Raw genomic sequence first — 288,358 nt, 5'->3', positions numbered from 1 at the left:
TGTTCTCTGTCTGTCTGTATTAGAGTTATATGCAGTGTTGTTGTTGTAACCGTGTCAGTCCCAGGATATTAGAGAGAGACACTGAGTGAAATAATATCTTTTACTGGACCAACTTCTGCTGGTGCAAGAGAAGCTTTTGAGATATACAGAGCTCCTCCTCAGGCCTGGGAAAGGCACTTGGAGCATCACAGTTAAATACAAGATCCAACAGATAGTTTAGAGTTAGAATGTGCTTAACTCCCTGGATGTTTATTGTCACTGGACAGCATTCAGTCCTGCCTGCTTTCCCTTCACATCAGCCACACTATTTAGGGGAGCCCTTTTACTTTGTGGGGAGGGATAGCTCAATAGTTTGAGCATTGGCCTGCTAAACCCAGGGTTGGGAGTTCAATCCTTGAGGGGGCTAGTTAGGGATCTGGGGCAAAAATTGGTCCTGCTAGTGAAGGCAGGGGGCTGGACTCAATGACCTTTTAAGGTCCCTTCCAGTTCTAGGAGATTGGAGATATACCTATTATTTTACAAAGTGACTTTATTTTCATTTTCCAGATTTAAAAAGGGAGGTATTTCCCACTGGCTGAGCACAATGAATGCCAATGCCATTTTTCAAACGGAACTTTGCTTCCAGACTAACTAGTACATTAAAGATCGGTTCCACTTTAAAAAGTGACTGCATAAAAATAGCTCCTTAGTCATCAGATCTTCTCTTGGTGCCTATGCAAAGCTCAAACTGCTGATTTGCATGACAAAAAATTGCCATCTTCTTTTATTTCCAAGCATGTCCCAAATATTTAAAAATAGAAACACCATTATCTTCTTCCCCTGCTTGTAGGTAAAAGCATGGTGAGATGGGGTGGTGAATGTATGCATACATATGCATATATATAAGTGAGAAAGACCTTATTGAAGCAAAGCCAATGAAAGATAACATTTAGTTCTGAAGAGAGCTGGCTTACCCAGTTTTTACTTTGAAAAAATGTATTTCAATGGCAGCAAAACTTTTCAGGGGAAAAAAAAAGGTTCATTTTCATCAAGTTTTTCATTTTGACAAAATTTCCTAAAATTTTGATCCCCCCTGCCCCAAAGACTGAGTGAAATTCTATTTTTGGTTTTATTTTTAAAACTGCCCCCATTTTGCCCTCCCCAAAGGAAAATAAAGTAAAAATGTGAGTAGTTCCCATTCAGCAAAGTGACTTTTAAAAACAAAGATTCACTTTGAAGTTTTTCCCCATTGAAAAGTCTATTTCAAAATGAAAAAAAAATTCAATTTTTGTTTCAAGTGGCATAACATCTTTTTTTATTCCAGCTCTAATTTTGGATTTCAGGAGTTAGTTCCATAACCTAGACCCAACTCCAGTAGACTCTCTCACATACTTAGAGGCTCTCCATCACTCCACAGTTTCACAATTCCAGTGAAAAGTAGCTGCCATGGGACTTAACCAGCGAAGAGGTAAAGCAATTTCTCAGTATCCTAATGCCATTGGTGGCTTCAGTATCTGGTCAGAGATCTTGAACTGTATTATATACTCAGTAAGAAGCCAATGCAGAGACAGGAACACTGATGTAACGTACTCATTGAGACCTGTGTTGCTAAGCAGATGGACATCTGCCTTTTTGCCCATTGAAGCTTTTTTTTTTGTCCATTTGTATCTAGGAATGAATATACAAGTGGTGCAATCTTGGTCCCACCAAAGACAGTGGCAGAACTTCTATTGATTTCAGAAGGGCTAGAAATTCACCCAAGGGGTTGCTCCTTTAAACCCAGCTGTGAATAACTGAAGTCAGTAGAGAAAGGGACCATTTACTTACACAAACCCCATAAAGCTTCATCTAAGATTAACCCAACTGCTTTAAATTTTAAGTAGATTTATTATTTTTCAGTATTTTCAATTCACTAAATGCCACAGACAAGTTGCTGGTTCATTGTTGGCTACAATAATTTAAATAAGAAAAAAAATGTGCAGAAAGGAAGACAAATAGGAAACTTTCCAGTAGTCATTACTAAACTGCCCTTCAGTGGTTTAGAAGTAATAAATATCCAAACATCAGGTACACAAAGCTTGCATAACTAAAACAATTAAGATCAAGGAGTTACATCAGTAGCAACCAAAAAAACTGAAGGTAACAGCACAGAAGAAGTGTACCAAAATGCAGAATTGGACAAGAAGTGCATGACAAGTTACAGTATATGTTGCTTTTCATTTATTTTAATGCACTTGGTTCTCTCTGCTATCCTTATGCTGACTGAATCCCTGCAGCGAAGCTATGGCAGCTAAACTCTTTCCTGACAGTAACTATTCAAAAGGGTGTCAGAAATCTAACTATCAGAGAAATAGCTTTCCCTATAGAGTGACTATTGACAGAGTTACTACATAGTACTGTCCCTAATGCAAATACTGCTGGAACATCCTAAATAGCCACACAGCTGTAATGTTAATATTATGTAGGTCAAAGGAACTTTTTCTAGAACACACACAACATATATTCTTATGCTTTTGAGAGATACTCCTGATAAAATCCAAGGCTCCCGAGGCGGCTATTCACATTTCTAATCCTATTTTTAGGCAAGGCTTGTAAAGCTTTTGCTCCTTTCCAATATTGTGTGTAGATTTCATGCACAACTATTGCAGGTGACAGTCTCGGCAGCATTGGTTGTGTGCTCAAGCTGATGGGCTTGCTTGGTAACCTAGCAGAACATCTTTCTGAGGCACAGAAAGAGCTGCAGCATTCTGGAGGCAGAAATGAGTCCACTACATACTTCCACACCTAGTGAAGTTATTGCCAATTGAAGACGGTAGCCTAGCATACCTGAGAGCCCCCATATTCCATAAAACTATACCCATCCTGAGTAGAAATTTGAGGCCAAAAGGGGCAACTAGATTTAGTCTGACCTCTTGGAAACAAGATCAAAGTATTACAACCCACAGGAGACTAGACTATTATGTGCCACAGCAAAGAAGAGGTGGGTCCAAGATACATCAGTGTTTGAATCCCGCCGCAGTGGCTGGGAAAAGATTAAATGGGATATGCCCAGATGATCCTGCAGAGTGACCTGCAACTACATACGGCACATGAAGATGAAAGCTCCCAAGGTCATTGCCAATCTGACCTGGGGGAAAATTCCTTCTCGACCCGACATATGGTGATCAGTTACACCCTGAGCAAGAATCAGCCAGCCAAGCATCTCAGAGAGAGAGAGAGAGAGAGAGAGAATGCTCAGCGCCACCTCAGAACCCTGACCCACCCTGCCCAACATCCCCTCTCCACTCATAACCATCCCTGATGCTTCAGAGGAAAGAGATAAAAACTCTCCCAGAATATGCTGGGTGGAAGCTCGCTTCCTGACCCTCTGCTGGAGGCTGGCTGAAACTCTGAAGCATGAACTTTAAGCAGATAAGAAACTGGAAGTGATCCCCAGGGCTGTTGAGCCCTGCCATTCCCATCACAAGCAATCCCACCATACAATTTTACTTAGTTTTAAGAGAGCTGGAAAAAGTTAAGTTGTTGCCCCCACAACTCCTATTGGGAGCCTGTTCCACAATTTCTCTCCACTCTAATTTCCAGCTGAATTTGTTCATGCCCGGTTTATATCCATTTGTTCCTATGCCAATATGTTCTTGAGTAAACTGGCAAAGAGGCATGGAGTGGATAGAACTGACTCAACCCCCAATGTGCCAAACAGTACAGATGAACTGGAACGGGGTAGTTAGTAATCTGCTTTTGGTTCGGCCTGATATCCGCCAAGAGCAATTAAGGAGTCATGCTTCAAAGACACAATTACAATACATTACCAATGGAGGCAGAGTTCGGTCCAGAAGGGTTTAGTTGTAAAAAAAAAACAGTACTTTTTTGTTCATTTAAAGTTAAGATTTTTCTGTACATTTTTTAAATTTACATTTTTTATACATTTTGTAAACTTCTGTTTAAGTTTATAAAACTGAAAGCATATAACATTTAGGAACTTACGTCACCATTCACATTTGTTTAAACCTGGTTCCTTAGGTAGGCACTAGAAGAAATTCCTTTTCATCGCAATGAGGAGATTATTAAGAAATCTATACAAGGCTTGTTTCAGCTGCGTTCCTCTTTTTCAGCTATTTGCTTTGGAAAGAGATATGCTTTTATGTACAGTACTTCATTTAAATGATTCCTGAAATGCTTTTTCAGCCTAGTTAAAGAGAAGTCCAACTGATCTGCACAGGGAATTGACTCATAATTGCAGTGGGGTTAAGAGACTAGAGCTCTTCAAAAAGTTTTGTATGAAATAATTGAATCTGCAGTTTTTTTCCAGATCACAAACAGACAGAAATCACCCATTTATTTACAACTTGTTCCATTCAGTATTGCCAAAATAAAATAAATAAATAGCAGTTTTTGACAAGAAATGAAGTTGTGAGTTGCAATTCATTAACAATAGGTAAAACTAACTGGCAGATGTCAATGGAAAAGATTCACTTTCCAAACCAATTGAAATATAATTGCATCATCGATTGCAGTTAGCTAATGCCATAATAAACCATAACAGGTCTCTGGTGAGTGTTTCATTTCTTGCTTCCTGCCAACAGAAAGTTTCTCTAGAAGGAAGACATATTTCCTCCTCATTATGGATAATCTTTCATGAAAGTTCTCTGCTATTTTAAAATTAGATCTTACCATATATATACACTATTGATGCATTGTGATAACAAACAATGAGGAGACAAACACTGAAAACAATGAATGAGAATCTTTTATACACAGTATCTAAAATTTAAGGGAAATTATTAATGCATGAAAAACCATTAGCCCTGTTCCTGAGAGGTTACCCCACATACTAACAACCCTGATTGTCCAACTATCTAGGACTCAGTAAGGAGACAGTTTTGTTCAGATCTCAACCCTTCAATGAGCTTCAAAAACAAGGTGCCCACTTCTGAACTTGCTTCTGTTCCCTTACAATAACTAGTCTTTTCTTGGACTGGATCTGACGACTCATCTGCTTTGGTAAACAGAGTTCTCTAATCACCATAACGGCCTCAAACTCTCCGGGGGGCAACTTTCATGGGCAATTTTTTTTTCAGAAGGCTGACTTATCTAGGTAGCTGTTGTGAATTTTGTAAGAGATTATTGCTTCCTCGGAGTTTGTTCTCAATGGAGAGTCACTATATTCAATAAGTGCCTTTTCCTTTGGTCAAATGCTGTCCCCAGCACAAATACACCAAACTGGTGCCTATTGCTAAGAGACAGATCTTTGTGTTCTGCCATGGGTCAAGATTACAAAAGGCCCTTTCACAAACCAAGCATCATTTTCCACATCTCCAGCATAGCTACTCTTACAGGTCCAATCAAATGTAGACATGGCATTAGAAGAGTTAATGTTTTATCCTTTTGTCCAAAGATATCTTAATTGGTCACCTGTGTATTTGTCTCTTCACATTCTCCCATATCTGTCTTAACCCATTTTATTTAAAAAGGTAACATTAAACAGTTGGAAATACTTCTACAAAATATAATGTTAATATGTATTATCAAAAGGCAGCAAATTAAAGATAAAATGGAAAGTGTCTGAAAGCTCTTCACATGTTCATAAAACTACTGAGTAACAAATGTTCCTTCTGCAGCTCGTTATCAGCAGGGTTGCCAGATGAAAAGAAACTTAAAAGCACCAAGTATCCAAAAGCAGCCTATTGAGTCTTAGGCAAAGAAACCTTAAAGAAAAGGCACGTGTATTCCAACAACCTCATCGCTATCTTTCTCTTACTCCCTCAAAAAATGCAAAAAGCTTCCAGATGCTAGATTCTTTATATTTTTAAGGTAAGTTTATTGGGTCAGTTTTGAGATCCAATTATCTAACTAGGCAAATCATTCATAAAAATCATTTAATTCCATGAATATCATCTCCCTTAGCAAAATACCTTTGAACAGGTCACTCATTAATTGAACAGTTTTCATTAATTATTCACCACCCTCTCTGAAAATAATCCGTGGCCTGTAGATTGGTTTGTGAGCAATTCCTTGAATATTTAGTGTGTGAACAGCGTAGGTTGGTTGTGACTGGACACACGCAATTTGGTTCTGTTCCAGGTTTGGATGGTCACAACTCTTCAGAATCTGGTTTCTGATGTGAACACCTACATTTATGAGCTCACAAGTCACTTCCCCAAAATAAGTTGATACCTGTTTAATTTTCCACTGTTACCATGATCATTTCTGCCATAAACGTATGCAATAGAATTTCTACAGAATGCGACACAAAGGAGACTTGATTACAGCAAAATCAGAGAGTTTTTTTAGAAGTTACAACAGAGATTCATGGAAAGTTTATTAAAACAATCTCCCAGCTCTACCCTCGTACAAAATCCTTGTACAAAAACTGATTGCAGCTAGAAGTGCACAAACACTTTTGTAATACTATCTTGGAACCTGAGCATACTTCATCCTGCTCTCCTAGGTCATGGGAATTGGAAAAGAGGAGAATATGCTTGGGACAGGTGTGGCCAACCTGTGGCTCCGGAGCCACATGCGGCTCTTCAGAAGTTAATATGCGGCTCCTCGTATAGGCACCGACTCTGGAGCTGGAGCTACAAGCATCAACTTTCCAATGTGCCGGGGGTGCTCACTGCTCAGCCCCTGGCTCTGCCACAGGCCCTGCCCCCACTTCACCCCTTCCTGCACCCTCCCCTGAGCCTGCCGTACCCTCATTCCTCCTCTCCCCCCAGAGCCTCCCGCACACCACGAAACAGTTGATTGGGAGGGAGAGGGAGGCACTGATCGGTGGAGCTGCTGGTGGGTAGGAGGCACTGGGAGCTGGGTGGGGGAGCTGATGGGGGACTGCTGATGTATTACTGTGGCTTTTTGGCAATGTACATTGGTAAATTATGGCTCCTTCTCAGGCTCAGGTTGGCCACCCGTGGCTTGGGGTCTCCAGGTTTGAGTGGGGAGGCTCAGAATACTCCTAACCCATCAGCAGTCTCTCTCCTCTGACCCCAAAAGAAAAGGAGAGAACTCTGTCCTCAAGCTCATCAGCTGGCCTCTGTAGAAACGGGGTGGGGGAAATCAACCCTCTATTCTGGCCCCAGCAAGGAAGGACAGAGTACCATAGATTGTGCTTTTCATTGCAAAGAAAATATTTAGTGGACTGAGATGAATTCTCGGGATGAAAAATTAGGCAGGAACAAGATGAAGTGTGCATTTGCAAAGCAAGGCACAAGATTTACTGATTGAGTAGAATGATTTGTTTGATTGATTAGCACTGATGCTGTCAGCAGAGGCAGCTGTGGATGTGTTCTAGGTGTGACAGTGGGGAAGGCGGTAGGTATGGCTTTGAGGTCCAAAATACTTATTTATGCCACATTACTTTTACTGTCCCACCCAGCAATACTCAAATGCACTTGGCCAATCTGCAGAGGTGGAAGGGGAGCAGTTTCTTCCCTGCAATTTAAGGTCCCAAATCTACATTCTCACTTTACAATCCTACATAGCGCTTCAGAGGCATTTGTTTTTCACGTTATAGAAGTATAGAAAATAAAGGAAAAATAACCTTTGTGTTGACTTGTCATGAAACTCCTATTGAAACAAATGGGACTTTCCTCTCTAAGGACTGTGTGATAAAAAGGCAGCCTGGCTGCTTTGTGAATCAATACTAGTTCTGAGTCAATTCCTGTTTTCCTTACTCACTGCAGTACCCCAAAGACTTTAATGGAACAACTACTGGAACAAATATATGCTCAGTCACCACTTAAATCCATCCTTAAGAGCTACTTTTGCCCTGATGCGTATCCATCACCACCACCTCCTTGGAGGCCACCTGTGACTCTTGAATCAACTATGACTAATAACCTACACAAACATACCTCTCTATTGCTACCTTGTCTTTTCACCTCCTTCTACCATTTCTGTGTATTCACTTGATGCCTGTTGTCTAAATTCTAGATTGTGTGCTCTCCAGGACTGGAACTCTATCTGTACAGTACCTAGTATAACAGACAACAAGATGATAAACAGGTTCTGGTTCTGGTTCATCATGACATCCATAGGCATAATCAGGTAGTGGTTCTTACCCTAAGCAAGGAACACATGGATTGGCAGTTTCTATATATTTTCAGTCAAGTCTGAGAAACTTGAGAAAACAAACAGCACTTTCTGGGGTGCAATCCAGACCAGTGAAGGGTTGTGCCATTGCCTGCCCCATAACCTGGAGTGCTTCACAATGCTTTGCTGTTGTAGCTCACAACTTGCTCACAAGCAGCCCACCAGCATGCAGGTCAAACCCTGAGTATCTCTATGGGCTGGTCCACACTAAGAAGCGGGGTCGAACTAGGGTACGCAAATTCAGCTATGTGAATAGCATAGCTGAATTCGAAGTACCCTAGTTCGAACTACTCACCCGTCCAGACGCCGTGGAATCGAAGTCCGCTGCTCCAAGGTCGACTCCGCCACCGCCAAGACACTCCCAGTCCCAGATTTTCCCCAAAAATACGTGCTCTGCAATGTCCAGGACTGGACATTCAGATATTAAGATTGGTTGCCTCTGTAAGGAATCAATATGCAACAGTTAGTTACTTTAACTGGAGTTACCAAACAACTGTTTAAACACAGCATTGAATTGGTTTAGATTAAAAATTAAACAAGTTTATTAACAGAAGATAGACGTTTAAGTGAATTCAAGTATACGAGAACGTTAGAAATGGTTACAAGAAAATAAAAGTGCATCTAAAAGACTAACACAATCTAGCAAGATTTGATTTAAGGCTTTTGTTTAAGATGGCCTCTCTCACCCACACTTCCAGAAAGATGATGGCTGACCCTTTCCTCTGTCAGGGTCTTTGCTACGGGCCCAAAGGTGCTTTGTGCCTTTGTCTGCTTAGGTGCAACAGAACTCGGAGTCTCTTCCCCTTTCTTTTATAGTTCAGTGAACCTTTGAAATGAATTCTTCTGATGGTTACTACTTGAATACACTTTATTTTGAAGGATAAGGAAGGCAACATGGAGTCTCCATGCTCTCCCTCCCCCATTTGCTTAAATGAAAACAGCTCTGTTTCTGGCCATCTCGTCCCCTTCCTGTTTACTATTTGTTCAGGATAGGCCTGTTTAACAACTTTTACCTAGGCAGAAGAAATATTGATAAAAGTTTTTCGGCAAATTTCAGATATACTTAAGAGAAATGTAATCTGTCTGAATACTTCAGAAAAAGAAAAGGTTGTGAAATTGCCACTTGTACCATAATTCCAAGAAAGCATTTAAAGTCATCAGTGGCCAGTGGAAATTTACATCAAGGGGAGTCCTCTGGGTATACATGTGAAATTTAGTTTAAAGTTAGAATTTATTAGTATTTGAAACTATTTTTTAATAGACTCCCAGCTCTTTAACAAAGATGCAAAAAACAGGAGAAAAATTTAAGACACATTTGATGGTTTTGCCTTTCCTCATCTTGATTGTTGGAGGAGAAGGAGTAGAATATATGACTAAAAATAACAGATAGTCTCCTTTTATGCCATCCTTCTCTTCATTTTGCATTACAATAACAAAGTTATATGAAATCTAGTTTACCCATTCTGATAAGAGGTGCATCACCTTCCATCAGAAGACTCAGACAACCTTCAGTTAAGGAGTTGTGTCTTCAATGGGACCATTTGTGTGAGTAATTGAATCTCTTACTCACAGTGAGGCACAATCTGGCTCTTAAAAGCACTTAAAAAGGAACACAGTGGGCCCGGAAGAGTATTCCACCAGCTCAACTACACAGTGAGATTAAAGGAACTCAATATTCATTCAGAGTTCTAGGCCGAAGGGTGGGCAATTTCTAGAGATCACTGGATATTTTAAATTTGCTTCTCCTCATCAGGCTGGTGAACAAATTAAGGGTCTGATTTTTGCACCCTTACTTATGCTGAGTGGTACACTTACCTCCATTAGCAGTCCCATCTAAACCAACGGGACGACTCAGGCCGTAAGCCCCTATTTAAAGAAAGAATAAGTGTGGCATGATCTGGACATATGAGGCTTGGAGCCAGACTCTACTACTTATTCTCTTTGGATAGTACCTTACTTACTAAGTAATCCCATTGATATCAATAGGTATAAGGAAGGAACTACCCAATGTGACCTAGGGTGGCACGATCTGGCCCATAATGGGGCATTAGTGCAGTAGCCTTTATGAATGGGAAAAAATGTTTCTTTTCCAAAATGGCCTCCATGGCTAGGAGTCTAACCCTCGCTGCAGCACATTGCTGGTATTTTCAGAACAAACCCCAAGCAAGTGTCCAAAATCTCCGCTATAAATAAAAAATACAAATATAAGGCACTATCTGTTTTTCCTCCCAAAAGCACACTTTCCAGAAGAGGTCCATAAATATCCTGTAGACCTATGGCTATAAGAAGTGGTGAAGAGAAAGGATTTATTACATGCAGGTTGCCTTTTTTCCTGTGTGTGTGTGCTGTTAACATCAGTTGCGCAATAACTTTCCTGAGAGCAAAATTGTTCCCAAACAAGTCATTACAGATAAATATAGCAGAACGTGATAACAGAAACTTTTAAGGCTAGTCTGGCAAATTTAAAAAAACAAAAGGTGATAAAGTTGAGGATTAAGATATATCCAAGCTAGTTATTTTTCTCCCCTGAAGTCATCATTAGATGTTATCAGAGGGAAGCAAAAGACAGTAATCTAGCCAGAGATGTTTAAAAGACAAGAGATAATGAAAGGAGAAATACTAGTAAGGTGGGGAAGATAGATTTATGCAAGGAAATCTTCAGTGTAACAGATGGGTTTAACCTGACGCAGTGAGAAGAGAATCATATCAGAAAGGTAACACTTTTTAAAATGTAAAGGAACCCCCTGTTAACATTCTGTAATTACAGAGAGTCAAAAGCAAAAATAAACTGAACAGCTGTCCCATAATGCCCTCATTTTAGCAACATATCCTGAGCAAATATAGGCTATATAATTAAAACTTTGTTTAAAAAAATAAATCACGTGAAAACCCTCCATTCTTCTGCCCTCCCCAACGCAAAAGAACCATCTAAAAAGGAATTCCCCTGCCCAAACACAGCAGCTGTCTAGACTTGAAGATTTAGTTTAGCTTATACATTTAATGAAGTGAAGACGCCTTTGATCTCAAATAAGACATCTTTCTGTTCAATGAGAGGCACTAAAGGACGTGGACAAGGATGAAGATGAAGATGGGAATGCAGCTGTTTAACATCAAAGACTTGTTTTTCTCTGGTTAACTTGAACACTCCAATCATTGCTTTGCCTCTGCTTTTTAGTCCAAAACATTATTTTTCAGAGATTATTTTGTGGTTGGTATTACCAAGCTTGGCAGACTGATACATTCTGAAGTTGCTGATGACAATTTCCAGCAATGAGAGATTACATCTTAATCATCTTCTTTATATGGTCAGTCATTCTGCCAAGTAAACTAGATAATTTGCATCCTATGAAACCTGGTGTTCATAATGACAAGTCCATGAGAAAAAACACACAATTGCAAAAGGTGTTTGCCATTGTCCTTTAAGCTATCTGCTGTAACAAGTTATCCACAGCATCAAGAAACAACTTGAGTCCTACACTGCAAAAAGCATCATTTGCAATGCACTTCTTACAGAACATCTTTCACAAATCACACACCTGGATAAGTAATGAGATTAAACTGAGGATATGCCAAGCTTTGGTGGTCAGTGTGCTGATTTATGGGACTGAAACTTGGCCCTTCACTATCAAGATTGAAAAGAAATCGGACAGCATTCAGATGCAACCTCTCCAAGCGATCAAAGCCATCAAATGGTTTGAATTTAAGTCAAATGAAGAGATCCATTCTCTAAGTAAACAGCTCCCACTTTCTCAAACAATCTTCCAATGCTCTCTAAGGTGGTATGGTCATTTACTACTAATGTCTACCAACTTCCCTGCGAGAATCATCTTTGACTTCGACCCAATGAAAGCAAAATGGAAAAGACCCCAGAAGACCTAAAACATGATGGATAGATGGCATCATACGCCTGTGCCTTCCAGGCATTCCAACTCGTAATGCACCAGATTTGGTTCAGGACAGGGATCATGGAGACACATAATGCATTAGCTGGCCTCTGTGCTGTTCAAGCAGCATGAGAACTAACTGATCACAAAACCTCAATATCCTCACAGGCTTATTAGTCTTAGGCCCTGATGCTGCTAGTAACTCTAACAGGCAGATCTTCATTGACTTGAATACAGCTCTAGTGAGGGCTGCATCTGTGCAAAGCCCTATTGGAGTCAAAGGTCACCTGAACAGAGTAGTCAAATTTTTTGCTCAAACTTTTTTTTTTTTAATAAAAAGGCTGTTTTCATGTACACTGATCCTTTAGAAGAGCTGTGTTGATTTCAATTAAGTTTTGTTTAAAAAATGAAACAGCATTTTCAGAACGGAACTGTAACGGGTTGGGACTCACCCCAGTGGCGCCTCCTACTGGTTCCTCTGGGAATTAGCTCATTCCAGTGGAGCGCCTCCTCCTGGTGGTGTCCCGTCCGTCATTCTGTCCTCTGTTATCTCTGGACCCGCGTTGCTGCGTGCTCGGCAGCGTCCTCTTCGAGGCCACTGCCCTCCGGCAGTGCCCCTTAGTCCATCTGCGCCCCCTTCCGGGGGTCAGTGCTCAGCAGTCCCACACCTCAGTCACTCTGTCCAACCGCCCTCTGAGTCTAATCCCTCTTGTCAGGGATCTGGCGTAGCAATATGGCCGCTCCCTATGGCCAATGGCTGGGTGCACTGCAAGGGGTGAAGGGGGGGACCCAGGCCCGCCCTCTACTCTGGGTCCCGGCCCAGGGACCCTCTGGCGTCTGCCTCGCTGTCCTTCTCTCCCCTTCCACTGTCTGTTTCCCCTGGGCCGCTTCCCCTACGGCCCCTTGCACCCGCCAGGCCCTTCCCTTCAGGGCCTGCAGCCTGGCAGGCTACGGGTTCAAGCTCCCTAGCCTCCCCGAGCCTGGCCAGCACTGCGCTGTCTGCGGTGCTAGTCTCCTCCCTTGGAGACTGACCTTCCCCTGTCGAAGGCCTGGGACAGACTGACTGCTCCTGCTCTGGGCAGCCTTTATATATGCCTGAGCCTGGCCCTGATTGGCTGTCTCCAAACTGGGCCCTGATTGGCTCACAATAAGCCCCTCTCTGATTGGCTCACTGTCTGCGCAGGCGCCCTGGCCTGCCGCAGCTCACTCTCACAGGGAGTGGGGCAATCCACCCCACTACAGGAACATTTTGAAGTGACTTTTCAAGGTAGAATTCCTTTCTTTATTAAAATCATTTTTAAAATGTTAAAAAAGGTTGAAATCTGATCAAAATATTTCAGTTGCATCAAATGAAGCATTCTGACAGGACCCAAAACCTTTCAGGTGAATTCCTAAAAGGTCCACTGGAAATTTGGGCCTAAAATAGGAGACAAACCTTGGTCCCAAGATTTCAGTGCCCTCTGCCCACACTGAATCCATTGTGGGATTGAGGTCCTAGTCAGTTAAAAACCAATACAGGGATTGACCTCTTACTTTAGCTGCCTTCTATATGCACTAGTTAAATACAAATCAACAGAATGTATGTGAGATGTTCAAGGGGGGTGAGCATCACATGAGGAAATTCGAACAGAGGATTTGGGCATCTGGACCAATAGCAGAGTTGGTTTTGTGGTTTATTTGGAGGTTTTTTGTTTGTTTTCTTGGGTTTGGGTTTTTTGGTATGTTTGTTTGTTTTGCTGCTCAGATCCATCAGATCCTTACCCTGGATGGCAAAGAAAGAATTCCCCCCCCCTCCAGCCAAGTCATTACTGAAGATTTTGCTGGCCTAGGTGACAACCTATTTTACTAATCGAGCAAAGTGTGCTGGAGGATCTGCTAGACTACCAGGGAGTTAAGGGAGCAATTAAGGAAGAAAAGCTCATTGCTGAGCAGCTAAATGATTCCTATGCATCAGTTTTCACTGTGAAGGATGCTGGGAGACTTGAGGGGACTACCCCAGACTCTGTCTTTTCAAACTATAAATATGAGGCATTTTTGAAGGTTGAGGTGTCAAGAAGTTGTCTGGGAACAAACTGAAGTATGACTGGAATAGGATCTACTAGACTTCTGAAATAACATAATACATAGCACATAAGACTAGAAGGGATCTCCTCAGCTGTTAGGTTTGATACTCTGCTATCTCAGACAACCTCTTCACATGAACAAGGAAGTGGATGAGCCAGTAAAAGCAAAATGTGCAATCTCTCTTTGAAGTTACCTATTATTTAATATGGAGATATACCTATCTCCTAGAACTGGAAGGGACCCTGAAAGGTCATTGAGTCCAGCCCCCTGCTTTCACTAGCAGGACCAAGTACTGATTTTGCCCCAGATCCTAAGTGGCCTCCTCAAGGATGGGACTCACAACCCTCGGTTTAGCAGGTGAATGCTTAAACCACTGAGCTATCCTGCCATGTTGTACCTAGCTTTAAATAAAGAAGGCATGAGGTTTGATCCCGGGAACTATGGATTGGCAAGGGTTGAAATGAACATTTAAAATGGAACAATAAGACACCTAGGTGATAAAGAGGGACAAGTCAGCATGGCTTGTGTAAAGGAAAATTGTGCCTTTCTAAACCATTGGAATGCTCAAACCGTAAAACAGAGCTGGGTGAATGAGCGGCATGAGGGTTGATGAAATTCAGTGTTGACAAATGCAAGGTAATGTACACTATAAGGAATAATATGAACTACAGACATTGATTTGAAGTTAATGTAGAACCCGGGACACAGTAAATAGACCTATGTGTCACTGCAGACAGCTCAATCCACAGTGTCAGTCAAATAGGAAAGCAAGTGTTAGAATGTAGAAAAAGAAAAAGGATAGAAAATACTGAAGATATTACAAAGCTATTGTATACAAGCCAATGACAGCCACTCACCTGGGAGATAGCAGAAACAGAAGGGTCCAGAGTGGCAATGAAAACATGTAGTGGTATCAAGATACCTCTGTTTGAGGACAGATTGAAGAAGAGTGCTTACTTTAGAGAGGAAATTATAGTTATATGGAAAAAGAAACAGGAAGGAAAAGAACATCATATGCTCCTATTTACCCTTTCACAAAATAAAAGAACAAGAGGATTTTAAATGTGGGGCTTTGTCATCCTATTATAAGAAAATGCAATTATTTTTAATTAGCTTTCAATTTTATCTGTAATATATATATTACACAACGCATTTTTATCAGCAGAACTCTCCCCCCTCAAGGAATTATTGTTCAGAAATACTTACTTGATTTAACACTTGGCTAAAGTATCAATCTGTGCTTTGGCTGACAAATTGTCACGTCGCAAATACATATTTATCTCGATGGATTTTTAGATGCCCATAAGTACTTTCAAAAATACACTTAACTATAGGACTTATTTTAATTTATACATAATCTATTAGTTTCAATTTATATAATGTATTCATCTATTAATTTACATATTTCCAATTTATTCACCTGTCTGGGTAATTATTTTAACTCATTTGTTTTCACTTGGTCAGATCTGGAACCAAAAATGCCACAAGCTTTTGGTTATATCACATTCCTAGTTTTAATAAAACCTAGCTCTTATGCAGTGCTTTCCATCAGTAGATCTCAAAGCACTCAAACACTGTAAGTGTTCTGAGGCTATGAGATAACCAAACCAGAGCAAACAGTAGTTACCAAATGACACAGTGCTTCGAAGGCAGCACTAAAAATGTACTTCATGGAATTTCACTGAACCATGCTTTTATAATAGACCATTCTAATTTTATTTATGGAATTATCCATGCAGGATCATTTTTATGAGTGTTTATAATTGGGAGGTGCTGCAGGGGAGTGGGAGAAGGAGCCAATCGCTTTGTTAATCTGCACAATCAGGCACATTGATAAAGGAAAAGAATGTCTCATTTATAGCTCACAGTGATGTTAATAGATTTGCGTGTTTGAGTAGAAGTGTGTTCAGCTGGTGTAATGCACCAGTGCTTCATTTCAAATTCATCCTATTGCTCACAATTCACATCCAGGGCCTGTATCCAAATGAAATAAATGAAGCATGGGTAAATGCCTGTAACACTGCACACTACTACTTATGAAATTAACATAATACTGGGTGGGATGCAAATATTTGAGCTAAACATGCATAATATTGCTTAATACATCTGCAAGTGCTGGGAATAGATAGTTTACATAAACTAGACACAAGCAATATTGATCTTCTGTTTACACAAGCCAGCATGTTTGTTTTCCTCTCTGGTCCACATGTATAGGAAAGAGGTCTTCCCCCACCTCCATTTCTTCCTCTATATTTCAAGTACATTATGCGCCCGCTAAGAAAATGGGTTGAAAATCCAGTACCAACACTGACACACTTAACTATACTTGTCAAAAAAGCTGTCAGTCTTTTCCCGGATCCCTTCTCTACAAGTCTCCTGAGGCAGTTCAGTTTTAATCTACAGTATCCCTGTTATTTTAGCCCTGGGATTTATTTTCAATAAACAGCGCATCTTTTGCCAAACAGCATAGTTGTTCTATACTCACTGGAATTCACTGCCATAAAACCCTTTTCATTGGATTTAAACCAAAGAAAAGGCTACCACGATATATTGAACCGAGAATGTGGTGAGCAGAGATTGTCTAAATACAGCAGCAAACTCTTGTTTCTTTAAAAAAAAATCTCCAGGCTAAAAACTACCACCACGTAATCCAATTTCCTCATCACAGGGAAGTCTTCAGAATGGAGGCCACCTGTAAATTTCTACAAAGACAATAATGTCGCCATAAGACTCTCTTTCTCAGAAAAATGCAGTGAAGCCAAGCAAAGCCCAACGACCAAATCCTGGTCTCCTCCATCAATAGACCTCCACAGGGAATTTTCTTAGGTGATGGGAGAACAGACTCTCCTTTCAGGCAGTTCAGTGAAGGCGAACAGGAACCACCTGGCCTCCCACATAAGTCAGTCCTTTGGCAGCTCACCCTCTCCACACTCGATCCCCCAGAGAGCATCGCTGACAAGTGGGAGGATTCCAAGTCCTGCTCTATGCTATAATGGTTCTACTGCATAAAGGGCATTTCAGGCCCAGAGCTGGGGGCAGATCTGGACACCAACTGCATTGTGTGACTTCATATAAAATGAGTTACAACACTTGGCCTTTCAGGTCTGTCCTTTCTGTTGCTGGCATTTCTCTGGAAGTCCCTGAATATAGATCTATATAGTAGAAACATATCTATAGGCGTTTCTTTTCACTGCTTTTTTAATTAAAGCAATAGCCCATTTCTAGTTTTGAAAATGTCACTAAGAAAGTTAGGGGCCCTACCTCTGGTGACTTCCTTAGGTGCCTAATGTTAAAATTCTAGCCCCAAGCATCCAAGACAGGGCAAGTTCTAGGAGCAGACAGGGTGGTTGACCTGAGGGTGCCCTCTTCCAGAGAGCACCAGCCCACTGTGCCACTCAACAGTTTTTGCTCCACTCTGATTGGCTGGCTGTTTTGGTTTTTTAAGCTGAGCTGATCTCCCCAAATTGGCTGGGTGTGGGTTGTTTTTCCTCTCCTCTTGCTCAGCTGCTTAAGGAGCCGGGGGAAAAATACCAAGACAAAATTTCCACCCCAGCTGGCAAAACAGCGGGACTCTCCTGCTCCAAGCCATGTTTCAGAGAACATGCCAACCTCTAACTATTGGGGGCTGCTTATCCCCCAACAGGATTTCTTGCATCTCCTCTGAATCATCCACTGCCAGTCACTCTTTGTGACAGGCTACTGAACTAGACCAACCACCATTCTGATACAACGGTCAAGTTCCTAACATTTCTAATGCAAGACAGGTGGTCTTTCTGTTAGCTATCCCCTTGATATGGCATTAGTTACTAACCCTACAATTGTCAGACTCCATCATCTCTGCCTTATTAGAGAAGACCATTCTGTTTCATGACAAACTTTTGAAGGGGGAAAAGAAAGGGTTTCAAAGTTTGTTTTTGTTCCACATTGAATGGATTAAAATAAAATTCTGTTTTAGCAAAAACAGAATTGTGTTGAACTGTCCATCTTTTTAATCAAAACGGTCAGAGTTTTCGATTCCCTCACTACCACCCCCCTCCACTCTCTCTCTCACATCAGAAGCAACCAGAGAAACTTTAGAAACCTTCCCACAGAAAGCCTTTCTGAAACAGATACATCTCCTTGAAACATTTTGCTTTGGACAAAACAGCACAGTTTGATGAAAATACAAGTCAAATATGTTCCAACCAGCTCTATTATTTCAAGTTAGTGGGGTACTCTTTCATATCACACAAGAAAAAAAAATATTGAATGTGGTCTCTGTAGGGTTTTGAAAATAATGTTCTAACTAATATAGTTCTAGCTTTAAGAGTGCGAGGGAGGAGGGTGATGCATGGATGGACAGACACATACAATTTTGCCTAAAACAGATGCAGCGAACCTCAGAATAAGACCAAAGCAAAAGATTTGGCAAAAGCCAAAAAATATTCTTGCCTAGGGAATTCTCTTTTCAAAGGAGAAAGCCTTTGGAATAGAAAGAGTGTATGGCCCTTATGATGAATGAGCATTTCCAAAAGGCAGGGCAGGATCTCGTAATTGGTACCGTCTTACAATTATGGGTAATGCCAAGGTCAGTTCATTTTTAATTTTCATTTAGTCAGTGCCGATATTTAATGTGCTGTGTTGGGGGGGATAGTTAATAGAATCTCTCTAAAAGGTTATGTTTTTTTAAATTCCCTAGGGATGCAGGCTCCTAGAAAACAAAGGACTTTTTGAAGCTGATATAGGCCATCTATATACATAACGTTTATTTCAGTCTCTTTCAGCCTTACCTAGCAAGGCCATTGCATTTGCTACTGGCTAAAAATAATTAGTCAAATGAATTCTGCATGTCTTTTTTCATTAGACTAGTGGGAAAACTAAGAGTTACTGCATCTCTTATTTCAGAACCTGGTGGCACATTATAAAGGCTAATGATGAAATGCAAGGGTGTGACTTTTTCCAGTAACTTTTCTTTAGGCAAGTAGACCATTTATCTCATTCTTTCTCCAGGGTGAAGCAGTAAGACAGTAAAGTAGATGGATCACATGATAGCTGGGAAATAATGCAGTATGAGTTACTGTGCTGGGCAAGAAGAGGAGCGCATGAGAGATAAAGAGTACAGGGAAGTACACGCCTGAATGCAAAGCCCAGCTCTGCAAGGGGTTCCTTCCATGCAGATATGGATCAAAGCTGAGCTACTTCATAGATCCTTCTGACTCATAAATCCCCACAGAAACAGTGACCTACAGCTATGGATGCTACTCCTGTCACTCAAGGAGCTTTATAGCTTGGGCAACAAGGGGAGGATTCCTCTCTCCTGCTCATGCAGATCCTCCCACTGCCCACATCAGACATGGGCTGGGCCTTCTGGATGAGTGGAGCTGTGTGTAGAAGCACACATTCCACTCAAGTCTACCAAGGCTTGCAGTTGCATATTTAATACTGATGTCTGTGTTTCTATAGGCGCAGCGTGCACTCTTGTTTTCCAGTTCTGTTAAATACACCATGTAGATATGTCCATACTGCAATAACACACCTGCGGCTGATTTGGGCTCAGGCTGTAGCGTAGAGGTTTGGGCTTGGGCCCTGGGACCCTCCCTGCTTGAAAATGTATAGCCCCACAGCCCAAGCCAGGGTCAGCTGACATGGGCCAGCCGCAAGCGTTTTATTACACTGTAGACATAGACTTCATTTCAGTGGGATCTTTAAAAAAAGAGTGCATCGCAGGATGTGAAAAAACCAAAGGCTCAAACCCCAAGTCTGATCAAACTCCCACTAAGCTAGTAGGAGCAAACCCAATGATTTAACCTCTATTCCCTGAAAAAGTTGGAACTTGAGATGCACTGCAAGTGAAGCAGCCTGATTTATGGGGGAAAAAAATCAAATGAAGAAATTATTGTAATGGCTGTAAAGTGGGAAGATGGCTAATTTGCTTGGCCACTGGCCAAGAGACAACGACATCACAACCATTGAAATACTGTAGGCCACTTAATGACTTTAATAATGGCAGACATTTAGCATATCTGAATTCTGTTAAGATGCTAAAGAAAAATTCCATTAAAAAATTATGTGGATTTCTCTATGTTTACAGCTACTTCTTTTAAATAGAACCACTATGTTTGTTTGTTTTATGATGCTCCTTTGATCTCAACTGTTAGGCCTGTTCTACACTGGGAGGTGGGGGGTAGGGAGGAGAGATCGACCTAAGATATGCAACTTCAGCTATGATAATAGCGTAGCTCAAGTTGACATATCTTAGGTCGACTTATCTCACAGCGCGGGGTCGACTGCCACCGCTCCCCTGTCGACTCCGCTTCTGCCTGTCACCGTGGTGGAGTACAGGAGTTGATGGCAGAGCGACTGGGGATCGATTTATCATGTCTACAATCGATAGAGCGATCGATCACTACCCGCCAATCCGGCGGGTAGTGTAGACGTACCCTTAGCCATAAGCATGTAAATTCTTTCTTGGAAGTTCATGTGGCTTAGTATATACTAGTTTGCAGTATCTAACTAATATAATATTACAGAACTTTTACTTTTTAAGTCTCTTGCTTCCCCTCTCCCTTTGAGGTATCATCTAAGGATACGTCTGCACTGCAACTGGGAGTGACCCTTCCAGCCCAGGTCCACAGTCTTGTGCTAGAGGGGCTCACATGCTAACATATCGGTGTAGATGTTGGGGCTCAGGCGGCTGCTGGGACTCACAGGCCCCGCCCCTCAGGATGGAAAGCCAGAGCACCAGACTGAGCCACAGTCTCTACACAGCTGTTTTTAGCTTGCGAGCATCAGTCCAGCTAACACGAGTCTGTGGGCTTGGGCTGGAGACTCATGGACCCTCGATGTAGTGTAGACATACCCATGTAGGTATACTGGCAAATGGAAATATTGAGGCAGTACCACGGCACGGTAATCTGTCTGTTTTGATGCCTAACAGTACTCTAAAGATGCATCAGGTAAGTAATGGCCAACTCCAGGCTATTATTTTTTTTAAAAAAAAACTCCGATGCTGGTGCAGTAGGACTGGTCAGAAAACAAAAAATCCATATTGTGAAAGTTTGAGTTTTGACAAAAGAAAGTACAATACCCCAGTGGCTGGGCACTCACCTGGGATATGGAAAATGCAGGTGCAAATCCATGCTGTGGAGCAGGAACTTGCACCTGGGATGAGGGAGACCTGGGTTCGTGCCCTAACCACTCTGGGGTTAGTTGCTCAGTCTCTCCTGATGAAGCCATTTCACTTTATATGCAACGCTGGAATATTCATCAGGCCAGGGAATGAGAATGACTTGGGGTTAGGGCACTCGCATAGGATGGGGACAGCTGGGTTTCAGCCCCTACTCCATTTAATATTTAATTCTTTATACAGAGTGAAACAGCTTCAGACAGACAGGGAGACCCACTCCAGCACACTCTTTAGCCTAGTGATTGGGACATTCACATAGGAGGAGCGATACCTGGGTTTGAGATCCTGCCCTAGCTCAGGGGTAAACCCTAGAACATTTGATAGCATTTCTAGGATTTAGAGAATATTTCACACAGCCTTCAGTGGGGAACACTGGCAGATTACCAGAAGCTGGGAGTGGACGATGGCCTGTTCTGTTAATTCCCTCCAAAGTACGTGGCACTGCCCACTGTCAGAAGACAGGATACTGGGCTAGATGGACCATTGGCTTGACCCAGTATGGCCGTTCTTATATTCAGAGATCAAGAATTTCCCAAGGTCAGAGAGAAAATATGTAACAGAGACAGAGACAGACCTCTTACATCCCAATCCAGCACCTTCACCAAAAAATCATCCTCTCTCATCACTATTGGAGGCCTCTTTCTGGGATTATATTTTTGATACCTTCAAAAGTGTTTTGCCGTAAAATTAAACTGCAATGGTTGGAGATATTTGTATTTAATTACTCAACCATTGTAAATGTCTGCTGTGCAGTAGTGCAAAGGTGTGGTGATTTACTGGTTCACAAAGAGACTTAAAAATTAATTAATTATTCTTTACATTTGTTTGGATTTAGCACGTCTACCTAAATTAAACTTTGGGATTTACTAAATTAGCTGTGATTTAGTGGCTTTTGGACTGACAATGCATGTTAGCCTTTGGGACTTAGTGCTTCATTCAGTGTCTGTCTTCTTCCCACTAGCTGGAAAAGCTGCTCTGAGCATACAAGAAACAAACTGACATTTCATTTTCTGAATGGCTTGATACGTTTCTCACAACAGTTAAGCAAAAAGGCAGATGATGAAAGCCAGGATTTAATGTCATCTGTGCCTCAGAAAGGCACCCAACTTGAGAGCAGTGTAAAACTCAGCTGTCTTGCTTTGCAGGTCATGTGAACGTGGCCTTCAGTTTTGAAGAGTGGGGTTGAGACCCTCAAGTTTCACTTTGAGTTTTAAATGAATTTGAAACCAAACTCTCCAGATGAACCTCAGCTTATACCAGCGAGGCTGATGAAGTTAATAAATAAAAGCAAGACCGTGATTCTCATGGAAGTTTCAAATCCTTTAATGAACATGAACTAAGGTCTCAAATTGCAATTAAACACAAAAGGCAAGTTTAAAATGGTTGGGGGTTGCTGTAGCTCATTAGGTAGAGTGGTGTGGAAATTTAGTCTACATTTAAACTGTTAGTTTATTATTAGATCCTAGCGCTTTGAACCAAGTACATCTCCATACTAGACACATTTGTTGGCATAGTAATGTGGGTTAGGGGCATGATTCTTGTGACATTTCTATACCATCTAAAACCCTAGTGTAGATTCAGTTATATTGGCATAAGAGTGCTTCTGCCAGTATATCTTATCTTGCTTGCTGAACTAGTATGAGCATCTACACTATGATGCTGCTTTTACTTTGTCTGTATAGACATAACAGCAAACCTTTTCTAATATAAAGAAGGGCTTAGTTGCCATGTAAATGTAAACACCATTAAAGCTAAGGACAGTTAACACATGTGCACTCAGGAAACAATTTGAGAGACCTGTACAGTACCTGCAAAAACGTCAACCATTTATCTGGAAATAAGAAATTTGCCTGAAATCATTTTTTTCTATTAAACAAGACCACTTTGAGAAAATTGTAAAAGGGACTCTTTTCAGAGAAAATCATGGCACTATTCTAGTGCCACAATATAGCCTCTCCCCAGAAATGAAGTTTTCCCAGGCACACCCATAGCTGCTAATGAGGTTTCTCAGAAACCTCAAAGCAATATACGCACAAGGCTTATGGGATGAGCAAGCAAGGAGGAAGGAGATAAAAAACGATGACACGACTAATGAGTAGTAGGTGCAAAGCCACCAGTTTGATGGTGAGAATGCTCTTGAAGCTAGTTTGCCTTTGTGTAAAGTCGCTTGCTGTTTTTCCAGAAATAAGGCAATTTTCACCAACACTAATTGGATTTGTTTTTCTGTCAAAAGCGGGAAACACATGTGGGACCATGGTGGCCCCTCAAAACAAGACTCCACACTGGTTACCCACTGGTTTGTATCAGCTTGCCACCACTGGAGGAACTGGAAGAGTATTTCTCATTTGGGAACAGGTGGTTGGTTTGGCCGTGGGAGCTTAGTGGTGGGGAACACGTTAAGGATCACTTAATTGCTCAGAGCATCCTAAAGTGCTTGTCACAAGGGATGGGGGATAATTTAGGAGACTCTAAAATGAACTTGCCCATGTTGCAGAGCTGCGTGCATCAGCGTGTGCAAAATTGCATAGCGAGGGACTGGGGACTCAGTAGAAAGGTAACCACTTTCAAATGCCATTTTCCAGGTAGATGGACGGCATTACATGATTAGGAAGGGCAGGATGTAGCTGTCTGGGGGCAAAGTCAAGCTATGCATTAATCTAATTAGATACACATTTTAGTTGTTAAGGAAAATGATATGTTCTTCACGTGCAATTAAGTTATTGCCCTGCCTATAAAATTAGGTTTCCCCAAACAAAGTTGCTTTTCTGCTTTGAGAAGTAGCTAAAATTTGAATTCTAAATATAAAAGTTATTTTAAAGGAGTTATTTTTTAAAAAAACATGAGATGGGGAAGGGAAAATGGATATAGGATCTCTCTCTCTCACACACACACACCTAAATACAGAATGGCCAAGTAAATATTGTACAAGAGTTCCATGAACAAACGTTTGGACTTTGAACAAGAATTCCCCCACAAACCAGAAAATTGACTAAACTGGAGGTTCATGAGGTAAACTATAGCATCATTTCTGCAGGTCTATACCATGCTCAAATGGATAACTCCAGTTAGGTGACATTCAAACCACCAATTCCTGCCCTTAAGCGTACTCTATTTTTAAACCCTTTCTGAAAGCCAAAGCAGATGCCACATCACCTATATTACTTCATAATGAGAAGCCATCGACACACAACTGAGATGTATAAACCTGACTACCCAAAACATTGCAGCCGTGAGCAGGGTTTAGATATCATGCTATGTGCTACTGTACATTAATTTTACTGTTCAGCAAAACCAACTGCTTGAAGAGTCAAATTAAATTTATTTTAATTACATGATGTTCTACCCCCATGAATTGTTAGCTCACTTTTCTGCCTTTGACATATCAAGACATCTTTTTGTGCTTTTTAACTTGTTTAAAATGTAGTTATAGATTGTGGATAAGAGCCTTTTTCACAACATGAGGCATAAACATGAATAACACTCAGCAATAAGCATGGTGTTTTTTTTCTTTCATCCAGTAAGTAGTTTGCTGTTGCTATTGCTTTGCCCCTGGCAAGAAATAAGAGGCAATTTTCTTCCCATATTTTTGTGCATGTAAAATAAGCATATTCCTGGTGCATCTCAGAATACTGAGAGAGAGCTCTGACTATACCATTTGTCACATAAAATCTCATGTATATGTATATTACTGGAGTGTTTATAATAAAAGATCTTTACTTTCTGAAATGTTTGTTTCCACAGATATCACCAGACCCAGTTAAGTTAATGGGGAGCTTTTTATTTAGATTCAAAGTGTGTATATGCAGGAATAATTGCCACTGTTGTGTACCCAGACAAATAGAAAAACCAAGCAACAATTAACCAGATCTAATTATGTTTTTGTCAAAGGAAGGTTCCCTGTAACTTTCCTTAAGGAATTTGAGAAATGCATCTAGACTCCCAGGGTGCCATCTGCTATAGCCCACTGTACAGCCAACACAACGCAAATGCTGATATTCTTACGGGGGGAGGGGTTGTTTTGTTTTATCATCCCATTTCCTTCACATCAATAGAACATCAGCTGGAGATACAGAGAATTGTGATCAAGATAATGATTCAGACATGTAAAAGGATATTGAGGTCAATTGAAATTTTTTTGTTCTTTGTAAAAAAAGTTACCCCCCCCCAGGACTGTTAAATAGAAGAGCTAGAATTGGGTTGAGATGGAATATTTGATAGTGTTGATTTATTGAAGTTTATCACCATGATTTTAATAAGTTATTTAGGAGTCACTCAGATCCTCCCAAAGAAGTGTTATTAAAACTTTCACAGTATCTATCAATGCATTTACTGGCATTGATTTCAAATAGACTAAAACAAACCTGGCATAAATTTGTTCAAGTTAATGGGTGAAATCCTGACCTCTTTGAAGACAATGGGAGTTTTGCCATTGACTTCAATGGTATCAAGATTTCACCCAGTGAAACCAGTTTGAGAGCAGGATTTGCCCCATTTTGTTCAGCTCCTGATCTCCCCTCCCTCCACTCACTTCTAGTCCAGCACCCCCTCCTGGCCATCCTTAGGATTCCTCATCAGGTTGACCCTCCTTCCCACAGTTGCACACCATCACTCGTCTCTCTCTTTCTGGTCTATAGCCCCTCTCCCATTCCAGGAATCAGAGCACCCTCTGTATGACTCAACTCTCTGGCCAGGTCACTCAGCGTTGGTGGAGGTGGAGTTTGTTGCCATTTCCAGGTATAGTGTAAAATGTTCAACCCATGAAATAGGACACAATGTTGACTTCAGCACTAAGGCCTCTCATTCTGCAAGAGGCATAGAGATCCATCCCAGAAGAGACATTTGCAGGATCATGGTCTTATTTCACCAATGGAAAAAAAGGTAATTCTGTTATGTATGTACTCACTTTGTTCCATTTAGTCAGCTATATCAGCAATTACGAGTGATTTTAACTCCTATTTTTTGGTATTTAACAAGGGAAAATATGTCTGGTGACACTAATTAATAATTACATGGGGGGGAAGGAGCTGAGGTTTGGATCCAGATATATTTTAATCTTTTGAGTAGCCAGCCAAATCAGAGCCACAGTAGAGTTTGGTTTCAAGTGTGCCATTGCCACCCAAGCCTCTTAAGATTTCACCCCCCAAACAGTATGCATTTAGTGAACAAATCTCATGTGATTTTGGTTGCCACTGTAAGGGCAGGTTTTGTTCCAAGGATTCATACATTATCTAATTTTCAAAGGGATTCTGGTTAAGACTCTGCATTTGCCCCTCCCCCCATCCCTAATGATAAAAAAATACTAGGCCCTTGTATAGCACTTTACCTCTAAAAAGTGCTTTTTGAAACTCAACGGACTAGGTAAGCAATGTTTCATCTCTAACTCACAGGTGCTGAAGTACAGAAACTGAACGACTCATCTAAAAGCCTCACAGGGCAGAGGCTGGAGATGAAACACCCACTTCCTAGTTCCATGGGGTCAGCACAACTAGAAGTGCTGAACTTTGTGGGAAGCATCTGGCAGCATTATTAAATGCAAGGTAGAGTAGGAAGGTGTGCTCAGTTCCCCTTCCTATTCACCTCCATTCTTTGTTGGTAATACCTTTAAGTACTGAAGACACAACTTCACTTTATCAAATACCCTTGGTTCAGGAAGGGCACTATTGCTCTTGATGTTAGCAGTATGAATAATTCCTTAACTCTTCCTCTTAAAAAATGAAAATTTAAGGAAGAAGTTGCCTCAGTCACTTTTTCTTTGTTTCTGATCAAGTTCACGCTGCTCTTTGATTGCTGCCTCTGGGGTGGATTCCTACCTCTGTAGTAAAACATTCTCTTCCCCATCCAAAATTCAGGTGGTTGGTTTTTGGAAAGAGGTTTTGCGCTTAACAGGAGGATGAGAGAAGTGTACTTTACAAAGTACTAAATTGTTTCATTTCTTCCTTGCAGGGCCTGGATGCAAAGATGATGCCTTAATTTATTCAGGGGCTAGTCATTTGCACTAAAGGAACATACAATTCATATGGTGGAGCAGTGGTGGAACCCTAGCTAAGGCTGCATCAGAGTTTTTGTTTAATGGGAATATTAACTAGAAACGGGCCTGACCTAGAAGCTTAGATACAAGACCCATCTAACTTTGGGAAACAGGTATTTGGGTCTCCCTATAAGCAGAATCCTGAGTGAGAACCTGGGACAACACCAGAAGCTAATCTAAGCTATGTGGTTGAGTCAGACTCCACTAAGGAGTGACACAACTAAAGGTGATCTTGAAGCAATTAAGAACATTTCTCCGACTTTGGAACTCTATGCTGAACGCCCCTCACATTACGAGCAATACTGGTTATGCCCAGTGTGAAAGTCCACTAGCACCTGGGAGATGCTAGGGCCTCCTCTATTGCATAGGAGGTAGCACAAACACATTACGTAGCTTTTTTAAAGTCACAGTTAGTGGGGATATTGTAAGGCAAATTCAATTTTGTGAATCAGTGCAATATACTAAAAAGCAGAAGTTAACTGATCTCATTTACTTAGAGATCAGCTCTGAGATGCATAAACTTTTTTGTGGTGGGAGGATTAGTTGTCATCACCAGCACAATGATAACCAAAGGGTCGGGCAAGAGGCACATAGATGGAAGCTAGCTGTTCCATGACTATGGAAGACAGACAAAAAAACTAAGTGATATTCTCGAACATGGTCTTTTTGCCACTCTGTTATGGTAAAGTTGGTTCATTTTTTTACTATTGTTATAGTTTATATTGCAGTGATATTTTTCAGCTGTTTTAACATTTTTTCAGCCTGTTGACTTATCCTTATTTGATGAAGTTGCAAGAAGTTTGGACTTGTTAGTAAAACCATATTGGCTATATCAAATTTAATATCCCTTTCCTAAAAATTCATCTCTTACCACAGTTTGAGTTGTTTATTGAAGCCCATCAAATTTTTAACTAGGACACATTTAACTGGTGATAATGACTGATTTCTTGGGATTTACTGCTTAAGTATTCAGCTGTGTGTAATCCAGTAAAGCAGGATTGCCTCAATTTCAGAAGTGATGAATTACACAGATGTTTTTTAAAGCAGATTTAAAATTGAAAAAAGAATATCAATACTTATAAGCTTAAGAATTCTGTTTATTAAAATCAGAGTATAAACTGAATTGTCATATCAACCATTCTAAATATGTTACTCCTTTTTGTACATGGTTTTATTTATCTAACAAGTCAAAAGTTTTAATAGCTGTTTAAAACAATTTTACTGACAAATGTCAGGTGGAAAGGGCATCATTTTAAATTCTAGTGTGTTTTAAAGACAAGTAAAATATAGCAGTATTACTGTTTGAATCCTTGTAATTAAGGGATTTCTGCACCTCAATGTCTCAAACATTTCTACCATATACTTTTAAAATTACCTCAGGAACAAATAAAAACAAAATGCACTCTGGCTACATTTAAATGATGATATAGTTTCTATATTATCTGTGCAGTATTTAGGATCTCCTGTGGTAGCACACAGCCTCTTCAAATCCAATATTAACTCAACATTTCCTCTAAATCCATTCCTCTCCTCTTCACAAGTGTGTCCAGCCTGCATGTTTAATTAATATTCTCTCCTTACAGTCCCCACAATATATAGGCACCTGTTAAATTTCATTGCACCTTTCCCTACATCTTGAAAATACAACTGTTCTTCTCCATTCCCTATGGCAGTGTTTCCCAAACTAGGGAAAGCCCCGGGCTGGTTTATTTACCTACCACATCCGCAAGTGCGGCCAATCACGGCTCCCATTGGCCGTGGTTCGCTGCTCCAGGCCAATGGGAGCTGCGGGAAGCGGCGGCCAGCACATCCCTCAGCCCGTGCTGCTTCCCGCAGCTCCCATTGGCCTGGAGCAGCGATCCGCAGCCAGTGGGAGCCACGATCAGCTGGACCTGTGGGTGCAGCAGGTAAACAAACAGGCCCGGCACGCCAGGGGCTTCCCCTACACAAGCTGGGTCCCAAGTTTGGGAAACACTGCCCTATATCTTGGCCACCTTTCACCTGTCAAGAGCTGCACACAGAAAACCATTTTCAGTACATAATTTTACCGAACCTACAAACTTAATACAACAAATGCTATTCTTATGTCACTAGGTCTTTATATACCCGCTTTTTAGAGAGAGAGATAGAGACACACACGAGACTCTTTATATTCAATTCTTGTAAAAACCTCAATTTACACAGCCTCCTCTTCTTCTGCTCCAAGACAGAAAAACACAACTTGAACCTGGATACCAGCTTAGTGTCACTGGGCTATAGACAGTCTCTCTTTTTATGACAAGAGTCCATCCTGGACATGACAAACCTACCTAATAAAACTGTCATTGAAAAAGGCAGATGTTTCTGTGAAGCATTTCAGTCTTGAAGAAATAGAAAAATGTTTCATCAAAAATATTTTATCAGCTCTAATATTTACGTATATACAGGTACAGAACTCTGTCACAGCACTCACGGTCTCATTAGACTTGCTCTTCCTCCCGGGTTATTCCAACTGTTGATGCTAAACCCTTCTCTTTCTTTCTTTCCACCAAGAACCTAAACGATCCCTTCAAGTCCCTCCAATGCCTTCCTCATATTTTTGCACCACTTTCAAGTATCTTGTTCTCATCTACAAAGCTCCACATAATATTCCTATGTCTCTGCTCTAATTGCCTTCTGCTCCCCTTCAACTTTCCAGCTGAATACCTTCAAAAGCTTGTCAGCTGGAAAAGTCATTTGAGCAAGAAAACCACTTTGTCTACCCTGTGCCACCAACTGAGTGCTCTGCTGGCCGAAAGAGCAAAGGAGTGGGAGAATCCAAAATTTCAACCTCAGTTTATCCCTTTGAAAACCAGAGACTGTTGCACCCTGATTTGAGGAGAAACCTCCTTTCATCCTTCAATTTTCTGCAGGAAAAAGTGTAGATACTCTGGCCAGACCCTTAGCTGCTGTAAATTGCTGTAGCTCAATTCAAATCAAATCAGCAGAGGACGTAGACTATCATTTCAAGAGACAACCAGTTGTAATTGTTTCAGATCTTTCCCTAGCTAACCCAATTGGTGAGAGAACTACAAGTAAATTAATGTTGCCTTTCATGAAGGAGATGACTTTCAATTGTTTTGAACTTTTCCACCTTACATCTCAACGTGATGAAATATTCCTGCTAACACACAAAATCTAACTCTAAATGCTGACCACAGGATTCAATTACAAGGCTAAATCCATCATGATTTTGTATTTCATATATTTTGTGTGTATGCAGTAAAAATTATTCTACTAGACAAAAAGTTTTGACAAAGATCAAGTATGTCCTGTGTACATCAATTTTGTTGGCCTGTGAGCCATTCAAGTAACTAAAGAACACAGCAAAATAGTACACAGTTGTGTGAAGTTCTAGGATGGAACCGACTAAAAATTCCTCTTTTTTTTAAAATATGGGATTTGTAGGCAACACTGAACCCACCAGGTAGAGCAGGGTGGCCACAACATATCAAGTTATTTTATGATGGATGTTAGGATTTTGGGAACAGTCAGCCTCCAAAATATTTTAGAACTATTTTAAGGCTTTAGAATTTGACATCTGAAGAAGAGCTCTGTCTGTGTAGCTTGACAGTTTCTTTCATGAACATAAGATGGACCAATAAAGAGATCTTATTTCACTCACCTGGTCTCTAATATCCAAGGACGAACATTACCACAACACTGCAAACATAGATTTTGAGAGAGGAACACTGAGAATCTAAACTACTCCTTGAAGGGTAAATCTAGGGCAAATACCCCATGATAGTCTATGTATTTACTCACACTCTTGACACTTAAGATGACATTCAAAATGGGATGCTCACATTATTTGCACTAATATTAAAAACAGGTTCCAGATTTCAAACATCCCAAAGTTAATGTGTTTGGATTCAGGATTTTGGTTTTGTCCATTTTAAGGCAAAAAACATCAGATGTAGAATTCAGAAAGAATGGATTCCTAAACCCTCAGAGGTCTAGAATGTTTAGATCCAGGGTTTTCATTCAGGCCCATTTCAGCTTCGACATTTTACAACATGCCTTCTGCTCACCAGTACCATAGAGCAGACACCAGACCAATTTAGCAAAGCACTTAAGCACATGCTAAGCAAGCACATGCATTTGTGCTTTGCTGAATCAGAGCCATAATGGTCTATTTCAGAGAGTAACATATTAGGGAAGCTTCATTCAGGTTCCTTGTATAAAGCATTTCATTTAAAGGAAACTTTTTTGGCATTTTCTTGCTAAAAGACAGTGATATTTAATTTTTAAAAAACCTCCATTGATGTCCATGTGATGCATTTGGACAAAAAAAATGAATTAAAATAATTTTCTGAAATTTCAGTTTCTTGAACTGATATTTTCCCTTTTGACCATCTTTTCGGATTATTCACAGCATTTAGGAAGTATTTGCTTTGCTGCCTTAGGAAGAGCTATGAGGGACAAAGATTGTAACATCTTTGTATCTCCGTCAAACTCACTTTGCTTTTAGGGCTCAGAGAGATAATGTCCCAGCATGTTAGAGAGGAAAGCAACCAAAATATCTGATTTTAAAATAGGGGATTCATTTCACACAAACAAAAATCACAAACAATAAGTAAAAGCAGCAAAGAGCAATAAGTGCTATTGGACTTTTTATATACGGTAAATCCCTTTTGAATTCCAAGTAGAAATTGCCACAGAACAATTGCATATAATTATACTTGCAGACAAATAGGCTATGACCCCAAAGCATTAATTTCTAAATGTGAATTAGAAACGTATTGCAATAAGAGACTGAAACAACATACCTTTGAATGGAACTGGAAGACTGTAATGAGAATTATATTTGCTTGCTAATATCAGATTTATTTGTTTATCTCGATTCAAAGGGTCTGTCAAGGCAAATTATTTTTTCCTAAAGGAAGTTGGTGTGAGAAATAAAGACTAAGGTCCTAATCCTTCAGTGTGAAGAAAATGCTGTGTCTGCATGAAGCCCTATTGAAGCTAGCAGGTCTTGTACTGCACGGATGTCATAGATGTGAACCAAAACCCAGAATCTGAACACTGCTGAACATTTTTTTTTAATTGTGAAGGGGCAGGAATACAAATCTTAAGTAGGGTGACCAGACGTCCCGATAGTACCGGGGTCATCCCAATATTAGGGGCTTTGTCTTATATATGCAACTATACTCACCCTCTCCCAGAAAAATAAGTGCACTGATTCTGGTCACCCTAATCTTAGGGGAATGGAAGGTCCAAATACGAAAATTCTCTTTAACGCAACGTGCCCAAACAAAAACCAAGAGCCATTAACTCCATTGACTTCAATGGCAAAACAACAGCAGAGAATCGGGTCCCTAGGTGTCCAAATCCTTCGTCGTCTTTGAATTACTCTGGAAGATTCCAATATATAAACCTTATCTTTAAATATTGTTTGAGATGCAGCTCAACAAAAAGCAGGAAATTAAGACTGATGCCCTTTTTCAGAAAAGCAGAGTATCATGAGCTGATCCTTCCCATGTATTTCCTTGCCCTTTGTTGGTTTGTGTCAAAAAATATTTAAATAATGCACAATTTTATCTATAGATTTGAGTTATTTGTTTTGCTATTTAGCATAAATAATAGGAGAGCCATGACTGAAAATCATGGGCGGGGGGGGACTACCCACAAAACAGCACATCAGTTACATGAAAGGCACTTGAGGTAAAATCTTGGCTCTACTGAAGTTTATAGTAAAACTTCCATCAACTTCAGTGGGACCAGGAGTCACCCTTCAAAGCAGCTGATGCTACAATGCATAATATACTTTGACCTGGTTTAGGAAGAACTTTTACTTTCTTGAACACAATGGCTTATTTAGAATCTTGGTTATGTGCCATGTTATATTCGGAGAGTGTCCTCCCACTGAAATGACTAGACAGACTCATTTATTTCAATGGGCCTGCAGTGTGCACATTACTGAAGATGCAGAACATGAGAGCTCCTGCTGAATCAGATTTGTCGCACATCAGCCCTTTAATGGGTGCACAAAATACCAAAAATGCTTTTAAAATATGAAATATTAATGCTTCAGCACAGTGAGTTAATTCACAAGCTTTGTAACAGTGTGTGCATACACAGACGTTGCAGGATATTCGGTACGCAGAACTCAACCTCTATCATTTAAGCTAAATAATAGCTGCTTTAGCTGGTTGATAGTAGAAGGCAGTATGGTTACCAGGACCAGCCACTAGAGGCAGTCATGATCACATTGTCTTAAACTTAGACCACTGACTATATATCACTCAGGCCAGGGAATCCCATTACACAACAGGAATTCTCCTGTGCTGACTTTTCTGTCTGAACAGATTAGAGAATGAAGCCCATGAAATTCCACCACGCCTACCACTTTAACATGATAGCTAGGTGTGACACTGTATTCCATGTGTTTTATGGAAATATGCTAATGGTGTGAAAATAATGTAACTGGAATATGCTTTATGTAGAAGGTCTCTTGTAAGGTATCATTACACAGCTTATGATCTACTGAGTGTGTTCATCCTACTTTTTTTGCATGTATTATTTCTATGTCTGGAGTTAGGAAAATAAGATATAAACTTGTATCACTGATGTAAACATGTTAAGTGGAAGCTATTAAGGGTGCTTCAAAATCAATGAACTGTGCATGGGTTTGTTTACCTGCAAACCTTCCAATGTATGTGTCTTCCAGCTATTAGGTAATGAAGAAGGAGGTCTTACAGTGACATGTGGTCATGTCACCCAAACTGAAATCCATCTTTAACCTGGTGCTTTTCCATTTAGAAGGATGGGTGGAAACCCAGAGAGAGACAACTTACGTGCATTTAACATGTGCAATTTCAACTTTACAGGTAGGGCCGGAGTGGGGGGCATAGCCTCAAGTGGGGTGGGGGGAGCGCCTGGCCTCAAGATTTAAAGGTCCTGGGGCACCAGCTGTGGCTGGGAGTCCCAGGGCCTTTAAATCACCCAGGGGGCTCCCAGCTGCAGGAGGTGGCTGGTAGCCCCTGTGGCGAACTAAAGGGCCTGAGGCTCCAGCCACTGTGGAGCTCCGGGCCTTTTAAATGCCAGCCCCAGCTCGGCTGCCAAAGCTGCGGGCGGGATTTAAAGGGCTCCTCCGGGCTCCCCACTGCCGGAAGAAGCCCTTTAAACCCCACCCACACCTCTGGTGGCAGGGCCGGGGGGATCATTTAAAGGACTCCACTGGGCTCCCTACCGTGGTGGGAAGCCCGGTGGAGCCCTTTAAACCTGCCCACAGCTCCGGTGGCAGGGCCTGGGGGGGCATTTAAAGGGTGGTGGGGAGCCCAGTGCAGCCCTTTAAATGCCCCCCCCCGGCCCGGCCACCGGAGCTGCGGGTGGGGTTTAAAGGGCTTGGGGATATAAATTTCAACTATACGTGGTTTTCGCTTTACGCGATAACCATGGAACGGAACCCCTGCCTAAGATAAGACTTGCCTGTTTTCAGTTTCTTAATGTATTAGGCTTAGACTTGCATGTTTTGTTTTATTTTGCTTGGTAAATTACTTTGTTCTGTCTGTTATTACTTGAAACCACTTAAATCCTACTTTTTATTCTTAATAAAATAACTTTTGTTTATTAACCCACAATTAATTAACTGTATAAGCTTTATACAGAGTAAAATGGATTTGGGGGTTGGATCCAATTGTTGAAGACAGGAGCACTTGCTGAGCTGTTTTCAGTTAAGTTTGCAGCTTTGGGAGGGTGTTGCAGCAGGCTTGCGTGTCTCGCTCAACAGGACAGGGTTCTGGAAGTCCCAAGCTGGCAAATTTGACACCATCAGCTCAGGATTAAACAAAGACTGTGAATGGCTTGCCAACTACAGAACTAGTTTCTCCTCCCTTGGTTTTTACACCTCAACTGCTAGAACAGGGCCTCATCCTCCCTGATTGAACTAACCTTGTTATCTCCAGCTTGCTTCTTGCTTGCATATATATACCTGCCCCTGGAAATTTCCACTACTTGCATCCGACGAAGTGGGTATTCACCCACGAAAGCTCATGCTGCAAAATGTCTGTTAGTCTATAAGGTGCCACAGGATTCTTTGCTGCTTTTGATGATATGTGGCATTCTACAGGGGAAATGCAGGCTGCATTAATATCAGTGCTAATGGAAAACAGTTACACAAGTGCATTTGCCAATCTCGAAAGTACCAGCAGCAAATTAAGTGTGACTGACATCCATTGGGGCATTTCAGACTAAGCTGATAGCAGAGCTAATGGCCAGCGATTACAAGGTCATTTGGGCCCATTACCAAGTATACAAACTTGTTTTCCAGGCAGGATTCTTTCAGGTAACTATACACACTAAAAATCAAACTTACACAGGGGATTTGAAGATATTTTTATTCATCTTCATTGAAATGTCACTGAGGGACGCTGCGTGAGTTGGCTTCATTAAAGTTAATGGATTTCTGTGTGACATCGGTTAAATTTGGCATAGCTGTGACCTAAAATCACCACCACCAAAATGGGACAGCTGTCAGGTCAGGTTAGTTTTACAGCATATGCTATAAATCATAGTTAATACAAAATGTTTTAGAACGGAGCTTTATGGATTTGAGTGGCGTGGTTACACACTGGGAAAACCAACTTAAAAGAGTTCGAGCAGTGAGCATGCAATGGTACATGATCTTTAACAGCTGGAGCAATGCTTGGTCAAAGACTGCATGAGAGGGGGAAAAATATCCTCCTTCTTAGAATAAAAAGACTCATAACATACACCCTTTTAGTAGCAACCTGGAGCAGTATAACAAGCACTTAAAACTAAGGTGGGTTGAGTTCCACTGAATTAGATGGTCAAAACTAGCCTTGAATAGGACATCCCAGTAAGACTAAAGGCTAAGATGTTGCATCGCAAAGCATCTGTCAATAATGTGTTAGCTCAACAGCGTAAGCTAGTCAAAGTGTTATATGCCCACTGACATCTAATGCCTGCTCTCTCCTGAAATTGCCATGAAACCAAGGAAGCAGTTAATCCACTTTATATTCCTATTCCTTATCTCCACTTACCTAATTCCTTCATGGTCTAGAAGAATGTCTGATTTTTTTTTTTAATTCTCTTATCTAGTTTTGGTACTAACTTAAATGCTCTGCTTCCTGGATTTTTTTTCTCTTTAAAGTTATTTTATTACTGTAGCTCCTTTGAGCCCTAGGCATGAGCCAGGACCTCTCTGTGCTAGGCACTGTATAAACAGAACAAAATCCCTGCACCAAAGACTCACAACTCAAGTACCAGAGAAGAGACAGATGGATCCAGACTGATAGACAGCGATTAGACAATATTGGTCAGCACAACAGCAGTGGTCACTGTACACCCACAACCTTCTGCTAACGTGACTTTCTATCTTATTCTTTTTCTGACAGTCATGTCTTCGGTTGCCACACCCCATTGTTTTTCCCATTCTCCCTTCAGTTATCTATTTGCATCTTTCTTCTGGATAGCCACCCCCTAGTCTTTCTCATCTGTGCTCCTGATTTCTATGCCCAGCCTCATGAGCTGCATCCTTTAAGTTTGCAGATTGTTTCTGAGATGGTAGTTACACAGGAATTGCTGTATCTGAGCAGACCAGGACCCAAACTAGTCCTGATTCCTCTTTCCATAAAAAGGCCAGTACCAGATGCTTCAGTGGTAGATGAATGTCACGCCACAAGCAATGCCCATTCTCTTTACTTTTTGCATTTCATTCCTTCTTACATCTTTCTCATCCTATTCTCCATCTGCCTATTTCTCCCCCTACACTTCCTTCATCCAACTTTATATCTTGCGTCCCCTCTTATTCTCTCTTTTCCCCCCATTTTTTCTATCAGCTTCTGTTATTCCTCTTTCTCACACACGTTGCCAACATCACACTATTTTTCACCTATTCCAAGTCTTCAGATATCCTTGCTTCCTAGTAATGAATTTGATGAGTCTGTAGCTTGAAGATTCCAGACCCTTAATTCTGCCAACGTACTGAGAAGAGCATCAGGATACAGTAATCAGTTTATTGAGAGCAATCCAAATTGCCACAGCGGCAACCATTCCCCACAACATTCATCCAGCTGCTAAAATAGAGACAGTACAGCAATAGGACTAAGTGCAATTCTTATTTTAGGTCAGTTGTTCAAAGCAGTTTTATGGCCAAGGTCTCACTATTTTATTTTCTCACTTCTAGAATTATTTGAAATCTTCAGGCAGCATAACTCAGGGCCAGCTGTCTTTTGCATAAAATATAGACCCAGCACGTCTCATAGGAGCCCCAATTAAATGAAAAAAAAGAGGTCTAGCTGTGGCAGCTGAACGCAAATATTGAGTAAATCTAAATGTGGCTTATACAGAGAAATGTAGGGATCTCTACTGTAAAATTAACGCTTCCAATGTCTTCTCCAGAACAGTAGTGCACGTTTAGTGGCTTTATGGATGTATGCCAGACACCTCTCCATCCAAATTTTATCTTGTGCCTATTGCTGATGAGTAAAGAGTTAGTTATCTCCCCACAATGGATTTAATAAGTTAATTGTGCATCATGATCACAATTATAATAAACTGCGTTACAAATCTGTGATTGATCAGTTTAAGTATCTGTTACTTCTAGCAATTAAACCTCAATCTGCATATTCTTGGTGATAAAATATTATGTAACATGGAGTATAATAGGGATCCGATTACTTCTAATTTAGAAGTATGGTTTTGTGAATGTAGGATATTTAATTTACCTCTGCAGGCTGATTCTGCTTCCTTTGGAATGGATGGTTTGCCACTGGCTTCAGTGGGGCAGGAACAGAGCAGGCCTTTAGTGCAATCAAGAAACTTTTTACAACACAGGTTTTTAACTTAGATTTGTATAGTGCCATTGCACACAATACCCACTGATAGGAATAGGGATTGTTCACCTAGAGCGCGTATTTTTTACATTGATTTTGAATTAGCTCTTTATTCTATCTGTGCTGTTACAAAACTGCTGAGGAAGACTCAAAGAGAGGCAGCCACAGATCCCTTCCCTGGATTGCTTGGACCCCAGAAATCAATAAGAAAAAAGAGAAGTAAGGCCAAATGAGGCTACCCTTGAAATAGCTTTTGCTGTCTTATGATTGGCTGACTTTATGCCAGCTGATTTAAAAAAACTACAACACTAACGGGGTTTTTAAAGGGAGAGCAGACCAGAGCTATGCAGAGCTTTGGTGTGACTGCTGTAACTGGACTTTTTCTGTGACCCGGACAGAAAAGGGTAACTAGGAGCAGGTCCAAATGAAACCTGTATGAGTCTCATATATAAACATTCCCTATCTGGTTGTACCCTTAGGGCACCAATAACCATCCCTTTTAGTGAACTAAAACAGTGGTTCTCCAAGCCGGTCCGCTGCTTGTTCAAGGAAAGCCCCTGGCGGGCTGGGACGGTTTGTTTATATAACCTGAAATTTACCCTGAAGAAATAAAGTAGTTGTGTATCCAGTCCTTGTAGGTCACTTTTACAAGCTTACGGCAACACTACGCAACTAGTTGAAACTTCATGGGAGATTTTGGCAGCTGAAACTTGATCAGAATGCCTTGATTAAGACCCCATCTCCTGTCAAAAAGCCCCATGAAATCTGCAGTCACCACATCTGGTCAAGGTGTACTTTGATCTTATGTTTAACACAAAGATGGCCTTACCGAAAGATGGCAAGCTGCTGAGGTACCTTCTGGATCACCATTATTTACTGGAGGTCCTCAAAGATCCTCCCTTCAAATATAGAGTTGCCCTAACCTTGTTTGGTCTAGGAGACCTAAGGATCTCAAGACATATGGTGGTACAGCTGCAGGTATATGGCTACATAATTTCACATTAAATAGCCACATGCCAGTATATTAGCTATCAGATGAAATTGGATTTTGTGCAAATGTTTTCAATCAGTGGGCCAGATCATCAGCTGGAGTAAACTGAGATATGCCAAGTTGTACCAGCAGAGGATAGAGCCAAGTAACATTTTGTCAGTGAGTCTATCATGGCGACCTCTTCACTATTTCAACTGACTGCTTCAGTACCTACCATACAGGACTGTGTCCCATGTATTTCAAGATAGGAGCTCAGGAGAAAAACATTTGGTCTCTGAAAGCTAAAGTAGTCATGGTAAGTTTTTATTTAAAAAATTCCCTGTCATCTTTATGTTTCAACATAAGATTGAACAGGGATATTTCAAAGATCCGCAAGGAAGGTGCAATTTGTCCTGCATGCCTGCAAGTTATTTGGTAAGCAGCTCATGTTCTTCATCAGTTATGGTTAAGGCTATGATTTAGTCAGGGACATCGCAGAAGTCACTGAATCCGTGACTTCCAGAGACCTCCATGACTTCAGCCTGCGATGGCCAGCTCCCGGCCATAGCGGGGGAACCCCGCAGCTCCTGGAGCTGCCGGCAGCACAGGTGGCGGGGAGCACCCCAAAGCTCCCAGGCGCCCCAGCTGTGGGGGAACCCTGGAGCTCCCAGCTGCTGCGGGCCCCTGGAGCTGCAGATGCTGGGGTACCCCGCAGCTCCTAGCTGACATCGGAGGTGGGGCACCCCACAGCTTCTAACCCCCATGGGCAGCAGGGGACTCCTGGAGCTGCAGGTGGCAGGGGTACCCCGCAGCCCCCAGCTGCTGCAGGCAGCTCCTAGCCCCTGCACAGCTGTCCTGCTTCAGGTGGTGGTGGGACCCACAGATCCCCATTTTGTCAAGGATATTTTTAGTAAAAGTCACGGACAAGTCAGGGCTTCTGTGAATTTCTCCCCCCCACCACCACCACCACCGCCCCGTGACCTGTCTGTGACTTTTTACTAAAAATATCCGTGACAAAAATCTAAGCCTTAGCTATGGTTAAATAAAACAAGCTGTTTTGTGCAAACGCTGCTGAACAGATTAAAAAGAATTTCTGAATCTCTCACCATTTTAAGCTCGTGCCTAGCTGGAGGAATATAATTAACAAATTCTAGTGTCAGAATTATCTTTCAGCACAAATGACATCTTTAGTATATAATATTGCAGAGGCATTCATGACTGGAAAACAATCTATATCTTGGCAACATTAAATATTTTAGTACCACTGTAGGATAGAATCCTTCCATTCTATGTTTATGTGACACTCAATAAAATATCAATTCTGGAAAATTTAAGATATAAGAACTTTGTTTACGGGAAAGCTATTTTTCAAGTCTTATGTCATGCAGTAACCTCACACTAATATAAAACAGTTTAACAGTTATAAACATTCAAACATAAGGAAAATGTTTCTGCTTGGTATTTGACATCAGGGTTAGCATGGGTGGCGATGCTGGTGGAAAGGGCAGGGAAAAGCTGAATATGTATGATATATTTGAGCACCAATGACCTGCATGCTGGGGGCGGCTAACTTGGCCTCGGTTTACTCAAAATGCTAATAACCAAACAAAACAACCAATACTTTTCAAACTAAGTCTGGGATTTTCAAAGGAGTCTAAGGCATTAGAGGTCCCCATCCCATTGTGTTTACATTGGGATTTCAGCACCTCTCTTTTAGACTATTATGAAAATCCCAGTTTCAACAAATATCTTCACTGGACCTGTAAAAATGTTCCATGCCCCTGCTCCATCAGTTAGCCAACATTATCCTGATGATTCAAAGGCCAAATTATGCTCTTGGATAGGCACACAAAACTCCTGATTGTTTAGATATGAATGGTAAAAAAGCAAAATTTGGATTTTGGTACTATGATTGGAGAGTTAATTGCTTTGGGTGTGGGTGATTTCCATTTCTATTACGTGGTGTTGTACAGACGGGACAGTAATGTACCCTTTCCATATAATCAGGCCTTTTGAAAAGGAAAAAAGTAGTATGGAAAAAAAGACCTATATTGTAAATATACCTTGACAATTGCAGTGTCAGTCTCATTGGTGGGCAAATGAGAGGTAATCAATACACATTATCAACATTGATTTTTATATATCAAACTAAATGACACCACACTTTAAAAGTCTTTACCTTTCCAGGGACACTAATAAGGGTCAGCACAGTTCTGTGTGTTACTGTGCTGGTAGCAGTTCAAATCCCATTGCCAGCTCTTGCATTTCAGGACCCAGGACTGCTTGCTGTGGAAGGACAATGGTGGAGATGTTCTGTCATATGGAGAGATGGTGTAAGTCACCGAGAAATGGGCAAGAACCTGTAGGACCATGGAATGGTACTGGAGGATTGAAATGTATGCGAGAGGGAGTACTTGAGAAGCTTGCACAGGGAGGATAAAAAACGAACAAGTGACAGAGAATGCAACATTACATGGCTAAATCAAGGCCAGATCCTGCGTTCTACATAGCTTTCGTCCCCTGAGGAGAATCTGTGTGGAGTGCATGCACACGCAATGAAACAATAGGTGAGAATTCCCATGCATAGTCCTAATTCATCAATACCTTATTAAAGGGCTGTACGAACAAGTACACAATTTAACACTAAACACGATGATGCAAGCACTGAGGTTCTGTCCTGCTAATGAGAAGGAATCAGTTTGGACAGGTTCTGATCTTTTTTCTTTCCTGTTACCATTTGTTCATCTCTAATTGAATCATTAATTCCCTTTTTCTCCAGGCAAAGAATTATTTGTCATTAAGATGAAATTCCTGCCCAAGACAATGTTGTCATGACCTTTACAGAGGTGTCTTAAAAGGAGGAAATGAAGTAATTGCAAACCTTTCAGAAAGTAATAATAGAAACATTAACAGTGATCTAGTTTATTCATACAAGTCCTTCCTTTAATTGTTCTTCTGAATACTCTTGGAACTTGTCCAACCAAAAGCTGAATTTAATACATACATACATTAGTGGCATCGCTACGTTACAAACAGCATGGAAAAGATATGCAGCTTCTGACTTACTTCCAAAATTTACGCATCCAATTAACATCCTTTAAATATGGTTGAACAAACCTGAACACACATGAGAAAGTCACAATTAAACCCGGTCCTCCCCCACGGAAGTTCATTTAAATCTCAAAGAGCCATTCTTCCTTATAGTTCATCTTTTATGTCGAAAGCATTGTCAAAAAACGGCTATTCCTGGCAAGACAAGAGTAGCTTTTAGCGTACCAGGAAGTTTTCCAGCCTCCTTTTCATTCAACCTTACGGGTCAGACTTAGGCTCACTGAGGTAATTACACCAGCACAAACCCCTATCACCCACCCAGGATTTTTCCAACACAAGGGGTTGGGGTATAAGGGCTTGTCTACACTGGCACTTTACAGCACTGCAACTTTCTCACTCAGGGGTGTGAAAAAAACACCCCTCTCCCCGAGTGCAGCTAGTTTCAGTTCTATAAAGCACCAATGTAGACAGTGCACCAGCACTGGGAGCTATGTCCCTCGTGGAGGTGGTTTTTTAGAACCCTGGGAGAGCTCTGAGACTACACATGCCATATTTACTGGTGCCAGTGTAGACTAGCCCTAAGAGTGGAGCGCACACAACTCACAAAATTACCTCTCCTCCCCCATCTCTACTCACGGCAGCAAGATTGTTTGAAGACTCAGAACCATCATTGAACTGGGGCAGGGGGAGTGATCCTAACTGGAAGGCTCTCCAGTTAGCATTAACAGCTAAAGGTTTTTGCATGAGACACCTTCTTGCTTTCCAATCTTATTTAGCTTGGTAAAGTCTAGGAATTAGATTATGATTTTATCTTTTTATGTCTGACCAATTCTGACCTCTATGCCTTATTACTTATAATCCTTTACAATCTATTTTTCTCTAGTTAATAAACTTGTTTCATTGTTTTATCTAAACCATCATGTTTGATTGAAGTGTTTGGGAAATCTCGTGTATACAATCATTGCCCTTTGATGGAATGATTAACTATTTATGAGCTTGTATGGTCCAGCAGGCTGCTGAACACACAAGACACATTTCGGGGGCGGGGCAAGGCTGGGGCTCAGAAATTTGCAGGCATTGCCGTATACGTAGTTCGTGAGTGGTTGGGAGAGCATCCATGTATTTAGCTGGGTGTGACTGTAGTGGCTGTGTGTGAGCAGAGCCCGGAAGGGTTTGTAGTTCACCAGCAAAGCAATGTAAAAGGTACCCTGAGCTGGAGAGTTAAGAGGACCCGGGAGTTCAAACGTCCAGCTTGCATCCTGGGGAATATCACACTAAAATTCACTTTGAAGGTACTACCCACTTATTCTCCCTCTGTGTGCACGACTCTCCATCTTCTCCATTCTGCCATTAGTCCCAATATCCCTTCCACCTACACACACCGTTTGTCCATTTTTTCCAATGTCTGTCTCCACACTGCTTCCATACAACTCCCTCCTTGAGCTGATCTACAAGAGCACTTCCCTCACCGCAGTTAAATCCTTCCAGAGATCATGATGCCTAGAAGACAGTCGATTAGCAATGGCAAGGATATGGGGAATTAAGGATAGCCTATATGTGATAACATTCAATATTATCAAAAATAGTGTATTAACAGACATGCAAAATCATCAAGCACTGCAAGTTCTTCAGGGCAAGACAGTACCACTTATGTTTGTACAGAACCTAGCACATCGTGGGCACAACCAGACCCAAATAATAATCATTCATAACACTCAAAAACTACTTTTAATTCTGACTGTCTTGTGCCTTGGACTAAGACAAAAGAAGTCATTTCTTTTAGTTACATCTGGATATTAAACAGGATGACAGCATCTATCTCGTTAAGGAAAGTCATAGCTTTTAAAAATTAGAAGGGCTTTTAAAAAAAATACACAAATAGCATCAAACATTTTTCTCCAGCTTAGGACTGTGGAAAGGGAAACAAACCCATTTTACAGATTGTTACCCTCCTGGGTGTCCAGCATGCATCAGACAGATGATGGCATTTGTGTGGCTCAGTGGAGGTTTTCTAAAGGTATTCTGGCTTTCAGAAAGCAAACAGAGCTCAAGATTTCCTTGCACTTGTGGGTCTGGTCACAGATCAAAAGACCAAGGCAAAGAGAGTAAAGTGGGACTAATGATTTAGTGGTCGCTCTTTCTGTGTGCTTATTTGAGACATCCTTAATGGCCTACTTTTCAGAGTGTGGGTGCCCAGTGCTTTCTGAAATTAAGGCCCCTTTAAGATGTGTCAAGTTGGGCACTGAAAAACAGAGACTCCCAAAATGACTGGTCACATTTGAAAATCTTGGCCCAATCTAGCTAGGTTATGGGGCTGTTAAACTCCCTCTGTGAACAACTGGGTTCCTTAACTCCCCCTGAATCCACTATTACAAAACAATAGTACTGACCACTCAAATTAAAAATGATAGACATTCCAGTCATTTACCAGGGATTGTTTTTACGAGCAGCTTTAGGGATGTGATAAATCCTCAGTCTATTGGCACATGAATTCATTCAAGATTTAAGTATCCGGATTCATCAAATATTGAACTCCGCCCAAACAGGAAATATTTAATTGGCGTATTAAAAATCTCATTAAAATAGAAAGTTTAAATTATGGAAACAGTCTATATACTATGCATACCCCATCACCATCATAACACACATCCTATCTGCTTGGCCTGATGTTCGGAGTGCTAAGCACTAATGGCCTCCATGGACTTGAAAAGGAGCCATAGGCATTCAGCATCTCTGACAATCAGGCCACGTGTGCAATAAATAACGAAGTGGGGGACTGTTCCTAAAGGCAGCCTATAATGATGCTTTTGGCAAGAAACTTTGGTTTTAAACTCCTATCCCAACCAGTTTGAATTACTACAGATGTCTGTTTTTGAGGGAGAATCTTTAAGAGTCTCCTGCCCCATTCCCTTTTCAGTGGGTCAGGGCTGTGGTTGGCCTCTTCCTAACCTAGGCCTGCTCAGTTGTGCTAGGAAAACCTAGCCACAGCATGCTGCAACCCTGCCTCTCTTCTCTTTCCACCCCGCCCCCCCCCATTATCATATTTATAGCAAGATGAATCACAGTGGCGAGTCTCCATCCAAGTTCTCAGGAAGAACAGCAGTTCTACTCCATGAAAGAGGGGCTTTGGCTCAGGCTAGTCTGGTTGCAGTTCCTTGTGCTTTATCTCCCAGGTGTCTCGGGTCCTGTCCACAGGATGGTCGGGGGCGGAGGTGGCATTTAAGGTGGAGAAACCACTTCCATTAGCAATACTGCCATAGCTCTGAAGAGTGTACATTCCCTCTGGATGTAACTTCACCTCACTGCCCCCGCACAGGCCAGAGAACACAGGATGTGCGTGGAGCAATGTTCACTTCCCAACTGGGAGGGCAGCTTTGATCTCTCTGTGTGTCTGTCTTGTCCACTTAGACAATATTGTGGATCATTGTTTCCTTGATCTTCTGTGTCCATCCATTTTCTCTGTTCTTATACTTAGATTGTAAGCTCTTCAGGGCAGGGCCTTTTTGTTCTGGTTTGCACAACACCTGGCACAATGGGGTCTTGGTACATGACTAGGGCTCATAGGTGCTACAATAATAAGGATACAGCAGGAAAAGCAGTGAATCAACAAGTCCAGCTGACCTGGCTGTGCCACCATCCCTAGCCATTGCTACACACTGTGTAGCTGCAAACCTAGAAGAGTGGAGGCTATGGCCAAAGAAGGTGAACCTTCCTTCATGCCAGCCTTCAGCTAAATCCATCTGCAGGTGTCTCACAGAGCAGATGTCTCAGAGCATTTGATCTAGCTTGCTCAATTCATCAGAGTAGTTGCTTCCAAGACATGAAAGACATAAGAGGTCCTTGGTGGTCAGTTGAGTTACTTCCATTGCTTGAGCCTCTTATATATTGATGGAAGTAGCTATGCTTAGCCTGAGGTAGCATGCTAGCAAGTGTTATTGCTAATTAGCATGAGGTCATGATGCCACTGATTATTTTTTCCTCCTGTTGGGTTATGGATAAACAGGTAGCATTCAGCATCTGAAGATTAGAAAATTTAGGGATTTGTCACATCCCTAATGAAATTAGGTTCATAAGCAAATAAAAGCATGCTTGGTTTTCCAAACCACAGATCCCTATACACAGCCCCAGATGTCATGGAAATAAATATTACGCCTGGCTGAAAGGAATCTATTCAACTTGTCCCTTCAAAATTAAAAGTATCATCGGTGCAACTATGAATAACTAGATCTCAGCATGGAGGAATAGCTACTGACAGCAAGGAATGCTTGACAACGCACTGCATGGTAAATCATTGTTATTCAAAGGAGTAAGACTTGTATATACGCACATGCCAAAAAGAACCCATTGTCTATTAGGTTAGGGATCCAGATACTGCAAATGAAAACAGGTATGGAAGTGCAGTCTCTTTCGTGAGTGATATCCTCTACTTGAACTCCAACATAAGTACTTGACATATTACCTGATATTTGGTATGTGGTTAAGTCCCAAACAGGAAAGAGAAATTCAGAGCTAAATTCACTTCAGTTACACATACCCAACGCTACTGACTTTTTGGAAATGAATAGAAAAAACTGAGCTGGAATTTGGACTACAGTATTACAGAAGCTATTAAAACGATTACAAAAACTGTATTTTATCCTGTGGCTAAATAATTGTGACATAACCTTGTAAGCGTCTCTTCTGACTATTCAAATAATTGTAGAAGTTAACTTATTTTCCTCTCGGTCTAGCTTTCCATTCCTACGTTATATTCCCAGGGACAGAATGAGATGTATGGCTGAACATATGGATACCAAGAGATCAGTTTTCCCTAACAGTTATGTCTATGGAAGAGCAATGAAAATTTCTTCCCATCTCATGTAACATTTAACGATGCAAGAAGCATGCTTAATGACAGTGGGCAATAAAACTCATCTATAAACCTTATAAGATCGTGAAGTTTGCATGCTAAGGGACTCACACAGCACTTGTAATCATCATGATTACTTGAATTATAAGTGGAGCTGTGGGGAGAAAGGCAATTCTATCTCATGGAGGATTTAGATATTTCAAAAATTTTATTTAATTCCAATTTGGAATACAGGACAGGCAGCAGCCTTCTGTTCCTGTCTTCTCTTCTGTATGGCTCTGACACCTTTGGTTTGTAATGACCACTGTGTACTTTGTGTTTTATTAATGACCACCCTCTTCCAGTCCTGTGCAGCAATTCTATCTACAGTGTCAATACAGTCATAAGAGAGGGAAGAGATTCTCAATGCAGAGATCTCCCTTTACCCTGGTCCTGCTGGTCTCTGTTCCCCCTACTCCTGCATTTCCTTTATGTACTCCTTCACTATGCTTGCAGTCAACAGGCTAATTAGCTCATTTGATCTCCCCAGTCCAGGCTGATCTAGTAATTAGCCCTGCTTCTTTCAGTCATGCCCTCTCCAGAGGGAACTAACTGGATTTGCAGTGGCACTGCTGGTTCTCAGCATTCCGTCACAGAATGAACATTTTGAAATTCTTTACATCATGGAGAGGATGGCCAGACCTAACCTAACATGGAGGGACGGGTGCAAGTGCACATTGATTAATTTAGCCTGATTTCTATGGCTGCAATTGCACCTACGGACCCTGGGTAAAGATGCCCCTGTCAAGGACTGAGCCAGACAAGCTGTCAGGGAACCAGGCAGGGTGGAAACTTTGCCTGGGTTCCGCTGCAACGTGGTAAAAAAATAAAACATCTCTTCCAAATCTTTCAGTTTTGACAAATTAGAAAAATTTCTGACCAGCTCGAATAATAAGCAAACTCCTTATTATTGCGCACCTTTGCTAAATACTGCAATACTGTACATTGAACAGCAAAGATCATCAAAGTACTTTAACAGGTAAGCTTTACTCATTGAAGACAAACTTCATTCCCATAGGCATGCCAAAAAAGGACACTGCTCATATTACTTATGGTAGTTGCAAATATTCGCGTAGCTGAACTTGCGTACCTTAGTTCGAATCCCCCCCCCCCCCCCCAGTGTAGACCAGGCCTTATAAGCTTAGTCCTAAGGCTAAAAGGTGCCAAATACTCTTTTCAAGCCTAGACCTTAACCCCAGCCTAATAAAAATGTGTCTGACTTTAAAAAACATATTCGGAGATGATTTATTGTTGCATAGACAAAAACATTACTAATTTTTTTCTGAAAAAAAATTGGAGCCTGTTTGCCCTTCACACTTGGAACTCCTGGATTGCACCAGATCATCCTGAAGCAGTTCTGCAATTTTCTAATAGTTCTACAGATGCACACTCTTATCTCCTAGTGCTGGATTTTTTCCACCCCATGTACATTTGAGCTAACCCTTGAGTTCATTCATGAAGTTGGCTTGATGTGTTGTGTTAGAACTGATGCAACCTTGAAATTGGTCCAAATGTACTGTAGACCATTTTCAGTTAACTCATCCAGAATACCATCATGTACAAACTGTGATTTGCCAAGTGTTTTCCAGTACTGCTTGAATTGTTATGCTGCAATTCAATTTCAAAGCCGGGTAATAAATGTAGTAGTCTGCTAGTAACAGAGGCAATCTGTTACAATGAGCTTAAAAATATCTGCTACAGTCTTTTGCTAAGGACACTCAGGGGATTTCAAATGCTTGAAATAGGTTTTTTTTATATTGTTCTTTACTATCATCTGCATTTATTGCTAATATCATGAGCTGCTATAATAATTTCCATCTCTTCATTCATACCCAGCTAAAATACATCATATTATCATCTTCTCGTTTGGGAAAATGAAAAGAAAGAAAAAGGTCAAAGTTCCTTCCAATCTCACACGAACACCTGGAAATCTAAGTAAGAAATATAATATACAACATGCCTGATAAATTACATATACATTTTCAAACCTCATGATATTTATTCTTGTGGCCTTTTGGTTCTTTGGACAGCATCCCATCATGCAATGCAAATGCATTACCAGTCAGATGTAAAGTCTGAGTACATCTAACGTAATGTATAGTGATTATTTGTTAAGTCTTGATAGCATACTTGGCTTTGCAAAGCATACAAATAAAGACATTCTCCTTGTCTCAAGGCTCTTACAGTGCAATAAACACAATCTTGTTGTAACAATAGACAATGTTGTGTACGTCGCGGTTTCAGTTTAGACATGAATGATACTTTTCCTGTATGAATTTAAACCTATATTGTTATTTCTATGTGTCTTGAATCCTTCAAAAAGCTGCAGTAGGGGCCAGATCTAAGTCACAGAAATGTAGGGTTGGAAGAGACCTTGAGAGGTCATCTACTCCATCCCCCTGTGCTGAGGTAAGACCAAGTATAGTTAGACCATCCCTGACAAGCGCTTGTCTGACCTGCTCTTAAAAACGTCCAGTGATGGGGATTCCACAACCTTCCTTGGTAATCTATTCCAATACTTAAATATCTGTAAAGTTAGCAAGTTTTTCTAATTTTTAACTTAAATTCCTTTGCTACAAACTAAGCAAAGCTGGAGGGAGGGGATGTGACAGGGCTCAGGAGTGGGATGGAGGGAGCTAGCTGGTGACTGCTGCTGTGTCTGAACAAGCAGGCTTCAAAGGTGGTGAGTGCTGATCTACTTAAAAGGGCAATGTCACACACACACACAGAGTCTCTGTCTCACTCACCTCCCAACACATACTTGTATTATTGTTGTTACTTCTTGATACTTCTTTCAAAGTGGGTTGTTTTAGTTTTTTGACTGGACTATGCTTTTATTTCTCTTATGCTTAAATTTAATTCTTTCAGTAGTGAGTTCTAAAATGCCTAACTTGTCCTGGCTGGAGTAATTATCCATATGGTAACATTAAAAAAAAAATCTAGGTTTGTTTCTACTGATGGCACACATCCCCTAACATACAAAATTTATTCTGCACATGAATGGAAAAAATTAGAGGGAACATTGATTACTTCCCCCATATTTTATGTATAACACTCCTGTTAGTACACCTCAGATTTACTATAATCTTTTTCACAACAGTTCATGTTCAATTGATGATCCATTATAACCCCCAGAACCTTTTCTGCAGTACCATTACCGAGCCCATTATTCCTCATTTTGTATTTGTGCATTTGATTTCTCCTTCCTAAGTGTAGTACTTTGCACTTGTCTTTATTTAATAAGATGAGATTCATTTCAGACAAATTCTCTAGGTCTTTTGAGCTCTAGTCCTGTTCTCTAAAGTGATAGCAACTCCTCCCAGCTTGGTGTCCACAAATTTCATAAGCTCTCTCTCCATTCTATTAGCCAATGAAAACATTGACCAGTATTGCACCCAGGAGAGACCCTTGCAGGACCTCACTAGATACGCCCGCCCACTTTGACAGTGAACTATTGATAGCTACTCTTTAAATATGGTTTTCAATCAGTCATGCACCCACCTTATAGTCATTTCATCTATACCACATTTCCCTAGTTTATGAGAACGTCATACGGGATGGTCAAAGCCTTGCTAAAATCCAGATATACAAGTCAACATCTACCCCCCATCCACTAGGCCAGTAACCCTGTCAAAGAAGGAAATCAGATCCCACTCAAGTCAGTGGAAAGACTCATCAACTTTAATGAGATTTGGATCAGTCCTAAAATATCTAAAGCATTTTTCTTCAGATTCATTCATTCATTCCATTCTTCTTAATCTTTTTCCCATAAAAGCTCATTGTGCTTGGTCATCAGTTCGATTTCCACTATATTTTTCACTCCAACTGGAAGCTCTGTTGTAGAAAGTCAGATTTTGTTTCTAGATCAAATGGTTAATTAGTAGCATAAAGGTATATTCTTCTGTGTATCTGAGTACACTTTTCCATTAACAATAGCAGGAGTGTTTCATGAGCATTGAATGAATAGTAGTTCTAATAAAACTCTCCTTTCCCATAAGGATTTCAAATGCCATATCCCTAAGACAAGGCCCAATCGAGACAACTTGACTGGACCCTGGGTAGATACACTGAGCAAAGAATCCTCCCTGCAGTCAGTGGACCCTATTGACTGGAGTAGTCCTTAAACTCCCCTTCAAATTTTTTCGGACATTGTACAGTATACCCTCACTGTCCCACTGCCAGGGAAGTCTTCTGCCCCAGAGGGTTTGCCCCACATTGCTCTGCAAACATTAATTAACCCAGGCTCACAATCCCATTGTGAAGCAGATATCATTATACCCATATCAGAGATGTCTAAACCAAGTCAGCGAGGTTAAGGCCCAGATCTTCTAAGGTTGCCTAACTCCACTGAAATCAACGGGAATTAGGCACCTTTGAAAATCTGGGCCTGTTTGACTTGTGCAGTGCCGCATGCATCACAATCAGTAGCAAAGCCAGGAAAAGAAGACAGAAGGTTCTCCCAGTTCTTGGTTCGAAACATGAGACACCACTCCCTTCTAAATGTGTCACTTAATGCTTACAGTTCTATTACAGAGGTTTGTGTATGGTTTGTTTTTTATTAAGATAAAGGTTATTGCGTTCTGTCAAAAATAAGTGCCCTATAATCTTTGCAGTGAAGTACTTAATTGCCAGAATAGCTGGCACATTCGCGACATGTATTTTCTTTGCAGATTACATCTCCAGGCTGTACAGATTACCATAGTGTGGGCAAGGAAAGAAACCCGTGCGGTCTATGCAGGGTGGAAGAGAGAAAGCCAGGGGAAGCAATTGTGCAGAAGTTACTACAAGGATGGCAGGGGATTAATACTCTGAGTGTGAAAGCAAGATAAACTTTCCCTCCAGTGCTTCCATTCAGGTGGGATTACTGTTAGGTTTGATTCAGTCTTTGTTTTGAGTGATAAAATCAACATGGTCTGTAACAGTGGAGGAGCCATAGGACATAAGGCAATCAGTTGATCTCCTTGCTTTCTGACAATAGGATTGCTGGGCCTCACACCGCTAAGAAGATAGATTATTTCAAATGCCTCTTTCTTTGCAATACAAAGCTTTTCTTTTCTGACCATACTTTTAATTGACCTTTCACCATTGTGTATGGCTCAGCAGACAGAACTGAAATGTCTTTGAGCAAGTGGGTTTAAAGGACAATCAGGAGTTGGTGGCGAATAGGAGATTGTGAAAAGTGGGACTAGACAGAAAGTATCAGAGGGTTAACCGTGTTAGTCTGGATCTGTAAAAGCAGCACAGAGTCCTGTGGCACCTTATAGACTAACAGATGTTTTGGAGCATGAGCATCCGACAAAGTGGGTACTCACCCACGAAAGCTCATGCTCCAAAATGTCTGTAAGTCTATAAGGTGCCACAGGACTCCAGACTAGACAGAGGTTACATTTGCCAAGAGAACTAAGAATGGCACCAAGGAGGCACCACTTTTGTATGGATCACTGAGACTAAGCAGCAGCAAACCAAGTGGGTGCTGGGCCACATTCTCTGCTGGTGTAAATCAGCTCTGAAAGCAATAGAGCTGTTACAAAAGCTGAGGATCTGGCCTTCTCACTTGAGTGAGAATAGTATCCCCCAACAACTGCATGAAACACCTCACCCCTGCATGGAATTGGGGAGCAAGTTGTCCCTGTGGCATCCCCCTGTCCTCCTCAGATCCCAGTAAGACACTAGAACAGCACGGGTCCAGGCTTCATGAGACAGGCAGCCAGTTGGGTAGTGCCAGAGGGAAGCATACATTCTTCTCTGGACACAGGCTGTGTTTTATTAAGCAGATGTCATTTTAAGGGGATCCCTGCAAGGACTGCCACCAGAGGCAGTTCCACTGGAACTGTGATGCCAGAGACAAGGGCCAGTGCCTCCCAATGGCTACTGTGAGGCCCATTGATGCCAGCTGGCACAGGGTTCACAGCTGTATAACACCAACTCCTAACAGGCCTGACAAACTCACTACACCTAGCATAACCACTTTCCTGGTATTTATCCATAAATTAGGTTATGTGAGGCATAGGTGCCAATGGGGAAAAAAATCGGTGGCTACTCTACACCCACTGGCAGCCAAGCTCCCTGCCTCGCTCCTCCCATCCCAGCTCACCTCTGCATCCTCACCTGAGCATGCCATCCCCGCTTCTCCTCCCAGTCCTTGCCACCATGAAACAGCTGTTTCGTGGCATAACGAGCTGTGGGAGGGAGGGGGGAGGAGTGGGAACTAAATCATCCCAGCCAGGGCTCAGGGGAGGAGGCGGGGAAGAGTTGGGGGTGGAGATTTGGGGAAGGAGTCCAATAGGGGCAGGGAGGGAACTTTGGGGAAGGGGTTGAATGGGGTGGGGCCTGGGTGGGAGGGGGCGGGGCAGGGTGGCGTTGGGGCAGGGCCAGGGGGCATGTGCACCCTCCGGTGCCAGGAGAAATTGGCACCTATGATGTGTGGTCTCTAATAAAAGCTTACATCACATTGATCCTCAGTCATGGTGAGATGTATGCATGGATGATATTTAAAGAGTTGTGTTTATGTACTGAAAATATGTTTTAAAGTCTGTGTCCGAGGCAGAGCTGCCAACAGGTTTTGGGTCTGACAAAGGATGTTGATTCACCTGTATCTCTGTCCGGCATGTAGATTAAACATTGTGAGCCAGCACAGTGGAAGCCCTATTTACATATGGAGTCAACAGGAAAGGCACAGAAAGGGGAAAAAACAACCCATGGGGTTAGCCTGGCCATGTACAGAGACAATGAACTTTGGGAGTACAAATAGAAGGCAAGTAGATGCCCCTTTATCCTGCACCAAGGATGTACATGGACAGTGCATTTACATTCATTAAAACAGGCTCCCAACCAGTCTTGGTTGGAAGCACTGCAAAGGACATTTGAGGTCAGAAGCTTCTTTAGACAGACGGCTAGCCTGTTAAAGTTAAGTTCTAGGAATTGTATTACGATTTTGTTTTATATATAGAATCATAGAATCTCAGGGTTGGAAGGGACCTCAAGAGGTCATCTAGTCCAACCCCCTGCTCAAAGCAGGACCAATCCCCAACTAAATCATCCCAGCCAGGGCTTTGTCAAGCCTGACCTTAAAAACCTCTAAGGAAGGAGATTCCACTACCTCCCTAGGTAACCCATTCCAGTGCTTCACCACCCCCTTAGTGAAAAAGTCTTTCCTAATATCCAACCTAAACCTCCCCCACTGCAACTTGAGACCATTACTCCTTGTTCTGTCATCAGGTACCACTGAGAACAGTCTAGATCCATCCTCTTTAGAACCCCCTTTCAGGTAGTTGAAAGAAGCTATCAAATCCCCCCTCATTCTTCTCTCCTGCAAACTAAACACTCCCAGTTCCCTCGGCCTCTCTTCATGTGTTTCAGCCCCCTAATCATTTCTGTTGCCCTCTGCTGGACTCTTTCCAATTTTTACACATCCTTCTTGCAGTGTGGGGCCCAAACTGGACACAGTATTCCAGATGAGGCCTCACCAATGTCGAATAGAGGGAATGATCATGTCCCTTGATCTGCTGGCAATGCCCCTACTTATACAACCCAAAATGCCGTTAGCCTTCTTGGCAACAAGGGCACACTGCTGACTCATATCCACCTTCTCATCCACTGTAACCCCTAGGTCTTTTCTGCAGTACTGCCGCTCAGCCAGTCGGTCCCCATCCTGTAGCAGTGCATTGGATTCTTCCTTCCTAAGTGCAGGACTCTGCACTTGTCCTTGTTGAACCTCATCAGGTTCCTTTTGGCCCAATCCTCTAATTTGTCTAGATCCCTCTGTATCCTATCCCTACCCTCCAGCATATCTACCACTCCTCCCAGTTTAGTGTCATCGGCAAACTTGCTGAGGGTGCAGTCCACGCCATCCTCCAGATCATTAATGAAGATATTGAACAAAACCGGCCCCAGGACTGACCCTTGGGGCCCTCTGCTTGAAACCAGCTGCCAACTAGACATGGAGCCACTGATCACTACTCACTGAGCTGATGATCTAGCCAGCTTTCTATCCACCTTATAGTCCATTCATCCAGCCCATACTTCTTTAACTTGCTGGCAAGAATACTGTGGGAGACCGTATCAAAAGCTTTGCTAAAGTCAAGGAATAACACACCCACTGCTTTCCCCTCATCCACAGACCCAGTTATCTCCTCATAGAAGGCAATTAGGTTAGTCAGGTATGACTTGCCCTTGGTGAGTCCATGCTGACTGTTTCTGATCACTTTCCTCTCCTCTAAGTGCTTCAGAATTGATTCCTTGAGGACCTGTTCCATGTTTTCCAGAGACTGAGGTGAGGTGACTGGCCTGTAGTTCCCCAGATCCTTGTTCTTCCCTTTTTTAAAGATGGGCACTAAATTAGCCTTTTTCCAGTCATCCGGGACCTCCCCCGATCACCATGAGTTTTCAAAGATAATGGCCAATGGCTCTGCAATCACATCTGCCAACTCCTTTAGCACCCTTGGATGCAGTGCATCTGGCCCCATGGATTTGTGCTCATCCAGCTTTTCTAAATAGTCCTGAGCCACTTCTTTCTCCACAGAGGGCTGGTCACCTCCTCCCCATGCTGTGCTGCCCAGTGCAGCAGTCTGTGAGCTGACCTTGTTTGTGAAGACAGAGACAAAAAAAAAGCATTGAGTACATTAGCTTTTCCTACATCCTCTGTCACTAGGTTGCCTCCGTCATTCAATAAGGGGCCCACACTTTCCTTGACTTTCTTCTTGTTGCTAACATACCTGAAGAAACCTCCTGTTGGCTGCAACTCCAAGTGTTATTTGGCCTTCCTGATTTCACTCCTGTATGCCTGAGCAATACTTTTATAGTCCTCCCCAGGGCCGCCCAGAGGGGGGGGCAAAGGGGGCAATTTGCCCCGGGCCCTGGGCTCCGCAGGGGCCCCCAAGAGAAAAGCGGAGGCTCCCGCCTCCGCCCCTCTCCTGGAGCCTCGGCGCATAGAGCGCCGAGTCTCCGTCCGAGCGCCTGAGCCCCGCCCCGATCCGAGCCGCGTGGGGAGGGGGCGGGGCTGGGAGCTCTGGGCTGAGCGCTGCGCTCGGCGTGGCGCTCACAGCCCCGCCCCCTCACCATGCGGCTCTGAGCGGGACGAAGCTCAGGCCTCGCCGGAGACGCGCTCGGGTAAGGGGGGGGGGAAGCGGGACCCGCCGGGGCCGGGGCCGGGCTGTGGGGGGGGGAAGGGAAGCGAGACCCACCGGGCCGGGCCGGGGGGGGGAGGGGAAGCGCGACCCGCCAGGGCCAGGCCGGGCCGGGCCGGGGGAAGGGAAGCGAAACCCGCCGGGGCCGGGCCGGGGGGTGGGGGAGGGAAGCGAGACCCGCCGGTGCCAGGGTGGGAAGCGGGACCCCCCCCGCCGCAGGTCTTCGGGGCACTTTGGCGGCGGGTCCCGGAACGGAAGGGGCCTCCCGCCGCCGAAGACCCCGGGCCCCCGGAATCCTCTGGGTGGCCCTGGTCCTCCCTGGTCATTTGTCCAATCTTCCACTTCTTGTGAGCTTCTTTTGTGCATTTAAGATCAGCAAGGATTTCACTGTTAAGCTAACCCTTCTGCTTCCAGTATCCTTACTTGCTGTCTCTTAAATCTTAATATTTGATAATAAACTCATGATTGTTTCCACCATAAATATAACTCAGTTCTTTAGTATTGTACAAGGAGCTGAATCATTCAAGCTGGTGTGTGCCCTGTCCCTTTGGGGACAGCAGACCTGACATTTCTGAGAGTGTTCTCTGGATAAGGGGCTATAGGGGGAATGCTTCAAAGGAGCTTGGGGAATCTTACAGAGATTCTTAGCCTCTCTCTGCGAAAGGGAGTAATCCATCCATCTGTTCTTATAAGGACCAGGAGAATGCAATAAAGGTTCTAATTAGAGCTGGAGGGGGGAAATGTTTCTTGTTCCCACGAAAAGAGCAATTAAAATATTTTCCCTTTTAATCTTTCTTCAAAAAGTTCAGGTTTTCATAAACAAAACTGAAAACCTTCAAACCAGAGATTTCTGTACTAAATTGATTTTCTGTCTTTGGTTTTGGAGTCACCTTAGTCACGCATGGTCCCTGGGACGGCACTTACTGACAGACAGGATAATTGTGGCAGGGCAGAGGTATATACCCCTTGGATGCCTTGCCAAAGGGGTGGCTCCCCCTCCCCCCACTTCCTGCTGGGTGCAGGAGCCCAGACACTCAGCAAGGAGCTGAGCTGCAGGCCCTAATGAGGGCAGGCTCAGGGGAATCAGCTGGGCTGGTGACTGGAAGGAGGTGAAGCCTTTCCCTGGGCTTATGACAGGCTAGGCTAGCCAGGGGGAGAAGACAGGGGGACTGCAGCTCTGTCTCTACCGGCTGCAGGAAGCCTCAAGGGCGAGAAGACCTAGGGAAGGGTCAGTGTGAGGATCGGTGTTGGGATTGCACTAAGCACTGTAAATAGACACGGGCGAAACACCTGAAAGAGGCATTGGGACCCTTTTCTTTGACCAGCCTAAGCACAGAGTATGGGGATGAGAGGAAGGGAACCTGTGCAGACTCTGTGATAACAATATATACAGAGCACCTTTCATCCCAAAGAATCCTAAGGCATTGCAGTTTGCCCTCAGTTATACGCATCCATCCCATTAATTTAAAGGATGTAACTGAGGGCAGAAACTGGTTGTGTGTATTCTTGACCCCTCAGGAGCGCATTCATTTTAGATGAAACATGATAGTCCATTAACAGTGCACAGCCTGATTGAACTGCACCTGTACCTTTAAATAAAAAAACAGCAAGGAATATACTGCTATAGTCTGTGACAGAAGAGTTCTCACACAGTCAGAGATTGAACAGCTGAAGCCACATCAAGTATTGTAGACATGCGGTTGTCTGTCCGGGAAGGTCAGAGGTCACCAGCAGAAGCTATTTGAAAAGAAGAAAAAAATAGCTTCTCTAATTAGGAGATCCAGGCAAAGGAAAGCGAAGGATATGAAAGGAGCCGAGAGCAGTGTAGTTAAGAGGATGATAAACAGGTTAACAAGAGATTTTTTTAATCATATAGCAGTGTGCGCATTACCTTCATTTGATCCTTATACTGAAACCAAAGGATCTAAATTCTGCATGAGGATTTAGGGTTGAGGTGGGTGGAAAAAATGGAATTTCTGTTCCACAGGAATTCTGACATTTCAAAATTTCTTTTCATGCCAATTTGGAATAAAACACAAAATTTCAAAATTTTCCATGGAATGAAAAAAAATAAAAAATATTTGGAACTCAAAATGTTCCATTTTGATAATGTCAACATTTTGCTGTGCTAAGGTAAAAAGTTCTGTTTTGATAATGTCAGAACAATAGATTTAATATGTAAATATAATGTAATATTAAAGTCCAAATAAAAAAGTTTCAACATTTTGGAAATAAACGGTCTAAATGAATCACTGACTTTATTTTGCTGAAGAGTTAATTGAGACCAACATATTTCTATAACATGTTTATATTTCAATGAAATTACATTTGCTGATGGAAAATTGTTCAGTCAAAATTTTTTCAACCAGCTATAATTTAGGATAAGACTGTGCCACACTTACTCATAAGGAATATAACCATATTCTGCCAATAGTCCAGTTGAAATCAATGGGGTTTGCCATGGAGTCAAGTGCCACTCAATATGAGCAAAGATGCAGAATCTGACACTACATAAAAAATCATGTAGTTAACATATTTAAAGCCACATTTTCAATCTGTAAAGAAGATGGCTATTAGGGAAGTATAGAAAGGTGCACTGGATATACAGAAGGAGACCAATCAGATTTCTCTTCATCCAAGGTAAGCTTTGGCAGTAATTAAGCTTGTGTTTATAGATCTTGCTCATTTGAATGTCTTGTCAAAAGTGCTCTGACTGTGCTACAGTCTATTTGCATGTGATAAAGACCTTCTTTCCAGATGGCAACTCATTTCCAAACATATGCAGTGCATATGCATATGGTAGTACCATCACAAAGATGATTTTCCAAGACTTTAGAGCATCATGACAAAATAAGCTCTTATGCCACATGTTATTAAGAAAATCCACTTTAACCCTTGATATCCAAAAGATGCATGAGGTATGGTCTCTCTGACCAAAAACTTATTTAAAATGTGCTACTACTGATATCATGCAACTGGATACAGCCATATGGTGTAGTTTTCAGGCAGGAACCTTTATTTCTATGAGGTTTTTTCCGGGAGGGGGTAACCCTGACATTTAATTTAGGTTAAGATCCCAGGAAATGAGTCCCTCACAAAATGCTACTCTTCTTGCTGCGCTCGCCCCATATAGCAACCATTTTTGGTATTTCCACAGCAGCCAGAGATATTAAGTGACTTCAAAAATGGCAAAACAGCCAATTAATTGCAAATTCAGGATTAGAATCCATGTTTCTTGACTCCCAATGCCTCAGTCTAACCAGTCAATTTTGTTGGATTCTGAACACACACACACACACCCTTTGATGATACCTGCCTGATGATATGAAGAAGTACAACAAGGCAGGGAGCCCCACATACATGGCAGGAAGAAACTGACATTGTATCCCAAGGCAGGCAAAAGACCTTGCAGTCACTGGGATGGCAAGGAGAACAGTTTCCTAAGGGTTTGGCTCACAGTAATCCATTAATTACATTTATAGCTAGTGATTAGAAGAAATTATCTGGTGAGTGATCTGAAACTGAAAGGGCAGCAGGCACCTGATTCTCTGGAGCATGGGATGTAAACAGCACGGAGACTCAAAAGGCCAGAGAGACGAGATCTCAACTTTAAGGTCTGAGGCTGTATTTCCAGCTTCGAACTCTGGCTGATGCAGGCATTAAGAGTTGGCTGGGACACATCCTGCTGCGTAAAATTCATTTGTCCTTGTGCTAATAGGGACTCACCAACACTGAATAGATAATACATTGTCAAAACAAAAAAAGAGCAAGCAACTCACATCTTGTGCATCTTCAAAAATGAGCTCCCTTATACAATTCCAGATTCCATCTCTCTCTGCATCCTATCAAATATCTAACATGACTTCTGCAACGAATTACCCTTATTCCTACTGAATGGGTCGAGAGGAGCCCTCCTAGACACTAAAGGTCCTCAGTGTGGAGAATGATTGTCCACTACCTGGCATCCATGCAAATAGGTGCAAAAAAAACAAACAAACTCTGAGCTGGTAGTATTTTACAGTTATTTTGCATTGGTATAAGTGACTCCAGAAGGTGCAAGGCAGTAGAGAAGACAACCCTATGTATTCCTTTTCTCTCTTTGTAAACTGTCTTGCATAGGGTACAAATATTAAACAGGGATGGCTAGAGCCAGCCAAAATACTGTTTTTTGCACATTCATTCAAATTCTAAATGGCTGATTTTGTCAACTGACCCTAGTCTTGAGTGCTCCTTTATATTCGTTGTTCACAAACATTCATGATAATGGTATTTTGCGTGCACCAATGTTTGGGGAATGACTGTTTGCCCAACAGACAGGGACAAAGGAGACAGTGATGTCTTGTGACTAGCACACTGAACTATAAATCTGGAGACTGGGGTTCTAATCCTGAGTCAGTCACCTTGAGTAAATCACATCACCTGTCTGTTTAGATAAGCCCTACCTTGAAAAGTTTACTGTCTGATTAAGTTTGTTCAGTACCTAACACACTGGAGTAATGTCACCTGTTCCATTTGTGCATTTACATTGTTGGTGTTTGATTTCAAATGACTATTAAACAGATGCATAAAAGACAAAATACTCCAGAGCAAAATCCTGACTCCATCCATTCTTTAAAATGTTAAGTACTTCACATCATTGTTCAAATTCTAGATATAAAGTTATGACAAAGATTCTTTGTATGATCTTTGCAGACTCCTTTTTATTATATTTCTGTTTCCCAACTTCCCGTAATTGCTACTCTGTGTTGTTGCCAACAATGCAGATGGAAAGATAATGTATACTGAAGTGCCTTAGACAGAATTATACAATGAAATACACGAGGCAAAGTTGTTTAGTAGGGGGAAAAAGTCAAATATATGCTAACAACTTTGTTTAGCTGGTTATTTCCATCCTCTTTTGGATTACTTTAAATGTACCGCACCTGTTTAAGTTATCCCTCCACACCTTTTTGGGGGGCAGGTTGTGCATTTGTATACACAACTTCAGTTGACTTCAACAGGTTTTCCATACATTGAGAGCAACAGCACAGGCTGCAATAAGGACAAGTTTGGAGGGGGCACCAGGAACTTAGTCTGTATACACCTGGCTGGAATACTAGCTGAAGTTGCAGCACCTCTGTAAATAGTTCTCTTAATTAAGAACAAGTTTAGTTTTACAAACATGAAGTCCTTTCACACCCAGCCCATGGTACATGAAACTTTCATCACCTCACAGGATCAGACTCTATAGTTCAAATGTCAGATGCTGTAGATCTACTGACGTCACTGATTTTAATCCAGCTGAGGGTCGGGCCCTGTATGTGTACTGTGATGACAGGAGCTATAAAAAAGCCAATAAATTAAATATCCTGGATGTGACTGGTGAACTAATCCAGGCAGATAAACACTGCAGTTAAAACTAAAAAGCACCGTTCAGTTAGGCTGTAACTTACTTGTAAATCTTAAGTATCTGCTCTTATAATGTACCCATAACCTCACGTATGCCCTCACTCATTATGAACATCAATAGAAGCAAAGTAGTATCTTGCTTCTTGAGGATATTAAGTTCCCCCTCATCTCTTTTTTCTTTTTAATTGTACCCATTCGCTTATTTTATCTGACAGTCACCTTATCAGAACTGCAAGTGAGGGCAATATTCAGGTAACTCTCTCTAATTAGGTCACATCATGAACGTTTAATGGCATGAAATCACAGGAACGCTAACTTTTGATATGCCAGCTAACAGCAAATGATGAGTTGCCTAACATAATCAAGCAAGTCAATTACAAGAGTTATCAGCAGAGCCCAGCAGGATAAGTTGTGTGTGCTCATTACATAGCTGATAGATTTGCACGACAGGAAGAGTAAGATCCACATGCATGACACCACATTGATTTTCTCTAAGTTTTCCAAGCAGCATGTACCACAGTGACTAATAGAGCTGATCAAAACTTTTCAAGTGATTTTTTCCCAATAAAACATCGCGGTTTGTCAAAATTGACTTCCCCCATCCCCACAAGAAAAATGGCCATTTTGAGGATATTTTCCAATTGTTATGATAAAATTCTAAACAAAACATTTTGAATCTACACTTCAAAATAGAAATGTTTCAACTGAAAATTGACATTTATCCTTTTGACATTCCAAATCTAATTGTTTTGGAATTTTTCATTCCTCGAAAATTTGATATTTTGCCTTTTTATCCCCTTTTGGAATTAAAACAAGTGTTGAAATATCAGAATTTCACAATGGATGAAAATTCAAGTTTTCCAACCAGCTCTAGTGAGTAATATCTGTCTTAGAGAATACACAAGCAGCCCTACTGTTTGCTAGGAATGATTGTTTCTTCAGCACAATGGGAAATAACCCAAGAGGGGGGTCCAGGAAAATGGTGAAAACACAAACTCCAGGAAGAACCCTTTGTGGAAATGTCCTTGTTTCCGACATGCCGAACGGGTCCATTGGTCTAGATCCCCAGTGCTTGAAACTAGATGATAGATTATAGCACTACAATATTGAAGAGTGGAGGAGAAGCTCCTTTCTTCACGTGGGTCTTGCTTATATAGTGACTGGGATCCACCATAAATATTTATACACGCAGCCTCCTCTGTTCATATCCAGCATCCTCACCTTCATAATACTGGGGTGTCTTTCCCTGATAGACTATCATATTAATCCCTATTGATTTATTACCATATTGCTAAAGCAAATTTGTGATTTGATGTCTGCCAACAATCCTATTTTAAAATATCCAAGCTTGTTATTAGTTCAGTATTCCTGAAGTTGCCTAGTTTCATTTTATACCAACTTTTCTCTTAAGCAAGCTATTCCAAGTTGCCCAAAATCTAAGATGACCATTGGGCCACTTTATCTATGCTAAAGGTCATAGGTCTATGCGTCACTTATACTAACTTGCTTAAGCCAATGTCTGACAGGATGTAGGCCTGTAGTTTCCTTGCGTTACCTGTTACATAAAATAAGGCTAAGCTAGACCTAAAACTACAAGGGGGGTTATGACAAGATGCAACATGTAGATGAAGAAGAAAAGGAAGACAAAGTTACGTTAAGAAGATCATGGTTTCTCATTGCAGGCAGTAGTCCAAGCTCACCACCTGCAGAGCCATTGGTAACGAGAAGCTTCTGTAGACAAAGCCTACAGTAGCCTAAAGCCACCTCTAGCCCTTGGTCTTCTCAACAATGTTGAGCATAAGTTTGGCACAGTGGTGGTCTGGCCCATATGCTGTGCACATACTACATTTCTCTGCTCAGGTATTTTTCCTTAACTTTTGTAACTACTTAAGCCATCCATGTACCAGCTAGTGGTTCACTCAACATAAATCATGTAGAGTTAGGAGACACCCAGCACATCAAATGAAGAAAAAAAAAATCAATGATAATGAAAATAACATCAACAGTATAAATATTAGGTCACAGCCTCAAATGGTGGAAATCAAGGACACTCAAGTGAAGTCAGTGGAACAACTGTTTACACCATCTGAGAATCTGAGATGGAAAACTGATTCGGTCATTCTAACTTCTTCAAAGTTATAAATGATATGATCAAATTCATGATTAGCTATTATACTAGATACTAAGATACTTTCCCTTATGCGGACAGAATACAGATGGTCAAGTAAATTAGTGTAGACTAAAGTTACTTTGGGGCAATAAATCTTTGCATATGACATTGTTAAATGGGAAAATCCGTCATAGAGCATAAATCCATTTAACAATGGTCATTGAACTTCTGCTCCACCAAGCTTCCTCTACCCTGAATGAGGCATTCCAAACCGAACTTCTGCTAGACTGCTCACATAATGGATGTATATTCAATCCAGTTGAATGCAGACACAAACAAACAAAATTCGCTCCTTTTTCTTATGTCAACAGAAAGCTTCAATGTAATTGTTTATGAGTTAAAAAGCTATAGGTGAATAGTTTTTTTGTTTTTTAATTAACATAGGATTGATTCTCCTCTCACCCTAGATTTTAACTTAGTGCAATTCTGGGTTTCTGTTCCGTTACTCCTACAGTGTTCGTGAAAAGAAAATGAGGTCCATAGAGCTAGAGAAAATATCTTACATACACTTGATGATCAAGAAGCTCAAGAATATTGCATCTCATGTACACCTAATACTTATTGTACTGTACTTGATGATCAATTGTTAGCTAAATTATAGAACACCTTCACATACATACCCCTTGTTGTGAAACAGTTAAGGTTGCTACATGGTAAATCATATTTGACACAAAACCACAAAAAGCAAGGAAATGAAAAATTAAGCCAACCAAGAGTATATACTCTGATCTTCCACCCATAGGCACACACCTTATTATTATCATCTAACTACTGTCTACCACACACCACAACCTTAATGTTATACTCCCTAGGGTGTCAGCCCTCCAGCATACCTTTTCCAAACTACCCCTTCCTAACACACATAATCTTATAGTATTTGCAACATAACATGCTGCAAATATTGTAAAATAAAATCATACATACACTTCATAAACAATCCCTTTTTGTATAGATCAAAACAGTTCTAACCACCCTGCAGAAAACCTTATGCTAAGACTAGTATGAGTACTTCACATTCCAGTGAAAAGGAGGATGAGAGATGTGTATTTTGAAATGAACACTATGTAAAGCCTTGAAAATTACAAGACAAAATGAAATTATATTTGTGAATGATAATGCTGTTTTCTCCCTCAAAACCAATGGTCTACTCCAGTGGTTCTCAACCCGCGGGCCACTGGCAGCCCAATCATCACACAGCTGTGGCCCATGTGACATCCTCAGTGCCATACAGGTTGTGTGTTTGTGTGTGTGTATATTTATGCATATAATATTGTATGGATGCAGTCCACATAACACAGAGAGCTACATGTGTGGCCCACAATGGTAAAAAGGTTGAGAATGACTGGTTTAATCTAAGTTTGACACAGATTTTGAAAATATTCCTAGTTAATTCACAAATGCTAAGAGGAAAGCATGAGAGCAGTCTATAGGTCTCATTGATATGAATTTCATGCTGATAGATTTCCCTGGCTAGGGATTGCAGATATCCTATGTCCATGTTTTTCTGACTATGTGAACAATATTTTAGTAAACCAGCTGTTTTCCTATGATAAAATTGATTTTCACCATGAAGGTGAAAATCAGAAGTTGTCTCTGATCATTTTCCTCATAAGGACCAGAGTGATAAAAACTGCAACATTTGTAATTACTTTTGGGTCATGAACATTTCTCATTTTCAAAACTCATTTCTGTTTAATCAATAAACCATCTTAATGCTACCTGCAATAATGACTGAATAAGAGGAGCTACTGAGTTTACTTAGAAAAGAAACACTTGAGAAAGTGTGTAACTAGCTCTTACTCATTAGAATCCTAGTTCCAAAATAGTATTAGAGCACAGCGTGTTTGTATATATGTGTGTATGTTTATATATATATATTATATATATACACATACACACACACATACACACCGTAACGGTGTTGGGACTCACCACCACAGCATCTCCCACTGGTGACTGCGGGAATTAGCACAGTCCAGTGGAGCGCCCCCTCCTGGTGTTGTCCCGTCCATTGTCTCGCCTTCGGTTGGCATGTGGACCCACATTGCTCCCAACCAGAGGCATCCTCTTCGAGCCACTGCCCTCCGGCAGTGCCCCTTAGTCCATCCTCACCCCCTTCCGGGGAGGGAGCTGTCTCTCTCCACCCCAGCCAATGTGGGCAACTGCACCCCCAGAGTCACACCCCTCTTGGCAGGGGGTTGGTGCAGCCCTAGACAGCCACTCCCATCAGCCAGGTGTAAGGCAAGGAGGAAGGGGGGGGAACCCAGGCTCACCCACTGCTCTGGGTCCCAACCCAGGGACCTTCTAGTGGCAGCCGTCCTGCCCTCTTTCTCTCCCTCTGTCTGCCCACGTCCCTGGGCTGCTTCCCCTTTGGCCCCTTGCACTAGCTAGGCCCTTCCCCTCAGGTCCTGCCACCTAGCAGACACCAGGCTGGAGTTCCCTTCTGCTCCTCCGGGCCTGCCCAGCACTGCGCTGTCCCTGGTGCTAGTCTCCCAGCTCACAAGACAGACCTTCCCCTCTTGAAGGCCTGGGACAGACTCCCTCTCTTCTCCCTGAGCAGCCTTTTTATAGGACTGAGCCTGGCCCTGATTGGCTACCTCCAATCTGGGCCCTGATTGGCTCCCACAAAGCCCTTTTCTTATTGGCCATTTGTCTGCGCAGGCCCACTGGCCTGCTGCAGCCTAAATTCTCAGGGAGTTGGGCAGCTGCCCCACTATGCATACACATACACACATATCTGGCTGTTCGATTAGTTTTTGACTCAGTATTGTTTATGTCAGAGGTTCTCAAAGTGGGGAGTGCCCCCCTCAGGGGGCATGAGAAGCTGGGGGAGGGGAACCCACACAACTCACTGTGCACACTTTACCCACAACAATGAATAACTAGCAAAGCTGATTCCTCCAGACATATCAGGTCCTCAGATGATGCTGTGAATTTTGATGGATTTCTGTTAAGATTGCATAACATTATATAAAGTTGTTGCCATCTGTGCGTTAATCCATTTGCTGTGACGCAGGGTGCACGTTTCATTGTCAGCATCAACCACAATCACAATTGTGCTTTTTCTCTTATTACAATGGATCTTTGGCTCTGTTTGAGTCACTGCCTTATTGTTTATAATATTTTGTGAGAGTTGCATTTTTTAAATCTGTATATGTACTTGTTGGGGAGAAGGGGAGGGCATAAACTACTACAGACACCAGGAAAGGGGCATGTGATGAAATAAGTTTGAGAACCACTGGTTTATGCCATTGTGTCTGAAAGATAGTGAAAATCTGATTTGCTCTATTGTAACATGCTAAACATATGTAAAAACAAATTAAGCTAAGGCTTTACATTATCATGCTCATATGTTTGCAAAAACAGACACTAAAAGAACAATCGATTAGAGCTGGGCAAAATTAGGCTGAAAAACTTGTCACCAAAAAAAAAAAAGCAAATTCAGGTAGACAAAACTTTTCATGAATACAAGTGAATTTCTGTGAATTATTTCATTCAGAAAAAAAGCAACAACAAAAAAAAGGAGAAATGGTGAAATGAACCACTTCAGTTTCTCAAGCTAGCTTCACAGTGGGACGTAGGCACCATTCACAAAACCAGTGAGAAGGAGGAGGTGGTGATCTTATATCCAACAGCTCAGTGATTAGGGAACTCACATGGGAAATCACATCCCTATTCTGGAGCAGACACTTCATCTCAGGTCTCCCCCATCCCAAGCTGAGGGCCTTAGCTACCAGGTTCTGGGGTGAGTATCGTTCGGTCTCTCCTGTTGAAGTTGTTCCACAATATTCATTGCAGCAAGGACTGGAATACAGGTGTCTCCCTCCCAGATGAGGGCTCTAACTCCCAGGCTAGAGAGTCATCCTTCATTGGGCCAGCATAAAGTGAGATTTAAATATTTATACAAAGTGGAATAGCTTCAACAGGAGAGATTGAGAAAGCTCCACCCCAGAATACCCAGATAGTTACGGCACAGCCTGATTGAAGTCTCTGCTCCAGACCAAGGGCTTAAACCTGGGTCTCCCAGAGGTCAGTGCCTTAACTGCTATGTTATTGTGTGTGAGAGTTGCACCACCTCCTATCCCTCAGATTTGTGAATCTAGCCCTTTGTTTCCAAATGTCCTTTGCTTTTATTCAAATATAGAATAAAATTCTAGAAATTCAACAAAACATTTCATTTCAGGTCTAACAAAACATTTAGTCTGATTTTTTTTCCTTGTTTTGAAATCACCAAAAATCCAAAATGTTGCAATTTTGAATTGACCTGAAATGATTTCCCCTCTATTTTTTGGATCTGCCAGCAAAAATAAAACAAAACATCCCTCATCAGTTATTTGCCCAGCTCTACTCAGGTTACCTGATAGGTTCTGAACTAACATCTTTATGTACTACACACACCAGTACAAGAACAAGAAACAAGACACTACAGCTCTGCCTCCACTAGAATATTGGAGTGGTCCTAATTGAACCCCTGGCAGTGGAGTACAGAAAGACACCTAAGCAGTGACTGATGCATTGTGGGACAGTAGTAGCAGGGTCTGTTTGCCATGGAGTAAGACAGCAATTGCTGTTCAGTCACTGGCACCATGGAGAACTAAGTACTTATCTTAGATTGAAGCAACTCCAATCCACACAGTGTTTTTAATACCGTGCGTTGTCAGGGGAACTTTTGTGTGTGCATGTGATGTGTGTTACATGCCTGTTAGTGAGACATCATGATGGTGAGACTTCCAAAGTCCTCTATTGTAGACAGGGCCTTTTTGAGCAAGAGGACTGGAGATAATGAAGCCATGCAAAATTATTCAGACCTGCTGTTTCTATAATTGTGATAGATTAGGAGCATTTACAATGCTGGATTAAATTTAGAAAAGGTTTGGCTCATACACATCAGGGTATATTTTTATTAGATCCAGCTTATTGTGTTCAACTCCTTGACTGCTAAATAATGTAACTATCATGGGGCAGATGACACAGCAGGTGCTGTCCCCTATACCAGGTGCCTATCTCACCTTGAGCATTTAACAGAATCAGTCATATTGGATGTGGGGAAGATCTAAAGAAGTCAGCCAAGGCAGGATTGTTTCCAGTGGTTTATTTTCTAATGCTTTGGGCAATTCAGCTTTCAATGTATCAAATGGTGAAAGTTCTTTAACTCCTATTGAAAGATCAGTCCACACTCCAATAGACCTACCACCATGAGGAAGATTTTCCTGGAAGGCTGGCACTTCAGAGGAATGCAGAAGCAAAAGGATTAAAGGTTCTTAAAATTCTTACTTTCACATAGACATTGTTCTTATGCAATTTGTTATTAAATCATCTTGGGTTATAATATGACTATGAGCAATAAGCATGATAGTGTCTTAAGCCACATAGGGGGTAGATCGTGACTTGGACTACATGCTTAAGCAAGGGAGTAAGATCTCCTATTGTACCCTGTCTTGGCTATCCAGACCTCCAAATAATGCATATTGGAGTAATGCATGCACCACCTGCTTACATCTGTTCCAGAGGGTGAGAAGAGGCAGGGACTGGATGGAGCGAGCCTTGTCTCTACTCCACTATTTGCTGGCCAGGACAGCTGACCTGGCCCTAGGAAAAAAGGTGGTTGTAGTAATTTGCTGTTGGTAGAGGTCATCAGCAAATTGTTTCCCCCTTCCCCGGTGAAACTAGGACAAAGCAGGGGAGGAACAGTATCTCAAGGTAGGTCTACAGCACACTGTGATAAAAACAAAACCACCACCACCACGGCAGTGAGTCTCAGAGCCTGGGTCAGCTGGCTTGGGTTGCAGGGCTAAAAACAACAGTATAAACAATTGGGCTTGGAGTGGAGCCCAGGTTGTGAGACCCTTCCTGTCACAGTGCCTCAGAGCCCTGGCTCCAGCCTGAGCCCAAACATCTACACTGTAATTTTGTAGCCCCGCAGGGCTGAGTCGGCTGTGGGTCTTGTATTGCAGTGTAGACATACCCTCAGATGCATTTCTCCAAGTCACAAATACCTTTCAGGGCTTCTCTTGGGATAATGCTACTTACACTCCACCCCTGCTTCAGGGCTGTTCTCAAAGTAAAAATCTAGCCTTTCAGCTCTTTATGTAAGGTTGTTTCTATATTTAAAAGAGGAAAAGCACACTTTAAAAGGAGAGGAAAAATAAATGTGACAAAGCTATCTTGATGAACACCCAAGGACCTGATTTTTTTTTCTTTTTTATAGTTCCTCTAATCCCAAACAATCTGAAAATGCTTAACAAGTTATGAGACATATTCTGGTTTCAGATCACACCTGCAGCTTCCACTGAAGTCACTGGGAGCCACAGGCACTTCTCCATGGTCAGCATTTGTCACCTACTCACCAGAGAAACACAGCCTTGAGGATGGAATGTGATGGCAACACAACAGTTCACAGCAACGCTGCACAAAGAGTGTTGCATCCAGTTGAGGTACAGAGGGCTGAATGTAAATTAACCAATTTAGAATTTATCCTAGACTTCAGAGCTAACATGCCTGGGGACCTTGTGAATCTCTGACTTCAACCCGATCAGGACAATTTTAGTTTCTCTCCAAGCTCACAGTATAGTTCTCTCTGGTTTATAATTCAAGCTGAGATATTTAGTTATGGACAATAGCTCTTCCGTTATTCACTGGTTAGAAATGGGAAGCAGCGAATTTTCCACGGTGTCAGTTTTATTCCCTCACCCCCAATTTTAGGGGAATTAACTTTTCCAATCCAGATTATTTGCCTAGATCAGTGAGTTTGTTCAGAACCTGGAGAGGCCTTGATGTGGCTACATCACATCACAATACATACCAGACATCTCAAATATTTGAGAATGTTAATTGAACGAGCTATGGCCTTGAGATGGCTCGGAGCTCTCCTGCCCTCTCATACATTTGTGTACATAAAAAGGCAGCCATTGTTCTGCCAAGAGAACTGACTAGAGTGACACATTTCTACAAGTTTTCTATCCTCCCCAAATGCAAACATCCGCCTGGGGATTAGGCAAACTTCATTTTCATTGTGTCTTGGTAGCTTTGGCAACATCTCGCTGCTGCACAGGACTTCTGCAAATATTGTCGCTGTTCCTGCTCTGTCAATCAGAAGATACAGGGAGAACCGTTTATTTTTAAAAGTGTGGGGAATGCAAAAGTAGGTTCGACCCGTCAATGTTTGGTTTTGGAGGGATTAGTGTCTTAGCCCTGGTCTACACTGGCAGGGGGGCGGGAAATAGATCTAAGTTATGCAACTTCAGCTACATGAATAACATAGCTGAAGTTGACATACTTAGATTGACTTACCGTGGTATCCTCACTGCAGTGTCGACTGCTGCTGCTCCCTTGTCCTGCTTGTGCCTCTCATGGCGGTGGAGTACAGGAGTGGATGGGAGAGGGCTCAGGGATTGATTTATCGCGCATAGACTAGACACGATAAATCAATCCCCTCTGGATTGATCACTGCCCGCCGATCGGACGGATAGTGTAGACATACCCTTAGTGGCAGCAAACCAGTTTGCAACCATTTTCATCTGTCTTGTTCATGTTACTCTGCAAGCAATTTTTAGAAGTCTCCCCCCCCCCCCCAGACATGTTCAATTCAACAAGAGTCTTTCTACGCTGGAAGGCCAATGAAATAGTTGTCCTGGCCAAATTCCAATAAGAAAACACATTCTGCTTACCTAAAGCTGCTACTGTACATTATCCAGAAGAAATGACAATATTATTCCTTTTCCTTCATGAACTGTTGTGTGTTGCTATTTACTGTTAAATGTCTTCTGCCTTACACTAGAGATCCCTGAATCTCAGAGGAAAATGGTCAGAACACATGCACAGCAGCACTGAGAGCATTTATACTTAGCATGATACTTTGCTTTACAATTGTCTCTATTGTTTGGGCATCAAGCGATGAATCAAAGGATGTTTTTGTTTACATTGGCCTTCATCTACCCAAGTTATATTTATTTTCTTATTCTAAGAGTTTGGTAAAAGTACAGCAATTAAAAGAGACTTGCTTATTTTTCTTATTATTGATTTTTAAGATATCCATCTTATTTTTCCTCTATAAGTGTTATGTTTGACACGACAAACATGTTTGTGATATGCCTCATTTTAAAGGCATCATTATTCATCTAACTGATCAAAAAAAATCCTAGTTTACTTATCAGAATTTAAAAGATACAAGCCCTTTTTTTATATAAACTCTGGCTTAGTCTTTGCTAGTATTCTTCCTTCTCAATTCCAAACCAAATTCCTTATTTTTCTGCACTGTCCTTTTGTTTTGACTTTGACATCAATTTCGAGATATTTCAATTGGTGTCACACCTTGGTGTCATACCTTGACATTAATCTTCAATGTGTGCTTGATTAAATGTGTCTCCTAAGCAGGCTTGTCATGAAGTAGTAATTGCAATTGTATTCTACCGCCTTACTTATTTTCCTCTTTAGCAAAAGACACTAGGGTAGAGGGCACCAGGACCATTAATTGCTTTCTTTGTACTCATAATGAGATCTTTGTCAATTTGGGCTTCTGCAAATTTCCCTGGGTCTAAATTCATTAATATTTGTGTGCACTCCTTTCATTGTAGCTTCAAAGTGTGGTGAAGTTCCAGAAAAAGATGGCATTGTTATTTGAACATTTGAATTCACTCAGGTCTTTTTAAATAAACTTAGAGCTCTTCACTTTCAGAGTTTTTGACGTTGCATTCCAGGCAAAAGATGCATTGTAGTTTAGATTTGTGTGACAATTGGGAATTTCCATGAATTTGCCTCAATTTTAAATTTGACATTTTCACAGTAAAAACACCACCTTTGGAGGTAAAATTGCTCCATGTAATGACCTATTCACAGGCAAAACCAAATAACAAAGGTGTTGCTTTGAAAACTTTTTAGAATGAAAATCTGACCAGCAATGAGAATTTTTCCCCACACAGCTGTATTCAGAATTATCTGTTTTGATTCCTCTTTTCTTCCTTTTCCACTGTTTTCTGTCTTGCTTTTCTTTCCACTTAGAGGAAGTTGTTTCCATAACTGACAAAGATATGCTCACTGGATTAATGTATTAGAAATGTATTCAGAAACAGATTATCTATAAATGATCCAAATTAGAGAATTCACTTCTAAATCCTGCTCTCACTGAAAGACAACAAGACACTTTTACAGACTCCATCCACTGATAGTTTCCTTAAGCTCTTTAAGTAGCGGAAAATAGGCATCAAAGTTTTGTTGTCAACTTCCTTCCATATTCTGTCATGAGGCCCAGATCCAAACACCCATAACTTGCAATGAGAATGTTTCCACTGATTTCAATGGGTGTCGGATGAGGTCACTGCCTGAGTTTTCTCTGATGGCATCTTCCCATTTTCCAAAAATCTTATAAACCAGTTGGCCAAGAGTTATACATTTTCATATTCCCCATTACTCACGTTTTCTCCAGTCACATGACCCACAGATGTTTTTGTGTAACCCTGACATTACATATGAACAAGTTACCCAACTTTTGCATTTTTCCTGCTCATCTTGCAGTTTCTATGTCATGTCATCCTGTGTCACTCTGTTCCTGGGTCTTCCCAGAAAGAGGGGTATTAATCTATCATTACATGTTTGTGTACTTCTTACTTACACCTTCCAACACGACACCTTATTTATTTGGCTAGTAATAATATCTCTTAAACAAATCAGCAATTTACATCAAAGAAGAATTGGCAGAAACACACTGATGCCAGGCAAGGTCTTCGCTAGATGTGTTCAGTATCCATAAGTACAAATGATTGAAATATAGCTATCAGTCCAGTTTTCCTTGTGAATCATTACAAAAACACTTCATTAGAAAATTCCCCATGAACGTATTTTGAGAGGTGTCAATTTTAGGGCTTCAATATTTAGTTGCTTTTAATGGTACTCTAACACTTCAAACATATGTAGTTTTGACAGCATTAGAGTACAGAATCACGTATTGAAGTAAAGACCTACATACAATTCTTCAAACTCTCAGTGATTTATGCCCAGTTTCTTTTCTTTGGTACGCAGTTTTATAACACTATATTGTTTCTCTATTTACCAACTACCTTGTGTTTTTCTTGATGATTCATGAAGAATTTTTGGAAATACACACAATATGAATCATTTACAAGCCAGCAGAGAATACTAATAGTGCACCAACTCATTACCTTACTGACTGTTGAGAAGCTAGGCTCCTGACAGAAAGTGTGCTCCAGCCGCCAATCATTGTCTATCCAGCTTTGTATTTCCATTCACCTAAGCCAATTTTTTTTTTAAAGTCAGAAATCATATATATTTTCTAATATAGTGAACTGAGAGGCCTTGAAAAAATATGACCAAAAAAAAAAAAGAAAAGAAAGATGCAGTGACTCTCAATCAATGCACCATTCATGAATCTTGGATGTGGTTTTTGTTCTCTTTTCTTCTAAAGGGGACTTGATATCACATTTTTACAAGCATTTCTGGACCTTGGCGAATTTGCTTTCACTCTAAGAATACAATTCCATGGAGAGCATTTCATAGGAGTATCTCTTCAGTGCAATGATGTTTTTTATAATCTCTCAAAACCTGTCTGCTGGTTCATGTCCCAGTAATAATTGTATCTTTAGAAAAATGATCTACTGATAATGATTATATTCCAGGGGGTTACTAGTTCATGGCAAGCAGTCCTTTACCCTGAAGCCACATACTAAAAATCTATTTCGAACTTAGGAGTGCTAAAATTGAATGCCTTACTACTGAGAACATGCATTGTACATTAGCCTGAGCAGAGATAGGGAAACAGAACCATTTACTTGTCTATAGGCTGTTACAACTAAATTGGAATCCTCCCCCTCAGAAAACCACAAATCTGTTAGGACTATGGTTAGAAAAAAAAACAGGTGTTCCAGTGTTGATTTAATAAAGAAAAACATTCATAAAAATGAAACACTGATGAATTCTAGGGCTCTTATTTCTTTAAACAAAGTGGCTCAGAGTCAGCATATAGCTTAGTTTTACATGCCAAAGAAATATGGTGTTCACTACATACCGTATAAAGAAAATATGGGTATTTTAGTGTGTCTACATTAAATAGGTAAAACAAATGTCTCGTGTGTCCTTACAAAGGAATACTGAGATGGGAAATTGAATTAAAGGCATATGCGTTTATATTTTGTAACAGAACTTAATTCTACACATCATGCAAAAAAGTTGGGAAAAGAAAGAGAGAAACATATACAGCACGACTAAAATTGTAACTGCTACTGCTCTGAACAAGTTAAGCATATGCTGCTCGTATAAACCGCTGTGAAAAAAATAGAACCGATGGCTATTTTGTTTAATAATTTTTATTATTTCTTATAGGATCAGAAATCGTATCTGCAGTTTGGAGTGAAAGAATCAGGACTTTGGCCAACTAGAGCTGGTTGAAATTTTTCATTCAAAAAAAACTTCGGGGGCGAGGTGGCTTTTTCATCAAAATGAATTTGTCTGGTTTTTCCACTGGAAATCTGAAAACCAAAAAAGCAATGTTTTTCCAGCAACCAACACTCTTCTTTAGGTCCAAAAACTGGAAAAATTCAGTTTTTGCCCAAAATATGTCAGTTGTTTAGGTTTTCTACATGGGAAGAAAAAAAATCAACAGAAATTAAAACTCATTTTCATAGACAGTTTTCTCTGAACCAAAAAATGTTTCTTGGCCAGATGTAAGTAGGGGGAAGTATAGCTCAGTGGTTTGAGCATTGGCCTGCTAAACCCAGCTTTGTGAGTTCAATTCTTGAGGCAGCCACTTAGGAATCTCAGGCAAAAATCAGTACTTGGTCCTGCTAGTGAAGGCAGGGGACTTGACTTGATGACCTTGCAGGGTCCCTTCCAGCTCTAGGAGATAGATATATCTCCAATTATTATAAATCCAGTTCCAGAGAAGTCTATAGAAACTTTCCTGTTGACATTAATGGGAGTTGGATTTGGTGCTGAAACTGGGATTTTCAAGCATTTCAAGGGACATAGGCTTCCAAATCCCATTGTAATTGAATTAAAGTTAGACTCCTAATTCCCTTCAGCTCCTTTCAAAATCCCAGACAAAATCTTTAACATTCAGACAATATAGGATTTCCCATTATATACAGGTTACTGACACAATAATTACTCATGTCAACGATGGTTTAAGTATTTAATCTGCAGCAACTGTTGAAACATGTTGGTCAAATTCTGCCTGGTTTAATATCAGTGGGGTTGCACAAGTGTAACTCCAGACATAACTTGGCCCGGACTTGTATCCATACCAGTCTGGGATATGATATCACACATTGGTAGAGATCCTATAGTAGTTATACAGATTATTGCAAGGGTAGTTTTGGACAGCAGGATGTGGTTCAAAGTTTGCAAAATATGCTGGGATCCTTGAGATTCAAAGGCACTAGGTAACCATAGGGGAGTTATTATTTCAGTGGAGCTGGGGGATGCTATTAACAGAGAGGGTCTCTGAAGACTGGTAATGAAGAATAATTCACATTAGTAGGCTCTGCTAGTGTTGGCGTTGGAACTAAATGCGGATATAACTCCTCCAAACATGCCTCTAAAGCATCACCGTAACACTTCTGACTCGCCTGACTACGCAAGCATTGATTAACAACAGGCCAAGCATGGCTCCAATTAAATTACTGCCAGTGTGGTAAAGCAAGTCTCAGAAATGTAAAGTGTCGCCTGCAGATGCAGCAAGTAAATGACAACCCTTGCCCCCGACGTCTCTACCACTCCTAATGTATTTCTAACATTTCCAAAAAGGACACCCAAGACCTGCCTAGGAACAGCAAAATACATAAGTAAAGTGGCAGGGGGGCTGGAAGGAAGATATCCCTTTAAACATCCAAAAGGAGATTCTAATTAAACATCTTTAAACCAGGAGCTCAGTGATTCACAGCTGCACCAAGAAAAAACGAAATGCAAGAAAATGTCCCCAAAAGCCATATCCTCTCTCTCGAACAGTAATTGCAGAGCACGAGTAAAAACAAAGGCTTTAATTTTAATTACAGTTCATTCCACTTATTTGAAGAGAAATACATTTAAACAACAACAACAACAACTTTGCGTTAACACTTGCATTTTTCAACTGAACCCAGTGAGGGGCTGTTCAGAGCCCCATGGGCTTTAAGGCCAGAAGGGATGGTCACGATCTAGTCAGACCTCCTGCACATCGCAGACAACTAAACCTCCCCCGCCCACTCCTGCAAAAGGTCCCTGTTATGTTGATAAAATTGAAGTCTGAGTATTTTGTCTGAGACCTATCTTAAAATTTGAACCACTTGCTTACTTGACACAAGGATTAAGTGCCTGGGGTGTGCTGTAAGAGGAATCCCCAGCTGGCATATTGCCAGTGTGATGGGTCTTTGGCATGCACCCCACATTGCTGTCTAGGAGTGGAATGGCAAAGATCAGCATGGTGCGGGGGGTCATTTCAGTTAGGCTCAACTTAGAGCAGTCTCAGAGGAACCAAATCCTCAGCCTGTCCCGAAGGTCTGGAGACAGAAAGGGGCATTAAGCCATGTTTGCCCCTCTCCTCAGCTGTGCTGGCTACAACACCACAAACAATCGTGTCCTTTAAGTAGAAGCTTGAGCATGAAAATGTCGGGCTGAGGTTTTCAAAGCCACCTAAGGCTTGGACATGGGATTCCCAGTCGCTTGAAGGGATTTGGATGCCTAGTTCCTATTAGGCAGCTTTGAGTAAATCTGCATGTGTGCAGAGCTCTCTGGCTGAGATACAGGGTACCTTGTTTTACACAAGTGATCACCTGTTATGAAAACAGTAACTAGTGTATGGGCCTTGGGCTATCATGCAACATAAAGTCTTGTTTTAAAATCCTCCCAACGGGCATAGTTAATTTAATAACAGAATACAGAGTTCTGCAAACTTTACTAGAGTACTTATCTTGTTTTGATTGTGAAAGAAAGAGTAATTACTTTTTCAACTTGCTATTCTGCCTTTCGGCATGCACATATTCAAATGGATAAGTTCAAAAGCACTGTTACCAACTCCACTATTAGTCTCAGAAAAGTGCGAACAAGCATTACCCCAAATTAGATCTTCATAAAAACATTTTTATTTTACTTTAATTAAGATTCAGCTATGTTCTATAAAATATGAATGGGGTCTCCGGCTCTTTCATGTGAGCAGTGATAAATAAAACATATTTTATCCCCTCCAAATGCCTGAGATTTTACAGAATTCTAGTACAATATTTTTAAAAACTATCAAACCATGTCTCATTAACTATAATCAATTGCAATTCTCTCATTATCCTCCACAGTGGCTTCGGATTTAATACACATCCAAGAACCTGGGATTTGTATTGCCCTATGTGCTTTAACTCATGCACCTCAGCTGAAAAATAATTGAGCATCTGTATAAAGGGAGGTTCATGGATATGTATATGATAGATCAATCTTACTCCATGGCCGTTCTTTAAGCTAAGTGTTATTATGATGCCTGGGCTCGCTAATGATTCCATGTTGAACTTTTCACTCCATAAAGTCTAAAAGAAGGGCTGTCCTTTAAGAATCACCCTGATAATGGCATTAACATGCACAGTCAGTCTGCCTGCTGTACATTTCAGGTGGGACTACATGAATGATTCATCTGCATTCTGTTTCCAAGATTGGATTTAGTTTTGGAAAACTAACTGACTGTGGTATCTAATCTATACATTTCAATTATGGATCAGTGGATTATGCAGCAACAGACATGAATTATTTTGGCATTGCCTTTATTGCCAAGCTAAATCTCTTGAGTAATGTTAGCTACTATTATTATTTGTAACATTTGGGGGGATGTTTGGTGCTTTATAGACATATAAAAAGATGAGGTCTCTGAACTTACGATATACTTATGGTTCTGTGTAAGGTAGATGTTGGTTTCTAACTGAGACACTATAATTAGATGTGGTACATTACAGCAAACTCACATTAGCCTAAGGAGTTCAAGTAGTTATGGCTTTGAGAATTAGATTTTTAAAAACCTCATTTAGAAAGCTATTAATTTTTTTCATGTTACCTAAATCTTTGGAGAACAGTTGTCTTTGTACTTCCCCCCTGCCCTCTGTTGCAAGAGTGTATCTTGGTAAACCAGGATATCGGTATTCCATGTAGGTACGACTCTGCAGTTCAGTACATTCATTTGGAGTCAGAAGGTGAAAGCTTTGAGACCATTGGGAAAATAGGTATCCTTTCCATAATACTGAGCATGGTGACTTGTAGGACAAAGACTAGACAAAAGAGCCATTCAGAAGCGAAAAAGAGGTCTGGTCAAGGATTAGAACACAGCAAAACGTCTCTGTGGCTCAGTAGAAAGTGTCTCAAAACAATACATATTTAAGAAATATAATACAGATAGAAGAATTGGTTGACAATTGTGGATAGCCCTTATTCTTAGAACACCACATTTTGAAGCTTGGGGCTTAAAGCTGGGAGAGTTACTTATGATGCATGCTGGAGCAGTGCCCAAGTTTTCAATAGTCATTCATGGTTCATACTATAGGAAGCTAAAGAACCTGTAACCACAGGGTGACACTCATTCCTAGTGTACTCTAGTGTCTGCAATGCCATGGGCCTTGCTAACACAAAGAGGTGCAATACGGACTTCAGTGCATCATCAGGGATGAATAGTGCCGTGGTTTCTATAGTTACCCAGTGTTTCAAGTCCGCATAATTAAAACAGTAGTTTTCATCCTATGGATAGAATTTTGTTCTCATGTAAACTACTACAACCTAATTGCCCCGGTCACTATATGGAAAAATCCTAATAGAAGAGTATTTCTGCATTTCCCCCCAAAAAATCTTCCCGTGACAAAAGGTGTATTTCCACAAATAATTAAAATCTGTGGTACCAGTTGTAATCTGTCCATTTCCCTATTCAACAGGAACATAAAAATGTAATAAGCTATATACATAAAATATGAGCGCTGTTTTATGTTACTTTTAGTGTTTTATTTCTCAAAGACTCTGCAATTAAGAGAAGTTAATTTCAATTCCTTAATTGAAGCTCCTGGCAAAACTTTAAGATATTAATTTTTGGAACTGAAGAAGAGAACAAGGTTAGTGACATCAAGAGGTTAGAAACAGACAGAATTTGGCATGCATAAGGGGAGGAAGCTGTTGCATTCTTTGTATTAATCATGAAATTCCTGGATTGTTTATTTTTGTGGTGAGCAAAATGGATCACACATTCAGTTCCTGTATTATACATGGGACAGGGAGAACAAATCAGCTGAAAGAAACTATTAAAATACATAGGCTTGATTCTTATCTTATTTACTCTGAGGTAAATCAAGGATAAATTGCACTGATGGATGTAAGTCAGGTCAGAATCTAGCCCTATCTGATGAGCAGGTAAGTTCTGTGCCTTTGTGACAGCCACCAGATCTGTGGCAATGTCAGAAATTGAACCTGGGAGCTCTAGAGCTAGAATCATATGCTGTGATAGCTTGAGGAACTCAGATGTTACCGTGATGAGTGCAGTATCAGAACCCATACAGCAAAGGTTCTCAAAAGGTCTTCGGGGGTACATCAACTTATCTAGATATTTACCTAGTTTTACAATAGGCTACATAAAAAGCACTAGCAATGTCCGTGCAAACTAAAATACCATACACTGACCTGTTGATACTGCTCTGTGTACTGTACACTGAAATGTAAGCACAATACTTCTATTCCAGTTGTTTTATTGTATGACTATATGGTAAAAATGAAAAAGTCGGCAGTTTTTCAGTACTAGTGGGCTGTGACACTTTTGTATTTTAGCTCTGATTTTGTAAGCAAGTAGTTTTTAAGTGAGGTGAAACTTGGGGGGGGCGGGGAAGGTAGGCAAGACAAACCAGACTCCTGAAAGGGGTACAGTAGTTTGGAAAGGTTGAGCGCCACTGGCTTACAGAACAGAACAGCGCTAATGAGCCAAGGGTGTTCAACTGTAAGAGACTGAAATCCTCTGATCAGGCAGAGAGGATGACCTGTAACATGCACACCAGTGGGTTACGTACTTCCTCTGATCAAAAGAATCTCATATCAAGTATTGGAGGCCCATAGCAATTTAATCCTGGATAAACCCATACTTATGTGATGGCTGAAACAGCAGGGATTGAACTGGCAACATCCAGAGCCAAAAGCATGAGCTGTCACAGCTCCCACCTGAAAAACCTCGGCTTATTAGCTGGGACTGTAACAAACTCATGTCTTCTGTGGCTTGGGTACAGGAGTCCTATATCACTCACTCACCAGTGGGTTACACATTTCTCTGCCAATGGCCACCTATAGTAAAGCCTCCTTAGAGGGAAAAGAGTGTTCTTCCATCTTTCTGCCTATCACCCTTCTTCATAAAGACAGGTGCTCAAATGACCATTCCATGTCTAGAGAGACAAGCTGTGTGAGGTAATATCTTTTATTGGACCAACTTCTGTCGGTGAGAGAGACAAACTTTCGAGCTCTGCAGAGCTCTTCTTCAGGTCTGGAAAAGGTATTCCGTGTCACAGCTCGATACAAGATAAACGATACTTAAGCATAAGTTTTCTAAGGGACCATTCAAGGTGAAGTGGCCCTGTGTAGCTCAAAAGCTTGTCTCTCCCACCAGTATCCTGGGACCCATTCAGCTACAACACCACTGCATGCATTCAATGTCTTCCTTTTTCTTCCTCAATACCGTATTTAGTTTTTCCATGTATATTCTCACATGCATGCTCTATCCTTTCTACATGGACATCCTCAGTCCCACTGCTTAATGTCTGGCCTGTTTGGCTATATGGTAGTTAGCTATCCATATATGCACTGTTTCTTTTGATGCTGCATACTTACACTTTTATATCCTCAGTGCATTTTTATCTGTTATTCTTCAAAAGCCATTCTGAACAGATGGTGTCCCGGTATGAATGCTCATTCAGTCTGCTGCGATAGTATCTGCTCAGCACTGGACAAAATGGTTGGCTTGCAATGTTTTTGTTTTGACATTGGCAGCCATATCAATTTGTGTGCCAAGCTTTTACAATTTATTTTGTTAATGCCTTTTACCAAGCAGACTTTTTCCAATATTGCTAAATAGTTCTGCATATCAGAGCTTGCCAGGCTAAGGGTACTTCTGTGTGCTACATACCATAGCAAATTAATGGGAGCTTTTTAAGATGTTCACAATTATACACCGGCAGATTCAAAGATGGACATGAGGAAGATTTTGCTGTTTGCTGACAGTTTAGCCCTTTTGGAACCTACTGTCAGAACTTTCCCAAAGCTAAATAATTTGGCTGATCCTAAACAAAAGTTTACACCATCCAGTGAATAAAAGCCAATTTCATGTTCCCATATTTCAGCACATCTGAGACATTCCCAAAACTTCTTAAGTGTGAAACACTGAAACCTGTTTTTTTCCCCCCTCCCTTATGGAGCATGAACAAAATGGACACAGTGTTCCTGTATCAGACATATAATGCTAAAAACTGAAATCCAAGTGCCCTAATATGCCTGCAAAGGGAGTTGTGTGATGATCGAAGGAAGTGCATAGCCCTCAGTTTACATGCTAATGATGCACAGGATCTTTTGTATGCAATACATTGTACAAGTATACTGTGTATGTGATGGTATTGGGTCTCTTTCTATCACAAAAGAGAAACAGGATAGCCATGAATTTTATTTCAAATGCATTTTCATTTCTCGCTTCCCCAGTCCTGTATATTATCTCTGCAGATCCATCCCTTTAAGACTCCTAGGCAAAAACCTGAAGTGAATATAGTTTCTGTGGAGCATTTTTGGTTGTTGTAAGGATGTAATCTACTCTCTACCATGACATTGAAAAGTTTCAAACGGGCAGCAGTATTTTCTGAGTTGCAACTTGAACTCTCCTCTACATTTTAGCTTTCAGAACTTGTTCTTTCAGTGAGCCTCACTGGGTTTGTCTACACTGCCATGTCAGCCCAGAGTTAGTAGAATTTGAGTTAACAGACCCTGGAGTTGTTAACCTAGGGCTTGAGTGTCTACACTCATTTGTAACCCCAGGTTAGGAATTGTTGGACCCAGGGTCCTGACCTAGGGCTCCAGTGTCTATGCTGCATTATGCAGGCCCAAGGCCAACCACCCATATCCCAGACTTCCTAGCCCTCTCCCAAAATGTGGCCGCTCTTGCCTTTTGTTCATGGTGCAGCGTGGGAAAACTGTACTGTCCCGAGGATAAAGAAAGTCAGCTCGTGGGACTGAGGGCAGACTCCCAGAGCATGAGTCCAGTGTTGTGGCTGCATCTACACTGCAAAGCAGTTCGGCTTCAATCCTGGGTCCCTGCTTGACTTAGACCTTTGCACCTGTGAGGTCCTGGGATCCTGGGCTTTGCACTGTAGACATGTCTGACAATTGAGAGAGGAAATCTGAGTTCTTATGAGGTACCCTCACTCAGATCTCATTTGCAGTAAATGCTGGTAACGTCACGGTGTTCACTGGCTCAGGGGTGCCCTCCATTCCCAAGGAAAATTTGAAATGCAAACCCTACGCTCCAGAAGGTGCTTCAGGACTGTAAAGTCATTCCTTCTCCAACCTGCAGCTTATGCTCATAACATGCACAAATGGCAATGGCTGTTTGATGCAGTTTGTATGCAGGAGCCACAGTTTGCTGCAGTGAAACACGGAAGAATTTTAGGGCTGTCCGTGATATGGATTTAAAAACCAGCAACAGAGTTAAGTAGCCTCTCTCCTCTTCCCAATGTTGTCCCTTTCCTTATGTGAAAGGATGCTATGGAATCAAGGATGGGGTAAATGAGGGGTGGCATTAAGAGAAGAAAGAGGAAAGCAAGATCCTGGTAGGGAAGGAGGAATTCATTGATAACCACAGTTTAAATGCACGGGCAGCTCAGATTTCGAGCAACCACTTCCGCAGAAACTCTTGGAGGAGAAAAGTTGCTTGAGAAGCTCCATAAGTTAAACCCTCCTGACTGCCTAAAACATCCACACCATGGTGTGGTCAGGAGAGGAGGTGTGCCCAGGTAACTGAATATATGATCTCAGGTCCACAGGAAAATCCTTTGGATTTCAGGCCATTGAGTGTTCCTCAATGCCACCACAACTCACTCAGGAGCTGTGCTGCCATTGGCTCCCTGCCTGCAGCCTGCCTGCTATAACTTTCAGCAAGGAGAATTCAGATTCGAAAAGAAGCCATGGGAACAGGAGCAGCATTCGATCCCAGAAATCTGACAATGGGGAGGAAAAATGATCTAGCCAAAGGGAGCTCTGTCTCTCTTTCCAGGAGCCTAGTTTAACCTGTATGGCATTGTTATCAATGAATTCCTCTAAGGCAACAGACTAGGAGTCAGGAAACCTGGATTCATCTCTGCTACTAACTCACTGTGTGAATTCAAGCAAGTCACTCCTTATACCTCAGTCTCCCCCTGCTGATAACTTATACTTAACCACCTTTGTAAAGTGACGTGAGTTCAATGAATGGAAAGTGCTTTACAACATTATATATAGTTAAATGGTGCCCACAAGTGAAAGCGGGCACAAAATTACCATATCCTTTTTGATCGTTCCATCAGTACTTTAAAAGAAATAGAAAAAGCCTTGTAAATGACACATTTGTACTATGTGTAGTTACTCCTGAAAGAAACGTGTTCCAACTATGATTCTTTAAGCTTCCGGCTGGCTCTTTGATGTACAAAGATGCAATGAAATAACACACTGACAGATAAGCACACAGATACTGGGCAAAGATATATAGCTGCAGACAGGAAAGTCCACTGAAACTTTCAACATGAATTCCAGACTAGTTAGATCCGATCACAGAAAAATCAGGCAAGCCTTTGGGTCAAAATCCAAATTTGTGAGAGTGACATTGAGCTTTATTTGTTCCTGCATTATAACACAGCCTTTAGGAACAATCACCTTAACATGGAGTATACAGAGGACTGCAAAGAGATACCAGCATAAAAGGAAATTACATCATGCCACATTTAATATATTGTTTGACATATTCTGATCTTTTTTCCTGGGCAAGGCAGTAAAGTATCTTTCCAAATTCAGGTTTCAGAGTAGCAGCCATGTTAGTCTGTATCCGCAAAAAGAACAGGAGTACTTGTGGCACCTTAGAGACCAAATTCAGTGGAAGCTGGGCATTGGACATGCAAATACATATTAATTGCTCATATTTCCACGGAAAAATGTTACATTCCACCTACCATAGGTAAGTCACATTTGATTTTATACATTTCCCTTCAAACGCAGGCTATTCCAAAAGCATGACTTGGAGCCTGGTAATGCAGGAACAATGGAGAGGAATAGGACAGACGTTACGGACCAGATTGTCAGCTGGGGTAGATCAGCATAGCTCCTTAGAAGTCCATAAAGCTATGGAGCTTTGAACCAGCTGAGGACCTCATCTGCAAGACGTTGAGCACCTTCATGTTCCTGAGAGAGTCTGCAAATTATTGATTTCAATGGCAAGCACAGTGAGTAGCTTGCTGGTTTGGGCCCTATAAGCCTGATTTTCAGAGGTCTTTTGCACCTGTATTTCCCACCACCACCAGGGGCTCAGAACCTCCACCCTTACAAGGGCTATACAATTTGTTCTACTGACTCCCAGACAGGCTACCAGAGGACTATGCCCCAGCTATGAAAACTCTCAATGTCCAGCCTGCCCCCTATGAGCGGATACCAGACCATTGTTTAGTACTTCAATTCCTGTCTCACCTGTGTTGAAACACATTGCAAATTGTCATTATAATCCCAGCATCACAGTCACTTCACAAGCTAGAAAGACTTTTGCTACCAAGTTACAATGAAAATAATATTCAAATGAAGACAAACTGATAGTTTCAAAGAAACAGTTTACTCCTTATAACGCTCAGCTATTTTGGGGTTGATGATGAAAAAAAATCAGACTAAATACCACTTGCATACATTTTGATACATAGGAAATCTAGTTATTGATGGACACTTCAAACAATTGAATGGACTATCTCAATACCAATTACATGAGCCTTCTAAAAATTGGAATTGTGAGCAGCTAACAAAGAGCTGAATCAAGTTTAATCTTTCCATTTCTTTTAATCCATAGATCTGACAAAATGAGCTAAGATTCAGCAACCATGTGTAATTTATATTAGGCTGCATCTTCTTAAACCAGTGGCATAACCCCACCCCCATTCTTAAAAAAAACAAAAAAAAAAGAATTGGGCCCATAATGCACAGTCCAAAAAACTGACAACCATTCTGCATGCATGCACACACCGATGCAACACGTACATGGAGTTTTACAGATGAGTTTTACGTATATACCACACTAGTAATGTTTGTGGTTTTTTGATCAAATCCTTGCATTTTAAGAAGCGGTAGCACACGGAGAAAGAACTTTCAATTCTTCAACCAGAAGGTTTCACCAGTATAACCAGATGTAGTTAGAATGATGCAAAGCCTCTTTGGGTGTTCTTATTACAGTATAAGATTTAAATAAACCAAAACAAGCCTATTCCTAGTCATATTAAACTAAGCCAAACAAGAATATCCACACTGGGGTTTGCACTGCTTTAATGATAGGAGTTCAAATTGACACTTCAGCGTACAATGCAACTGTTTGTTGTAGACAAGCTCTGATGCATCTAGAAAGCCACCTTTCGAGTAGCTTTTCAGTCATTCGTGGCATACACTAGCAATCATAATCAACATTTTTGATACAATAATGCCTTCCCCTTGGTGTGGAATCATTTCCAGCCCATTCATAGTGCATGGGATCAGCATCCTTCACCCTCTGTCTGTCTGCTGCCTTTTCAAAAGCTCTTAACCTTATGTGCCTAGCCAAACCAGCCTTCAGGTAAACACCATTACCCTGTAATGTGTAATATCATGTAAAATAATAGCTTTCCTTCGACCCCAAGCACACAGTCCAGGAGCAGCAGGTGCAACTTTCATTGGAAAATAATCCACTTTTTACCCCTTCTGTTGCTCTTAGAATAATTTCCTATTGCATTCTGATGAAAACTTCATAGGAATTATAAAATCCAGGGAATCATTTCAGATGTGGAAGCACTCAGATACTATGGTGATGGGCAGCAGTATAAAACCCTAAAATAGATATTGCTAGAAAAAACCCACACACAGTACAGTGGCTATGCTTGTTTTGCTTTAGGGAGACAAGAGAGAACAGGATGGTAGTCTTGCACTTCTTTGTGTATTCAGCACCACCCTTTTCCACTTCATCTTGCTTATACGTATGCTGCCAATCTCATATATGTATAACAGGGTAAGAAACAGTCTCTCTCACCCACAAAAAATTGAGATTTAAAAAAAAAATCCCATGCCACATTGAAAGTCAATTAAATGCTTTTGAATATTTTAGCCAGAATACTTAAATCCCACGGGCTCCTCTGAAAAAAATCTGATCCTATAAATACATAACAGATGAAGATATGTATATTGTAATACAAAATAGACAAGTAGACCATTTCCTGCCATACCCATTGTGTCTTCAAAATGATGGGACAGAAAATGGCAGACTTTTTTTTTATATTTCTGTAACTTTTACTAAAGTAAATCATTTTTTAAAAGAATGTTCTACATTTGAGAAATAAGCTTTACAAAATGCGGAAACAATTATGACATTCCAATGATAATATGAAGACATAGTCTGGCATCTGGTGACATAAAGACTGCAATATGTTTTGACAGACATCATAATTTGACAGTTATAATAAACACACCAACCGTCAGACATAAATGGTATAGCTGATGATTAGGATACATCATAACTTTGTTAGAGGCCATCTATTCTATAGAAAAGCTGGTTTAGAAATAGTATTTTATAGGTTTGTGATGGGGCAGACCCTATGCTGGCAAGGCGCGAGTTAATGAAAGATGGTAGATGCAATTGGCCCCACCCTGCACACCTGGAGCAGATGTCAAGTATGAAGAATGGAGTTAAAAGGAGACCTCGCCCAGTTCAGGCTGTCTAGGAAGGGAAGCATAGCTCTGTTTTTCCTGACATGAGAAAAGCCTGGTAGCAACCTAGAGACTGAAGTAGTTTGCTGGTTGGCCGAGCCTCCTAAAAGAAGGGCCACAAAGAACCTGCGAGACCCACTAAGTGTATGTCTGCACGGCAATTAAAAACCCCTAGTTGGCCTGGGTCAGCTGACTTATGCTCAGACTCCAGGCTGAGAAATTGCTGTGTAGACATTTGGGCTTGGGCTGAAGCCAGAGATCTGGGACCCTATGAGAGGGGAGTAGGATGACCAGATGTCCCGATTTTATAGGGACAGTCGTTATTTTTAGGTCTTTTTCTAATATAGGCTCCTATTACCCCAACCCCACCCCCATCCCGATTTTTCACATTTGCTATCTGGTCACCCTAGAGGGGAGGTTTTTTTTGAGTTGTGCTTTTTCCCTAATTTTTGGGACTCTAATGCCCCAAAAGGTGTGGGACTGAATTGTGCCTTGGCCGGAGGGTTAAAGCACCATTATATCAGATGGCATGAGAGACAGTGGTCGACCAGCAGAGACTCTGTGACCCAATGAGTCATGCACTGGTGAGCCATAAAGGGGAACTGCAGAGGAAACCCCAGTCCTAATGCGCACATCTGATTTTCATGGCATGCTGAGTCCAGCTCTGCAGGCCTGAAGAGGCTGTGCAAAATTGAAAGCAGAGATGGTTGAATTTTTTTCACAAATAATATATTTGCTGGAAAGTGCAGTTTCAAATTTGGATTAAATTCAGCAATTAGTTTCATCTGAAAAAAAAATATTTTTTTTAAAGTTAAAACATTTTTCTTTCGACAAGTCCCTGATTCAGAGCAGCAACTTGAATCTGGGTCTCTCACATTGCAGGTGAGCATACTGTGATGGGGCGTACTCCCACCCGCTGGCCCTGAGAAGGCTGAGTTCAGTCAATGGGCCCAATCCGCCAATGAGGCTGTAAAGGGGGAAGACTTAAACTAGAGGAAACTAAGTAGAAGAAGGTTCACCTGTGAGGGAACAGGCAGGGAACAGGCTTCAATAAAGCCAAGAGGCTAGCAACGGTGGAAGGCAGTAGAGAGGAAGCTTGCAGTTCTTCTCCTCAGGTAAGTGAGAAGAAGCTTGGTAGGAAGGAGTCCGGGGGTGAGAACAATAAGGTGGTGGAGATGCACACCTCTTCACCACAGATTCCTGGACTGGAACCCAGAGTAGATGGCGGGCCTGGGTTCCCCTACCAGCCACTACAGAGTGGTACTGTTTGGGGCAGCGAGCAGGAAGATTGCCTGAGTTCCTGTTGCAGTGACAGGATCAGGGCAGTGACCATGAAGACTGCCTGATGCCGCATGGACAGATAAGAGTTTGAAAGATTACTCCAGAAGGGGAACCTACTTAGTGGCCTGGCTGGAGGGCTGAGTCACAAAGATGCTACAGTAGCTCCTGGAGCGATAGAGGGGCTGCAGACAAAGAGGGTGACTGAGCACAACTGCAGGAAGGGATGTGGACCACACAGAGCTAATCCCCAGAATGGCCAGAAGGAGGCACCACCTGTGTTGAGTACCCTGACTACTAAGCTATCGCTGTTCTGGGGTCAAGCTCCTTCTATTTTTAACAGACTAACTCAGTTCGAGCTAGCACTGGTATGTCTCCTCAGGCTGGAATTACACCTCTTGCTCAAAGGGCAGACGTACCCAAAGTTGGCAGGTGCTGAGTAGCTGAAAGAAGATGTGCAATGGGTGAGTAATCCTCTGTTTTCTTCTGTTGCCTCAGTGTCTATTAACTTGGATTCCCATGCCCACTAGCGTTGCCACCCGTCCAGTTTTCACCGGACAGTCCAGGTTTCGGCTTGTGTGTCCAGATGCCATTTGAGAAGCCCTGATGCTCAGGTTTTTTGATCTGCGGAAAGCTCTTGCTGCTGATTTTAATTTAACCTGCTGAGAGGCTCTTACGCAGACAATGGTGAGAAGAGGCACAGAGCCCAGCCAATCACAGCCTGCAGCCCTGCCTGGCCCGCCCATTCCTGACCCAACTGGGCAAAGTTTGGAAAGTTTCTCAGCCTGGAGTTTGGTGTGGCACGGGAAGTGGGTGGATGTGCAACAAATGGTGGGGAGCTTGCTCCCCTCCTCTCAAGCGTGCTCCAAACCTGTATCTCTTCCTTCCACACTCCCATTGTGTGTGCAGGGGGGTGGGACCGTCTTCTCTCTTAGGTACTAGTGAAAATAAGGGGTGTCTCTCCCCTAATCTGGGCATCCATGTAAAAGTAGGGAGGAGTCTTCCCCTTCACCCCAGCTGCAGGTACAAAAGGGAAGCTCCCGTCCACAGCTCCCCTGAATGGGTGTGCTAATGAAGCAAACCTTCCATGTGTGTGTAAATAGAGAAGTTCAAATGTGTGTCTGTAAATATAAATCTCCCCGTGTGTGCAAATTGTGCTTATTACTCCTAGGATATCTGGGCAGATGTACCTCAGATGTGGTAATCCTACAGAGGGGTGAGGGGGAGAGGAGCAATGGGGGGGGAGAGGAGCAATGGGGAGGGGCAGGACCTTGTGGGGGGGAAGAGATGGAGCAGAGGTGGGGCCTTGGGGTGGGGGAGAGGTGTGGCAGGGAGCAGGGGCTCAGGAGTGCAGTTACTAGCCACTAGAAAGATGGCAACCCTAATGCACCCATTTAAGGGAGATTTTTTCCTTTGAAGCGGCTATAATGAAATAAAGACAAGACTTTACTTTCTCACTTAGTTACCATATTTCCAAAAGGCTAATATAGTTTCGGTTCATTTCAGTTTGAGACCTTTTCAGTGAAGGCACCAAGCTAAATTGTTACTTAAACATAACAGTAAAAATGGTCATAATGAAATTCCCTGCGTTTGGCTCCTCTGACAGTTCAGTCATCAGTTGGAACTAATACTGTGTTATGATGCAACAATATCTAAATATAGTCTGCGATTTGCGCACAATAATGTGATCTGCAGCCAATCCTAGTTCACAGCATTATGATGAAGTAGGCTTTGTTTTAGGGAAAATGTCACATAAAGGAAACAAGGCAAAACTGAAATCTATAATAAGGCCCAAGACAAGGAAGCTAATAAATTAGGGTGTAAAAAAATCTATTTACTTTAAAAGATAGCTGGAGTCAAGACAATTCAAATAGATAAAGTCAAATTGAGTCAGTAAAGAATTCAACTATCAAAGAGGCTGAATAAATCATTGAAAATCAAATCCATATTGCTGCAGAGTAATTTCTACCAGGTGGACTGGGAGTTTCTTATAACAGTTAGAAACAGCATGGAGTTGAATTATAAATTCACAGGATTTTTTATTCTGTATGCTTTACATCTCTGTCTGGTTGAGTAGCCAATCATTTTCCTGCATTCGCCCACACAGTACACAGCATGTCCCTGTTCAGACAAGTCACCAATGCAACTATAGGATTTATTAGTTTGAGGTCTGTTTTGATTAGATGATGCTCATAACAGCTAGCACCAATTCTGCTGTGTCCCTCGATATCCTTCAGTGGGTTATCACTATCTGGGGTGGGCAGGGGAAGCTGGTTAAAACTACAGCTTATATACTAGGATCCTTGCCATAACTGGCTTTCAATAAAACCATGTTTTGCTTTTGCTGCCATAGTTTTCCATTTTGTACTCTTTATATTTAGTGGGGGAGTTTGTAGCTAAAAATCCATGTAAGCAGGTTGAGCTTAAAATATACTTATCTCTGAAGGCCTCGGGAATAATTATTTTTGGTAATTGTGGATTAAAAGAATCAGAAAAAGAATCAAATACAGCACAAAATCAAGGCCTTCTGTCCTAGTAACTTAACTATTAGAACTTTTTCTTAATGTAGTCTATATTTTAGAAAGCCATCTACCATTGTCTGTAGTATAGTATACACAACCTGTTGAAAGCAATAAATAAAGTATATTCAAGTCTAAATGGAGACATTTAGGGCAAAGTTCAAAGGTGACATTTGAAGGGTTGATAGGCTTAATAAGCAATTTGGGTTTGGAAGAGACTTTCCTCCTTCTCCCTCTAGGGATAGGCTTCCAGGTGGATCTAATGACTCCTCTGTTTAGACCAAAACAGAAATCCAGGAAGAACATGCAGAAAGGAGATCATGGAGGTGGATACAGCTTACATTTATTGTGTTGGCTTCAACAGGGAAATGAGATGGTCAGGTTGATTCATAGAGTGTATACAGATCTTTTCCTGCTCTAACAAAGCCAGCTATTCATTTTTGAACTGATAACAATGCAGCATTAATCAATCAGCCTCCTCCGAAGATGCATATCACCTGGATTTTGTCACCTGCTAGGATAGCTAGGGTGGATATCATTGCAATCACCCAATCACCTAAAACTGTTCATACACATGCTTTGAGAATCAAGCTGTTTGATATATGAACTCATACAGGGGAAGTCCTTAGCACTGAATCCTGAGTCTAAAACATGTATGCTGGCAGGGTGGGAGAAACTGGAAGCAGGTGGCCCTCTATTCAGGCTAAGTGAATGAACAATTAAATATCATATTGTTTAGAGAGAGCTGAAATAATTGGAGCCTCCAACCAAACCACAGGCTACATGCAAGGCCATTCAGTAATCTGAACTATGTGGGCAGAGAGCTGAGATTTAAAAAATAAATACAAAAAAAAATTCCCATCCCAAATCAAAATGAAAATTCAAAATCTCAAACATTTTCACAAACCAGTAATTTGAAAAAAAAAATTGATCAAAATGTTTTATTTCAATAATTTTGAAGTGAATCATTTTGATTTCAACCATTTTTTTAAAAATCTTTTTCACATTGACTACTATTTTGAAATGAAAGGTCATTTCTAATCTGAAAATAAAACTTTTCATTTTGAAAATGTCAAAATATCAAAAAAATTGTTGAATAGACACATTCGTCAAAACCAACCCTTTCCCACGAATGGTTTCAATTTCAACAAATCAAGATTTTCCAATAAAAAAATGTTATGGGAAAATTTCCAAGCAGCTCTAGCAGACGGACTATGGGCTGAATGAAAATGCTGGGTTGGGGGATTAATCTGAGTGTGTGTGGGGGGAGGGGGAGCAGAAGTTGCTGAAACATCACCAAAACAGACAGAGAAGGCAGGAAAGATGCCAAGACACAGAAAGAACAGCAGTTATGGTGTAGCCCTCAGAAAAACTACAAGTGAGCTTTTGGGTAAAGTGCTGTCTGGAAAGAGGCTTGGAATGGAGAGCAACTGTCCCCTGCTGTTTGATTCCTGCTACGTTCAAGGAAACAGGACTGTACGCACATTCTGTGTAAAAAAAAAAACCAGGACTGCATTAAAAGAAAAGATACCTGACTCCATCATCAATTTCTCCTCCTAAGGGAGCAGCCAGCTAACAGCTCAAGTCAAAAGGGGCAATATAGGCACACAAAGTGGTACACACACATTTTCTCTGCCATCCATTCATTCTGACTCAGCCCACGTGGGGGTTTGGAAAAATCAATCTTTAATTATATACCTGTGTGCACTTACCCTTTTGCATGCACGCACAGCCATTACTGAAACTCTGGCCTCTAAGGATTATAATATATTCTCCTTACTGTGCACTTTTAAATACCACAGGGAATTTGGAGGGACTATACTATATGGTTTGGAAACAAAAGGTAAGAGACAAAACTGCTCTCTCCCATTGCAGGTAACTTCTGTTTTTACAACCTAAAACAAGCCACTTATTCTATAAATAAGGAATTAATGAGCTCTTTCAAACAGAACTATTGAAGGCATTTAAAACTGTTCAATTACATTATGGGATACAATTTCAGAGATTTACTCTATGAAACTTCACACAACCCTATGAATAATTAATGTTCATTATAATACAAAGCCTCTGTTTAATAGTACAATCCCCCATCACTGATGCGTAATTTCAAACCAGTAATTCTCTAATAGATAAGGCACTAGTAAGTATCAGGGCATCTTTCACTGTCATGATTCCTTGCACAAGAGGATGAAGGGCTAGAAAATACACTGTAGTTTAGGGAACAAACCTACACTGGCAAAAGGATGCATTCGATGATCTAAGAGCTGTTTTCCATCTCTAATTCTAAGGTCTTCAGTGATTGAGAAATCACCAAATCTGGTGAGAATATAATCCAGGTAGTCAGATAACTGCACCTCTGATCCCTTTGAGAGCACCCCACTTAGGTCTCAGCCATCTAGCTGTCATCTATCTCAGGGCTGGATGTTGCAATCCTCATCCTCCAGACTAGGGATTTAGGCGGCAGACTGCCCTCCAATTCGCAGTGATTATCTCCATAGGTCTGATTTTAGTTCAGCGCCTGCATTCCTGCACGCTCAAGGTCAATGACAGGGCTAACCAATGACCAGTCCGCCTTTATACAGCGAAGTACTGTTACCAGAACAAAACCATTACAGACAGAGCATGCCATAAGAAAACAATAGTTTATACACATGCCCAGCTTACCAGGTGTCACTTATCTTCCACATGGAGACCCTGGAAAGTACTTCAGGCCCTTGCTACAAGGTCTGTCTCTCTTGGCCACAGCTCCACGTCCGCCCTTGGATCAACTGTGATTGTAACCTCTCTCCCTGTGTCAGGGTAGTCACTTTATACAGGGTTCAGCCAGGTCAAACCAATCTGTGCAATTTCCCCCAGAGGCAGGGGCAGCTCTAGGCACCAGCAAAGCAAGCAGCTGCTTGGGGCAGCCCATTTGCAGGGGCGGCAGCTTGCATGGATCCAGCCAGGGAGCTGAGAACCAACAGGGCGCCCAGGAAGCTGTAGTTCCTTGGTTAGCTCCCTGCCTATAGAGCCAGCCCTGGAGCAGGGAAAGAACTACATTTCCCAGCAATCCCTTGGCAGCTATCAACAGGAAAGGGAGGGGGAGGGAGTATGGTAGCTGAAACCTCATGCTGCAGCTTGCTGTGAATGGAGGGCTCACTGCTAGAGTGGGGTGGCACTGTGAATGGGGAACGAGTGTGCCCAAGGAGTAGAAGGCTTTGGCCCAGATATCCCCTTCAGAAGACATCCCCAAACTGGATTGGAGATACTGGTGTGACCTCACCTTGCAGCCCCCAAAGAAGAAATTGGGTAGACTAAATGGACAGTGCCCCTCCCTGTCTGAAGCCTAGCAAGGGAGGTATGTGGATCCCACTAGAACTTAAAATGAAAAGTAAGGGAGAGGAGGCTCTGGACCTGGGCAGCTTTAGATACAGTACCAGGCACTTAGGAAGATTTCCACTTCTGAGCCATGGAAGCAGAAATTGCCTTTTCCTTTCCAGATTTAGCTAATATTCAGAAAGGGGTAGAGCCTCCCCTGTTGTAAATCACCATAGCTCTGCAGTCAATGGAGCTATAACAATTCATATCAGGTGAGGACCTGCACCTATTTATTGGAATTTGAGGAACTGTCCCTGAATAGGGAAAAGAGAAAAAAGGAAAGGAAACTAGGTACTATGGGAACATTGTTTTAACCCTTATTCATGCTCTCCTTACAAGGAAACATTTAAGTTATCATTTTAAGTAGTCTCTCACACAGCTGGACTTACTAGAAATTAGAACACACTCCCCCATTGCAAGACAGATCAGCAGTTTATCTCTTTTATTGTAATTTTAATAAGCACTCAAAAGTGCTTTAAAACAAACTGCTCACACATCTATCCGCTTTAAGTGTCCCTGGGGACTGGATTTCGTGAATTCACTGCTCCTATTTAAATTGATAGGAACTCTATTTGCATGTTCATATCCTAACTGGAAGCCTTGCTTCTCATAAATGATCTTACAGCCTTCCATGTCACAAGGAAATAAAAACTCTCATATCTGGGCTGAAATGTGGCTAATCAAGTTTTACAACTATCATCTTCCTAAAAGGATAGCACGGTGCAAAAACAGCTGAGCTCATACGGTCTTTTGCAGAAATGTGGAGATTCTTACATAACTGATATTCTCAGTCTGCTAACGATGTGTAAGAGCAACTATAGGCGCGACATTACAAGTGTATGCAGCTCCTTTCAAATGGTGGGCTTCAGCTAATCTCCAGTGTACAGCTCCACAGCACAAATTCGTTTCCTTATCTCATTGTCTGTTTGATGAGGCACAGTTCTTCAGAATATAAAATATTAACACCTTAAAAGACTTTCTGTATTGATATATGAAACCAGGAATGGATAATTTATGTGATGAAAGTAAGTGGTAATGATGTAAGTCTATAAACTCTGCAAATAAATCCACATTAAGGACCTTCACTCTTTAGCTTTTAAAAAAAAAAAAAGAGAAATCTAAATGAAATGCATTTTTCAGCAGGGGCCTCAATAGGAACCTACTGAAAAGAAGACAAGGGAAATCTGATAAGACATGTAAAACTTGCTTTATGGGAAATAAAGTAGAGTTCCATGTTCAGGCAGCTAAAAGGAAAAGATATGATGAAAATATTCTACAGGCTTTGATCCCCTAATGACTCAAATTACTCTGTTGGCGGATACTAATGGAATCCTATTAAATCAACCAACCTTAGAAATGCTGGGCCACAAGGCCAAGTTGTTGCCTCCTGTGGGAGTGGGCAACGGGGGATGAAACCTGAGCAATGCTCCCCTTATCGAGGGCCGGATCATCCTCTCTGTGGTAAAACCCTTGAGAGCTGGAGTATCGAATGGAGGAGATCTCTGAGGATAAACCCTTATGAGAGAGACTCCTGTGCCCCCTCAACATCCACCATTCCATTGCAGGAGATGAGGTTTTCTACCTCCATGGTCAGAGCTTCTATCAGGAAGAGCCCAGCTTCTAAGCACTTCTCTGCTGGCTCTGGTTCCCATCAGCACTGAGGGTGAAGAAAGTGGGTCAGCTGAATACTAGTCTTTCGTATGTCTTTGTATTTGCAGGTTTCTGTATGTGATCTCTGACTACCTATTCTAGAGCCTTGAAGCTAAATATTGTTATTATACCACTGCATAATAAGAAAAAGATCAGTATAGGAAGTATGATGAACAGAGTTTTTGCTCATTAAGAAGTATCTTTCTGATGGGTCAAGGCTTAACCTTCCTTTCTGCAGCAATTCAATTTCTGTGACTGAAAATCTAAGTAATTGCTCCTTTACTACTAAATTTGTGCCCACCATCACAGGACCTTATTCCATGAGTTTTCCTACTAAATAAATGAGGGAAATGTATGGAGTAAGGTGCTCAACATGCATAAGGGCATCAGAAGCGGTGTATAGTTCGAAGAGTAAGTACTCACTTTTCTACCAACAATAAAGTTGCCTGGAAACATTTAACTCACAAAAACAGAAAACCCCATTTTGAAGATAAAGCCTTGAAAGACATTTACACATTATAACAATTTGTGCTGAAATCCCATGTGGTACTCAGAACTTTGAACATTCCTCCATCCACACCATCACACTACAACATATATTCTTTCTGAGTAATGGCTCCAATAAGGGTAGCTAACGACCGTCACTCAGTAACATTTTTTGTGAGTTAAAAACTTTGTGAAAACCCCACGAGTATGAAATTAAAGCATGCCCAGAGCATTCATTTTAATCTCTTTGCCTTTTTATTTCACTTTGGAACAGAGACGGGCCTGCTGATAATTTGCTGTCCCCTGCCAATACTTGTGCTTCTCTTTTTCTAAGATAAATGCTTGATGCAGTACCCAACCTGGCAAGATAGTGACCCCACACTGAGATTTGAGGGTGCTCAGCACTGAGAAGGCTCAAACCCAACCGTGACTCACACTGGATTGACAAGCACTTTTAATTTAGATCTATAACAATTGATTTTTGATCCCAGAAGCCTTTGGTATTATTATTTCCCCCATCTTAGAACTCATGTTTGGAGCACATGAGTTTTTGTTAAATGACGTACTAGGAAAGTTACAGAACAACAACAGTATGAGGATATAATCATTTTCATCTTTAAATAAAAGAGGTTTTTGTTTTATTTGGAACTGTGGTCTTCTTTTGGTCTCTGGGTGAAACTCAATTTTTGTACCTGCATAGGTGATAGCAAGGGCTGTGTCCTTTCTGCATGGATCATCTAAGAATATATTTTCTGGCTGCAGGCTGCAAGTGTATTTTTTGTTTTGGTATATTGGTTAATTTAAATATATCTCAGCAGGAAGCTGAGAATAATGCTGCTTCACTCCAGCAGATTGTAAAGATCAAAAGTGAAATAAATCAAAGAGGATGTACAACAGATACAGACATTATTACACCATCTCACTTATTATGCTATAGTTACGGTTCATCTAACAATTCCATTAGAAGTTACTGTTCTGTGTTTCAGATAACTTGGAAGTAAAAATTCCCTTGATATGAAGCCTTAGAATAAAGATTCTTAGCTTTAAAAAAATGCCAACCCTAGTGTCAATAGACATGAATGATTTTTGTTTAATTATTATTTGTTAATATATTTGTTGGGAAGATGGCAACCTTCACACAGTCCTCCTACATCAGCACGTCCAATGTGGTGACCACCAATCAATGGCCTCCCCATCCAAAAAGCAACTCAAGTGATGATGTCAAATGAAAAGGCTGTTTTCAGGGCAAACACTAAATCATAGGCTCTACCAATACGTACGCCAACTCAATGTGGAAGGTCTCTCTCCTGTGAAATGTGATTACCTGACCAAGCTGCTATTCAAACAGAATATATTTGTTCGATTATTATTATTAATTATCCTGCATATACATTTCCAGAGTTCTACCTGCAGCCGAGTGCTAGTGTAATATGAAGAGCAGTCTCAGAGGACTTTGAAGAGGTCTCAGTCAGAAGTTTTATTTTTTACCACACTCATTCTTGAAGGGCTACCATTGGAACATCTCCACTTGCGCTGTACCACGGTGTTGTTTTCCTTCACAGACATTTTTGATATAAACAAAAACAAACAACGAAAAAAGTTTTCATCAACATTTTCCATGGAAGTTTGAGTTTTGGATAAAAGTTTCAAAGTTGAATGTTTTCTCTCAGTCTTTGGCCAAAATCTTTCATAGAAAAAATAACATTCTGTGGGAAGCAGATATTTTTAATGACAAATTCTGTTTTGTCAAAAATCCAATTTTCCATCAAAAATAGTTTTGAGAGAAAAATATCAGGCAGCCCTAAACTCCACAGCTGAACTCATCTCGCGCACAGTATCTTGTTAGAACATGTCATCTATTAACATGAACTTAGACTTACTATTTGGTCAACATGACATTAGCTTCCCTCACTACTGTACTATGGACCAGCCCTCTCAAAGGCTAATAGCAAATATATCTCACTACTGGCAGTTGATAGTATCTATCTGGCATCATACATCCTTAAGTCACATTCCTCAAAATATCCAGAAATATGGATAATTAATTATCTGGCCTAAGAATTAAATTGGAATGAATAGGAGTTATTCACAGTAACTTTATTAAAACTGTGCTAAACATTGACTGTAGACATGCATAACTCTCAGAGCAATGAATATTCTCAGAATAGAATATGTTTTGTCTATAGTATCCAGACTACTTCTGCTACATCTTTTTTGAGATGGGGTAACCAGAGCTGAACACAGTGTTCCAGGTAAGGGTGAACCACTGATTTATATAACAGTATAACATTTTCATTATTATTTTCTCTCCCATTCCTTATGCACCATAACATTTTTGTCCCTTTTTGCTTCCCACCACCTAGGCCTCAGTGACACCCAGGTCTTTCCTGCATTGTTAGAGTTAATTTAGAACTCAGTGACATGTACGAGTGGTTCAAACAATTCCTTCCAATATGCAATACCTTGTTTTTGTCAACAGTGAATTGTATCTGCTGCTTATTCACTCAGCTTTGTTAGTTCATTCCATTGATCTTAAGAGGAAATTAAGAAGCTGCAACTTAGAATCCAGGAGAATTCTCTCCATTGCTGGGATTCAAAGACTTTGTTAAAAAAAATTATATTTAGAAGCCTTTCTTAAATTTACTATTATCTGTATTGCAGCAACACTGATGAGCTCTCATCACGGACCAGGATTCCATTGTGCTGGGTGCGGTACAAACAGAACAAAAAGCCCCTGTAGTGCCAAAGCAATTTGACTGTTTCATGATACACGTAAACCTTTTAATCAGATCAAGCACAGGCCAAGACAGCAAGAAACCTGCTCTGAGTGAGGTTGAGCAAAGGAGCTGCTGTATGCTTTGAAAGCAGTTTCTGACTGGCTATCACATCAACAGTTAAAAATACCCATTTGAGGGAGTTTCTATGGATTTGTTCACCAACACCACCCTGGTGATTGGATGAACATTGTTTAACTAAACGTGAATAAGGACAGAGAATAATTCACCACATACATATGAATGGGAAGTGAAGCAGATCAAAAAAACAGTGCTAGATATATGTGTACATCTGCGTCATCCTTAAAAGTGATGGTGAACTTCATAAATTACCTGTAGACTGCAAACTAAATTCTACTTAGTAAAATACAAGGTAGCAACAATAATCTATTTTTAATAGCAACAAATCAAAACTATCAAGCTGAAAATACTATCAAAGGAGCTCTGGGAGTAGTGGAGGACAGCATAAAATGGTATATTAAGTCATTCAATCATAATTAGTAGATTGTTTAATCCAGAAAGAGCAAAACTCATATTGGAATTTGCTCCAAAAGTTTAGAGGACAGCCAGAATCAGAAGCGATCAAATCCGAACCCCAATAATCTCAGCAGAGAGGGGGAATAAGTCTTAACAAGACAGACAGGGCAGCTCAGAAAACAAGAGCAACATAAAGGAAAGAGGGTTTGGGAAACTCACCGAAGAGACAAAACAATCAAGAACTATATAAAACTATAAATGTTGTTTGCACATGGTAAGAGCATCAGTCTTATCAACAGGGAAACAAATGAAGTGGTAGTGAAGAATGTGGAAAGCAGAGGGGTTTGATTTGCAGAACGAACACACTAAAGGACTTCTCAATCACATCCACTGATCAAAAGTGACGTGACATAGATAATAGATGAGAATGGGGAAAGACCTGTCAAACCTCTGACAAGGAGATATGAAAAAAAAAGTTAAGCTCTTGTCTTTAAGGAAAACATGGCTTCAGGCCCTGACATTGGGGAGATGTGGAAAAAGGTTGTCGTATAGTTAGGCAGTTATTTGCTGTGTATGAAGATGCTGGTCCACCATCCTTTTTTGTGAAAAGAAAGTACAATGTGATCGTTATATACTACAGCATGCTGGAGTTGCTCCCCTGTTTAATGCTCCTTAGATATTCTCCAAAGTCAGGAACCAATGTAGGGATTCTAAAATTAGAAGCTGAAATGACCAAATTATCTAATTTGGACAATTTGTGGAAAGTACCTGGAGACAAACTTCCTAAGCCCCTTTGTTTTGTATGTGCAGAGAGTTAACGGACGTACCTATTTGTATGCACCATAACATCCAACAGAACATAAAATCTAGTAAGTAGATGCATAATTACCCCATGTGTGTGTGCAAACAACTATTTGCACATCAAACTGTATGCACACAAAACGGGTATTTTTATCTCATAGGTGTGCCTTCAATATTGTTTTTATGATGATTTTGGCAGCATTTATAGAGCATCTTTTGTAGAAAATACTAAAAAACACTGTGGAAACATGTTTTAGAAAACAATTAATATACAGTAGAGAATATGTAGATTTAATTAAAACATCTTATTGTTGAATTACAGTTCATCCCATCAGTAAAATATTGGGGCCCAAACCTGGAAAGTGCTGAGCACTACTGTGAGGTGCAGAGTGCTTCCAACTCCCATTGAAGTCAGCGGAAGCTGAGGGATCCCGCAGCACTTCACAGGTATGCTTAGCACCATGAAGAATGAAGCCCGTAAGACACGCATGAGAGTTACAGAAATTGTTACTCTACATTTCAGTCATTTGATAGGAAGATTCACTGCTCCAATTTGCTCCTTGCCAATATGTATGAAAACCTATATTTTATCAGGCTGTGTTAAAACCCTCAGAGGAAGGTAAGAAAACTCAAGGAAACTCCATGAGGTTCACTATGCAGAATTTCTGCCTAATATTTCCTCATGGAAGGATGGGGTTTGGGCTTCCCAAAACTGGGAGACCCGAGGATCCATGGAGGAAAGGAGCTGAAATCCCAGAAATCCTGGTGTCTCTGCATAGGGTGATGGCCCCTCCACAGGGCTCAGGCTCCCTCTCCCATACGGAGCTATGGTAGCATCGGCTCTCAGACCCTTCTTTGACAGCAAACAGCATTACCTTCCAGGCAGATATTGTTCAGCTTTGGAGGGCAACATACTCCCTGGTTCTGTCTCATCATGCTCCCTTGACTTCCAGCAAACTATTGCAGAGCCCAGCTGCATGGGATTGCCATGGAGGGACTTCCTTGGGATCACAGGGAGTCAGTCAAGTACTTGAGTCTAAGCATCTCAGCCATTGAAGTTAAGCACATTAAATAGCTTGCTGAATCAGAGCTGGGGAGAAGTGGAACAGACACGTCACTGAGCTGCATCCCTTCCCCCTTTACTTGTCAGGCCATTTCTACCTGATTTTACTCATTGTTGTTTCTGTCCACTGTTCACAGTGGAGGAGAGAACAGGCTTCAAAATGAGCTGTTACCGGTGAGTGGCAGGGCTCCTGCCTCAGGCTGGGAGACGTTCTAAGGAACAGCACACGTACACACACTCGTTGAGAGTGGTTTAATTATGTAGACGGGAGAGCCGTGGCCTCAGAACCACCAGGCCGGGTTGTGGACTCGTTTCAATAGATCACGCAGCTCGAAGTGTTTAGCCTGAAAGGAAATGACACTTTGAATCAGGATTCCACAGAGGAAAATTTGAAGGGACACTGAGGCAACAAGCCTTTCCATCCACAATATTTTTTTCTAACAGCTCCCAGGCAAATAGTGCCAATGAAGAGCATATTTTATTAGGAATATATCAAAAGGAGTGTGTGTGGGGGGAGGAATCAACAATTCTAGACCAAGTGCAGAAGTCATAAAATGAATATTCATGAGGGCAATATGTGAAACATTGCACAGTGCTTACCTCTTATAGATTGCAATCACGCCAAGTTATATATTGGCAATATGTGATTCCTGCCAAAAGACTGTAAATACATTTTGCACAAGAATATATTTGTTTCTGGCTTCTTTTACATCAGCAAAATGAATCCTGCAATCCAGTGACCCCCGAATAAAGAAATAATAATGATTTAACAGGTTAGTCTTTGAGTAATTTTAAATTTCTAAATATATGCCATGAATGGGCACTGGCATATAAGAATTGTTCCGTAAAGATATAGCTCCACAGTCACATCCTTTAAGCCATCCTTCCCCAGTACCCATTAGTGAGAATAGTATGATTCATATAGACACAATAGAACATTTTGCCTTAACTTTTTATTTGTAACAAATCTTAATATGAAAGTAATGACTCACAACGGCTCCACAATCATTACAGAGAAAATTCAAAGTACGCGTTCTAGAGGCACATAATTTGGATGGATAGTCAGTCAGCTGGAAAGGATGTAACCATAACGATACATTTTCCTTTGGGCACCTTGAACTCTTCCGTTTAAATAAAAGAAAAGTGTTTTTTTCCCCCATGAAACTGTGTTACACACCCACACTAGGCTTCCTTTAAAAAAAGAAAAAGGAATAGTTAATGACATTGAAAATAGAAGACAGTTTTATGTTGCTTACAAACTGTAGACGTTTTGTTTTTTAAAGGGCTCCTTATCTATGATTCATAGTGATGAAAACAGTGTCCCAACTACTGGGCAAACTGTGCCTTAGACCAGTGGTTCTCAAACTTGGGCTGCTGTTTGTTCAGGGAAAGCCCCTGGCGGACCGGGCTGGGCTGGTTTGTTTACCTGCCGCGTCCACAGGTTCAGCCTATCGTGGCTCCCACTGTGGAAAGCCTGGGAGCCAGGATTATCCAGGAGCAACTTAAACGTACCCCACTGGGGCTGGGAACTGAGCCCAGAGGGGGACTGAAGAATTTTTGTTTGTGTGAAATTTGTTTACCTGGAAGGGGAGTTGAACCCTGGGAATAGCCCAGCCATGGGGCTTAGTCATGTAAATCTTTGGGAGAGACAGAAAACTAAGGGAAACTAAGGCAAGGAGCATCTGTAGTGTCATGCTCAGCCAGCAGGGGACACTACAATGCAGGCACGCCCTCTTTCCTGAGTCCAGTAGGGTCAGAATTCCCTTTGATCCTATGCTTAGCCTTGGGAAGAATAAACCATTCTAGCCCGGATATTCCCTAATAAACATCTTTCGCCAGGTTCCCTCCAGAACTCTTATCTGTACAGTATCATTTTTTCCCTGTGGTTTTCTCCCTTAATTCCCTCCTTTGATATTAATTTGTCTGACTGCCAGGCGTTAAATCAAACAGATATCCTGACAGGCATATGATATTTATAAGATATATATGCAAACATAACTCCCTCATTCAGCCCAGGCAGCAATCATCATAAAAAAAGGAAAGCAATTTGCATTGATATCTTAGTTTGTATTTCCTGAAAGAAAACATATGCAATACCATAGTTAAATCAATCAGCTCTTATATCAAATTCACAATAATATGTTCTAGCAAATTATTCCAAACTGCATGATCTGTGTTAGCGTTCAATTAGGGTTGGGAATTTGTTTTGCCTACAAAAAATGTAAGGTCCAAATTAGCAGAGATAATCACATCTAAAATAATAATAATTATTAAATTGTTTTCCGTAGCACCCATGATGTGATAGATTTTGCTAAACAGAAAGAGACAAAGGGAAGGGAAAGTGGTATAACATAAGGAAAGTAGCTGAGACAGTTCTTGGCCAGTCATATTTGGTAATTTGAGGCCTGATCCAATACCTAGTGGAGCCATTGGGAGACTTTCTATTAACTTCAGTGAGCTTTGGATCAGTTGCATAAAGTTTTACTGATTTCTATTACATTTTTGTTTCAGGTGTGGGTTATCTGCATACACCCAAACCTCAGAATCTAGCTGTAATATGTCAGTGAATTACCTATACGCATTACATTGGATGTGAGTAGCATTCTGTGCAAGTTGGTCTGGATTTCATTTCTGTACTTTGGAGGTAAACTCCAGCTCTCCCGCTCCTGCGGTTGAAATGAGTTCTTAGGCTTTTGTGAATCAGGCCTAAGTGCTTTGGAGAATCCAGAGCTTATGGCTAATTCTTCTGGTTTGGTCATGGTATCTAACACATTACTCAAAGCCCAAACATAACAAAATAATTTGCGCTTCTAACATTTGTGATGTCTTCTGACATTACAGAATCAAGCTTCTCAACAATTTGCGAGCTAGCTCTATGCTATGAGCATTTTACAGATGGGAAAACAGATAGACTCTTGATTCCATTGAAGTCAATAGGAAATTTTCCATTGGCTTCAATGGAACCAGGATTTGATCTTCAGTGACTTGTCCAAGGTCATAGAACAAGTCTCTGGCAAAGCCAGGAACCCGGCTGCATGGAAGTTAGGCCCCTAAATACCTTTGAGGATCTAGTCTCAATCCTTCTGGTGACTAATCTTGTGCCTTTACCTTGAAGAGTTACTTTGAAAAAAGAGTGTGAGTAGAAAAAGGATTAACTCTCTATTGTTTACAATGTAAAATTGGAAATAAGCTCAGCAGTTTTTGCTGCCCATCTCATACTGTCTTGTTAGACTAAACAGTCAGTCTCCCTCCAGCAGGGCACAGAGAGCAAAACAGGATCGGTTCCACAGAAGCTATGTTTGTAATGTTCAGATCACAAGAGGAAAAGCTCTCTTTATAATTCCAATCACTTCACCTTACTTTTAGTATCTGCCTGATTCCAAACCCCAAAGAGCTACTTCTCAAAAGAACCCTCCTCCCTCAACTACAGATAGGAAGCGGAAGTCAGGGAGGGAGGAGCATAGGTTGCAGGAGGAAAGAGTTTGAAGGAGATACCAGGAAGTCAGTTTGTGCACATATGGCTAGAATAAGAGCTGCAGTTGCAGAATCTCTGTAAATAGTTCTTTTAATAAGGCCCAGTTTATTTTTACAGGGATGGAGTCCTTTCATGGTCTCCACTGTGGAGTCAATGTCATGATCATAGTTGATAATCAGACTTCCACTTGCAGTTAGTCCCTGGGTGTAAAGAAGGTACCAGCTACGCTGCTGCTAATATATCCTCCCTGTTTGATTGATTCATAGATCAGCATCAGCGGTGTTCTACCACAGAGTAAATGAGCAACGGTATTTGGCTGTAAAGGAGATTTAAAATGAACAATGGGAGAAATAATAGCAGCTCAAAAAAATAGCAGCTCCAAAATGACAGTGGGTCCAGCCCATATTCACTTGTCAAATGAAGTGTTATCTTAATTATAGTGTTTGGGCTTCTCACTGAGCTGAATGATATTTTCCCCCTCCATAGGGCAGGTGAATCCCAACTGTTATAGGATTACCTTTTCACATCTTTATACTCCAGGCTATTGAGTCATAAAGTAGCTGCCCAGGAGGAAGGGAAAACAGAAAGGATGGTTTCCAAAGGTAAGCAATGTAATAAATTCCATTCTGTTGTTAATACTGAAAACTCTTCCATGAAATGACAATATTGCTGCTCAATTGACTTTGGCTGTATCATTTCTATTTGTGATTGCAGCATTCATGAACTAAAATCAGCCCTTGCCAGAAATAAGGGAATGAAAAGATCATAGTCTGAAATATTTCAAAGATTCTATTCAAATAGCTGCCAGGTTAGTTTACTGACCAGCTGCTGAACAAAATGAACACTTAGGGCCTGATTCTTCACTCCGTTACACCAGTATCATTCTACTGGCAATCATAGGCACAGTCTTGAGTTACACCAGCGTAAGCAAAAAGAGAATCAGGCAATCCAGAGATGAGGGAGTAATTTTTTCAAACTTGCATGTGGGAGTAACATACACAAAGCCTATTAACTGCATCAATTCTGAACACTTCAATGATAGACTCTCTCTCCCTTTCTCAGTTCATTTCCCTCACACCTTAAACTGGGAAGACATCAGTAGTGAAGATGCTGTTGTACAACTTTCACTTACTTTTTATTTCCTCTGCCAAAGATCTTACTTCCAGTTGAGGCAGTGTAGTGTGAGTGGGAAGCTTGGTCCTATTGCTTCCCTATAATTAAATAGGGGATGCCACTTACCAGGGCTGTCAAACCAACACCTTTCCCCAGCACTGATGCCACACAAGGTTTTAAAAGCTGTAGTTTATGGTTATATGCAAATTTTTCACTTATGTGCATAAATGTCCACACAAGGAGCTGCACAATACTCAACTCCCTGGATCTTAACTGAAGTGTGAATTGAGTGTCCATCTCTATGCCTCTTTGAGGCCTTGGGTTACCAGGTTAGGCTTTGTTTCAATGCAGTGGAGTTGAAGGAACTTACAACAACAATTAGCTAACCCAACACAATATTTAGATATGGGGCAGCCAAAGCAGTTCATTGGACCCTTCATGGCTTATGCCTCCCATGGAAACTACAAATCCCAGAAATCATTGCACTCTTCCTAGCAAACCATGCAAGAACTGTTGAACCAGTTTTGCCCAATTTAAATTAAAAACAACAAAACACACACCTCTCAGCTGAGACTAAGGGTGGGAAATGTAATAGAAGCACCAGCTTTAAGACCAAAAAGGACGATTGTGTTCATCTAGTCATGTACATAACACAGGCAATAGAATTTTGCCCAGCAATTCCTGCATCATGCCCAATAACTGATAGCTGAACTGGAACATCTCCTTTAGAGACAGCCAATCTTGATTTAAAGATTTTGAGTGATGTTTCCTTTCCTCTGGTCAATTATTCCAGTGGTCACTTACCCTCACTTTTAAACATTTGAGCCTTACTCACAATTTGAATTTTTCCAACCATTTGCTCTTGTTATGCTAAATTAGAGAGCTGAAAAGGAATTTGCTTGACTTGAGGAAGTTATGAGGAACTGAAAGTGGGAGGCTAGCATGGAAGTTGGAACTCAGCCTTTTTTTTGTGTGCAGACAACAGGCAAAATGCAGCTACAGAAATCAGTTACTCTGTCCACTGAATGCCAGGGAGCTTGATTTGAAATATTGCTTCCTATTTGGTCCATATCCACAATTGCCGGCCAAATACTTATATGCACATTTAAGCCTCTAAGAAAGAATAAAGAGAACCCGACAGTGATATCATGTATGCTGTTTGGAGGCACCAACTTGTCTTTTCCATGCCAATCATTGATATTTAGGGTTTGCCCAACTCCCTTAGGTACTTCTCAAAATTCCAGCCTTAATTTCTAAGGCTCTGGTCCTGCCCACAGAAGTTTCCAGAATCATGAACTAGTTTTAAGCTCTTTGGCATGAGGACCATCTTTTTGTTCTGTGTTTGTACAGCACCTGGCATAAAGGGGCCCTAGTCCATGGCTGGGACTACTAGGTGCTACACTACAATTACATAACACAGAGATTTGTATCAAACATCGTGTTCGAACTGGTAGGGCCTATGTGGAGGAGTAGACAGCTCACCTCATGGAGAGACAGGTAAGATAACTGGACAAGGAGCACGGGTAAGAAGAGGAAATAAGCCATCCAGCTATTCCTCCTTCTATGCTATGGTTTGCTTCCCTAAACGTTTCTCCATCTGAACCCCTCTCCACCCTGCCCTTAACGTATCTGGGTCAACCACTCCTGCAATGGTTTATATACATCATAATTCTTATGACTAAAACAGCTAAAACTGGAATGGAGCACAATTTTTCCCCTTCGTGAAACTGCTTACATATTATTATGCAATGTTGACATCCCATTGATCCGTATAAAATCATGTCACATCACATAAAATGTGATTTAACCGCACAACATGGCATATTGTCTGCAATATGTTGTATTATTTGGTTGCAAAAATACTCAATTTTTAATATATCTGTGGGTTCCCAGGAAGCAGATTATTGTACCTGAGGGACAGTGGCCTATGCTCTTCACTGCCAGAACTGTAAGCAGTCAAGAATATTTATTAAACACATTCTTATTTCTCCCCACTTGGGGGAAAAAAAGGAAGCCTGCTTCCACCTGCTGGGAAAAATGCCCTTCATAAATCAATTCACGTTAGCCTTTCAGTACTCAAAGTCAGGATTCCCTATCACAGAGGTTAAGTTCTGTCCAGTTACCTCACACTGTATGTTAGCATGTAACCCAAAGTAATGAAATGCAATGCAAATGCCATGTTGCACTGTTGACTTTGGAGTAAGCAATTTCTCTCTTACAGGTGGAAAGTCCAGGGAAAATGCATTACAACAAATTATTAGATTCATAAAAGCTCTGAGGCATGTTTCCCCCCTCACGTATTATATACCTGGAATTTCCATCAGAATATGCCCCCCATCTTTTATCTTCCTTCTTTTTAAACAAATACTCTTCTACTTTCCAATATAAACCCAACTACCGGATATATATATAACACAAACAGGTTCCAGGAACTCCCCTACCATGGAATACAGGGTTAGGAGGGAGGAACCATGAATGTGTGGGTCCATGCACCAGAAGTCACTGGCATCTGCCCAACAGGAAGCATGTCCCGCCCCACGCAACACAGTCTCTGTGGTATATGCCATTTCTACGTATGGAGGCAGAAAAATGAATCTCAAACCCTAGGCACCCTATAACTCCAGCTCAGCCCATAGACTCCAGGCCTGGTTAGCAAAATTCCTTCCTTGCCAGGGAGAACACATCTGCTACATCCCTTGCAGTGCATAGCAGGCTAGTTTGGCCATTTATCTGTTACTTATAAAAATGCAGAGAAAAAAGTACAGACCCTTCTGTGATGGGGATGCTAAGGTGTAGGAGGAATCGATACATTTCAAACCTAAGGGCCAAGTCCAACCTTCAGAGCTTCACTCAAGGAAGTCAGTAGAAGCTGGCCACAGAAGCTGGCCATAAGAGTTCAGCAGTAAAAATGAGCGTCAGTCTTTTGTAGTGGTTAGATCTGGAGACATGCCAGCAACAGTACTTTAGAGCCCATTCAGAACAACTTTGTCCAAGGAATACTAATGCTTGCCAGGCTCTTCCCCTGCCTCAAGCCTCCAAGCTGAAACTGCAGTATATTCTCTTAATACTAAAATCAATAAGAGAATCTGTCTTCTGGCTGAGACTTATTAAAATGGAAAATAAGAGGCTTCCTAAGAAATGTCTTTTAGCAGTCATGCATAATAAAAACAGACATCCATCCAATCACTTGCTTAAATATATCTAGGGTGGCTTGGAAGGTCTGTGGCTGACATGTCTAAACTACTGAGAAAGATCTTAGAGAAGAGAAAATTGGAGATTGAGCAAAGATTATTAAGTACGTGAGCACAGTCAGATATAGCCAGAGTTAGATCCGAGGTTAACCTGTGTAGTCTCCACTTCCGTGCAGCAGACAGAACTTTCTCGGGGGGCCAGTCTGAGATGTTGCATGAATGCCCCCAGGAACCCAGGACCATCACAAACCTCCTCACCTTCCACTCCAAGTGCAAGGCACATTTCTCTGGCCTACTTTCTCTAACATACATGCATAAAAAAGCCCTGCAAATCAAGGTACTCCACTGTACACACCTCTCCCCCTGAGGAGAGGATGAGAGAACAAACAACCGGTAACAGATGCTAGTCATGTGAATGCATGTCAAAGCATGGTCTCCTCCAGAGCACCCCTTCATGGCCTGAGGTTGCTCTGTAGGCCCCCTCCCATCAGTTTCCCCCTTCTTCGGGGCTCCCCAAATAAACTCCATACAGGTCAGTCTTACAAGCTGCTCCAGCAGGACTGTATTTTCCAAAAATAACCAACCAAAACGCAAAGAACATTAGGCAGGTACCCTGCTGGTCTTTGTCTCTGCCATTAGGATAATTCCTCATAGGCTAATGCTAGGCTTTCTGTCTCTGGCAGTCAGCTCTTTCTTTTCTCTGCTGTTCCTGAAACTCTTTCAGGCTCTCTCACTTCCATCCACTTCCTACTACTCTCTATAGCAGGGATAGGCAACCTATGGCATGCGTGCCAAAGGCGGCATGCGAGCTCATTTTCAGTGGCACTCACACTGCCCGGGTCCTGGCTCTGCATTTTAATGTCATTTTAAATGAAGCTTCTTAAACATTTTAAAAACTTTATTTAATTTACATTCGACAATAGTTTAGTTATATATTATAGACTTATAGAAAGACACCTTCTAAAAACGTAAAATGTATGACTGGCACGCGAAACCTTAAATTAGAGTGGATAAATGAAGACTCGGCACACCACTTCTGAAAGGTTGCCGACCCCTGCTCTATAGGGAATCTTCAGGTCCCTGTTCAGGAGTGCCTCCTTAGTAACTAGGGAGACTGGACCCAGGCCTCTGGCTCTTAAAGAGGCAAACCACCCTATTACAATGCACTTTTGGAGGATACTCAGATACTACAGCAGGGATCAGCAACCTTTGGCACACGTCCCGTCAGGGAAATCCACTGGCGGGACGGGACGGTTTGCTTACCTGCAGCGTCCGCAGTTCAGCCAATTGCTGCTCCCACTGTCCGTGGTTCACCACTCCAGGCCAGTGGGGGCTGCAGGAAGTGACAGCCAGCACATCCCTCGGCCCACGCCACTTCCCACAGCCCCCATTGGCTTGGAATGGTGAACCGTGGCCAGTGAGAGCTGCGATGGGCCGAACCTGCGGACGCTGCAGGTAAACAAACCAGCCCGGCCTGCCAGCAGATTTCCCTGATGGGACGTGTGCCAAAGGTTGCCAATCCCTGTACTACAGCAATGAGTACAGTATAAGAACCTATATAAAATATATTATATTTAAGACAAATTTGGCACAAAAGAGGCCTTGTCTAGAGGAAAAAGTAAGTTTATAGCTTTAACAAATGCAAAAAGAAAGAGTGACTTGCCACGAGAGGATTTAGGTGTCCTTGTAGTCAAGATGAGGTGAAGTATTTGGAACATTACGTTCTGAATGTGTCCCTTTTATGCCCAACATCAATTGAAATGCATGATGTGTCTTTCCTTCAAACTTGGAAGGTGCCCCAAATGCTTTGAAGTTCATCAGCCTAATGAGGAAGTCCATATAGCTCAGGCAACTTCTGCATACTTAACAGCTTTTAAAAAGGGAGAACAATTTGTAAACCAGGGGACACAGTCATACTGGTACAAATGTAACATCACTTACTAGATTTGCTATGGAAGTGACTAATTTGGACTTTCAGTATGGAATTTAGAGGTAGACTGTTAACGTATTGAATGAGTCTGTTTTATTTCATTGTAATGTTGTACATGACCTAGTGAAATCTAAAACAAATAAATGTACCAGTTTTTATCTACGTGCTATTTTAGATTCAACATTTGCATAATATTGTTTCATCCAGAGGTTATGTGGCTTTCAATATTAATTTAGTTTTGGAAGGGCCTGAGAAAAATAGCATATCTGTTAAACAACTATTTGTCAATGTTTTTTTCTACAAAAAGCAAAACAAAACATTTTTGTTACATTAAATTTCTAGCTTTACTAAGCGTCTGATCCTCCATTGACTTCAATGGGCTTTAAATCAGGCTCCACAACAGTTAGGTCATAAGAGGAAGAATAGCTTCTTGTTCTCTCTTAAAGATAATATTGTGGCTAATGCACATGTCGGAAGCAGTGTGGTATGATATCCAAATTCTGCCATACGTGTCCTTGATAACCTTAGAAAATCATTTGACTTCTATATGCCTCAGTTTCTTAATCTACAATCACCACATAAGATACTTGCCTATCTCATCAGGGTGTTGTGAATCTAAGTTAATTAATGTTTAGAAAATTATCTGGGATAACAGGAGGGAAAGTGGTTTAAAAGTGCAGAGTATACTGTAGCTTTTTAAATGTCATTTACCTTCATGGTGCACTGTTGAACCATACATCTCTTGTGATATTTATATTTTTGTTGCTTGTTATTGCGCATCCCTAATTATATTGCATCTGCATTGTCTTAAGAGAGAGAATTTGAGGAAAAGCCATATCAGAGACAAGGGCAACAATTAAACTGGGAAGAGTTGATTTTTCCTCAGTGTAAGATAAAGTACAAATATACAAGTGATGTTTACTACCATAACGCTCCATTATCCTTGAGCCAATAAGGCAACTTTCTGTTTCTGCTAGATGGAGGTACGCCCATTACTCTCTGCTGTGCCAACATGGGATATTTGAAGTAGCAAATGCAAACAGAAAGAACTTTGAACCAGGAAGGAAAAGGGAAATGTACAGCACTCTGTATCTTCATGCATGTCCAAGATTGGTTGGAAAGAAAAGCTAGCAAAACTGTCGCCAAATTCATTTGTGAGATGAAATTTATTTTTGTATTATTTCAGGAAATATAAATTGTTTTACGAACATCTAATCCCTGGCCCCAAACTAAGAACAATATTCAAGTTCCAGGTCTATGATTCAGAGAGGCTGGTGGAATTCTCTACCATGATGGAGCAGGCAGTAAGGAACATAGGTGCTGGAACTTGGGGTGCTACTGCACCCCCTGGCTTGAAGTGGTTTCCATCATACACAGGGTTCACAGTTTGATTCAATGGCTCTCAGCACCCCCCGTATACAAATTGTTCAAGCACCTCTGTCTGCCGGAGGCAGGGAGATGATAACACAAAGTCTGAACCTATGTCCTCTGAGGTCAATAGGAGTCTTTCTGACCAATGTTAGCTCTGGGGCAGTATATATGAAGGGTTTGACATTAAGCAAGAACTGATGGAACATGCATGATGCTGCTATTTTATTGCAGGCAGGTGGACGTAAAGCAGTACAGCCCCTTCAGGGATAGGCAAGGAATTCACTGGGTGAACAGTTGTGCTTTACTGTGAGATTTTCCACAGCAAGCACTTGGAAAACATCATTTCTGAGATATTTGTGGGCTTGCTTGGAAAGTAGTGCTCTAGACAATGGAGCTAGCATAATCTCTGCTTTTAATGACTACACGTAAAGCTTGGGAGACTTCATGCACACCATCAGGGGCGCTGGAACAATTTGAATACTAGGGGTGCTGAGAGCCATTGAACCAATCTACAAACCCTGGATATGATGGAAACCACTTAAAGCCAGGGGGTGCGGAAGCATCCCTAGCAACCCTAGCTCCAGCACCTATGCACCCCATGCAGTTCTACATTAAGGGTACACTCTTAACTATCCATGGAGAATTTGATCCTGAGATTAGATCAGCCATTTAAAGAATCTCTCTTCTGCCGCCTCCAAGCTACACAGCTTACAAAGTGAATTAGGCCTAGTTATTATCCTCCTCATTCAACATGTCATGGCCTGACTCCACTCACTCCCTGCTTTAATGCTTGCCAGAAAATAAGCTGTTTCTCACACTCTTTTTGTGGAAAATCTCTTTTCACCCAGTGGACCCCATCCCGTGGGAGTCTCACAGAAGCTGTAATTTTAAGATCAGCTCTGACCAAGCCTTCATTTCTGTAGTTATCCCTGCATTTTGAGCACTCGAGCCTATTTGAAGAGTGAAATGTCATATGATGCCATCAGAGCCAGGAAAGCCAAGAACCCATTTCAGGTCAGTTCAACCAAGCCAAAAGAGAGCCTCATTCCTGAGATGCATGTCTATAATATTCAGTTAAAACCCATATCGCTGCAGAGGCTTGTGGCCTGACCCTCAGTGAAAGAACATGCAGGGAAAAGCCAGAGATGAGTCTAAAATAAAAGCGGAAGACAAAGAAACAGTTATCCAGCAATCTGAAAATAAAGTGAGAATGGGTACCGGATCTGCTAGGAAAACAGCCACATTGCTTCAGAAAACCAGATCCTGGCCCCTATTCTGATCCTTTTGTGCTTCTCCAGTGGTGTAAATGAATTTTAAAATGACTAACTAGCCACCAGAGGATTTCTGCCAGCTACACACTATCCCTTTTGTAACACAGTGTGGGGGCAGGAGCAAGGAGAAGGAAGTTGTGGGTAGGGTGATTCTCTACTCCTGCAATCCCTGGCTAGCAAGTATATGCATTCCTTTGGAGGTTATTATTAACTGGTAAACATACTGGTAAATTAGAGCAGTCCAATATCAGGGGCATAACGGTGATACATAGCCACCTTTGTCTCATTTCAGGCCCTGCACTGAACACAGCTGATCTGGATCCAAGAATTGGGCCCAGATATTTCCCCATCAATGGAAACGCAGTGGAGAGAGTATTTTAGATTTGTCAGAGCCCATTGGGCTGCAGAACTGGAAGAAAACAACTTGGAGCTCCACCCTCAACTGTATTTGAGAAGCGGTTGCTGGGCAACAGTGAAGCTACCTATTCTGATATCAGATGCAGATTGCACCCCCACATAGCAGAAAGACCAATGTGCTTAAAATGCACCTGGGCATTGGAAAAGCCTTCCTTGCATATGGAGCTATGCAGTAATAGACCATCTGCAACATATATATGCACACTACACCATATATGATAGTAGTGTACCGTGTATGCAGTTTACTAGTAGTTCTAGATTTTAAAGTGTGCCTAGGTTGTTTAATTAATTCAGATTCTAAAGTGTTGCTAGAAAAAACTTTTCTCCCTAATTTTGAATGACGTATCTTCTTATCTGAATCCATATGTTTCTAAGATAGTAGTAGGCACTAACTGAATTAAATAACCCATACTATTGTCTCCATACCTTTATATTTGTTTTCTTACTTTTAGGTGTGTATGTGAATATGCATAATTCCTGAGGAGGGGAAGAGATGCTCTGTGCTGTCAAATAGCAAGGTGGTAAACTGTAGAACTTTTAACAGACACCCTGGGACAGTTGTTTAAATTTGTCTTGGCTTTTTACTGCATTCTCCCAAGCTTATCTTATCAATTTGCATGCTAAACATGTAATTAAAATTACAGCGTTATACAGATGCCACCATGTAAAACAACCAGGGGAAATAAAAGAGGAGGAGAAAACAGGGAAATTTAATTTTACTTGTGCAAACAAATAAATGGCAAAACATGACCATGAAAATAGATAAGCAGATAGGGAAAGCAAGAGGAATAAAAGCAGAGAAGACCATTTGGGAGTCCTGACTGCCATTAACACACCATACCTGTGTCCAGCCAGCCAGAGGCTGGGATATGATACAGACAACTCTATGTTTCTGAGCAGCTAAGCCAACTCTGCACTGCAGAGCAATCTGCATGGCTGGATGTACCAGAAGAGGAGGAAGACACTTTAAATGGCAACAAGCTGCCTCTTCTGAGTCCAATCCATTCTCCACTAAGTTAACAGTTCAGTGTGCACTGGATCAGACTGTAGAAGAGTAGGTGACTGAAGATCCTCCAACCTTTTGAAATAGCCTTCTCATACTGGTCACTTTTTAACAATGACCAAGAAAGACAGGCCAGAGGAACCCTTGCCTAGGCTGTCTGTGCCACAAAACTTAAGAGCACAGCAGGGCGGAGGTGGTAGCTGAGATAAAGTTGAGTTTACAGCCATTTTCCTTCAGGTTATGGTATATCTTGATATCTCTCTCCTTCAGTCAGATTTTCCTGTGTTGCTTAATTATCTTCTGTAAGAAGGACAACGGCAATGGTAATTGTAGGCCCAAGCCTGCAGTCTTTACTCATTCAAAACGTCCAGTAACGTGACTGAGAAAGTCTCAAAGACTTTGCTAGCCTTTGTATGAATGTGAAAACTAGCCCCTAGCTGTGTCATGCAGTAGGCTACTTGTCCCCGAAGGAGATAATAGTAGTGTGGATGTGAAGGTATTTCTTTTGAAATGCTTATGTTTCATTTTGACAGATTTCAAATGACTGGTTTCTTCACTTGAATACAAATGTTCTAAATGCATCACACGGGATAGATGGTGACCAAGAGCGTGGATCCCAGCAAAGGATGAATACTGCACCATGCCAGGCGCAGCACTAGGAAGCACTGTTACTCCAGGACCAGCCTCAACCTGCAATTCCTTCCCTGGTCTCTCCTTGCTCTCAGGGAGTAATAGTTCACAGCTGATAAAGGCCAGTAGTAAATCATTGCCTGCCCCATACTGACTCACCTGCTTTGTCCAGTAGATAGAGCTCCCACCATTCCCCATCACCATGCTCAGGACAGGGAGTAAATGGGCCCTGTTGACTCCCATTCAACTAGACCCAAGAAGCCTGCATACACGTAAAGCAAGTTCTGAGTTGTTAGTGTGGTACTTTGTCCATGTCAGAATTTAGTATCTGGTTCTAAGGTAGGCAGACGTCTGTTGAGAAGTGAGAGATTCTGTCCTGAGGATTGGCATCAATACTATTTGATTTGTACCATTCTGCCAACAGTTTAGGCTTCTATGTGTGCAGCTGGAATTACAGCAAGTTAAAATTTAGGCCAGATTTAAATATGAAGCAAGACTACTTTTTAAGAGCATATAACTTATTTATAAAATTCCTAAATATAAAGTGTACGTGTAACTAGTACTGTACTAGTTTTCCAGCCAGATTTAAAGAAACATCTTGCCAAATGAGGTTTGAATTACACTAATTGAACCGGTTAAGGAGCGTAATTCAGATGATAATGCAATATAGCCATCGTCAGAAAAAATTATTTGGTGCCAGATGCTATTCAGATGCTTTAAAAAGGCCATTTCAACATGCATATTAATGTGCAAGATACGCTGGCAGTATTTAACAAACTCTCTTACTTCATTTGGGTTTACAAGAACATAAAGGATTAAACAAAGGTTAGTGGAAGTTTCAGGTTGCCAGGAAAAATCTGACAAATAATAAAGAGCAAAATTCTGCAGCCCGTTTTCAGTCAAAGTTCCTGTTGATGTTAATCAGAGTTTTGCCTGAGTAAGGACTGAATGAAGTCTACAGGCTTTGTGCCAAGAAGCCTTAGAGTGAGCCACCTCTGAGACATTTAAAGTAAGATCTAGTACAGCATTTCTCAGCTTTTTCAGGTTGGCATCCCCTTTATTCGAAATCAAAAATAAATGTGAGCCCCTTATTTTTAATCTTCTATAATAAATGTAACTCTCAATGCTAAGAGTGCTGAGGCTATATAATTTATTTGTGTTTGTGTTTCAATAGGTTGACAGAGAATCCTTGACCTTGAAGGGTAAGGGGAGGTGGGGGATGGGAAAGAGATTTTCTTTGCTTTAGATTGTAATAAAATTGTCAATGCCTTGCAGCCCCTTTGATTGCCTTTTATGAGCTTCTCCCCTCCCAGGAGTTACAACCCACTGATTTGTTGCTTCTTTTTGCTCAGCCCTACTATGTTGACAGATATTTTATTCCTACCTTTCCTACATATTTCTTAATCCCTTTTCTCTAGCATTCTATACACAGTACACATTCTCTACTCCTATACAGCAGTTTTATGCCAGTGTAAGTCCACTGAAGTCAATGGAGTTCTACTGAAATGAAACTAGTAATAGAGCGGACACTCAGGCGACAATTTCTGGGCCTCATCCAATGCCTCTGGACGTCAATGGAAATATTCCCATTCCCATATAGGCATTGGATCGAGCCCTCTAATACTGAAGTGTAGACATGGCTATACGTGCTACTTCATTACTCTTTTGGTGATGGTGTAACTTGTCAGCGGAGAGATGTGATGGCAGCTGACCATGCTACTCCATCACAGAGATCTACATTATTCACTATATTAAAATAGCCGCATTGCCAACTCATGATTTCATCATAAGCCTCATGATATTTGCTGTTTTTACAAAAGCCCCAGCCACTGGAATTAGGTTATTACGTGTGGATATCAGCAAGTCTGTAGTGCTTGTGGTTGCCACTGGAATTAGGTTATTACGTGTGGATATCAGCAAGTCTGTAGTGCTTGTGGTTGCCACTGGAATTAGGTTATTACGTGTGGATATCAGCAAGTCTGTAGTGCTTGTGGTTGCTGAAAAAAGCTTGGAACCCTAAATACTTCTACACCAAAAGGCAAATAAACAGATCCCCAAATTTATTGGCTTCAAAACCATGTTATTTAAAAACTATTCTCATTATTTTGGGAGGCCTGACTCATGATTTTTGAATGTTTCAGGTTGGCAATACTGAAGTAGACAATGAAAAGAAACTTTGGAATAAAGCCATTGCTTTGTCTCATAGTTCACGTCATTACTGCAACCCCCTCACTTAAAATTATATAGAGGCTTGGATTTACCATACCTGAACATGGTTACTTATGTATTCCTTTTAGGCTACACACACATTTCCTAGAGATAAATTATTGAGTTTCTCCAGGAGGCTGCCTCATCTTTAGATGTGAAATATATCAGAAAAGGGCAGAGATGTTACGAAGAGCAGACTCAAGAACAGATGCCAGTCACTGGGTTTTAGCAGACAGCTCTTTTAATGCAATCCAGCTGCCAGAGATGGCGTTTAGCCTAAGGAAAGGTTGGAGATCAGTGATGATTCTGGTGTCCAGCTAATTAATACCTAATCTGTATCTATCAACTCTGCACTTCTTTCATTAAGCTGACATCTTTCCATGCATATTGGATGAGAGTTCTTCAGGAATAAATCTGTAGCATGGCAAATTAAGCCTTTGTAATGCTATAGAAGAAAACAAGGCTGTACAAATCCCACCGGGAGTGTTCCCTAGGGTTTGGAACAACTGCTGTTGATTCACATGGAAGTTCGAGTTCATTTACAGTGCCTTAAATTCCATTAAATCTCTTTCTCCACCACCACTGGTCAACAACTGCTAGCATGCAATAGCCATCAATTATGTTGGTTTCCTGACTTTTCTCAGGGGTAATGCATGAAATTTCCAAGCATTTCATCTAGGCCAAAATTTTCAGTCAGGTGCTAAATGCTTAAGCTTAAGGAACTTCTCTCCCTCCCCATGCCTTCTCACGTCATGATGGCCACTCACGATGGTGGTTCTTGCACTGCCCTGCCTGCAAAGAACTACTCTAGGCTAGTCGTGCCAATGCTAGAGTCCAAGCAGGTGATGTTGAAGGAGGAGCTGCAGGGCCCCAGGACCACGCAACCAATAGTGGAATGTTAGACCCAATCTAAGGATGGCACATTCACTATGTTTTCCTGTGCTCCTGCAGTCATGGTATGTCACTGAGACCCAGTCTCATGGATTCCCTTGTACTGGAACTGTATTGTTTTTCTAAATATACTTTTTTTTTTTTTTTGCAAATGAAGGATGTTAACCCAATAGAGAGTTTAGGGGCCCTAGGAACAACAAATATTTAAGAGTGCATTCATCTTGAAAAACCTGTATTATTGCCTCATGCATGAAGCGGTTTGCTTCAGTGAATAAAGCCAACTTTTTCATAGACGAGTGTCTATATTCCAGCAGCTAAATCTACATTTAGACACCTAAATAAGTAGACTGAGACTGATCAGTACTGAGCATCCACAAACCACACTGATTTCAGTGGGTGCTTAATACATTCAAAAATGAAGGTGGCCAAATATATAATTAGGCCGTGCAACTATGGGGATCCCCAGCCCTAGATTGGGTTCAGCAAGTGATTCACCACAGTGCACAGGGCCAACTCTTCTGGCTAGCGTGAAGGAGCGTTTACCATTAGAGTTGGTAACAATTTCTGTGCAAGAAGTTTGTTGAAAAATGGTCTTCCCCCCCAAAAATTGAAACTTTTAATAAAAAAGTATTTATGCCAATGTTTTTCACAATATTGTAAACCTTTTTTATTGCAATCACATGCATTTTACTGTACCAAAAGCCATGTTTTCTTATTGAAACAGGCTGGCCTGAAACAGGAAAAAATAAGTAAAAAGGGACCGGTTGCTCACTGTGAAACAGAAAGAACCTCAAAATTATTTTCCTGTTTTGGTTTTGTTTATTTTGGTGGAGGGAAGGGGTTAGTTAGTTGTTGTGGGTTTGGTTTTTGTTTTTGTTTTGCACCAACTTTAGTTAATTCCATGGCCTTACTCCCTCCACTTGTTGTGTGGACGCTAATCACTGCAGTGGTGCTGGCTTAGAGCAAACTTCCCATATGCACAAGAGCATAAGAACTGTAATTGTGACTAGCACTTACATGGGTCTGGAAAGAGAGGGCGAGAGGCTTCTTGTGCCTTCCCTCCTTTGCACACCTGCAAAGGGGCTGGTGACTATCATGCCCTTTGCTGTTAAGGACGGTGAGCAGAGCTTGATGCCCTAGGAGCCACATTGGCTCAGTACGGGTGTCATGTGCGAGTAGTGACCAATATTTGGAGGACCGAGTTTTCAGAGAAGTTAGTTGCTAGAGAGATTAATATTATGATAATGTGCAAGTTTCTTGCAATGAAAAAATTACATGTTTTGTATCTCTGGTAACACAGGCCAGACAAGTACCTTAGTATCTGAGCACCTCACAGTCTTTAATCTATTTATTATACTCAACACTCATGGGACATAGGGGAGTACTACCCCCCCATCTGTGAAATGGGAGTCTGAGGCACAGAGGCAATGTGACTTAACCAAGGTCACACAGGAAGCCTGTGGCAGAGAGAGGAAGCCTGTGGCAGAGAGAGGAATTGACTCTTGGCCTCCCAAGTTGTAGACTAGTGCCCTACCCACCGGGCCAAAATTCCTCTGGTTTTGTCCTTTTATTATGGGAGGCCACATAACAATTAAGCAGGTCATCAGATTCACTGACAGCTACATAGTCATTGCACTAAAATATTTACTCTGCATAAAGGCTGCGCCCCATTAAGATAAACACTGTGAGATCAGACGTGCAGAACAGAGAAAGTTTTAAAAGGCCTGGTTTGTCTAGTCTAGGTTATTTCATTTTAAAATAAAAATTCTGTGTTTTGTTTGTTAGTTTAAGACGGGCATACTCGGTTCAATATGGCTCTGGCACTGCTGTGTTCAGAGGTATTCAAATCTCCTGTAAGGTACTTTGGCACATATACAGTATGCAGTATTTTTGCTTGATAAATTCTTCCCAGCTCAAAAAATAAAAATGAGGTATGTTAGAAACTTTTTGTAAATTACAACACTCCAAGCAGCTAATCCTAATAACTTCAGGATTATAAAATTTCTCTCCCAATGTTCAAATGGTAAAATGAGCAATAGATCATAAAGTCATAGTGATGTGGAATACAATTTCTTCTCCAATGACCTTCTACTGGCATTGAACTTAGATCTGGCACTGAAACGTCTAACTGTACCAACAGTGCTTACTAATGGAGTGTATAATGAATGCAACCTACTCTTAGGAATATTTTGCACGTTACAAAATGTTCTCTTTTTGTGATAGTTTATGAATTCTTCTGCTAGAAGGAAGTTCATTTTTAATGTTTCTTACAGCTTCCTGTATATGCCCTTTAAAATTCTCACTATTGCTTATTTAAATGTAAAGACTGAGATACTGTTAAAATTCCATAGCCATTAAGCTCCTAATATCCAAAAACTAATTTGAAACTAAAGCACTCATTCTGACTTGCTACACAAAGAGGGTCCTTTTAACAGCTTACTAATTATGCCTTGCTAAACTTCTTGTCTGAGTATTTTCTGGTCTATTGTACCTGAAACAATCTTGTATTAGACAATTTATTTAACTCATTAGAAAAAATTAAAGGAGTCTATGTTCAAGCCCTTGCCTGGCATAATGAGATTTTTTTTTTCTGAAATTCAATTACATTTTCAAAATAAATAGTGTTTATTTTCTTTCTCCAAGTTAATGAAGTAGGAATAAAGATCACTGAGCTTATCATGGGAAGGAGACCATACAAATTAAAAAAAAAAACAAACGTTTGTGGAAACCTGCACTCAACCACAAGCTAGAGCAGATGTGTGACTGCAAGCTGAAAAATTCATTGTGTGCCGTTTGATCACGATATAGATTGCTTAACAAATCAGGGTCAAAAATCTGTGAGAAGGAAGGAGAGAATAAACCAAAGGGAGGCGTGTGGTGGAGGGAGAAGGAGCTACTGCCTTAAATCAATATGCAAACTCCTCTGTGCTGGAAAGTCAGAAGTAGTCCCTGCTGAATCAAGCCCAGGCAATGGAATTAAAGTGTTTAAGAACTGCGAACTAGAATTAGTTTCACAGTAGTGGATCAGTGTCTATGAGTCTTAAGGCACTTCTGAGGTAATATTTAACATTCTACTGGTTACTATACCAGAAACTTATTTTATATCACATACAAAAAATAACCCCTAGAAAAATGATGTATTTACTGGCACAAAGCAATGTCTGGTTACCTTGAATTAAATAGGTGACTGGATGACTGAGGAAAGTGGTAATGGAATATCATAGACATGTAGGGCTGGAAGGGACCTCAAAATGTCATCCAGTATATACTCCCATTCTGAGGCAGGATTAAGTATACCTACATCATTCCTGACAGGTGTTTGTCTAACCAGTCATTATAAACCTCCAATAGAGTGTTTCACTTCTTGACAGTTCACAGAGTAAATCTGCTTCAGCTCTATTGTGAATGGAAGTAGCTACAATACAAGTACGCCTTCACAGCCTAATGCATACAAACTAAGTTGGTGGTCAGAGTTCATTTCCTAACGAATGCACAGCTACCAGCACACATGGAGTGAGTGAGCAAGCATTAGATTAAAGACTAAGGCTGGAGAAAAATTGTCCATCAGTCTTTTAATGAAACATTGGATTTTTGACAAAATGAAAATATTTCACAGAAAAGTGTCTGTTTTCCTTGAAAATGTTCTCATTTTCATAGGAAAACCAAAACCCTGAAAATATGTGGCTGAACTTTCTTTTTTTTTTTGTCCAAAATGTTTTCAGCACACAGGGGCCAGGAGGGAGTTTCCTCACCTCTTCAATGGAAGCTCCAGCCTGAGGCCTCTAAACAAGGACTAACACCACCACTCAGACTCCAGCCCACAACCGTGCTATGTTGCCTTTTTCCTCTTGCTCCACTATCTGTCATGCCTCCTCCCAGGTTCTCCCCCCTCACCCCTGACCTCTTTCTGTACTCAATGCTTCCTTAGTTCTCTTGGCAGGGAACAGGTTTCATCAGCCCTGGTCTTCTAGCACTTCCTGTTGAGAAACCTACCCTCAGGTTCCAAGATTCAGGGGTCCTCTCCTTGTGATCCTAAAGCAATTGTTTATATATCCCCAGGACAGTCACATTGAGGCCTCTGGGAAATTGGCAAACTACAACTCCCAGAATTCCTCTCCATAAAGGTCTCAACCCTAGTAAAAGGTGACCTAACAACCCCTGCTCATAAAGATGCTCTTATGCTTTGTCATATTTACATGGAAAAATACTAGAAGAGTATGTTCTTATGTTCTTAAAATATATGGGGAGTGTACAAATCTCAAATGAAAATACCATGTAAAATATTGGAACCAAAAATATTGAAAAGAAAGTAGAAGAAAGAGAATGCAATTCTTTATCTGTATTTAATTCCTGGCAAATCTGAACCACACCTTCATGCTTCAGTAATCCAGAAGAAACAAGCTCTAGTACAGTCACAGAGCCTTTTTGGTGATGCTTGGAAACTCCTTGTTGCTAAAACTTTAGGACTGACCCTTGACATAAAATATAAGGTCACAAATAGTACTTAGGATAGAAAAGATGCACTGGGGTGCAATTAGAGCTGGTCAAAAATTTTCCAACAGAACATTTTCCACCAGAAAATGCCACTTAATCAAAACTGAAACTTTCTGTGGGAACATGTCAATTTAGACAAAATTTCTAACTCTCTCTTTCTTGGGGGTTGAGCGTAAGTGACATGAAGTGTGTCATCTTAGCTGTGAGGTCTGTTAGGTCATGGACCAATCTCCCAACTGACGTGGTAGGGGCCTCATCTAGTGATACCTTTAAGAATAGGGAAAATTTAAAAATACGTACTGTAGTGGAAAACCTGCATTTTCAAGGAGATGGACTGGGCGATAAAAATGTCTTTGACACCTCTGTTTTATGTGAGTCTGAAAAAAAGTCTACTCAAAATCAAGGAACCAGCCCCAGCCCCAACTTGGAACATTGCTTCCCACCCAAGTCAGACAGTATTGGTAGATGCTACCACAAAAATATATTCCTTTTCCTCCTGTTAAGTGTACTAGTCAAATCCATCTCTGGTGTTAAATCTATTTAATGCAATGGATTTGCACCGAGATTGAATTTAGAGTGTTATCTTTAACATTCTCACCTAACTTAGATAACATGCTTGTACTGAACTGGGCTAGTTTATTAAATACAAAAAGTTATTTTCGCTACAGTCTGTATTGTTCCATCTTGTGAAATTATTATGGTGCAGAATTGTATTATCTTTGGCATATCTCTCACCTTTACGTAACTCTTAAATGACAAACAGTTTACTGGTTATTTAGATAGTGCATGAATAGCAAAGACAACTGTCCTGTTCACAATGTTCTTCTTTGTCATTTATTTTCAGCTGTTATCTGAATAGATAACATCTTTGTGCGCTGAAAGTAAATGTGATCACTTTAAATTTTCATTATTGTCCCTGTGTTATCTTAATGCCAGTTTAAATGTTGGTACCTTTAGTTGACTATGTGGCAGAACATGTAGAATAATTAAATTTTAAAGCTATATATTTATTTTTCAGCTTGGAACGTGCTTATCAGTTCAGATAAGAGCATTTCCAGTCAAATGGACAATGCCCATACAAAAAGCAGGTAACATAGGTCAGACAATCTGAGCAATAAATTATTTGTGAATGTGAATCCATTTACATCAAATATTTGGCTTCTACAGATACAGATAAGAAATGGATAATTTGAGAACTTAAGTGTATTTCAGATGGTTAGCCGTACAGTAATTCCTCATTTAGGGACAATATTTTGGCCAATGAAGTTTATGGCTTGTGCTGGTTCCCCTCCCATTAAAATGAAAATTCCACCTAATGCAGAATACATTCCCTGGTTTTGAAGTGCCTGTGTCATTCTAACACATAAACAGAGTAACCCACTCCACAAATGAAAATACCCTTGTATCTGAAAAGAAGAAAAATAAGTTACCTTCACATTGTGCCAAGACATCACTGAGATACAATCTCCCAATGCAACATCTGAACAACTCTGGCAGACAATGTATGTATCCATTAGAAAATATCACTTCAGGGATGCACATTACATTCTGACATCATCAATTAAAACGGGGGGTGTTGACAAATAGGCTATTGATTTAGGGGTTATTAAGAGCAAGTTTCCATTTCCTACTTTTAGCTACAGCGTTTTCTTGACTCTTTCCTGGCTGGAATCTCTCAACATCTAGCTTCAATTCAGGAAAACAGGGTGCTTATGGTGTTTATGGTACTACCATTTATCTCCAGGGATCAGGTCATGGGGAAAATTATAGTGGTCCTTTATCGAAACATTCTATCAAATTTAAGACATTATAAACTTTAGATTTATATACTCTTTTTGACCCATGCCATAGAATTTATTATTATCAGTATTGTGGCAGTGGTTCTCAGAGCCGGTCCGCCGCTTGTTCAGGGAAAGCCACTGGTGGGCCGGGCCGGTTTGTTTACCTGCCGTGTACGCAGGTTCGGCCGATCGCGGCTCCCACTGGCCGCAGTTCGCTGCTCCAAACCAATGGGGGCTGCGGGAAGCGGTGCGGGCCGAGGGATGTGCTGGCCGCCACTTCCCGCAGCCCCCATTGGCCTGGAGCGGCGAACCGCGGCCAGTGGGAGCCACAATCGGCCGAACCTGCGTATGCGGCAGGTAAACAAACTTGCCCGGCCCGCCAGGGGCTTTCCCTGAACAAGCAGCGGACCGGCTTTGAGAACCACTGACCTAGGAGATACTGCCCCATTGTGTTTGGCACTGTACATATATTACAGAGATGGGCCCTGTCCCAAAGGGTTTTCAATCTAAGTATAAGACAAGAGGCAACAGGACAATACAACAAACAGACTGGAGAAGCACAAGGAAACAGGATGATGATTCTGCTCAGCATGATAAGCAGTGGGTGTAGCTCTCCAGCAGCTAAACTATTGTCACATTTTCTGTTGGTATCATGGCAGAGAAGCACCTCTGTAAAATCAGGATGGAAGGTAATTTCACAGGGTAATCAGATTCATAGCACAGAGAATTCCCCTCTTGGAAAAATGTTAAAGTTACAAAAAAACAACCCCCCCAAAAAAAAAAAGGAATAAACCTCCTTCTTAGCCTAGGGAAAATTCACAAGCCAAAACAAAAGATAATCTAATGCATTTCCTTCCTGCTACTTACAATTTGTAATCTTAGATGCTTAGTTCAGGTCTGGCTTTAGAAGATGTATTTTCCCTGCCCTAGTTCCTCCCTGTCCCGGAGAGAACACACAAAGAGCACAAAACAAAAACCTTCCCACACAGATTTGAAAGCATCTTCTCCCCCTATTGGTCTTTTTGGTCTGGTGCCAGCCAGGTTATTCAAGCTTCTTAACCCTTTTCAGGTAAAGGAGGGATTTTAGGCTACCTTTAGCTGCATGTTTATGACACCTTGTCACTTCGTATCTTGTATTTCTCTTAATTTGACAGAGCTATTACAGAAAAAGCCAAACTGACAAGTTCCTACCTGCTGAAAATGCTGGCAATAGGTAACCTGGCCAGAACACGTGAAGACCTCCACATTTCAAAGTCATAATAGAATTTTAAGAATTAAAATCACCTCTGCATGTTAAATCAATCTAATGACTCATCTAACTCAACATTTTTTTAAGCAAAAAGCGGTCACAGATTCCTTATTAATAGATTGTTCTGCTAATTTAATTTAGGAAGGAAAGTCTTTAATAGCTTGTCACAAGGTACACAGTCTAACATCCGATAAGGGAAGGGAAAGCAATAGTACAAGCAGTGCTGTGGCATACACGTCCATCCACATAGAAGGATAAATGTGAAGGGAAGGAAAACTAAAAATGAAGCTCAAACATGAGGCTGAGGCACAGAGGAACAGTGTCCTGAAGATATTGCTCCCAGACATCCACATACCAGTGGAGAGAAGACCAGATGTGTATTTGGGTCTCATTTCAAAGGCAGAGGTTCCTTTGAAATACAACAATGAAAAACAAGGTCCATTTGGAGCCGCAAGTGAGATTCACCAGCGCCCAGAAAAAAGGTAGTTTTGATTATCTGCATAAGGTGACCCTGACTGACCACCCAGTTGCTTACAACAGTATTTTAATGGGTTACAAGAGTGGTAAACATATATAGCTTGTAGGGAAACGTTTCAGAGAGAAGCAGAAAATGAAGAGCTCCTCTCTGCTACAAATAACACTGAGTTAGGGGGTCCCTGGTTATTATATGGTTGACCTGTAATCCTATTATCACATGATTCAAGCAGTTCCTAACTATGGGCTTGTCTTCACGTACGATACTGGAGCGACATGCTGTATCACCACTACACCAACTTTCCCATTGGTGTAGTTAATCCTCTTCCCTGAGAAGTAGTAGCTATGTCGATGGGAGAAGCTCGCCCATCAACATAACGATATCTACTCCCAGGGTTAGGTTGGTATAACTCTGTTGCTTGGGGTGTGGATTTTTCACACCCCTGAGTGGCAGAGTTATACTGATATAAGTTTGCATTGTAAATCTGGCCTATGTTTTAACTGTGTTCTGCAACCAGGCATATCCAAGTCTCTAACCTGACTTAAAAGGCACCATTCAGACAGTGAATATTGCAACCAGGCAGGGACAACTGAAATTTGGTCTCTTGACTCAAGTCACGTTTGTAGGGCAGAGAGGCCTTTTACTGACTGAGTGTTGAACATAGTTGGTTTCTGGAGGTCTTTGATCAGTAAGCATTGCTGCTGCTTTTCATTATTCCTTACTGCTCAAGCTATCTGGGGATTGTTAATAAGTGCAGAAAAAAATAGGATACTAAGCATCTGCTTGCATTTTATATTTCTCCCCCAATAATAACACATTGCATAAGTCCAGATTTTCCCTTTTGGCAGTCATGACAATACAAATAAGTCTATTAAATCATGTACACTGAGGGTCAGAACCTCTGCTGTGTTCTGGCTGATGCAAGATATGCCATGGATATGTTCAGCTGACATATGGTGCCTTAAAGATCATTACCTCTAGGTCAATAGCCAAGGCCCTGGTTGATGCAGATCCACTCTGAGAATGAGGGGACTCAGCCCCTGGTTTCCTCACATCCCCTCCTTCCCCTGCTGTGCCAAACATCCACTTGCATCCATCTTCTTACCAACTTGTTACCCCGGTCATGTTATTGATAAATTCCAGCCATTATATCTCGGAACAGCAGCATCCCTCCTTTGTATGCTAAAAACATCAAGAGATTGATTGTTTATTTCAATTTCTAATGGAGAAGGCCAGAGCCACCTTTGTGTAATGTGCTGTGGACTGGGATAGAATTCAGATTATTTTTTATTTACTTCTCCGAACACCCAAGATAGACACTGCTTTTTATAAGCCATTGTTCACTGGCCCAAAGATACCTCATTTGAACAAAATCAAAGGCCTTCAATTTTCTAGTCACACTGGCCAAATTAACACTTTAATCTCACAATATAACCTTGTAAGCTTTTAATTTAACAACTAAATAATGGGTGATTAGAAGCATAGAAAGCTACATAACAATTTATATTGCCGTGTCTGACACTGACAATCTCACTCTAAAACATGCAAAATGTGATTAGACAGCAATGAGATTTCAGGGGCTCGTATACAAAGAGTCAGGGCTGATGGGATTCTCACATTTATTAACCAGTCTAACGATAGAAAACCCATCCTGAATCAAGCTTGCAATTGATTATAGCTGTTGAAGATGTTCCCTGAAAGTATGAATGTGGAAGGTCATGGATTTCTTACAATTTTATAACTAATTGCCTCAACTCAATCAAGGAATTTTGAATCTGTTTGTTGTCTAATTTATTCCCATCTATGCCCATGTGTCCTCAGGTATCTCTGGCTTTGATGACAATTACCAATTGTATACAAACACACAGATGACTCCTTTACAGATTAATTCAAAATCCTTCTGCTTTTTTGGGATCATTAGAAATGATCTAGGCAACTGAAGTAAAACAGGAGGTCTTTAAATAGCCTTTGAGTAGTCCCTGATAGTCCGTCAGCCATTCTATGCTCAGCTCTCACATAGCTTTGGTAGGAAGTGTCTCCCGGAGTTCATTCCACACATTTTAGAGTATATCTGGATTCTGGGGGGGTTTATATTTGTGGGACTTTAAATGTAAGCACAATTAGGTTAACCTGGATTCATAAGTAACTGAAGTCATTGATTGTGTCCAGGAATGTGATCCTTAGATATTTAACTGACTTTTAAGGCCCAATTAAAGTAAGAGTGAAAATGTGGCTCTCTCTATTGTGTCAGTGGGTGCCATGTATAAGGATGCTGTGATGTCATTACAATGGGTCACCTACAGTGGAGGATAGGATGGCTTGATGTTGACTGTTAGGGAGAGCAACTTGAAGTCCCAAATATAAGATAAACAGAGGTCAGATTAATTCTGGTGATTGGTGGTGCACTGTCCAACAACTTTCCTGGTTGTCCCTTCAGTTTCTGTAGAGTTTAAGCTTTCATCTAAAAAAACAAACAAACAAAAAATTAAGGCCCACATTTTGAAATTAATCACAAAAATCACTAACTTTCTTGGTTTGTAAAAAAAACAACTGCCCTGAATACTCTGTTCTGGGGTTTCTTCAGGATTTTTTCTCCCTACTCTAAACTTATTCTATTGCATTTACTTCTTGTGCTTCAGATTTCTGATAGACTTGATTTAATATACTATGGCTCAATATCAATTTAAAGAGTTAACACTCAGAATGGATTAGACATCTGTATTGTGCTATCACTAAGCAAAGTACCAAAATCCTGACCTGCTGTGGGAGAAGTCTTTTATAAAGCCTGAAGTAGATTGGAGATTGTCTTGTTTCTGGTTTTCCAAACTCCCAGCCTAGAATCAGAAGAAGTTGATCCAGTTTGTTAATGTACATTAACAATCTGTTAGGAGACTATCACACACATTTGTGGTTCACAGTAACTAGTGTTAAATCTCCCCCCTGGTATTTGCTGTGTATAAATTTAGACTATTTGGCCTGCTTCAGGATACCTAATACGCTTTTGCACATTTCCAAGATCAATATTAGGACAAGTGGCTTCTCCTCAGAAGAAACATCATCAGCAATTTGAAATGGCTTTTTTTCCTGTTACTCCAGAGAGAAGCACTTAGTCCCTTCAGTATCTCAGAATTTAAAACAGCTTTCTAGTCTGGCTTTCAGTATAGAAAACCCTTTGAGCAGTAGTGCTTAGATCTCTTTCCCGCTCTCTCTAAATAATTGATATTATACAAACATACAATTGCAGCGCAGGTCTAAATAACAGACCAGCAAAAACACAATGTAGCTTTCTTTCACTCGTCCTGTTTTCATTTTGTCACCAAAATATCAGGACATACAACAAGGAAGACTTTCAAGGTTTCAAAGTATTCTTTAAACATGAAAGCCACCTAGTGCCAGCAGCCCAAATAGAAAACTTAACAGCATGATTCATATGGCCTTATAAACTAGAGCAAACAAGTGTAGCAGTTCTTCAATTTTATTTTAAATGGTTTGAGTTTTAAAGTTTAATTTAAATGCTGAGTCAATCCCAAGAAGCACACAGAGCATCAGAATATGAAAAGTTTGAGTTAATGCATCCTGACGGCTGATTCTGTTTATCGCTGCCTGCAGTACAGCAACGTCATTAGCAGAAAAGTCAACAAACATCATGAACTGATTATAAGACTTAAGTGCCCCAGTACAGATCAGAATTTAAGGCTGCACATTGCCCTCCGTTCATGTTAAACCCCCAATGAATTCAAGAAGAGTCGCATGTGCAGTTAGCAAAAGCAGGATATGGCTCTAATATTCATTGACAAGCTCTATGGATGCGCTGTTCAAGAGCCTTGCATAACACACCATAGCAATAAAGCTGTTCGGACCATCATTTCCCAATCGGCATGCCCACCGAATGTAATGGGCATTCCACATTCAAGATGATTGATGTCTAAGGCAATTTGAAAGTGGCTACAAGCTCTACAAAGTGAGCAGAATACAGAATGGAAAGCATTAGCTATATTACAACAAAACTACAAGCGGATCCATAGTAGAAAGTTTCATTTTCCTAATATCTGAAACAAATTCTATTACAAATTGAAACTCACAAGAATTTGAATTATATTAAGTGATAACAGATATTTAAGAACCTCTCTACTCTGAAGCATTTAAATGTTTTGAATGTTAGTGTCAGGATTCCTTCATTAAAGGGACATCGCCAAATCATTTAATCCATCCCTCAAATTATTATTTATACTATGGGTTCACCCAGAGACCTGAACAGAGATCAGGAGTCCACCGTGCTAGGTCTTTTACATAAGCACAGTAAGATAGTGCCTGATCCCAAATACAAAGGGTGGGTGGGAGAAAGGAAGACAGGGATATTACTAGAACTTTCTAAGAGTGCACAAAGAGGTTAAGTGACTCACTCAAAGAAGTCTGCGGCAGAACCAAGAAATGAATCTATCACATCTGATCCCCAGCCCAGCACCTTACAATAATCACAAAACCATCCTTCATCTCAAAATCTGGATTACATTAAGATGCTCAATTATCTGAAAATTCCTCCATTTGTCTGTTTCTAAGAATCATTCTACAAATTATAGCCTTGATTAGCCAATTGTATTCAATTCTGTACAATTCTTCATTCTTTTATAGCAGTTACACCATTCTTAAGAGGTGTTTTGGTCTTGTTTTGTTTTTAACTTGATGTCATTGCTTAAAGCATAATTTATGTAATAAATGAAACATCTATAGGGCAGGATAAGGTAATCTGTGTACTGCTGAGTGAGCTTTTATCCACCAGAGACACATTTGTAGCACTCTATCAAAAGGTAACAACCAGCAAGTCCTCTAGTGAGGGTAAACTACCAATGAGTGAATGCTCAATGTAATGTTATTAGTAATATTTATTTATATAGTGCCATAAAAGTGCCCGGCAGTTAACATAAAGACATCATCCCTGTCCCAAAGGTCTCATAATCCACGTGTTTGAGTTTGTTAATCTTAACTCACATGAATAATCCTCTTATGTGTGCAAGCACATGGACATCAATCTCACTGCTCACATGTATGAACATTTGCAGACTGATGCCGGAAACTTATTTCCTCCAATATGTTCACTCCCACTACTGTCTAATCCTGCAGTAGTTTTACACATGCACACAATTCCCGCGGAAGGCAAGGGGAGTGCTCAATGAAGACATTCTACTCTATGACACACTAGACTCAGACTTTAAAGTGAGAAGGGACCATGGTGATCATTTTGTCTGACTTCCTGCACATTGCAGGCCACAGAACCTCGCCCACCCACTCCTGAAATAAGCCCCTAAATTCTAGCTGAGTTACTGAAGTCCTCAAATGATGATTTGAAGAATTCAAGTTACAGAGAATTCACCATTTACTCTAGTTTAAACCTGAAAGTGCAGAGGAAGGCGAAAAAACCCAAGGGGCTCTGTCAATCTGACCTGGGGAAAATTCCTTCCCAACCCCCAGCATGGTTATTACTTACACCCTGAGCATCTGGGCAAGACCCACCAGGCAGATACCTGGGCAACAACTCCTTCTACATCTTTCAATACTCATATTAATCCCCATCTTCTCCAATTTAACTAATAATTTCCCATGTGGAATTATCAATGCCTTACTGAAATCCGAGTAGGTTAGATCTCCTGCATTTATTTTGTCTTAAAAAAATAAAAATAAAAATCAGTTATCTTCTCAAAGGAGGAGATCAGGTTCATCTGGCATGATCTATCTTTTGTAGAACTAGAAGACATGTTTACGTGGTACAAAGCCACAAACTGGAGTACCACCCCAGCTCTTAAGGATGGATCGTTTATTACCCTGGGTAATAATTTCAGAGCTAAGCATAAATTGATTCCAGCATCAAGCACAAGCTCATTGTGATAAGTGATTCATGTTCTGCTACCCAAGCACTTTGTTTCATAGAAGAAAACTCCTGAAACACAAGATCAAAAAGTTCTAGTTGGATGCTGTCTGCCATACAGCACCTGATTCTACTCAAAGTTACAAAGTGGTTGGCTGACAGGTCAAACTGGACACCTCTGTGGTGATTCTAGACCAAATTCAAATGTCATTTCTCATTTGGGAACCTGATGACCAGATATGTCCCAGGAACAAGGAATAAATTGCAACAAACAAAATAAAAGGGGCATGTATATTATTTAGTCATTTCATTTTGTTTATACTCCTCTCCTAGTTCCTTCCACTAGCTAATACTTCTGCTTTAGCAGGAAACATTATAGCTAGAAATATGCAAGAAAGCCATCTAGAGCCTATTTTAACCATTTTCTATAATAGAAGTGAGATTAAGAACACTTATAATCACAGAGAATCAAAATAGATTTGATAATACTGCACCTAGTCTATATCAGTGATGCTTCTATTAGAATAATTATCCTATAATACTAAGCATAATGTTAGGGAATTGGTATTATAAAAGAAATGCTGCTATTAGACAGTTATTACAATAAAATGATTTTACTATAAAACAATGACTGTGACAACAGAATTCCCTATGCCGGCTCTGAGTGAATCGAAATTAAATATTTCCCTCTTATTTCAGATGTATTCAGAATTAGCTGTATTCTTCCAGGAATATACTTCTTAATAGTCATCAAGATAATGTAAGAAAAATACTGGTGTTATCCAACAATTTATAGAACATTTATGGACTCCCAAACCCTGCAAAAATCTAATGGGTATTTCAGAATTTAGAATTTTTTTGAGGGACATGCTGTAAAGATCCAATCTCTTCTCTCCTGAAAGATTAGATCAGAACTTCATGGCTTGGAACTCTAAGCACAATTTTAGGCCCTACTCCTGCAAAGTGATTGGGACCGGCTCGAGATTCCATTAATGTGGAACCTTTTTCTAAATCAGGACATTAGAGATAAAAGATAGCAGTAGTATAAATATCTCAGGCCAAATTCAGATCTTACTCCTGACATGTATCTGGAGCAATTCCATAGAGTTCAAAAGGGTTGCTCCAGATTTACACAGGTCTGAGTCAAATTAGATTTATTTTATTTTTTTAAAATCTTGGTGAATTTAAAGACCCTGATTCTGATAGTACTTAGACAAGTGCAAATTAGATGTTCCACTGGAGTCAACTGACTTACACTAGTAAAAAGAAGATATGAGAATCAGGTCTGAAGACAAAGATGGATGATACAATAAGAGTAAGTTACATTTTAGAAACAGAGGCTGGTGAACATGATTTATCTCCTGGAAGTTATTAATATTAATACTTTGCACTATACCGCTATTTTCATCCAGTAATGTCAAGTGCATTAAATAAGTCTCATAACACCTGACAGGTATTTATTAGTGTATCCATTTTAGAGATGAGTAAACTGAGACAGAGAAGTGAAGGCCATTGGCCTTATTTCGGAAATTCAAGTTTTGGTTGCCCAATTTAGATGTGTAAAACTGGGCACCAAACCACCGTGTTATAAAGTAAATCCTCCAGGAACTGTAGAGAAGCCACACTACCTGTACACCCTTCATGCAGTCTTTGGTTTCCTGGGACACTCTTAGTGAAAGAAGCCCAGGACACAGCTGTCTCAGTCTGTAGCTACACAGAGTAGAGAAAGTTTTCTTACCCCATTTCCATATATCATTCCTGTGCATAATAAAGAGTTTCTTAACACAGGTCTGCTCATCATTAAGATACCACAGGCATTCTTGAAAGTTTTGGCCTAAATGACTTGCCCAGAATCCCCCAAGTCAATGGCGGATCAAGCCATAGAACTCAGGACTCCCTATTCTCCATGATAATCAGCAAACTTCCCCATTAGAGAGAAAAGTTTTGAGTACAAAGATTACATCAGTTGGATAAAATCCAGTCAGCTGTCAGACATAATAGAGGATAGTTCCCAGTGTAGGACATACACACTGACAAGTATATAGGTGCACAGTCCCCATGAAAACAGTGTTTGAGAGTGCATAAGCCCTGTCCAAACATGTCCGTGCGAATTTATCAACAACATTTGCTCATAATCCATGTGAGGCTCACGAGTATATAATGCAGACTGAAGTCTGGGTTTGATCAGTTACAAAGGACAAGACATAAAAGAACCGTTCTAGACGAAGGGCATGTTTTCATCATTTTTATGAGTCCAATTGATTGTGATATTTCCTCCTGCAACTTGGAAAATTCCACTTTGAAAGAGTATTTAATGTTCATTCAAGACATCAAATTGACAGTCCCAAAGACTGAAGCCAGAGAAGGCATAGCTTCAGCAATGGCAGTAAATTTCCACTCATGACCCCACCACTGGTGTAGAGGAAGCATGGAGGAGGAAAAAGGGTAAGCCAGTCTCCATAATGTTGGTATCTTTAGCTTCTGTGCTAGGATTAACAAGGAAGTTGCCACTATTACCAATTTCATTTGAATGCGGTAAGGACATCAACTTGCTGGGAGCTAGACTGGGACCACTACTGTATTTTATAGAGGTCAGCAGTCATTAGATAGCAATGTTTCCATTTAATGCTTGTTTGGCCCTGGTTATAATCAATTAACCTGAGGTATAAGACACTTTACTGCATATTTCCAGTCCTGGAAAGATACCATTTGAAACAAAGATCCACAGAAATCATCATGTTACTGACCTACTAAAGCATTCAAGCAAGATACCATTCCTATGAGGTCTGCGAAGAGGAAAAAGAAACAAGTAGTTCTTATTTTGTGAAAAGCAACATCAGATATGAAACTGGCTTGAGCCAGCTGGTGTGTGCAGGTGCTGAGATGGTAGCTGGGCAGTGAAGGGATTAAAAGGCTTATGCTTTGTAAAGACAACATGTTAATACCGTGATTACAGGATTTCCAGGGGTAGGTAGCAAAGCCTCAATTATCTAAATATGGATTTTCTGCAGGTAGTTTAAAATTATGTATTATTGATTAATGTGTCTCAAGACAGTTATCTTGATGAAGGCGTGAGGCAGGAAAATGAAATAAGAGGATGAGCTGGATACTCGCATCCAGTTCCACTCGGAGGAGGGAGACCAGGGAGCAGAACAGAAGTATAATATATTATACAGATACTTTGTGACCCAAAGAAAGTGCTCATGGTCCATCACCCCAGTCTTCCCAACAAAGGGAGGCAACATCCACCTGCTAAGTGGGAAGCAGGGATTCAGAGTTCTCCCAAGAATCCACAGGAGTAGCTACAGTTAGTATTCCAAAGCTTATGTTCAAGGCACTCCTGTAAGAAGGCTGCTACTCCTAGTAGAAGACTGCTTTCCACACCTGTGCATTTTTATTTAATATGGTAAGCCTTGCTTGAACAATTAGCTTGAGTTTTACTTACACCTGAAAGGGCAGCAACAGTCTTACAGGAGAAGGAAGCAAACTTGGCCTTCCTCGAGTGTTTGAGATCCTACTTAAGGACAAGTTGGTTGTGCGTGGTTTAACTCCTACTGCAAGTGGCCAGATGTGTTAGAGGGATTTTTGTTGAAGGAAAGGAGTCTGATATTTATCACTGTGGTAGGGGTGGGAGCAGCGATGCAGGAGGAATGGATGGAGGTATCTGAAGGTCTTTGTTCATCATAGATAGTCACTAATATTCGTATATTTTGAAACACTGAAGTTTGGGAGATGTATCTTTAAAATTGCTTCTTCACAGTAAGAGGAAACACCCTCATTATCAGTAGAGCACCAGTAACTCAAATATTTCTTAAATATGCTTCCATCTGTAGCATGTATTAGAAAGCATTCTCCTCCTAGATGGATAAACATCAGTTAAATACATCATAAAATAATTGTACAATGTGCCATAATTCAGCACAGTTGGCAATATTTGCTAAGAAGGGTTGAAGACTGGAAGATGGAGGGGTCGGGGCTGGAGTATAACAGGTTAAGGTTTAAGCACACTGAGGTAGCTGATCTGCTTGCAGTACCTGGATGGATTTCATTTAGTACTATTTTATGTGCCAATCCAGCTGCAAATACTTCAAGAGTTCAAAACCAATTTCATAGAATGCATCACATTTGGTTCCTATAGGACAGCCATTAATAACTATTTAAGTTTATCTAGCACTAAAATTCTCATCTACATTATATGGCTGCATGTTATTACATATTATGCCACCTTTCATAGTGAACAAGACGTAAAAGAGCATAGGTAAGGGTCTCCTGGAGTCAAGGGAAAGTCAAAGGTAACCAATACTTATGTATCTGATTTCAGGGTGAACAAATGCCCAGTCCTGCACACAATGGAGTTCTCTTTCAATGGCAGCAGGTCCAAACGTAGAGTAGCGGGCATTTCCTTTTGTTGACCGGTTGGTGGAAAGGGTAAAATCATATTCCTTGAAGTTTCAACTCCTATAACAAATGAATGGCATTCCTGGAGGAAAATTTACTTTCTTCCAGCATGGTTTTTCATTGTGCCACAAAAATACTCCCCCAAAATAAATAAATAAATAAATTGGAGGTGTGAGAGTGTCTGAAAGAAAAGAGTGCAGGGACCCTTTATAATGAGAAGGGAGACTCAAAGGTTCAGTACCAACTACCATGTAAATATACATTTTAATCTGTTGGTGTGTAAGATGAAACTGTAGAGTCTCGCCTGCTTTTCTACACTATTGCATGCTTTGTTAATAATATTGACATTTCATAGTATTTACCATTTGCTAGCAGCTGACACTCCCTCTAGGTCTGAGCAACCTGCCTGCAAGCAGTTGCCCCCGCCTCCCGCCCCGAAGAGCTTACAGTCTAAACAATACAGGCATTATGAGCAGAGCTTTTCAAAAAACCACCATTTTACACAACAACATATCCCAGTATTTTGAATCAGCTACATGTAGTTGGACCCCAGTCTTTGTGTAGATCGTATGACCATGCAAACAACCAGGCAGGTTGTCAGGCAGTCAATCCAGAGCCTAGCAAAGATGGGGGGATTCCAGAAAAACAAAGTAAATGGATATTTATCAAGCCTGCAAGTCCTCAAATCCACAGTCTGCAAAATGTCAAGCACATCACTAAAATATGTCCTAATAGCTGAAACAGTTCCTGTTTCCAAAATGAGGGGTGCAAATCCAATAGATTTCATATTGGACTAAACATTATATGAACTAAACGCTAAATGTCACAGATGGTCAGTATTTCCCCCCAAAGTCCTTTCCTTATTCTGGTGGGGATGATGATAGTTTTGGGTTCAAGAGGCTTTAGATCAGGTTTTGTGATCTACATTTTCAAGAGTGATTAGTCTTTGGGGGCCTTTGTTTGAAGTGCCCAATTTGAGATCCCTGAAAGGGCTTGATTTTCAGAAAGTGTTGATCATGTACTCACAGAAAATCAGGCACCCTAGAAGGTATCAGACGTTAGAAATGGAGACACTCATCATTACTGGTCATTTTTAAATATGGTAAGCTGGATATTATGGGGAGCTGGTCATATTTATGGGCCGTCAGCCTTTACAGGGGCCCTTTAAATGTCATTTACCATCTACTAAATTCTGGAAATCAAGAGCACCTTAATAATTTCAGGACTATTCTGAATTTACTGTAGCATAACATGTTTGTATTCGCTGTAATTTATGTTATTTTCCATAAATTGGAATCTGGTGCTATCTTAACCTGGTTTTATTTAATTTGTAGCATGTGTCTATATCTTTCAATTCTGAATACTGATGCACATTTCTGAAAGTTTAAAAAAAAGTAAAGAATGTAGACCTGCTGTAATCCAGACTTGAACTAGCAATCACCAGGGCAACAGAATTCGATTACATCCTTCATTGTAAGAGTGTCTCTGGAATGAGGGAATACAGCATCATTTATCTGACTCGTAGGTATTTATGTCTGTTCATTACCCCCCCACACACGCTCCAAAAAAAAAACAAAAAAAAACACACCCCCACACACCCCTCATTCACAGACAATGATGGTGGGCAGAATAAAAGTTACCAATTACCAAGAAAATTTCAGATCCTGGCCTTGGTTAATAAAATGACAAAATATAGGGAGGCAAAACAAAACAAAACAAAAAGACTATTTTCGGTTTAGGTTTCTCATGACATAAGTTTTGATGTATGCCTATGAAATGTCAAGAATCATAAAAATATAGTTATCTGAGTGTCACAAAACTATCCATGGTAGAGCACCACCTTGAGGAGCTACATGCTGAGCGCACACAATTATCCCCACCCCACGGGCTGTTGCAGGGGGTGGGGATAATTTTAGACAGGCAACGTTCAACCCCCTGGCTGAGGCCTCATCCCATCTTGGTCTCAGGTGAAACAACAAAATAGCAAAGAAGGTTAAACTAAAGAGAGGAAAAGAAAAATCTGTCAGCAGCTCCCTCATGGACCTGGGCATCTCTTAAAAATTACTGGGAGCATCCACTTAAAAATTCATGGAGCTCAATCTTCTCACCCCTGGTAGCCCAGGGAATCCGCACTCTCCTTCTGCAAGGGCTCTGCAGGCTCTCAGACCTCTCTTTGGGGCTGAAGCAGCTCAGTCTGGTCCCTTCCCTAGATTGCCCCCATTTGATTGTGGTTCTCTCTCAACTCCTCCTTCAGTGCTGTCATGATTTGCAGGTGCAATAGGGTGGGGCTTTTCAGCCCAAAGCAGCTCCTTAACCCCTTCCCCCACTGTGGGATTTATATACCCTGTCACACTGGTGTGTAAATTACTATCAGGTACAGTGTTTCCTTAAAAGAAAGTATTGATTTGTGATTAAATATATCACATTTCATTTTATTTTCCATCTATTCATTTGTTTTAAACCTCATTCGTGTTTCCTTTTAATTGTGGCCGGTAGCCTTGTATTTGCCTTTAGTTTTAATTCTTATTGTGGCTTCACTTTTGCCTATTTTCTACAATCTTTCATCTATTCTTTACTATCACTAATCCCTCCTGTGATGCTCCTAACGGTGGCACAAGTGCAAGTACCAACTTCAGGCAGATTCTCCAAAAACCAGGGCACGAAAACTGGTCGTGAGTTCTAAACTTAGATTTCATCAACTAACTGCTCCAAGTGCAAACTCCTCAGGCACATTAACAGCCTTAAATGGAGTGAGACAGTTCACTTGGATGCTCCAGTCTGTCCTCTGTGATAAATGACCCGTAAGACTAAGAATCACAGCAATATTCAGTTTACTCCTAATCCCAAAGGACCAGTCACTCACTCCTTCTCAGTTGCACATTAGATTTCACACCAAGGATAATGCTTGTGGCTAATTCTATAATAAATGATATGAAGATTTATTAAATAGGAAAAGGAAACTAGAGTGTTACAAAGTTAAAGCAAGTGAATACAGACACACACAAATGAGATAGTCTTAGGTTTTTAAAAGGTAATAAAGGCATCTATAACCAGCAAGCTCTATTTATCCTTTAGGGTTAACCCAGGCTAAATGGCCTGGGATCCCTTACTTATGCCTAGGAAGCTCCTTGTCACCCAGAGTCCTAGCAACATAGAGAAGCCTAGTTCCTTTTGTTTGGGGTTTTTGTTTTGCTCCAGCCTTGTGTTCCCAACATCAAGCTCAGCTGACTACACTCCACTTGTATGACTCATCTTCACAGGGAGCAGATGAAAACAACGGTAAGAGTCTTTAGTCCTTTTGTGGACAATTCCTCAAGTCAAATGTAGGGACTTTCCAGTTGTAAGATCCAACCATATAGCCTGCCTGGTATCAATGGGTCTCCTCTTTCAGGGGCAGCATAACAATTTCTGTAGAAGAGCAGCTTGTCACAGTAATTAACCTCCCTCTCCTGTACGGTGATTCATACAGTCACAGAGGCTCATACTATATGTGCTCAGATATTACATTACAATATGGAATACAGCTAATGCAAGTGAGATTAATGCAGGCAGCAACTCACACGCATTTGATGGAATCCAAACACTTTCTTATACTTCTAATATGTATCCTATCAATATTACCCCACAGGTGAGCCGGACAGATTTCACAGTTATATTTCAATGTTCACTTGAGACATTGTGACCATGATGTGACCTGCCACCTGGTCTGCCAACATCACTCATCCCTTATTTTTCTTGGTCATCTTACTGCTTAATTCCTCTCTGCTTTCACTCAGTACATTGAGTGTTGATTTCTGTCTCAACAACACGTGTGTTTTGATTATTTTATTGTTAATGTCACTTATTTTGTTCTGCTTCCACCCATTTTTCCCCCATCGTGTCCCTTTAACTCATCTTTATTGTTGGTTTGTTTTTTTCCTTTGCATAAATCAGTAAAAATCATGTACTGCTTTTCATTTACAAAATGCAGTCTTCAAATCTGATTAACTTATTTACTTCCAGTTTCCCTTAGCAACCTCATTCTTTCTGAGGCACTCTGACACTCCCTGCTGTCTGTAAGTACCACTCACGTGAAATTCTTGGAACTGCCACTTATTTTAGGTCTTCATTAAGGATGCTATTGGTCTCACTTTGATTATTTCAGCCTTTTCCATTTATCTGCTTCTTCAAAGAATAAAACCTAATTTCACCTGAAACAAAAACCAAAAACCAGAGACACAAAGACAGACAACAAACCTTACATGAACAAAACAGGGACTTACAGTTTTTCATAAGCCAGCTGTACTTGCTTCTGATTTTTGTAGCAGTGCACCCATGGAGCACCCCTTGCATTAGCGGCGCATTTCGGGGGGTGAGGGGGTGATGCTGCCACTATCTTTGGCTCCAGCACCCCTGAAACTGCCTGCCTCTAGCACCAGGTCTTCCATGCCTCAGCCCTTCAGGCAAGTCACCTACATTAAATCCTTTTTCCAGGATATGATAAACAAGTCCAAGAAAATGTCCAAACAGAAGTGAATAATTCTTCTGCCCTGAAGTCTACTGAAACCTTCTCTACTTGCCAACCCTACATCAGGCCTTCCTCCAACAGAAGCCTTTTCTCTGTAGAACAGTCCTGCCTTCCCCACAGTCTTCCCCTGGATAAAATGGGGTAAGATCTAGGGAACCAGTACTATCCCCGGGGCCTTCCTCAGTCTGCCCACCCCAGAACTTTCCCACAAGGGGCAGGAACTCCCTACCTCCTCTCTTAGGCCTTCCCTCCACAACTGAGCTCCCTCAGTCTACTCAGAAGGCCTAGCTCTGCCTTTTCTGGCCACGAGGCAATTCGTTAATTAGCCATCCCCCAGCCTTTGAGCATGACTAATTGGGGTTTTATCCTTTACCTTGCAGGGCATGGTGGTTAAGCCCCATCACAGTATCACGTTCTCTTTTTTAGCACCTAATTGTTCATTTCTTTCTCACCATAAACTCCCTGGGAAGTCAGGGAGTCCATGGGATATGCAGGGAGTGCAGAATTAGGCCCCAAGAATTCCAGGGCCCAATCCTGCTGTGAGCACCATACAGGCTGACTTCAAAACAAAAGGAACATTAGGACAAAATAGCTCTTTAGAGTAGTTTGTGTCTTGCTCTGTATTGACAAGGAAGACAGGGAATATTAGAAGAAAAGCAGGAGAAGATATTTCACATATTTAAATGGTAGAATTGGTCACACCAGCAGGAAACTTTTAAATATAGGAACCCAAGAGAGATCTAATGAATATTTTACAGCAGAAAACCTAACCACCCAGCTAGAGCACCTCTTCTTGTGTTTTTTTTTTAAAGGGATCGTTTTAAGTTAACAAGATGAATACCTTCCCAGTGAAACAGTCCACCTAGGGAGATAAATTCTTCAGAGCAGGAACTCTCTACTGATGTGAGTTTTCAGAAGAAGTGCCTCCACTTATGCATTCTCTTAGAAGAAGTGTCCCCGCAGGCACAGTACATTAAAAAATGGTGCTTTACCAACATAGGGCCTGATGCATCAACGGCTCCTCCACACCCCCATTAACTTGGTGTAGCATTTACAGGAGCTGACCTATGTTGCTTAGAAACAAAACACATTTGTGTGAGAGTCCAACCCCAGTTTCTCTGTAGGAAAGACGACACACTTGCAGTCTTCACTTTTTTTCTTTTAAATGGTTTATGTGTTTTCCATTCTTATCCCATTCATTGTTATGAGAGTGGATTTAATTTGCCCAATTTTCTCTTCTCATTAGTTATCTTTGCTGAGGTGGCCTGCATTTCACTCCACAATGTATTTTTGAATTCTAGAAGCCTAGAAGTAATGTCCAATTATATGTAAGGTACAAAATAGGAAGAGAGCTGCAACAGTAAGTTATCAATTTATTTTTCTGTGGTCAATTTGAGGGATGTCGTGCTTTCTGGAGTATACTCTATAAAGTGGAAGAAAAAGCAAAACTCCTATTCTGATTTTGGGCTCCTGGTCCCAACATCTCTTAATTGTTCTAGGATTCTTCTTCCATTCCCATCTCTGACCACAGAATTAGATGATAGAGGAGAAAATCATCATTAAATGACTGCAAAATACTATCTAATGCACATTTTACACATACAGCTTTCAGTATTATAAGCTAACAGTAGCAATTGGACTGCCCAAAACACATGGGTGGAATTAGTCAATCTTCCTGGTGATCATGGACTTGAGAAATGAACAAAAGCTTCTTAACCAGTATTTAACATAAATGAGGATTAGAGTATTGAGCCAGCTTAAACTGCAGTATGAATTTCACACCAACTAGCATTTCTCTCTGCTTAATTACATCAGTCTCCTTATCTGCCCGCCTGGACTGACCATTGCACAAAAGCATTCTGGCCAGGGAGTGATAGATAGGCACAAACCACGTTTGGGGAACGTGGAAATGGACCAACTCAGGGGGAGCTTGGATCCAAATATAGCCCTAAGTTTTTTCCAGTTTGTTTCATAATAGTAATAATGCTTCCCAACACTTTCAGTTCTTGCCTATTATTCTGGCATATTGTTAAAATCAAATTGGATACCAGCACAGGATTTTGATGACAATACTCTAGCTAACAGATGTGTGATGTCATTTTAGTTTAGCATTAAAAAGTGTTTGGCATTGGGAAGAGAGAGACGGGTACATGTTATAAACACTAGTGAAAGAAATCACAAGTACTGAGAATAATATCTAATGCTGAGATGGCGGGAAACTTTTCTGTACTGGGTCAGGCTACTGGTTCATCCAGCATTTGATTCTTCAAAGGATACCTTAAAAACTGCTAGGTAGTGGGAGAAATAACAGAGAAAGAGGAAGGAAAATTAATCCTGACACTGTTTTACGTGGGAGTTAGTTCTTGGTGCTGACCTGACTGGTTCTCAGCGTGGGAAAGGGTCTGACTAGTTCCACTCTCCCTATCTTCTGTGTGCTTCCCCCAACCAGGGGTTTCATCTCAACCTGATCCAGACTGAATCCATACCAATCTCTAACAGACACAGGACATGGTGCATGATAGAGCATAACAGTAGCGCTATAGAATTACAAAGAGTTGAACTCTTGAAAATGTGTATGAACAAACTGAAAAAAGAATCTCTGTCCAGGTTAAATCAAAATGTTTTGTTTCAATCATTTCAGAGGGCTTGTCTACATGGGGACATAGGCGCCGACTTCTACTGGCACCTGTAGGTGCTCAACCACCTTCTACCTCCAAACCCGCCCCAACTCCACCCCTACCCCGTGCCGCCTGCCCCCATTCCAACACCTTCCCCAAAGGGCCAGCCCCAACTCCGCCCCCTCCCTGTCCCTATTCGACTCCTACCCCAAATCCCTGCCCCGCCTCTTCCTCCGAGCGCACCACGTTCCTGCTCCTCCCCCCCACCCAGAGCTTGCTACGGCTGTTTGGTGGCGGCAAGCACTGGGAGATAGGCGGAGGAGCAGGCACACGGCACACTCAGGGGAGGAGGCGGATGAGGAGGAGAAGGGGGGAGGTGGGGCAGAGCAGGGCAAGGAGGGGAGCTTGGCTGCCAGTGGGTGCAGAGCACCCACAAATTTTTTCCCGTGGGTGTCCAGCCCCAGAGCACCCACAGAGTCGGCACCTATGCACGGGGACATCCAGGAAAGTTAATTCAACTTAACTAAGGGTAGGAATTTGAAGTGGATATTTTAAGAAATAAGGAATGATGTGATCTATACCATTTGGAATAATTTTTTTAAAACAAATAGATAAAGTATGTCCTTCAGTATAAAGCAGTCTTTGCTATATAGGGCTACCTTTGCTGCAACCTTCAATGGAAAACTGCTATAATTTGGCTCAATTAAGAGATGAAGGCCAGATGGGGAGGGGCTGAGCAGTGATAATAAAGGCAAGAAGGGCAGAACAAAAGGTGGTTTTGGTAAGAAAACTTATGTTTAGATTTCCAGGATGTGATGTAATCAGATACAACAGAGAAATAACAATAGGAGGAAGGAGTCTGTATATTTATAATGAAGGTTTTAGGTACAGCAAAATAGATGTACAGAACTTAAGTTTTGAGTATAAAACTGCTGAGATTCCTTTGCAGAATAATAACACGGTTATCTGAATCTATAACATATATAACCATGTAAAAAAATAGACAATCTAGAACTGGAAGAGTTAGATAAGATATCAAAGGCCTGGATGTTATTTGTGGAGACTTTAATAGCCATAATGAACTATGGGAAAGCAAGATTGTAATGGCGAATGCCTGGAACAGTTCATGGACATGCACATCCTGGTACTGCTAACTACTGGAGCACCTAGTAGGTTTAATTTGGTGGATAGAAGCTTTTCATGTTTAGATCTGGGAACTGCAACAAGCACTATTGGAAGTAAATGCATCTATAAAGAAGATGGAATGGGAAGTGATCACTTCCTTGTGCTAATTACATATCAAAACCAAGGTAATATTGAAAATACCAAAGGAATTCCTAAAAAGCAAACTGGGGATTCTTTAAGAATAAGTGTGACATGTATCTAAGTACCAGCTGATAAGTGGTTATTTAGAGGAATTTCATGATAATATAATAAAGGGAGTTGTAGCAGAAGCCAACCCAGCTATATGTAAGATATTGAATTGCCAAAAATACAGAAATCTGTTCCCTGGTGGAATGAAGATTGTAAAGGAGCAATTAAAGCAAGAAAAAAGGCATTCAAACAAGCAAAAAGTGCAATGAATACAAAGGACTTAATGAACTGAAAAAGATATAAAGCGGTAGCACAAAGACTTATTAAAAAGGCAAAGAAAGAGAGTTAGAGAAAGTATTGTGGGAAAATGAACAAAGATTCCAAGCTTTCAGCAATATATAAACAAGTTAAAAGATATGGAGTAAAAGCAAATCTTATACTTGGTCGCGTAGTAAATGATAATGTTGAAAGTGCTTAGGAAAAGCAGATGCATTAGCAAAAGATTTCCATAAAGCTAGTAGTGAAACAAATCAAAGAATTTTATGAAGAAAAAAGAATGTTTGTAGAGGAATACTGTGAGCTCCTTCCTAAATGGATGGGTAGAATATAAAGATGATGTACGGAAGGAAAATTTCAGCACACAGCAGTGTCACCACTTGTGCAGGGAAAGCCCCTGGTGAGCCAGACCAGTTTGTTTACCTGCCCTGTCCGCAAATCCGGCCGATTGCGGATCCCACTGGCCGCGGTTCACCGCTGCTGCTGGAAGAGGTGGCCAGTAAGTCCTTCACCCTGCGCCACTTATCTCTCTATTCAGAGAAAATTCAGGTAGCTCAAAATTTTAAATTCTTATGAGTTATGTTCAATAACAAATGAACTTGGAAGGATCATATAGATAACATCAAGACTAAATGTAAAGCTAGGATGAATGTGCTTAACAATTGGGGTGTTGATGATGCTGTACAGGACGCTAATAAGCTCAGTTATAGATTATGGATCCTAAGTCTTCAGTTCAGCTTCTAAAGCAACATTTAAAAATTAGAGCTGATCAAAGTCCAAGCTCTGCAAATCTCATGTGGTGCAAGTATTATGACACCATTGTGTACGATACCGGTAGCTACCAGAGAAATGCCTATACATTTAAGGGTGAAATTGTTAGATTTAACCTTTTGGGCTAAGATTAATGGAAATAGTGAAGAGAAGAGTACTAAACATAAGAGGATTGTTCAGAATTAAGTCGACAAGATACAATTGGACGCCACAAACTCCCACAAGCTAACAGGGTCAAAAGGTGGGTAAAAGACTTGAGTGAAAAGGAAGGACTGGAAAAGATTAAAAACTTTAGTCATGGGAAATCAAGCTGTAGCTAAACTAAAGCAAATGGCTCAGTTGTGGATTTGGATTTATATGATAGCACAAAGAGAAGAGCAGGACCTTCAAATATGATTAATAAAATATACAAGTTTATGCATGGTGGCATTGCCAAATCTATACTGACACATCTAAAGATGGTAACACAGGTAGAGCAGGAGCGGCCTTTTGTATCCCTGAATTTGGAATCAAGAGATCTATGAGGCTAACCAATTTTGTGGCCATTATGATGGTTGATTTGATGGGGATACTGTTGGCACTGACAAGGATAAGGGCTGTATGACCAACTACAACTGCTATCCTAGCTGACTCATTATCCGGTTCAAGGGCAATCAGAAAGGGAGCCTCAGAAAGAAGGAATTATTTAGTCAATGAAATATTGTTCTTAATAATAATTAGGTGATTCCAGCACATGTTAGGACACCTGGCAATGAAATGCACATAAAGCAGCAAAGAGTGCCTTGATAAACGAGGAAGTTGATATAAAGACCCCTTTGAGTACACTGGACTTCAAACGTTTGGTTAAGAGAGAACTTGAGAAGGAATGGCAAGAAATATGGGAAGAAAAACAATGAAGGGTCTATTAAATATGTCCAAACTTGAGGATAATGTTATACTTCACTGCTATGATAGGAAGAATGGGGCCTAAACAGAATGTATGTCTACTAAACGTGCACAAAGATGGGTTGTGAGAATCATGGAAACGGTTGAACACCTTCTACTGGACTGCTGGGAGAATTATACAGACAGAAAGATTCTGTATGAAGAAATGACACCCCACATAGTGAAAGAATATCGTCTGAAAGGATTGGTGAGAGTACTGGCAGAGTGGAGTAGCATTAAAAAAGCATTACTTTGCTTTCTTAAGGATATAGGACAGGGTGAGGGGATACAGATTTTGTTTATTCGAAAACTGAGGTAGTTGGTGGTTACTGCCTTCAGATGCTGAGGCTGCTACACCATAAAATGTCAAGAAAAGAAAGGAAAGAAGAGGGCTGCAAAGAGAAAGAGAGAGTCTTCAGTCACTCTGTGGAATGAGGGAGAAGGAAGCCCCTGAGGAAAACAAGCTGTGAGTAAGGAAGGCTGGCAAGTGGACAGGGTTGACGTAGAACAGCCCCTGGAATGGAGTAGGCTCTGGTGGGAAGGCCTGGCAAAGAGACTTCCAAGCTTAGAGCCCTGAGAAGCATTTAACTGAGAGAGACACAAGTTCAAGGCAAAATTGGATTTTTGTTTACACTTTTCTACTTGAATTTTGATAGAGGATTCTTGGGGGAGGTCCCTGAAAGTCTCAGACTTGAAACAAGAGTGAACCTAGAAGGGTTCTGGTGGAGAAGGCCTGAGAGAGGCTGGATAGGAAGAAGCCTGGAAAAACAGCAGCAAGGATTGTGACTACACAGACCTTGGCTGTTGATTTATAGGGTCCTTGGGCTGAGGGAGGGAGGCCCCATGTTCCCCTACCAGTCACTGGAGAAGGTGGCATTAACGTCCTGAGGAGGAGATAAGTGTGACGTTGCACTCCATAATGTTTTATGGAAATATGTTTATGAGTATAAATAAGCTGTAACTGAAATATGCTTTATGTAAAGTCTCTTGTAAGGTATCATTACAAAGCTTATAATCTACAAAGTGTGTTCATCCTATTTGTATGAATGTATCCCTCCTGTATTTGCAACTAGACATATGAAATATAACTCTGAGGTCCTATTGTAATTATGCAAAGTGTGGGCCATTAAAGTGTGGTTTGGAATCTTGATGGCTCCCATTAACCAGGACAATTGGTTGTAAATGGCTTTTCTTTTGCTTGGTAACTTACTTTGTTCTGTCTGTTATTACTTGAAACCACTTAAATCCTACTTTTTATACTTAATAAAATCACTTTTGTTTATTATTAAACCCAGAGTAAGTGATTAATAGGTGGGGGAGCAAACAGCTGTGCATCTCTCTCTATCAGTGTTATAGAGGGTGGACAATTTATGAGTTTACCTTGTATAAGCTTTATACAGAGTAAAACCTGCTGAGTGGTTTTCAGTGAAAGCCTGCAGCTTTGGGGACATGGTTCAGACCTGGGTCTGTGTTGCAGCTGACTGTCCTGTCTGGCTCAACAAGGCAGGGTTCCGAAGTCCCAAGCCATCAGGGAAAACATGCTCAGAAGTAATTCCAGCACATCAAGTGACAGTCCCAAGGCGGTCTCTGTGTCCGAACTCATCACAATAAGAACCAATGGAGAGCCCTGAGAAAAGGGTCAGAACTAAAGAGCTCGGTTGGGCCAAAGACCTTGTGGTGAGGACATAGGGATTATTTATTTGTTAGGCTCTGTACCCCAGGAGGGGTGGACTAAATTCCGACGTGGCTGAGATATGAGAAGAGACCACCGGAGCAACCATCAGCAAACAGAGAGAGCTACTACACCATAACCAGCCACTTCTCTATCAGTGAGTGAACTCCTTCACAATTATTGTACCTTAAAATGGGAAAAGCTAATCATAATAAAAAATACAATTCAATACAAACCCAGTGGACAGCATATATGAAAGTTGCTATAACTCTGTTATTTTAATAGAAGATATTTCTTTATTTTTGCAAGTTTGAAACAGTTACATTTTATGGTAAAGCTTGGCAGATGAAAATGGAGATTTTCATAATTATTGTTTCAGATGAAAATTTAATTTGTATTTTCTTCTAAGAGGTTCAAGCCTATGATTAAAGCAATTTTAGAATCATCATTTCCTTAGTTAAGATTGTCCATAGTCTTTTTGCTCTACATCGTCACTTAAAATTAATGGGTTTTATCTAACGGATAAAATAGTCATAATAGTATTTAGGATTAGTATTTAAATTTCAATTGTATTAACATTATAAAGTAAAGAATCATAATTTGGTTAGTTTGGATAGATCTGCAATTAAATTTACTCAGACATTTTTATCATTTTTGGCCTGTCCAAAAGTTAAAGAAATTCACTGTAAAAATAATTACTTCTATTTATCCATTTTATGAGCCCCCCTCCCCTACAAGATTTCATTTGGAAGTAAATCTATTGCACTTTCTGGGATGCTGATAATGAAACTACTGAGCACTTTTGTTTCTTGTCCTCTAAGTTAAAATTATGTGGACAGATTTGGAATGGTTCTACTCTTGGTTCTGCATAAATGGGATATCCTCAGTTTACATTCTTTATAGTTACAGGCAGGACTGGAAATGAATCTCTTGCACATTGTGAATTGCAACACAGAGCATTTCAAAAATTTGCTGTTGTTCATGAATTCTTAGCAGTGGATTTCTGAAGAAATTGAGCATGGTGTTTCTTAAAGTAGATTCCAGGACTCAGAATTCACTACAGCATATTATATGCCACAACTGGGTTTTATATGTTCATTAGTATTTGTTAGTTAAATATTTTATTCACATAAGTAATATCCCCAGACATATTCTCTCTCTCAAAATTTAAAATGCATTTTCTAACTGTGGCAGGGTTTAATTTACATCACAGATCTTCAGGGAGCTGATCCACGTTAGCAGAAATGTCAGCCTGCCCATAACAAAATGTAATACATTGGGACAACTGAAAGTTGTGAAACCACACCAAACTTTTTGTTGATAAACATTGGTGCATTTCTATTAACTTTGCCTACAAAGACCTCCAAGTCCAGGCAGTTTTCCTTCCACAAAAAGTATTTTCTCTAATATTTCCCTCATCATATTGATTATGGCCAGTCTTCTGATTCATAGTCTATTTCTGGTCCAATTAATGTATTGACAAAAGATGGGGCAGCAAAGATGGGAACAACATACCCAGAGTTAGAGGATAGGAATGTACAGCAGCCTTTAACTTTGGCTAATTCTAATTCTGCAAATGGTAAACCTATTTGGAAATGACTTAATCTAAAGCCTACTGAAGATAAACTGGAGTCTTTCCATTGAGTTCAATGGATTTTAGATCTAATCCTATATCAACCTTCTTCAGGAGTGATTAATTTCCAGCTTAGGTTAATTTGTAGTTTTCCCATGATTTAAAAATAGTGAGGGGAAAAGGTGAGATTTGTAAGTTACCCAGATCTTCTTTCTCCCGATCTAGGAAAACTGTTGTCAATGACAACGGGGAAAATCCTGCCCAGAACCGCTCAGTTTGGAGAAGCAAGGTTAAGTTTGGTACAGTCACCGCAGGGAGCCCAGGCTGAGGCCCGCAGGCAAGCCAGGAAGCAGAGTATGCTTCAACTTCCATCTGGCAAGTGGACCTGGAACCACTGTGGGAAGGTTTGCTGCCCACGCATCGGGCTCTTTTCCCATACCACTGCTAAGCATCAGTGACGGACCGACTTTGTTGCATCTATCAAGAAGTTGGGCAGCCATATATATACTCAGAGTTTAAAATGTTTAATCAAAATTTATTTTCAATCTATGAACTCCTGTTTCCAAAATTGTCCACACCTTCTTATGGGCCTGATTCAAAGCTCATTGAAGTCAGTAGGAATCTTTCAAAAGACCTCAAAGGGCTTCAGCTCAAGCCCTAAAATATATCCACGGAGCTCAGTCTTGTGGTATTTACTCAGGAAACATTCCCATCGCTCCAATGGCAAGTTTCTCCCAAGCCAGCTCTGCAGAATAGGGATTCTAAGTGTATATGGTCCCATTGGCATAATATCTGATTGGGTCTCATTTAGCCTCACAATTCCTTTGTGAGGTAGGGAAATACTGTCATCCCCATTTTATGAACGGGAACCTGAGGCACACTAGATTAAGTGACTTACCCAAGGTCACAGGGGAAGTCTGTGGCAGAGCAGACAATTACACCTTAACCACTGGACCATCCTTCCTTTCAGTTCTGATTTAGTTCTTTATTTAATCTTACAGGATAGAAAGAGCATCTACAATTCCGTCAAAAATCTTCCTCTTTCAGTGATGTCTAACTGGAAATTTTAAGTGTGGTAGCTCCCTGTTGCACACACTAAATTATTCATGATTTGACAAAATTACATTTCTCATTTCTCTTCAGCAGAACCAACAACAAACACTTCTCCCGCTTCAGCTTGCATAAAGCCCTACACTTTTTTTTTGTTTTAATATACACACAGACTTCAAACACAAGCTGATTTTTCTTCATGCTTTTAACCTTTTGCTTTCACTGTAAAATCCAGGGATGCAAAAAACTTTCTTACCTGCCCTGCAGTGTCAACCTGCTTTAGTGGTTTGTCATTACAGGCATGTTCAACATTAGCAGTCAGCCTTGAGAGGTTGTGGTTTTGTGTGTGGAGAAAATACAATTCATCATAGAAACATTGACCCAACAAAGTGTCTCTCAGGAGATATTCACCTGCTGTGGGGAGGAAAAGTGTAGGCTAATGCAGGCAGAAATCTATGCTTTCCTGGAACCTAGCTGTGGGCATTAGCTAACTCTAAAGTATAGACAATTCACAGAGGAATTACGTATTCACAAAATTTCAAATGAATATGTATGCATTCGTCTGATTTTTATTTTTTTTAAGCAAGGAAAGTTTTACATCTAACTAAGTTAGATTTGGACTATTGCGCAAATGGTTTGCAGTGTTGATTTTTCTCTGCATGTTGCATGAAGCATTTCTCCTGATTTTTGTTTCTTAGAAGAAGAAAAAATGCATATAAGATATTGGAATGAATGCAGAAAAACCACTGACGTCTCAAACATGGCCGGGTTGCTGTGCTTTAGGTCATGCCTTTGGAACTCAATACCCTCCTTCACCAGGAAACCAGGAAACGTACCACAGGGCTAGTTTCTCACACAGCTAAGCAGGGGGAGGAAGTGTGCAAAGGAGACAATTGTAGCTGCCTGATTCTGAGGCTGGTTCCACACTGGCTCTGCCTCAGGCATACTTTAGAGCAGTCTGAGGTCTGCTCTAAGGTACTCTACCTAAATATGGCCCAAGAGGCCGTTACAGCAGTGGAGAATAGCTGGAGTGCAGGGGGTAGTTGGCCACCCCTATCTGACCCCCAATGCAACCCTTGTGTTTGAGACTGGGGATAGCAGTCGGAGATGGGTAAACACTTATTCAAAAGTTATACAAGTTTATTTCCTATTATTCAAGTCCGTCTCTCTGAACAAGTTTTAAGCATAGTTCAAAGTGCATTTTGTACTTTAAAATGTCTCTCAACCTAATGTACTTGTACCCACATTCAAGTCTGACTACTAGCAACTCCTCTAAACATTGCACTGATGTGCTTTCTTTCAGTAAGCACTTGCCCAGCTCTTTCTCCAGGCATTTTCTACAGAGAATTTCCTAATATGTTCTTCAATTTCTAATGAGCTGACTATGATCTTTCCTTGCACAGAGAGATGAATGAGATACAGTTTTTATATTTATCACGTACCTTTCCATGAAGATATCAGTTTGAGATCTCGGAGTGATTTGAATCTCCCAAACAGTAATAGAGAGGAAGACATGTCACTCTATAATGTTTACATCCACAGTACAAACTGCACTGCAGATAACATATATTGCAATTGAGAAAATACATCCAGTGTTTGCACAAACTCACAGCAAACTCAGGACCATCATAATCTCTGAGGGAATAATTTATTCTCTCTAGGAAGCATCTCCTGCTTGAATCTTCAGGACACACATTTTAAATTGCCACATTCCTTAAACATTTGATCATGGTGTGTGCTCATGTCCAGCAAAATGCCCATCAAAGAAGAAGTTTGCAGTGCTGTTGTCCCAGGATATGAGAGAGAGACAAGGTGAGTGAGATAATGTCACTTCTTGGACCAACTTCTGTTGGTGAAAGAGAGAAGCTTTCTACCTCTGAAGAAGAGGTCTCAAGAAGATCTCTGTGGAGCTCAGAAGTATGTCTCTTTCACCAACAGAAGTTGGTCCAAGATATTTGATCAAAGATATTTCCTCACCTACCTTGTCTCCATCAAAAAGAGAGACATTTCCATGTTGCATGTTAGATATTCTTTTCCTATTGGGAACGACTATGAAAGGTTTATAACATGAATATTGGTCAATGTTGTTTGTATCCAGTTAGTCATGCAGAACGCGTAACCAAATGTTAGGGACAGCAAAACATTCGGTAACTTGTATGGGTGACTACGGGCTGAGAAAGGCAGACATTTGCTGGTTTGCCCTGGTAGCGCATAATCTAGAGCCATTCCTGTGGAGATCCACATAGAAAATTATATTCAGCTTCTTTTTTTCTTCATCTTCTTTTATTATAAAGACTTTTCTACTCTGGGAGTAGTCAAAGGCATACCTGTCTAACTGCACAGTCAATCAGACAGCTACTCTCAGGAGCTACTGTGGGTGAACTAAAGAATTCAGAGGTAGATCCTCAGCTGATGTAAATGCTCATAGCTCCATGCTGGTGTAAACTGTCATATCTCCATTAACTTCAACAGAGATTTCTACCAGCTGAGATTGGCTCAAGCTGCAAGTTTGGCTCTGGATGAGAACTTTCTCAACATAGATTTGGATGAGAGTTTTAATTCAGGTCTATTTTTCATTTAATTTGTCAGTTTTCTGTTTTAATTTTCATTACTTAACTGAGCCAAAGGAGAGTTGCTTGGAGTGGAGGGGGAGGGGATTTTTTTGGTTTGGCATTTTGGGTGTGGTCAGAGAGAAGTGTTGGAACTAGTCAAACAGCAGCTATAAGATGGACAGCGGCAGTGTGTGTATTGCTGGTAGGGAATTTTTCAGTGAAACTTTTTTCCACTGGAAAATCCCAATTTGTTGAAACCAAAACTTTTCACTGAAAAGGCTCATTGTCCACATCTTTTTGTTGGAAAAACAATTTAAAAAATAAACTTTGAAATTGTCTAAACATCCCATTTTGACATTTTCAACATGAAAGGTTCCAGTTTTGGGGTCTAAACAACTTTTCATTTTGAAATGTCAGTTAATTTTTAGTAATGGATAAATAAATAAATCAAAGTAGTCACGATCAAAATGAAACATTTTGAAATGATCAGAAGTAAGCATTTTGACTGGCCCCCAATTCATTTATTTATTTATTTCAGACTTTTAGGTCACAAAAACTTTCAAGATTGTAACTTTTCGGCCTGATTTGGGATGGGAAAAATATTTGAAATCTCAAAATTTTTCCTGGAATAAGAAAATGATTCCCCCCCCCAGCTCTAAGTGAATCTTTCTCCACACTGCCCCATTAACATGCCTCAGCCTGAGCTATGGGATCCACTCTAGAGGCACATGTGTGCATCAATACCTAACATGCATGCATTCCTTGGTCTGTCTGCAAATACAGCCGATACATTTTCTGTTTCTTTTTTTAAGATATGGATCCGTGAGCAAAAGGAACTAAAGTGAGACCAAACTCATATCACATAGGAGCTACAAACTGCCATCAGAAGAGAGCTACTTTCAATCCCCATCAGCATAAGACACAGTCAAATTCTGCCACAGCCTTGATCAAACCTTCCCATGAATAGTACCATCGCCAATGGTCTGCTCATCCCAAACCCTGTTGATTCCTGACAGCTCAGGGATAGTCTTGGCTTCCCTGCTTGCCAGCTCCAAAGAGAGGAAGAACTGCTTCAGAACCTACTTTCCCCCTGAGAGGCACTTCAGTGGCACGGTAACTAATGAAACCTTCCTCCTTCAGTCATGGAAAAAGGGAAGCAGAACATCTGCCGCTTGACTGGGGAACAGGTGTCAGGCTGGCCTGACAGAGATCTGTGTTGGCATCACAAGGGGGATTTGCTTCAAAAGTTCAGAAGAAGTTTCACAAGAAAGCTGAGGGCTCTATAACATGGGGGCCCCAGGCCGCTGCCTTGTTACACCTGTGTCTAATGTCAGACTCTCCTGTTTCTCTACTTAGTGAGCACAGTGCATGTGTGTTCAGTTTCCATGTCCCCCTGCCACTTACCCACCACCTAGTCTAGAACCCAGAAACATCTTTTTTCTTCCAGTGAACTCCTTTGTACCAAGAATTTTCACACTAGTCTGGATCACAGGACTGCCATGTTTGTGGAACTTCACACGCTGTCTATTCCTGATTTGTATGTAGCTACAAGTGTTCCTGTTTTTACAGTCAAAACCAAATGTGCATCTACGATGTATCTGTGATATAAGAATACTAATGCACACAATCTTTGATGTTTTGCTCAGCTACCAGTATCTTCTGATGTGCTACTGTGTCTTTCAGCATTTATTTTCAACATATGAGATTAAGCTATTCTGATTTTTAACCTAGGGGCTTTGTTCACTAATGTTGCTAAGTTTGAGGGTAATTATATATGACACAAGGTGATGTCAGGCTGCATTAGCGTCACCGCACTACACTATCAACAAAAAGGAGTTTCTTTGTTCATTTTAATGGCAACCCTTTGTTTTTATGGCAATTCTTATGTAATGTCAAGGCTTATCAGTCAACTTGAAAACACTGGGCCAGATTTACACCTGGTGTAACTCCTCTGGTTTCAGTGGTGTCACATCAGTGAGGAACTTTACTCACACTGTACAGCAATAACCAGAATCAATATTGACCAAGTTATTTTCTTTTATTTTCCAGTTATTTTCTTTTTTGAGTAAAGGGAACTCCCTTGTGTTTCTGATACATAGGGTTTATTAAATGTAAGCACATTTTAATGGTGGCCAGTGTATGTAACTTTGGTCTTGAAGTTAATACTTTGTATTATATTACTATACAAAATTACAGGAAGAAATTATCAGCGGGGAATGGTCTCAGAGGTGCTAGCACAACTATATCTTAATAAGACTGAAACTCATAGCTTGCTGGTAATGCCAACAGCTGCAATCGACTGTAAATCTGTGCATATGTTAGCAGCTAACAAGTGACATAAGAGAGTATGGAGAAGGTTTGAGCCGTAAATAATAATAATAATTGTACCGCAGTAAATTCACTGCATATGGCATTTCTTTTCACTCTCGTTTGCTCACAACATTTTCTAATCTTGCTGTGTACTAGGTATTAAGGTTGGTCTGTGCATTTGCCTGAGCATTTTCACCTATTCGTTAAGAATAATCATTTTTACCCTGTGATGGGGTATATAAACTCCACCCTGAGAATCAGACAGCTCGGTTGGGGGAGAGAAGATCGGATGGCAGAGCAGAGTGGAGAAAGAGGGAGATAGTAGATAGGATAGATGGACCCATCCTGAGAGCTCCTGAATAAGGGTACAGCGGGAGTCCTTGCTGCAGGACACGTCGGTCTGCAAGCAGCACCACCCCAGACCCAAGAGGAGGGACTAGTTTGTCCTTAAGGATTAAGGAACCCTTTGCTTGACCTTTTCTCGCATCGTTTGTGAGACTGTGGCCACGCCCTGAACTGGGAAAACAATTGGTAGGAAGTGGTCCAGGGAGGCAGCCTCGGGGCACTCCTGGGTTCTTGATATTGTTGCCACTCCTAGCGCTCTGGGTCAGGGCCGGGTATAGAGGGAAGGGCCGAGGTCCCCCACCAGCCAGCTCCGAGGGTGGTTAGACCCACCAGTGGGCAGGGTGGGAGGGACAATGGGAGCAATTGCCCAGGGGCCTGGGTGATTTAAATCACCTGGGTGGGCCACAGGGTTCCTAGGAGTGCTCGACTGCTCCGGGCCCCGCGCTTTGGGAGTTCCTGCAGGCTGGGCCAGTGTGGTCGGTCCCGGAAGTGATGGGCCGCACCCCCTTAGGGACAGTCCTGGTCCTGGGGCCCAGGATTGCTGTCGGCGGGCCTGAGGGTGACATAACCCTCTCCCACCCTCTCCCTCAAATCAGGGGGATGAAGACATTATAAGCACTGAAGTAAGGGGTTAGGCCTTCAGGGGCCTGGAGTTGGGCCGAAAACTCCTTTCTGGGAGGATGTTGGACTTGTACACTTTCTTGGGGTGGACTTCAGAGGTGACCTGGCCAGAGGGCTGAGTTACTATCTACTGGATGAGAGACCACCATCCTGCTGGAAGTGACACCAGAGACAGGGGAGAGTTGTGACCCAGGGATCTGACCACTAGGCAGTACCACCTGTAAGCCCGGCCCCGTCACATTTACATCCTTTCCTTTCCTTGCTCTGAGCCATGAATGCTACATCACATCACAGAACGCAGAAGCTGAATATGCCGAACGTCGCTTCCAACACTATAAACCTGCTGTAAACCAAAAACGAAGAGGCGTTTCTCAGTAGTTCGATTAAACTGTCCTGTCCTGGAAGTGAACAGCATCATCTCCTTAAAATTCCTGGTCCTCTCCAATGAGTTCTCACAGTCAGCCAGCCAAAAGGATATTTTAGTTGATTTCCACCTCCATTCTATTTTTCACATTAGGGTAGCACCTCGAGGCCCCCGCTGAGATCAGAACCCCATTGTGCTAGCATATGCCCCACCTCCTCCCCTCCACTAAATCAATCCCCCTAAAGAGCTTATTGTATAAACAGGCAAGAGACACAAAGGATGCGAAGGGAAAGCAGAGGGCAAGTGACTTGCCCAAGGTCACTCAACAGGTCAGTGGCAGAGACTGGAGGTCTGATTCCCAGTGCTGGTCCCATCCACCATGCTGCCTATCAGTCTGAGAAAACAACATTGTTTGAATGGCAATTCCACAAAAGCCAACCAAATATCTTATTTCGGAAAGAGAAATTAGTTGTGCAATACCAAGAGAAGAAAATTTCTGGATGTAGACAAACATACTGAATGAAGATGACTATTTTCCTAATCCACCACCTCAAACTAAAATTACTAATACAAAACAGACACCAGTAGATTAAAATTTTGTTCTTGTAGATAGCACAAAATTTGATCTGTGCTTTGCAAAGTTCACACGGCACAGATTTGAGACTTTAATGAAGAAAAGTAGACAGAGCTGGCAGAAACTGACATTACTGTTATTGTCTTTCTTTCTAACCTAAACAGATACCAGCTTGTCATGAACAAACATTTCAGTCAGTCTCTTTTCTGGTACTTGCTTCAGTTTTCTGGATACAGATGACATGGAACGTAATAATGGCCACCTATAAAATAGCCTGGCAAAAGCTGCTAATGACAATCCTGTCAGTCAGCCTTTGGAAATGCTAAGAAATCCATGCCAAACAACATGGGAGGCGCATATTGGAGGCTCGGGGATGACCTCGTGCCACCAGGCAAGGGGAGAGACAGTGGCAGATTACTGCACAGATCCACAGGGCTCTGACCTATGGGTCTCAGCCAATTTGGGCCCCTGGAAAAATCTCCCCCCATCATGGCCCTGGGGCTGGAGGAGCTCTCTCTCCCCGCTTTTCTGGTCTCGGGGCTGCAGGTGGGGAAGGAGTGATGGGGGCAGGTCCTTGGAGGAAGAGGCAGAGTGGAGGCAGACATAGGGTTGCCAACCCTCCAGGACTGTCCTGGGGTTTCCAGGAATTAAAGATCACTCTTTAATGATTATGTCATGTGATGAAAACTCCAGGAATACATCGAACTGAAATTGGCAACCCTGGGCAGAACAGGGACATAACAGGGGAGGTGTTTGGAGTTCCACCACTGTGGCTCCCGGCCGGGGGGAGGATAAGGTTGCCAATTTTAGTCGGATGTATTCCAGGAGAATTCATCACAGGACATAATATTTCATTAAAAATTAATCTTTAATTCCTCAAGACTCCAGGCCAATCCTGGAAGGTTGGCAACCCTAGGGGAGGGGCTCTGGGCTCTCAGCTCCTCTCTGTGTCCCTGACTGAGCTCTGAGCCTCCTCTGCCCTGGCCATGGCCATGGCGGGGGGAGGGGGTCTGAGAGCAGTGAGCGAGAGTGTGCCCTCCGCCAGAAGAGGTGGGGCAGGGGGCTGGCTTCCCCGAAGGGAAGCTTCAGCCAAAACCCATGCCAGACAACAAGGCCTTCTCTTGATCAAATGGTCCAATAAGCCAAGCCACTTGTAGAGCTAACCTATAAATCGTTGCCCTCCCTGTCATATCGAGCATGCACCAAAAATCAGCTCTCTGGCACGGGGGGGTTATTCATTGGCATTAGGCATTGTGTTATGTCAGGTATTAGAGGTGATATGAGAAGCTGAAGATGTAAAGGGTGAGTGTGTGACTATCTTCCAAATCAGTCCTGCTACTTCATTCATTTATTTATCAGGATTTTTAGAGCAATAAAAGGTAGGGTATTGTCCAGAGCCCCTGATGCAAGTTACAGAAATAAAAATAGTAAATAGCAGCTTATCTCGCAACAGCCAGTAGAACCAACCCCTCTTACAAATCACAAAAATCCTCTCCCCATACACAGCTCAAGCCCCCATCAAACCCCACCTTCCACAAATAAATGCACCTCACAGAATGGCCTCAGGGTCAGTGGATAAGGGCTATTTTGAACCAGTGAGGAAGTCTATTCTAGGGATGAGGGCCTCTCACTATCAGCGCCCTCTCTTTTAAATTGCAGGGGATCCAGCACAAGGGCCTCCATTGATCACCAGCTGTGTGGCACAAGCAGAGAAGAACTCAAGGTTGATATTGCAGACAAGCCAGGGTGCACACCCACAAAACTGGTTGATCCCTATCCTAACCTTGTGGATCACAGGAGAGCCACAAGTGATGTCTGGCTTTCTCCATGCCATCCTGCCCTGGAGGGAAAAATAACACTCCAAGAACCAGTCTTAAGCTTTGTAGAAATTGTCCACATAAGTCATGGTCAGTTTTTATGGAAGCACATCATGTAGCTGCTCATTCCCCAGCTACATTTAATGGGGATTAACAGTAGTTTGATCTCCTCTGGCCACACTTTATTTCCTGGAAGACAATCATAAAGATCTTGAAAATGGAAGGAGATCTACATGTCCATCTTCAGACATATAGACTTGTGACCCTTAATGTCCTACACAGCACCTGTAAACCATGAAGGTGATGGTCCAGAAGTGTCCACTGTGATCCTCTAATTGACCTCCTGCATAACACAGGCCAGAGTCCTTCCCCGAGAACGATGGGTGCGTTAGAAATGCAGAAAAGGGAGCTGTGATCAAAATCTGAATGACTTTCATAAAATCCAATGCTTAAAATAACATCTTTTGGGAAACTGTAATCACTGGCGAAAATCATATATATACACTTTATTGATATACACTCTCAAAATGATTTTTTGTAACATAAATCAGAAAATATTCCATTTAAAGAGGGTTGGGTTGGTTTTTTTTGTAATAAGGTCTATAAGGTAAACAGCTTTCCACACCAATAGATCTTGTTTATTTGGTATGTTATTTGGTATTAATGCACCTCATTCTTTACGTGTTGAAATGCACTAAACTCTGTAAGATGCTGTTTGTACACCTATTTATCAGGTTTATAAATGGAGCGTGAATAGCCTGTTTCTCTTACATAAAAAACACTAGAGAGATGCCGTGTTTGCTCCAAGCACATTAATTATTTAACATTTATCTAAAGAAAAAAAATCTGCTTCTTATTCCCTAAAGGTGTGGTAGTTGCTGTGAGGGAATCTATTCCAAATTAAATACATGTTGCCATGTGTTTCCTTCAGGCCAAACCAGTTACTCTTCTATATCCATTTCTATTTGAAATGCATTGAGGTATCCCGCTTTATTGCAGGTCTGTCCAGTTTGGATTATTGTAGGTAGACATCAGCCAATGCTGGGGCAGGAGGGGAGATGTCTTATTTCTGCACAGGAAAAGATTGCTGGTTGTTTTTTATCTTCAGCTTCTTATCATGGAGATTTAGAGTTTGTCACCTCTAAGACGAAGTGGGTTGGATGCCTTTGGGAAAGTCATGCACGATGGTTTCAACACCTAAGGAAGGTTTCGGGAATTACAAGGTGCTCTTGTGAACTAATTAAAAGTTGCATGTGAATGCAAGAGTCATGGTGAAGTTAAAGGAAGACCCCTATCCAATGAAGTGCCAATTACTCATACACAAGGGGTCAAGTTCTATACTGCAGCTGATAGCGATTTGATGCAGCTTGCAGGAGGGGCCATTAGAGAGGCAGGGATAGTTCCCCAATCCTCTGCCCAGCTCCACAGCCACAGTGTAGGTTAGAGCAGCCAGAGGGATGCTCTAACTTTGGCCAACTGGCAACGGCCTTGAAGAGACCTCTACCAGATAGCGATAGTGGCAGCACAGTGGTGGCAGCAAATGGGTGGGATTTCTGTCTGAAGTCTGAAGTTCATCTATTGGGGACTCCCTAATTCCAAGAAAATCCCCAGCTGGGGAAATGCAGGCAGGGTCCATTCACTTTGGGCTGCCTGAACAAGGCAGGGTTGAGCATCTGGCCCTGCAACAGACTGTTTGTCCTATTGCAAAATTAGGTCCGATAAAAGGGATCCGCTAGTCTCCCTTATTCTTTTAAGTGCATATTTTGAACTGTGTGGTAAACTTTTATTAGTGTGGTGCTAACTCTTGCTTCTCACAGCTTAGAAGGGACACTGACTTTCTAAACAGAAGCCTTCTCTGAATCCAGAATACATGTTTTAAGGGGGGGCTTGGCATAATCCCATTCTGCCATTAGGAACATGAATGTTGCACACATGGCTGCAGACCCCGTAAAGGCCAAATACAAGTACGGAGGGAGGGGGGGAAATCAATACAGAAATTAAATATTATGCAACGTGTGTGTGTTGGTTTCAGAGTTAAAGTTGTCAGACAGAAAATATCTCTGGCCAAGGGCCCAAGGCGATTAGATCTACATAATCACCATTTAGCAGAAACAGAAAAGCTCGGATATAAAGACGGCTGTAGAAATGTTGATCCAGACGTGTATGTGAAGTGGGAGGATAGAAATCTCCAAGACAAGCTTACCAGTCACAAATTTCAAAATTAGGGCATCAGTAAAAGCAAAAGAAGCTGAGATATTATCTATTGCTTTTAAATGGCCACTGCAGCACAATTCTCACTGCAATGGACAGTCTTAGCCCAAGGAATCTGTCATCTTTTCACAAGATCCCATCTCCAGTACAGGGGAAGAGCGAACCAGGTAATGGAGCATGGGTCAGAGAAATGCCTTTTCACAGAAGGTGAATTCATTCCTCTTCTTTACACAGGATCTCAGTGGTGCACAGGTTTGGTGCTAGACTTCTGTCCCGTGGTAAAATTCACCCAGAGAAAAGAAAGAGGAATAGACTTTTATTTAGCACAACATGATATGCCCTGTAAGAAAAGTAATCACGTATCTTGTTTGCGTGGCAGCCTTTGGTGACCTCACCTGAAGTGAGAGCTTATTTCAGGCTGCAGAGGTCTGCTTCCTGGTGAGCTCAGTAGCATTCAGACCTGAAATGTGTGCTATTATGATAGAGTCAAAATAAGTATAAACCAAAATAAGTATAAACCAGTTTCTTTAGTTCTAGTCACTCTGGTAACCTTTTCCTTTTCAGTCTTGGAGATGGGCTAATTTAGAAGAAAGGCATGGGTGCAAGTTACTTCATTGTTAGATATTCAGTTAGAAATACAGCTAGCATAATATTGTTTGTGTTCATGAGTAAATACTCCCTGTAAACCATACTTAAATGGCTTCTTTGTGTCTACTTCCCAGCTCAAAATTCAGGGGGGACATGGGCTGTCTGAACAATCAGCAAGCTACCAAGTGGAAAAAGCAGTAATTTTATTTTAATTTTTGATGTATTACGGCCTGATTGCACATGATGCATAAAAATAAAATAAAAAGCACTTCACCAATTATTTTTGAGAAATGAAGCGGGAAGAAATGAGTAATTGTCTGCATCACTTTTTACGGTTCTGAGTTTTTCTGGTGTCCAAAGCAAACTTACATTTATACTGCAAGACATCAGGTGCAGAAAGGTGTCACCAAATGGAAGTGAATTTAAAAGCGACTAGTGCAAGTAGTGTTACTTAGGAATGGAAGGCAACATTTCTGTTCACATTATGTACTTTTCAAAGACAGATTTCCTATCAAAGAAAGATATTGATCTAGAATACGGTATTCTTTCCTTAATTAGATTTCTTTTATCTACACATTACAAAACAAAGCACTTCTTATACAAATTACTTAGGAGAAATAACTAGCCTCCTCCCTCAACCTGACTTTGGTAGGCATGCTTGGCTACTTCCTGTTAATTAAATCTCTATCTCATTTGCAATTTCTTTTCACTCTAATGTAAGATAGATCAGTGTCCGGAGAGAACAGTATTGGCAATTATGAAGAAGTGAAGAAATCAGGGTGAAAAGCTAGGTGGAAATGCATTTAATTTTGTATTGCTGAATTTACTGCTACCAAGGTCATCAGGAAGATCCACTATATTTGTGCAATGTAAATAGACGTTCAGGTTCTAGTAGTGGGAATTCAATAAATATTCGTCCACGGCAGGGCTGAATAACTGATCAGCATTCTGAATAACTGATCAGCATTCTGATCTGCTGTTAATCGGGCTGTACATTCATTGCATGAAAAACTGAAGAGTTTGATTTGAGAATATGTCAGTACAACTTATTTTCATATATACAGAACTAGGTTTATAAACGTGATCCAAAGCCGATTCAAGTCAGTGGAAAGATCCTTCTCGTCCTCATCTGAATCTGCATCAGAAACTTGCTGCGTTACAAAATACTAAGACATTCCTTGCAGAGTGCGGGGCCACGGTTAGACACTTAAATGTAGTGTTTGGACTTTTAAAAAAAAAAGATGGATACTTTTTATGGCCAATATTAACTCGTGTCAAGGCAAGAGATGATACTAGAATCCGTAGAGAATATATGATCTGCTATTGCTAATTGGGCATTCACTGCAGTACTGCAATTAGGAAGATTAATATTAATGGCATAGGTCATCTTCACCTGCAGAAAACCCCACAGGAGGAGAACATGGAAGAGGAAATCTGCAAAGATCCTGTGGCAGAGATCCATCTCATACTGTTCTATTGGGGGGGGGCATTCCTCCCCTGTAGACAAGTCCATGGGGCTCACCTCTGAACCTGGCATACCAGCTGGGATCCCTGACCATCTGGTGTTGCCAGCTTGCATGACTTTATACTGGGTCTCACAACATTTAGTGTATTTCTGAAAACCCCAGCTCCTGGAGGCATGTAATTAGGTAAGAATCTGTGCTTCCATTTGGAAAAAAATTAATTTCCTGCCCTCGTGGCTGTGGACAAAAACCCCATAAACATGATCCAAGTGCACCCTAAAGGCTCAGAATGCAGGCGGCAAATAAACTGTTTCCAGTTGTTGTTGTTTTATTTTTAAGTCTTGTGATTTTGAAGACAACCTCATTGTTATTTGGGCCTTGTCTCTGAATGTTTGGGGTTGGAAATATTGGGATCTGCACAGAAGCTTTGGCCCTCTACTTTATTTGCTTCCTGGCAAGGCCCCTCCTATAGAATTCTCCTGGCTGCATATTCTTCTATTGGCAATGTCTCTAGGTATGGGGGAAGCCATCCCTAGCCCATCCACACCTTCTCCTTGCCTGCTCAGAATCTACCCTGCTCCTATGAAGCCTTCAAAGCCCAGAGTCATCTGTGCAGGATCTAGAGGGACCAGAAAGATAGTGCTGTCAAGACAGCTAAATCTCCTCCATGTGCAGATCTAGGGGGGATTACTAATGATACATGTAATGGGGATTGAACCAGCAACCTCGGGATATTAATGCGTGAGCTGCTACTCCCTAAGCTGAATGACATAGCTTGCTTACTGAAGGCTGTAGCAGATTTATCAGTCTCTAAGTGGCCTCGCCTCAACCAGCAGGTGAGAGAGTACCACATCGAGTGGGCATGACTTGCACGTCTGCATAGCTTTTCCCACGTGAAGCATATACCTTAGCACACTGACCGTTGTTTTACCTTTTGTTGGATGTTTTTTCAATATACCCATGGTTTGCTTTGTGCTGCACACATCCGTAGCCCCTTCAAACTATATATGTTATATCCCTGCCCCTTAACTCATGCATACAACTGCCTTTTCCATCAAGAAGTTTGTTCCTGCCACTTTAAAATGGACTGTAGTAGGCTAATAACATTGGAAAAGAATAAGAAAGTGTAATGTAGCCCATTTTACAGACCCGTATTCCTGATGAGTATAGTTTTAGCGCGAAGCCTAGACGATACATTTTCCAGTCTAATTAATTGAAATCAAGTTGGTTTTATTAAAATCAGATTGTCATTTAACAATGCCACAAAATGACTTTGAATTTGCCAACCAATTTGTCTTAAGCCAAATGCAGGGTGGACTGCTATCTGGTTCTGAAAAATATTTGGAACAGGTGAATACAGGGTAAGCAAATATAAGCCTGAGATACTGGCTAGCACTGATGACATTGCTATAGTACTCGACTTTAGGTGCTATGAATGGGATGAGTTTAAGAGTAGACATCATAAACTCTGTTTTATCTCTATACATTTTGCCCTAGTTCTTGAACCGTTGGTGACAGAATCAGGTCTTCTCAAATGATATAGGAACACTGCCATAGGGCAAAGCAACTCACAAAGTCAGGTTATATGGTAGAGACATTGTTAGAATTCCAAATAAACATACGGCACCCTTACCAAAGGTCTCAGAGTAGATCAGTGCATTCAGTGTTCTTCTAGAGGATATTGTTCACTTTTTTTTTTTTGGCCTGGGGGAATGTACTAGGTTGACTGACATGAAGGAGAACAATTTTTAATTACTATTTTTATTTATATTGCAGCATCCCCTGGAGCTGTCAACAAAGATCGGGGCCCTATTGAACCAAGGGATGAAGGAAAGGACCTACAATCTAAATAGAAAAGACAGACAAAGAGTAGCAAAGAGTTGGAGGGAAAATCAGCAATAAGGTGACTTGTTTAAGGTCACATACCAGGTCAGGGGCAGCCTAGAAATAGAATCCAATTCTCTTGACTTTATGTCCAGTGCTCTATCCATTGGTCCTCACTGCCACCTGTACAAGAATGGGTTATTGGGTATTGGGGAAGCCTTAATAATGTTAGTTTAAAATTACGTGTGTGTGTGCTCATAATGAAAAAGGAAATCAAGTGGTGTCCAAATTTACTTCTTGGGAAAGTTTGTTTTTATTGATAAAGATTTAGTCTACATAGTTCATACTCAATGCCTGCAAGCTGCAAGGAAACTTTTAAAAAACACCATAACAGAGGCTTAAACTAAATGTGTATCCCAAATCAAAAACAGTAAGAGAATCAGAAAAAGTGACCATGGCTAAACAGCAGAGTAAAATATGGTTAGAGGCACAAAGGCATCCTTTAAAAACTGGAAGTCAAATCCTAGTGAGGAAAATGATAAGGAGTATAAACTCTGACAAAACAAGTGTAAAAGTATAATTAGGCAGATAGATATAACGAGTGACCAACTAAAGACACAGAAAATAACAGCAACCATTTTTTTTAAAATGCATCAGAACCAGGAAGCCTGCAAACGGTCAGTGAGACCACTGGATGATCAAGGTGCTGAAGGAATTCTGAGGGAAGACAAGGCCATTGTGGTAAAATCAAAGGAATTCTTTGTGTCGGTCTTCACTGCAAAGGATACAGGCGATATCCCTACACCTGAGCTATTCTTTTTAGCTGACAAATCTGAGGAACTGTCCCATATTGAGGTGTCAATAGAGGAGGGTTTAGAATAAATTGATAAATTAAACAGTAATAAGTCAACAACACCAGATGGTATTACCCAAGAATTCTGAAGGAACTCAGATATGTAACTGCAGAACTACTAATTGTGGTATGTAACCTATCACTTAAATCAGCTTCTGTACTAGATGATTGGAGGATAGCTATTGTGATGCAGATTTTTAAAAAAGGCTCCTGAGGTGATCCTGGCAATTACAGGCTGGTAAGCCTAACTTCAGTATTAGACAAATTGTTTTAAACTACAGTAAAGAACAGGATTTCCAGACATAATGGTGAACATGATTTGTTGGGGAAGAGTCAACACGGCTTTTGTAAAGGGAAATCATGCCTCATCATTCTATTAGAATTCTTTGAGGGGGTCAAAAATCATGTGCACAAGGGCGATCCAGTGGCTAAAGTGTACTTGGACTTTCAAAAGTGTCTTTTTCCCTTCTCTTTAAGCAGTGTTATGGATGATTATGTAAAATATTCTGTGATAGAAATTGCAATGCATGCAAATTCTTTGGAGACTGTATTATATTATGTTCCTAAATAGCTTATGTAGCACTGTAGGTGATGGATTGTATGCAGCTCCACAGGGGGAAGGGTTACCACAACTCCTCCAGAAACCAAGAACAGCGAGGGGTGATTAAGGTGAAATCACTCAGCTTGTAGGCACCTCTAGAGAGGTGCAAACTGGGTTTTCAGAGAACAACAGAGAAAGAAAGGGCTTTTGGTATAAAAAGGCTGAGTGTAAACTGGTTTCAGAGGGGTAGCCGTGTTAGTCTGTATCAGCAAAAAGAATGTGCGGTACTTGTGGCACCTTAGAGAGACTAACAAATTTATTTGGGCATAAGCTTTCGTGGGCTAAAACCCGCTTCATCAGATGCATGCAGTGGAAAATACAGTAGGAAGATATATATATGCACACAGAGAACATGAAACTGATACAGGGCCTTCTTTGAAATTCACAAATGGACAGGACCCTCTGTCCCAGGGAGCTGGGGGGCAAACCTTGCAGAAAGGTTGGAAGGACTTTGGCTTACTTTGATCCACGAGACTGATGAGTGACCGCTGGTAAGTTTTTAGCATGCAGTTAGGAACTTTTACTGTTTTTAATACTTTTTTTTCTGTATGTTTTTACCCTAAGAATAAATATATTTTCCTTGTGAAAGCCCACTGATAGCACTATACACTGCTCTAGACTCTTGAGAAAGGTTAACCGCGAGTGCTGGCCCTGGTCAGACCTGCTGAGGAAATCACAATGAGGCATGGCCAGCCTAAACCCCTGGCCTGGAGGAAGAGATGTGGGTCTCTGCCTGAGAAAAGCGATAGCTGGGAGCTCCCTCAGTCTCTCCTGTTTAGAATGTCCCACTTCGTATAGAATACTTGACCAGTCAGTGAAGAAGGGACTTGAACTTGGGTCTCCCTTTTCCTAGTTGAGGTCCCCTATGGAGTCATTCTGCATCAGGCAGGAGGGGGATGTGGGTCTCCCACATCCTCGGTGAGTGCTCAAGCCATTGAACTAAAAATTATAAGGGAGGGTTGCTGCAGCATGAATGGCACCTAAGACACTCTTTGAATCTAGCCTGAAAAAAATGCCTTGGCCAAAACTATTTCGCAAATAGTTTCAGGTTGGCCAAAACTGCATTTTTTGGCAAATAAACTCATCAGAAAAATGTCCTGGTGCGTTAGAGCAGGATTCTCCTCTTACTGTCATTAGTTTTATCTGGTATAACCCATAAATTCCAATGGTGTCATTCCCAATTTATATCAGTGTAAGTGAGAAGGAAATCACATACTTCTCTTGGCAGTACCTGGCATGTATAGCAGAGCAAGATGAAAACTAAGCAGTACAGTGGCCTACGGCCCAGGGAGAAAAGGGAGGAGTATTTAAAAACCACACACACTGAAATTTACATTTAAAACAAAACAAAAAGAGGAAGAGGAAGAGTGATTTTGAGAGGAAGCTTCTCAGGTGTCTCCACGCAAATGAAAGAAGTATAACAAAGACAACATGGACAGTAGAAGCACAGTGACAGAGGGAATTTGGCATGATGGATTTAAAGTGACAATCAATAGGGCTAAATATTGAGAGAGACGCAGCGGTCTGATTACAGGAGACAAAAGACAATAGAAAGGAGACAGTTGAGTCTGATGTGCACATGCAGATTTGGAGAGGGAGTAACTTGGACAGTGGACCTAGAAGGAACTCTGAGTGGGTGTCTAAAATAAAATTAAGGTAACAAACGGAGTATGAATTTGCCTTACGCAATTTGATCCAAAGGGTGACATGGAGGGGGAAAATGATCATAGAAATCATAAAAAGATCTGTGAAAAGAACAATATAGTACCAATGCAAGACTTTAACTTCTAAGTAGCGGAATTAATCAAGCTACACATTGGTGGAAATACTCAAGTGCTGTTTCCTTACACAATATATTAAAGAAGAAACTACCCAAGATCGTAATGTTATGTAATTCAAAGGCAATGAAGAATGGCAATGAAAGAGATAAAAGAGCACTTATAAGCAGTAGTGACTATAACATAATTAGGTAAGGCCTAAAACGGGAAACAATAAAGGTATACTTAATCAGTGAAAATTTCGGAAAGCTCTTACCAATGTTGCTTGAAATAGAACAGGGTAGAGTACTGCAGATAAAAGGACAAAGAGGAGAAAAATGAAAGTGTTTAAAAAATAAATTCATATACACCTAAAGGTCAAAAAGTTCCACATAAGTGTAAGTAGAACAGGAGTACTTGTGGCACCTTAGAGACTAACACATTTATTTGAGCATAAGCTTTCATGGGCTACAGCCCACTTCATCGAATGCATGCAGTGGAAAATACAGTAGGAAGATATATATATATATATAGATAGATAGATAGATAGATATCTATATATATATATCTATATATATATATATATACACACATATATATATATATACACACACATATATATATATACACACACACATACACACAAAGAACATGAAACAATGGATGTTACCATACACACGCTAACGAGAGTGCCACAAGTACTCCTGTTCTTTTTGTGGATACAGACTAACATGGCTGCTACTCTGAAACAAGTGTAAGTGCATCAGGTGTTAAAATGCCGATGTGGACTGAATGCAAAAGGTGTAAGGTGGTTGTGTACATGGGAGACTGAAATGGTTAGCGAATGAAACTATGAATGTAAAATAATGAGAAAATCAAAGATAGGAAATGAATGTAGGGTGACTAGATAGCAAGTGTGAAAAATTGGGACAGGGGGTGGAGAGTAACAGGCGTCTATATAAGATAAAGCCCCAAATATCAGGACTGTCCCTATAAAATCGGGACATCTGATCACCCTAAATGAAAGGAACATTGCATGAGAGGTGATGCCAAGATAATAAGAGCCAACATTTCAGCTGGCCCCTGTCAATCTATGTTTTTGTGTATCTGCTAATTGTGCCTGGAAAAGTGGTTGTGTAGTCCTTTGGAATAGGTCAAATCCTTATTTGAGCATGCAAATTGGGTAGTTGGTCACTCAACTGTACCTTTGTACCTTTGATTGGCTACTTGAGCACACAAAGTGAGTACACATCACCACTAGTGAGGCTGAAGTCTACAGTACCCAGAAGAGCTAGAAACTAACCCAACCCAAACCCCCAAGGGACAACTTGCCAAAGTTTTAAGAGGTTTGGAATCAGAACCAAGATTCAGATCTAAATTTCACACAGCTTGTCCCTATTTCTACAATTGACCAATCAAAAATTCAGATCCAAAAAACTCAGTCCTGTGCAAATTTTGCAGCCGTGACCCCTCTAGTGAAAAAGGAAGCCAGTGGGTAAAATCTAGTGCAGATAATTTGTTCTCTATAAACAGCTCTTAGCATAAAGACTGACACTAGGTGCAGTATTATACAAGGTAAATTTCTGACAAAGATTAACAAATGTATACTTTATCCCAGTGCTCAAAGAGAATAATGAACAGAGATGGTGGAAATAGACATGCATTGAAGGAAAAGGCCCTGTACCTTTAAAGAAAGCCTGGAACACCATGCCATGACAGATGATCAAAAATTAGAATATCCAGTGACTGACAGAACTCCACAATTCCGAATTCAGAACTCTGAAGGAGCAACCAGATGTAATATAAAATAGTCTAGTGAAGTTGAGAGGAGCTATTGGCTGATATACTGAAAAACTGTTTGAGGTGGGCCCGAGCCCCAAAGTTCAGATCCAGAGTCAAATCTGAATTTCCCCAAAATTTAGGGGTGGGTTTTTTTGGTTTGGGCCCATCTGCAACGAGAGGAGAAAATAAAGTTGATACAGGAAACTCTAAAATTACACGTTTGACTTTGGTAATGCTGAACATACGGGATACATTAATCAGGACTAGAACAGAGGAATGCAGTCAAAGCACAGTTAGGGATAATCATCATAGATTCATAAACAAGGGATTATTTCTATGAAGGCTGATGGGTTTAATTTACCTGGACTTTAGCAAGGTATTTAATACTCATCTGCAAGGTCAGTATGTTATATGGAGTGGGATACTTGAATGGATTAAGAGCTCATTTAGATGTCAAAAACAGAGCACTTTTCACTGCTGGTAATAATTCTGGATGAAAGCCTTTTTTAACAAAACTATTTTTAGCAAGACATCGCAGCTGTAACTTTGAAAAATTGCTACTATGCAAATACACCAAGTCCAGTACTTTAGAAAGAGGACACTTGCCGTGAAAGTAAAACATAGTTAGTAGCACAATGTGTCAAAATATGTATTTAAACAAAAAATTGCAAAGTTCTGGAGTGTCATAAATCTGTTTGTTCAAAGGCCTAAATGAACTTTAGCCAACAGAATGAAATAGCTCTAAAAAGAGCTGCTATGATCCATTGGGTAAAAAATAAAGTTTAGAAATTGGCCCTTACTCAAAAGGAGCAATTACAGTTTTTCATGCCAAACATAATATATTTTCCTCAGAGGTTTTCTTTCCTTATCTTACCCTTTTTCTTTAAACATCAGATAAAACAAAGAAAATCCACATATGAGGAAATAACATGTTATAATCATCTCTAAAATACAAAGCCAGTAAAAGAAACAAAAAATTTAAACTAAAGTAAAACATCCATCGCTTAATGATTCCATTTTTGGAGTTTATTATTGCTATTGTACTGAAGTACACAAGTAATATGGCCGACAAGTAAATTCTGTGACCTTCTGGGCAGGGCCAGGAACAGGGAACAATGGACAGGTGGCCTTCAGACAGTTCTACCTGCATAAACTGAGTGCCTTTCTTATCAAACTGCTGTTTCTTTTATATATCCACCTGGAACAGTTCCTGGGCCAGTTATCCCCACTGTATGTATTCAACGGAGTTGCAACAATTCTTAAACCACCTTCTTGGGGGCATATTTTTCTTCTCACTGAGTTCAGGTGAATCTATCCATTATTAAAACAAGGTTTAGACACAACAGGATGGATAAAGGAAAAATTTCCCATGTGTAATTCTCATCTTATTCGACTTCAGTGGAGTTACACCTGATTTACATTAGTATTGTTGTAAGATGTTGGCTGTGTGTGTGTGTTCTCTCGGGATGCCATCCCAGCTCTGCACAGATAGCAGAGACAGCAGACCTCAATTGAACTGCCCAATAAATCCACAGACTCAGTTTGTAGAGAAGGCACATGGGCAGGTGTATTGTTGACGAAGCACAGTTCCAGTATCCCGCAGACTCTACTGGACCACTAGTGCATGTATGCCTGTAACAATGGACCAGCTCTGTGAACAGCCGGACTTTCCATTACCCCATAGGGCAGACAGAGACACTCCCTCTGAGGCCTCAAGTTATGTATTGCCCCTCTAATGTGCTTTGTTACTGCCTCCTGACATGGTTTGTTACCACCCATTACCTTGTACATGTTGGTTCGATCAAAACATGTTAATCCATCACACTGCCATCCTGACCTTATCTTTACGAGGGCTCAGTGTGTTCTCGTTATCATTGGGGAGGGGTGGGGATGTACCATACTTGGTATCAGGTTGTTCTGGTACCACCATTCTGGAATGTGTTTGAGTGAGTGTCCTGTGCCTAGCACTTCTCGGGAATGTGTGTGTTTTTGCAATACCCGCCCTGTCTTGCCAGGTTCTGTGAGATTACAAGCAGGCAAAGCCTGACTTCTGCTAACTTTGCTTCTTTGATTTATATTAACAAAGCTTGACCACTACTTTAGCTCAGGCCTTCGGCTTCAGACCGGGCTTCTGATTTAAGGCCTTACGTCTCAGGATCTCTTTCTATTACAAGCGAGAGCAGAATCTGTCTCTCCGGCTCTAATCAGCTTAAAAGCAGATCTGAAAGTCAGTTGCGTTTTCAATATGGCTTTGTATAATATATGAAAATTAAGAAGAAATGTACACCAGGTTCTCCCTTGCCCTTAGACTAATCTGGTTCTTAAACTTTCTCTCTCATCTGTTCCTAATACCCACCAGTACAGCATTATAAAAATGTCAATATAATTACTTTTTCAGTCAAATTCTCTCCAGCTTCCTTATTATCATTCTGAAATCATGATTTATTATGTACTCAGCTGACCACGAATATAACCTCCCAACTAATTCATTTCCTATCATCTTCAGAGCTGATATCAACAGTAATTCATTCTTTAATTATATTTACCATGTTTAGCTCTTGGTGGCATAAAGTGTTACATGCAATTTTACATTTTTTCACACATAGTATTGCATCTAGCACTAAGCAATTTTGCTTTAGAAAAACACGTAAATGGTTGTTAAACCAAGGGATTTTACGATTTGCTCCATTGCTTAGATTGTTGATAGGTTATTTATTTCATGTCTACAAGTATCTGCAAAGCTTTATATCATGTAACATTCACTCGCTCCATAAAGAGGAAAAGCTGGCTCCTGTTAAAAATGAGTGAATATGAATTTGGATGATACATACAGCATTTGCTGTAAATAAAGAGCACCTACTAACAACTAGAAAGTCTAACTTGTGGTTTAAGCTGGTAAAATGCCTTGCAATATACAAGATATTCTAGAATTATAGAGAGGTTGAAACCTGAAAACAGTTATAAAGAATGGGCAATTTTTACTGAATTTCAGGTTGATTCTTTTGCATTTTGTTTGTGTTTGCCTTTTTTGTGTGTGTTTGCTTTATTTGGGTTGGTTTGTTTGTTTTCTAGAGGCTGCAAAAGAAAAGAAAGACACTTATTTTTATACTTTTCTTTGAAAGATATAAGCTTTTCCAGAGCTGTGTTACTCCTATGTGCAAACAGCAAAATTTCATTTAACTGCACTAAGAACTATGCTAGTAAAAAAATATTTAAAAAAAAAAAGATAAATACAAATGTCCATTCTCTGCTCTGACCAGCAAAGGTCCCATAATCAAACTGATAAACACACAAAAATCCGGGAGCAAAATTTTGCGAAAGGAGGGTACATAACTCAGAATAAGTCTTCCCTCTCTCCTCTGTTTTCATAATTATGGGTAGAGTATAGACAGAATGAGCCACTGCAGGGCCTGATTCTACTCTCAGTGACAGGAATGACTCATTGAAGTCAAAGGAAATAAAAGTAGTGCAATGGAGAATACATTCAGCCCATCATCTCTATAGTAATGTCAGAATGAATTGTGTTTGCTCTTTCTGCACCATCTTTGACTCTGTATCTCAGTGAACCCCCCCACCACCACCCAAAACATATCAAAGCCACTCTGAGACTCTTCGCCAAAGAGAGGTACCTATGGACATGTGCATCCTGGCCAAGGAGTGGTCGTGTGTTACCATGCTCTGGGTAGCTGTAGACAGCCAAACCTACACTACTAACTGGAGCGCATGGTAACACACATCAGCGTTCCATCTGTAGCCAAAATCAGCAGTATAAAAATGGAGGTCATGAAACAGCAACTCTGCTGGGCTGGCCACTGTGTACGTATGCCTGACACTCACCTCGTGAAGCAAGTACTCTTCTCTCAGGTAAGTCAGGGAAGAAGGGCTCGCAGAGGGCAAAGACATACTGAAAGTGCACCTTAAAAAGGGAGGCATCCACCCAACAAACTGGGAGGACTCAGCGTGGAGCAGAACACAGTGTTGCCACATCATGCGCCAAGCCACAGCTCACTCTGAGGAAAACAGACGTGCTCATGAGTCAGAGACACGACAAAGGAGGAAAGAACAACTATGTCTCCTCCAAGATTACACCTGTCACTTCTGTGGGTAAATCTGCAGGGAACGAATTAGGCTCTTCAGCCACTTAAAAACCCATCAATGGCAGATGTCATCCTTGAATCGAGGGATAGCCAAAGAAGTAAGAGCAGTGTGTTTCTGTCACCCTTGGCCCACTTTATGCCAGGAACTGACAATCCTTTGTGTGTATATCTGATTTACTTCTAGTTAAGAAGCACCCGACCAGCTCCATTGTTATTTCACTGAGAGCAGGCTGCTGATCTCATTATTGGGCACAGCACGTATCTCCTTGGGGTGTCATTTGAATAGGATCTAAAATTCTGAGCAAAATGTTTTGTTATTTGAATCAACACCTGGACTTCACAGGGTGGTAGAGGTGAGGGGAGAGAATTTAAATAATTTTCTCCATTATTGAAGCTGGCACCCTCACCACCAAGTCAAACAGTTCAATGACAGACCTTTGAACACCCGGTACACAGTGTGCACCTGTGGGGTTTAAAATAAATAGCTTACAAAGGTATTTAGGCACCTAAAGATAGCAGATAGGCACTGTGATTTTAAGAAGAGCCTAAGCAATATAGACACCTAATTCCCATTAAAAGTCCTCTGTAAATCTGAACCAAATTGTGTGGGTTTTTGTTAGTCCATCTCCTCAGAACAAGTCTCAGTGGCTGCATTTCATTACACTTGCATATATATATAGTTGTATATTGAATTTATATTGAGCTATACACTTGGCTGATGGTATAATTACATTGCAGGCTCTTACCGGATATAACATTTAGCCCTTATGAGTTTCTACGAGATTATCTTTCTTATGGCATTCTAGCCAAAATTCAAATAATATTAGAGATGATGCTACTGGTTTAGATAGTGTGATCTGTTCTAATTTTGTTTAAACTCAACTAATTTCTGTAACAGGTGTGTGTGAGTTAAATACACTTGAATGTTTTTCATAATAAAGGATGTCTTTTTAGTTTTCCATTAAGTCCCTTCACAAAATTGTCTCATTTATGGTAATCCTTCTTCCAGAATATGTGGAAGAGATTTATGGTGCTTTGTTAGAAAAGCATAAATATAACAGTCCTGTCCTTTGCAAGTCAACTTAATCCCGCTAAAGCTGACATTCTGGAACAACTCAGAAAAAAAGTCAGTGTCTATCTTATTACCTCAGAAAAAAAAAGTGCAGATAATATTTTATCCGTCAGAGAATCACCTACCTTATTGAATTAAAACCATAGGTGCTCAGAAGAAAGATTCACATAATTTTAAACGTACTTTCATTTTTTACATTGAAATTGGGGATATAAATGTGATTGCACCAATGGGGACTTTCCATCAAATGCTAGTTTATAAAATTGATGATGTACCTTCATGCACTATTGGCTAAATTCTATTCTCACTTTTACTGGTGAAAAGTGGGAGTAACTCTATTGAATTCCGTGGAGTTACTTGGGATTGATGCCATGCCTCTGAGATCAGAATTTGGCCTGGAACATGCGTGTGCAGAAGCAGCGCATTTTATTTTACAATTCAGGCACACTCCTTTTCACAAATATCTCACTTTCAAATTCTCAGCACCACATACCTTAATTTCAAATGCTTAGCACCAAGCAAGGAAAACAACAAGGTGCTTCCTACAAAATACAACTTCTGAGGTAAAATTCTGCTCTCACCTACACACAACAAATAATACAATCAACAAGCCAAATTCTGCTCCAAGTTACACTACTACAAATCTGGAATAACTCCACTAACCTCAAGTAGAGTGACTAAAGATTTGCACCAGTGTAACTAAGAGGAAATGGCCCAACTCACAGTTCAAAAACAATGAGAAAAGGGAGAGGGTGGGGAGAATGATGTACAGCGGAAGGTACCCTTGACAAAGAGTTTGTTCTGTTTTTGAACATTTTTACCCGTTATAGCAGAACTCCTATTTTATTTACAGGGAATAAATATAATAGTATCTTTCAACACTGTAAAATCTTTTAAAGTGAACCTTCAGTAATATCAGTTGTAATTACAGTTTGTCTAACGAGAGCAGCCAGAATTCCCAAGCAGGAACAGAGGGCTGTTGTGCTTGGGGCTTTACAAACAGACTTGATTCTGCCCAAGGAACTATTGGACTCTCTGAATCCTCTCCCTTGCCTTTTCCTAATTGATCCACCCCAACCCTCCTGTGGACAGATCAGGAGCAATAGGAAAAATGAATAATTCAGAGTACAGTGAAAATTTGATTTTAAATGTGCTTGGGAAAAAGCTCCCACATTTTCTGCAAAACATTTCACCACAACTAGAGGCCTCGGTGTTAGAGAAAAGAAAATTCTGTAAAATGAAGGTTAATAGTCAAGACATTATTGCTTGTATTTTCAGTAGATGTCATCATGAGTCTATGCTCAGGCTGAGAAACTTTATTTTTTTTAAATTTTGGAATTCTTTTTAGCACATGTAATTCTTCCAGTTACATTTTTTAAACGTTGAAGAGTATTATCAAAGAGCATTTTGTAATATATATTATACTGATTTACCCCACCTGAGACTCTGACCCAATATACATAATGAGTCTCCTATGCTTTATTAAAACATTCCAGTACTGCTACTAGGTGTTACAATGAAAAATAAGTAGGAAATGTATTATCTAATGAGGAGGGAGAGAGTGCATGCCATCCCTAATATAACATAAGATATATGGTGTCTATATTTAATCTAGAAAGCTTTTTTCTTTTCTAGTCTACTGCTATGCTGGAATTATTTAACAGATTTATGATTAAATCAAATAATTTAAAAAAACTTGTTTAAGTGGTCCATCCATTACATCCCATTCCCTCATTATCTGATCATTGTTATACAAGAAAGGAATTGCTCAATAAAGTGCTCTAAATATTTTTATAGGTGTTAGCTTGGAAGCTATTAGTCTATGCACTGCTTATAATTCACAACATGAAGCTTGCTCTTTGAAGGTGTGTCCAGGGTCCCGGTGGGAAGTCAGTTGAGGTTAATCAATTAGGGTGAACTGCAAAGAATGGGGCAGACAAACCCCAAAGCTGGTGGATAATTCAATACTTAGATTTACCAAGCCAGCATAAAACCAGGGCCGCCCAGAGGATTCAGGGAGCCTGGGGTCTTCGATGGCGGGGGGCCCCCCGCCACCAAATTGCCGCTGAAGACCCGGCACTTCAGTGGCGGGTCCCGGGGCAGAAGAACCCCCCGCCACCAAATTGCCGATGACGAACCGGAGTGGAAGAAGCTCCGAGGGCCCGGGCCCCATGAGAGTTTTCAAGGGCCCCAGAGTGAGTGAAGGACCCCACTCCATGGGCCCAAAAAAACTCTCATGGGGGCCCCTGGGGGGCCCGGGGCAAATTGCCCCTCTTGCCTCCCCCCTCTGGGAGGCCCTGCATAAAACAGCTTCTTTATTACCTCCAGAAACCAACAATACAGTTCCCTTAAAGTAATCCAGCCTCAGGCCTCCATCCAGGTACCCAAGTCAAATATGATGAAGATTTCTGAAAATATAATTTCATCATATAAAAGAAAAGGTTCTACCAATCCCAAAGAAACGGACACACTATCTCCCAGGTTAATGAATATTCCAGATCTTACCCCAATACAGCCAATTCTTATTAAGTAAACTAAATTTTATTATAAAAGAAAAGAGAGAGAGTATGGTGAAAATATCAATATACATACAGGCATGAGTTCAATTCTTGAAGTTCAGATACATAGCAGAGATGGTGAGCTTTGTAGCTGTAAAGAGTCCTTTTAGACTTTAGTTCATAGGTTATAGTCCAATGTCATATTCAGAGTGTACCACCAGCATAACTGGGATCTCATCTTGCAACTTAAACTTCCCCTGATGAAGCCTAAGCAAAACTCAAATAAACAGGATCAGGACTTAGCTAAACAAATTAACATAAGACAACCACCTCATTCCTCAACCATTTGCTGTACATTTCAAAGAGACGAATACAGAGATATCCCGTGTTTACACTTAATTTAAATGCTAGGATGTTCTTTTGATCTTTGAATTATCAGAATTCAGCATAGACAGAGACTGTTGATTACATTGTTGACCCTAGTCATATATACGTAAATACACAAAACCACAAATATCTCCCCACGTCTTTAAGGATTGAATTTGAGTCATTTATTTTGCAGCATGTTTAGCCCTTTCTGGCTATGTATCACAGAGGACTGTTTGTTTTCTTCCAAAATATCATCAGGTAGTAAATGAGAGGGGGAAATGGTGAATTTTTTAAATAGTACCTAGTATCTAAAATGTGGGGGCGGGGTTAAAGAAAAAAACTAAAATTCAACAGATTTCAGGGAATTTGGTGACAGATTTTTGACTTATGAGCCCTTATTACACACATAACAATGCTAAATTACCCTTTATCAGATTTCTACATTATTAGTGGAATAGGAAATTCAAAAATGCATGAAAGCATATTTCTCTATCACACAAAATCTGAAATGAAAAATAATTGCATGATATTGGAGTGAAATGTTTTAATTTTACACCAAATTTAAGGGTAGGAAATGAGGGAGACCGTACCTGTGTTAATCTGCAGTCACTGAATGAGGAGTGGAATATTATGTCGATGTAATTTACGTCGCTCGAGGAGGTGGTTTATTCACACCTAAAGGTGTAGAGTGGACATAGCCACAGCTTCAGAACCAAGTCTCCACAATAATTCCAGAACTGTTTGCATTTACTAACTGGGCACATCTACTGAAATGTTCTGCAATCCTTTGATTGCAATCAGCAGCTAGGAAGTCATTTTCTTAACATATCATATCGGCGAAGGGGAGTGGGAGACATGAAATTGTTCACAATGCTTTTTTTTATATATGCCCTGGGGAGATTTGGAGATGACAAGAAACCCTGGAAAAAGAGAAATGGTTTTGTGGCAATTAGAACCGGAGCTACCACTAACAAAGAGTTGTTTATTTAGTGCCTGATCCAAAGCCCAAGATGGGTAACAAGAGGCCTGTGATTTCTTCTGCTAGCTCTGCACTGACACCTGCTATAATTTTGGACAAGTCACTTAACCCCTTAGCCATATTTTAATGTCATCCAATGCTATTAAATATTCCTAGATAATAAAACAACAACAACGATAATGTAATATATTTTTATGACAATGGGAACACTATCATCTGGAACCCAACAGTGCAAGGCAAAATTCTACACCTTGAACCAAACTAAGTTTAACTCAGTTAAAAAAAAAACCAACAAAGCAAGGGTCTAGCTGCTAAGAATGGAAAAACTGGCTGGAAAGTACCACCTCCTTCACTCCAATATCCCTCACACTATTTTCCCCATCAACTTTTCTTAAAACAAAAAGAAACATAGGGAAAGTTTTTCTGCCTTGTGGATGGAACATCCACAGTCTTTTATAGACCCAGCTCTAGCCAAGGTGCATTGCCCTGTTGGATAATGGGCCTAAACTTGGACTGCAGATGGGTCTGAGCTGTCCAGTCTAGCACCTTATTTGTATACAAACTTTCCACCATACCTGTAACTTTGATATCTACTATTTTAAACTATGAGGATTCAAATGTCTCTGAGCATCACAAAGCCCAAGTCAGGGCTGGGTTATGGGTAGCCAGACCTAGTGATCAGAGCCACAGTTCACTGTCCGGATGCTGGGAGGTCAGAAGCCAGAAACAGACTGGAGACCAGAACCACAAATCAGTAACCAGAGTCAGGCTAGGTCAGGATACCAAGAGGTCAGAGGCAGGAGATATACTAGACATCAGAACCACAAGCCAGAGGTGCAGAGCCAAGCCAGGTCAGGACACTGGGAAGTCAAGCTGGGGGAAGGGGAGCAGGAGCAAGAAGCACAAAGCAGGGTGGATCCCAGTTGTTCAGACAGCTTCCTGATCCCCAGCTGCCAATAAAGCATCAGAGGGGCAGCCTCAAACTGGGGCTGGGCTTCATGGGTCCCAGGTCAACAGTTATTCACAGGCAGCCAAGTGGAGCAGCCATTTCGCTGCCTGCGGTGTGGTTGCTCCTGTGGACCTGGGTTCAAGGCCTGAGAGTCATGACAGCCCATTTATTACAACAAGGAATGAAAAAAACACCCTAATTGTATTATATCTTTAAAGGGGATGTCCGGACAATTAGTCCCTTAGCAAAGAGCCACCCTAGATTCCACTGGCCAGAGGAGATAGAGGTAAGTTATGAAATATCGATTATTTAGGTCATGGGGAAAAAATGGATCCAAGCTGGATATCCCACTTCGTACAATGCAGAGGTGAGGAGCCACAGTGGAGAGAAAGTCTATGCAAGGCCTTTTCAGAAGGGCCCCTTTTCGACTCATTTACTTTCTTTCTCATGTTTTTTTTTTTCTCATGCATTTTGGTTTGTAGCTTGACCATCTCCTGTTACTGCCATTGCTCTCGCACGTAATGCATAAATCTGATCCCTCACCTCTCCTCTGCAACTTTGCTGCTTGGACTCAGTTAATGTGCACAGAGGGACAGCCTCAGTTCCCAGAATTGGCATACCTGCTATCGCTCCTCCCCATATAGCTGGGGTAGTGCGGTAGCAAACAGATGATAAAGCTATGGCCCTTACACGACCTTGTGGAAATCACTGCAGCAATGCAATTTACACGCAAGAAAACATCATTAACTTACAATTAAGGTTGTTCAAATGCCTTTCCTATCAACTCAGTCCCTGAAAATCAAGAAAACTAGCAGTTACGGCAACAACGGACAATCACAACATCCACTTCAATTCACATGTCTTGAAATTCATACATTATCACACCCAAAGGCACCCATAAACTCCTCACATCCACAGCAAACTCCTTTATGGTTCCAACATACAACCATCCACAATGCGAACATCTGGCTCTCCACTACGTGCCATAATCTTGAACATAGAATTGGTTAGGGGGTAACAACAGATCACAGACTTTGACATAATCTATGAGTAAACTGTATTAATCTTTCTGAGGCTGGAGTAAAGTTTGCAGGACTCTGGCATGAGGCGAATAGAGAGGGTGAGGGAAGAGAGGACATGTCAGGAGCAAGGTTTTTGTAGGGAGCATGTAGATGGGTTCTGCTGTGGGTGGGACTGATGGATGTCGGGCTGCAGCTGTGGGTTGGGGTGTGGAGTGGGGCTCTACTGGGATGCACAGGATGGCTGTTCTAAGACTATGGTGGGGGAAGCAGACCTATAGTAGGAGGGAGAGATGGGGAGAAGGGCTCTAGTGGGTTCTGGGTACTAGGTGGTGAACAGGGCTTTGGCAAGTAGGATCATGTGGGGGACAGAGCTGTGGAGGAGGTATGCTGCCCAGATCCTTGCCTTTACCCTACACTACACAGAGACACCACTGTGTTCTGCTTCCAAACTCCTTTGAAGCAGAAATCAAACTGGGGAACTTCAAGGAGACGACATCCCCAACAGAACCAAAGTGCTACAGTTTTATTGCCTTCAAACCTGCCTGAAGTCTGAAAGACAGAAGGACCCCTGAGTCTGTCCTGCCCTCCCCTGTCCAGACCCTGAAATGCCAATTACTGACTGACTGACTCGTTTTACTGCCATAATATGCACTGAGCGCATGCACAGCTGAGAACCTGGCATTTGTGAAGGACAGCATACTACCACTTGATCTTGTTAGGCTCAGGCTCTGCTGACGTTCTCTTTGATGTCTACTTCTGAGACCTGTAATGCTGAGATGCAAAAAAAAAAAAAAAAAAGACGACTTTGTCTAGAATAAAATAACACCCTATTTTTAAAGACTTCAGCATAAGATTAAAATAATCTCACTTTCATTTGCCGTACTATGTATGAATAATTTGACTGGAGGTGGGCCCTAGCTGTGAAGTCCCTCAAAGTCTGAGAGGGTTCAGTTATGACGTTCTGGGTTCGGACCAACTCTGAGCTCAACAGACGGAATTCCAAACTAAGAGGTCTTTGCCCAAACACACCGGGTGTTCCTTATTGCCTTCGTAATAGTGCAACCATGAATGCTGACATTACCTTGACAAAAGTCATCAGACACAAGGTATTTCATACTTGTCATGTGTTTCAAGTTTAGTTTCAAAATTATGTCATTCAGTCTTAAAATAATGCTAAGAGTATTTATCCAATTATAAAATAGCATTAAAAGTTACTACCAATGGGCTAAAGAGGATACAATATTAGATGAGGGGATTGTATATACAACTTTTGATACCCATCATTAAATGAGCAGAAATGTTAGCATTAAGTACAAATGTGATGCTTGGCATAGATGATTCATACCTAGAGATCTGTAACATATTAATAGCCCTAAAGTTTAAGTGTTTGCAGTTAAACACCTAAGTTGCATAGTAAAATATCTTCCATCTTAAAGTAAGAATAGGTGTTAAAAAGACAGCAAAAAATAGAGTTAAACGTCAGCTAAAATGAACATTTTACTAAAGATAATAGCATGGGAATTATTGGACAGAATTCCTATAAAAATCTCTCTGAATTGTAGATGGGAAAACTGTATAATAAAATATTTTAAGACCCATGTAGAATATCCGTGTACTGGATATGTTTGGGGAAAAACAATGGCCGTGTAGAATTTGGCCTTTTGAATTTAATTTGAGCCGCTAGTAACAGCTGAGTTTGGATTAAACCAAGAGAGGTTTGCTCATAATGACATGCCGTCTTTTTAGACTGGGACAGTGTAATTTTCTCAACAGTTATCTTAGGGTTTTTTGGTAGATCAAATAGATCAATTTTCCATAGGCAGCCTCATTTCAAGGGATACCTCATTCCCCACTTGAATTTGAATGATTCAGAATTGTTTGATTCTGTGTGTACACATACCTTAGAAATTAGTTGTTTGAGCCTTTCCAGGCATAGTAATTTTTCAAGGGATTGACAAACTTCCACTTTACAAAGAGAACTAATTTGGAGCTTGATCCTGAGAGGTCATGAGCATCTGCAACATGCAATGGAGCTCAGTATCTCTCTGGATCAGACCTCTGGGAAATTAGTAATGGATATTTGACATGTTGGGCAATATAATGCAGCATAGTGATTTTGAAGACTATGCTGGATAGCAATTCTTCAGTTCAGCTTTTAGTATTTCCCTGCTATAGCTGTTACAAACCTCACTGGGTTTTCTCACTCCACTTTCTGTGCAATTTAAACTAGGTCGCACATCTTTGTCTGTTTCAGTTTGACAATGTCGGTGTAGTCCCATCCACAATATTTTATATACCTTAGAGGCAACTTGGGTTTTTTTTGTGAAGGACAAGAGTAGGAAATGCATAAAAAGTATCCAAACATGCCCCAGAACACAAGTTACAGTTGTTTTCTACTGGAATAATTTTAAAATAGACACAAAGTGTTCTAAAAAGACCTTGAACAGGTTTATATTTGCACACTATGGCCTCAGACTTACAAACACATCTTCCCTGCAAACACTGAACTGGCATTATTCAGATGTGTAAAATTAGTCCAGCGCACAAATGTTTGTAGGACTGGGATGCTCAAGGCTCATACTGTAATGCTTCCAAGTAGATCAGTATCACCCCAAAGGAAGAAGTGGATGAGATGGTGGCCATGGCAGCAGGGGAGAATTCGGTGAGATATTAGGAAACACTTTCTAACTATAAGGTAGTTAAGCTCTGGAATAGGCTTCCAAGGGAGGTTGCGGAAACCCAACATTGGAGGTTTTTAAGAACAAGTTGGACAAATATCTGTCAGAATGCTCCAAGTTTACTTGATCTTGCCTCAGCGCAGGGGAGCTGGACTTGATGACCTCCTGAGGTCATTTCCAGCACTACGTTTCTATTATTCTGTGATAGTCGTGATTTTTTATGAATGCAGTTCTCTGAAGGCCTGATCCAAACCCCACTAAAGCCAGGGAAAGAGTCTCTGGCTTCAAGGGTCTTTGAATCAAGCCCTAAATGGACAAAGAACTCACAGATGGTTTAATCCAGGGGTCGGCAACCTTTGGCACATGGCTTATCATGGTAACCCGCGGGTGGGCCACAAAACATTTTGTTTACATTGACCATCCACAGGCATGGACCCCCGCGGTCCCAGTGGCTGAGGTTCGCCGTTCCTGGCCAATGGGAGTTGCGGAAAGCGCTGTGGGTCCGGCCCTGGGATCAGCCCTGGTTGCATTGCCGGCTCAGCCCAGCAGACACAGTCGCCTGCCAGCAGGGCCGGTGAGTGCAGCCGGGAAGCGGGGCTTGGGGGAATGGGTCTATGGCAGGGGATCTCAAACTGGGAGTCAGGACCCCTCAGGGAGTTGTGAGGTTATTACATGGGGGGGTCACGAGCTGTCAGCGTCCACCCCAAACCCCGCTTTCCCTCCAGCATTTATAATGGTGTTAAATATATTTAAAAGTGTTTTTAATTTATAAGGGAGAGGTCGCACTCAGAGGCTTGGTATGTGAAAGGGGTCACCAATAAAAAAGTTTGAGAGCCACTGGCCTATGAGGAATATGGGGGAGGGGGGTGCTGGGCTCTGAAGGGGCAGGGAAGATGTGTGTGTGTTGGGGTACTAGGGAGTGGGGGTTCTGTGTGCGGGATGCTGGGCAGTTGTGGTGGGGCTGTGGACAGGGGTGGTATTGTGCAGGGCACTGTGCATTTGTGGGTGGGTCTGGGGGGCCTCTGGCCATAGGGAGTCGTGGGGTGTTGGGCGGAGGAGGGTGGGGGTGTGTAGCATGGGCCCACCCCCAAGAGGAAGGGGCATGCAGCCAGCACAGGGCCAGGCAGGCCACTGTGCGTCTGGCAACTGCCAGTTTGTAAATAGTGCCCTCGCATTGGGCAGAGCAAGGCCGCCCATGCCATGCCATGCCCCATTGCCTCTGGCTGGCCCCTTGCCCACAAAAGGTTAATCTGACCCTGATGCTACAACTGATAATTTCATAATGAGGGAACTGCAATTAAGTGTTTTGTTTTGTTTTTTAATTGATGGTTCACTTCTGTGCCCTTAAAACATTCTGTTTTCATCCAGCTGTTAAAAATTGTGTTCCAGTGAATACAGAGACTGAATTGCCACATTTTATAACTAGTAGACATGGATCATATTTACAGCACCACTCCAGGACACAGTTAGACTGTCCCTAGAGCATTTCCTTGGTTCCTTCTTAACCGAGTCACAGATTGCTTGCTCTCTTACAAGGTGTCTACCAGCCTAGTTTCTTTTTGTGACCAAGCAGATAGTCAAATCAGGTTTTAAAAGACAATAGGAATGACTAAATACATTGTTGCTAAACAAGAACTCTTAGAAAGAGGAAAAAGAAAAGTATTTTCATAGCCATAAAACACCACTTTCTATTTGGGTTATATTATCAACCTTCTATAGCTCCTTCACTACTGGATGCAGTAGGAGAAAGCCAATTCCACCATCATAACTCAACTTCAGTGGTTAAAATAGATCAAAATAGGATGGGAAACTCACTGCATTTGGGGGGTATTGACAAAGGTAATGAGGTGTGATATTAAGCATGAAGATGGTCTGCAGCCGAGGGAAGAGGAGAAATGTATTTGAAAGAGTTAATCGCCCCATGGAGCAGGACCATAGTTAGGCAAGCAAAAGGATATGGGTATTTTTTCCATTCTCATTACCTAAAAATTCCACCATTTACTCCATCAGGATGGAGCATCCCTACTGATGTCAAAACAAACAAACATGAGAGGAGCAACGACTCCTCCCGGGGAAAGTTTTGAAATGCTGAATGCAATTTCCTGCATTTTAGAAGATATTAATGCAGTTCAAATGAGAGATTTTTATGCACAATGCATGTGCTATGTGTTCAGGCATGTAGAGGCAAGAGTCTGCTTTTTAGAAGCGGTGGATAGAAGACTTCTGGGCTGGGCACGACTTCTCCCACCAAATGTTGGGAAACCCAGAAATGTCTCAGCCCTGTTCCTCCTGCTGCTCACTGGTGAGTCTCTACCAACTAAGAAGGACTCCCACAAGCCCATAAGATGTTGACCTCTTCCTCTGTTTTTAGTAGGGGTGGGAAAGCTATTAAACCTCTCTTAGCCTAACCTGCTATGCTGAGGTAGACTTGCTGTACTAAAAAAATGAAGCCCTACTTTTTAGGGCCAAATTTTCATTGATGACCTCCAATTTTAAAATGAAAGTGCAAAGGTCAGGGTCTAAACTCATGATCATACCGATGTAGCTTGTGTAAATTGGTTAGTTGGATTTAGACATCCACAATTATGTGGTTATAAACAAGCCAACAGGGATTTTTGCAGACCCAGAATTAGACACCCTCTTAAAGCCAGCTGGCCCTCAATTTTCTGTACTATATGTTTATCTGGGAACTTCTCTTCTGCATTTATAAAAATATTCTTGAAAGCAATCCAAACCTTTAGAAGATGTTATGGTGAATCTACAGTAGCCATGAATGTGGGGCTTTCCCACACTTGATATCAGTGCATCACTGGATTACAAGAGCTGGTGAAAATGCCAGTGGCAATCTTGTGCCAATGTCCCACAGGAGATCAGTGATTTGTGCTAATAGAAGCTGTTGAATTTTTCCATGGAAGATGACATTCAAACTGTCCCATTAATCTTCTGTAGATCATTAGCTCAGTGGAACGTGCTCAGAAGAGTTTGTGCCCAAATGTATTTATAGTAAATTAATAATATATCAAAACATTTTGCACATTCTTAGCATCTCTGTCTGAGGAACTCCCAGGGCTTTACAAGCAGTGGCTTCATTGTGTACATGGTAATATCAAAGTTATGAGAGCTATTAAATTGCAGGGACCTCTTACCAGGCTTAACTCATGCAAATTGTCCTTCTAACACATAGATTTATTTTGGGCTACTGACATCTTTGCTTTTCTGTAATCACATTTTAATGATTAAAAATCTTCTGGCTTTGGTTGAGAGAGATGTAAATCTGCTGATGTATTTGATCACTATCCTGCCTCTGGCAGGAGCTTGATAAAAGGTTCCCATGCAAGACCTGCTAAACAGCTGTTTGCTTTTATGACTAAAAAAGCCTGAGAAAGTTTCCAAACAAGGGTAACTTAGTCCTAACGTGTTTAAAGCTTTGCCTTCTGATCTCTTAAAGCCTTTAAGCCAATGCCATTGAATGTTTAATTTAATGTTAACCCTAGATTACACTCATTCAGTGATTTAAACTGAAATGTGCACAGACATATCTTGGGCTCAGTTCACCATTGCCTGGCACTTTTTGTCATCCTCTACATTTGTTCAAAATGGGGGTAGAATGCTACCATTCTGGTAATGCAGGGCAGGAGTGAATCTGACTCATTATAGTCATAGAATCATAGAAAAGGACGTCTGGAAGAGACCTCAAGAGGTCATTTAGTTCATACTCCCCAGAGGCAGGACCATCTCTGAAAGGTGTGTGTGAGCGGATTCTTAAAATCCTCCAATGATGGAGCTTCCTTTAGTATTTAACAATCACTAGAGCTGGAAAGTTTATATTTAACCTTGCTGCAAACTAAGCCAATTATTTCTTGGCCTACCCTTGGTGTCCATGGAAAACAAATTTATCATGTTCCTCTGTAATACCACACTTCAAACAACCTGTTATTCACACTTACAGATAAGCATAATCAGTTTCTCTCTCACACTTAAATTCATGTAGGGATCATTGGAACATCAGCATTGTCATTCCAAAAAGACCTTCTAGTCCAGTATCCTGTCACTAACTATGGCAAATATTGAACATTTCAGTGAATGACAGAGTATAAAACCCAACATGATGAATCTAATCACACAATATGATAGCATGGGGGAAACTTCTCCTTGACATCAGCTGGTTACTTGGATATGTCCTGTAGTACGAGACTTAATACCCCTTGCAATTTTATTTTAGCTAGTGAAAACACCTATGCTAGTCTTATTCAAATAAATATATAACTCTTTTTCAATCTTTACTTAGCTATTGACCTCAATAATATCAAGTGACAATGAGTTCCAAAGTTTAATTGTACATTTTAATTTTAAAAGAATTGTTCTTTAATCCATTTTAGATTTTTACTTCAAGTTTCTTCTTGTTTCTCTATCATGATACAGAGCAAAAAGAAGCACTCAGCTGGCCTATCTGTTCCATTCATTATTGTAAATCTCTCAGTCATTATCTCCTCTTATTCTTCTCCATTCAAAACTAAGTGGTCCGGTCTTTCTAACCACTCTCCTCATGGAAGTGGAAGGCACATGCACTTAACACTATTTTGCTGCCCTTCCCTGAGCCTTTTCTGGTTTTGCAATAACTTTACTGACATAAACTCGTACTGTGAGGACATGTAACTTGTTAATGTCATGCCAAAATAGGATTTTGCATATAATTACCGAAGTAGTCTTAATTATCAATTCACATTTTAAAATTGTTATATTTATTCTCTCAATGCACTTAAATCTTATTCATTTTCTTTGCTCTCTGGCTACACTGCTGAGTTGTCTTCTGCCACTCTCAGATGATTGGCAGCAGCAACAAATTACAGGGCTAGTAAATTCTGGCCACCTTTCCAGGTGAGGCACATGAATAGGTAGGTGGGGGAAACTTCCACTGCTGTGGCCCATATGGTATCTGTTCTATGGGACAACCGCTTCTTCCCAGCTTATCAGTGGAACACCTTTCCCGACCATTCCATTTTAGAATTATGAACATTGATAGTATCTGAGTGCATTGTCTAAAGCAGGTAGTTTGGGGTGGGTTGTTTTGAAGTTGTAGTGGAGGGGTGACTTCTAATTTCAAAATTAAGTTCCTGATTTCAAATGACCCCAAAATTCAGAGTAAGTCAGATCTCGGTTTCAGTTCTGGCCACAACTCAACTTCCTCAGAAGGAAATGCATACACTACAGAGGCTTGGATATGTCAGGGTAACTATGCCAGCAGAGCCCCGTTGTATAAATGCAATATATGCTGGCAGAAGAACTCCTACACCACCTCTCTGAACAACATTAGCTATATGCACAGAAGCATTCTTCAGTTGACATAATTGTGTCTACACTGGCATGGCTAGGACAGCTAGGGCAGCAGTCCACAAACTGTGGGGAGGAACATTCACAGTGTAGTGGCAATACCTGGGCCAGCCCCCACAGGCAGTGGGAAGGAAGCACCACCCTGTACCACTCTGCCCCCAGCTCCATTCCAGCCCCACCCCAGGTCCAGCCCAGGCCTCGGACACTGGCTCCCAGCCCTGCTCCTGGCTACAGCCCCCAGCCTCGCCCATGGCCCTGCCTCCAGCTCCTGATCGTGGCTCCTGGGGGGTGCAGCCCAGGCAACGGGGGGGGACACAGACAAAAAAGTTTGGGGACCACTGGGCTGGGGAGTGACTGAAAATCCTCCCTTAAACCGAGATTATAGTAATGCACAAATGGACATTAGGTATTCGATTCCCATTGGCTAACTGCCCTTGGTGCCTTTGGAAATCTCCCCCCTTGGAAAACAAAAGACTGAAACAGAGTCAAAGGAATTTAATTATAAAAGAGCTTTGCAACCTGAGGGACACTAAGGACAGCCTAGGAGCCAGAGCAGGAGAGGCATCCATCACTTTCATTAGGAATGTATAGTGAAGAAGGAGGAATTATTTTGTTTCCATTTTGTGTGAAGTACTCCAGCATCTACGTCTGTGTGGACAGGTCATACATATGTCTGGAGCTGAGGTTTATTTATAGTAGAAAAAACTAGGGTTGAAAAAGTGAGCTAGACTGCCCAAAGTAACTGGTAGAATTCTTTGAAATTTTTAATAAAATAGTAGATAAAGGCAACCTGGTAGGCAAAATTTACTTGGGTTTTCAAAGGCTTTGATAAAATCCCTGCAGAAGAAAATTATTGAGGAAAATAAATAACCATGGGACATGAAGGAAAGTCCTAAAACAGATTAAAATCTAGTTAAAATACAGTATAGGAAAGAGTACTACGAAAAACAACTGCTTCTCAGAGCACAAAGAAGCTAAAAAGTTATTCATCTTCTGAGTTGGCATTCTTCAATGTATATTTTAATGATTTGCAGCAGGAGAGAAAGTAACTTGGTAAAATTTGCTAATGAGATTACATTGGGTTGGTCAAGGGTCAAGTGAAAAGTGATGAAAATCTGCCCACTAATGGTAATGAGGTGCTCCGAAGCTGAAAGTAACAATTAACATTTCTTATTAAAGGTAGTTATGGGAATAACATAAGGGAGTTTTGAGATTTATCTTTCCTTTTCCATCGTGACTATAAATCTAATCTGTCTATATCATCTGTGTGTTGTAATCAGCAGCTGCTAGCGTGATGGCTTTGAGAGGTTCTCCCTCCATGCTGCTGAACATCTGACCCTGATCAGGAGAAGAAAGAAGCGGACTAGGGAGGATATGTACCACCAGATCCTTGATTCCTCTATGGCCTTGGATTGTGAACACAGAGCTTGGATGGTCCATATGACTGTGACCATGGAGAAGGACTAAGAGGAAAAAGGACCAAAAGGCATCTAGGGAAATGCACGAGGACATCATGGATTTGCTCAAGAAACAAACTCAGACGTTGCAGAGTATTACTGACCTACATGCCCAGAGAGCCTGGACCCAGGAGCCTTTCTAATTCTTGGAAAATTACAACATAACACTCCCCAACATAACTGTTGGTAGAACTGGGATGAAGAAAGTGGCATGGTGGAAACTAGACCCCTATCTCCCAGAAATTCATCCGCCTAAGTGCTGCTACCCCACAAAACACTGCAAAAGTGCCCCACAAGGCATTGAGGCATGGCGCCATGGGGAGTGCTAGGATACCTACTTATGATGCACTGCATTTTACGTTGACGCAACCACTCATGGTGCAAATGTACAGCACCAACGCAAGCACCCAAGTACAAAAGTCAGTGGTCGTACACTGATGTAACTTGCCTTAACCACACTTGGTAGCGTAGACGTGGCTTGAGACCTATCGTTTCTGTCTATCTGAACAGTAGAATTATAGCGCTGATTTAAAAATAGAAAGATGGGGAAAAAAATTTTTAATTAAAAAGTCTAAATACTGAAGGATAAATTCAGGTGTTGTGTATCCCCATTTTACAGGTCATACTCCTGCTCTCAACCTTTGTATTGGCATATGATCAGAGCTGGTTGAAAAGTTACAACCTTTTCTGATGTAATAAAGGGACAATTGTATGTATATGTATGTGTGTGTATTATATATCACACACACCAATTTTTATATATCTATATCTATATAGATATAGATATATATAAATAAAAATAAAGTCTTCAATAGCACCAATAACCATAGTATATAAATGCTTTCCAGATACATTACACAATGAAATCCCTAGTGGACTTCAAGGAACCTTCTGCCCTTTTTGTTTCCCTGCTATGGAAAAGCCAGAGGGACAACGTCTGTCTGAGCTCTCAGCTAAGCACAGAAATTTCACAGGCTTCAAGATCTGGACTTGAGTGTCCTTTGAAAATCCCATCTCGAACTCAGAGATGATTATGAGTTGAAGTGTAAGGTACACAGTGCCAGTGGGTTCAGATTGGTGTAACATACATGCTGACGAGTCAGAGGTTTCCAAACCCTTAAACTCTCTTGCACCACCTTAGACACACTTTCAAATTTGACCCTAATTGCATCTGTTTGCTTTTAGGCAAATATAGATGATTAGAAAAGTAATTATATTTCAATTTTTTTTCCAGAAAGTCCAACGGTTGCTGAGGCAGTTCATTGCTATCATGCAGTTTGCCATTTCCTTTAGTTGCCATTAAACTGTAAGAGACAAATTAGGCAGTATATGTTCATAGTGAAAAAAACAATATTAATTTTGCATCCATCAATTGTTTGGTTTGGTTTACATGACTAGCATTGTTGTTTTTTGACATATCAAACAACAGAAAATAGCAGGATGGTCTACAGTCGATATAAGAAGTGTTGTAATATAGTACAGTGCTAATTGGTGTTAATGATATTATCAATATCATTATCTGGTAATGCAATGCCATTAATACAACAAGCCTCAGTTAACTTAGTCACAAAATTACAGGAGACTATTTCCAGCACAGAAATACCATGCAATAAAAGATTTATGGAAAGTCACCTAAGAACTTTGTAAGACAAATAGTTCATATATTTCCCCAGAGTCTCGCCCCTTCTGTTAAAAAAATTGTGCGCAACATGAACTCAAGAAAAAGACTATTTATAATAAAATTAGTGCTGTCAAAATCTGCCAAGAAGTCTAAGGAACAGGTAACAGGGTAGTTGACAAATCTGTAGTTTATCAGTGAGACAGCCAAACTTGCTAGAACCCCATCTTAAGGTAGCATCAGTAGGAGTGAGGAAGAGAAGGGAGAGTGGGTGGGCGGGTGGGCATAGGAGGAGTGAAAACAACAAAAGGGACTCTGTAGGAAGGTGGATTCGCAAATGTGGTGAAATTGACATAATTAGTCCTTATTGTGAGAACCACAGGGTTAATTTAGAGGGCAGCTAATAGGCTCCTCATTAAACAAGCTGAAACTCATTAAGGTTCTCAAGGGTTCTAGCCCATGCTACTAACTGAAAGAAATAGAACTCTGTATTCTTTTCATAGATGTTATTAAAGTTGAAAAAAAAATCAAACAAGAATACCATTACAAAACTACTTTTTAATACTACTATCTAAAGCAAGGTTAAGCTATCCAGCTCTAAAATCAATGCCATATTAAGGTCAAATCAATACATCTATGAGAATTAAGATCCAATCAATCTTTCTTGCAAGCAAAGCAAATGATAAAACTGTCACTTCTTATAAGTAAGGGACAAGTTACAAGAGCTCAGTTTTCTTGGGAACTCTCTCACTCACTCATGCCCGTCACCCCAATCGGGGTATGGGCCACCAACCACAGATCTCCAGAGTCCTCTATCCTGGGCCATTCGCTCTAGCTGGTTCCAGGTATAGCAAAATGTTAATTTAAAACAAGAAAGCTTCAAGTTTATCCTAGGTTGGTACTCATATGCTCTACTTCTCTCACATTATCTACCAGTCTTTACGATCAAACACCAAATCTGTTTTATTTTGAAATCACATACTGCAATGAATGTAGACTTTCAATGGGACCTTTGGACTAAAACACAAAGCTTTGTCAAATTCTGTAATGAAACCTGAAACCAGGCGAAACACTCTTGGGTTTGGAGAGTTCTCTACAGGTCAGGTTCATTAAATAGTTTCACAATTTTTCTGTTGAACCAAGGCAGAGCAAACTGGGCCATTTTATGGCTTTGGTTTGAAACCATGCAAGTCACTGAGCTATCAGAACTCTGGGTTTGGGTGAGTTTTGCTTTAAGTCTCTGTTCAAACCACAACTTTGAAAATGAAACAGGTTTGCAAGCCCCACAGGGACCCAAACAAAAATAAGATTTGCATGAAACCTCATCCATTGCAAACCTTTGCGCACACATACAAGTCTACCACAAAATTATCAAAGATGTCATAGTTAACTGGGAAAATAAACCAAATTCAAATTAATCCTAGCCGAATACATTGGCTTAGTCTACGTGACCAAGTCTCCCTTTAGTAGCTGTACACAACATTACAATTACTGTACTTGATACTTTCAGTTCCACCTGATGAAGTTCTCCTTTTACGCAGTCAGTCGAGGACTCTGGTTTTGGTATTGAAGGCTCCAGGTTCAGAACCCACTGTTGATTGTGGTGTACGTGATCAGGGTTTATTAAAATACTGTGCCAAATCAAGCCACCAAAACCATGCATTCCATTTCTTTAATATACATTTTTCCCAATGATTCTCTAAAACAAATACCCTCTTTAGCTTTTCTGTCTTTTGGTGATGAAGAATGCAGATAATCTCTACCACTGTACTCTGAAGCAATGCAGTCACATTTGTAGCAATTCTTATTAATTTTCACTTTAGCAATTCAAGCCTCTCATGACTGACATTTGTTTTATCACTAGTGAAATAAAACTCTCTACAGTATTTCAAAGGCTGTTTATAGTCGGGTTTTTTGTCATTAAAGATTTTTAGTGTTTAAGACTGACAAGTATGAGTACCCAGATGTTTACATTGCAGTCAAGCTATTCATAATAAAAAGTTTGAAATAAAAACTCAGAGGCAATAACAGTATAATTTTATCACGAGTCTGAACTTATACAAATGGAAATCAAGGCCTGGGGAACATTATTAATGAATAATTTATTCAAATCAATGCAGAAACACTTGTGGAAAATGTTTAAACAAGTGGAAAACTCGATTGGCATTTTGACCTTTTAAAACTGTAACAATACAGAAATCCACAGGAAAAAAACATCAAGAAATAATTACACTGAAATGAAAAGGCAGACTTGTAAGAGGATATATTTTTGGTGGCTTCCGGCATATACAGCAAACTCAGTATCAAAGAGAAGCTTTAATTTTTTCCCACAAGATTCACAAACATTTCATCTTCATGTGGGGTTGTCAGCCTTCCTGAGCCGCCTGCTTCGTGAGGATGCAACCACAGCAGCATCAATGGGACATGAAAGATTTACAGCCATTTTCAGATGGTGAGCCCTCAAGTTAACTAACATCACCATGGAAACAGATTGGGATATTTAGACTTCAGTACATCTAAATTTCACCTGAAGATTCATCTAGGTTTGACCTGTGCTTTTTCCCCACACTCTGTATTTTTTATATATTATGTGAATCATTCCTCCCGGTTTCTTTGTATCCAATCCGACTTATTTTAATATAGTCTTATTAAAGGTTAGCGAAAGAGACTATCCACTGAGCCCACCAGTTTGGAACATTCTCTTGGTTCTCATGGAAATTAAACCTAGGGAATTTCTCAGAGCTAGGGGAGTCTTTCAAATGGATAATTGTAAGTGTGCCCACTGTAATTTCAGTATCTGCATTGGAATTCCCAAACACGTTAGTTCTACATGCTGTATTCCAGAGGCAAAGCCCAGAGAAGGGGAGAGAAAAGAAAACCTAATAGTAAGAATGTCCACTACTAATGCATACACTGGGCCTAATTATGCCCTTATCCATGCATAGAGGAAACTCTCCATCCATTGATCTCATGCCTCTTCTACAGAATGGGGTAGTATCAGCTGCCTCCATACCATCATTCCCTCTTCTCTCCACTCCCAGAAGCTCTCCATAAAGATATCAGGGTCCATGCAGGGAAATGGGCAGGATTAGGCATGCTAGGAATGGATCTGTCAGCAACATCTATATTTGCTGAGGGTGGAAAATGGGTAGACCCATGGAAAAGGCGGGGGCATAGAGGATGTACATCATCTCCTCACCACAGCCCATGGAGGTTCCAGTTCCAGTTGGAACTGACAACAGAATTTTCTTGGGTTTTATGTCACTTCCAGAAAAATCCCTTACATAACAGCAAGCTAGCTTCTCCTACTCAAGCAGCACAGATTACAGGCTTGACTCTGATCTCATGCTGATGTAATGTCATAAGTTGAAATGAAGTTTACCTCTGACTCAGACCCGATGTCTAATGCAGACTATCAAAACAACAGACTATATTAATTGCTAACTTAAGCAGATGCCATTTCTTTAACGTCAGTGGGATTAGCCTACTTAACCCCAGCAGTGAATTTAGCTCATCATCTTTATCTGTATGCCAGTCATTGATGCTTCCCCCACAACAAACTGAAATAAAATGATGATTCCTCATCCAATAAAAACTAGCTGGAAAAGATTTATATTTGTGAGAGGAGAATTCATATGAAAATCTCATACCTAATAGTTCCTGACAGTGAAAGAGGAGGACAACATCCATCTGATTAAGATGTACAGAATATGACAATACCCAAAGCAAAAAGCATTCAACTCCTGTACATGTACAGTAAGATACATAGGACCTGCTGCTGCTGCATTGCCCTGCTCTTTGCGTGATCACATTTCCACCAGGGCAAAGTGGTACCAAGTCAGAATGATCACGTTTTACACCTCCAGTGCACTGGAGCAAATGAAAACACAACATGCAAAGTCCATGGAAAATCAGGCCCAGTATATTTAACATCAGACAAGGTATTTTAATGCATCTCACAGGGAGATAGCAGCATTGGGGCATGAGGTCTTATTCGCCATGGGTAACATTCACCTCTGTGCTAAAGACTCTCAACCAGGCATCCCACTCACCAGTAAAATCCCAGCGCTTATGTAATGGCCTCCTGTCCTGGGGTGAACTATACCACTCATCTTATTCAGAGTTCTTTAACAAAGACCCTTGACTTCCTTAATAAATATAAGAGCATTGTTGGTCATACTTTATTAGTCACTGTTAGGTTTTCTAAATCAAAAGGTCATGCACCGAATGAAACATGAACAGCAGAGATGTCCCCCCACCAACCCCAATGAAAATACACCGGTAGCACTCTCATTAAGCAAAAGAGGTTTTCATTTAAAACCTCAGAAACAGTAAAGAAGAAATACTTAAAGCTGGCCTCTTTTCATGATTTCTCATGGGACTTAAAGCAGGCTGCAAAAACCCGATGTCCTAATTAGCACAGGAAACTGTAGATTTGCTTGAAAAAAATTCAAACTTCAGACTTTCGTTGGGCAATAAACAAAATAAAACATTGGAACAAAGGCATGAAGGCAGAATATATTTCAAATAGCTCCTGTTTGAAAGACAAAAAAGTGTAATAAGTGCATTAAAGATCTGATCAAGATTTAAGTTGGAATATTATGAAAGTTACATACAGACGCTATGGAAAGGTTACCGCTAACGTGAAAATCCAAGATAAATAGCCAATGAGCACTAGGGGGAAAAAAATCTTTCTGAAAACTTTCCAGTGCCATTGGGTTTGTTTTAAATAAGCTTGTGCAAGAGCTTGAGAGAGCTCAACTAAAGTCCTTGATACCAGGAAAAAGGGATTGAATGTACTCGTTTTCTCTTGGGCTCACAAGGCAATATCATTAATTTAAAGACCAGATGATTTTGGGACCAGTAAGAGCATTTATATTTAAAACTTAAAATAGGGGTAATCGTGTATCATGCTCTTCTTAAACTGACACCATCAACTCAGGTGAGGGTGGGGGAGGGAAAAAAATCACAATTTTGCTCCTACTCTGGTTACAAATAACTTCTAAGATCACTATCGCTGAAAGACTGGAGAGAGATTTTTTTTTTATTAGGGCGGAGGTATTATTTTGTTTACTTTATAAATTTGGCAGCAGCTTGTGTATAGCCCATTTCACTGGATAGTTGATGAACTGTACTAGGTGCTTAGCTCCATTTGGGCAGCACAGACGCGCCATAAAGCAGCTTAATCCATCTCTTATGCTGAAGAAACCGGGGGTGTCTCAATTCTACCTATTCCCCTTCCTCTCCCCAGCCCAACCATTGCAGAGGGGGTTGCTGGGGAAAGGCTGATCCCTGCTCCCCCGTGACCTCTGAGTAGCATAAAGGTTTCTGCTGAAGACCCATGGATAGAGCAGCCTTCAGGATTGGCTCAGGACTAAGACAGCCATGTAGCACTGGGCGGGCATGAAGGTAGCTTAAGGCCACATTTGCACACACTCGCCCTTTGCAAGCTTGAAGTCTATTGACAATTGAGTCTATTCACAAGCTGAGTCTATTCACAATTGTCTGTAAGGAACAGCTCCCTACTCTTGTATTCCACAATGGGGGAAGGGGCCTTTCTCTGAAGTATCAAGTCTTCCCACCCAAAAGCAGATTAATACACATTATGGGCCAAAGATCCTAGCCAACGTTACAAATGTTCTGTTCTTTGTAAGGTTGCTAGTAGTACATGTATATGTTTGTTTGTTTTTTTCCTGACTGCAGCATGTGCTAGCACTACCTATTATTTTTAGCCAATGGCCAGAGATGAAAATTTAGGATTTGGAGCTGAACCTACGAAAAGCTTAAGAATGCTTTGATGCACTGACTTTTTCAAAAATTCATACTAGGGATACACTTTTACTGGTTTGCCATTTAAAATGTTCAGACCTGGATTTGGATCCAAACGTCCATGGAGTTTGGACTTAGGCTCATTTCTAATTGTGAAATCAACAAATGTAAAGAGAAAAGTGTTAGTTACTGTATGGCCAACCTGGCATGAAGAATGGATACAAACAGTAAGGCATAATATTCCTGCAAGAAGTTTTAAAAAGAAATCAGTGCTCACGCACATGTTCACAAACATGTTCAAGCCTGTATAGTGAGTGTACTGCATTCTGATGGCATATTAAATTGTACAAAAAATACTGTAACTAGTCAATAGCATGCAGATGCACTAATCTAACTGTTGCAGTTACTGGTGTGCTAACAGTGACAGTGGCCTTAATGAAAATGAAATTACAAGTATATTTTACAGTTAAGTGTAATTACAATTACAATTGAAATTGCAAGTAACTGGAGAGGCTCCAATTAAAATGAAAAGATTGCACTAAAATGTGCCTGGTATGTGATCCTTTACATGAAAGGGCAACACTCTGCTAATTGGTCTCCAGAAAGCCAATATTTTACCAGATGTGTTATTTTTTAATTAATCTTTTCATTTGTAGTCTCCCTACATTTCACACTTCAAATTTCAGTTTTGAAAATTAAGGCGTTCATAATATTCTCAAGAAATACAGAATGGCATATGGAGACTTTCACCTCAAGTACATGGGTTCAGATTCAGTCCAGGTCAATTGCAACCATCTAATGCCTGCTGAGAAACTGAGGAGAACTCTCTCTCTCTCTCTCTCTCTCTCTCTCTCTCTCTCTCTCTCTCACACACACACACACACACACACAATGAGTATGAAGATGCTTGCTATACCACTATCCCTGCCATACTTATCCTGTGGATAGTAGTCAATATGGCATCGGCCACCAGCCAATACATACACATACAAATACATATTCTGAAAAATCAAACGAAGGAAAGGTGGGTGAGGTAATATCTATCATTGGAGCAACTTCTGCTGGTGAGAGACAAGCTTGTCACCCACTTTGCCTCCCTATATCCTGGGTCCAACACGGCTACAACAACACCGCATACAAATAAAGGAACGGTCAGTTCACTTTAAATTCCTTTGTCAACAAGACGGCAGCTCGTGAACAAATGATGTTCTTCAAATTCTATAAGGACCATCATCTTTCAAATCAGATGACAGTGTAACAGAGATTCGATACAGGCATCTAGAAATAGTTGTCAAATAAAGCCTGTCAAAGAAAGCAGTATTATTAAACATTCAGCTGAATGTAATGTCATGCCCTTCTAAAACCAAGACAGAATTAGCAGAGTAAATGTATAGATCCAACTATCTTCTACACCCATCCCACAACAAAGAAATAGGCCAGCTTTTGGAAGTTTATCAAAATACATGAAGAAATCTGTCAATGTGACCTAGATCATAAGCCCACAAATATACCTACCTGTGACAAGATGCCTACAAACTACTTGGCAATGATTAGGCAGCTGGTATGCTGTGGCCACTCCTTATCGCACTAAACATAATTGTCTCGCTGGTACCTTTTGCTGCCCTTGTCTGCTTGCTGTATCTGTTTGTCATCCTTTGTCTTATTATTGCAAGCTCTTTGGAGCAGAGACCACCTTTTGTTACATGTGCATAAAGAGCCATTGAAGTTAATGGAAGACTTTTCCACTGATTTCAATGGCCTTTGGATCAGACTCTATACACAATGGGACCTTGATCTTTGATCAGTGTGCTCTAAGCACTACCACACTAATAACATAACACAAAAAGAGTCCCTTTTAATTAAGGTACTTCTCAAAACAGAACTAATTTGAACTCACAAAAAGTAGTAGTTTACTTACAAAGCAGATGATATTTACTCAGGACAGGAAATATCTGATTTTGAAAACCAGCCTCCCATTTAATGCCCACAATCTTGTGGATACAATTACTTGTAGGTGCAAATTATGGCAGGTGTCAGTCAACCGGATATGAGTATGTACCAGTGGGGCCATCTAATTAACTATTTGTGGATGCACCACAAAGATTGGTTTAAAAATCAGGCTCTAAATGCTGTATTATATCCTAGATCCTCACCTACTGATGTTAATAGGAGTTGCACGAGTGGATTCAGCCCACTTGATAACCTTTATTGCAAGAGAAAATGTGATATGAAATAGTAAGTACTTGTACAGCAACTTGTAAAGATTTCTAGACAAGTACCTTAAAAAACCCCAAGAAAATGCCATCCATGAGGACAAGGGCATTGCCACATCTTATTACCAGAAGGAACAAAGGAAACTATATCTGGAAAGCATTAGTGACATCCAGTCACCTTTTGTTCCAGTTGATTGGTCCACCATTCTCCATGTAAAGCTATAAATCAGAAACCAAGTTGCTAACTATTCACAACTTACTCACTAATGCAATTTATTTTTAAAAAAAAACAATTTCATCTTCCCCTTTTTCTTCTTCATGTTTTGTTCTTTCTTCATTTTACTGAATTGGATCTTAACGCTGATGAGAAAACACAGGTCCAAACCCAAACCATCTGTTTCAAGTGACCAGTTATGGTTCTGATCCAGTCCAGATTTTTTATTTAAATGCCTGACTTGACTCCCACTGAAATCCATAAAAGTCCATCCACTGACTTGGATCAGATCCTTATTATATTGACTAATACGTCCATCTATGGCTAATTTGTTGATAAATGGAAATATGGGCTCACAGCAGGCCTAGCTGTGATTTGTAAAATTTGCTAAGTTTCATGCACCTTGTTCTGCTGATAAGATTTACTTGATGAGCTCTGATTACACATCAGCTAATGGAATACTAGAAATGGCAAGGTTGTTTTTTCTTTTTTTTAAAGCTTTCAAGCTAGTGCTTACCAGAATATCAGGTACTCCTGTCTATTAAATTGATTTAGCCTACTACTTTATATTCCAAGGAGCAGGAGTGGTTGCTTGATTTTTTTTAATATACAATTTGTGTGAATGGTTTTAATAAAAAGCTTAAGTGACAAAAATCTGACCAAAATCTGAACAGTGTAAAGAAGGTATATGCATGACATCTTACTTAAGAGGATTAATTATCTATATCAATATATTTAAATTACCTTAAATGCCAACCATGCACACTGCTAAAAGAAAGAGTAAAAAAGGAATAACAATATAACATGTCCCTTAGGGAAAACTTCACTGCTAACATTTATTAGTACATTTTCTCCACTGAAGTAAATACTTTTACAAGATTGTAAACAGATTTGGGGGTGAAGGGGGAAGGGGATAATAGCTGTAAGCCAGGCAGAAATAATAGTGACATCCTTTTTTTTTCAATCAGTAAGATCATGCTCTTAATTGTAACAGACATCATAAAGTCTAAAAGAGAAATTAAAGAAAGAGTTTAATCATTTAGAATTTTCCTTTTTATTTACAAACATAGAAAACTGATTTAAAAAAAGCTCTGCCACACTATTATGCCAAAACTAGAGAAAAATTATTGCTATAAAATCGCACTTACACATTTCTCGCACGAAGCATAATTTATAATAAAGAAAGTTATCTGTGTTAGGAAGATTGCTTTATTAGCCATCATAAGAGGTATATGAATAATTTGTAGATACATAAATTATTTCCCAATTATTCCTTCTAGCAACAATTTATACTTCTTTTAAGGAATTAGGTTTTCAAAATTAATGATTAATGTATTCAAGGATCTCAACAGCAGTGTGATATGAACTGTGTGCTCAGATTATGAACAAATACATCTGGTCACACGATCCTTATCCACACAGGCCACTCCTACTCAGAGAAGTTATCCTAACTGCATCCTCAGTGTTATATGCCCAGAAACTCTAACGGCTAGATTGCTCCTTTATGTAGATCCTTGAGCAAGGGGTGATGCATACCCTACAGTACCCCAGGGAGCTGTGGGACTCAGACAGACCTCTGAGTTCGAATTTTTTCTTGCTCCCCTTTCAGACCCAGGTGAGGCAGAAGTAATGTGTGTCTATGCAGGAGAGCAGCATATTTCCTCCTGCTCAAGTCTAGCTAGCTGTGCTGGCTGGTGCGAAGGGGGAGGTGAGACCTGGTCCCTCCCCTCACCACACTACTGCTTGCAAGGCTGGGAGCATTGGTCATACAGCCTCAACCTCTTCCTTGGGCACGAAGCTGCAAACCAAATAAGGTCTTTGAGCCAAGCAAAGGGTTGTAAACTCAGGAGACCATCTAGCCCAAAATAGGGCTCCATTCTGTGTGGGGCTGAGCACCCTTAGGGTGACCAGACAGCAAATGTGAAAAATTGGGACGCGGGTGGGAGGTAATAGGAGCCTATATAAGAAAAAGACCCAAAAATCGGAACTGTGCCTATAAAATCGGGACATCTGGTCACCCTAAGCACCCTCCACTCCGGATTTCACTGGGATCCAAGAGGTGCAGGGCATTTTAGAAAACCAGGCCCTAATAGGACAAGACATTCAAAACATCACTCTGGAAGGAAACAGCATGTTTTGCTTGTCTTCTTCTGAGAATCCATTGCGTGAGTGAAATCAGCTCAGTTGCTTTTTTTACTGTTCTTACCATAAAATGGTTTTATATTGAGTAATGGCCAAAAGAGACAGTGGTGTGTAATCAATCACAGGAATCCATGTATTGCTTTGTACAATGTTGTCGAGAGGCCCACTCGCCACAGGAGCGCCTCCTTGTGGCCAAGCATGGCGTAAGCCGCTATCTTTCACTGGGCGCTCCTTCTGCTGATAGTCATTCTATTGCAATGCTGGGTCTCTGTTCTATAACTTGGCCCTCTGGCCATGTCCTCAGCAACCCCTGCCTATCAGATACCTGACCATGGCAGCTCTTTCAGGCTTTCGTCAGGAAGAAGGAGACCAGGAAAAAAAGCAATACAGCCTGAGGTTGTATTTATGGCTGAGAGCGAGTAATGGATTCTTCAGTTTGCTGGCAATTCTGAAAACCAAAAAAAGACTGTTTCGTGTCAACCCTGTCAGGAGCAAAGACCTGCCACTGAGCCTGGGACTGGCTAGCTAGTCTCCAGTCAGAGTAATGAACACCGGTGAGCTACAGCAGAACTGCCTAGTTGGCCTGCCCACCTGATTGACTGAGGGGAACCAAGAAGATTGCTCTTAAGCCCAGCAGCTGGTCACTGGCTGCTCAGTGATGACACCCAGAGCTGTGATCACTCCTGTACCTCACTTTTTCTCCATCCCCCCTTCTCCTTGCTCCAGTCCTTCTCCTGCCTAGTTTTCAGTTTGCTGCAGCCCTGCTCGGTTTCTGACCAGCTTTGACTGTTGCCTCTGACTCCTGGATCGTGATTCCGGCTCTGACTGCTCGCCCTGATCACAATTGCTCCAACCACTGGGCCTGATTGCCCATCTCCTGCTTGCTGACAGAACTGAAAATGATTTTATTTTAAATTGAAGTGAAAAGTAGAGGGGAAAAAACAGTTTGAGGTCAAACTAAATGTTCTGTTCAATCCAAAACTAAATATTTTATGTTGATTTCAAGTAAAAGTAAATTGAAGGCAATGTTGAAATGAAAGGTCATTTTGAATAGAAAAAAACTGACAAAAGTATTGACATGAAATAGCCTGACTTTTGGGGGAAAAAACTGGGGGAGAGGTTGGGGAAGGAGGGGGGAGTCAGTGAAAACATGTCAACAAAACTGGCTCGAATTTGCAATGTTTTGATGTTGCTGAATCTGCATTTTTCCACCAAAAAATTTTGGTCAAAAACTTTTGGCCAGCTCTTGTCGCGTTATCTTCTCAATGTGTGGCCCAGCAAGGCCAAAAGGTGATAATATACATGACCTCATCTTTTCCCCTGGCCAGCTTACTCCCCCTTCATGATTGCCTCAGTTCCCCAAAGTGGTCCCTGGTCCACACGTAGATGCCTTTGTCATGTCTGTGTTGGGATGGACACCGTCTCTTCCATGTGGAAGGGAAGAAATCCGAAAGGCCCCAGTGTGATCTAATTAAAATATATTTCATGGGCAGGCTATTAAAGTTCTTTGGTCTATTTTACAGCATTCCATATTAATTAGATCCTGCAAATAGATGACCTCTCTCTCAAACAATGCACCATTCTTGGGCATCCTGTATCAGACTTGCAGCATTTTGCACATCAAAACATCATAAGTTATTCAACTATTGATTAAACAATATAGAATTGATCAGAACGCCACAGAGAGATGTGAAAAACTGACCAACGGATGCACTACCTGAAAATGTTAATTTTTCAAAAGTTACCTTCAGTGTCTTATGGAGACACTCAACAAGATATTGGGTATCTTTTGCCACATTGCTTGTCTTTTTTAGCCCACACAGCTTTATTGCTGTCACAAGTGAAGGGCAAAATCAAAATTGCAAAGGCGTAAGCGCGACCACAAAAACAGATTAAAAAGGAAGTTTATCACAGCCATACTAAAAGAACAAAAACAGTGGGATACAATTACCAACTACGCACTGCACGTTAAACGAAAGCAGAAAAAGCAGATGGGAATGTGTAAAGCCGTAGTACAGGGAAAAGATTGTTAAAGATGATTGTTTTGCTTGTCCAAATAAGTTTGTCAGTAAATCATGTGTTTAAAATATAAGTCTGACAACCCAACTGGGGGGAATGAGTTCAGCATACTGTCCTCTGACGCTTACTAGCCCAGTCAAGATACGATAGCAACATGAAACAGCTTCAGGTGCACCAGCCTCTCAGAACGCCATTATCTCCACTAACACGGAAAGAAAGGCATGTTGCCATACACGCTGAATTTTGTAATGTGATTTCTTTTTCTCCTTATAGCCTGTTTGGAAGAAGCAGTAGTCTGATGAGCCATCTTGGATTCCGCAGCATAAATGCAAGGTTCAGAGAGAGCATCCAAATATACATGAAGAGAATTTATTTATCAGGAGATTAAATTTACATACTGGTAGCAAAGTCAAACATTAATCCTAGATAGCTGTAGCTCTTGCAAAGTGCATGTAAATGACTCGGTTAAGGGATTTGATGAAGTTTGGTGACATGCAACATCACTTCTGCAGTGGCCACGAATCTGGTAACAGCACAAATGGCTCCATTAGGGTTTCCCCAGTGTAAAGTTTATGCCTTACTTGTGGTCAGATCTAAGTGTAATCCTGTGGCAAAAAGTGTTTTTTATTTCTTTCTTTACCTGCTGACTATGGTTAGCTTCCATTTACAGCGAAGAGTGCAGAACTCTGGGTTTTCCACATCACTGTACCTCTAACGGCAGGGTCCTCACAAGCCAGGGTTTTTTTTTGTTTTGTTTTTTTTGCAACTGACTGAGGACATTTGCTTTATCACATGGTGAAAGCTGTTTTAAAAACCTAGGTTGCAAGCTTGTTTCTAACCAGATATTTAATGTTTCTCTCCACGCAGCAATTGGTGTTATTCAATTTCATTTTCTTTTAATGAGTTATATTGATAAGGTCTTAAAATATGTATGCATGGTCAGTAATAAGTTCCATAATTAAAATGTAAGTATTGACAGATTTTTTTATTTTAGATATTTTCTTATTTCCAAATGATCATTGATATTTTCCATAGTCTAATTTTATTTCATTTGCAATTACTCTTACCATCCATTTTTTCCTGCTTTCTTTTGGTCTCATTATCAGTCATATTTCAAAACTAAATATTTGCAACATGTTTTTTATTGCTAGGTTTAATCTATCTTAATGTTAAACCCTGTTGGACCCACTAAACGCATAGCATGGAAAACCCAGTGGAGATCAAACTAACAGCATGAGCACTTCATATCATTGCCAGTCAATGGTTATTGCATTATGTGAAGACACCCTGCTGCCTAACCAGTTCCTTGATCTGTCAGTGCCAGTGCAGTTGAACCAAGGAAGACGACAGCATGAATTAGTCAAGAGAAAATGAGTATGGTTCTGCTCTGTGCTTTGGTCCAGAGAAGCAACAGAAGGAAGCAGCAACCTTCTTTTGCCATTGTAAGAATGCTGGCCAAGCCTCAGAACCCATTCTGTAAGAAACACTGATCCACACTTCCACTGAATTGCTGAAAATGATAAATTCCATTTCACCTTCATGTAGTTAGGAGAAACTAGATGAAATGTTTTGGTTCATCTTGGCCTTTTTACTTTAGGAGACATCTTAAATGTTTTTTTTAAACACATACCAACATCCCACCAGGGGCGGCTCCAGACCCCAGCACGCCAAGCGTTTGCTTGGGGCGGCATGCCACAGGGGGCGCTCTGCCGGTTGCCAGGAGGGCGGCAGGCGGTTCCGGTGGACCTCCCGCAGGCGTGCCTGCGGAGGGTTCGCTGGTCCTGCGGCTCCGGTGGACCTCCCGACCAGGACCAACGACCGGCAGAGCGCCTCCCGCGGCATGCCGCCCTGCTTGGGATGGCAAAATGTCTAGAGCCGCCCCTGCATCCTACAGCCTAAACATGTAATTTAAGTATTTAATACACAATTTCTTTTGTAATCTCCAGACAACCAAAGGAGTTCCTCTTTCCTTAGATATGGAGAACTATAATTCTGAGAGATGAATGTTACTTTAAAAAGTCGTGTTTGGTTTTTTTTCCAAAGGTGAAACATCAACCAGTGCAACTTCCAACTGGACTGATACTTTATACTTTTTAATGAAAGAGACTGAAGCAGTGTTGTTAACAGCTATCTTTTTTGATAGCTGGGACAGTATATTGCGAGAAGCTGCAAAGTGAGGAAACTGCCCCTGATCCTGCAGAGAAGTTGACATATGCTTAAGGCTGGTCCGAAGGTAGTGGGTAATTGAGTAATTCTACTGAAGTCACTGGGACTACTCACAGTGTGTATAGTTCATAAGTCTGCAGCACTGGAGCTCAGAATGAGATTGTGGCTTTCAGAGAGGCCAGCTCCAATAGCTCTAACCTGAATTCAGAGAGGGGGGCGTGTACAGTGCCTGGTCTAGTAGACAGCACACTGGACTGGGACTCAGGGCATGTCTACATGGTGCAGCAATGCGCACTACGGGGTGTGATTTCTAAAGTGCACCAACATGTTGCACACCAACTGGCCCATGTAGACCCCACTGGTGCACACTCAAAGTACCCTCATGTACATTAACATAGGCTAGCTTCAAACGGTAATATGTTAATGTGCACTAAGGAACTTTTAGTGGGCACCGGCAGGGTCTACGTGGAAATCACCCCTACATAGTTTGTATGGGGCAGCACTGCACACATGCCCCTTCAGGAGATCTGCGTTCTATTCCTGGCAATGCTACTAGCTTCCTGGATGACCTGGATGACCTTGGGCAAGTCACATCACCTCTCTGTGCCTCAGTTTCCCTCTGTAAAAAGAGGTAATGATACTGACCTCCTTTGTAAAGTGCTTTGAGTTCTACTGATGACAAGCACTATATGAGAGCTATGTATTATTATTCTATTCAGATACCCAATGATGGATTTGGATATCTAGCTTTAGGCCCTGCAGTTTTAAACAGTGGCCAATATGGACTAAACTACATTTGTAGAGAATAACAGATGCATCCTTCTTTCATAATATTTACAAAGGATTCCCTGACACAGTGCTCTTTTTTCCCCCCAGAAAACAGATGCTACTGCCTGCGTGCTGAAGGGACACAGCGAGGACAAACTGGCACACAGCTTGTAAGATAATGTAGCCTGTTAGGCTTCTGTGCAAAAACTGCTCTTTCTTGAGTGCAAAATATTATTTCTAACCTTTGATGAAAGGCTCTTTTGAGACAGTGTGATCACTTCTAATGGGTGGCTGATATGAATTTTCATCAAGGAACTATTTAAAAGGCATTGTCTCTTTCTATACCGAAGGACGTGACCTTTGATGACAAGTAACTGTAATTACATCTGTTAACCTGACTTCAGAGCTGAACAAAGGAGATATTTATGATAAATTTTACAGTGCCAAACCAGCTATACAATATGTCATTAGCAAAAGGAAAACTGTTAAATGGTGCTAGTTAAATGGTGCAAACTCTTTGGAAAGAGTGCTGAGCTTTCCAAATTGCAACAGCTTGTCTCCTTTGTACTCCATATTTAATCAGTAATTTGTGGGCTTGGTGTTTTCCCTGACAGCTGGTGTAGGGACAGAAGATCAAACTACTGAAGGTACGATAGCATGTGATTGATTAAGTCTGAGCTTCTAGCAGAGCTCAGCTTCACAAAAGGAAAATTAAAGTGCTCTAAAGTGGAGAACAAACCAGTAGCATACACTACAATGCTTGCTGGGGATGTATAAGTTCCTGTATCTGAGCAAATCAGTTGACTGAAATCTGCATTACCTAGTAAAGATTTAGCAGCCTTGGGACATTTTTTTCAATCTGCTTTCCAAAGTAGTCACTGGTATAAACAGAGATCAAATATTTGGTATTCAGACTCATGAGTCCTTTTATTTCCCTCACCTACCATTGCCTGGAAACAAGAGTTACCTCACACGTTGGCTGTGGGTGAACTTTGTTAATTTCATACCCATCAGAATGCTAAATTCAGAGTATTGGGAGTGGGAGAAAGAGTGCAAAAAAAGGAGGCAGGGAGGAAAAATAGATGGTAAGACATGGAGCAGAGTGTGGACAAAGTGAAAACAAAGAGACGAATGGTGAGGGAGAAAGAATTCTAATGAATAAATAGACAGGGGGTGAAATCCAGGCCCCGTTGAAATCAGTGGGAGTTTTACCATTGACCTCAGAGGGGTTAGGATTTCACTCAGCATGAAGGGCATCAACGTGATATCATATGACATATTTCATTTACTTCAATGGGCTTCATATAAGACCTATGATGTGTGCTGCGAGCCTATCCCACTACTCATGCAGCGTGAGGATGGGGCATCCTTCCACCTTTTCTCTGCCTGCGTTGGAGTGGCTAGTGCTTTAAAGGGCACTAGAAGTGCCTGGACTCAAGAATGTGAGGAGACTGCAATTGAGGAGATGTGTCAGGCTCCTGCATAATTTACAAGAGGGTGAACTCTTTGCTCCTCCCCCTTCCTTTGTGCTCACATGCAGGGGCAAATCTACCCTTCCCCACCCCCCACGAAAAAAACATGCATTCAGTTTCCTGTTTCCTCACAGCCTCTTGACACTACAGAGGAAAAGCCTGGCCTCATGGAAGTCAGTGGACCTTTTCCCAGCAATTTCACTGGGGCCAGAAGTTCATCCCATGTCTTCTCGGGACAGTAGGGAAGATTCAGTTGTAAAGAGAATGAATGGGCTTGGAAAGGTATAATCTTTTCTGATTCGTTTTCTGCCTACATTAACCAACATTTTTCAGGTACTTCCCCCATTTATTTCCATGTTTCCTCTAATTAAAGCTTTGGCCTCATAAATAATGTGAAATTAATGGTCTTTAACTGCATGTTAGTCTAGGGGTTTGTTGCAGGCACATTGCCATTTAGTGCAGTCCATAATGGATAGATGGATTTGTTTGAACCTCCTTTGCTGCGATGGACGGAAGAGGGTTTAGATTTCAGGGCCTATGACTCAGGGATCCCTTAAATTAAGAATGAGATGAGCCAGCAATTTTCCATCCCGAAAGTCTATTTGAGACGTCTATTCAATCTGCATAGTTACACTCTGAGGATGTGTAAATACATGTAGGATTGTAACATTAGAGGCAAAGGCCTGAGGCAAGCACAAGCATCATCTATAACTAAACACAACATTACATGTTAGAGGAATCACCTGCAGTATACTCCTGTGCAGGGCCACGCAGAGGATTCAGGGAGCCCGAGGTCTTCGGCGGTGGGGGGCCCCCGCTTCAGCGGTAATTCGGCGGCGGGGGGTCCTTCCGCTCTGGGACCTGCTGCCGAAGTGCCCCGAAAACCCGCAGTGGGGCCCCCCCCACCGCCGAATTAGCACCGAAGACCCAGCACTTCGGCGGCGGGTCCTGCTTCAGCAGTAATTCGGCGGCGGGGGGTCCTTCTGCCCCAAAGACCCGGAGCGGAAGAAGCTCCAGGGCCCAGGCCCTGCAAGAGTTTTCCAGGGTCCTCAGAGCGAGTGAAGGATCCCAGTCCAGGGGCCCCGAAAAACTCTCATGAGGGCCCCTGCGAGGCCCGTGGCCTGGGGCAAATTGCCCCACTTGCCCCCCCCGGCGGCCCTGCTCCTGTGTAAAACAGTCCTTAAAGGTGGGGTAGATAATGAAAACAAGCAGGCCCTTTTAGTATCTCTGGCAGCAGAAAGGATTCTTAAAGGGGGCAGAAACCACCACCTAAAAAGACACCCTGCAAGAACATTTCCAAAACTGGTATAGAACTGGCACAAAGGTGTTACACCAGTCCTGCTGCCAGCCCCAGGCTCAGAGAATGGATCAGGGTTAACTAGATGCACTCTCGATAGTCTCTGCTTCCTAACTGCTTGCTCCCCAAGTTCTTCTGCAACACCCCTATCCCGTCTTCATTAAGTCCTTCTTACAGGCCTACTTCGGCCACGCTGCCTGCAGTGCGTCTAGTTGATGTATTAGAAGTTCCTGGGGTGAAATTCTGATCCCACTGACTTAAATGGGATTTCACTCTCTGTGTGTGCTACTCCTCCTCTACTCTTGTATGCAGATGTCGGAGCTCATTGTCCGGATACTGTGACCAGAGGATAGCCTCTGAATCAAGGGAGGCTAGGCATTGTAAACTGCCTTAGACAAGTCAAGTTGGGCACCCTTCCACTACATGAGTTATTGTCTGCATCGCTACCCCACCATCATATTTGTTGCTCCCCTTCCCCTATACCAGTGGTCCCCAACACAGTGCCCGCGGGCACCATGGCACCCACAGGGGCATCTAGCTGCACCCGTGAACTGGCCGGTGGACAAGCATCCGCCAAAAAGCCGTGTCATCAAGAGGTGTCACTGCCAAAATGCCGCTGATTTTCGGCGGCATTTCAGCAGCGACGCCTCTTGATGTTGCCGTTTCTTGGCGGCATTTTGGCCGATGCTTGTCCGCCGGCCACGGTCCTCAGTGGCTAGTTGTCCGGCTCCCGCCAGACGAAAAAGGTTGAGGACCACTGCCCTATCCCGTCTCCTTGTTCATCGATTCTTAAATTGTAAGCTCCTCCAGGCAGGAACTGTCCATTCTTGAATATCTAGAAAGCACCTAGTACATTGTGGGTGATAGTGCAAACAAGCATTACTGATACCAGTTCTGTAAAGAATGTCACTAACTACTTATACAATCTTTGGGCTCTTAGAAACAAGTTAAGAATAAAGACTACTCTACTATTCTCCAAGTCCTAGGCAGTTGTTTCTTAGAAACAAAAGATCTGTATCAGCAATTTGGCTGAGTTAAACTAACAAAAAGAGGTTATTCAAGCATATGGTAAGAAAGGGAAATAAGATTAAAAGGCTCTTTTGGGGGAAGAATATGGAAAAGTAGGCTACATTTCAGAGATTAATCCTACCTACTCTCAGCGGTATGCAGAAGGCCTGTGGAAGCACAAAGGTAACGCTTAGCCACAATCTTACACATTGCATTTCCCTCCTCCCCCCCATCAATGCAGTCATTCCAGGGGTGGGGGGAAATCTTTCCAAGTTTTCCTGAAATGTCATCTACTAGCTTCACCTCATAAACTACATATTTACAGTGCTAAAATCGTTCTTCAGATGTACATGTCTCTGTGTTAAGTTCCCTGGTGCTGCATCCATACAATGTACTGTTCAGCCCCAGCATCTAGGGATTTCTGATCACTGGTCAGATTGTGAATGCCTCTTTCTTTCTTTCTTCAAAGCAAAACACACCACACTCACATCGTACATACCCCAAAACTGCAAACATGCTCTTCTTCTGTAAGAAGTCTTCCTGAGCAAAAGGGCAGTAAATGCATTATGACTAAGGCAGAAAAGTCAATCATTATTTAGTAGAGCTGGTCAGGAATTTTTTGACTAAACAATTATTCATTGGAAAATGCCGATGCAGCAAAACAAACTTTTCATGGAAATGGATCGGTTTAAAGGAAACTTCCATTGGGAAGGTTTCTCAGGTCCAGGGTGGAATTTGTGGTCAGCATGAGACTAACCCCACAATAGCCTGGTGGTTACAGTACTTGCTTGGGCTGTGGGAAACCCAGGTCCCTGACCTGCCTGATTTGGAGCCGGTGCTTGACTTCCGGGTGAGTGTTCTAGCCATGGAGTCTATAGTCAGTTTCTCTCTTGCCCCGTGAACATTTAATTACTTCTACAGAGGAGAACAGCACCCACAGAAGAGATTGAGAAAGAAGACTGACTATAGCCTGGTGCATAGAATACTTCCGGGCATGTAAGAGAGTCAAGTTTCTGCTAAGCCTCTGACACAGGTAAACCTCTCACATCCCAGATTAGAGTTCTAACTACTGGTCTATTAGCTATTCTGGTTCTCTCTTTTGACAGCTCTTCTTGGCTTTGTTATGGTGCAGAATGAAAACAAATGTCAAAATTTTTCAGGAAATGGAAGTCCTGTTTTCTGGCCAGCTCTGTTCTTTCTCTCCTTTCTCATTTGATTATTTCATATTACTGTCATCTTACTCAGTTTTTTCCCCTTTTTGAAAAGGAATTTAGCCTTTATGAAAAGTACTGGACTGACAGATCTGAAACTGAAGTTCTTTTTTTTACCCAAAGAGCAAGAATAGTGCAGATACTGTGAGTACAAATTTTCCCTCATACTGCCTCCATCACACTATGCTTCATTGCTTACCAAGAAGGATAACCTCTAAGAGTTCCCATACCAATTCAGTCCTTGGGCTCTCTGGGGAGACTGCCATCATGTCACCTGTTTGAAAGTAACTGAGGGCAGAATTTGACCTTCAGTGAATGGGAGGGCATAGAAACACAACTCAAAAATGAGTGAGGAGGACTATAATATTTTCAGGTTCAGAATATGGTTTCAGAATATAGCAATCAAAAAGAATCATGAAATATGATGTTCTGTCTCTGTCATTCTAGGGATTATGGTGCAGAAACCAATACATTATGCATCCTAATGTTGCAAGGATTGTGAGTAACATTGTGAGGTGCATTGAAAGGCATGTAATTCATCTATTAGCCAGACAAGGTGGGTGAAGTAATATATTTTATTGGACCAACTTCTGTTAGTGAGAGAGACAAGCTTTCGGATTTACATAAAAAATTAAGAGACATTTAACAATGGGCTTTAATCTCTTACAGAGGAAGGTAAGACTATACTCCTAGACCTCAGAGAAGAACTTTTAGCAGTGTTTAGCATGCCTGTAGGTATTCTATAAATTACTCTTATGTATTAGCCATGAAGAGACAATCCTCTCCTCTCCATTGCTGATCTGATCTTGCCTTTCTTCCAGAAAATAGGTAAATTGTATTGATGAGTTGGGCAGCGTGAAATGTTGTTGGCTGCAACATGGCAGCAGAAATGTTTTCCATCTGAGTATGCATCTGCTTTGGTAATCTTAGGTCTCCTCTCTGTGCTTGTAGTCCAGATGGACTATAAACACAAATATCCCTCTTTTTGTTCTCCTTTTTGGTTCTTGACTCTATTTCAGCAACCTAGACATGACTTTAAAGGTTCTTCCAGATCTTCCAAACTGGTATCAAGAAAGCTCTTTCAATACACAAGCGCCTTCAGTATCTAATTCCAGTAGTTTAGAAATCATTGTGGAAGGTCCTCAAATTTTTCATCAGATTTATCTTAGCTCCCAGAGAGCTCACCTGCATATCAGCTTGAAGAAGATAGCAGCTGTGAACTCCTGAAACTCTATAACCCTCTCAATATGAAGTCATTCCACTACTCTTCAGACATCTAAGAGAAATCCCCATCATCATTGCAAAAGGAGATGAGAGCATACAGCCACTTGTGGAAGCAGTCAGTGGTTGTTACCATGAACATTGGAAGAGTGCTTCTGAATGCCAGTAATCTGGGTCAAATCCTTCTCCAACCTATAACAGGTCGGGAGGAAGAAAATTGATGTTCATAGGCAAGACAGCCAGGCAAGGTAGATCACTCCAAGTCTATAATAATAAACCCATATACGTAATGCATGATCGGTCCCTAAGGCCCGGTCTACACCAAGCTTTTTCAGAATTTTTCCTTACATTACAGCTCCACCAGGGGTAGAAATAGAGTAAGCTTTAGTATAGACAGCGTGCTGCCACGCCTCAGAGATTTCATCACTACATTTTCTAGAGATGGTCTGAACCTGGCTAGACAATACCATGGTAAAAATGCCAGCGCCTTGTCTGTGATAGCTCTACCATGGGTGCAGCTGCACTAGTGGTAGGGCAAAGGGAGGAAAAATGAAGAAAAAGGTGGGGATGGGAGAGAGAGAGCAAAAATCTGAGTTGATCATTCATGGATGGGCAGGCTGTGATGTTGAAACAAAGCCAGTCTTTGTGTTGTTACTTCTTATGATCTTCTGCAGTTCAGCCAGACAACGCTGCTGGCACTTGGAGAATTTGAGCATGCTAATTCTGATTCTGTCAAACGCTATACCTAAACCACATACTGTACAAGTTGGTGATAAACGATAAGAAAGCCTCTTCTTGGGAAACACATGCATCGTCAACTGTGCTTACCTCCGCCCTTCCACGGAGATAGAAGATTTACTGACAGGCCCCGGAATTATTTAATTAAGAAAGCTTTTGAAAAAGGGACAAGATGTTCTTAGAGTAACTGACTCTTCAACTTTCAACATGCTTCTCTAATTAAGCTGTTCTTCCTTCAGTTTTTAACAGCTGTCTACAGCGGCTGCAAATTGATTTGTCCCCAAAGATGTTCAGAGCTCTGCCAGAATCACAGGAAGCAGAACAGATTTTTCACTCAGTTTTTCCACTCCTTTCCCCTCTTTATCACTTGGATCTTGTTTAAACATTTGAGTGTATTGTGAAAATAATGTTTTCAGTAATAGTCTACTGGTGACAAAGTTCCTTCTCTGCCTTGGTGGGTCCTGCGCTTATAGGCGGATAGTCAGAGATTCATGGCAGCCTTCAGTTTGGTCACTTTTGCTAGTGGCTCAAACCTACTGTTCACTCAGCTAACCTCATTGCTGGCCAGCATGGGAGAAACAGAAAAACAATCCCCACAGTCTCTGTGTCCCACCTAGTGGGTCGGGGACAGGCCAGATCCCCTTCCAATTTAGACCTTCCCTTCTGGTGTTTCTCACAAACCTGGACATAGGAGGGGTTGACCTATCAGGAGTTGGGGGAATGGGGGAACCCGGGCCAACCCTCTACTCCGGGTTCCAGCCCAGGGCCCTGTGGATAGCAGCCCTCTACAATGTTCCCTGTATCAGCTGCGTGACCGCTACAACTCCCTGGGCTACTTCCCCATGGCCTTCCCCAGCACCTTCTTTATTCTCAATGCAGGATCTTCCTCCTGAAGCCTGATCACACCTGAACTCTTCACGCCTCCAGCAGCACCCCTTCTCACTACCTGCTCCTTGCACGCCTCCCCGCCTAACTGATGGGAGGTCTTTTTTAAACCAGGAGTCCTGATTAGCCTGCCACAATTGATTCTAGAAAGTTCTTAATTGGCTCCAGGTATGTCAGTTAGCTTGCCTGTCTTAAGTGGTTCTAGCAGGTTCCTGTTTGCTCTAGGGTAGCCCTTGCTCCGGTCACTCAGGGAACATAAAATTGTTCATCCGGTGGCCAGTATATTTGCCTTCTACCAGACTCCTGTACCCCTACTGGTCTGGGTCTGTCATGCTACCTTTCTACCTTTTCTTGATACAGACCAGAAAGTACACTAGATAAAGCTGGTTAGTTATTTAATGGTGCATCTACAACAACACGTATGAGATACACAATGGAGCTTTCCACCTGTATGATGCCAATTCACATTTAGCCCAGGATATTGGCTGAAAATGTTGACCCTCTCACAGCTATTTAGTGTCCCGCTCCTGTTTCATCAAAGTCAATTATATGTGCCATGATATAAATACTCTTATCCTAGCTAATACTGACCTCCTGCATTTTCGTTTTAGTCACAAATTAACACCTGCTAGTAAAAAGTGTAATTCGTTAGTAAATTCCAAATTAATGACCTCTACAACAGGGGTTCTGATTTGCACTCACTAAATACAGTTAAAGCTACACTCTAGATTTTTTCTTGATTTTCCAACGATGCCATATTTTAACAGCTGTTAAAGACACCTAAACATTAAGTAATTCCACAGAAACTGCAGAAGAGTCCTCTAACAGTGTGGCGGTCTCAATGCCCGCATGCCTCGCTATTTTCAGGAACACTCTGCTGAATTTTACATATCTTTATTTCTCTTCTCATTTGCTCCTTGCTGAGAATTAGTATTTTTAACAGATATGAATTGCTAGGGAACACTATAAATCAAGAGGTAAAGGGTTTTCCCCTTAGCTTTCACCTATGTAGCCCTGGATTCACATCTTTTTTTACGGTCTCCTTTTAACCACTCCCCTCCCAAACCACCACAATTGGACAGTTATCAGACTCAGCACAAGACCAAAGCAGAGATGTTGAAATCAGGACTAAAATATTTGAAAAAGCTGGCACAGCACCCATCTGGCTTAAGCCAGGGACCAAATCCTCAGCCACATCAGAACATTGCTCAGAGTAATTCAGGAGCACAGTATAGTGCAGCTGTCTTTAAGCTGCCTTCATGCCCTCCCAATTCTGGCCCATCCTGGCACTGGAATGGTCCCCTGGTGCAAATTAGATCACTCTCTAATGGAAGGGGGTAACTTTAGAGCTGCTAGAATGGTTCTGCCTCACCTGGGGATTTCTCTGAAGCAAAGGAAACACTGCAAAGGTTCAGTAAGCCAGCATTCTGGCTACCTGACACCAGCAAAGTACCCACAGCTAAAGAGGACCAGGGTTTGGGAGTATTTCTAATGCTTATTACGGCTTAGTTTTCTCAAAGCAATGGTGTATTTATGTAGTTTAGACAGTAATTCTACTGATTACTTCAGCAATCCTATCTCAAAGTTACAGTGTTTTTATTTGGGAATGTCTTTGTTCTTTTTAAAAAACAACACTTTTTTTGGAAATGAAAACTCAAGGAGTATCATGTGGATGCTAGCTACATCTAGTAGGACTTCTTTTTAACATCATAGGCAGTACAATTAAAGGGACTGTTAATTTTATGTCATTGTATTTAGCTCTGGAATCCCCATTTTTTTAAAGTGTTATTTCTCATGCTATAGACCAGCTCTCAACTGTTGTTACATAGTTAAACTTCTGTAGTCCATTTATAACAATTCCTCTGGTTGGGTCCATCAACAGGCATTGATCCTGGGACCTTTGGATTTAAAAGCATTAATCACTACTTCTTGAGCTAAAGCGTCACAAAGAAACTTAGGTATGGTGATACTTAGAGTCACTGCACCTTTTAGGTACCCAGAAAATCGCTATTCACAAAGCCTGAGTTCAGCGCCTAAGCTCCCAATACAATGAATGGAGAGAGACAGGCACCTTCGACTGTGAGTCACAAAAGCCTGCATGCTACATGGCTCCCAGCCAACGGGAGCTGCAGGGGTGGCCCTTGCTGGCGCGGGCAGCACACAGAAACATGCTGTCCTCCTCCCCTCAGGGGTGCACAGAAACGTGCCAGCAGCCGGACACTTCCGGGAGCGGGGTGGGGCCACGGCATGTAGCCTGCCTGAGCCCTGCTGTGCCACCGGCCGGGAGCCACCTGTGGTAAGTGCCTCCCGACCGGACCCTGCACCTCGCACCCCTTCCTGCATCCCAACCCCCTGCCCCAGGTCAGAATCCCCTCCTGCACCAAACTCCCTCCCAGAGCCTGCACCCCGCACCCTCTCCTGCACCCCAACACTCTGCCCAGCCTGTAGCCCTCTCCTGCATCCAAACTCCCTCCCAGAAAGAAAGAGAACAGCTGTTCTAAGGTAAGAAGTAGGCCATTTTCAATTAACTTAACTATATTCTACATGTTTTAAGACTGAAATGTAACCACACAACAGCTTTATGTCAATTAAAAGGCAAGTTTAGTACAGCGTTAATAGCCATAATTGTGATTGTTTTGTTTTAAATTAGGAAAAAGACTTGTATACAGGGACCCCACAAAATCTAGTAGCCCTGAGCTCACAAGAGAGTTAATCTGGCCCTGCCTGTATTCTGACTCATCTCAGCTGTGATGCTTAGAGAAAAACCAGCTGAGAATGGCTAAGCAGGAAGCAAGCAGAGGTCTCTGATGAACACACAGTGACTTGCTCCCTTCTTCTCCTGCTTTTTCCGTCATAGTTTGTGAACTCTCTGGGGCAGGAACTGTCTTTTAACTTCACATCTGTGAAGCACCTAGCACAATGAGGACTTTATTGGTGCCCACGGGTGCTGCTGTAATACCAATTTTAAAAAAAAGCAGAGGAGGAGGAAGAGGAAGGTAGCATGCAGTATGATCAAAGCTTAAACATAACAAAAGAGGATTTACCCGCTTTAGTAAAGTTTCTATGCCACCCGATGACAAGAATACAAGAACTAAGCATTATGTAAACTAACCATGACCCTTAAATGAAATATGGAGTAGTGAAACGATAACATAACACAGAAAACAAGCATATTCTCTTCAACATTTGTAGCAAACATTATTGTATCGCAGAGTGGAATGAATGATCTAGAGTCTATTGTGAGTGCTCATTTGAAAGCAATATCGATTCAGGCAGACTTCAATAATACGTAATTAGGAAATTGTTCCGATTCACCGTGTATTCATCAATGTACCCCACCAGAATACAAGTGGGCCAGTTTCCTCGTTGCACACAACAACTGACATTACCAATGGTTCTTGCTGGGGACCACATTGCAAACTGATTTAGAGAGGTTTTGTCTGACAATGTAGCTAAGAGCTCTCAAGTGGAGAGAATAAACTGTCTTTTAAACCAGGGCCACTTACATCACATAGAAAATGTAGATAGATATGAGTAGGGCATGGAACAAATAGTACTTTCCATTTTCAAATGATAGCAGAAAGAAAAGTATACATTGTTCCAGGTTATCATTTGGCTAATGAACTCACACAGTTATATCCCTGGAAGACATAACTTAATGTTGGCAATATGTCAGGGACACTAAGAAAAGTAGGGCCATATTTGTATAAATACAGGCTGTTCTCTTCTTCTTCTAGCTGCCAAGCAAACTATCTATAACCATTTTCTCTTAATGTCAGGGAACACCTGACAGATATTTAATGCAAAGGGACAGTAGAAATAATGGAATTTTACAACACTAGAGACAGAAAAATTTTTAAGCATTATTCAGACAGATGGTGCAGTCAGCTCAGATGTATAGCAGAAGTGGAATATATTGCCAGTAGTATTGTAGTAATGATGATAAAAAAAATATCAGGCAGAGATGTCAGGATTCCGTGTGTTTTCACTAATTATGATTAATTTGCCACTTTTCTATGCAGTCCCTTCCGAGGTTCAATAGCAGCACTGCTGCTTAAAATAAGGAAATAAAAGTCCATAGAACACTCAAGAATATCCAACTATTTTCTTCATTAGGTTCTCATGTATTAATAGCTCCACTAGAAGCAAACTTCTTAGCATCATAAGATTCTATGGTTTAATATAAAACATTGTGTATTATGGCTGCTGTGATTCAGATTTCTCTTTAACTGAAGACAAATTTAAATTTTCCTCTAAAAGAGCTATTGGAACTAACTTTCTGTCTCCAACCTCAAATCCACAATGAGCCATAAAAATCAGCTCATCGGCCCAGGAGTGGATGTGTTTACATGTTTCATTAATTTTGTTAAAATATACGTTGGCTTTTGTAGAGTTCTTCACCAACCTGTATGTCAAATTTTCTGATGGCACAACTTCACTTATTCATGTGCTAATATGGCCTTCATCACCATAGAATCTCAGCACCTCATAATCATTCAAGGATTTTACCCTCACAATGGCACTCTGAGTTAGAGAAATAGCATCTCCATTTTATGAGTTACTGAGGCACAGGGTAGATTCAGTATTTAGCCCTGGGACACACAAGAAGTGTGTGGCTGAGCCAAGAATTTAATCTGAGTTTCCTGAGTCCAAGTCTATTATCCTATTTATCACTAAATCACACTTGCTCCATTGTAGTTACATAGCAGAGAATTTGGCTTCAAAATCTTCCTGAATCTGATGCATTAGGGTATAACACAATCTGGCCCATAAACAGGCCATCATGGAATGTGTCCCATTGTTTTCAATAGGACAGTTCATGTGAGTAAGTGTTCGCAGGACAGGACCCTATAGTAAATCTGTCTTCACCCCGATTTAAACACAACACACAAATGTGGCAAATCTTTTGTGCAATTGGTATTCATAAAAGAAACTTGCAAGCTTAAAAAGTTCTCTTTGAGGAATCATCCTAATGATTTAACGCCTCCAAATTAGTTTCTGTCAACATTACTTGAAGTGGTTCTGTGTTATGATTAATTTTGGTTTGATAAAGATTTCTATTTACAGATCTAGGTACATCACAGACTTCAGCCACAGGCCCGGACTAAATAAATCTTTATCCAAACTTTTTGACATCAACAATTAATTACATTAACAAATATAGCCAATTTCATTGCAACATCCTGAAATTGATATGATACATAAGAGATCTTTTTTGGTTTTGTTATTGTTTTTCTTCCTTTGGACTGACATTGCAAACATAATGGAATAGTCTTTTCCAAATTCACTTTTCAGCTTGATAAATGATTATGCCTTTGAAAACAGAGGTGAGGATTAACAACATCTATTTATACAGGAGATAGACAAGAACTCTTCTGTACTGTGTACCAATTATCATCTTTAATTGCATCAGAGGAACTAAAAACTCTGTAGTAAATGGAGTGGGCCAGAACTGGCGTAGCTCCATTGATAACCCAGGATTTTTAGAGTCTGCTCTGTTGGATAATGGGAACTAATGAAATCAGAGTGCACTGAAACAATATGTTTGAATTTGCAGATGATGGGTCATCACCATGGCCAAAAGAAGCTTATGAAAGAGAGAGACCATGTAACTTTTGAATGTCCCAACATCCAAATTAATGAAGACATTTCTACAGAAACTAGTTCTCTTTTCATGGTTGAAAGAGCCACCACACAGCATGCTTCCCAGTGTGTGATTCACCTCTCCCGAAGTTTTTTATCCAATCACTGTTGGCTGAATATATAAAAAAAATGTCCTATGGAGGGCTTCTCATTTCCAAACTCCATGATGGTATTTTCAGGACAGAATGAAACTGTAGGTGTGTACCAAAGTGCTGGGATTCCTCTTCTCCAGGTGACTGGCTCTAAACATGGATTCTTCTCTTGACATTCTACTTAGTCTTACTGCGGATATCTCTGCTATCATTCTTTCCTTCTTGTGTGCTTCAGCGAGATGTTGGTTCTCCAACATGCTCATTTCCTTGCTTTAAAACTGCTCCTCTAAATGCCCCACCATTTTATTTATAACTTCCCCTCATCATCTTTGCAATGGAGTGTCTTACGGCTCCTTAATTGATCAATCATCTCTTCTTCTATTGTCTCCCCCAAGGGCATTTCATTACTACCGTTAACCTTGAATATCACTTCTGTCACTTCGAGATCACATAATTCTCTCTCTTTCAGCACTCCTTGTCTCATCTATTTCTCTGTCATGTCAGCTCCTGGCCACACCGCAACATCGCACAGATGCCTGAGAGTACTACTGAATGCTTCTATGATCAAAGTCCTTCCTCTGGGTAAAATGTCATTGTCCAGGCTCTGCCCTTCCCTTGACCCTGACTCTGCTAAATCCTCCTTTAGTGAGAATTACAGAATACATTTCACATTGCCTCTATTACAGAACACAATACAAATTGCCTTCGTGATTTTCAGATGTCCCAATGAAGTGAACTCCACCTCATCTCCATGCAGCTCCATTCACCTAATTCCTGTCTGTTCAGTTCTGACTGTCTCCCGCTTGCCCCCAACCCCCATCATTTCCGACACATTCCAATGCGTTTTCGTTGTGTTGCCTAAAATATCTGGAAATCTCTCTCTCTCATTCTCTGTCTCTTTCTCCATTAAAACCTTGTCTTAAACATTCATTTTCTCGTAAGCTTATAATTGACTCTCTCTGACGAGGATTTGGTGATTGTCGGTAAAAAGAATAGGTTTTGTATTGTAATACTATACCCTTCAAAATGCCCACATTAAAACAAAACCCACCTGTAGCTGATGCAATCCTTTGTAAATGTTTCTTTCATATTTTTTAATGTCATTATAAGCTGGGTAGGCAAAACATCTCATTCACCTTATTCGGCTCAAAACCACAATCTGAACAAAAGAGACAGAATATTGGCCACAGATTCCATCCCCGTGTTCTCATTAAAATTATATATATATATATATAGGTTTCAAAATGCCATCCACTAAGAAAAGGAGATCATTTCAATCAGGAATTGAAAGAGAGAGGGCTTCATAGATTTGTCTGGGTTTATTTTCCTTCTATAATGACTACATTTCCACCTAGGAAAGTAAAATGTTCCATTAATATTCCTTCAGCGAATGGGAGATTTTATGTGCAAACTCCTACAGACCTAACAATATAGCTAGATTTTAAAGATTTCCTTTGCAGTTCATATTCAGCAGCAGCACATGATGTATGCATATTAACAATAAGGTTAGTGGGGCTTTGATGAAATATATAATATACATTATGCCAACTCTATTAGCAAGGATACACCTTTGCCACATTTCCGTTCTTCTCCTTGGGAACATCTTTAGTAAGGCTGATTCCCTTTTTCGAATAAACCCTGAAGTGGAGGGATAGCTCAGTGGTTTGAGTGCTGGCCTGCTAAACACACAGTTGTGAGTTCAATCCTTGAGGGGGCTATTTGGGGATTGGTCCTGCTTTGAGCAGGGGGTTGGACTAGATGACCTCCTGAGGTCCCTTCTAACCCTAATAATCTATTATTCTATCTATTATGGCCCAATTCCAGGCCCTACTCCACTAGAAGGGGAAACAGGTATTCAGCAATGTGCTAAAGGCAGTATTAATATGAGCCTGTGTTATAATAAGTTACATATAGCCCCCTCAAAAGCCCCACGCCTGATGTGCAGCTCATACTTGATAGGGGAAAGAAGAAATCTGCTTGAGATGTAGGATGGGTGACTAAGGCCTGGTCTACACTAGGGGGAGGGTGTCGATGTAAAATATGCAACTTCAGCTACGGGAATACTGTAGCTGAAGTCAAAGTATCTTATTCCGACTTACCTCCCGTCCTCACAGCACGGGATCAACATCCGCGGCTCCCCCGTCGACTCCTGTAGAGTTCCGGAGTCGACAGGGAGCGCGTTTGGGGATCGATATATCACATCTAGATGAGACATGATATATCGATCACTACCCGCCGATATGTACCCTTAGGAAAATATGTTTTGAAATATAATGACTATGCCTACTGACCCCCGAGTGTTCCAGCAATAGCACCAACCCCCATTGTTTTAGGGTGAGCAGAGTGCAACAGTTACTTCATTCTTCTTCTCCTGCCCTTAGTTTTTCCTATTTGCGTAACAACTCCTCATCTGGATCAACAGCAGGGTTTAAACCCAGGGCCTTCAGCACCTCAGCCCAGAACACTGCTGCATGAGCTAAAGATAAAACTCTATCAGTTGGCTGGTCGTAGGCAAGCAGTGAACCAGCCACGTATGAAAGCCTTTGGTGCTCCTAAGGTAAGAACAAGAAAGGCTAGGATATGTAGTTCCTCAGAGTCCAGGCATCAGGTCCTAGTGCCCCCACTCAGCTGTAGCCCAAGCTGATAAGAACATAAGAAAGGCCATACTGGGTCAGACCAAAGGTCCATCTAGCCTAGTATCCTGTCTTCTGACAGTGGCCAGTGCCAGGGGCCCCAAAGGGAATGAACAGAACAGGTAATCATCAAGTGATCTATCCCCTCACCCATTCCCAACTTCTGGCAAACAGAGGCTAGGGACACCTCCCCATACATTCTGGTTAATAGCCATTGATGGACCTCTCCTCCATGAATTAACCTAGTTCTTTTCTGAACCCTTAAGGTGGGGGAAAGAGCAACAGTGATGGACCCACAATATAGAATCATGGACGGCTGTACAAACGAATACATATGGAGATTTTTTTTCCTATGTTCCTTCTCTCTCCAGTCACTGGCCTGCTGTCTTTTTTGAGTGGAATAAAATCCTAAGGGAGGAAAATTCTATGCAGGTGCAGCACAAGCAGAATTGATGAAATTCTTTCTTTATGTAGAAAATAGATTGTGTTTCAGCTGGTAAACTTGGGCCAGCCTCCAGCTGTGCACATTTATATTGAAACATCATCATGTTTTGCACCCTTTGTTCCTGACCTTCATACTAAAGAACTGTAGATTAAATGGGAGGGGCAATGTAAGGACTGTCACATAAGTATAACAGAATCCCTGCTGGTTTAAGCTAATGAGATTTCTCCTTTACTTCCCTGGGAGTTCAGTCACCTGGGAACACAAATAGACCGACTGACCTAGGTCTTGGTATAAATTATTTATCATGTTCATTTCTGAGAGATTTATAATCGCCCCTTGCTGTATATTTACTTAGCAGGGATGAAACACACATTTACATGTAAAGTAAAACTGGCAGGCGCCACAGGCTGTATAATTTCGTAGAATGTGCTACTATTTACACAAGAGATTATTTTCCCCCACCCTGTTATATGTTTTTAAAAACTTGCCTTCCAAACACAATCTAAGGCCACACATAAAAAAATAATTACGTGAGTAGTAATATCAGAGCCAAAGGGAATTCTCCGGACCTGAAAGCAATAGGTAGCACCATTCTACAGAGATCCTAACAGAAAAAAAAAGAGCCAAAACAATGCAATCTCTGCCACTAGAAAAAGAATGCCACTGATTTGTGTAAGAAAAGCGCAGAAGTATTTGTTTCCAATGCTAGCTTCTGTGATCAACTATGTGTTAAACAAAAGTTCATGAGCAGAGCTAGTGACTGGAGAAACATAAGATGTTTAGAGGTTTGATACAGTTCTGATAAAAACCTGGCGTTCTCACCAGGCCTTTAGAAGATCCTTAACCAAACTTTCTCAAAACTCAAAGAAGGGTGGTAATTCTATGAAGCATTCTCATTCTTGTTATGAGCTCCAAAGCCGTGGAAAGGTATTCTGTCGACCAAAAATTTAAAAATGGTTAAAATCATCTTCAACAACAACAACAACAAAAATCAAATTCAGATTACTGGTTATGATCCTGCTAAATATTTTGTTTTGAAAAATTATCCTCCACTTTCTTAAATGCAAGAGAATAAAATTTTAAACCATTTACAAATTACACTCTGCTCTAAGAATAGGACTCAACCATTTTTACTTACATTAAACATTTTGATAGCATATTTACCAAGTTCCAGCCAACTGGGCTTTCATTTTTAAACAGTTACATTTTGGAAGTCAACATAGAAAATACTGAGAGAGAGAAAAAGACAGACTTTCTTATACAGTATAAAAGAATTAGTGTTAACAAAAGCCTGAAGGATTCTGATGAGAGAAACAATTCCTAAGAGAATCACAGCCTACTAGCCATGACAGATTGAAGTGTCTTTACTTGATCAAAACATTCAGGGGGGAAGGGGAAGGTCAAACATTCTGATAGGCCTTATTCTCTAGTTCTTAATACCCCTCTGGGGTATCCAATGCTGCATAAAAAACCCAATATTTTAAAGTCATTGGGAGACATGTAAGATTGTGTAGCCTATTCATTAAATTGTCAATTTCCCCAAAAGCAATTAAAATACTTTACAAAATAAAAAGTATGGAGCTTGAGGCTGTGCAATTGCTTCCTCCAAGATACCCTCCCGGTACTTCATTCTCAGCCTGACATTAAAGTAATAGCTTCTGATAACGTGCTAACACTGAGTTGGCTGGCTGGAATGTCACTTTATCAAATGTATTAACATGGAGGCAGTCAGCAAGTAGACAGTAAGGAGTTCACAATTTTGAGAGTTCTATTTTAGGAAACTGAGATTTTTAAACATTTATTTCAAACAGGGAAAACTTCAAATAAACAAATATAAAACATACAACTTTCACATGTGCAATGTAAATGTATTTATGAAACCTGTCTCCAAATTATCATCAGAGATACAAGTTCAATAGAATTCAGATCCATGTTAGTCTGGATCAGCAAAAACAATGAGGAGTCCTTGTGGCAACTTAGAGACTAACAAATTTATTTGGGCATAAGCTTTCGTGGGCATACATATCCCATTTGGTCAGGATACATTCCAATGAGTAAAGCACATTATGTATGACAGCATATAAATGACTACATAGGGACAGAGAAGATTTGTGAGATACCAGGGAGTGGAGAATCTATCGGGGTGCTTAAATTGTTATAATTTTCCTTTTAAAAAAAATCAAGATGAAACTCTCTTTTTAATTCGACAAGACTGTGTTGAGCTCCCATGGCTGAAGTGCAAAGGTAAAGGTCAGGGAACAGGATTTCCACTGTAATACACCTATACAGGGGCTGTCAGATTTTGCCTTAAGGGGTGAAATCTTTTCTCCATTGATCAGTCAATAGGTGTTTGACCACCCATTTAAGTGGTAATGGGATTTCATCCAAGGAGCACAACAGCTGCTCAGGATTAGCAATGCCACTTGGGTTAGCTTCTAGGACAGCTAGGCAATAAAACAGGCCAGGTACAGAAAGGGGTGGATACTACATTCTTCACTCCCTCGATGCACAATAGAACCAATTTAAAAACGTGACTGTCCAACTGCAAGAACTATTTGAAGGCTAATGGTCAGAACGCCCAAAAAAAAAATGGTGAAGGTAGCAACATGATCAATGTAACTCATTATTAGACATTCTACTGAAAAGTGCCACCTTAAGTAATTAAGCTAATATGATCTCTTCTTTAACAGAAATTAAACTTAATACCTCAGTGAGGAAAATGGGGCATGTGGCAGCTAAGGGAAGAAAAAAATTATTTTGGTGCATACAAATGATAAACTTTCCTCTGAGGCTCCAGGTGCCCTTGGGAGATATTTAAAATACAAGCTTTTTTACTAGTAAATCTAGTATTGTATGTTAACCCCCTTTTCCAAATCCATAAATAATCACCTGAGAAAAATCCAAAGGAAATACCCCAATTACCCCTCCAACATTCCTTTGCACCCACCATCTCCTAGAAGCCTGCAACAGGAGATGGGCTTTGCAATATGTTCTGAAAATCAACAGATGCAGGCCATTTAGGGCCGCACAAGTGAGTGAATTCCAAAGCTGAGGCGCATGCACTCCCCTATTATCAATTCCCTCCCTTGTAAGCCGAGGCAACTGCAGTTCACAACTGTGCCAGTACTATTATACTGGGACAGTTTCCTGCTAAATTGACTTAACAGAGCGGCTATGCACCAATGATTCGCCATGCAACAGAAAGGCTTGGAAAACTGCAGTATGGTCTTATAGCTGGAACTTATAATATTATCTCCATCTCTGCCGCTGACGCCATTCAAATAGCACCAAGCTCTTCTAGACTGCAGATTTAACGCACTGTACTTACATCCCTTCCAAAACGTTTTTTTTAAATTTACTATAACATCTCAGGGTATTCTTGTTATCCATATAACTGTCCAGGCCATCTATGAATCTTGCTACAGTCTTGATTTAAATGACATGCTGTGGCAATGTGTTTAGCATGACTTCTAATTAAGTCACAGCAACACTAACAGTCCCAGATTTAGGAACACAGGAACCGCCAACCTCAGCATATTTTAAACATATATTTAAAGGAGTCCCATTAAGGTCAGGGTAACCTCTGCAGCCTTTTTTGCAATAGTAATGATGTTACAGTATTACGAAGGGGGTCTGTTTTCATTCCCTAGCAGTCACTTTACAAACATGTGGGTATCCACAGCTCTCTTTTGGGTAACAGAGAAAGGCAAATTAAAAATAAAAAAAATAAAAATAAAAATAAAAAGATTGTCCAAAAATATTCTAATGTTTATGCTCATGAGCTTTATTAGTCTTTATGTCTACTTGAGTTTATTTCCCTGGAAATTAGTATATTGCTGACACTGTTTGTTGAAATTGCAGCTACTAGACAAATATTCCTGAATATTTACAGAAACTAAATCTGGGATTCATAATCATGCAAAGTCCCACTAAAAGCCTGAGTCTAAGACTTATAGGCCCCCAGCTGGGAAGAGAAACAGAAAATGTGACCTACAGGGGTGTGTAGCCAAAACCACTCAAATTTCAATTATCCCCAACACACCTGCACAATCTACTGACCGAGGATCATTTACAGAAACTCATCCGCTAATCATGATTGGCTCACAGACAATTCATGAATAGAAAGGAGGCAAAATTCAGTGAGTAAATCATGTTATAAATTATTCACTCAGCTCTAATGACTTTAAAGTTGGTATAAGAATGCAGCACATGTAACACCATTTCAACCAGTTTTATATCCCATACCATCCTTTTGGTATGCTGCAGCCTTACAAGCATATTAACTTGGTTGCAGACTGCTCACACAACCACATCAGAGAAACCCATTATACGTATTGCAATTCTGCTAACAAATAGTATACTGCAGAGGGAAAGGTCAATAATATGATCCAGCATGAGAGGCAGGAGAAAGGTTATTTTAATGTATTAAGATATGACATTGTTGACATTCTCTTACCCAATATCATCTTTGGTTAGGTTAATGATTCTTAGGATAATTGGAGTTTCTAAATGACCCTCTTAGTTGGTTCTGCTCGTTACCTGCACTTCAAAACACATGAAAAATAATGTGTTCGATTCCAGAATAATTAATGCTAATGATGTTGTAAATTTAAAAATTACATTTTTAAAGAGAAAGCCACAATATTCAGCACAATATTGAGCTCCTGCTTTCCCTCTTTGGTGCCTTTCTGAGAGCCCATGACCTAGGTAGAACATTGTGATAAAAGGGAAAGATCCTCAGCTCCATTGACTTCAACAGCTGGTGTAAACTGATTTTAACAGAGCTATGACATATATGTACATCCGCTGAGGATCTGCCCCAAAGAAGTCACCAAAGTCGGCCTTCACCATGAAGCTGGTCAGCAGTTCCATGACTATTGGAAACTTGTTGACATATGGTACTGGGCAGAATGAGGAAGTTTGCAATCCCACTGTTTGTGCTATGACTGTTCTGTGGCTAAAGGAGAGACAGTTGTCATGCCTGTGAATCCAGCAACGTCCTTGAGAGCTAAGTTTTCATGGACTATCAAATGGCGATAATTGTGATGGTGAGTCTTATGAAATGAGGTCTTATGCCCTCTGAAAATGCTTTGTAAAGCTGTAATCCATGAAAGGATTTATTTATAGATATTCATTGCATAGCTATTTTACCATTTCGCTTAATAGGTCCTGAGATGACTGCAAAGTGTCAAATCCAAACCCCCTGGAGTGGTGAGGGCATGGACCCAATTAAAGTATCAACCTGACTCCATGGTCCCCGATCACTAAATAATTATTAAGTGTGGAGACTCACTAGAATGTGGAAGCTTCCTAGAGATGGAGTGAGAGATTTCACCTGCTAGCCATCTTTGGGAGGAGTCAGAGCAGTATTTTTCCCTCTACTAATTATCTCAAGAAATTATTGGAATAAATGGAAGTTTTGTCTTTGCCACTCAAAAGTATTTCAATCTATATGTTCAGATTCAAAGTGGATAAATACTGGATGAAAACACCATTCAGTCAATACAATTCCAAATTCACAACATGCCCATTCAGCGTTTCAAGACGCAATCCAATCTAACATTTTGAAGAGTTTCTTCTTCAGTTTCAACTAGTAACATGTTTTTATTTTATGGAAATGGAAAGCTAGTACATTAGTGGGGTAGCTACATACACGATACCTGATTCAGAAGCAAAAGTTCAAGCATGAACTTGAAACCTGTGCTTTGAAGCTACCAGCAAATGAAGATGAAGTGATAATTTCATGTTACTCACCTGTAACTTTTGAGTTCACTGTGAGCTATCTGGTGCATTAGGAAATGCTACAGTGCTCATATTTTGTGCAGGAACACAGCTCAAAGCCAATCTCATTTTAAACTCAATGTTATTTGTGGGATGAGAAGTCTCTTAAAATTAAACTTTCTTAAAACTAGAATTCTTCTTTGTTTTTAACATGACTGATGATTGTCACAAAGTATCTTTCCATGTGACAAAGAACATTATATGAATCGACACAAAGTAGAGCTACTGTCCTAACAGACCGTGAAAGGAGGACTGAGAAAAATGATATGACATTGCCACTGATGCAAAAACTTTGGGGAGATAAATTTAAATAATTAATACCAGACACTCATATTTCATGATTTTGTAAATGTATAATCCAAACCAATGACTTTCTAGATGCTTCAGCTGCATTCATATTCGAGCGATTTGTAGAATTTACATGATCTCAAATGGGAAAACGCTTCAAATCAAACCTTAGCTCAGTTTCAGTGAAATACATAAAGGCAAGAAATACATTTGAAGAGGGAAAAAAAAGGTCAAATCATTCAGAATCGATTGTTTCACCTAACTCTGATCATTTTAAATTTAATTAAGAATTAAAAATTTTAATATTACAATACATCTGAAGGATGGCATTATTTGTATATTGTGGTAGCCATTAGAGGCCAACCATTTGCCCTGTCATGCTAAAGAAAATTACTGCTACATAAGAGAACTGGTTAGGAATTAAACTCCATACACAAGTAGCTAACAGTAAATACTGTGCACACAAAAGGCAGTCATTTAAAATTTGCACTTAAATCTCCACATACAACTAAGATTATATTTCCCCTTTTAATTTTGATTTTCTTATATTTAGTTTTGGCATTACCATAACAGATTTATTTTATATATATATAAGCGCACACACACACACACACACACGACTATTCCTTTGAGCTTCCAAGCTGGGTGCTTTGCTTCTCTAGGTACCATAAATGACTGGGAAGAGATATAAAATTTTAGACTATGTCTATACTATTGCTAGATCGATGCTCCGGCAATCAATGCACCTGGAGTTAATTTAGCAGGTCTAGTGAAGACCGGCTAAATCCATGGCAGAGCACTCAGTACTCCACCAGGAACGAGAAGAGTATGGTAAGTCAACGGGAGAATGTCTCCCGTCAACCCAGGGCAGTGTAGACACTGCAGTAAACTGACCTAAGTTACATTGATTCCAGCTACACTATTCACATAGCTGGAATTACGTATCTTAGGTTGACTTACCGGGGTAGTGTAGACATAGCCTTAGTTAATCGAAGTCTACCTTGGTCAAAAAATTCCCACATTTGGAAAAATTTATGAGGCATTAAAACCTTAATTCTTGTGAAAGATAATAAAATGAAAATAGCAACAGACAGTAGTAAAATGCATTTGTGTAGAGGGATGTATAAAATAATGTCTAAGATGACTATTTTTGCACTTCTCAGATGTCAAATTAAAGGGAATTGCAAAACTGTTTTCAAAGTTCTTCCTTATTCAATTTAGAGAGGTAAGTGGGAATTTAGCTGGATGATTCACAGAGGTTCTGTTTAATGACATAAATATATATATTTTTAAATACATACAACCACTGAAAGATCCCTTTAATTCTCTTCTAGTAAATAAATAGTGACCCTAGATCATTCTGACTCCAAAAAATCCTTAATTCTTAAAGGGGTGCAGTTATTTACAGCACCGGTTCCCAAACTTGTTCTGCCGCTTGTGCAGGGAATGCCCCTGGTGGGCCCGGCCGGTTTGTGTACCTGCTGCATTCGCAGGTTTGGCCGAGTACAGCTCCCAGTGGCCGTGGTTCACTACTCCAGGTCAATGGAAGCTGCTGGAAACAGCGGCTCAGCCTGCACTGCTTCCAGCAGCTCCCATTGGCCTGGGGCAGCGAACCACGGCCACTGGGAGCCGCAATTGGCCGAACCTGCGGCCGTGGCTGGTAAACAAACCGGCCCGGCCCGCCAGGGGCTTTCCCTGCACAAGCGGCGGACCAAGTTTGGGAACCACTGATTTACAGCATTTCATCTCTGCTTTCTCTCACTCACAGCTGGAAATATTTGCTAGATCAAAGAGTTTGAAGCATTCTGTCTGATCAGGCATTAAGCATCGCCATTTGACTGTTTTGCAGAGTTTCAGAACAAAACACACACAGTGTACGACAAAAGGAAATGCAGACTCAGAGCTGAAGTTGCACAATGCTAAAAACATTACATTTACTTCATGTATGTTTTCTAACAACATTTAATCAGAGAACAGGAAGGAAGAGCAAAGGTGAAAATTCTTAAAGTTACAGATTAGTATTTTTACAAGAAAGATCTCTTTCTTGAGGGTTTAAATTTGTATATCTTGACTATTATACCTTGGGCTTCTTCTGAGCAGCAGAAGTACCCTTTGTTCTCTGGAAAGTGCTGGCATTTGCTAATTTAGATTGCATAACTAGAAATAGGCTAGTAATTTGAGTAATGACAACAACCAATCAGCACTCCTGCACTGGTATTTATTGTGAATGAAGTCACAAAAGTGAAGGCATGTGGTCCAGAAAGACCAGAAACATACATTCCGTAACTGAGAGTTTCAATGAAATTACTTTGGATTTACACTAATGTAACTGAGAGCTAGATTTGGGCTCTCTACACTAAGGCCTGGTCTACACTGGGGGGGGGGGTGTCGAACTAAGGTACGCAAGTTCAGCTACGCGAATAGCGTAGCTGAACTCGAACTACCTTAGTTCGAACTACTCACCCGTCCAGACGCCGCGGGATCGAAGTCCGCAGCTCCCCCGTTGATTCCGCCACCGCCATTCGCAGTGGTGGAGTTCCAGAGTTGACGGGAGTGCGTTCGGAGTTTGATATATCGCATCTAGATGAGACGCGATATATCAAACTCCGAGAAGTCGAACACTACCCACTGACCCGGGCGGGTAGTGTAGACATAGCCTAAGATGAGACAAAGATGGCCTGGTGACAAATGGGGAATACATACAAAAATACTTGGAGAGTGAAGAACTGCACTGACTACTATATATACACACACAAGTGGGGAAATGTTTTTTTGTTTTTTTTTAAATCAAAATTTCAAATTTTGAAGTTCAAATCTGGCCCTGACTTGATCAAAATATAGGTGTGTTCATTTATGGGGTTTGAGATTGGCTCATTATAGGGATAGGAGATGTGCAGTTAGGTCAAATCCAGATTTGAATCAATGTACAAGGACAGTCAGAGCCAAAGATTTGATTAAGGTGAATCACCCAGTAAAATTAATTTTCAGATTGGAAAATAATGCTCAAAAACCCCTAGAAGAAGCCAGTAATAGGTCAGTCATCTTATAATTAATTTTTTTGTGGTGCCATTGCCTTGAATGGGTTAGATCCTCAGCTGGTGTAAAAAATCGTAGCTCTACTGGAGTCCCATTGTTTTTAAAAGTATATTTATCGTTAATTTTCTTTTTCCCTCTTCCAGTTATGACTCCCAAATATTAATTGTGTAATCAGTCAACATGCTGATCAGTGCTCATTTAACTGTGAATGAGAAACAACAGTAGAACTAAAATCAGAATTCACTTGGTCAGGCAGAAAGCTAGAAATGCACAACATATATAAATAGAGAGAAGTAGAAAGAGAACAGAAATAATTAACCCACACTTAATGGTGTTTGTGGTTTAACATGAAGATGTTTAAAATTCCTGTTTTCCACTACTATCATGCATTAAAATGCTCATATAATGCACCAATTCTTTGCTTGGCCAAAATTAAGTTAAATCATTGATGATCAAAAAATACAAATGTGTTTATTTCCATGGAACATTTTATAGTCTTCTAAGACAGTTTTATTCATAATGCATTGAAGTTATGTCAGCTTTTTTTTTCTCTATTGACTCCCATTATCAGGTATGACAAGCAATCAGAGGGAAGTGCTTTTGATGTCATGTATGCTTACCCTGTGAGAATCTACATTGTGCTTGCTAAATGCCAGGTACTATCAAAAAGGATAGTTTAAGCTATTAACTTAGTGTGACAACTTCATAAATACCAGGATCTTACTTTCCATTCAGGCTATTAAAGATGTCTATATTTCCTATTTGTTTACACTGGAGAGATGACACTTAATAAGGATCTTGTTAGATTTTAAAGATGCTCATTTCTGAGCCAAAATCTTTCCTGCCCTCCCATATGCGAGGGCACACGTTGCCATCTGGCATGCCATTTTGGAGTCCTGCTGTTGCACACTGTTATCTTCCAAATATCAAATACCGACACTAGCTCAGGCTTAACCATTTAGTGAACTCTCCCAGCTGGGAGCTCGATTCACTTTCTGTGCCATGTGTGTTACCATATCCATGACCTCAGACAGGACCCTCATGCTCTAAGGTGAACAGGTGTGGAAAGAAAGAGCTGAAAATATCCCCAGGACTATTGCCATTGCTGTTTTGTGTGTAGACCTGGTTTGTTAGTTTCATATTTAAAAAAATGATATAGTATTTCTATTTTTTATATAAAATCCTGTTTCTAAAAAAAAAAGGCAGGGGTAGGCAACCTATGGCACATGTGCCGAAGGCGGCACTCGAGCTGATTTTCAGTGGCACTCACACTGCCTGGGTCCTGGCCACCACTCTAGGGGGCTCTGCATTTTAATTTAATTTTAAATGAAGCTTCTTAAACATTTTAAAAATCTTATTTACTTTACATACAACAATAGTTTAGTTATATGTTATAGACTTATAGAAAGATTTATAGTTTAGTTATATTATAGACTTCTAAAAACGTTAAAATGTATTACCGGCACGCAAAACCTTAAATCAGAGTGAATAAATGAAGACTCGACCCACCACTTCTGAAAGGTTGCCGACCTCTGAGCTAAGCCAATTAGATTCATATGGGTGGCATGGATCCCCCATTGGAGCTGATGAGAATCCATACCACCACAAGAATCTGCCCAGACAGATTATATTCCAGGCCACACTCTTAACTTGGTGTTACAATATAACAAAGATGACTTCCAGCTAAAACAAGTTTAGTGTAATATTACACAAAATTATAGGTATCCGAGATAATGAAGATCTACTGTGTTGGTTCACTTCATCCATTCCCTTGCTAACGTGGGATTGCTCATTACAGCATTTTCTCCACTCCACCATTGACCCTGGAAGACTGTTCCCAAGGTGAAAGCTTTCTAAAGCAAATTGGAAATGTCACTTCGGAGTGTAGTGTAGGTAACAGTACTGTTTTGACAGGATGATGGACATGATGACCCATTGTTGTAGGTCTTTCCATCTAAAATTTCTATAGGCCCAATCTTTCAGTACACTTTCATATGCTAAACTTCCACTGGTTTCAATGACATTTGCACATATACTAAAACTAAGACAGGAACCTAAGTTTCTATAATAAAGTAAACAAGCAAAGAGAAACTTCTTAGTATGCATGACATGACCAGTATCATGCTTTGTCTACTTTGCAAGATGGTTGTATAACCGACACTAGGGGACTTTAGGGGTTTTATGCCCATCCCCCTCTCCCTCCCCCTCCCCGTCAGCTCTCCCCAAAAGAAGACAGGAGTCAATTATAGTTGCCCATGAGCAGGGTTATTTCTTTAGCTCAAACTGTTGAGGCCCATGATTTTAATGCTGGAGGTCCCAAGTTCAAACCATATGGGAAGGTAGTTATGCCCATTTATTTTATTTCATGATTGTACATTAAATCCTAGAAAATAAAAAAAATTAAAGCAAATGTGTGAGCTATAAACAAAATTCATTTTTGAATGAGTGTTTTCATATGACGGTTTTCCCCCATACAGTTTCTAATATAATGGGCTGTATTATATGGGCTATAATATAATAGGGCTGTCAGCTGCAATTAACTCACGATTAATTAAAAAAAAATTATTGTGGTTAAAAAAATTAATCGCAATTAATCTCACTGTTAAACAACAGAACACTGATTGAAATGTCTTAAATATTTTTGGATATTTTTCTACATTTTCAAATACATTGATTTCTATTACAACACAGAAAACAAAGTGTACAGTGCTGACTTTATATTATTGTTATTACAATTTGCACCATAAAAATGATAAAAGAAATAGTATTTTTCAATTCACCTCAGACAAGTACAGTAGTACAATCTCTATCATGAAAGTGAAACTTACAAATGTAGATTTTTTTTGTAGTTACATAACTGCACTCAAAAACAAAACAATGTAAAAACTTTAGAGCCTACAAGTCCACTCAGTCCTACTTCTTCAGCCAATCGCTAAGACAAACAAGTTTGTTTACATTTACGGCAGATACTACTGTCTGCCTTATTTACAGTGTCACCTGAAAGTGAGAACAGGTGTTCTCATGGCACTGTTGTAGCTGGCATTGCAAGATATTTACGTGCCAGATACGCTAAACATTCGTATGCCCTTTCACGCTTCAGCCACCATTCCAGAAGACATGCTTTCATGCTGATGATGTTTGTTAAAAAAATAGTGTGTTAATTAAATTTGTGACTGAACTCCTTGGGGGAGAACTGTATGTCCTCTGCTCTGTTTTACCCGCATTCTGCCATATATTTCATGTTACAACAGTCTCAGATGATGATCCAGCAAATGTTGTTTGATTTACGAACACTGTCACTGCAGATTTGACAAAACGCAAAGAAGATACCAATGTGAGATTTCTAAAAATAGCTATAGCACTTGACCCAAGGTTTAAGCATCTGAAGTGCTGTCCAAAATCTGAGAGGGACAAGGTGTGGAGCATGCTTTCAGAAGTCTTAAAAGAGCAACACTCTGATCCAGAGACTACAGAACCAGAACCACAAAAAAACCCATCAACCTTCTGCTGGTGGCATCTGACTCAGATGATAAAAATGAACATGCGTCGGTCCACACTGCTTTGGATTTTTATTGAACAAAATGCGTTATCGGCATGGACACAAGTCCCTTGGAATGGTAGTTCAAGCATGAAGGGGAATATGAAACTTTAGCACATCTGACACATAACTATCTTGCGACACTGACTATAACGGTGCCATGAGAATGCCTGTTCTCACTTTCTGGTGATACTGTAAACAAGAAGCAGGCAGCAGTATATCCTGCAAATGCAAACATCTGTTTGTCTGAGCAATTGGCTGAACAAGAAGTAGGACCGAGTGGACTCATAGGCTCCAAAATTTTCCATTGTTTTATTTTTTAACGCAGTTATTTTTTATTTATTATAATTCTCCATTTGTAAGTTGAACTTTCATGATAAAGAGATTGCATTACAGTACTTGTATTAGGTGAATTGAAAAAGACTATTTATTTTATTTTTTACAATGCAAATATTTGTAATAAAAATATAAAGTGAGCACTGTACACTTTGTATTGTGTTGTAATGGAAATCAATATATTTGAAATGTAGAAAACATCAAAAAATGTAAATAAATAGTATTCTATTATTATTTAACAGCGAGTTTAATTGCAATTAATTTTTTTAATTGCTTAACAGCCCTAGTACAAATGCATGATCTTGTACTCTATGAGCTAGTGTCATGGTAATTGGAGCTAAGCAAACAATTTACAATAAATATTTTTTATGAGTTTAATCCTTTTTTCTGCTTAGAAAATATCTTGATGTTCTCAAATGTACTCTGTTTTCACAGGCGCTTGGCATTCTTTGGGACAATTAAAACAATTCAGTGGATTGATTGCAAAGAGTTCTGGGTGAATAGTCGCAATTCAAACTGCATTGTTTAGTTGTGATTGATCAGCTTAGTGATGGGTACCATTTCTGTTCCCTACCTGGATGAGTGGGCGAACACTCCTTGCAAGCTTCATGCATTCACATTTAAAATTATTGCTTTTCTATGCAGCCTTATAACTGCTTTTGGACAAGCATTCATAATGACAGCACCATTGTTAGCAAGCCAACAAGGTATAGATATTTACTCCAAGGTGCCATTTCCTTTGTATTACTCCAATTAAATATTTCCAGACAATTATCTATTGTCCTTGCTTTTGAAAAGATATTAAAATGCATAAATTATATGATCATTTGTTAGGCATTGGAAATTAACATGGTTTCTCAAAGGGGGTTGAGAAGATTGCCTTGAATATTTAGTAGTATTTTACACATGTGAGAATCTAGAAAGTTTAATCAGTACAGAGCACTGAAAAGGATAAGATGTATAATACCAAAACTGGGTAAGCTTAGAAAGTGTTGCCATGTATTTAACTACGTACATAAGTTTCACACATTGGCTCAATCTTACACCTTGTGTATTTGTGAAGATGGATGAGAAAATGAAGTTTCGGCAGCCACAAAGATTCCTAGTTACGTTAGTTACACTCGAGCCTTTGAATGTAAGCTGGAATTTAAATTGCATTGCAAAAAGAATTATGAATCAGTGTCACGTGGGAAACACCTGTTGTTGTGATACTATTGCTACTTTACTAAACTTGATGGAACTGCTGTCCTTCAGAGCACTGCGTATATATATTGATTCATCATCCTAATCTTCTGTCACTTCAGTGACAGGTATCCTTTCAGTCTATCACCAATTTTGTTAGGTATTGACACAACAATATTTTACAGCTTTTTCTCATTTTGTTGTTTGACCACCTCACTATCTTTATTTTTCAGCTTTATTCTCCAATGTAACAAGACACAAATCAGTGATAAAATCAAGTCCATTACCCTCAGGAGATGCTGATCTTGATTTCTTACCATCAGCCAGAACTTTTTCATAGGTTGGAAGCCTATTTTACCAGGCAGAGCTTGCTGCTTTAAATTTAATTTTAAGAAGTATTCCTTTTCTGAAAGATTGTTTTATCAATCACAAAAAGCTATGCCAAATTGCAGCCATCTGAGGATCTGGTCCCAAGAGTTCTCTTTCAATTATAGGCTTCAAGTTTTCTCTTTACTTTATACTGCACACACACACAAGTAAAACAAAAAATCTCATTTTCAGTTGCATCTCTGAAACAACACCTCTGAGGATTCACGGAAATACTCAGAATAGATCAAAATCTGGCCCAAACTGAGGACATACAAACTGATGCTAGACCATAGAGTTTTTAATGCTAATGGCTCACGGACTCTCTGTGGCTCACTAGCAACACTGAAAATGATCATTCAGTGAGTTCAATCCTGAATTTATGCTAGAACAACAAGCATGATAAGATCGTCAACTAGCAAGTCACTGGTGGTCTCCTTGGTACAGTATGTGTAGCCATACATTTCTTTAATTAGTTGCCCTTTTGGAGTTTTCAGTTAGTGTGGTACCTAGAGCCCTAAAATTATTCCTGATTTCCCCAGCATGAGAAAAATTCAATAAATGAGTCCTATCACCTTATCGCTCCAATATCCATTCTCCCTGTGCTCAGTTTGGGATCCAATCTTGCACTTGGTGCTTAGACAATATTTCCATTGCTTGAATATTTTGTCTGACTAAAGAGTGCAGGAGTGAGTCCTTTGCCTTTCACAGCAGGGATTTCCAGATCAAGAAACTTGACCTATTCTGTCCCATAATCTGAAATTCCCTCCATCAAAGCAACACCGGGGTAAATGGGAAGGAGAGCATATGAGTTTCTTCTTGCTCTGAAAACTAGCCATGTTAGAATATTTTATTACTAGAAAAAGGTTCGCCAGGGAAAGAAGCCCAGTCATTGTGGACATCTTCATTGTTATTAGCACCTATGGTTAGTTCACCAGTCAGATGGGAAACTGAGAAAAATCAGATGCCTCGCAAAATGGCTCTGATGATTACAAAGACAGTTTGATGTCTTCTTTTAGAAATCATATAGAAGCCAATAAATACAAAATATTTAATTATCAAGTTTCAAGTTAATCTCAGGTGTCTAAATACTCTTTTCATAAACCTCTCAAGCTTACCATTTATAATTATCATCAAGATTCCCTGATTATACTTAATTACCCATCAACGCACTACTGTTAACTTGTGCGACATGTTTCTGATTTTCATTATGGAGACAATTTACCATGTTGTTTGACAGGCTTTTAAATATAGGGTCAAAATTTGTGCTCTTTTCTCAGGCAAACTTCCCATTGGTTTCAGTGGAAGTTTTGCAAGTGCCAGGAGTGAACTATCTGAAACCCGATTAGTGTCAAGTTATTTTATCATTTGTCATCTAAATAGATATGATAGAAAAGAATGAATAAAGTGCACTACTTAGGCAATATTTTAAATCATATTTTAATCAACACTAAAAAGTAGAGTTCCTCAAGGAGTGATATTTTCCTTGTGAATTTTGACAAAAAATAAAATTGTTTTAATTTCTCAAAAAATTTCTTTGAAAATATGAAAACTAAAAACAACTCACATTTTTCTAGTTTTAATTCCCCAAAAACCTGAAAATTGACAAAAGCAGATTTTTATTCATTTTTTAATATTTCCATTTTCTTGACGAACCACTTTCTGGGGAAAAATACTGTTTTGGTAAAAAAAAAGTACTGCCTTTTTTAATAAAGTGAACAAAACTGTGGTAAAATATTGCTATATTTGTATTAAGTGCACGTTTTGATAAGTATCCCAAAATGTAATTTATGTGCTTGACTTGGATCACTTTCACCCACCTCAGGGAAAAAGGAAGAAGGCCTATTTTAATAGTCAATTAATAGCTTACATTTAAGAGTCATTAAGAAGTAGCCTAAATGAGTCTAATTGTGAATCACCCAATCCAGTTTGGACACAGTGGGTCAGACAGAAAATAGAGAGACAGACACTCAGGAGAATACGGATGGGTTAGGAAAACGCAAGTTGGTTTTGTTCCTGTAATAAGAGAAAAGTCTATCCAACTTCATTTGTAGTGAAGCATTAGATTAGGTAAAATGACTTATGCCTGTGGGCTGTTTGTTGTTTTAAAATCCCTTTTCTCCCCTCCTTACCCATAATTTCGTCCAACTGCTGAATAAAAACACATCATTTTAAGAAGGCTGTTGGTCAATTTCACTGGCTAAAGGTTCCCGAAGGGAAAAAACAAAGGTGCCCCAAACTTAGTTGGGCCTGCTTGGCAATAGCAATTGGCGCACACAGGTTATGGTAGCCAGGTCCCAGGTTAAGAGTGGAAAAATCATGAGCGAGCTAAGGACAAGAAGCCAAAAACCAGAGGGGTGCACTCAGTGGGACCAGAAAGGGAGCAGAGTTGTTGCTAGACCTATAAACAGGACAATTAATAAGGGTTTGACTTTCCTTTCACTTATAATGGGGTAAATCAGGAGAAGTATAATACTGGTGCAAGTCAATGCTTCCAAATCAAGCCATGACCCTTTTTGACCACTGATATTTTCCATGACCCTCTTTTACAGTCCTCAGTGCCTGATAATGACTTTCCTGACCATGCAAACAGGTCACTGACAACCATGGGGTTTAGACAGGAGCCTTCCTCCCATCCTACCCTCCCGAACAGCTGACATGACTGAGTCCTGCAGGTTTAATGAAAGGTTACCACTCTCTCCCGCCCACAAAAGAACAGGCATCTCTGAGATAGAACCCTACAGTAGTTTCACTAGTAGACACGAGGCCTCCCTCAACCCTACACAAGCTCTGCATGACCCCCACTGTAAGAAAGAAGAGAATAGGGGCATTCAATGATTTCTCCTGAATATTGCCCCTATTTTGAACTTAACCTGTTCCCTGGTGTTTATATCCATATTGTATTGCTGGTGTCTAAGGTAGGGCCTGTCTCTGTTCTAAACTCTCGTAGTGAAAGCAGGGGTGGAGTCCTTAGACGGCAATCTCTTCAGAGTAGACTCTATATGGAGATGCAACACAGAGAATATTGTCAATGTGCAGTAACTGCAACTGCTAAGCATGTGGGAACCTGGAGCTGTACCCACCAGAATGAGAGCATTCTCCACTGCAGGCCCTCAATTGTGGCACACATGGATATCAATATGAGCCCTGTTTTTGTCACCTTTAAGACACAATGCAAGAACCATTATTTTAGTTCACTTACAAGGCAACAGAATGGCTCAGTTTAGGAGATGGAAGAAATATATCACTTAATTCCAACTCCTAAGTAACTAATTTAATCTGAAATGGAAGAGACAGAGATTCTGCTTTCTCTCCTATGAGACAATTATTTGAATTCTGTGTCTGATGTTCAGATACTACACTAATGAGCACCTCTGAAATACCTAATAGGGATGACAATGCCTAACAAATAATAATAGTAACAGTTAAAATGCCACACCACTACTAAAACATTTTATTAGAGAATAAGATTTAAGAGGTCTTCTAGAATGGATCCTTAGATTGAAAAAGGATGAGGATAAATATAAGAGCCCAAAAGGCTGTGCCAGTATATATTTGGAAATGTTTTCAGGTACTGTTGCAGAAATACAAACCATGGAAAATTAGGCAAAATATTAAGTGAATTCCCAGTCATTCATATGAATACATTCTGAAAAATCTTTCCTGAAAATTACGTCCTATCCAAATTAGCATTGTATGCAGTAGGCGTTGTTTCTTTTTGAGCAAGGTTTGCATGCTCGAGCTGCACAGTAGGAACATCTTGGGGACAAATAAACGAATAGGTCAAGACTCCTGATGTAATGGGTCAGTAGGGAGAAAGGTTGACATCCAGTGTCAGCAATGACATCCAGGGTCATTTTCCTGGTGTAGATAAGTCATTATTTTACCCATCCTGGTTTGCCAACCTTTAGGAATGTCATTGTGTATGGAATTAAAGATGGAGTTGAGGCCTCACATCTCAACTCCCACGGGCTTGTCTTTTTAACAGCTTAGGGCAGAATTTTAACATTTCTTAATTATGTTTCCTACCCAGGTGCTGGACAGAAGCCAGGATATTCCACTTAAAATATTTCAAAATTGAATACTACTTTCAGTGACTCGGAAGAGAGTGAAAGCAAAATGAGATGGTAAATGCCTCCTGGAGGTTTGGTGTGTGTGTGTGTGTGTGTGTGTGTGTGTGTGTGTGTGTGTGTGTGTGTGTGTGTGTGTGTGTGTGTGTGTGTTTTGATTTTTCGTTTCATTTTCAGTTTATTCAGCTAGAACTTATCAGACAAAATTCACAGGAGAAAGACTTTGAAAAATGAGCTCTAGGGTAACCCATGAAAGTTGCACTACTACTTCCTGTATTATAATCTCAGAAATGTCAACAGCTGCTTCCATTTAGAATTTATTTTATTGCCACTTAATGTTAAAAAAAAAAGTGAAATGTGTTGCCCTTCCCAAAGATAGGGCTTCTTTTGCAAGTAAACTTCAAGGTCAAGTGTAAACCTTTTAAAAGAGATATTCAATCAAAGCTAAATATTTCAAGCAAAAAAAATCCATATTGTGGGCTCCAAATACATAAAGCAACAACAAGACAGAAATATTAATTAGAGTTCAGGCTGCCAGCCAAACTCTTTGTTGACTTTAATAGCTGGAACTAGTAATTTCAGAGCAATCTCAATATTTAGGCAACTCAATTGTTCTCTAAAGTTTTTTTGTCTGCATGTCCTGCCACTGTTGGGACCAGGGTGCTGGCTCTCAGCTCTAGTTCCATAGTGCCTATCATACACACTTCCTTCTCCTTTCCATGGCTCTGGTTGTAGCCACCAATGGGTCTTGGGGTGCACAGACTGACGCCTGGATCGGCAGGTTGGAGGCATAGAGTTCCTTGGGATGACACAGAGTCTGCCACTGTTAGTGTAAGTGTGCTGTATAGGCAGTGTGAAAGCACAGCTGAGACGTGTCCCATAACAACATTTCCTCCTTTTTTGAACGGGGAGGTGGTTGTGAGGGAGGTCTCTCACGTAACCTGCTTAAATCTCTTTTGAATAAAGTTTTGTTCATATGTATAATTATCAGGCAAAATTCCACATCTGAAGTATATTAAAAGTAGAAAAAACTCACAGTACAACACACGACTCAGAAAAATGATCTAAGGCCAGGTAGAGAAGTTATCCATTTGTAAAAAATACTCTGAATACGAGAAGCAACAGAAAAATACTATAACAAGAGTGGTAAAGATATGGAATCATTACATTAATTGATATAGATCATGACTGAGATATCTTAGTCTTTTCATGTGGTTAAAAACCACTGCAAACTTCCAAATGCACCAGAAGTTTGAGTTAACAACAGCTGTCTCACAGCATTGGAATGGGGAACTTAGCCACCTTGTCTTAAGAGCAGAAGTGTTTTTCCACTGGGAGTTTAAAAAATGTTTTTCACTGGACTAAATAGCATCATAAAGCTGATCCAAGACCTAGGTGTTTTTGAGTCACGCATATTCCTTTCGTGGCAGTAGGTAACTTTGACTGAAAGCCTCAATACAACAAATATGTGAGTGTTTGGAGAAAAAAAATGGCTTTTGTCATTAATACTCCTGTTCAGAAATGTGTGAAGTGTCAGACTCCGCTAGGACTGCCTGTCTGATGCATCCTGTGAGTGTGTGAATTCACTTCTCCCACAAATAGGACAGAACCCATTCCCAGAGCCCAATCCCTTCTTTACTACTCACAGAAGACCTCAAGACCCATTATTTTTGGAGGGGGTCCAGCGAATAAACTTTTCAGTCTCCTACCCCCACCACTGGAGGAAGTGAAGGAGGATAACCTTACGGAGGGACACAAACCCCCTCCTTCCCTCTCCCAGGGCTTCTTCTGTAGGAACGTCTGATTAAGTCCCTACTTTGTGCTATTTTTACTCCTGTCGAATCAATATAGCAATTGGAAGGGCAAGATAGATTTTATTCTTCCTCATGCATCAGAAAAATCATCAGTTACATTCTGAAGGAGGAATCATCACTGGTGATAGTGCAAGTAAAATACAAAAACAGCAGGTTCATTTTCAGATCCTAGGAGAGTTTGAAAAAATAATCTTCCGACATGAAAACTGAGCAAGCACGATACGGATTTTCAGTGACAGTGTCTAAGAACAGACCTCTCTGGTGCCATTTTTTGCAAAACTGCTTTTCTGATGGTCTCTGCACATTAAATAACTTAATGGCCCCTTGGCTCTGGTCAGCAGATACTCTCTGTAATAACATCCTGTTCAGTAGAAAAAGGAGACAAAAAAAATCACTATGTTCCCTTTTCCTATTGTTTCCTCATGACAGTATATTAAAATTTTTATTTCTCTCCTGGGAGTCTGCCTCCATTTATTTTCACATTGTCCATGTTTGTCTCCTTTGAACTCAAGGTTGAAAAGCTTATTACCTAATGCCTCCATATCTTTTGGCTGCATTAACACACGCCAAAACAATATTACTCTGAGTGCACCTAACTTCTTCTGATTCCTATTCATTTAAGCATCTCTTGATTGGAGTGCTCCATTCATCCCTTTTATGTTTCCCCTATCTCTGCATAAACATTCCATGAAAGTCATGAATGACATTAATTTCTCTATTCATTGATGAAGAGGAGTGCACTAACCACCTTGCACAAAACTCTCTCAAGCTGATCAGGCAAAAATCAAAGGATGAACAGCTGGTTCCTTTCTTCCAGTGTCTGCATACATTGCATCTTGTCCAGAAAACAGGCTTCTCTTTCAGCAGCCCCTGATGTCTAGAAGCATTTACTCATCTATCAAGCCTTGTCCAGCGTCCACCGCCCCGCAAAAAAAAAAATCACAATAAAAAGTCAAATTCAAACCCATAGACATTTTATTTTCTTCCTCCGTTTCTTTTCATCTCCCCAGGTTTTCTAAAACTGGATGATTTGGGGTTTCCCTTTACAAGGCATTTATATGTTGAAGCCAAGACTCCTACAATTAAAAAAAAAATACAGAGTACATGATATACTTCCATAATATGACTGGTCAATTTTCACAGTTATGTAGCAAGATGTACAGTATCTAATATAGTTAATTTAAAAACATGCCTATATAAAAGGAGCTTCCCGGTGCAAATCAAAAACGTACTTGTTTTGGGCAAATTGGATTTACTCTGCAAAGGATCAGAAATAGAGCCTAAACTAAATCATAACATTTAGATCAACATTTCAGAATCACCAGTTTGGGAATGGCGGATCCAAGTTTTGGTTTGGTCCATTAAAGAAAAAGAGGTGGGTCTGGACCTCAGTTCTGATTGTGAAGACCTCAAAGCTAGAGAGTTTTCAGGCCTGGATTTTTGGTTCATCATCATTTTAGTTCAATCCTTCACCAAGTAATCTAAACAAAATGGAGGAACTGATAGCTGGTACTTATACCGTGCTTTCCACTAAAATATTTCCAGGCGCGCACATGCCCTGTAGAGTATGGCCCACGTTTTTCAGTAAGTGATTCTAAATATCACTACCCAACCTGCAAATAACGTAACCAGAAAATAGGGAGAGGGAACATGGAAATAACTGCTCACAATGTTGCCCATACAAATTTGGAGCCCCTTTGAAAAAGATGGCCTTGTAGATGCATAGTCGTTTCACCCAGCACTAAAATCTAGCTTCCTACTCCAGTGGATTGCTTTAACCATGTACAGCACTGCACACAACAAACAGAAGACTACCTCATTCAGCGGAACAAGAGGGGAATATTAGATCAGCAATATGGAATTTCCCAATTAGAGGTTAACCAGGACATCAAGCTAAACGCCTTCATTTTGTGGAAAATGCTGTGAGATCTGTAGTCAGGATCTCTGTTTTCTACCAAAACACCATACCTCCATCAGCACCAAGCACTCCTAACCCCACCTCAGTAATGAGATAGTGAGGACACTGGTTTTGTACTGACTGAAAAGGAGCAAGTGCCACCTACTGATCAAAACACCATTTCTTGCAGGGCTTAAATTTTTTATCCAGCAACAAAGTAAAATCAAACTTGCGTCATTTGTGAAATTGGACAATGCTGCCTCCCCAGCCAAGATATAAATTTAAGTTAAGGATCTTCTAGTGCTCTCTATCCAAGCATAGAACACATATTCATAGGATCATGTGACCATCTGTGTTTGACCATCTGTCAAAAATACACTTATGAACAGGTAAAGGGGAAATAAGCACCTTGTTCTGCATTTTATTACTACTCACACTGTGGCCTAGTGGACAGACCAGTGGAGCAGGACTCAGGAGACCTAGATTCCATTCCCAGCTCTGCCACTGAGCTGCTGGGCAAACTTGGGCAAGTCACTTCTCTCTGTGCCTCAGTTTTTTCCAAATGGAAAATGGGGGTAATTTTTCAAACCACTTGCATGTATCACATTCATCATTTCATCGCTCACGTCAGCCCTTAGATCATTTGGCCATTGACTTCTGAGATAATTTATAACTTTGTTATCACCAACCAAATGTGTTTAATATATATCATTTTGGGTGCTTCATTCATATTACATATATTCATTGTCACTTTACCTCTGATGTAGATATCATTCAACAAAATAATCGGTCAACTGCTTGAAAGCTAACAATGGATCATTACCTCCGATTATTTCTGGTATTCTTTTACTTAAATTCAGAAAAACTGGCCTTCTTTCCTGTATTATAGTTCCAAATAGGGAATTATCTTTTTCATTACATAATTTAAACTTTATATGAAAGTGATGGAATATCCTAACAGAACCCAATTTTAAATGATCCTTAGGGGATTTCAATTCTTTTTCTGGACCTTATACCAAACTTCCAAAGTACATTGTTGGGAGGGTATGCCTGTAGATGTCACTATGCAATAAAATTACCACAATCTATACAAGAAAGAGATACTGTGGAAAATTCATGAATACATATAAAAATGAATATATTTTTGGTTACTAGAGAAAAGAAATAAAGAAATTGAAGCCAACGGTTCACAAAAAGAAAAGTTAGAGATACTATCTTTTCTCCATCCAAAACCCCCCTATAAATTGCCACAATGTTATGACCATATCCTGAAACGGAAAAAGCTAGTGGCTCCAGCTACCAGGGCCATTCACTCTATACAACTCCCATTGTAGACCAGGACAAAGGTGATAAATTGTGGGGCAGTGGCCAAGGGAAAAGAGCCTGGCCAGAAAACCTTTATACTCAGGTTTTCATTTGGTGCAATGGCTCCTTGGAGATCACTGTAGCCAGCAGAAGAAAGAACAGCCCTTAGGTTTACATTCCACCACTGGGTTAAACCGACTCCGCCAGAATCCCCAAGATCAGAGGAGTGGAAAGCTGACCTAAAGCCACCTTTACTCTGATTTTCTTCATGTGTGCTGCGCAGAGCACTGTGAATCTGACCTCCCATCTTCAAAAACAAACAAGAAACCCACACCTTTTAGTAAGGGTTCAACTATTAAATAAGTGTCTCAGCTACTCAAACTCTTCCCACTTAAAAGACCGACCCCACAATTAAATGTACAATATCCCTCTCTTCCTTGAGATTGGATATTTCTAGTGATGAAATACTTATTTCATTTTCTGTATGATGCTCAACTACAATGACGACAAGCACAGAATAAATAAATAGGCCGACACCTATCTGGAGACCAGCCTTGGAATCAGAGCTGTGTAAAGGGGATTCCTTCATACCTTTCCTTTGGTTTCGATTTCTACAGCTGCACACCCTCTCAGTTTTACACTGAGCTGCTTATAACCTCAAGCCCATCATATTTCACCAGTTTTTAAGTGGAAGTCTTGCAAAAGGCATAGCTCCTCCATGATTTTTGATGCAGTCGTCAGTCAGCCCAGGTTCACACAAAAGCTTTTTAAGCCCTGGTGAACTTTCAAAGAATCTGTTCCAAGTTTTGGGGATAGAGTTGGTGATCTTGGAAATGAAAAGGGAGACACTGCAAAGAGGAAAGGGCTTAAAAGAATCCTAAACACGTGTACTTATGTACCCAGGAGAATAATGCAGAAAAATGCTTGTTATATCCATTGGTCTCAGTAAAGCCATCTGGAAACTTAAAAACTACACGATCAAAGGATTTCCCTTCATCTGATTAACACTCATTAGCATAATGTTGCTCTGTCTTTAAGTGGATAAAAGGCTTTACTTCTTTGTAGAAGTTTGTTAGTGTTACTTTCCAATTAGACACAATGTGTGATTCTTATTCCTCATAGTCAACATCAATGACTTTTTCCATATAAATCATTGGGATTACACTACCTGAAGCTAGCTGAGCTTACCTGAGGTGCAACAGGGCTGCTCAGATATTAGAAGGTTTGGGAATATTGCAGTGTTCACTTTTTCCTTCATTTTGAAATGGAAGGATGCCATTAACCACAAACAAACACACACACACTCTAGCAGTAGGGTTTTTCCCTCTGCAAATAATGTAGAAATAAGCCGTAGCATTTGTGTTTAGGGGATTCTACATTCCCATGAGTTTGGTAAAACAAGTGCACTTACAGAACATTAGGTGCTAGTAAACACATCTCAACTTTAATTACATAATCACATTCCCACACAAAACATTCACTGGGTAATTCTTACACTACAAGCAGCTGGCATCTTTCCACCAGCTGCATAACTACTAGTATTAAGAGCAAAAAGCAAACACAATATGTCACAGGTAAATATACAAAGGTAGCAGCACCATCTTTTCCCAGGGTTGTAACTGGGAGAACCAAAGGCTAATGATCGGGAGCTGCTCAGGATTTTAGCTTGACTGTCTGATATCTACCCAGGTCCTCAAAGCATCTGGACCCACATTACTTGTTGGAAGAAGAAAAGTGACTCAGTATCAGTTTTACACATATTATACATTTATTAAACAAAAATCAAATCAGGAAAACATCACCACAGCTAAATTACAGTTGTTTATATTACGCTAAACTAAGACTAAAACAGTATAAAATCAAAACAAGTTAGTCTCCATATGAGAAGAGAATTAAATCATCAAATTCATACAATAGATATGTTCGAACTTTATAGTTCCTATGAAGGGATCCAGGGAGGTGGCTGTCCACTGGGTTATATTCAACAACTAAAGAATTTTACTAAAAAGTCAATCAAATCTACTAACTTGTAGCTGGTTAAATATTTTGATACTGAATCCAAAATGATTATCTAATGTCTAAACCACAACCTCAGAGCCAAGTACTGAGTCATAAATCCAGCCTCCACAAATTAGAAGAGTCGCTCAGACATTTCACTTTCTTAATCACGTCAATGCAAATATGAGGATCCCACTGCACCATGACCTGCAGAACCTGCTAACGACAAGATTAAAATTAATGTCTATGGAACCGTATCAAGATCCTTACACCCAATTTTGATGCTGAGGTTCAATGGAGAGTCACATGGAGTACTTTGACTGCTCAAAACAAACAGCTTGTCGTTGATACTGTTGATGAACCATCGGGTTTTGATTTGTGTCGGAAAGACTCAGGCAGATTGAATTGCATCAGGACATCTCATGGGAGAGGTGGACAAATCCTCTTTAAATGGAAAATGAAGCACACATCTAGGGTCACCAGGCACAAACGACAGAGCACATCATATCTGAATGTCCCCTTCATTCTTTTGCTGGAGGCCCGAAGGACATTCACCAGCTCACTGCTGCGTCAATGTGCTGGCTATGAAACATGGATATACATTTATGGTTGTTGCTACCAAGCCATACGAAAGAAGAGCCAAGAATGAAACTTCCTCCTTAGATGTATATTCTTATGTGGTGGCTAATCATTTCCTTCCACCTCCCTCCAATAGACATCATATAACACAGACTTTAACAGAACACTCTGATAAGCAGAACTCTAATGTACCACAGCTTACAAGACTAGGTCTTTTAATCGCAGAATATGGTACATGGTTTACCAAGTAGCTTTATGAGACTCTATTTAGGGCTGCTTAAACCTAGTGAGCTTTCTTTCTGGTGCCTTCCCCCTGGGGACTTTACAGGCACTCATGCAACCACACTTTCAAACCCTAAAATTAAAGAATATGAAAAGACTGGGTTGCCTCCCAGATAATAAGCACAAAAGACAAAAACAGAAGACGATACTTGAGATAACAGGGTGTTCACAAACTCTGTACTCTCGCAGTCTTCTGGACTCTTGTGAAATATGCCTGAAACTGCCATCAAAAAGCTGGTGGGTGGTGTTCTGCTGGCAGAGGACTTCCCACTAATGGACCTCCTCCAAATGCAGGGAGAGACTGGTATAGTCTGGTTGTGAGGTCTTGAATTCCTCTTCCCACAGTGGACAGTGTTGGGGATTCTGGAACATCTGTTTTCCCTCTGGTAGCTTGTTTGACCGGAAAGGGTAGGCTTTTCAGTCTCACCTTGAATCTTATGGTTTGCAAGCCTTGCCCACTCCACCTTGCAATCTTCCAAGGCCTTCAAACAAATCAAGTGCCAGCCTTAGCTTGGAGCCATGCAGCTTGGTCCACACAAATTCAAACTAGTCATCTTTAGCTAAGGCCAATTCTGGGGAAAGTTCTGCATAAGCCAGCAACTTAAAAAATATTCAGTGTTTTCGTACCACAGAAACTGTATGCTTGCGACCCATCAAAAAAAACACAGAACATGAGACCACTTTTGAGGAAGTGAAAAGGTCTTGAGATGACATTACGTCACCAGTTTACAGAAAGTTTGGGCCATAAACCATATAAAAGTAACTGGTCTGTAAGTCATATAGAAGTAAATCACATAAAAAGACCTTAGCAACAACCAGCCACTCAACATTCATCCGTCAGCAAATTAAAATTAAGTTTAGACATCTTATGAGAGATATCATTTGTCTTGCAAACAGGACAATTTCTATTTTAGTGCTGGTCTATAAGTCAAACAGTTAGTCTCTGGAATCGTCCTCTTGATAGAGAAAAGTTACTTAAATATATCTCTCAAGATGAAATTTCCTTAAAAAAATAAAACGAAGCCAAGTTTATATAAGGTCAGTATTCCCATATACACTATTTCTCTCATATAATTCTGAGTCATCTGCCCTTTCACAAAATGCTGGATTTCCTTGCAATTGATTTAAGGAGCCTGGGACAGATAAAATCATGGGGTTATTCATTGCTCATTTTATTAACCTGGACTCCTGATGAAGACATTGGCTCCCAGCATGCAACTACCCATCCGCCTCTTGGTACTCCAAGGAATTACTAATCCATTGCATTACCGCCCTGTGTGTTGCTGCTCTGGAATTAGAGATTTATGTCTGCGCCAAGGGAGTCTGTCGTCTCACCAGGATCTTTCTCGGCCATAGATGATGGTGTGAAACAAACTAATACAAAAATATTTTTCTCACGTATTCCAGCATATTTGATGCCTGGGCCTCCCACAGCATGCAGAGCTACACAAAATATTCCCAAGCAATAAATTCAATAAAGCACAATGTGATCCTCTTGGGGATTTGTAAGTTTTTAAGGCACAATGCGGTTTATTATGATGGTGCTGCAGGTACATACCCAATCCCAGTGGCCCTGATTCACAACAGCATCGGGAATGGTGCAGAGAAGCATGTGCTTATGTGGTGCCCTGAACAAAGAAGGAGCTAAGACCAGGGTTGAGTGTTTTCCAGAATTGGGGCCAAACCAAGCAAAGAACATTCCACTACTCCAGCACTCGTTCTCTAGCAACCGAACAAGGGCTTCAGGAACTTGTATTTTAGGTGCACATCATAGCATTGGGAACAGAACACCCTGCTCCCCGCTGCTCTTTGTGAGTTTGCGTGGAGAGGAGAAATGCGCCTGCTACCAGCATAGGGAGATCCCCATTGGTTAGGGGGAGGGCAGCCTAACCTGGCATCCCTTTCACAATGTAGTGGTGGGGCGCAATGAGTCGGTTCCCCTTGACGAGCTCAGTGGGGAAACAGAAGCCTTGAGCCTGATGGTAAGTGGAGATCGCCGGGGGAGGGAGGCTGCTAAGGAAGTGGAATGGAAGAATCCTACAACGAAAGTTCTTGCGGGGTTTCCAGCATTTCAGCTCAGAAGCTGGCTCAGAATGTGGATGCCGATGGCACTTGGCCAATGGATAAAATCCAAATTAGCATCCGAACTAATTCTGGCATTCAGCTCCATACCCTACTGGGTCTGTCAGTTGTGAGCTACAAAGTCTAATATCCGTGTGTGTGCGCGCCTCTACATTGTAGAGTCTACAACATAAACTTACACAGCCCACTGACTAGCTGATGTTACATCACATGGAGCCCTGATTTGCAGAGGGGCTGCGCACCTATGCATCCGGTGACATTACACCCCCATATTCTTCATAGAAATATTGTTAGGACATGAATATGGCATAACTAATATATGTTTTATGCAAGATGGGTCATGTGAGATATCATTAGAAAGGTTATAATTTACTGAATGTCTACCTGGCCAGTGCATCTGAGTTCAGATTGCTGCCCAGAGCAGTCACAATGGTGCACTGTGGGATAGCTCCCGGAGGCCAATACCATCAAATTGCGTCCACACTAACCCTAATTCGAACTGGCAATGTCGATTTCAGCACTACTCCCCTCATCGAGGAGGAGTACAGAAATCCATTTTAAGAGCCCTTTATGTCGAAGTAAATGTCTTCGTTGTGTGGACGGGTGCAGGGTGAATTCGATTTAATGCTGCTAAATTTGACCTAAACTCGTAGTGTAGACCAGGCCTTTGAGTGGAGAACAACAACAAAGGGGAATAAAATGACACCTGCCATGCAAAAACAAAACAGGGGAGAATAATAAATTCCACCACCTGAATCTGATGTGGAAGGAGGGACAGACAAAAGAACTGTCAAGATGTTGAGAATGTGAAGTAAATTAGATGTTTGAAGGATTAAAGAAAAAATGCAGATACAAGTCTAAAAGATGGAAACATCTTTGCAATATAAAATGAGATTCCTTAATCCATTAACAATTAACTTAACATTTAGTATATTTACTAGGCTAAAATTGTGCTGCCTGAATGGCTAACAGTGGGAACCAAAATCCATATTTTAGCATCTAATTTCATGGAGACTCTGACCTACACTATGAAGGCGACAGAATGTGGAATGTAGGCACATCACCCCAGGGAACACCTGGAGACTTGCACTCCTGAAATCAAGGGGCATTTTGTTATCAATTTAAACGGATTCAGGAACAGAATCAGAACAGCAAACACCAGTAGCAAAGCTAGCCTTGAGCAATCCTTGGGCTCAGGGAGAATCAGGCCTATGCTTGCAACTCTTCACTGTGCTGTTGTAACTACTGCTAAGCCAATGCACACACAACCTACTCTGTTGTTAAGGGAGCTTTGTCGTGATTTTTTTTTTCTGTGTAGTAAACACTGGAATTCAAAATTACATCTTTACCTTGCCACTAGTGACTAAAATTGCACAGGCTATCGCAGAGCAATTTTTATGCTCTTTTCTGACTTTCTCGGGATCTTTTCTTTTAATGAACAAACCTTTCCTCAGTTTTAAAAAACATCATTTACCTGCTCCTCGTTGTCCACTTATTTATGTCCAGTTTCCCACCAGCCTGTCAAACACCTGTAAGAGGACAGCAAATAGTTTTTTCCTAGAAAAGTGGATACTCTGAAAACCTTGTGAAAGTTATTTCACTCCCTCCTTATGTTACTCCTGTGACTATGTTAGTCTGCTGCAATTTATCAGATTTGGCTGGATGGACAGAATACTTCACTGAGCACTTTATCAACTATCTACTAGTCTCGGGCTGCAGTTATTATTATAAGTTCTGTACTATGTTTTTTGAGGGAGAGAATTCAGCAGAGTGGAGGCTTAGTGAAAATACACAGCGCAGACAGAAAGACAGATTGGCTATTTCCATACAGTATATTTGCACAATGGAAACCTCGATTTTAAACCGAAGCACAAGCTGAGTCCACACAGAAGGGCACTTTTGGACCAAGCTTTTCAAAAGGTATCTGGGGTGGTTGGCTGCCTGGCTCCCATTCAATTTCTGGTGCTCAAATTCCTTATGCAGCTTTAAAAAAAAAAAACCTCAGCCTAAACTCTATTCTGCCCAAATTTGCTTTCCCATGTATCTAAAGCAGTCTTATAATTGAAGCAAAAATTTGGAAGACTGATTTACTAATGGTGTTATTAGGATGTGATGTAAATCCCCCTCGCCCCAAAAAATAAGTATTTTCTGACACACACACAGTCAGGGAAACATGTAAGATGCATAAAAGATCTATAGGCAGTACAAAGTGAAGGGAACACCCACATAGCACCTGTACAGATGTTGCATATTAGAAATGAGAGTATCAGCTTTGGAAAAGGCTTGGATGTCTCCAAAAATTGGAGATATACCCTCAGGCAAAGCCAATATTTTACTATTCACCCCTGTAGGTATGGAAAGGCACTTGGACAAACTCCCAAAACAGTAGAACCATCATAGAAAGAAGCTTAGAAAAAGCCAGGCAATGAATGAATGCACGACTTCCTGCCCCTGCGGGCTAACTGTTCGGTTACTTTGGTCATAAAACAGACACGATACTTTGACAACGAGTGCTGTTTCTCAGTCTCTTCCGGCATATCCCGATAGTCTTGCGCAGAAATTAGAACACAGTAGCAAGACTGGCTTCTCCACTCCGTTATCTTTCCCTGCCCCTGTACTTTTCATGGAAGAGAACAACCAATGGATTTGCAAAGACACAGCTCCGTCAGCTCTGCCCCAGCTCCTCTCCTGATACACCCCAAACACATGCTTGAGATCTTCATTGTTTAGTCCCGGCTGCAAAGTGCAGCCACTTGGAGCTTCACAACAAAAGCAGGACTGGAACTCTCATCTTTCTACTCTAAAAATCATAAGCCACCATTATTTGCAATAAAGGACAATCTTCACCATATTATCAAGCCAGATAGCATCTATCAAACCATTCTGATTCTGTCCAGTAAAGGGCAGTGGTAAACAGATGTAACTGTTACCCAGGGTTTTCAGAAAACAAAAAAGTGGTAACTTAACTGTTTCTCTCCCAGCAGTGTCAGGAATAAATCACTGGGAAGACAGTAATTCCTTCTGATAAATGATTGCCCCAACAAGTGTGCTTTGATCTAAAACTACTATCGATTAGATATTAAGCACACACAATAGGTTTAGGACATCCCAGATATAGTTGCCCACAGTCTGAGATGGTTTCGAGTGATCACCAGCCAGGCTTCCCAGGGCCCTCTTTCCATCCAGCTGATGGGGAGTTTAAATGTCAGCTCCTTGCCCTAATATATGGTATTTACTCAGAGGTATTTACTTTTACCCAATCTTTTAACAAAGCACATAACCTACAGTAACTCCTAGTGGGTCAGCATAATGCAGTCATCAATTCCCCTAATTTCAACAAACTACTCATTATCTCAAAACATTTTTAGGATTTCTAGCTATAAACAACAATATATCAGGGGCACCTAAAATCAAGATAGCTATTCACTTTGCTCTCTTCCATAACTTCCTCTCCCATCCTCCCATTCCGATTAGCAAATTGCAAGTATGCAGCTGTCTAACCTCGCCTCACAAAGGCCTAAGATTATTCTTCGCTATGTAGTATTTGGTTTTCGGCTGGCAGTGGTTGAACATACAAAATGGCTGACTGCAGTAATGTCAGGTTCTGGAGGACACACAGGAACGTCAAATTCCAGGGTAACGTAACTAGTCAATTCATCACACTGTGCTTTTCAAACACTAGAGCTCTCCCCATTGCTAGCACTCATGGTAAGTCATGGTTACAAAGTCTGTTATGTAGATGCAGCCACTGTCTGCTAAACAAAGAGGCAGATTGATAATTATCTAACACTTTTTCTGCAGTTGCACTAAAATAAAGTATTAGTGATTCATATTGGTACTCCCTCCCAAAAAAATTATATTACAGTGACAACGTGAAGGATGTTCAACTCTAAACAACCCATAAAGCAGGTAATCTCTAAAGTAATGAGACCAGATGGAAGTTTGCAATTTGAATGCAATTCACCTACAACAGGATGCTCATTAGACTACAAGTAAAATGACCAAAATAATAATAAAATAAAATGAAACAAAACATTAGTCGTGGTTTATAGCAGTAGATCACACTAGCAAAATAAAAGAAAACCCAGCAGACTGCATTATCTTTTTAACTACATCCTGGAGTTTTACACAGAAGCTCTTATGGAGTAACTTTTTTAACTGATTTATAAAACCAATAAACTTGAACCTGCCATTGTGTTCTCAGCAGTCAGCATCATGAATTAATTTACTATAAGATGAATATTATGGCTTCATACGTTTCATACTAGATTTGTCAACCAGAAAGAATTATGGGAAAAAACATTTTTATATAGGATTTTTGTCTGTCGAAGCCAAGTTATCTGAAAGTGAATCAAAATTTCAACAAACAATTCTGAGCATACACAATATTGCAAAAACATAATGGTTAAATTCAAACAGGCCATTGTCAATTATCCATGTCTAACGCACCCATTGCTTATATATATCTAGAGATATGTCAATGCAAAAGTAAAATGTATAGTTATACCAACACACAGAGAGAGATAAATAGCGGGTTCATTTGAGATTCTGTTACTCAGATTCATATTATTTAGGATTTTTAATACAAAGTGATTTCTTCCTGTCACACAGAAAAGATTCATTTTGCTATTACATTTTAAAGGACAGCAAATGGCAGTTCAAGTTCAGAACAGTGTAATATTTTAAAGGAAAATGTTTTCTTTTAGACTAAACAAAAAACACTCAGCAACCAGTTTGTCTCCAATGGGCATCTGTTAATGAAAGCCTTCAGCATGATAATCTCAACATTACGTGGTTTTCTACTTCTGCTGAAGAACTGTATGCTTGCATGATAATGAAGTGAAATCTCACCCCTTTGACTCTTGTATCAGGCATCAGTCACCATAACTTTCTACTTAGTTCATGAGTAAAGTTTGAGTAATTCTATTCTACTGGGTTTCAATGTTTCTTGTTTATTTTAAGATTTAGAATTCCCAACATTGTGAAAGGTGAAGATCCTTATTCTCTACTGCTATGCACCTGCCACAGTCATTTATATCTCTGAAATGTGGGTGTAACGTAACCAGTCTGATTTGGTTGCATTTTACAGCTGCTTTGTATAGAGGTGAACAGCCATAAATGGGGCAAGACAGTGGAGAATCAATCCAATAGATCAGTGTTTCCCAAATTTGGGACACCACTTGTGCAGGGATAGCTCCTGGGGGGCCAGGCTGGTGTGTTTACCTGCCGCGTCCACAGGTTCAGTCGATCGCGGGTCCCACTGGCCGCAGTTTGCTGCTCCAGGCCAATGGGAGCTGCAGGAAGTGGCACGGGCCGAGGGATGTGCCGGTTCCAGGAGCTCCCATTGGCCTGGAGTAGTGAACCAGTGGGAGCCACGATCGGCCGGACCTGCGGACACAGCAGGTAAACAAACCAGCCCGGCCCGCCAGGGGCTTTCCCTACACAAGCGGTGTCCCAAGTTTGGGAAACACTACAATAGATGGTTCCATTGGGCTTTATTGCAGGCAGTCTAATCCAAAGCTCTTTGAAATTAACAGGAGTCTTTCTATTGGCTTCAGTGCCCAGAATAAAGTACTATTGGATGGGAGTAAAGGTAGCAAAATATTGCTAGCTGGCCCAATCCAAAACCAATGAAAAGATTCTCATTGAGTTCAGCGGAGTGATTAAAGCAGGGTACTAAGCAGGGTACTAAGTAGGAGAGTAATCGCTGAGTTAGGGGTTGAAGAAAGAGAAAATGAAGGAGTCTCAGTGTCTAGAGATGAAGCCAGGAAAGTGGAAAAATCAGTTCTGTTCAGAGCTTGAATAAAGTTTCACTAAGAGTGAGCAGCGTATTTAGAACTGTAATAGCCAAAAGAACCAGATGTGAAAACCACTGTTTTGTTTTCATCTCATTGTTTGCCAATATATAACTGTGTTTTGTATTACTTCCATACAAATGAAACTCCAAGATGTCAATAGTTTTCTGGTATATTTCAATACAGGAATTGCTGGGAATTATTTGAATGCGCTTCTGGATATGGCAGGTATAATCCCCAAAGTATTACAGTGGGACTAAGTAGCATAAGGTAAGTGGGGGTTGCCAATACTTTGGAGGCTGAGCTAAAATTCAGATGGATATTGATAAATTGGAGAACTGGGCTTTAGCTAACAAAATGAAATTCAACAAAGAAATGTAAGGTGCTACACTTAGGGAAGAAAACTAAATACACAAATACAGAAGGGGGTAAACTGGCTTGGCAGCAGCACTGCTGAGAAGGATCTGGGAGTTGTGGTGGATCCCAACCTCAACATGAGTCAACAATGCAAAGCTGTTGCAAAAAAACCAACTGCAATTTTAGGTTGCATTAACAGAGGCATAACATGCAAGTCATGGGAGGTGATAGTACTGCTCTACTCAGTGCTGGGTAGGCCTCAGCTGGAGTAGTGTCTAATTTTGGTCATCAACGTATAGAAAGGATGTAGAGAAACTGGAAAGGATCCAGTGGTGAGCAACAAAGATGATCAAAGGGACGGAATGCAAGCCATATGAGCAAAGGCATAAGTAACTAGGTATGTTTAATTTGGAAAAGAGGAGATTAAGGGGGCATATGATAGCAGTTTTAAGATACTTGAAAGGCTGCCTGAAAATGACCAGAAAGGATTTTTATGCTCACAACTAGTTAGTCCATTCTCAAGTGCTGAATTATATTGAAAGTGAAATCAAATGAAGCTGCTGGGAGAGTTCTGGAATTCCATTCTGAAATATGAAATATGGTTAATGAATGAACATCACTGTACCAGACGGCACCATTGGTTCTCTAATTTGCTAGAGGGCATGACCACAGCTCATTCAAATGTGTGTTAAAGTACCCAACAATACAAAATTAGAATGTATTTGTGATTTTGAGGTCACAATCAATATGTGCCATGGTCTCTTGGTAAGAGTAACTGAAACAACAGGCCAAATTCAACCCTGCCAAGGTGAATTTGGTCTAAAGTATGGCCATATAGTTCTGAACCAATAACGATGAGATGTAGAGTAAATTGAGGGTTCCACAATTAGCTAGTACTATTAGTGGACTTTCTAGAATTCATCCTTGTTAAGATATTTATTGCACAGTGGATCACTTCATTCCTAAAAGCAATGTGCAGCAAACATTCAATGTGCATTGCTTAGGGCTGGATATATTATTGATATTCTAATAGCATCTAGCTTCAGGGCATTATAGATACAATATAAATATTGAGCGTCATTGCTGTGGATAATATGAAATAAAGTGGAGAAGTATACCGGTATATAACTTTTAAAAGTTTATGACAGCTAAAGCCTGTCAGGAATTTTTTGACAAATTGGTTTGTGTCTGAAAATCCCAATTCATCAAAACCAAAATTTTTTGTGGAAACACATCAGTGTCACCAAAAGTCCCTGCTCTGCCTAGTTTTCTATCTGGCCCAATTAATATTTAGTAAGTCCCCGTTCTGCAGGATTCAGAACAGGGAACATATGAACAGCCGTACTGGATCAGACTAATGGTCCCTCTAGCCCTGTATCCGGTCTTCCGACTGTGGACAGTGCCGGATGCTTCAGAGGGAGTGAAAGGAACAGGGCAAGTCATCAAAAGATCCATCCCCTGTCACCCACGGGATGTGGGAGACTTGAACCTGAGTCTGCCACATTCCAGGTAAGTACTCTAACCAGTGGGCTGGTGGTTTTTCAGGTGGGTGTCTCGCTCTTATTTTTTTCATGAAAAATTTTGAAAGGTTTTGGTTCGTTCTGCATTGGAACATAAACAAACACATTCCAAAACCTCTAAATTTTTCATGCACTGGAATTCCAGCGACACCTAATCAGAGCAACTTTCTTCTGTAGAGTTCACATTGATGTTATAAGTGAGCTACAACCATGATGCCCTGCAGCAATCAGGACTGTCCTTGAGGTTACTACCTAGCTACTCGAATGTAATACTGGCAAACAGAAGTGAATGACTGATATCATCTAGAGGGTTCTTGCACCAGCCTTTCATATTCTAGTGATATAGGTGAAAATCTTGATTCGGTCAAACTGGAAAATGGGTCTATTCACAAATCCTAATCTTACATTGTAAGAGCAGTCCACACTACAACCAGGTCAGTGGTCTCCGAAATGATAATCTTCGGCCCAATTTGGGAACACACTTAAAGGACATTCTGCACTGCAAATTAGAACCAATTAGGGGACAACCAGGTCCCCATAGCTTTGTTGGAGCAGTAGCCTGGCATAAGTTGCATAGTTTCTGCACGACCTGTGCAGGGAAGCCTGGAACGCCTCTAATTACACCATGCTGTTATATCCTTACTTTCAGGAGCATCAAATTATTCCTGAAAGTTAACAAGGATAATGAAAACACTAGATTCACTCTGGTATATGAAAAAGCAGCAGATAGTGAGGAGGGGGGTGGGTGCAGAATTTGCATAGATGTACATGTCTTTGTAGGTTTAGCCAATAATTTGGGGAAAAGGTCACTTGTTGCCTAGAGCTCAAATGAGAACCATTATGAAGCAAATGGATTAAATCAATGTGAACCAGGCTAAGAGGATGTAATAAATGAACTACAAGTTATCCATCCCTCTAATTGGCCTGAGCAATTAGATTCCACTAATGGAGATTAACAAGTTGAACACCTCAGCAAACCACTTCAGATTCCACCTTGACCAACTCTTTTACTTTCTGCAGGAAGTGAGCAGGTGGGAGGATATATTGTACCAACTGGTCCATGCAACACAACACTATTATAAAATTTCATTTTGAGTCACAGGACTCCAAAGCTTCATAGGAAATGGGGGAGGGCAGAAGTGCTGATAACTCAGGACCCAAGCATACAAGCCATACCATTGACTTTAGAGAGATTACTCGCATGAGTAAGGGATGCAAAATGACAAGGAAACACAGTCTCCAAATATTGTGAAACTTTAGGAATGCCATGGTTTAGAAAATTTAAAGTATTCTGATTTCAAATTAAGTTACAAAACTTATCAAGGCAGCAGTATCTAAATAATCCCTACAGAGACTGTAACATCCATACTTCATTAGCACAGAAGCAATTTCAGAACAGATTTCTAGAGTTAATGAATAACACAGGACTGAAACAGGTCTACTTATTAGCCATAGCTGCAAGATAGCTAGTAAAAATCTAAAAGGTTAATTGCATAGTTAAATAAAAGAAAAGGTGGCAACACATTCTTTCTGGATGTCGTTTCCTTTTCAGATATGTTAGTATAAAATATATATTTACCAGTTTTAAGCAGAAAACTCAGTCAAGATGAGGTTGTATTGCTGGCTGTCCAATGACAGTATGCTAAAGAAATGAGTGTACCTTTCTGGCTTACTAATGTAATTCAGAGGTATCTTAAACTGGTGCTTTGCAATTATAGAACTCTGCATGTCTCTTTTATCCTTTAAAGAGATCTAAAAAAAATTAAATATTTAAAAATGTGCCCTTACAACAGCAAAATTGCACAGCTCATTTCTCAAAGTCAGGAAATGCAAGAGTTCATGCTGAATGTGCAAATTGTACCTTGATCTCTTGTGTATAGATGCATAAAAATACAGGCCCCATTCTCCAGTGCAGTAAGTCTGTTTACATCACTCCCCCTGCAGCAAAGCAGGCTTAAATCTGGAGGACAAGAGCACCTGAGGATTCTCTTTGTCCTAGCCTGGGGTGAATTCCCCTTAGGCACAGCAGGACTCTAAGACGGGGAGGGCTTGGAACAGAGCTACACTGATTTTCACCAGCTGAGGATCAGGCAAGCTGTACTTAAAAAGCACTACTCCCTGCATTCATCACTAAAAACAGCTGTCCCTACATTCAGCATTCCTGACAAGGTAACACAGCTCATTTGAAGAACAGCATAACACAAGTTTCCCAGCAAACACAGAACAGATTAAAGAGACACCTGTTGTTTTGTTTGCTTCCACTAACTACTCTCACACTTCTTTCTTAATCTGTCTTATTCAAGTAGCCATCAAATCAATTACCCTTAACTAAATCCATTATTAAACAAAATCCTGCAACACCACAATTAGTGAAACACAGATAATGAGACTCAGCACAGTGATATTGGACCCACAGCACCTTGTTTCCTGCACAAACAATGCCACAGAATCAGGAATTTTTATTGTCAAGATATTTACATGATTGCCATTGACACATTAAAATATGTTGGCATTGAAAAATAGAATGATACTGGCCAGGAAAATAAGCAAGCACAAATGTATGTTCTCTAATGCAAAAGTTGACATGCCCAGAAATTAAAAATTTCTCTAGTATATTGCAGTATATAATACACCAGTTCAAACATTCTGAGGAAATCACACATTACTTCCCGGAGGGCTGCTTAAATCCATCACTTCAATACACATCATCTTTCATAAAATGTATTTCACGTAGTTGTGATAATATGCAAAGCATATTCAAATCCCAGTTCTCATTTAAATTGTGTTAAAGGGATGACACATTCTGTAATAGATGTCAACCTTGAAACAAATATTTTTGAGCTATTCTACTTGCAGTAGTGCATACGATATGCCTACAGAGCACATGGGCTGCCCTCGCAGTTACCCATAAGCATCAGAGATTGACTTGAGGCTTTTCTTCCTCCAGCAGGTGCTTAAGGTGCACCTTCCTAGTTCCCCAGAGGCCTTATTATAGACCCCTGGCCTAATTACATGGTCAAATATTTGAGTAGTAAGTGTGTCATGCAGATGAACGATAGTATTGTGGTTAATACACTGGGCTGGGAGTCAGGAAATAGGCATTCAATACTTGGCTCTGCCACACACTTCCAGTGTGTGCTTGGGCACATCACTTAATCTCTTTGTGTTTCAGTTCACCATCAGTAAAACGGAAATTCTAACGTTCCCTCTCTCCTATCTGTTTTCTCTATTAATGTTGCGAGCTCTCTGAAGAAGGGACTGTCTCGGAACGTGCACCATCCCTGGTACCGTAAAGCTTCAAACTTGTTTGAGACTCTTAGGTGCTATTATAATAAAAATAATAAGTATTCCTGGATAACTTGCAAGTAGCCAGTTGAGTCATGTTACAGGTATTTCAATGGGGTAATTAAAAAAATTAATTCTCTTCCTCATTTATATAGACTCATTTGTGGCAGTAGTAGATTATTTCCTGGAATTTGAACCCCAAACACAAAATGTATATTTTGCACGTGGCCTCACTTTACGTTTTAGCACGAGAACCTTTCTAGTTAATGGACCGTGTTTGGTTTCAAGCTTGTCTTCCTGACATTATTGATTTTCATTTTGTTTACTTCTCCCCGGGGTCTCTAACAATTCATAAGGAACACACAGTGAATGAGAATCTCTCCAACATACAGGAAGCAAGGCTGTGCAATGTAGTAAATGATTTCCAATAGGGTGAGTTCAAAACTTCCAATATGCACTCCAAACCTATTTGAATTTTGTCGGGGATGGGGACTGGGTTCGAAACTTTGGATCTGAATCCACCTCTACCGTTATGGTCTCATTTCATTTACAAAATCCAAAGGGCTCTAACTCCTTCGTTCAGATAAATCTCATGAGATTTCAAGCATTTCTTATTCAATTCTCACAGCACCACTGAATCAGATCCTGAACTCTAACATTGATTCAGCCAGGAACCCCCGTCTAAACTCATTTGAAGAGAAGCATAACACATGCTTCCCAGCAAACATAGAACAGATTAGAGACACCTATTGTTTTGTTTGCTTCCACTAGCTCCTCTAACTCTTCTTTCTTAGCTGCCTGTGCTTCTGTCTTATTCAAGTACCCATTAAATCAATTACCCTTAACTAAATCCATTATTAAACAAAATTTGCCTCCTCACCCCAGCTCTGGTTATTAATTAATTACAATTTAATTTGCATATGAATCAGCTGGTGTGTGTTGAAAAATCATTTGAGTGCATAGTTAGGCAGGAATGATCATGGTCTCATTCTGTAAAGAGAGATTCTCCGGATGATATACCGGGTCAGCTGCAGATTCACGGTAACCATGCTGGCAAAGAGCCAGTAGATTGCTTCTATAAATTGCCATTAACTAATGTTACTGCCCATCTGATCATATTTGGGAGAGGATGCCAAAAAAGCTAATATATAAACATACCACCTTTAACCAACCTTAACTCACCTTATAAAATGTATAACACAACCCTTTAGCTGCTGCCACCAAATTGCTAGGACCCAGTTAGCCTTTTTTTCATATTTTGCTAAAATAAAAAGCATTTAAAATAAAAGCTTGATTGATGCAAACTAAGGCATTCACCAGTTAAGGGATTCCTCCAGACACAATATATCTACAGTCCTCTGAGCCGTGTTAGCCCCATGCTAACTGGGCTTGCATCCATCAACTTATGCAGGGGAAATGTTGGCCAGCTGCAGAAAGCCCTGTCTCGCACTCAAAGCACCCATGTTGCAGCTTTTAGAGCTCAATGAGAAAGAAGAATCCATGCACACAGCCTGAAAACGTGGGCAGTAGTAATTAGCCCATGAAGTGCCATAATAACCTGGCAAAATGGGCAGGGTGAGGATGCAGTCTGGCCCCTGGCTGGAGTCTCAGCTCACAAGGCATAGCCGGGAAGAGGGGACAGTGTTTTTAAGCCCCTTTTGTCCCTTCTGAGTTCTGGGGGCCTGCCTGGTCCCCAGCATAAGCACAGCCTCTGGGCCTCTTCTAACTTTCAGCAGCTTCCTACAGATGACAATGGGCCGTTCATTCTAAAATATCTGGGGCACAGAACACTGTCGTCACACACTTCCTATCTCTGAAAGGCTGCACGGGAAGGGGCGGGTGTTGCTTGGGGGTGACCCATGGAAACCCCATGTATTTGCGGGGGCGGGAGACTCCTGTTGCTTTCCAGCCCCTCTACATCACTGGAGCAGTTTAAAGGAGCCAGCTGCAACCCAGAATCAGGGCCTTTGCTTCCTTACGTTTGTGTGTTTACATTGCATCTTCAGCATTAATTCTGCCAGAAGACCTAAGTAAGCGAGGTGCTGAGCAGCTTCTGAGGAGCAGCAAGAGCCCTCAATTACTCCCTGACTTCAGCAGGGAGTTGATAGCGCTGCAGACTCAGCTGTGTATTTTAGGGTTAAAGTCTGACTGAGGAGGTGTTCAGATCCTGAAGGGAAGCCAGTACTGTTTTTCAAAAAAAGCAAAGGAGTGATCCAAGCATTTACCATCTCACAGATCTGGCACCTATTCCCACTAAAATAATGGAACAGATATGACATGGCAAAAAGAAATCACCGATTATCTAAGGTCTCTGAAATCACTCATACTGCTGCTAATCTCGAGTACCTCCACTACTGAATAATCCTGGCCTGCCTTTTCCCTGTGTTGTTTGGATATTTGCTTTGATCTCCACAACTACCCAACCATCAGTCCCCCAGCAGCAACCTCACGCTCACCTCACAGCTCTCCTCTCCTATGCTCCCCTTCTCCTCTTTCTCCCTATCATCCCCCTTTCTTCCTTTTGCTACCCCAATAAGAACATAAGAACAACCAAAGGTCCATCTAGCCCAGTATTCTGTCTTCCAACATTGGCCAATGCTTCAGAGGGAATGAACAGAACAGGTAATCATCAAGTGATCCATCCCCTGTTGCTCATTCCCAAACAGAGGCTAGAGATGCTCCAGAGTATGGTTTTGCATCCCTGCCCATCCTGGCTAATAGCCACTGATAGACCTATCCTCCATGAACGTATCTAGCTCTTTTTTGAACCCTGTTATAGTCTTGGCCTTCACAACATCCCCTGGCATGGAGTTCCACAGGTTGACTGTGCACTGTGTGAAGAAATACTTCCTTTTGTTTGTTTTAAACCTGCTGCCTATTCATCGCCCCGTTCCCCACCAGGAGTGGAGGGAAGCTGTCCAGGGCTTCTTGCCCTCAGGAAGCAGGGTCCAAATGCTTGGGCTTCTCTTCCCAGCTCCCAGCTGGGAGAAGGGTCCAGCTGCCCAGCTCTCCAGGGAAGGAGGAGGGAGCTGGGCTCTAGCTGCCTGGATTTCTTGACAATTTCACAGCTCCTACCAACAGCCAATGTGAGTAAGTGTAGACACCGCTTGACCTTAAGTACACCGACGTAAGCCCTACCTCTCTCGTGGAGATGGAACTATGACGTCAGTGTAGTACGGCACTTACATCAGAGGGAGGAAGGCTGTAGTGTAGACACTGACATTATTAAGTCGACATAAGATGCCTTACATCGCCCTAACTGTGTAGTGTAGACCAGCCCTACACTGTCACATCAGTGCAAGGTGGCGATTCGGAAGAGAGCTCAAAATGGCAGTCAGGATGATGCAATATGACATGGCACATAGAAGAAGTCAGCTGCAGACAGCAGGGTGTTAACGTCAAAGAGTCCTGGAAGGACCAAATGCCCCTGCAAGGTTTTGCACTTGCTCAAAGTTCCACATGTCATGGAGCTGGGGGGAGGGGGGGGGAACAGAGGGGGACTGGCCTGACCACTTTTAAGCAGATTTTAAACAGAGCAGGCAGATTTTAAGCATGTGGGAGTCAATTGTAGGCTACACGTATTCTGGCCGTTGTACTAGGTTAAATCACACAACTGAAGGAAAGACTAGAAGGGAACATGTCTATTGCACCAGATCTCATCGGCTGTGTAAATATTTTTCTCCATATAGGTTTGGTGCCCTTTACTATATTCCCACCATGTTTTCTATTCAGTGGGGAATGTATTGCTGCTCTAAGGTAACAGGTTTGACTAGTTGCCTCACGTAACTTGATTGAAGAACTCTGATCTGTATTGGGAAACTTGAGGGCAAAACGCAGCTCTACAAGTCTTGAAATTCTCCAGTGTAAGGAAAGAAAATGTAAAACCTGGGCAAGCTCATGTGGGCCCCTCACTCTTCTTCCCCTTACTTACCTGCAGCCTTTCTTTATAGTGCATCAAAGAGAGAGAGGAAAAGATTTCAGAACATGGTGAAAACAGCCGGAGGTGTGAGTGGCTTGTGGGTTTCGTACTGATATCCTGAAATACGTCAGCTGTAGATTACAGGTTAAAATCCAGCCGAAGACAGTTGTGACGAAGCGTCACTACCATCAGGGGCTGTTTGTACATGAAATAGACAATCTCAGTGCAGTTGTCAGTGGATGGAACAGCCAGCAAATAGCACGTTTGTTGGCCCTCAGCAGAAAGTTAGGTATGAATGGGAATGGAAACTGAACTGGTTTTAGATCTGGTCCCTTCCGTTAAGAACTGAGCCAAAGACACTCTCGGGACATCAGTTAAACCTGTCCACAGAAGAGGCCCCATATTTTGAGGACAGGTGATCACGGTAGCAGCTTTCCCTACCACTATGATATTTGTATTTGACATTCTGTATCTACTTACTGTTGAAAATCGAAGTCTTCATTCATTCCCAAATGACAACTTACTTTGCCTACCCTATATACCTCTTTTATCTTTTGTTTTAAGCTGTATTGTTACTGCAGCATAATCAGTCAGTGATATTCTGCTCATAAAAACAGCTATTGCTGAGCAGTCTACTCTGGAATGACAATATTATCAATCATGCCTACTTCGTTGCAAGCAGTGTTTGCCTCTGCAGTGGCTGAGCCCGCTTTTCCCCTCGCCCTCTCCTACCCCTTTTTTAATGCCATGGACACTTTCTGAAAACTTCCAGTGTTCCTCTCACCTTGACTATTCTGTGAGGTCATTCCTGTGGGGTGAGTGTGACAGTATCTTTTTGTGATGCTGCAAGCAAGCAAACAAACAAACAGCTCCTTATCTTCCGGTAAGTAATCCGTCAGGACCTTTGCTTTCTCTACACTGGCGAGTGACAAGCAAACAAAACGAAAGCTTCCCTTTTCCTCTGACCAAGGAGGAAGGGATTTGCTTTGTCTGTTTCAGCACTTGCACACTTTGACATATTACACTTTAACTTCCGAGAAGTCTCAAATATTTAGCATTTGGAATTTTTTTTTTTTTTGGTTCAGACAAATCATGGATACCCAGACTTTGCGACAACACAGATTTCAGCAGCAACTGGTCAAGAGATGGGCAAAGTTGTTCAACCAAAACTACAGTGGTCAAAAGTGCAGATTTCGGTCGACCAAAACACTTTCTGAATGCACATCAATTTCAGCAAATTATTTCAACTGGGGAGGGGGAAGACTTAAAAAATTACATTTCTTGCTTTCTACATATGTAGCTTTGACCACCTGGAGGTATTACTTCTCCAAGTATTTGCTCAAGGTAATTCCTCCTGCAGGCTTGGAATGTGTTTGGGGTGACCATGATCATACGAACATAAATTGCCTGAATTCCCCAGCAGTAAAAACCTTGCAGCTGATCAGCTTCCTCCTGACCCTGCATTTATAAACAGAGGGCAGTCCAAGATCACAGCTGAGTTCTGCTATTACGATTTGCTATTACTGGTTAGGGGCAGAGCTCAGCTATGGCTACACTACAGCTTAAATTGACCTAAGTTATGTCGCTCGGGGGTGTGAATCAGCCAATGTGTGTTCCCCCTGCTGACATAGCTACTGCTATTCATGGGGGCAGGAGTAAGCAAGCAGACGGGAGAGCTCTCTCCCGTCCACTGAAAGTGACTACACAGAGAGCTTACAGCTGTATCAGTTAAGCTGTGCCACTGTAAACTCTCTAGTGTAGTCATAGCCTGAGACAGTCTTTGCCCAAAAGACCAGGCAGTCTAAAAGTGAGAGACAGAGCTATGCAAATATCTGATTTTTCAGTTCACGGGTAACTGAACAATTGAGAAAACTTTTGTGGGCCCTCAAAACAAAACAAAAATGGAAATTTTTGACAAACTGAAAAGTTGAAAAAAAAATTCATCGGGGGAGAACAAAACCTGCTGCTTGACTGAACAGGAAACATTTTGGTTTGATTTGGGCTTCTTTTTAGCCTTTTTAAATGTTTTAAAAATAAAGTAAAAAGGATTTTCAAAATGAAAAATCATTTCACGCTAAAAAATGGAAATGATTAACTTAAAAATGTCAAAAGCAAAATGATGGGTGTGTTTTTTGGCAGGCGGGGGAAGGAATTTTTTTTCTTTTAACCAAAGCAACTTGGCGAATTTGACACAAATTCACAAAAAGATTTAGTTGGCCTACATTCCCCCTACTCCCGACCTCCAGAAAATAAAGATTTGGTCAGAAAATTCCACCCAGTTTTAGAAAAGACTGGTCTGCATCTGCAGTTTAGACTGATGAAAAGTAGCCTTTTGGTTTTGTTTGTTTGTAAGCACACATGTTTAGCCACTGAGAGCCCATTGACAGTATCTGCCCAGACAGCTGTAGACAAGATTTGCAGAAAAATCTTACTTTTCCCATAGGCTATCAGGTGACACTATTAATTTTCAAATCTCAGTAAAACACTGTTACTTTCCTACTTCCTCAAACCTTCACCACCACCCCCATTTGAACACCACCATGGCTTACTGATGAAAATACAGTTACACTTCTCTCTCCTCACATTATCAGTTTTAACAATTTATCTGTTTTTTGGATGTTACCTTTTTGTCCTTTGAAAGAGGTTATTACTGGAAAGTTAATGCTGCCCTTCATGGTAGAGACAGATAACTTTCAGGAGATAGTCTGTGAAAATCTAAAAACCTATCTTTTATTCCAATCTTGTTTACTGTTTTCAAAGTCTGTGAAATGCCTGCAGCGTATTTGACACAGCCACTGTGCTATCTATTTTTTAATAAATAACAGAAAAAAACCCCCAAATTCTGGCAGATCAGGTTGCTGGGAAATGACAACTTACAGATGTGGTGGAAAACAATGTGTATTTTAAAGTTTCCCCTATTGGCCCTTCCAATATGCATCTCTCTTAAAAATAAATCCCATGTGTTTATGGGAAATTATGCTGTCCTGGAAGGGAAAAAAATAAAAGCATGAATCCTGAATTAAGGATCCTTTCCTTATGACTTATGCTGCCATTTGATCAGAGGACATTCGGAATTGAGGGCACTGTTGCATTAATGTCGATGGAATATATGAGCCCATAAGACCAAAGATCTTAACAAGACCCTATCGCTGTCTCATAGTTATACAGAGACCCCAGCCTGGTTAGTACCGTGGCAAACACCATTAAAAAGCCTTTTAACCTTTTATTAAAGATACAGAAAGGAAAGAAAAACAGTGAAAGCATTTGAAATGTAAATACTGGATTCAGCTTTTATTTTAACAACGTCCCTAGTTTCCTTTCCCTTTAGCACTTTTAGAAGGAAAAAAAATCTTTGTTTGACAGTCGTTGAGATGTTACTAAAGGTGGTAATAACTGTCGTTGTCGGGGAAAAGAGAAGAAGCTAGTTCAGGTGGGCTGGAGCTGTTGTTAAAGTTTGATCCCATTTCCCAAGCAGACAAAACAAGACTCACACAAAAGGGGAGAGAACACACCAGCAAAGATAGAAAATAGAGCTTCTGATTTTGGTGTTGACGCTCACTTGCAACCTCAGTGCTAATAAATAACCACCGTATATGGTTTTATCAGCCATTCCAACACCTGGCAAACTTATAACAGCAGTGGGCTGTTTAGGGCATTACTTCTAGCTGTCTCTTTCTGGTCACAGGCTTACAGCAGTGTTGTAAAATATACAGACTTGGCTAGCTAAGGCAGACTCTCCTTAGACTAAAGGAAAAAGAAGAGAGATAGGAAAGAGAAGAAACAAGATGGGGGAAGGCAAAGAACACAGAGAAAATCTCCCATCACAGGTGGTGGTTGCGATTCAGCTGGAGCTACTAGAGGTGGCAGTCATCTGGGGCCCCCTCCATGGCCCGTCTGGTCAGGACACCTCTCAGGATCAGGAAGACAAAGGCCCGGGGTCCCAGGAAATGAGGAGAGTGGCAACCACGGTGGTGGAGCTCACTCCAGTAGAAAAAAAATTCTCCCCAAAGTTTATTTTTTGGACCCCAAAATGGGAGTGATGGGGAGAATAGTCAGTCCTTTCATTATTTTGTCCACCAATTAGGCCTAGTTTTTGACATACTAGTTTTGATTCACTGATTTCCAGTTCCATCTTTTCTTGTTTTCCAAGCATGATCTTAACACAGTCCTTGAGTTAGACCAGTAGGCCTTTTTGTTTGGACTAATTCCATCTTTCTTGTTTTTGCATCTTTCCCCATCAACATCTGTTGTCACTGGTTACTGTGACATTTTATGAACTTACACTCGCTTTTTATAGTTGAACTCAGAATTAGGGTAAATATGTAGCCGCCAATTATTAGAACAGCCCTTGGCACCTGGCAGAATGAGGTTCTCAAAAATGTATTGTTAAGTTTCAATGATGAAAATGGGATTTCCTACTCCTGCTCCCTGAATAAACTAGTTCAACGTCTAAATATTTACATTATCAAAATCAGGCTTTGAAACTAACCCTTTATTAAGAAGAATGGAGAAGCTTAATAGCTCTCTTGGTACTTTGTTTCAGTCTTTCAGGATATATGCAATCAACCAGGCAGCAGTTCTGTGACTTATGGTAGGAAGGTTACCTTCAAAACCAATAGAGAGAAAAATGTTTAGTCATTAAACAAAAACTACAGATTCTGCAAAACAGAGTGAAGTCTGCACTTTCCATGGATTTTCCTCCTCCCTTTTATTCTTCCCTTGTCACATCCATGATTATTTAAGTCCTTGTAACGTTCCTAATGTTTGCATTACTTACTCACCTTTTTAGTTACTTTTAGAGAATATGCTATATTCTACATTTCTTCTATAAAAGTCATCTCACATGTGATATCATTTTTCACTTAGTATCACCCTGGTGAAGTAATCTTTTAGTCTTTTTCCCCGTGTAAATGCCTTTACCCTAGTTTAAGAGAGCCTTAATTCTAATGTGAAAACTTAGCGCTCCTCTGTCTCTCTAAATGCTTATCATCCCTCATTCCTAGCGACACGTCCCTTCTTATATACACGTATTCCATCCTGAAGTAAAATTATCTAAGGATAAATGACTTCTCCCTCCTCCCTTCATGCAATGTGAAATAATTCTTTTTCCCATACAAGGTTTTGTTTTGAATAAAATACTCCCGTAGTAAATTTATCCCAGCCATTTTAATGGGGCTTGCATTTAAGTAGGTTGGGAAATATATCTGACTTTAGATATAATCTATGAATTTAGATATTTCTTTGTTTAAACCCCCACCACACACAGTCCCTATTTTCTTTTAAATCAGAATCCTAGTGAAAATGGAAAATGATATAGAATCTTTGCTGTCGGGGAGAAAATGACATCATTAATATACTTGTTTTCAATATGCATTAATGAGAAAAAAAATGATGCAAGTTGACTAAGGGCAATGTTTATATCGTATGGTTTATGATTAAGATAAGATGGTAAATATAGAAGTAGGAGGTTTGCTAGCATTAGAAAACACCCAATTCTTTAACTATGCTTACCTATGACAGAGTAAACAAAAAAAATACGGAACATTTTGGCTGGAGGAAGCGCATGCTGGCTTGCTTTAGGCCTCACTCTGCTCCTAGTTACACCCACATAAATCCACAGTAAACATTATTGGTTTCAGAAGAATTAGCTCTGAATTTATATTAGTGTAAAAGAGCAGAATCTTAACTCTGAACATGGGTTGGTGTCTTAGGGTTTTGTCTTCACTACCGGGGTAAGCTGACTTAAGTTACGCTACTCCATCTGCGTGAACATAGTTGGAGTCGACGTAGCTTAGGTCGACTTACTCCAGTGTCTTCACTGCATTGCATCGAAGGGAGACGCTCTCCGGGAGCTAGAGTACCGGAGTCGAACAAGAGCACTCTGCCATCGATTTAGCAGATCTTCACTAGACCCGGTAAATTGACACCCGCTGCATCGATTGCAGCAGCGTCTATCTCCCCTGTAATGAAGACAAGCCCTTACTCTGAAAGGCCACTCACATTCTCGCTATTTTTAACTAACACAAATTTACCAGTAGCCACACACTGCTGTGAAGTCATTACTGAAAAGCTGCAGCTGATTTAATCCTATTAAGAACCCAACATTCTGTCAAAAGCTGCTGTTATTTTCACTACAATCGGCCAAAAAGATATGGAAATAATATAATTTCATGTACCTCCAGAGCCTGAATTAGATGGAATTATAGGCCAATATTTCTAGGTGGAATTGCGATACAGGCTGGATAATGATGGAGATCTTTCCTGTGTTACTCAATTTTCTAGTCAGTCTTTAAAAGAAAATCTTAACTACCTATATATCATGTGAAATGTCTTCAGATAAACGCCGCTCAGGGACATATAAGATACTGGGCTTTTAGGCTAAAATATCTTGATGAAAACAATGTTAAACTGCAGTCATGTAGTTAATTTATTACCATATTTAAACTTCCGTACTCAGAGTTGTAGGCTCATGGGATTAACTTTACAACCTATCTGTTAATCTGCCAAATTCACTTTACCTATGCCGGTTAGGGAAATAGCACTAGCTGCAGCTCACTTATTGAACTTGAAAAATATTTTCCCTCCATCGATATGCTATTAAATAAGCTACAGGAAAGAACCTATAAATGCCAAGGTCAAGGATTACAGTTGTAATTTACCTTTGGAAACAAAGGTATATTTTTAAAAATGATGGTGATAAAAGTTGTTCACATGTAATCTTCTAATTTTAGGGGTGATCAAGAGTATTCGCAAGAGGATGACATTTTTAAGCTTACTGACAAGACATCAATGGGAATATCAGTCAGTACGCAGTAATTTATGAAGTGATAAGAATACCTGTGGATGTAAACACAGACAGTTACTGATCTTCCTGTGTGTCCCTATTCCCCAGCCCTTCACCTTGTGTGAGACACTGTCTACTAAAGTTTCAGTCTAAACAGAGAGTGTCAAATCCTGCATTCCTTGGACGTTTCTAATCAGAAGACCAAGATAATGTGCATGGCACTGGAGAGTTGGTCCCAGAGAGCTTTGCTCTCATGTTCCAGACCTATTCAAAAGTTTAGAAACTCCATTTCCCAGCAATGTTCTTGCCAGTCCCAGCTTTTGCCAAAGTCATCCCTGCTCTCCTGCTATCCACACACAGAGTACTACAAGTTTTGCTCTCTTCCATAAGCCTTCATAAGCCCTAAATTTAGAATAAAACCAAAGAAGCTTAGTTCTATAGATCAATGTTTCTTTGACAATCTAAATCCTATCTTTGTTAAATTCTCAATGTTTTTTCTTTTGTCCCCTGGCTTCTGTATATCCCTAATAGAGATTGGAGGATCACCCCATCTAGCTTGATTTATCAGCCCCATGCTCCATTGCTGACACCCTACAGCGTTCTGTGTCACAGCTCTTTCCAGGATGTTCAGTCCCTCATTTTCATGAGCGCAAAATATTGTAGGATAAACTGGTATCTGAGATCACAGCGGCAGTTTGTTGTTTGCATCTAAAACTAGCATCATAGCTTGCTACTAGAACTTAGTGATCGTCTTGGTCACTTCCAGCGAGGCGTGCTACAACGTTCGAGTCACTGCAAGCTTTACAGGGGAATGATAGTGGAACCAGATTCTTAACAACTAAGCTGACAGGTGACCAGTTTTATAAACAATCTCTGACTTTGACTTGTTCCTCATGAGTGCGCTCTGCCATTCCCTCCACAACTGAGTATGAGATATAAAAGGAGGGACCAAAATACTAACTTTGTGCACAACTGAGTATGAGATATAAAAGGAGGGACCAAAATACTAACAGAAGAAAGAAGTCACTAGTCTATAGTCAGTGTGCATATATGTCTTACCCCAATGCAAGCTATCCCACCATTCAGTGTATATGAAATTTACAGTGCAGTTTATCTACCTATAATATTATGCTGTGGTTTGACTTCAGCAGATGTGCCTGGGATGTAAGAGGTGCGGTAAAGGATATAGCAGGTGCAGAGTTTGGCCCACATGCTGCCACCACTCTTTATAACCGTGTTTAAGACATTTATTGTTGCACTCAGTCCTTCCTATCACCCACCCTACAATCTGTCCAAAACTGTCCTACAAAAACCCATTTACTTCACTCCGTGTTATAACCATGGCTCTCATCCTTTTCAGTCATAGAAGCATAGAAATATAGGGCTAGATGGGACCTTGAGAGGTCATCAAATCCAGCTCCTTGAACTGAGACAGGACCAATTAACCTAGACCAACACCTGACAGGTATTTGTCCAATCTATCCTTAAAATCCTCCAATGACGGGGATTCCACAACTCCCCTTAATAGTCTATTTCAATGTGTAACTATCCTTATAGTTAGAAAGTTTTTTCTAATATCTAACCTAAATCACCCTTGACTCTCATTCAATTTGTGATCCACTATAATCCCTAGATCCTCTTCAGCAATACTACCACCTGGACAGTTATTCCCCATTTTTTAGTTGCATGTTTGATTTTTTCATCCAAAGTACTTTGCTCTTATCTTTATTGAATTTCATCTTGTTGATTTTACACAAATTTTTCATTTCATCTCAGTCATTTTGAATTCTAATCCTGTTCTCCGAAGTGCTAGCAACCCCTCCAAACTTGGTGTAATCTGAAAATGTTATAAGCATGCTCTCCCCTCCATTATCCAAGTCATTAATGAAAATATTGAACAGTATCAGACCCAGAACTGACCCCACTAGATATGTCCCCCCAGTATGACAGTGAACCACTGATAACTATTCTTTGAGTATGGTCTTTCAACCAGTTTTGCACACTCCTTATAGTAATTTCATCTAGACCATATTTCCTTAGTTTGTTTATGAGACTGTCATATAGGTCTGTGTCAAAAGCCTCAATAAAATCAAGATATATCATGTTTTCTGTTTTCCCCCTATCCACTAGACCAGCAACCCTGTCAAAGATGGAAATTAAGTTGGTTTGCCATGATTTTTTCTTGACAAAGCCATATTGGCTATTCCTTATAATTTTATTATCCTTAGGTGCTTAAAAACTGTTTAATAATTTGTTCCAGTATCTTCCAGGTATCAAAGTAAGGCTGATCCTCTGTTGCTTCCCGCAGACTACAAAACTACAAAAGTGCCATGTGAACATCTGTTCTGACTTTCAGGTGTCATTGTAAACAAGAAGAGGGCAGCATTATCTCCTGCAAACGTAAACAAACTTCTCTGAGCGATTGTCTGACCAAGAAGTAGAACTGAGTGGACTTGTAGGCTCTGACGTTTTACATCGTTTTATTTTTGAGTGCAGTTATTTTTTGTACATAATTCTACATTTGTAAGTTCAACTTTCATGATAAAGAGATTGCACTACAGTACTTGTATTAGGGGAATTTAAAAATACTATTTATTTTGTTTTTTACAGTGCAAATATTTGTAATAAAAAATAATATAAAGTGAGCACTGTACACTTTGCGTTCTGTGTTGTAATTGAAATCAAGATATTTGAAAATGTAGAAAATATCCAAAAATATTTAAATAAATGGTATTCTATTGTTGTTTAACAGTGCGATTAAAAATGTTAAAAATGTGATTATTTTTTTAATTGCGATTAATTATGTTAATCACTTGACAGCCCTAGAAAAAACCCATCTTGCCTTACTGAGATTCCATTAAAAATTACTGCAGCTACTCCCATGAGCAAGGCAAGTATACAATTCTATAATGCTAACGTTTATATCTTAAGTAATATAACAAAGGTTTTAAGAAGGGGAAAGAAAACCTAGGATAACGTAGGAGTATTCCCTGAAGTGAAGGAGCTAAGTGACAAGCATTATTGTCATTTCAAATCAAGAGAGACAGTTTATCACAGAGACATCAAACAACTGAGCCAAATACTTTGTTCTGATCTGTTTGGCTAAAGGAAGTCTGGAAGGCATGTGAAAAGAATTTCAAGTAAACGTATCATTAAAAGTATTATGCTAGCAGATGGCTCCTGTTCAAAAGTTGCCTGTGACTCACGAAACTGCAAATATACAAAGAGTCAGGCCATTAGCAGATTTATTGCACATATTTCCTCTACTGTCCATATTAATCGTACAAATAGAAGAAATGTTGCTTTCTTGTCGGCTGATCTCTATAAAATATTGTGACCTACTTATGTAAAAGCCTACAACTTTCTGAGATAGTTGGTGGAAGTCATGTCAAAGTTGTTCCTTACATAATCATTACTCCCCCCCCTCTTGTAAATATCAGAATACCAGGATAAAATACAGATATTGTGGCTTTGATAAGAGCACAAACCAAGAAAAACTCAGTTTCATACCAATACAGGAACCAGACTAAGCTTTGTTTGGATGCAGTTTACAGCATAGCAGTACTAATCTTTGTTTCCTCTGCTCTCTCTTGGAAAGCAATGGTCCCCTGCTCCCTGCCAGAGTGCGATGGAGAAAGTCACAGCTGAATGGAATAAAGAAATGTGATGTCTTTGCAAAATGAGTTTGATGCTCTCAGAGCAGACCCACGTGGACATATAAAAAAAACCAACACACCACGCTGACTCTCTTGTATGTATTCCCCATTTGTCACCAAGTCATCTTGGTTTCATTTTAGTGTAGAGAGCCCAAATCTAGCTCTCAGTCATGCAGTTATATTAGTATAAATCCAAAGTAATTTAATTGAAACTCTCAGTTACACAATGTTGTAGTAAGTGCAGGCCCTGATAAAGGCCCAGTATGAGGCCTGAGGCCTGAACTAAAGTAATGGACAAGACTTTGCTAACATAAAGCAAAGTTAAGCTGTGAGCCAGAGGTAGGCCCTGCTCACAGAAGCTGGCACGAAAAGGGCTGATGCTGCAGAAATACATATTCACCTAGCATACCAAAAAATAAACACAGTTTTAGAACATATTATACTGAAACATTTCATAGATAACGAAAGGACAGGCCGACCCATCCCAATGACAGGGGCAAAAGGGTAAAATGATGGATAGAGTTGTTTTGTTCGAACCAACATGTACAAGGTAGAAGGCGGCACCTTAATACGTAGAGGGATTGTACCTTGCTACGTAGAGGGGTTGCACCTCAATACGTCAGGTGTGATGTGTAACTTGTTTGTATCTGTGTATAAGAATGCATCCCTGGGGAGGTGCCTTTGTCCGGCCGTAGGGGGAGTGGAAATTCCCGCCACTAAGCCGGGTCCTTGCCAAGAGGCACTCTCTCGCAGTACGCCCGGTAGACTAAGTAATCTACGGGGACCCTGCACGGGTGTCCAAGGTCGCAATAAACCTAGCCGACGTGGCTTTGCATCTTACTGGACTCTGTGGTTATTGGGGATTCTCGTCGGGTCTGCTGTGTCAGCTACCTGCAGAGCTGGGGCAGCACACAGAGGGAACTCACGCACGCAGCCGAGTGATATCAACAAGGAGAAAGCAGAGCACCACACCGGTACCACTCTGACGACAAATGTATATTTCTGGTCCTTCTGGACAGTATGCCTTTCCTTTTGTGACTTCATTCACAATAAATACCAGTGCAGGAATGCTGATTGGTTGTTGTCATTACTCAAATTACTAGCCTATTCCACAGCAAAAGCACGTCGTCAGGGCAAGGTGGGGAAGCTTGCATTTCTACTTCCCAGGCTGTGTTTATTCTTGGACAATGGGAACACACCATTCCCCCCCCACACACACCATGCCATCTTCTATGCTAGCACCCCATTGAAAACAGAATCCAGCTTAACGGAACTGCAAAATCAGGTGGCTTTCCTGATGTTCCACATGGAATTGATCCTGTCTACATAAGACTGTCTCTGTCCCTCTAGAACCAGGACCTCTCATGACAGCTACATCCCACAGGAGCCATGAAAACTGCCAGCCACCAAGGGCAGGTTCTGTAAGTCTGACAAAACCAGGACGAAAACCCTCTCAGCATGTTGCCTCCTTTATTTAATCATGCCTACAAATAAAGCCTGTTACTTCATTCTTTATTTCTTCAGTAGGTTTTATAGGTTTTCAAAAGCACGTAACAAGCACTGAAGTTGGAGTATTTCTGAATGACGTTAGTCTAACTAAGAGACCTGATCCTACTACCAATGAAGTCCAAGAGGACTTGGCCTTTCAGTTCAGTGGAAGCAGGACTGAACTATGAAGCTATTTAGTATACAGCAAAGATATTATAATGATGTGTATTCAATTAAGCATAATTACATAAGTGTCCAATTACAACTTAAAACAACATTAAACATGCATGGCCCATCTGCCATTGACTGCATCTGCCAGTAAAGTGAAAGAATATGCTCAGTTTCTCCTTTTCTGACGATGTTATTGTTATGTTTTTAACTACAGCAGAGGAAGATTGGCATAACAATTATTTGGAATGCAATATGTTACCTTGTCAATTTTAAATACGAAGCCACAAAATAACTTGCCATCAAAATCCACTAAATATCCTCAAAAAATCAATTTAAAAAGAAAAGTTAGGAAAACAAACCAAAAAAATATATAGACCAGGAGTTCTCAGACTTTTGCTTTCTGAGGCCCCCCAAATATGCTATAAAAACTCCACGACCCATCTGTACCACCATAACCTGTGATCTGTACATAAAAGCCAGGGCTGGCGTTAAGGGGTAGCAAGCAGGGCAATTGCCCAGGGCCTCATGCCACGGGGGGCACTGTGACGCTAAGTTGCTCAGGGCCCCAGACTTTGTCTTTACGCCCTTGGGCCCAGCGAGTCTAACCCAGGTCCTGCTTGGCGGACCTCCTGAAACCTGTTTGCGGCCCCTCAGGGGGCCCTGGACCATTGGCTGAGAACCACTGATACAGACAACATCAACATTAACCACTTGTCTGCATACATGCAAAATACAAAGTGGTTTCTGATTTATCCAACTCCTGTTCCTCTCGAAATATTGTTCTTCACTGTTTTCTTCCATTACAAACTAACAGCATTTCAGCTGCTAAAGTATGATACTTGAATATACTCCAGGATAATAAGAGTCAATCATAAGAAAAGATTACAGTATGATGAGCTATATTTAAAATAAATCATAACCATACCACATTTTATGGTGAGTGAGATGAAAAACTGACCCTTAGCCACTTTCTTTATAGTAATGATGGCTGGCACCCGGGATACTAATTGTCAAGTTGCTGATGATGCCTACAGTACATACATCTTGGGACCCAGCTACTGCTGGAATTTTAAAAGTTATCACATTCAGAACCATACATTAGCAGTGAGCAAGTTTTGTATGTTTTACAAAAATATAATAGAATCACAGAATAATAGAAATGTAGTTCTGAAAGAGAACTAAAGAGATCATATGGTCCCTGTCCCTCTGCATTGAAGCAGGATTGAGTATACAGGACAGCTGTTTGCCTAACATGTTCTTAAAACCTCCAGTGACGGGGATTCCACAACCAAATAAAAAAAAACATTTATCTCCATATAAAGATACTTCCCTCCTTTGAAGTCTATAGAAAAAAGGGCTATGTATGAGTTAAATATAGTTGTTATATTTAACAAATATTTTAGTGCCCATTTCCCTACAGATTTCTCCCATTTCTCAATTTAGCCATGTGGTGTTTAAGACTACTGTGACACTTTTAAATAAATCAAAAGAAAATATGTTTTCAAAGCGACAACAGGGAAGCAAGTGTTTGTCTTTCAGTCTCTTATTCTTAGCTCAGCTGGAAACAGAGATTCAATCTGAAAAAAAGAATATAGGAAAGTGACTTATCTAACCTGGAGAGACTATTGCGGTTTCTATCCTTTCAATTTGGGCAAGTATAACCAGAAATAATGTTGTGAGATTGAGGAAAAGAGAATCTAAAATGGTGATCAGGAAAAAAACAAAATGTCTAGAGGACAGCGGAACAGTCTCTACCGAGAAAGGGTGGGGGCAGCAGCACTGACTTTGCAATTAAACTGGACAAAACACAGGGAGGATGGCGGTTCAGTAGTGACTCTGCAGTTAGAGTACTCCTAAGAGTTGCTGTTTCAGTGAGGATTAAATTTTGTTATTTACGTAAAAACGTGTAGCCGCATAAAACTTACATCACTTCCTGATAGGGAAGTTAGAGAGCTAATTTTCTGCAATTTACAAGTCAATCCGGTCAGTACTTTAGGAGTCAGGAATTAAACATGACTTTTTTTTGCAATTTAGACTTGTAGTCTAACTTCTGAAGGTCCCTTTAGCTAACACAGGGGCGTGCTTCCCATAGTTCAAATGTCGCTGTACAAAAAAATCTCAGACACAAGGTCATTTTTAACAACAAATATTATTAAAATTTGTAGCACTATGTGACCTACTGTTTCTGTTGATACCTGTGGAAGTTGATAGATAATTCTGCTTCTAAATGTAACTGGCTCTCAGCACAGGCAGCAAAGCCTGTTGTGTCCTCTGACATTCTAATGCATAAGCTTACTTGTAAGCTGGTGAGGAAGTGATATTTTCCATCCCACAAAAAGTTTTGGGTTGTCATAGAAAAATCCAACTGAAAAAGTTTCTGATTTAAAAACATTTCAGCAAAACCTGGATATTTTTAAAAAATTTGCTTTTTCAACCAGACCTCATTTTCAACAAAAAATAAAATTTGACTAGTTCAATTCATCTCTGACACCAAATTTTTAGGGAGCAATAACAAACTCGTACAGTATGGGTATGTCTGCCAGTAAGATATCTTATTCTTGATGAGCTCAGAGTTAAGGTTGTGTCCTTCAGTGAAATTCTGAGGAACTGGCTGTGTGCATTTTGTGTGATTGTATTTTGAAATGGAAAGGCAGTTTGCAGTGGGAGCCGCAATCGGCCAAACCTGCGGATGCGGCAGGTAAACAAACCAGCCTGGCCCACCAGGGGCTTTCCCTGAACAAGCGGCGGCCCTAGTTTGAGAACCACTGGTCTAGACTTTACTTCTGCTTTGACATGATCTCCTTGATTTTTAATAGCTGTATTGATAGGAAACTCACTGGAGGAACCTTAACTGTAACGCAGTAACATTTTTGGCATGTGAATATACTGAAGGAAATGTGTGTGTCTGGCAGAACTAAATGATCTAACGTCTTCCCACCTCAAGTGTATGAGATTATTTTATTAAAGGCTTATTTAATAAATGTGAAGGAGAAAACAGGTGATAGCCCCGTGTCAAGAGAGGACTGGAGCCACCACTAGTGGCTATCCAGACCCTCAGCTAGTATAAACAGATGCAGTTCCAACAAATCTATGCCAAATCACACCAGCTAACGACCTCCCCAAATATCTGTCCGGTATTTGGGCATCATTTAAGGCAATTCCACTAACCAACGTTTTGCCTTTCATTTGTGCATGTTCAGTAATATGGTTATGTGCAGTGATAATATGAGAAACAAAAAATTGTTGAGTGACAAGTATTTTGCTTTCTTATTCCATTTCTGCAAAAAAAGTTATCACGATTTGAACATAATACTGTTTTATATAACAGTTTAAAGATAACAATTTAATTAGACATTGCTGATATAAAATACTCAAGCTTCAGTCTAGTGTTTAAAATGATATCACTAGCACTACCTTGAAATAATTATAGCCTTTTAATTCAGTTACAATCGAGCCCTGCAGCCACTCCACATGCAGAGTTCCAAGAGTACTCAATGAGCCATGAGTCAATGGAGTAGCTGCATGCTCAAGTACTTATTGGATAAAATGCAGGGACACCGTAGCTGAGTCAGAGAACGAGGAGTGGACTGGAGCTTTGAGCTATAAACTCAGATTTTACATCTTCAGATTTTGCAACCTGTACAAGGCATCAGGCTAGACCCTGCTGCCTCAATTAGAATTTTAGTACTGGTGACTGATCTGAATAGTAGCTAAAGATCAATCAGTAAGAAAACAGGTCATCAGGAATGCCAAACACCCTCTTTTACAAATGTATTGACTCTTAGGGTTGCCAACTTTGTAATATTTAAAAACTGGACACTCCAGCAGGAGTGCTGGAACCTCCCCTGCCCTCCTCTTCCCCCCCGCAAGGCCCCACCCCTGTCCCTGAAGCCTGGCCTCTGTCCCGCCTCTTGCCCCCAAGATCCTCACTCCCCAATTTCTCCTCTTCCTCCTGCCCCCTGTCACTCAATGCTTTTCCCCTCTTCCCCCCCGCACCCCACCCCCTGGGTCAGTAGGGACTCGCCTGCGGAGCCAGGGCTGGGAGCTGCAGCCAAACGATGCAAGCAGAAGGTGATGACCTGGCGCTTCCCTGCATCCCCCACCCGCAGTAACCGGACTTTGGGTGTCCGGTCAGTAGATCTGACCGGACACCATCAGGTCTCCTTTTTAACTGGACTTTCCGGTCAAAAACTGGACACCTGGCAACCCTAACTGACTCAGGGCATGACACGGAGGAGCTTTTATAGATTCTGGCTGTTCTTGTTGAACTGACATGATGTCATTGTCAAACAACTAGTTTTAAACCATGTAGCTCAAAAGGTTTCTATATTAGATTACACTTAGATTTAAATACTATGAAATGCAAACGCATTTGAAGAAAATTGGTGCATAGGCAGCCATCATTTCCATTGCAATACTGTTCTCTCACCAAACTAAACATGCCTGTTAAAGGAGAAGATGATGCATAAATTAGTTACTAATATTAGCAACCACTATTCGGAAGAAATATGCCGATTTGTTCATCAGGCAAAATACAATGAAAGTATAATCTACCATGGATTTGTTATCTTTTATTTTAAACCAGAGGTGAAAGTAAGCCAGTACAGCACGGCATGCTGGCAAGAGCCAGTACACCGTGCCGGACTGGACCGGCTTCTCCAGCGGTGATTTAAAGGGCCCCAGACTCCAGCTGCTGCGGGGAGCCCTGGGCCCTTTAAAGCACCACCGGAGCTCCGGCAGCCGGGCTCGGGCAGGGATTTAAAGGGCCCAGTGCTCCTGCAATTGCAGGGAGCTCCAGGCCCTTTAAATCACCACCAGAGCCCTGCCTCTTCTGGTTGAGGCCACGCCTCTTCCGGTTGAGGCCACGCCCCCGCTCAGGACTCCAGCGTACCTGTAAGTCCTTTAAGTTACTTTCATCCCTGTTTTATACACAAAAACTACCAGCCCCAACTATCATAGCCTGGCTTCCTATCCAGAAGTGGTACACCGACTATTTATGTCCACTTATTAGCTTAAAGTTAACTGGCAGGCACAGCCATGTAGAATTTGGCATTCACTTTGCATTTCATTCATAGGAAATTAACCCTTAGCATTAACATAGGGCTGCATGGGAAGCCACATGACTTCCATTGTAAATCTTATCTAAAAATCTGCTGATCTGTTTGATAATTTACCCCCAAAGGGGGAGATGTTTATCATCACAGCATCCAGAAAAGCAAACAGAAATTATTATGCTTGTTCCATGCCAGTGATGTTGTCTGCCAGGAATGGGCATTTACAACAAGATGCTATAGATCAAGTGTGATGGGGACAGGATGATTGCTTTTGGTAGTAACATATTCTCGTGCTCCCTTGATAATATTCAAGGTTGACAGCTAAAAGATAACTAGATCAAAAATTGAACCATGAATGAACTCTCCTAAAGCAAAGAAGTCAGCGTACTATGTATAGTACACTAAGTATCTTGTTTATTACTGTATCATAGATTGTAGCAGATACCAGGCATTCTAATGTTTTCAGTGCTGAACATTTTCATCTGCTCAGCTCACTGTTTTAACAGGAATTCCCCAACTCCAACCTTTTTTCTTCCAATCAACTTACAAATATAAAGCACATTGTAAAATGTGGCTGCGTTATTTTAATGGGCGATACGCTTGCTCTCATTTCAAGTTGACAACTTTTTCTTTCTTTAAACTATAATGATTATCTAGTATTTCTTTCCCAAACGTTCATTCAGTTTGTTTTTTTTCTGTTGGATAAACAACATTTGACATGAGCATCATTCAGGAGAGAACCACTGGGTAGGATCAAATAAGACCTGATTTTAATTTCATCCAAAATTGAAAAAAAAAACTTTACCTTGTTCATGCTCATGCATATTAGTGCTTTTTGATTCTTGCAATATGTGCAACCTGTGCTAGAACTATAAAGTTCTGGAAATGGCACAAGATGCTGACTGGTTTATAAAATCCACATTAGATTACAAACTCCCATTGAAGTCAAGGGGAGTTCTGGCTGAGTGAGGATTTGGTATTTCTCCCTGAAGAGAAAAATGTGGAAGTTGTAAGCCTTACCTCCAGAACAAGTATCATATTTAGGCTCTGTTCTAGTAAACTAGTAAATGTATAAGCTTTGGCTATAAAGAAATTTTATCTATTTTTTCTTAATCAATGTCCAAGTGGTATCTAGGATGAAAGCTCAAGTTGGATGACCTCTAGAAAGAGGCACACATTAAATATTACAAGCAAGTTGTTGGAAGTATGAATCTATTTATTTCAATAGACCTTGGCTCAGGAATTTTATTTTCTTGCCAAGTCTCAGAGGCCAGTCTTATTTTCTTGCCAAGTCTCAGAGGCCAGTCTTAACAGCTGTGCTGCTTCCAGCCATCACATTCATTAATATTTACTACAACAAAACAAAACTAGATGCGAGGATATGATCTGTATTTAAAACCAGACACCTCCTGCATCCTGCATCCAAAGAAACCTGGGGGAAATAGATGGGAGGAGATTAAATATCACCATGCCACAAAGTATATGTGCCAGGCTCAAGGCATATTAGAGGTGCCAGCCAGGGAGTTCAAGTGATGAACCAGCAGCCAGAAGAGCTCCTGAATGTGAAATGGCCACCAGGGGCAAAATCTCTGCATACAACAGTTCAACAGCTGGAAAGGCGCCTTCATCTCAACCAATTTACTTGTTCTTCATTCAGTTCCAGTAATACTGACATGACAGAATTCTAACCCTCAATTTATTTCCCTG

At 40.8% G+C, this 288,358-nt stretch overlaps 2 long non-coding RNA genes across 4 annotated transcripts; both read right to left on the bottom strand.

Moving 5' to 3' along the window:
- Window positions 1–100,216: 100,216 nt before the first annotated feature.
- On the bottom strand, window positions 100,217–264,477 carry LOC120371476. Of its 3 annotated transcripts, XR_005584388.1 has the most exons (6): window positions 264,156–264,477; window positions 130,192–130,268; window positions 129,736–129,895; window positions 128,410–128,616; window positions 102,928–103,126; window positions 100,217–102,279 (listed from the first exon to the last, which is right to left on the bottom strand). It is a non-coding gene; the product is annotated as an uncharacterized LOC120371476 (long non-coding RNA). The 3 variants fall into 3 exon arrangements; XR_005584389.1 differs by lacking the exon at window positions 102,928–103,126; XR_005584387.1 differs by lacking the exons at window positions 100,217–102,279; window positions 102,928–103,126; window positions 128,410–128,616 and having other exon boundaries at window positions 128,848–129,895; window positions 264,156–264,460.
- On the bottom strand, window positions 246,528–264,128 carry LOC120371477. The gene is made up of 3 exons (XR_005584390.1): window positions 263,874–264,128; window positions 256,097–256,151; window positions 246,528–247,555 (listed from the first exon to the last, which is right to left on the bottom strand). It is a non-coding gene; the product is annotated as an uncharacterized LOC120371477 (long non-coding RNA).
- Window positions 264,478–288,358: the final 23,881 nt, after the last annotated feature.

The sequence above is a fragment of the Mauremys reevesii genome, linkage group 9 (genome assembly GCF_016161935.1).
Source record: "Mauremys reevesii isolate NIE-2019 linkage group 9, ASM1616193v1, whole genome shotgun sequence".
NCBI classification, from domain to species: domain Eukaryota; kingdom Metazoa; phylum Chordata; order Testudines; family Geoemydidae; genus Mauremys; species Mauremys reevesii.
This window is presented reverse-complemented; position numbering and strand designations above follow the sequence as displayed.